This window comes from Schistocerca serialis, chromosome 1, assembly GCF_023864345.2.
Source record: "Schistocerca serialis cubense isolate TAMUIC-IGC-003099 chromosome 1, iqSchSeri2.2, whole genome shotgun sequence".
NCBI lineage: Eukaryota > Metazoa > Arthropoda > Insecta > Orthoptera > Acrididae > Schistocerca > Schistocerca serialis.
The window spans coordinates 251672187-251960544 of NC_064638.1; the positions used below are offsets into that span (position 1 = coordinate 251672187).

The 288358-nt window shown below is 42.0% G+C and overlaps 2 protein-coding genes and 1 non-coding gene across 5 annotated transcripts in view; 2 read left to right on the plus strand and 1 right to left on the minus strand.

Annotated features, from left to right (window-relative positions):
* The first annotated feature begins 8812 nt into the window (after window positions 1-8812).
* On the plus strand, window positions 8813-197434 carry LOC126457246 (uncharacterized). 3 transcript variants are annotated; one of them, XM_050093410.1, is made up of 5 exons: window positions 8813-9006; window positions 182416-182515; window positions 187359-187457; window positions 194476-194590; window positions 196900-197434. In XM_050093410.1, exons 1-5 carry the CDS (start codon window positions 8904-8906, stop codon window positions 197044-197046), a joined length of 564 nt encoding a protein of 187 aa, XP_049949367.1. In that variant the 5' UTR covers window positions 8813-8903; the 3' UTR covers window positions 197047-197434. The 3 variants fall into 3 exon arrangements, with proteins under 3 accessions (XP_049949367.1, XP_049949377.1, XP_049949358.1); XM_050093420.1 differs by lacking the exon at window positions 8813-9006 and adding an exon at window positions 144616-144705; XM_050093401.1 differs by lacking the exon at window positions 8813-9006 and adding an exon at window positions 180608-180963.
* On the plus strand, window positions 77663-77735 carry Trnan-auu (transfer RNA asparagine (anticodon AUU)). The gene has a single exon. It is a non-coding gene; the product is annotated as a tRNA-Asn (tRNA).
* A 75888-nt stretch (window positions 197435-273322) lies between the features above and the next one.
* The window catches only part of LOC126463872 (rab5 GDP/GTP exchange factor), a 62375-nt gene continuing 47339 nt past the window's right edge, over window positions 273323-288358 (minus strand). Inside the window, exons 7-9 of the mRNA XM_050096196.1 lie at window positions 280831-280941; window positions 278655-278786; window positions 273323-278561 (exon numbers count right to left, since the gene is read on the minus strand). Of these exons, the coding sequence (XP_049952153.1) occupies window positions 277845-278561; window positions 278655-278786; window positions 280831-280941 (960 nt within the window). The 3' untranslated portion in view covers window positions 273323-277844. The remainder of the gene's footprint in view (window positions 278562-278654; window positions 278787-280830; window positions 280942-288358) is intronic.

Below are 288358 nucleotides of genomic sequence, written 5' to 3' on the forward strand. Positions count from 1 at the left end.
TAATTCATCTGACCCCAATCTTCTACTCATTATGAATTATAAAATACATTTTGGTTACCTTGTCCATCATTAAATAAAAGAAATGCCTACATGACCTCTAACAGCCTTTAGTTTGAATAACTCTCAGTAAGTAAGTACGAGTACGGAGTGTGAATGATCCTAATATTTCACAGTGTGTACACCACTTTAAGAATCATGGCAAAACAGAGGCAAACATGTGGAGTATTTCTTGTGTCAAGTGTCACTTGCTATTTCAATTGCTCACGAAGAATGCAGTGTAATAACTGTCAATGGTCTAAACCTAGTGTTGGTATGTCATGTCGTTAGCTTCCTTCCTATTAGCATAAATTTATACAGCTTCCATAAAACCTCCAGCTCATGTGACTTCAATGAAGTTTCTTGTACCAACGTCGTTCGTAGAATTATAGCAGTTCATTTTCTTATCTTAAAATTTATAAGGCACTGAGCGTAAGCAAAACATGCAATAGCGAGTAAATATACCAGTAGAGAACAGAATGTCAACAAGTGGATACAGCACAATTCCTACAACGAGGCTCTGCCAAGCGAACAATCTATAATTAATACCATAGTGTAACCTAAACTCCATGTTCGTACACCATATATCAGCATTTCTATATACTAAATTAAAGAGTAGTTATGACAACAAAACAGAAATGTGTAAACATGCAATCCATACGCAAAGCAGCAAATATGTTATCTTACATAATAACCAGGTCATTATCATCATATCAGCATAAGCAAATAAATGTTCATATGTAATCTTAATAAGTAAACATGAAGGCGCAAGCAGATAAATCACAAAGTGTAACCTACATACATAACCATATCAGCACAATTAATCATGTGACAATTATAATTTAAATAAATAAGCACAGCAGGCACATAATAAAAGAAATATGACGTCAGTGATAAAGCAGTGCAGCCAAGCTATGCATAATATACACAAATAACAACCCTGTTCATTAATCAATCATTGTCAAAATCAGTTAATGTACGCAAGCACGTCGCTTCACAAGTAAATTTATAGAACATGAAATTTAGCACAAAGTATGAATCACGTAATCGCGAGCAGCAAATTACGTCTAACGTACGTACCTAAGTGGAAATATGTTACCTGAAAAATAAACTCAATCAATAGTTACCTTTTTAGTTTATTAGTTTCTTCTTCGAAATTACCTTCTTCCTGAAAATTTCTCGATAGCAAGTCCTCTTAACGTGGGACACACACAGAATTTACCTGAAGGTCTTAAATATTTTATACAACCGTATCCTGAAAAATACTGAACGTTAATAACATAATTTATCAAGTCACTATAGCTTTGTACTGAATTTAATCAGAGAAATTAGACTGTGTATTTGTTTACTGCTGTCAGTGCATTCGCACTGAGCGCTCGATCAGCTGTAGGTACGCGTGACTTAGGAAGTAATTGTTTGCGGTCAACGACTGCCTTGTGCGCCGCGCAGACTTGACTGTTGCTTTGAGTATGTGCCGCCGCCGGAACACGGCGCGGTGTCCTTGCATTCTCCGTGTGTTTACGTATAACTGTTAGTTTCTCAAAAGTATGTCATTCCACAAAAATTTTAACGTTCGATATATGATGTATTCCCTTGGAGCGTCGAGATTTAAGAGTTTCTACTTCAACAGTGTTATCATGAATAATTTTGCGAACTCTATATGGACCGTTATAAAGCAGAAAAAATTTGCGACACAAGCCCTTTCCTTTGTGAGACAAACGATGAGACTTAATTAACACCTTTTGACCAACTGACAAGGTTTTTAAACGACCAGGACGTTTAGCTGATTTCTCTCTTCTAGCAGCCGCAGATGCAATATTTTGCAGAGCCAGGTTGACAACTTCAGAATGCCGCAGTTTCCGTGTAGGCGGAAAAGGAACGATTTCAGAAATGCGATTTGTCGGTGCTTTATTTTTTAATATCAGTTTAGGCGGTAAAGAAGTTGAATCATTAGGAAGTTCATTCAGGATGTTTTGAAAAATATGAAGATACTGATCCCAAGTTCTGTGATTCTGATGACAATAAAGACGACACAATTTATTGATTTCCTTCATCCATCTCTCTGAAGCGTTAGATTGAGGGTGAAAAAGTGAAATGAAAATTGGTTTAATCTTACGACGCCGTAGAGTACGAAGCCAAATTTTAGACCGAAACTGTTATCCATTATCTGATATAACCTTATCAACATGACCCACTTCTTTAAGAAAATGTTTGATGAAAGCATTAGATACTGAACGAGCTGTTGCTTTGCGTAAAGGTGTAAAACACACATATTTTGATGTCGATTCCACTGCTACCAAAATGTACGCAAAACCATTAATAGAACGAACCACTGGACCGAACAAATCGACTGCAGCCATCTCCTTTAATTTCGCTGGAATGATAGGAAACAACGGTGCTCTGTGAGAAATTGTTGGCGGCTTAGCCTTTTGACATAATTTGCATTTGGCAAGAACAGATCGAATACGTTTTTCCATATTACTGAAGTAGCAATTTTCTCGTAATTTATGAAAGCATTTTCTGGGACCAAAGTGTTCATAACTGAAATGTGTGTACCAAATCAATTTATTAACCCACTCATCAGGAATACAAACTAACCAAACAGAGTTGTCAACCGATTTTCGTTTAAAAAGAATATCATTGCGAACTAAATAATACTGTCTAATCGCTACGCTTTCCTTTCTCCTCCACTTCTCCTTAATGTCCTTCCAGATTGGATCCTTATTTTGCTCCTTAGCGATGTCCTGGAGCGAAGACGAAATAAAATTCTCAAACGCAACACCTTGAATATACATCAGAAAATAATTGTTTTCTTTGCAGTCCTCCTCAGCACTTCGTTTCAAACCCACAGGTGCACGTGATAAAGCATCAGCAACAATATTTGAAGAACCCTGTATGTAAACAATACTAAAGTCAAATTCCTGTAGATACAGCGTCCATCGTGACAATCTGCCACGAGTTAATTTTGTTGACATAAGAAATTCCAGAGCTCGATGATCGGTGTAAACCTTAAATGCCTGCCATACAAAAATGTCCGAAATTTTGTGAAAGCCCATACAACAGCCAAACCCTCAAGTTCCGTAATCGAATAATTCTTTTCTGATTTAGAGAGAACATATGCAATAGTTTTCTGTACTACAACGCCGTCTTCTTCTGTCTCTTGAAATAAGTGTGCACCCAGGCCTTTGTACGATGAGTCCGTCGCCAAACAAAAATCTTTAGATAAATCCGGATGTGAAAGAAGTGGAGCAGCAACTAAAGCATCACGAAGTTGTTCAAATTCTGATTGAGCTTCCTCATCCCAACACCAATTAGAATTTTTTCCAGATAGTTCACATAAACGAGGTGTGGCCAAATTGTCCAATCTAACAAAGCGTCTAAGAAAATTACAGACACCAAGGAAACTACGAACATCGCGTTTTGTAGTAGGAACAGCATAATTACGAATAGCGCCTACTTTCTCTGGATCAAGAAGAATACCTTCTGTAGAAATAATATGACCAAGAAATTTCACCTGAGAACGACCAAATTCAGATTTTTCCAAGTTCACTGTAATGCCAACTCTTACAAAAATACGTAATAATGAATCCAAAATGTTGTTATGCTCACTCCAAGAACGTTTAGCAATAAGAATATCGTCAACATATGAAGTAATATTGTCATGAAGATAAACAGGTAAAATTTCGTTTAAACTACAAATGAATACTGCTGAAGCTACAGTAAGTCCAAACGGTAATTTCCGAAAATGGTAACAGTTACCAAAGGCTAAAAAGGCAGTGTATTTTCTACAATCAGGGTGGAGTTCTATTTGCCAAAAACTTTAATTCCATGGAAATGTTGAAGAAGTTCATCTAAATCTTGTGGGCGGTCAGTTTCAGGAATGATGATATTATTTATCTGTCTGGAATCCAGAACCAAACGAATTGATCCATCCTTTTTAAGAACGACGTGTAATGGGCTGGTATAAGGACTGACTGCTGGCTCAATAATGCCTTGATCTAACATGTATTGAAGTTCACTCTTAACCTTGTCTCTGTAAGCCAAAGGAATAGCGTACGTTTTCCCCCGAAATGGTGTGTGTTCTTTTACTTTAAATAAATATTGTAAGTCTTGTATAGTTCCTGTGTGATGGCTAAATACTGTAGCATGTGAAGTCAAAATTTGGTGCAGTTCTTCTTTTGCAACGTCATCTGGCACTTGGGCATTCTTAACCTTTTCATTAATTAATTCTTCGCTATTAATTACATCTTCCATCGCGTCTCTCTATCTATTGTCGTTGTCATGAATGAACACATTGTCGTCATAATACTCAGCGAAAACATCAGAAGTAAGAAACCTTAAACATTTTGTATCTGATTCAGATCTTGTTAAACACTCGAAAAATTTCAAACATTTCGGCATTCCGGCAACAGTCAAATTCACACTTCCTTCTTTAAAGTTCAAAATTGCCTATGTGTGTTAAGAAACTCCATATCTAATATAATTTGTGTACTGAGTAATGGAACAATAATAAAATTAGCAGAAAAATCGTATCCTTGACAAATGAAATTTAGGTTGGTCTGTTGTTTGACATCAACACTTTTTCCAGAAATAGCTCGTCGAATTGCAGTTTTAGAAACAGGTAACACAGGACAAGCAATAGTTCTTACACATATACGAAAAACTGATTCACTAATAACATTCAATGGGCTTCCAGAATCTAAAACCGCAGTGAACTTATTCTTACCCACGCATACTTCAATAACAGGATGTAAAAATGCGTCTACATTATTTTCCTTTTCGTCTAGCAAAATGTCTCTCATGTCTTCCAGGCGTACGTAGTGTAAAGTCGTAGTGTCATTACTTTCTGAACCGTCTATATAGCTGCCAGAAGCCGAAGCTACAAGTCATTGTCGATTGCGTGCGTCATTTCGCGGATCAATTTCTACGATTTGCACTTGTCTCTCTGAAGTTCTGTCACGTGGAGGATGCCAATTAGGTCCTTCCTGTCTGTTAATGCAAATTCTTGGTTGTGTCTGTTATTAAAATTTCTATTTTCCTGTCTGTCTGCATGACTACTTCTCGTGTAATTTCGACTGTCACTTCCGAAATTAATGTTGTATCTACTACCCTGGTTATTTTTGTAGTAAGAATTTCCATTACTGTATGAATAATTTCTGTCTTGATAATACCGATTATTGTTTCCGTATGATTGATCATTCCGGTAGGAACTACCGTTATTATAACTGTCTGTGTAATTTCTGTTAGAACGTCTGTTATTGTCATAAGGCTGGTATCTATTGTCCTGTCTGTTTCGTCTGTCATTCTCAAAATTACCCATATAACGTCCGTTCCGATCATTATCCCTTCTCTCTGAAAATCTATTGTGATTACCGTTACTGAAAAAGTTACAAGAAGTCCCGTCGTCGTTGTCATACTCAAGTTCTTGTAACAAAGTCTTGAAAGTCTCAATGTCGTCTTTACATTTTCCGGCTAAAGCAATTTGTCTTATCGATTGTGGCAGCTTAGTTACACAAATGCGAATTAATTCAGTCGGGCTATAAGGGTTGGAAAAGAACTGAGTCTTTCGAATCATGTCTTCAAAGTATTCTGCTGGCGTGCGGAACTCAGACTGTTTAAAATTACGCTGTATAGTAAGACTATGTTTGACTCTGTCTTGCGTGTTTTCGCACCAATATGCCGATAGAAATGCATGATAAAAATCATTTAGATTATTACAATCTCTAATAAGTGCGCGCATCCGCGTCGCCGGTTCGTTTTCTAAATATCCACACATAAATTCCAGTTTGTGACTTAGTGGCCAATTTGGTGGAAGTGCGTACATAAATTGATCTAACCATGAACATGGATGTATGTCGTTCTTAGAATTGCGAAAGATCTTAAATTTCCGAACAGTTAAGAAGTGTTTATAGTCAAAGTTTTCTCCTCGTGGCGACAAAGACCTACCGCGTCTGTCCCAGTCCGAATGTCGATTATTGTCAAGTTCGCGCGCCTGGCGCTCTCTTGTTGCATCCCGTAAATGAAATAAATTATTGTCTTCAAAGCCCTCTGCTATCTGTGACTCTAAATTTCTTCTGCTGTCTTTTCCTACGATTTCGTCTTCAATTTGTTTGACTTGCTTTTGTAATGCCTCAAATTCCCTTTTCACGCGTTCATTAAATTTTCCCTGATTTTCAACATGCTTATTTATGTTCTGGTACTCTTCGGTTTCTGCAAATGGCAATGGAGCTGTATCATCTGAATCTCTGTCCCCGTTTAAACTAAGACTTGTCAATTTATCTGCAATCTCCTCAACTCTTTCCGATAAGTCACCTAATTGTTCTTTCTGTTTATTTACGTCTTCCGCAAGTGTCGCGACTCGGCTTTCAGTATTGACACATTTAATAGTTAACTGTTCATATTGTTGTGTTAGGTTATTTATTCTGTCATTTGGTACAGATTCCTCGATTCTTTCAAGTATTTCTTTCTTATCATGTGCACGTTGTAAATTTAACTCTGAAAACTTTTGTACTATCACGCGATCTCTTTCTTCCTGTTCTCTATCCTGTTCCTTTTGCCTGATTTCTATTGAAATTAATCTATTATTGTGAGCATTCAAAATCGGCTGTACTTCTTCTCTAATTTCTTTCTTTAATTCATCTTTCATGTTTTTGAAGCATGTCCCTATCCGTGAGTCTAACCGTGTTTCCATTGTTCCCATATCAGTTTCTAACCGTGTTGCCAAAGTTCCCATCTCTGTTTTTAATTCAGATCCTAACTGTGCTCCCAGTGAGTCTAGCCGTGTTTCCATTGTTCCCATATCAGTTTCTAAACGTGTTGCCAAAGTTCCCATCTCTGTTTTAATTGTTCCTATTTGTGAGTCTAACCGTGTTGCCAAAGTTCCCATATCAGTTTCTAACCGTGATCCCAAATTTACTATTGCACTCATTAACTGCTCCATATTAACTGGTTCGAAATTCTTTTCACCCCTAACATTTCCCGCAAAACCAACTTCCTTCGTCATAGCGTAAAGCTATCTGTGTTCGATACTATTCCAGAATCTTCTGTCGTTAATCTCGAATTCTGAAAATTTTTTGATTGTGAAAAATTTTGAACTGGTTCCGGACTACTTTCCCGACTTATTAAATTGTTTTCAACTTCATTAATCATCATCCTGTTCTCCTGTGTTGGCGAGTTCGCCATGTTAACAATTTCGTCATTCTCACTATTCATCATTTTTGCCTTTTTCATCGATCGCGTAATCATTTACAAAACATACAAAACTCGTCACTATCCGAAAATTACACTCAATGACACTTTATCACCAACAATATCATTCACACGAAATGCTTCCCTCAAACACGATTAACAAACAATTGAAATCTTCATAATCGCACAAAATTGTCAAACCCGTATACAAGACAACAAAAATTAAATTCTGTAAAAAAAAAAAAAAAAAAAAAAAAAAAAAATACCATTAGAAGAATGGCAATTACCAAATCTACACATGCAATATAGACTACAATTACCAAACTACAAATTACTACAACAATACTACTGTCTGCTATTTTTACAGTCAGAAGAATTCCAAGGGACGATCCTGGCAGAGTCGCCACATGCATGGAGGCTTAATTAAATATAATGCAAATAATTTTTAATTTTTAGTCGCTGTATGTCCGATTACGAAGTCTCGTAAACGGTTGGCCCTGACTAGTAATAGTACGCAATCTGACTGCATAGAACAACAACAAAGAATGAAAGGAAATTTCTGTTAACACAATTAATTAATTAAGTCCCCAGCAACTATAAAACCTACGAAACAACAAAGCACAAGAGTAACTGTTCTGTGTGTGGAAGTGTGATTCAACGTACACATCTGTCACGGTTCTTCCTCAATAAGACAAGATATTTTAAATACCATTTATACTGAAGTAATAAAAAAAAATAAACAAATACTATAATTACACATAGAAACCAGAAATGCAGTCTAATACAAGATCACGAGCCAGATGTTTTGTTGACTGAACCTGTGACCAAGAGGCATTATTGTTTAAGACATTGAAATAATGAAAAAAAAGGAATTTTTTACCTTCATATATATTGACGAAAAGCACACTCTGATCATTACAGCATCCCCAATCCAACAATATCTGGTGTCTAGCCCATCAAAACAATATGACAACATCTGAACAAGCACTCTCCATGGGAACTTCTCAACAACGACTCACCACTGCTACATCTCAACAAGCACTCTCCACCACGACTTCTCGATAAGCACTGCCCACTGCTACTTCTCAATGAACACTGCCAGTGGAGGCGGCTGAATAATACTCTTTGGCGCAATCTCTGGCGCTCAGTGTAGCCACCTTTCAATGGTTATTGCGTAATAACAAAAGAGGTATAGAGGAGACGGGTAGGTTTCACAGTTAGGTGCTAAAGTTGGTGATAATGTGGGAGAGGGGGGAGCAGCAGCCGGGGGGGGGGGGGGGGGGGTGAATAGCTAATGTCTAACGGCACTCAGGGGTGACGATTTAGGAAAGGTTAGGAACCCCTGATGTAGGAGACGTAGCAAGCGCTTGCATTGGAGACAGAGCACGGAGACCGCACCGTTGTTCGGAATGCGAGACAAAGCGGAGATCTCAGGGCAGCGGTCAGGCGCCGCTGGCTTGTATGGGCAGTAATCCGGAGATAAGTGACACTGCCTGCGGTGCGGGAGGGATTGGGGGGGGGGGGGGGAGAAGGAGTGGGGGCGGAGAAGTAGGAAGCGCTGACCGAGCAAGTGGCTGTGTGTGGCTGGTGGCGCGTCGGTGCATGAGCGTCGCCCGCTGCGAGCGTGACACGCGCTAAGTGGAGGGAGTGGCCGGGCAGTCGGCCGCCAGCTGTCAGCCATGCCGGTCGCCTCCGCCAGGGACTTCTGGAGGCGCTTCGACCAGCGGCCCACCACCCACGGAGACCCTCCGTCGCCCGTGTGGTCCTCGATATACTGCACCAGTGAGTACCGACACAGCCTAGCTTCGCTCTCTGCACGATGATTATTCGACAACAATGACAGCAAGATTGGGTGCGCCACTAGGAAGCGTAGTACCATTCATCATCATCATCAGTGTTCTGCCTAAAGGCAGGTTTTCACATGGTAGTTCTCCAGGCTGTCCGGTCTTCTGCCATCCCCTTCAGGTCTGCATAATTTCCTCTTCCCTTTATGGCGTCTATCATCTTGTATCTCCTTCTTCCTCTCAGTCTTCTCCCACAAACCAGTCCTTCCAAAGCGTCTACAAGCAAGCACTCCCTTCTCAATGAATGTCCTAACCAGATCTTTTTCCTTTCTCTTACAACCTGCCGGCCGAAGTGGCCGTGCTGTTAAAGGCGCTGCAGTCTGGAACCGCGAGACCGCTACGGTCGCAGGTTCGAATCCTGCCTCGGGCATGGATGTTTGTGATGTCCTTAGGTTAGTTAGGTTTAACTATTTCTAAGTTCTAGGGGGCTAATGACCTCAGCAGTTGAGTCCCATAGCGCTCAGAGACATTTGAATCTTACAACTTTCAGCAGACATCTTCTCTCTCCAACCCTTTCCAATACTCTTTCATTACTCACTCTTTCCATCCAGCTTATTCTCTCCATTCTCCCCCACATCCACATCTCAAATGCTTCTAACCTTTTTTCATCCTCTCGTCTCAGTGTCCATATTTCTGCCCACGTAGTGCCACACTCCAGACAAAACATTTGCCAAGCCTTTTCCTTCGTCCTTTATCTAATTTGCCACATAAGAGTCTCCTCTTTCTGTTGAATTCCTCCTTCGCTATGGCAATTCGAGTTTTCACCTCCTGGTGACATCTCAAGTCTTCAGTTATTGTGCTTCCGAGATATTTAAATTCACTTACTTGGCTAATGGTAGATTGTCCTATTTTAATATTGGACAGTCTGCGTCTTGTACTGATGACCATACTCTTTGTTTTTGCTGTGTTTATTTGCATCACATATTCCACACAAGCTTCATTCAGAACTTTGAGCATGTTATTCACTGTCCGCTCACTTTCTGCCACTAATACCATCAGCAAATCTTATACATTCTATTCTCTTTCCACCAATACATATTCCTCTTTTCCCATCTAAGCTTTTCGCAACAATCTCTTCAAGGTATACGTTAAACAACAGTGGGGAAAGGCAACAACCTTGTCTAACACCTCGTCCAATGCTGCTTCCTTCTGACATTTCATTTCCAATCCTTATCCTTACTTTCTGGTGTAAATATACATTCTGTATCAGTCGTCTCTCTTTCCAATCTACTCATTTCCTCTTCAAGATATCCATCAGCTTGTTCCACTGAACTCTGTCAAAAGCCTTTTCTAAATCTATAAAAACAGCAAAGATTTCTCGAAGCTTTTCCATATATCTCTCCCCTATAGTTCTTAGCAGGCCAATAGCATCTCTTGTTCCTTTTCCTCTTCTAAATCCGAACTGCTCCTCTGCAATCCCTCTATCCAGCTTGCCATATAACCTTCTATTCAACCCTCTCAGCAAGACTTCAGCTGCATGAGAAATTAGACTGATGGTCCGGTGCTCTTCACATTTTCACCATTCATAACGTACATTAAACTCAGTCGCTCAGTGACCACACTGCCACCGAACGAAAGATAATACACTGGTCCAAGACCGTACCCAGTAACGGACGTAAAGTCGTCAGCACATCGACCGTGCACTCGAAAGACAATGTTGAGGGTGCCGAATTCCTGACGTCACAGCGTGGGAAAAGGACATCGTCGAACCTTTCCGAGCGTACAGAGTAATACAAAGCACGAGAGATGTTCTGTACGTCAGATTTGGACGTAGACCAACGGGAGGGAAGAATGCCAGCTACGTCGCAGGCACGCCTTCTCCTTTCAGTACAGAGACTGGAGACGTTCAGCCCATTTTTGATGGGTTTTGTATTATAACTTACGTCCGATGAATACAGGGTGTTCGGAAATTCTGTTACAAATTTCTGGGACTTGTAGAGGGGAATGAGTACGTAATATTTTGAATAGTAATCAGTGTCCGGAAACGTCATCCAACGACGCTACAGAGCTATAAAATTATAGGTGTCGCCGGTTGGAGTGGCCGAGCGGTTCTAGGCGCTACAGTCTGGAACCGCGAGACCGCTACGGTCGCAGGTTCGAATCCTGCCTCGGGCATGGTTGTGTGTGATGTGCTTAGGTTAGTTAGGTTTAAGTAGTTCTAAGTTCTAGGGGACTGATGACCTCAGAAGTTAAGTCCCATAGTGCTCAGAGCCATTTGAACAATTTTATAGGTGTCGGCACTTGTAAATGTATGTACATAGGGAGTGATTTTGTGATGGTGTTACAAAATTTCAAGGGTGACGGAGAAGTGTAAACGTACCGATTTGAAATAAGATTGTTGGGTTGAGTGGATTTGGGGGAGGAGACCAAACTGCGAGGTCATGGGTCTCATCAGATCGGGGAAGGATGGAGAAGGAAGTCGACCGTGCCCTTTCAAAGGAACCATCCCAGCATTTGCCTGAAGCGATTCAGGGAAATCACGGAAAACTTAAATCAGGATGATCGGACGCGGGGTTGAACCGTCGTCCTCCCGAACGCGAGTCCAGTGTGATAACCACTGCGCCACCTCGCTGGGTCAATTTGAAATTAGAGTCCCTGAACCAGATACGAACGAGTCGAAAGTTATTAACGAAAACCGTTCTAATACCTCTGATAGTAGAGTACATGTACCGATACTGTTGTTACTAGGATTGCAGTGTATGCAACTTCCAGATGTGGTAGTACGAAGCAAAATAAGAAATAAGTGTCCAGTAAATACAGTCTCTGAAATCCATACTTCAAGAGCTATGAGCATTTGTCCAGTAGAGGAGAGGTATGTCATACTAGCGAGGATGAACAAGTGCTCATAGTTCCTTAGATATGCATTTTAGAATGCATGTTTTCGAGATATTTTTCTCTCACCACTCTGAAAGTTGCGTATCTTACAATATTAGCATCAACAGTATCGGTACATGTATTGCGCTCTCAGAGGTACCAGAATGATTTTCACTTGTATCTTTCCACTCGTGACCCTTACCTCAAATTGACACGTTTATCCCTCTCCATCATCCTTGAAAGTTTGACACCAACACGGAATCACACGGCGCCTGTAACTTTGACGCTCTGTAGCATCATTGGATGACGTTTCCGGGCACGGATTCCTATTCAAAATACTACGTATTCACTCTCTCTACGAGCCCTAGATGTTTGCAACGGGAATTTCCGAACACTCTATAAATGCCGTTCCAAAGCACCAGCAAAATGATCTCTCGAAAACCCGTCGTTTATCGGTAGGATTTGTTGTGATAAAATGACGGGAAACTTCATATTGATGGTTAAATAATTTTCTAATTTTAACTCGTGTTTTATGAAAGTGTGCCACTCCAAGACAAAGGCACGTTGAAGATCCAGCAAAGACACATTTTTTCTTGGTATAATTAGTCATAATTACACGTCAGTTAATGAAAGGCCAACCAATGAAGCCTTCAGAAGATAGTAACATACAAGACAACGTCAGCCGTTACAGAAGTTCAGAGAGGGGTAATGAATAGAGATACAGAGTCACAAACTGATGCGTGACGTATTGCAGTTTCGTGTGCCACTGCAGCCACTTTTCTTTCTTTCATTTTTTTTTTCTCGCCTTCAAGTTTCTAATAGGTTTTGAAACTTCCTTATTAACTTAATACACGTGTATTCTATTCGATATTATCTAAGTGTAAGTGCGCTCTCGCTCACAGGAGTGACTGGCTTACCTACATGAGAGCTTACACTACCTGCAGTAACATATTTTGTTACTCTCTTGTTCAGCGTTTGCATTTTTCACATTTTCTTAAGATTCTGGTACTGAGCAGAAAGAGTGATCGAATAAAAACAGCACTAGGATTTTACGAGAAAGTGAGAAAGATGAAATACTTTTTATCTTATGTGGAAGACTATCGTAAATTTGTGTCGAACTATTTGTAATGGAATTTTGTATGCTGTTGTCTTTATTGACTATGTATGGAACTTTCGTTTTTGCGTATTCATGGATACTGAAACTTTTATTTATGTATACTACAGACAGAACAACACGACTCGCATATGGACAAGGAAAAAAATTTCGTAAACAAACAGTGCGATTTGTGAGTCGGATATAGCTGACAACTGCCGCTGGGGCGCGCTGTGGATCCCGTGTACCACGTTGAGACAGGCGTACCGTATGCACAAGTTGCTTCGTTTCCGAGCGTTTAGCGTGCACGTTGAACTCGGCACACTCAACGTTGACGTTCGAATGCACGGTCCGCGTGCCGACGGCTTAAGGGTGGGAAGGGGGTGGAAAGAGGGGACACTTGGCGGTGAATGGCGAATGAGATTTCAAGAAACTCATCATCAGAGAGTATCCAAACCGATACTGAATTGTCTGGTGCTGTAGAATGAGAGGTTGGTTTGCAAGATTTCTTTGTGAGGATAGGGGTGAGAGAGGGGGGGGGGGGGACGATTTAGCTGCTCCCCCTGCCCCTCATTGCGTATGCTCTTATCAGGTCCGAAAGACTGCTATCAATCTTCGAATATTGTTTCATTGTGTCACATCGTGATAAGGTTCCTCCTTTCAATCCACGCAAGGCGGATACTGAGACAAACGATCACGTAAAATAAGAGTCAACTACAATCGCTCAATAGACGAAAGATATCTCTGTCTGATGACGTACTCACACGACAGTATAGAGGTTATGTGAAAGATCTAATCAGCAGTTTTTCGTAGGACGCTAAGGAAACGGAAGGTTCCAAGCAGTGCTACAAACGGTACAAGTCATTTCGTTATCAAAAAGAGTCATCGAGAACATGCACATAATTATAAGCCTATATCCCTTCCGTTAATATGTTATAGCACTATTAAGTATCCTCGAATACAGGGTGGTTATAATTAAACTTTCGCTACTTGTGCACCATAAAACTATTTGCGTGTCGGTACCTAACTTAATAAGATGTGCAGATTGTGCGCTACAGGATTTGCGTGAGATTTGCACTAGTGTCATGACTTGCCCTTGTGCACCGGTACTGGTATGGTGACATAGGGAGGGACTCGTACTCCGAGAACCAATAATATGCAGCGTGAACGGCACACGTTACAGTGATCTACTTCCCTGCGGGAGAGAGGTGCTTAAGGACTCAACTGTTCTGATGCACGATGGACCACCACTTCACATTTATCGCGAGTTCACCGTGTTACTCCGTAACACATTTGGTGGAAACCGAATCATTGACCGATCGGCTCAAACTGTTTGACCACCGAGAACACCAGATTAAAACTTGTGTCATTTACGGCTGTGGGGTTGCCTGAAGGATAGGTTTATCAATGGGACACTAAAACACGCTGGAGGTTGGAGATAAGCATAGTGGGGGAGGTAGCCAACATCCCACCTGAGATGTTTCGCGCAGCAATAGAACAATGTCTAGTACGGTTCAAGGCTATCTTGGATGCAAATGGTATTGAGCAACGTTTGTAACCTGGAACGTAGACATCGCATCACGTGGAAATTAAAATGTGTTTCTTTCAAAGGTTCATTCGTTATTTGTCTTCTGCACGTTCTTAAAAAATTTTCCACGAAGTTCAATTGTCCTATGGTCATTAGTTTTTCCTGGGGATCATGTTAACCGAAAATCTGCTCTTTAGGAATCATCAAGAATGCCGCAAACAGGTATCTTGTGAAACAGCTCTCTGTGTTCCTCCATAAGATTAGGAGGGCCGCAAATAAAATCGTTTAGGTTAATGCAGTGTTCCTTCAGTTTTATAAGGCATTTGATACAGTTTCGCACAGTCACTGTGTGAAGAAGGACACGTAAATTAGTATAATGTTTGTAACTCGATTTAGGACTTCTTAGCAGATAGGTCCCAACGCGTCATTTTTAAAGGGGTGAAATCGTCAGAAGAAAAACTGGAGAGTTCCACATGGCTGTTATATGGCGCCGTCACTGTTGACAGCTTATATAAATGGTCTGGCGGATAACGTCAGAAGTCCCCTGACGCTGTTCGCAAATGACTCCGATGTATAGGGGGAAGTTGCAAGGCCAAGAAACTGTAGCATCATGCAGGGAGCCTTGCAGCAAATCGACGCTGTCTCAGAGGCTGCCAAATTAGCCTCGTGGTAAATAAATATGACCTATTATGTACAGATAGGCGGAAAGACTCACTACAAAACGATTACACAGTTGCTATTGCTGTTGTCTTCTGTCTAATACAAAGTATTCTGTAGTCGGGGCATCAGCAGCTGCAGCAGTACACTTTACAGCAAGAACACCACAGATAGCCGTATCTTGAACCAATTTTATTAAGATACCATCAATTTCGTGGCTTATAACTACATCACCAGGTGCATATCTGAGCAACAAGAAATAAGTAATGACAGAGGCTGAACACCTATACCTAAAGTAATACCAGAGCCATAAGCGTATAATTATGAGAATAGATAGAAACGAATATACTTACAAAAATGAAAATTCGGTAAACAACATGGCGGAGACTATGGAAGACCCAGCCTTTATAGTTAAAACCTTAATTCCTATAGAGCGGAAAGTCAGTGAACCCCGTCCATATTCAACCAGAATGATATTTCTTATTTGCATACGCAATTCTACGATCAATCCCTAATAAACTAGGAGGTGTTATTGCATTATTCTTATCAATTAGAATCTTAATAATTTTACCATTTTATAATAAAACACCATTCCGAGGTATTCAATTCTATCCTATCAATCAGATTTTATTCTGAATTATAGTAGTTGTTGTATGCTTATTAACATGAATTGGAAAAGCTGGGCGACGGAAAATGTCTCCTGCCATGTAACAAGGACGCGCCTATAACCAAAGAACGCAAGTGAGACATTGGACCAAAAGCAACATATCGTCCAGGCAAGAAGAAACAGGCTGTGTTGCGCTGACTCTCTATCAAGAAATCTGCTTCTTACCTCGATGATATATTGCTTTTGGTCCAACGTCTCACTTTCGCTCTTTGATTATAGCCGCGTCCTTGTTATGTGAGCCGGCCGCGTTGGCCCAGCGGTTCTAGGCGATTCAGTCCGGAACCGCGCGACTGCTATGGTCGCAGGTTCGAATCCTGCCTCGGGCATGGATGTGGGCGATGTCCTTAGGTTAGTTAGGTTTAAGTAGTTCTAGGGGACTGATGACCTCAGATGTTAAGTCCCATAGTGCTCAGAGCCATTTGAACCATTTTTTTCTTGTTACGTGGCATGGGATACTTTCCGTCGCCCAACGTTTTATTCGACTATCCGCCCTAAGGATATTACGATGTAACTATGAAGATTGGGCCTCTTATATTTTCAACTACGTTGTTTACCATATTTTAATTTTTGTAAATATGTTCGTTTTTAGCTGTTTTCGTAATTAGGTGCTTTTGGCTCTGGTATTACGTTGATGTACAGGGTTTTCTGTCTCTATCACTGTTTATTTTTTGTTGTTTAGATATGTACCTGATGAAGTGGCTATAAGCCACGAAACCGGCAGCGCTTTAATGACATTGGTGCAAGGTACAACTGTTTGTGGAGTTCTTGGTATAAAATGTAATCTGATACAATTCTCGATAGGTAGACGTGCAAGTTCTCGGCAAATGTAATGACTGCAGTTTCCCCTTGCTTTCTGCTGTTCGCAGTACGAATTTAGACCTAACAAAGCCCAGACTGGCTAACGTAATATGGCCAGATCAGGAAATCATCTAGACTATTGGCCCTACTGAAAAGACCTGCTGGCGCTCTGACAAGACCTATGTTTGTGTTGCTTCTCAGCAGATGTGGTTGAGCCTGCGGCGCAACAGTGTGTGGCATTGAGGCATGCAAGACACCCTGCCGCGGCAAAATACATGGTTCGTGGGGAACCGGGGATGCACTCTTGGCGATTAATCTCAGGAAAGAGTAACAGTCAGCAGAATCCATCAGGAGAGACCTAACAAAGCCAGGTGAAGATACTGAGCTGAGATTATCCCTTTTTCTTCTTCTTCGTACTGGCCTGTATCCCATATCTACACGGAGTCGGCATGTTAATTATTGTATTTGTCAGTATTAGTGGTAGGAGAGTGGCCTTGTCGCCACCCCTGAGACGGAATTTGTGTACACCATCTGTCATTGTCTGGGGTTATTCCATAAGAACGATTGCGGACATTTTTCAGAATGTTTGCGTATCGTATGACTGAGGTAGAACGTGAACGGTATTGCCATAGTGGAACGTGGTAAACCGCCATAACAGCATCTAGGTGGCCCGATAAATCGGCCCTCGACTTTAATTCGTCGGGAGGATTCATCCGTAACCGGCGCGCTCCCTCAGTCCAGAAAGCAGCCTGCTAACTTGATGCTGGCTTCCGGGTGAGTCTGATGCTAAACTGGGATTCACTAGAAGAATCCCAAGGCAATTCCCAGTCACGAAAGAAGTGACATACATAACACTTATTCGACAGGTTGTTAAATGCTTCCCGTCAGTATGGACCCTTTACCAAGTAGCATAAGCCTCTTGCCGTACCATTTAGTCCGACAAAATACGTGTCCAAGCGCCTGGTGAGGACGCGTGCGAAACGGGCCTGCGTGATGCGATACAAGCCGACGTGCAGATACCTCTTATGTAGCTACATGGTTATTTATCTCATGTGTTGCTGCTCTTGTGTATGTTAACACATTTAAGTCTGCTGGCTTTCGTGGCTATTGTCATTGAAGTTGAATATTGTATTGAACACTCAATCAACAGTGGACACCATCAGATCCTGAAGATAACCCCAGCGGATGGGTCGAAACGTCGATAGTTTAGAAGAAATGTGATACGGCCTAACAACCCAGATGATTTTAACTTCACTAATTCAATTCTTATTCTTTTAATACAATATTTCAAACAAGCAAATAATACTTTAATATAAGTTATTGCCTTCGTTTCAGTTCACGTGTTGCTTCTTCAGAAGGAACGTATTAACACGACTCCTAAACGTGGACATTGTCAACCGAAAACGTAATTACAAGAAGAAATGCTCAATTACAAGAAGAAAAGCTCCTTGAACGAATTTCTAATAGCAAAACACTTGCAATTCTAAAAATTAATGGTTCTACATGGCATAATAGTTTTGAAAGCATTGTGGCAGATATTGTATAACGCCACTTTACACTCCGTGCATTCCACATCCTTTCGCTTCGTACTTCATGTTTCATGGAAACTTTGCTCATCCTTGTTTTTTTTCCACCTAGTGATGATTTTCCATGCTTTTCGTAGTCCGGCACTTGGTCACTTTTTCAACATTATCTCTTCTACATTTAAAAAAATGTTCAAATGTGTATGAAATCTTACGGGACTTAACTGCTAAGGTAATCAGTCCCTAAGCTTACACACTACTTAAACTAAATTATCGTAAGGACAAACACACACATCCATGACCGAGGGAGGACTCGAACCTCCACCGGGACCTGCCGCACAGTCCATGTTTGCAGCGCCTGAGACCGCTCGGCTAATCCCGCGCGGCCCTTCTACATTTATTCGGTAATAAATATATGTTGCCTTTCTCTGAGCGCGTACTGTTTTTTGGATGACTTACGTATTGAATAGAGCCCTATCTGATATATAAAAGGAAATGTTTGGCCTGACTTCCGTTCCCACGAGTATGAATAGCGATGTTTACGTTTGGTCCGCGTTTGTTCCCACGAGTCGAACTCGTCAAAGTACGACAAGGGGATAATAGAGAAGACAGAGAAGATCCGATAAGAGAAACTCTTTTCATCAGTGGTCATGATGATGATAATGTTTGGTTTATGGGGCGCTGAACTGATTGGTTAGCAGCGCCCAAAAAAATTCCCAACCTTTGCTCAATCCAGTGTCGCCACTTTCAGAAATGATGAGGACAACACATACACCCAGTCATCTCGAGGCAGGTAAAAAAAATCTCTGACCCCGCCGGGAATCGAACCCGGGACCCCATGCTTGTGAAGCAAGAACGCGACCGCGAGACCACGAGCTGCGGGATTTCATCAATGTTCCTTGCCTATTCGCGAATCATTAACGAGACATTCATGAAAGAGCAGTAGTAAATGCAACAGGAAACCGTAGCTGTCGATCGAGAAGAAAATACTTTAAGAATTGCACGAACAGTTAGGCAACATGTTATTTCTTCCCATGCACAAATGATCACGTCTGGAAAGTCGGAACAGTTGGAGCTCGTACGGTGCCTTACCAAGAGTTGTTCTTCCCATTCGCGAAGAGAACAGATGAGCCTGGAAATAACAGTGGCGTACGAAGTGTTGTCTGCGCAAACCTGGTTGACGCTGGGGGTGGTGACTGTTGGGAGCGACAGTGAATGAGAAATGCCTTTACGATCTCTTCCATCAGCCACCACACCCAGAGTCAACCTGGTTTGCGTGGATAATGCTCTGCGCTTGCGTAGTATAGATGTAAACTCTGAGAGGGTACCACGAGTTGTTGACCAACCGCCGCCTCAGCCAACTACCTATGTCGTCAGTTGGACGTCAGCACGGACAGGCGTGTGATAAGCACACCGACCTCTCGACCGTTACGGCTGGCTTGGCTCCAAGTAGTTCCTCGGATGTCGTTACGAGCCTGAGTGTACACCGACCCTTCTCTCTCACCACGGCAACATCCTTTACAGAACAGAGAGTGGAATTCCAAGTCACTTACGTGTAACTCAGAGACGCTAGTGGCCATGCCCAGATCTACGATATTTCCAAACCAGTGCCAAAACTTGATAGTGACAACCCCCCTTCCTCCCCCTGGAACTTTTGAGATAGGATGTAAAAAATTTTTTAAAAATCCATTTTTCAAAAATATGTTCGTTTTGTAGCGCACATCTTTCTGAAGAGTTTGCTATACAAAACATTTATGTTCGAGGAAATTTAAGACTTGTTATTTGGTCTTAAGTGTGCCAAAGTGGAGTGCCGCGCCTCTTCACGCAGCATTCTTCTTTTGGACGTCACTGTATTTTGGTCTGTAGAATTAAGACTTGTATATTTTGTAATAGAAGCCATCAGACCTGTGCCTCTCCTGCTCCCAGTCGGTTGGTTTGACATCCTACCCCTCTTTTTTGTTAAAAAAAAAGAAAAAAAACTCGCAACTAATACCAGGTGAAATTATTTGTGACCGGGAGAATAAGAACTCTTCAGAAAATTTGCACACTTTATTACCTATTAGATAATAACTTTCTCTTTTGTGTGACATGAAATTAAATATAGAAACATAAAAGCACTAAACACAAGAGTCAAACAAGACAGTACACATTTCTTCAATCCTTAGGTACCAATATTTTTTTCTCTAATCTTGCTACGAAATAATGATTCAAATGGCTCTGAGCACTATGGGACTCAACTGCTGTGGTCATAAGTCCCCTAGAACTTAGAACTACTTAAACCTAACTAACCTAAGGACATCACACACATCCATGCCCGAGGCAGGATTCGAGCCTGCGACCGCAGCGGTCGTGCGGTTCCAGACTGTAGCGCCTTTAACCGCTCGGCCACTCCGGCCGGCAATCTTGCTACGGCTTAACACAGCGTGCTTTCCTTTCTGCGAAAGAATCTATTACCTCATCAAAGTTCGTCAAGCGTTTTGCTACATGAAAAATCAAAATGTCGTGTCTTATACTGAAAAAGCTGTTGATACAAATAATACACAAGACTGGTGTATTTTCTCGATTTGATTACGTCTATTTTGTCGTCGTCTGCTAGATTCTAATATTTTAGCAATTGTAAGGCATGTCAAAGAGGCGAGACTGTTTTGGCGCAAATGGCAATTTTTATGTACCTCATTTACATAAATAACACGACAGAATATAATTCATGGAGTACCAATATCTAAACTATTAGGGCAATTTATTGGCCCTACTTCAAGCAGAAAATTTTATGTTAGGAAATAGTTTTACATTCATATGCTCTAGTTTCTCAAGCTTGAGATCGAGAAGTAGTAGTATTGTGAAATTTTTATATAAATTTGGAGTGGCCGTATTCTTCCATATAATTTGTGCGATGCCCAAGTTTTTTCTCCTTCCTCATTATAACAAACAATCTTGTCATCACTAATTCTGTTACTATTAATGCTATTTCAAAACTTATTCTCCGGTTAACTTCACTAACCCTGCCAAAACCAATGGTTTACTTAACCCGCTTTTATTCTCCGGTTATGCCTTAATACGTGTTCGTACAACGCTTTTTCCGCACTATTCCTAGAATAGAATTAAGAGGCTGCTAACTGGAGACTCTACAACTCGCCCTTAACCGCGTAGCGATCTTGCAAAAATTTTCTGTAAGAGTTTCATTTTCTTGGATCCAACGAGAAGATAGTATGTAATCTTTCTTACCTGTTATTTATTTAGAACACTTTCAACACAGAACAAATAACATCACGAACAACAGGATCAGGAGAAAGGGAAAGCGCGGGATTAGCCGAGCGGTCACGGCGCTGCAGTCATGGACTGTGCGGCTGGTCCCGGCGGAGGTTCGAGTCCTCCCTCGGGCATGGGTGTGTGTGTTTGTCCTTAGGATAATTTAGGTTAAGTAGTGCGTTAGCTTAGGGACTGATGACCTTAGCAGCTAAGTCCCATAAGATTTCACACACATTTGAACATTTTGAACACATACTATTCGCACTATCCAAGAAGACATCCCGGGCAATGGTTGATAGGAGTAGCAGAATCGACAAAAGTCGCAAGACGGTATTGCTGTCACTATTCTATGTTGTCTTCACTGTGCTGAGTTTTCTTTTACCGAGCGAGGGGGCGCAGTGGTTAGCACAGTGGACTCGCATTCGGGAGGACGACGGTTCAATACCGCGTCCAGCCATCCTGATTTAGGTTTTCCGTGATTTCGCTAAATCGCTCCAGGTAAATGCCGAGATGGTTCCTTTGAAAGGGCACGGCCGATTTATCTGTCTACATCCATACTCCGCAAGCCACCTGACGGTGTGTGGCGGCGGGTACCTTGAGTACCTCTATCAGTTCTCCCTTCTATTCCAGTCTCGTATTGTTCGTGGAAAAAAGATTGTCAGTATGCCCCTGTGTGGGCTCTAATCTCTCTGATTTTATCCTCATGGTCTCTTCGCGTGATATACGTAGGAGGGAGCAGCATACTGTTTGACTTCTCGATGAAGGTAAGTTCTCGAAATTTCAACAAAAGCTCGTACCGTGCTACGGAGCGTCTCTCTTGCAGAGTCTTCCACTGGAGTTTATCTATCATCTCCGTAACGCTTTCGCGCTGCTCACCGTTGGATCTTCTCTATCTCTTCCATCAACCCTATCTGGTGCGGATCGCACACTGCTGAGCGGTATTCAAGCAGTGGTCGAACAAGTGTACTCTAACCTACTTCCTTTGTTTTCGGACTGCTTTTCCTTAGGATTCTTCCAATAAATCTCAGTCTGGCATGTGCTTTACCGACGATTAATTTTATACGGTCATTCCATTTTAAATCACTCCTAATGCCTACTCCCAGATAATTTATGGAATTAACTGCTTCCAGTTGCTAAATGATAAAGGATCTTTCTATCTATGTATTCGCAGCATATTACACTTGTCTACATTGAGATTCAATTGCCATTCCCTGCACCATGCGTCAATTCGTTGCAGGTCCTCCTGCATTTCAGTAGAATTTTCCATTGTTACAACCTCTCGATATACTACAGCATCATCCGCAAAATGCCTCAGTGAACTTCCGATGTTATCCACAAGGTCATTTATATATACTGTGAATAGCAACGGTCCTACGACACTCCCCTGCGGCACACCTGAAATCACTCTTACTTCGGAGGACTTCTCTCCATTGAGTATGACATGCTGCGTTCTTTTATCTAGGAACTCTTCAATCCAATCACACAATTGGTCTGATAGTCCATGTGCTCTTACTTTGTTCATTAAATGACTGTGGGAAATTGTATCAAACGCCTTGCGGAAGTCAAGAAACACGGCATCTGCCTGGAAACCCGTCTCTATGGCCCTCTGATTCTCGTGGATTTCTTTCCCCGTCCATCCCCAAACCGATGAGACCGATAACCACGCTGTTTGGTCTCCTCCCCCAAACAACCCTCTGTTTTTTTCTTTCGTGTGTCGATAACCCCACATCTCACGCCCGCTTTCGTACACAAAAGCAGACAATTTGCTGAACTCTACCCAGTCTGCTAAGCCAGTTACGGTAGGTTGACAGTGGAGCAAAACTATCAGTACCGTTCGAATACGTTATACTTGTAAACACAATGCTAACACCCATAGGCCACCGCGGCGAAAGACGTCTTGGAGCACGCTAATAGTAAACAGCGTTCTCTCTTCAGCCCCGACATCTAACAAACTCTGGGAGCAGGTGAAGAAACAGATTCCGTCTTCAGAGATTTGCGAAAGGAGTAAGTGTAGTGCATTGTCGGATGAAACCATGATATCACCATACACCGCATCTTCACAAATATCTGGTTAACTGGAAGAACTAACAGGACTCTGTGCGATGTTCTGGATTGTGAATGTTCAGTTGCAACTAAAGTGACATCCGATGTGTGCTCCAGGGAAGAGTAACAGGGCCGTTACTGTTGTCTATATGCATAAATAGTTTGTCAGCTAGAGTCCACAGTGCTGTCAGATGGACCGCTGACAGCGTTGTTGTTTACAGGACACTATCGTCGCTGTGTGATTGTAAGGAGATACAAAACGTCTTATATCCTACAATACTTTCACTTGCTGTGTTGAATGGCAGCGCTCTTTAAATGTGGATAAATGAAAGATAATGCCCATGACTTAGAGAACCAGAAAGTATCGATATAGGTAGTTACGGGGAGCGTCATGACAGATTCAGGGATTAGTGTCCACAAGATCTTTGTAGCTAGACGGAATACCGTAACACCCAAAACCACCAAAAATAAACTCAAAATACATCTATTTAAATAATCAAATAAAAATTCGCTTGACACCTTCCTGAGAGACTGTCGCCACTCCATCCAACGTGACTATATAAGCGTAGGCTGGATGTGGTTTAAATTCAAACAAATAGTATCGACAGCAAGTGAGAGCCATATACCAAACAAATTAATAAGAGATGGTGCTGATTCCCCACGGTACACAAAACGGATCAGAACACCATTACAAAAGAAACGAAAAAAGCATGCCAAATTTTAAAAAAGCCGGCCGGAGTGGCGGAGCGGTTCTAGCCGCTACAGTCTGGAACCACGCGACCGCTGCGGTCGCAGGTTCGAATAGATGTGTGTGATGTCCTTAGCTCAGTTAGGTTTAAGTAGTTCTAGGTTCTAGGGGACTGATGACCACAGAAGTTAAGCCCCATAGTGCTTAGAGCCATTTGAACCATTTTTTTTTAAAAAGAACACAAAATCTCCACGATTTGTAAAGTTTTACAGAAGCTCGAAATTTAGCAGGAACCTCAATGCGAGATGCTTCCATAACGAAACTCTGTCTCGAAACCTGTCAGAAAATCCGAAGAGATTCTGGTCGTTTGTAAAGTACGCCAATTGCAAGATGCAATCAGTACCTTCACTGCACGATAGCAATGGTGCTGTTATTGATGTCAATGCCACTAAAACGGAGTTACTAAACACGGTCTTCCGAAACTCCTGCACAAAACAAGACGACGTAAGTATTCCAGAATTCGAATCAAGAACAACTGCCAACATGAGTACCATACAATAGGAACCCACGATGTAGCGAAGCAGCTTAAAATACTTAAGAAAAGCAAGGCTTTCGGTCTGGATCGTATACCAGACAGGTTCCTTTCAGAGTGTTGTAATACAATAGCTCCATACTTAGAATGGATATGATACACAAACTGGGGTGGCAGTCATTAAAACAAAGGCGCTTTTCGCTACCGCAGAACCTTCTCATGAAATTTCAATCACCAACTTTTTCCTCAGAGTGTGAAAATAGGGAGAATTGATCATCACAACAAAATAAGAAAAATAAGAGCTCTCACGGAAAGATTTAAGTGTTCATGTCCCCCCCCCCCCCCCCAGCCCCACCCGCGTTATTCGAGAGTAGAACGGTAGAGAAGTAACTTGAATATGTTTCGGTGAACCCATGGTCTGGCAATTTGTTGTGAATTGCAGAGTAATCACGTAGATGTAAATATAGATGTTGATGGAAATTGCGAATGTTCAGCTGCAACGAAGGTGACATCGGATGTGTGCCCGCCCCAAGGAAGCATAACAGGACCGTCAGTGTTGTCAATATGCACAAACAATCTGTCAGATGGAATCAACACTGCTCTCAGACAGATCGCTGGCAATGTTGTTGTCTACAGGACATTATCAGCCCTGGGCAGTGGCGGATACATATAGGACCCATGAGGTGCACCCCCCTCCTCCCCCCCCCCCCCATTCCGCGAAGCCTTCCGCATTGCCACCGCGCCGCCCCAGCCAGTCAGCCCGCACGCTATTCGTTCGTTTCTTTCGTCAGTCGACTTGACTGAATCGAGAGATTCTGCAGTACAAGCGAACGAGCATAAACGCCCTCAATGATCATGATTCTGTTATGCAAACGCTGTCTGTTTGTCCTAGATCTGGAGGAGGAGGTATTCAGACAGTTTTACTATGAGTATATGCAACAGATTTGACCAACTGTCAGAGTGGAGAGGAGTCTCTTGTAGCTGTAGTTGTAGGGAACATGCAGCAGTCCTTAGCAGTTAGGAGGCCTAGGTCAGTCGCAAAGTCTAACAGAAAGAAGCTGTTAGGCAGTTCGCACGGTAGAGGTGTGGGTCAGCAGTTGCAGGAAGTGTTGGAGGGTGAGTACCAGGTCACCAGCATTGTGAAGCGTAGTGCAGGGTTGGCTCAGGTGACTGACAGCACAGGGGAGTTGTGTAGGACTTTTATGGAGGAGGATCAGGTACTGATAGTGGGTGGAGCAGGGAACAGTCTTGTTAGGGACGGGGAATATGATATAGGTGGTGAACTGGTGAAGATAGCTACTCAAACCGGTGGCACTAGTGAGCATTTCGTGCAACCATCTTATATCATAACATGGCATTGTCTTGTACATGGGTCTAACAAAACTTTCTTAAACTTTGCATGTGACTAGATTATCTTTTATTACAGTAAAAGTAAAGGTAGCCCAAGATATCATTAGCGCCCCCTCCTTGAGGTTTTTCTTTATCCGCCACTGGCACTGGATGACTGTAAGAAAGTACAAAATGTCTTATACAACACCTTCACTTTGAGTGCTGGTAACATCGAATTGCCGCGGACAACAACGAAACGATCTTCATTTTCTTATTCCACGATCGACTTCGATATTTCTATTGAAACGACGTGCGGTATGTTTACCTATGATCCTAGCGACGTCAACAGTCCTTCAATAACGTGCACCACGAAACCAGGGACACACAGCAACACCCCATGCAGTTGGTTGCAGAATAATGAAGACCACTTAATTGCTGTCTGAGGTAGTTTCTTTTTTCTAGACAGCATCACATTATAAAATAATTTTTGTAAACGCATGAAGCCTGTTACGTCATCTAAATGTTAAGCAGTAACAATAGGAAGCGATAGAGAATGTAACAACACAGGTAATTATTACAAGAGAAGGGCAATGGACGGTAAGATCTGCTGAGTGAATGATAGGGATTTGCAGAGCTTCTTCAATGTTGTTGCTCTCGTTACACATGCTGCAAGTAATAAAACATACGATGTATGATGGTGTGATATGTTAATTGAAAGTGCTGCATTTAAGTGAAAGTGTAAATGTGCATCATGTTACTGAACATACCTGAATAAATTAAAGCGAAACGTTTCTCTGCATAGGAAATTGACTTATTCACTTGCAGACTATCTCTCAAGGGAATAGCATACAAGATTTTTGCCATCATTCTTAAAACACTATGCCCTTAACAAGTAGACATTACAGGAGAAATATTCTAGTTTCGTAGTAATTCGGTATGGTCCAAACCAAAGATTCATAGAGATGCTCAGGGAAATTAAACCGGTAATGTGGTCAAGAAGTGAAGCTGTGTAGACAGCTATTAATAGAGAGTCTTCCAGAAAATTGATGTGACGAAAATGCTATGAGATTTTACCTATTGGCATTAAAGTCGCAGCAGAATGGAGGACTTGGTTCCTACTAAAAGTCTTCGCCAGTCATTTTTGGTACACTGCTGTATAAAATCATCTCCCAGATCTCTCTGCATGGTGTAACATTCATACTGTTCGCACTCACGTGTGCCCTGAACTCTTCCAGACATCAGTTCGTAGAGCGTAGCAGTGATCATAACATAAGCAATTCAGTATTTCGAATAGGGCATATACGTGTACTGAGAATAAGAATTATGTTGCCTACTGTGTTGTGAATAACACACCACAGATTATCATCAATTATTTTTCATTCACTGCCGTTTACTGCTACCTGCCTTACATAATTAAAATTTGTAAAAAAATTTATAAAAATCTTCTAACTGCCTACGATAATACAAAAAAATTAAAAGTTTTGGAAATACCTAAGCTTCCTAACCCTCATCACCTTACAATGCTAGGTCTTATTTCCTCATATGATAAATTTATCACTTGTTCGTGTCCCGGCAGCATTTGGTTTCTTTCCGTTCTCTTATGTACATATACCATTAAGCTCAGTCTTTCGTCCACGTCCGGCGCGTCTAGTTAGATGCAATGCCAACTTTCATTTCAATTTCGCGACAGTCATTGTGACATCTCCAGATCCTGTGTCCTCTTTGTCATTCTTTTTCTTGCGAGTCCCAAATTATATACCGTGAAGTGCCAAAGAAACTGGTATAGGCATGCGTATTAAAATACGGAGATATGTAAACAGGCAGAATACGGCGCTGCGGTCGGCAACGCCTATATAAGTCAAGTGTCTAGCGTAGTTGTTAGATCGGTTACTGCCGCTAGATTGGCAGGTTATCAAAATTTAAGTGAGTTCGATCATGATGGTATAGTCGGCGCACGAGCCATGGGACACTACAACTCCGAGGAAGTGGGGATTTTCTGGTACGACCATTTCATGAGTGTACCGTGAATATCAGGAATCCGGTAAACCATCAAATCTCCGACAAGTCCGCGGCCGGAAAAAGATCCTGCAAGAACGGGACCAGCGACGACTGAAGAGAATCGTTCAACGTGACAGAAGTGCAACCCTTCCGCAAATTCATGCAAATTTCAATTCTGGGCCATCAACAAGTGTCAGGGTGCAATCCATATTTTTTTCCTCCTTTTTTTTATTCTTAAGGGACGAAACTGCTGAGGTCATCGGTCCCTAGATTTACACACTACTTAATCTAACTTAAAGTAACTTATGCTAAGAACAAGACACACACCCAAGCGGGAGGGAGGACTCGAAACTCCGGCGGGAGGGACCGCGCAGTCTGTGACATGGCCACTCCGCGCGACTGCGATCCATTCAGGGAAACATCATAGATACGGGCTTTCGGAGCCGAAGGCCCACTCATGTACCCTTGATCACTGCACGACATAAGGCTTTACACCTCGCCTCGTCTTGTCAATACCGACACTGGACTGTTGATGATGGAAACACGTTGCCCGGTAGGACGAGTCTCGTTTAAAATTGTATCGAACGGATGGACGTGTAGGGGTACGGGGATAACCTCATGAATCCATGGACCTGCAGGTCAGTAGGGGACAAGTTGGGAGAGGCCCTGTAATGATGTGGGGCGTGTGCAATTGGAATGATAAGTGACCCCTGATACGTCTAGATAGGTGACACATACGTAAACATCCTGTCTGATAACCTGTATTCAGTCATGTCCATTGTGCATTCCAACGGACTTGGGCAATTCCAGCAGGCCAATGCGACACCCCACACGTTCAGAATTGCTACAGAATGGCTCCTGGAACACTCTTCTGAGTTTAAACACTTCCGCTGGCCACCATACTCCCCAGACATGAACATCATTGATCATATCTAGGATGCCTTGCAACGTGCTGTTCATATGAGATCTCCACCCCCTTACGGATTTATGGACAGCCCTGCAGGATTCATGTTGTCATTTCTCTCCAGCGCTACTTCAGACATTAGTCGAGTCATGCCACGACGTGTTGCGGCACTTCTGCATGCTCGCGGGGCCCTACACGATCTTAGGCAGGTATACCAGTTTCTTTGGTCATCAGTGTAGTTAAGGAGATGTATTATTAAAACAGCTTCACAACAGATAAAATGAAAGTGGAAGAGGAACAATGTGGAGGAAACCGTGTAAATGAACGAATGGCTGATTGGCAGTGTGTGCTGACCACAACTTCGTAACGAAACTCAACTTATCTTCGGTATTTTATACACACGCACACACATAGACGCACACGCACAAGACACCTCGCCCCACACCTCTGCCCATCGCATCACGTTTGTCATCCATTGTCACGGACACTAGTGCCCGCGCAGCGGAAAACTACGTTGTGATACTATCACACGTGTACCACTTTAAATCTCCGGTTCTAAATTTTTCCAATGAGTTAAAAAAAAAAATTCCTGGGAAATCCGAAACACCGTTGCGGTGAGTTCCGGCCGAAATTAAGCCCTGCGTACCGTTGTTTATCTTAATTTATCGAATGTGTGACTCATCAATAGATATAACGGTCCCCATACGCCCAGCAGTGTAATGTTGGATTTGTGTGTTAACATCCCGACTGACAGTCTGTCGATGAAGTGAAAACGGGAGTTCCAGTGCAGTGATTAAACCGTAACGTAATGGAGCAGTATGCACACTTGACAATGGCAACGTGCTGTATCATTTCGGCGCATTCGCACTGCAGTAGGTCCAACATCAAAAGCTACAGTGATTGCGTTAACCAGGCTTCTGTGACGAGCTGTTCTAATCATTTCATTCAAATTCCACGTTTGCACTTCGATATCGAATAACGGAGGCAGCGTAAGTACATGTATTGTTGGAATTATGACTCTTCAAGTACTGTGTGTGTTTTAGCACATATTGGTTCGAGCAAATGCTTAACTTCTTTCCAAATAATACTCACTTATGAGCCTTGTGAATATGGTACTCATAAGAGGCAGTTACCCGGTTTTATTTCGTCCGGGACCTACCCTTTTGTAGCCTTAGTATCCGTCAACCTTCAAACAGGGATTGTACACTAAAACAGAGTTTAACCCATAAACGACCTTTATGATTGTTCAAACAGACTCACCTCCGTATTTTCTAACGAAGTTTCCTCTTACGTGCGTGTCTCAAAGAACAGACAATGATGACAGTCCACGACTGTACGAAATACTTCGAAATTAATTCGCTGTCAATTCCTTGATTTCGGCTGTACTGTGTATAGACACTTTCATGGAATTTCTCGACCTGGAACAAGCGTTCATCAATGTAAACTGGAGCAATATGTTCGAAATTCTGAGAAAAATAGGGGCAAACTGTAGGGAGGGAAGGGTAATAAAAAATATGTACAAGAGCCAAGATGGAATAATAAGAGTAGACGACCAAGAACGAAGTGCTCGGATTAAAAAGGGCGTAAGACAAGGATGTATTCTTTCACCCATACTGTACATCGAGGATGAAAGTAAAAGAAAGATTCAGGGGTGGAATTAAAATTCAAGGTTAATGGATATCAATGATACCATTCGCTGACGACAGTGCTATCCTGAGTGAAAGTGAAGAAGAATTGCATGATCTGCTGAAAGTCATGAACAGTTTATTGAGTATAGAATACGGATTGAGAGTAAATCGAAGAAAGACGAAAGTAATGAGAAGTAGCAGAAACGAGAACAGCGAGAAACTTTACAGCCGGATTGATGGTCACGAAGTAGATGAAAAGGAATTTTACCACCTACGCATCAAAATAAGCAATGACGTACGGAACTAGGAGAACATCAAAAGCACACTAGCACTGGGAAAGAGGGCATTTCTGGTCAAGAGAAGTCTACTAGTATCAAACATAGGCCATAAAAGTCTGGTATCAAACATAGGCCTTAATTTGAGGAAGGAAGTTCTGAGAGTGTACATTTGGAGCACAGCGTTGTATGGTAGTGAAACGTGGACTGTGGGAAAACCGCAAATAGGAGAATGGAAGCATTTGAGATGTGATGCTACAGACGAATGTTGAAAATTAGGTGAATTGATAACGTAAGGAAGAGGAGATTCTGCGCAGAATCGGAGAGGAAGGGTGTATGTGGAAAACACTGACGAGGAGAAGGGACAAGATGATACGACATCTGTTTAGACATCAGGGAATGACTTCCATGGTACTAGAGGGAGCTGTAGAGGGCAAAAAAACTGTAGAGGAAGATAGAGGTTGTAATACATCCAGCAAATAATTGAGGACATAGCTTTCAAGTGCTTCTCTGAGATTAAGAGGTTGGCACAGGAGAGGAATTCGTGGCGGGCAGCATCAAACCTGTCAGAAGATAGATGGCTCAAAATAAAACAAATAAAAGGTTATAGATCTACTATCCAATAGCGATACATGAACATTTGGTACAGACCGGGACTGCTTATCGCAGGCGGTCGCCTTAATCACTTTCCGCCTTAACCACTTTCCTTTTTGGTGGTGTAGCACAGTTCATTAACGGAACTTACACAAAGTGACTATTACTCCCTCAATATTTAAACAATTATTAGCTCAGTTACTAGCTACAAGCTATTGGTACAGTTGGATTTAATTACAATTCCATACGGCGAGTCACATAAGACGTAACACCCGTTTGATTTCGTGAACGAATACATGTATCGAAACAGAGTTTTCGACAAATGTTAGATCGTCGGGAGGCACGAATGGTTAATGTTTTTAGCGCTGGCATCATTTGAGATATTGAAATAACTACGTTTTTCTTAAATGGAACCGCAAACTTTTTATGACTGCGTAGTTCTTCCCAATTACAGTCATATAGCGTTTGTTAACGTTGACGTTGAAACCTGTCGTAAAAAAATTCAAGAAATGTTTCAGAATTGGAGAGCACAGTGGCCGGAAACGGCATTTGCGGTGCAAACACTGCCAAGCCGGCATCTCGGACCAGGCTGCATTGTTGTATACATTAAGGTAGGCCTGCACTACGAGAATAAAGCCTTATTTCCCTTTGAACGTACAAAACACGACATAGGCTAGAATGTAGCGAAACAGAAAAAAAGGCTTGGGAAAACTTTTTCACAATTGTGTATTCTCCCACATTTATGTGAGCTGAAACAGGGAAATCAACTGCTCATTATTCAAAAATAAAGAGGTCCTATACACTGCAAAAAGCAACTACTGTATTAAATATGTAAATGTTAGAAGAAACATTTGACCTATCTTGCCCTGCACGTGGCTCTGTGCTTCTTAGAGGTAAAATATATGCTGCTGAACAACTGTCTCTTCCAACACTGCTATAAATTATATCATATGGGATACATTCGTTGAACTAAACGTTTTATTAAAAATACTTTGGCGACCACCTGTACACCGCAAAATAAATATTTTTTTTACTGAATGTGAGCGCATAATGACAGTGTTGCCAGCCACGTGCAATACATGCTGTTGGCTTATTTGACATTGCAATACAATTTCGTACACACGTAAATGAAGTAAACAAAAAAAAGAAACTTTATTCTTTACTTAAGCATGTTTCCAGACTGTTGACCATGAACTGAAAGGCACTTTTGCAATAGCCGTTCGAAACAATGAACAGATGTAATTACAGTGGATGATATGGCAGAGCATGCACTGGCGATTTGTCGGCACATATCGTCTGGCGTAGTTGTGGCTTCGTCGTAGATTACATCTTTGAGTGCTTCCCAAAGAAAGAAATTGAGAGGAATCGAATCGGGGGACCTCGCAGGCCATTTGAAAACAGAATTTCGTCGCATTCAACGTCCAGGAAAGTTCTAATTCAGTATTTGAGTTCCAACACGGGACGGGTGAGCTGGACAACCGTCGTGTTGCAGCCACATACACTGTCGAACATCCAGTGGTTCCTCTTCTAGAAGAACCAGCAGAATGTTCTTCAGAAGGAGTGCGTACGAATGTCCATTTACAATGCCTGAAATGAAGTAAGGTCCCACAATCTAATTTCCTGTGATGCCGCACCATATGTTTACGCCCCATGGCCGTTGTGTTGTTCCTGACGAAGCCAGTGTGGCTTTTCGGCTGCCCAGTAGTGCATGTTAAGCAAATTTACATTAGCGTGGTTAGTAAACTATGTTTCATCGGTGAAGACCACACTTTGGTAAAACGTAGGGGCCTCTCTCAGTTGCTGAAGGGCAAACCGACAAAATTCTGTTCGACATTAGAAATCGCGGTGGTCGAATGCCTGATACAGTGAAAAATGTTAGGGATGGAAATTCTGTCGATGCAGGATGCGAATGACATTCGTCCTGCTGATAGCACATTCCCACCTGGGGGGGGGGGGGGAGGATTCACGTTAACACTACCAAAACATTTGGCATGATATTGACGATATCAGGAATGGCGCATGAAAGAGGTATGGCGATATTGGAGAAACGCACAAAAATCAAGGAAGCTCTTGCTGCCATCTTGAAACAAAAAATGAACTGAGAGTCCTTTGATCCACTTCACTGCGTTCGTCTTTGTGCGTGGGGAAAATCTGTCATCCAGGAACAGAGGCAAATGCGGCACAATAGCGTGTGGAGCAGCACAAAGAAGAAAACCATGTATATTCCGTATCAACAGCCACTCCTCTGCAGAAGGTCTGCACACCAGGATATGTTCATCCGTGTCAAGAACGTGAAACCGAGGGCAAATCAGAGAATCTGCCATATTAATGGCGTCACGTGTTTCTCATTGACAAGCTGATACCAAGCCACGCCAGCCTCCGTGGCGAGGAGGAGTGGGCGAACAGAACGCCACACCATGGGCCATGGGATCTCAAGATGTCGGCTCTCCACCATGTTCCAGTGTGACCCCTCATCATTAGACGACAAACGTCGCACGCCGTAGGAGTCCTGGTACGAGGAAAGTCTGCATAGACATAACTGTATTCGATAAAAAAAAGTTCTTCACGTGCCAGAGGAAGTAGAAATATGCACTATTGAAAAGGGTGGCACTCGGGAAATAGCTTGGTAAGCTCGAAATTCGGATTCGAGTCTGGCACAAATTTTCATATTTCACTACTGTGTAGATCTATACCTAATGTAGGTGATGACAAAGAATTCGCAGGCAGAGAATTAATTTCGTTTCCCGTAGCGTGCACGGATAGCCGACGTGGTTAAGGCGGCCGCTCACGATAAGCGAGAAATCTCCATTCGAGTCCCGGTCTGGTACAAATTTTCATATGCCACTATTGGGTAGTGGATCTATACCTGATATAGCTGATGTCATGGAATTCGCAGTTAGCGAAATTTTACCCGTTCTAGCTAATTCCCTTATGGGGAATCTGAGAAGTAAAAAAGTGGTAACGGCGTAACTGAAGGAGTGAAGGCGAATCGTGAGTCTGCTAACACCACGTGGCGTCGCCTCTAGCCTTGAGACTGATCGCATTTGGGCGATGAAGAGTGTCCATACCTTTCTTCACTTGTTACGTAATCCAGCCTAAGTCACTCACTGACTACCAGGTACAGATGGGCGATCGACTTTATTTCTGCGTTTCTCGCGCAGTTCCAAAGAGACATTTTCTGTGGTTAGTTAGGTTTAAGTAGTTCTGCGTTCTAGGGGATTGATGACCTCAGATGTTAAGTCCCATAGTGTTCAGAGCCATTAGAACTGTTCAGAGATGTCACTAAACCCTCCCAAAGATGTAAACAACCAAGCATGAGCAGCGCCCATTAGACGGAGGGGGTCCGACAGCCGATCATTTCCAGTCATTCCACCAGGAAGGAGATACACGCGACATGGAGGAGATACAGACAGACAGGAACTGTCGATGACATGTCTCGCTCAGGCCGCCCAAGGGCTTCTACTGCATTGGATGACCGCTACCTACGGATTATGGCTCGGAAGAACCCTGACAGCAACGCCACCATGTTGAATAATGCTTTTCGTGCAGCCATAGGACCTCGTGTTACAACTCAAACTGTGCACAATAGGCTACATGATGCGCAACTTCACTCCCGACGTCCATGGCGAGGTCCATTTTTGCAACCACGACACCATGCAGCGCGATACAGATGGGCCCAACAACATGCCGAATTGACCTCTTAGGATTGGCATCATGTTCTTTTCACCAATGAGTGTCGCATATTCCTTCAACTAGACAATCGTCGGAGGCGTGTTTGGAGGCAACCCAGTCAGGATGAACGCCTTAGACACACTGTCCAGCGAGTGCACCAAGGTGGAGGTTCCTTGCTGTTTTGGGTGTCATTATGTGGGGCCAACGTACGCCGCTGGTGGTCATGGAAGGCGCCGTAACGGCTGTACAATACGCGAATGTCATCCTCCGACCTATAGTGCAACCATATCGGCAGCATATTGGCGAGGCATTCTTGTGGATAGTATCCCACGACGAATACTGGCACGCATTAATGCGAGAGGACCTGCTACTGGTTATTAGAGGTACCGGTGTGTACAACCATCTGGACCACCACCTCTGTAGGTCTCGCTGTATGGTGGTACAACACGCAACGTGTGGTTTTCATGAGCAGTAAAAAGGGAATGGAGTTTATGTTTATCTCTATTCCAATTCTCTGTACAGGTTCTAGAACTCAAGGAACCGAGGTGATGCAAAACTTTTTTTGATGTATGTATATGCGCCTTGATGGCAATTAAAGATCGTTCGGTGCGGATGCATTCTTCGTCCGACCTCGTGCGGGAATCGCATGAGGCAATAAGCAACGAGAGTAATGAACGGGGAAGCTATGTATATGGTGAGCGACAAGTTGGGAATTTGGGATGGACGTGAAGCGTGCTCGGATAGCCGAACGATTAAGCCGACAGTCCACTACAGCGGGAAATCCGGCTTCGAGTCGTGGTCCGGTAGAAATTTTCACTTGCCGCTACTGAATTTATTTCAATGCCTCTTTGAGGTTAATGTCGGAATTTCAATTTCGCCATGCATATACGTAGCTAAGGGATCAAAACAGATGGTGTCTATCCTATCAGACATGTGCGAAAGAACAACACGTATAAATATCAAGGACTTATTGAATCGCTGTTGTAGTGCGTTTCAAAGGTGAACCAACACTCTGTTATGCAGGTCATAATGTTTTGGCTTGTCAATTTACGACTATGTAATGGAGGTGGGGTACACAGTAACAATGCAAAGGGATAGTAGAAAGGTCAAAGTAGTTCCTGGTCAAGAGATAAGAAAATACTGACAAGAGTATCTGAGGGAAGATAGATAGAAAACAGGAAGAACAAGTAAATATTCGCATCGCTGAATTCTGCAATGCATGCAGAGATGTGGAGGACGTAATCCAACTCTCGGTATTAAATTGCTAATACTCGTAATCTAATACAGTCTAACGAAGCAGTGATAGTAGAGGCTACATTCAAAAAACAATTCAAATTCGTGACTACACAATGATTGAAAAATTTTTGTTTTTCTCGCTTACGAAATATTTTACTCCCTCCTCCCCTTTCAAGCTATCCTCCCTCTCACCCTCCCCTCTCCCCACTCCCCTCGCCCCTCCGTCCCCAGGGAGTGATTACCCGCAAGATTTATCGCATTTACATAGTGGTTAGCACAAGTGCCTTAAAAATGGCTGGCTGCTGCTCTTAGATTAAGTGAGAATCAATCATAATCACATGAGTGCAATTCGTATTCTTTCTTTTTTTTTGCAAATCTAATTTGCTTGTTCCGCAATTAAATTTTTTCATATTATTACCAAGACGTGCTGAAAAATAACGCTTCCGAATTTTTCATGTGAAAATTCTTAAGGGTTTTTAAATAAAACATACATCATCAAGATTCTACATCTTTAGTCTGTGCATAGTTGCGGCCCTCAGCCTTCAGCCGCTAGAGGGCCCCGAGTTGTACCGTGTAACATGGCGGTGTTCACGTAACTATGTCGGTGTTTGAGAACCAGAGAGCTGACATCGAATTTAGAGTTCAGAGACTTCGTCCACACATGGAGCATTTCACCCCTTAGCAGGACAATTCCAGACCACAGAAGAGCGCTGCGAAATCTGCAACAACCCGACGTCTTGTGTAATCTGTCGTCGATCGACCTCTGAACAATCTCGGCCCCAAACTTGAGGAACTTCTTCGAGGGCTTCACATTGATAGTGATATAGTGGGCAAGCAAAGATGAGGTTGTGGCTCCGTCAACGAAGTCTGACATTCTACTGTGGCAGTATCCACACACTGGTCTCTTGTTGGAAGAAAAGTGTACGTCATCACGGTGACTATGTAAGCAAATAAATACGTAGACAGGAAGAATAAAGATGTAGAATGTTAATAATACTTATCATGGTAATCATTGGCGCCACTGCCCTTTGTGAACCTTTGGCGTAGTGTAGAAGAGTACTCCGTGTTTAGTGCCGAACTCCAATTCTGAATTCCAATTTTCCTTATGCTCTCTCTGATATCTTCCTCAAAACTTAGCTTTCGTCCTCCAACTCTCCTGGTTCCTTCAGGCACTGCACTGCATATCTTCTTAATCATTCTGTCGTTTGCTCTCTGTTAATGTTCTGTCCATTCCCACCTTTTGCCCTTACGTAGTCAAAATTCAGAATATGTTACCAAATGCTATGACCACAAATATGGAGTAAGACAGGGAGATGCATTATCCTGCCTTCTCTTTAATATAGCGTTGGAAAAGGTTACAGGAGATGCGAGCATCAATACAAGGGAGACTATCCTGTACAAATCAGTTCAGGTGCTGGCATATGCAGATGATACTGACATAACTGCAATAACACCAAGAGCAATGAAAGACGCCTTTAAAGTGTGGAAAGAACTGTCAGAAAGATGAATCTACAGCAAATGAAGGGGAAGTTAAGTATATGCCACTTACAAAGAAATATCATCCAAATGGGCCTCCACTAATAGGAATTGGTTCACGTAAGTTTGATGTCGTGTGTAATTTCCCTTACCTTGGATCAGAGGTAAACCGGAAGAAAAATGTCAGCTCTGAAATCCAAAAACGAACATTGTTCACTGACAAGTGCTGCCGTGGCCTCAGAAAACATCTGAAATCCAAGCTGCTGTTCAGGAAAATTAAAGCTATGATCTATAAAGTTTTAGTAAGGCCGGTGAAAACGCACGGTGCTGAAACATGGATATCAAGAAAACTTGACCAAAGCAACTGGGCATATTTGAAAGAAAGATCTTGAGAGAAATTCTTGGACCAGTGGAAGGAAATGGTGTCTGGACAAGGAGATTCAACTATGAATTATACAACCATCAGGTTTTGAAGTGTGAGCACGTGACCACAAAACAGTTAGTCTATATTGTAGGCTTAATCTACTTAGTGGTGCAGTTACGACCATGCAGAAAACATCAGATAGTAAATTATGTGATGTGTTTCTCAACCACGTTAATAGCGTTTATTTTATTTAAAAAGCTTTAAGAGTTTTTACATAAAAAATTCGGAAGCATTACTTTTCAGCACGCCCACGTACTTCTCCTCTTTTAGCGATTTCGCTGTGGTTATTAAGGGCAATTGTCGAGGAAACGTAGAAAACATGCACGTACATGCACACACACACACACACACACACACACACACACACGTCACAGTCAAGAAGATATAAATCCCACAATCATTGAAAATGGAAGCAATTTTTTGAATCGAATTTTGTTTCCCTTAATAATTCTATTAATGTAGTAATTTAGTTCTTTTGAATTTAAATTTAAACGGATAAAGAGTTTCAATATCATTTATCATCCACCACCCTTAACGACTCCGTCAAGGGATCTGCGGAGGGCGAGCTGCGAGTGAATGAGAGAGCACATGAGATATGGACAAGCAACTTTCGGTGTCGGAAACTTTCTCCCTTCTCAGCAATATTTGAGTAGACGACAACCAGCTTGGGTACTGGAATCTGCTGCTTTCACTACATGGTCGCTACGCAAGCAGGCGGCTTCCCCTCTCAGCAGTTAAGCAGTTAGGCAACAAAGACGAAACTAATCCAAGCACTCTCTCTGGCTGACATGCTTCACGAACGAGTGCGAGGGACAAAAGTCACACACGATTAAAACAACCAAGCAAATAAACTGTCTTCAAGCCCTGCCTTGAATGTAATCACGGAACGAAATACGATTAGGCTAGTGTCGTGGTGCAAACAACTAGTTCCTGGGACAGTTTCTGAGATGCTAAGAAATAAAGATGTCGGGAAACTCAATAAAAAGGGACGGTGAGGTCCCAATTTTTAGCAGAGCTTCGGATCCAGAGCAGAGTTTTTTAAGATCTCGGAGCATATCTCATCCACCAAATGCGGTCAATGCTAAGATAATGTGCGATTCACGGAATAATAGTGGGAATTCTGAAAAACAAATGAGCACGAAAAGGCGTAACGGGCTCCAAGAATCGAACTCGTCCGTAAATACCGGCGTAATCGGTACGCTTGCGACAGCATGCACTACTTAATGTGGTCCAAAACGGAACGCAAATAAAAACAGGTATTCTTCCGAGGCTCATACTTCGGTTTCTGTTAGTGACAGAAAGGTAGGCCAAGTGTTCTGGCTAACCTTTAGCCTAGGGACCATTTTCATGTCTAACAGAAAGACAGTCTTAACGTCACTACCCAATAGCACAGAGGCAAAGTATGAATATTACACACTTTCTCCTGCTTAGGCAAATGGTGCAAATCGGTTGATTCCTTATTTCCTTATCCATTTGATGTTGTCTACGGTGGTCCTTAAGGGGTTTATGGAGGTTCCGTCAATTCATCGGCGGTCCCTTTCAAAACCTCCAAAAAAGTGTTTCTTTAATATTCTTTTCTTATCAAAACAGAGCCGCGGATACCAAGCGGCTAATCAGACCAAACGTCTGAAATGTGTACTAGATACTGATAAGATCCCGACCTCCAATAACCACAGAAAATCAGTCAAATTTTAACAGTATAATCTTTGAGTATTTGTCTAGAAGTGTGATCTTCCCGTTTTCAAAAACATTTGTAAGATCACGGGTGGTTACTTACGATAAAAACGTTTTATTACCATTTTTCGTACCAGAAACGAGACGTAGATTCCAAAACGGCTATGGCTGAAATTTTTATGATATACTCCTAAGACGAAGCTCGCAAAGAACCTGGATAATTTTCTTGATATATTTATCCGTTTCCGACATACAGACATTAAAATTTACCTGACTTGTGCACGTAAAATACGCTCGGAAAATCCGGTGTGAGGCAATAACGTAGTTTATAAAGTGACGTAGCATGGAGATATATGCCGTAAAGAGTCTCCGTTGTTATCAGAAAGGTACCTGGAACCCCATGTTATAGCACTGAAGCATATGAAAAATTTTTATGCACGTGAAATCCGGTCTGTGGTGTAAAATTAGCTTTGCGTTATTTCAATTTTACCTAAGTAAACTATCAAAATTTTTCTGACCCATAAGGTCTTTTCATATGAATGACACACTACGGTGTAGCTAGGAAAGAAGGGAACCTGAGGGGAAACATTTCTTCTGTACACAAAAAGGTGAAAATACTCCCGTCTAAAAGACTCTTGAGTGAAAACTGGGATACCAGCTGCCTCATTCTACCTTCCTCACCACCTTCAAAAAATTTTCCCAGTAATTCTGGCATGAGAACATGTTTGCCCTTTTTTATGTTGAGAGAGGAGACGGTGACAGTGGGAAAGATACAGAAAAGTAATTATTACTAGAAGATAGTTGACAGTGGTTATGGTACAGAAACAGCGAAGGAGACAATGGCAGTGTGAAACAGAGAGAGGAATACAGCCGCAGTGGAACGTAGTTGACAGTTACAGAACAGTGTTAGGAAAAGAGGAATAAAGAGACGGTGTTAGTGGAAGGGGGTGAGAGCCACCGATAATGAGAGACACCGTCAATGACAATAACAACGAGGAACAGAGAGAGGTAGTGACAGTGAAAAGAGCCAGCAGCAGCGGAAAGGAATGAATGAAATATTACAATGCTGGCCATTAAAATTGCTACACCACGAAGATGGCGTGTTACAGACGCGAAATTTAACCGACAGGAAGAAGATGCTGTGATATGCAAATTATTAGGTTTTCAGGACATTCACACGAGTTTGGCGCTGGTGGCGACACCTACAACGTGCTGACACGAGGAAAGTTTCCAACCGATTTCTCATACACGAACAGCAGTTGACCGGCGTTGCCTGGTGAAACGTTGTTGTGATGCCTCGTGTAAGGAGGAGATATGCCTACCATCACGTTTCCGACTTCGATAAAGTTCGGATTGTAGCCTATCGCGATTGCGGTTTATCGTATCGCGACATTGCTGCTCGCGTTGGTCGAGATCCAATGACTGTTAGCATAATATGGAATTGGTGGGTTCAGGAGGGTAATACTGAACGCCGTGCTCGATTCCAACGGCCTCGTATCAGTAGCAGTCGAGATGACAGGCATCTTATCCGCATGGCTGTAACGGATCGTGCAGCCACGTCTCGATCCCTGAGTCAACAGATGGGGACGTTTGCAAGACAACAACTATCTGCACGAACAGTTGGACGACATTTGCAGCAGCAAGGACTATCAGCTCGGAGACCATGGCTGCGGTTACCCTTGACGCTGCATCACAGCTGCGATGGTGTACTCAACGACGAACCTGGGTGCACGAATGGCAAAACGTCATTTTTTCGGATGAATCCAGGTTCTGTTTACAGCATCGTGATGGTCGCATCCGTGTTTGGCGACTTCGCTGTGAACACACATTGGAAGCGTGTATTCGTCATCGGCATACTGGCGTATCGCCCGGCGTGATGGTATGGGGTGCCATTGGTTACACGTCTCAGTCACCTCTTGTTCGCATTGAATGCACTCTGAACAGTGGACGTTACATTTCAGATGTGTTACGACCCGTGGCTCTACCCTTCATTCGATCCCTGCGAAACCCTACATTTCAGCAGGATAATGCACAACCACATGTTGCAGGTCCTGTACGGGCCTTTCTGGATACAGAAAATGTTCGACTGCTGCCCTGGCCTGCACATTCTCCACATCTCTCACCAATTTAAAACGTCTGGTCAATAGTGGCCAGCAACTGGATCGTCACAATACGCCAGTTACTACTCTTGATGAACTGTGGTATCGTGTTGAAGCTGCATGGGCTACTGTACCTGTATACGCCATCCAAGCTCTGTTTGACTCAATGCCCAGGCCAGAGGTGGTTGTTCTGGGTACTGATTTCTCAGGATCTATGCACCCAAATTGCGTGAAAAATGTAATCACATGTCAGTTCTAGTATAATATATTCGTCCAATGAATACCCGTTTATCATCTGCATTTCTTCTTGGTGTAGCAATTTTAATGGCCAGTAGTGTAGCAGTAAGAGAGAGCAAGAGGGAGAGAGTGTCAGTGAGAGAAGACAGTAGTAGTAAGAGGGAAAGAAGGCGACTGGCTGTCAGATAGGAGACAGCGACAGTTAGGGAGACGCAAAGAGATAATGGCAATGAGATGGGCTGAATGAGTGAGTGAGAAAGAGCAAGTGGTAGTGGATGGTATGAGCTACCTACAGCGATGGGCTAAAGGGGGTGAGAGAGTTACAATTAGGGGAGCTTGTGGGAGTGAGAGGAGATATGCGTGATAAAAACAGAGCGATTACGTTCGGACGCTAAATTTTTGGGAAGATTTTTAAAGGTACTGAGGAAGGTAGAACGATGGAGTTGGTAACCCAGTTTTGAGTCAGAATCTTTTAAACAGGAGCATATTCGTCTTTTTTGAGCTCAGAGAGAAGCATTTTGTCGCCGGTACTACCAATGCTGCACAGTACGGTTGGGGTCTAGTAACGAGTAAGCATAGCAACGCAATGGGCAGCACATGAATAAGTCGACATGGTTTGGTCAAGAAAACATGACGTAGTAAATGATGGTGGTGATAATGATGATGGTGATGATGTCGGATTTAGGGCGGTCAACACGATGTCCAACAGCACCTTTACTGAATGCCAACATGCACAACTCGCGGACCGATCAATGTCTGGCGTCACAAGTGAAAATCGTGCGACGGTTCCGCACATTACCAGATTTCTTCAGTATGTCTATCTGCGTCGACACAAATATGTGGTATGTATGTATTAAAATCCTCCAGTTGTTTGGAAAAAACTTCTTAATGACGCATTACCTGTTATATGGAAGGTTACATATTCAAACCAAAAATGGGGGCCGAGCCATCGGCTCAGAGCTCATTGTAGTCTACTGCCACCCTTCAGGTTGTAGGGTGAAACTACAAAACATTTTAAATGCACATTACGCTGTTACCCTGTCGGACTAAGATGCTGAATTGGTCTCCAACCAAGCTGAGGGTTGCCCTTATGTAAGCATATGAAATGATGTTGGGTCTATTTTACTAACAGAAGTGATGTTGCTCTGTGCTGCTCTCTTACACGTCATACTTTCGATCCATATCGACTTGTGATGTTGTTTTTTACAGTTAGCACAAAATACCCTACCCATCTTCCAGGAATCTGACATTTTACGTCCTCTGTTTAGGGATAGAAAACATTGGTTAGTACCGTATTACATTCTTGGACCCATGGCCACGTTCTTTCCAAAAGACGCAAAATGAACTTTAGTTTTCATTGCCTTAGGTTAATATTTGTGTCTGATTACTGCGGACGTAAAGGGCAACAGCTGAGGGAGTGTAAGTCAACGGTTTACTTTCACAGCGGAGCCTCTGCGAAGCAAGCATCGCGGCTATTTCCGTTCCTATAAATCCCATGAACTGAAGTATGTCCCCATCTGAAAGACCAGCTTTCTTGATATGGATAAGCCAAAAAGCAACGTCGACAGAAATCATCAATAAAAGTTTTGTGAATATTTGGTGCTAGCACGCAGTCATTAGCATTTGCGCCTTCACCGAGCGGGCACGAATCTTGGATGCGGCCGTTGCACTCGATAAATGTAGAATTAAGGGATTCTAGATTCGGAAATTGAATGGATTAGTAGATACTAAATAATCCAGGTGAGCTTGTGTAATTCTGTTTTTATCGCCATAATGTGCTGTGAGAGTTCTCTTGGTTTCTTCATATGTGCCAGAGACACAGCAATGCCATCAACTAAATACTTTGGTTCCCCTTCTAAGCAGCCACGCAGAAAAATCTGTTTAGGAATGGTGGATATCGTGAGATCTTGATCAGTCGATTGCTGAAATTCTTCCCAAAAACGAGCCGTTCTCATCATTTCCCGAAAACGTCTCAAGTTTCGTAGTAGGCAATCTGATATTAGGTGATGGAACAACTGAAGTGACGGTCGGAGCAGATTATCTATCATGGAATAGCGCGCTTGGCTGTATGTATGAATTCGTCACATTTGAGCACATCAGCAGCATAATCAGCGTCATCGAGAAGATCGTGTATTTTGTTATCAAGATCTGTTAGTGTACACAATAATTTCAGCAGTCGATCTTTGGAATATTCATAATCTTCAATGATAGTTGTGTCATTAAGGTGGTGTACCTCGTTCAAAATAGTGTAATATTAGCTATTGCTCTCACCTGTACTGATGGTTGCTATCAGCGTTTTCCGTGTCAGACATCGTGAAGTGATTGCAATCGTCTAAGCGGATCAAAATAGCACGTAGTTCGTAAACAATTAACAGATGGCAGCACCAGTGATAAAAAATCTACAAGCGTAGCGTAAGACTTGACAATTCGTTAAAGCTCCAATCGAATAGCTACAATAGCAGTATAGAGGGGCAATAATGTAATCAGTTGCCTTTAAAAATGACACTATAAAATATGTGGCGTGATAACTCAGTTGAACTTAACTGTGTATACAGGCGGTTGCCGTCGGAGAGTTTGTTGCACGGCGTGACAAGTCACTGCAGTCGGCTCCTTGAGGAATTGCCGCGCGAAGTACGGGTTGTCACAGCAGCAGTCGTGGAAATCTCCCTGTTTGCGGCACCAATTCTTGTGTCGTGAATCACAGTAACAAGCAGCAATTTGCAGTGTAGCACGACGCTTTATTTAACAGTCACACAATATACGTACAACACAAGAGTTTGCAACTTGTTATGTCTTACAAACGGTATTATTAATCAGAGATACACTCCTGGAAATTGAAATAAGAACACCGTGAATTCATTGTCCCAGGAACGGGAAACTTTATTGACACATTCCTGGGGTCAGATACATCACATGATCACACTGACAGAACCACAGGCACATAGACACAGGCAACAGAGCATGCACAATGTCGGCACTAGTACAGTGTATATCCACCTTTCGCAGCAATGCAGGCTGCTATTCTCCCATGGAGACGATCGTAGAGATGCTGGATGTAGTCCTGTGGAACGGCTTGCCATGCCATTTCCACCTGGCGCCTCAGTTGGACCAGCGTTCGTGCTGGACGTGCAGACCGCGTGAGACGACGCTTCATCCAGTCCCAAACATGCTCAATGGGGGACAGATCCGGAGATCTTGCTGGCCAGGGTAGTTGACTTACACCTTCTAGAGCACGTTGGGTGGCACGGGATACATGCGGACGTGCATTGTCCTGTTGGAACAGAAGTTCCCTTGCCGGTCTAGGAATGGTAGAACGATGGGTTCGATGACGGTTTGATGACGGTTTGGATGTACCGGTGCACTATTCAGTGTCCCCTCGACGATCACCAGTGGTGTACGGCCAGTGTAGGAGATCGCTCCCCACACCATGATGCCGGGTGTTGGCCCTGTGTGCCTCGGTCGTATGCAGTCCTGATTGTGGCGCTCACCTGCACGGCGCCAAACACGCATACGACCATCATTGGCACCAAGGCAGAAGCGACTCTCATCGCTGAAGACGACACGTCTCCATTCGTCCCTCCATTCACGCCTGTCGCGACACCACTGGAGGCGGGCTGCACGATGTTGGGGCGTGAGCGGAAGACGGCCTAACGGTGTGCGGGACCGTAGCCCAGCTTCATGGAGACGGTTGCGAATGGTCCTCGCCGATACCCCAGGAGCAACAGTGTCCCCAATTTGCTGGGAAGTGGCGGTGCGGTCCCCTACGGCACTGCGTAGGATCCTACGGTCTTGGCGTGCATCCGTGCGTCGCTGCGGTCCGGTCCCAGGTCGACGGGCACGTGCACCTTCCGCCGACCACTGGCGACAACATCGATGTACTGTGGAGACCTCACGCCCCACGTGTTGAGCAATTCGGCGGTACGTCCACCCGGCCTCCCGCATGCCCACTATACGCCCTCGCTCAAAGTCCGTCAACTGCACATACGGTTCACGTCCACGCTGTCGCGGCATGCTACCAGTGTTAAAGACTGCGATGGAGCTCCGTATGCCACGGCAAACTGGCTGACACTGACGGCGGCGGTGCACAAATGCTGCGCAGCTAGCGCCATTCGACGGCCAACACCGGGGTTCCTGGTGTGTCCGCTGTGCTGTGCGTGTGATCATTGCTTGTACAGCCCTCTCGCAGTGTCCGGAGCAAGTATGGTGGGTCTGACACACCTGTGTCAATGTGTTCTTTTTTCCATTTCCAGGAGTGTATAAATGTCCCAAGGACTTCTATTCCCAACATACACATAGTTAAAATATGTTGCGCAGAAAATGCTATTTCAAAAGCCAGAGGAATGTGTTAATTAACAGTGTCCTATTCTTAACCTCGTGACGTCGTTCCCATCGTGCACCTGATATGAGACTCTCCGTGCTTGGGTGGTCGATTTGACTAACTGCAGTATATCACCTCCAGCCACTCATCTTCCCGCCGACCTATTATCGTTTTGTCTGACAATGAGTGTTCAAGTAGATGGCACACGAATCACAGTGCCTCCTCTACCCAATTCATTGGCTGCTTTGTCGGCTTCATCATCTCCCCATAACCAAACGTGACTCAGCACCCAGCAGAATACCACATCTTGGTCTTGTATGTGGACAATTTGAATTATTTTTCTTCTATGTGATAAATTTGTTGCACAAATTCCCGGGGAACCAAAAATGTTAGAGCACATAAGAAACTTTCTATTGCTACGGCGCTATATCTGCATCATTGTCTTCAGGACTTCGGATACACAGCCATCATAGTTTGTTAGTCGTTCTGGGAGGCGAACTCTGAAGATCTTATCAGGGAGGAAAGCTGAACAACCGCCTGTATTTTCCTGCTCAGATCCACTAGCATATAGAGTGATTCCGTCATGATGTTAAAAACTTTCACGAATGATGGGGCAATATATCAAATTGAGGTAAAGAACCCCGGTCCGGAAACTACCGAGTCGAAAGTTATAAGCGAAAACGGTTCTGATACTTCTGACAGTGGAATACATGTACCGATACTGCTGATACTGACTCTAGGGTTGGGAACTTTCAGAGGTGGTAGCGTGGAAAAAAAAAAGGAAAAAAAAGTCAAGTAAACATGAGCTCTAAAATGCTTATTCTTAAGAACTATGAGCACTTGTTTATCTTCGATCCTGTGGAACACATTTCTTCTTCTGTAGTTTCTTTGGTTTCCATATTTTTGAAGGAGATAGTATGACCCAAAACAAGGAAAAATGCCTAGTAAATATAGGTTCTAAAAGGCGTACCGCAAGGGCTATGAACATTCCTTCAGTACATCATCTTACATCATTCTACATCATGCCTAAAAGTTTGCTAGCATCGTCATGGAATCAGCCTGCATATGAAGATATAATCTTGATGCAGTCATAAAACTGAAGACCGCAAACATTAAAAAATGCTCTGGAATACAAGATTTCTTGCGCTGAGGGAAGCTTAAAATCACTTTGAGTCTGTGGAACGCCAAGAAGGCAGTCTGTTCCATCCCTCTCTCCTTAACCTGAGTTGTCACACGTCCAGATCCATGGGACCTTATTTAGAGCGTATCGCTAATGGCTTGGTCGCAAGTGGCCAATTCCTCAACATCTGCTCCAAGTTTACACGGACCCCCACACCAAACCCGAATGGCTGAAGCAATGTTAATATTTTCACAGCCTGTCCAGCCATGTTCTTAGTGATAGTTCACCAGCCTCTGGACACAAACTTGATAGGCGCCTGTTGGTAGCGTGATACCCTCATGGTGGATAGTCCCATCTCGAGCTACGAGGTTCGGACTGCTCCACAAATAATGCTACCAAAATCTAGAAGGTATTTTATAAAAGTTCTGTTGTACCCTGTGCCTTCGCCCTGAAACATTTGAAAATGTTCAATGTTTATAACGTTTAAAAATGGGTCAATAACTCGGCTGAATACTTGAAAGAACGTCACTAATTAGTCACGTCTGGTTGACCTGAGAGATCACCAATTATGTGTGTCGATATCTTCGTTGGCGACATCTGGCACAATAGAAAACAGCAAACTGGATATAAAATCAAGCACGTAATTTCGTTCTGCCATCAGGATCCGTCTTCAGTAGACGATGCAAGCGTTTCACTCTGAATTCATGGTATTTATCTTTCATAATACCGTCATAGTAAATTACAGATTGACTGGTTCAACAGATGGACTTCTTCGGACTAGCATATTTTTCGTAGGTATTGATTCTCAGATGAAATCGCCAGTGGATGAGTGCGGAATAATCACTAAAAACATTGTACTTTTAAATTTTTTTGCAACAATCGTCTCGCGGTGGTTTATTATATTGATTATCGGCCCAGTATTTCTGTTTAAGCAGGCTTCATGACAAAACTTCCAGTCAAACGTCCTGCGACATCATTCACTGCACTATACATGCAAAAAAAAACTGATATTTATCATGTTGTCTGTTCTGAAGTTACCTGTTCATTCCAAATGAATCCTCGTAAATACGATTATACTGCTTCTTTCCCCTGTTTTCCGGTAGGTCTGTTCAAACTTCGTTCACCCACCGAATCAAAACATCGGTGCTATTACAAAATAACACTTTATTATTTCTGAAAGTTGTTAAATATACGTTTCATCTTCCCGTCGCGCAGTGTGAAGGTTGCTCTCCGTTTTAACAAAAGCTAGTTTTTCAGGCCTCTGAATGTTTATGACGTCACATCTGCTGATCTACGGATGGTTTATTGATATAATTTCGTGGATACATTCAGTGGTATATGTGTGATACTGCCGGAAAATGTGTTGCGAATGAAATTAATAAGATTAGAGAAGTAATAAATTAAAACACCCTGCAGGATGCTGAAGTTTACTGCATAAACAGCGCAAATGTAAGGGATAAACCTTTTCCTTTCATCATTTTATGGTGTTGTCAGCGAAAGAAAAACTTTCTAAAGGTTTGATATTATGTGCAAAGTTTGTTACACGTCCCAAAGTGCTCTCATTCTTAGAGAGTTCAAAGAATAAAGTCTGGGTAATTTGTGCGCATTGAGTTACGCTGCCTCGAGATATATAGTTTCTAACTGTAACACTTGACCCATTGTGTTAAACGTTTGAAGTAGGATCATATCTCTTTAAGAGTAGGTTGTAACATCATTCTAAACTTTTAAATTCGCTCAATAACTATATGAAATTAAAATTTTTGTTGTTCCTGGAAGCCTTTCGATAGTTAACCTGCAAGTGGGACTGTGTGGACCTTGCCCCAGATTAGCCTTTTATATTATAGATGCCTGTAACCTGTATCAGAGTCAACATAAATCGTTATAATATTTTTGATATTAGCAACCTGTAAGTGACAACTGTCCTGAAACCATGGAACATTTCTCACAACAATAAAATATGCTGCTGTTTTTATATTCCAGTGTACTTCGTTGGAGCATTGAGTCAGAGATATCATCTCAATATGAGACCATCTCCTTGGCGACAAGTAGTGCTCATACTTCTGATATGGAGTTTGGACTACTAGCTGAGTTGTTGCCAAATCGACATACATAACCATTGTGTAGTTTCGGTTATTGGTGTTCGTGTAACAAATGGGACAACAGACAGGATGTTTGTTAACCATAACTGAGTATTCCAACTTACAGTGTTTATTGTCCACGTCACAATCTAATACTAAAACTTCTGCAGTGATATTCAAATTAAGATAGTCATGTGCAGCGAAATAGAGACTTATAACTCAAAGTTTGGGAAAGGATGAGACAGGATTGGAATAGGAGAAGAGAAAAGAATTAATGTGACGTAGCCCCTTTGGTTGAATGTTATACTCTTTCCTGCAGTCCAAATCTCCAAGAAGCTCTCCTGTGCTGGATTAGCACTCCTGGATACCTCAGTAAGCAAGGGAACTTCCCACAAAAGGCAAGGTCACGTGTTCGAGTCCCTCTCTGACACAAGTTTCATAAGCCAGCCATCTTCCGCCCTTTTCAGATATGCTTAGCGATGAACATTAAAGGGGGAGAAATGTTACATTGTCAATAAACCATCGCAAATTTACTACTCCACATTTTATTCAAAGTAAGTCATAATCTATAGTTTAGGCACTAGTTAATTGCGGTTATATGGCCTCCAATGGTTTGTCACATACAACATAAGCTCAAAATGTTCTGTTTTACACCGTACACTGGCGATACCAAATTGGTGGGAATCACGAACTGGTACCAACTACAACCGTAAATTATACAAAGGTTTAGTACATGTTGTTTTATTTGTTTTGGTTCAAAAATGGTTCAAATGGCTCTGAGCACTATGGGACTTAAAATCTGAGGTTATCAATCGCCTAGAATTTAGAACTACTTAAACCTACTTAAACCTAACTAACCTAAGGACATCACACACATCCATGCCCGAGGCAGGATTCGAACCTGCGATCGTGGCGGTCGCGCGGTTCCAAACTGTAGCGCCTAGAACCGCTCGACCACTGCGGCCGGCTCTTATTTGTTTTCCGGCTTCTTTATTCCGTAGCTGCAGGTATACAAGTCGTATAGGTGAATTATTTCAACTGTAATGACAGTAGGTCTTACTAAGACACATTTCGCTTAATACTAAAGCATCTTAGGAGGTCAGGTTTTTTTTTGTTGTTTAATTCATTCTTCTTGTTCTTCCATATGTGTGTGTTGGTTTTTCAGCACACAGCGCTAAATATATTCACGTGTTTCTGTGTTGAAAGGAAGCACTCTCGTCTCGGCATTTCGTGTGTTTTGTTTTTTCAAACAACAAAAAGACCTGACCACTGAAGATGCTTTCAAATAAAGCGAAACGCTTCTCAATGTGTTTATGCCAGGTAAGCCTGGCACTGTGGCTTGAAACGCGAGTATGAAAGATGGGATGCGTGACTGGCTCTCTGCTTAGTACTCGTGCTGTATCGCCTCGCTGCCTTCATCCTGCGTCTCGGGTCGGGCGTTGCTCGCTGTGACTCACCACGGCTCGTCTGCTGACACACGAGGCCCGCCATGGCTTCGCACCCACCGATGCCGCCGGCTGCGGTTATGTAAATGCTGCGGTCGCAGGTGGACGTCCGCTCCCATTCCCATAGCTCGCCTTCGCGCTTTGTGGGACACCCACGTCTCTTTCAGCCTTCTCGATCATAATCTGTTTTCATCGGCTCTTTGCGAAGGTTTTGTTCTAGCCCCACTATCCTCCACAGCTACGTACTCTTGATACGACTCATCTTCTTGTCTACAACGACGTCTGTATATCTGCTCCCGTAAAATGCTATAACTTATTCTAAATTCCTGAATGTCACACACTTTATGTCGGTTTTCACTTCTACTCACACTACCAAATTCGAATTGCTTACCAAGCTGCCAGATTTCTCTCTACTCAGCCGCATTGAACAACAGATATCATATATAGATATCTGGTCGCAGTATATAGAGTTATATCAACTCTTCAAAAATCCAGGCAGTACTGGCGAGACATTCTAGGCTCATTAGCCCGAAATATCGGGAATTTCTACCATCTTTAAGCCGGCCGGTGGGGACGAGCGGTTCTAGGCGCTACAGTCTGAAACCGCGCGACCGCTACGGTCGCAGGTTCGAATCCTGCCTCGGGCATGGATGTGTGTGATGTCCTTAGGTTAGTTAGGTTTAAGTAGTTCTAAGTTATAGGGGACTGATGACCTCAGAAGTTAAGTCCCATAGTGCTCAGAGCCATTTTTCTACCATCTTTAACGCTTCTCTCTCCCAGAAAAAAGGCTAAGTGTAATAACAGACGAAAACCAAAATTGCACTGAACACGTTACTGAAGTGTGCAAGAAGGTATCAGTATCCCTCCGTGTCCTACAAAAATATAAAAAGCTCTTCCCTCTTCACCAGAAAAGGAAACTTGTATAAACACTTACACTTCCAATCATTGACTACAGCGATGTTGCGCTGTATTGCTTTTCTCAGGAAAGCTCACGCCGCCAGGAACCGGTCTTCGTTGTATCTGTGATTTACGACTCTTTGATAGTATATCACCATCATACGTGCAGCTATGATGTCTGCATCCAGACAAGGGCAGAGATTTCCATACCCTCTGTCTTCTCTACTCTCTTATCAACGTACGCTAGCCCCCATATGTCTCCTAGACCCTAGCGCTCTTATCTGAACAGCATGGCAGAACCATCGCCAATAATTTTTTCTTCTTTAGTGCTAGCAGCATAATACATTGGCGCGCCAAAGAAACTTGTATAGGCATGCGTATTCAAATACAAAGATACGTAAACAGGCAGAATACAGCGCTGCGGTCGGCAACACCTATATAAGGCAACAAGTATCTGGCGCAGTTGTTAGATCGGTTACTGCTGCTACAATGGCAGATTATCAAGATTAAAGTGAGTATGAACGTGGTGTTACAGTCGGCGCATGAACGATGAGACACAGCATCTTCGAGGTAGCGACGAAATGGGGATTTTCCCGTACGACCATTTCACGAGTGCACCGTGAATATCAGGAATCCGGTAAAACATCAAATCTGCGGCATAGCTGCTGCCGGGAAAAGATCCTGCAAGAACGGGACCAACGACGACTGAAGAGAGGCTCTGTAATGGTCACCAAACTCCCCAGACATAAACATTATTGAGCATATCTGGGATGTCTTGCAACGTCCTGTTCAAAAGAGATCTCCACCCCCCTCGTACTCTTACGGATTTATGGACAGCCCTGCAAGATTTATGGTGTCAGTTCTCTCCAACACTACTTCAGACGTTAGTGGAGCCCATGCCAGCTCGTATTGTGGCACTTCTGCGTGCGCGCGGGGCCTTTTCAAAGATTCTGCAGATGAACAGCGATATTATTTTATTAACTAAAATTTCTTACGATTGTCTTTGGTTATTGCAAATGTTACTTCCGATTTATCCATTTTAGTGTTCTAAAAGTTCAATAAACTTTTTGTGGTAGTACTTGTCTCTAAATTCTGTATGTTCATTTAACATTTCTTGTAGGTATTTTCTGGTGTACACATGGATTTCTAATTCTTCAACGATGGTCATTGCAAAACCTTCTGGTGTTCTGTGCAGAATGTGTAGTGCATTTTCGATCATATCAACAGTGTGGTTTTGAACTTTCAATTGTAGAAAGAAGCTCGACTGATTATATTCGTTTTCTCTAATTTGTTCTTTATGGAAATAGAAATGAAGTCCCATGCTTCTTGACAGAGCGTAGGGGAACGATCGCAGTACTAGGCAAAGTCCTAATGGAGGTGGCTTGCCGTTGCTTTCTTCCGACCGTAATGGGGACGAATGATGATGATGAAGACGACACAACAATATCCAGTCATCTCGTGTCATGTGAAAATCGAACCCGGGACCCCGGGCTTGGTAAGCGAGAACGCTACCGCGAGACCACGAACTGCGGGCGTGTTCTTTATATCTCAAGTTAAACTTTCTTCCTGTTTGGCCAATGTAGGAGCTATTATAGCTGCCATACGTGATTTTATATATGCCTGGGTTATCATGTTTTTATGTTTTAGTGGTGGCGGAACGTAATTTTATTGAAAATTTGTTATTGTTTCGAAAGGCTAGTTGAATATTTGTGGCTTTAAAAAGTGCATTAATTCTGTTGAAGATTCTGCCAAGATAGACCGCTGGTACGTATGTTATTTTGTGCGTCGGTGATGTTTCTCGAGTTAGGCATATCTCGCTATATATTGTGTTTTTAGTATAATTTTGTGATTATGTTGGGGTAAAAGTCATTTGTGTGGGCTATATAACGAACTGTGTTAAGTTCTTTGTGAATTGCTGGTTTTTCTAATGGTAGGTTATTTAATCTATTAATCATTGAGCAGAAACACCTGTTCCCATCAGAGCAAAATCCTTTCTGTCCCACTCCATCGTTCAGCCACTTTCTCGACGTTCTTCACAGAAGCAACAGCCCGCATTATGTTAGAGAATAACATCTCCAGCTTCAGAAGACAGTTAATAACATATCTACTAAAGCAGAATAATGATTACCCTTGTTCCTGCACACACTCGTTATTCATGTACATCCTTCTTTCTTACCAGATCTTCCCCACTTCCCAGAATTCTTAGCTCGAGCAGTCTCCTTAAATTTCCTGTCCCCAGAACTCACTATATCAGAAACCATCTATCTTGTGCACCTGTAAATTCTTTTTATATCTGCCACTATCATTGTTGTTATTATTGTCATTACTATTGTCGTTATTATCGTAATTATTACTACTGTTATTATTAACATAACTATTAGTGGCAGCAGTAGCAGTAGTACAAGTACTACCAGTGTTACCTTTATTAACTCATAGTCAGTATTACTTATTCACATTGTCATTGTAGACACTCAAATCATGTTAATACTATTTGTCATATTAAAATTGTTTTTTCTCACGTAACTGCGATATAAACAGGATACTGTATGTGTGAAACCCTCAACCGATGTAAGAGTTGGTCTTATGTCCCTAAGAAGATTAGGCTAAGTAAATAAATATATTTCTTTCTAAGTACAGTGTTTCCCTCACATTTCTAGCCCTTGTACTCAGTTGTACCACCATCAACGTGCCCACTGTCTTAAACACACGAACTCTCCTCACACTCTCTCCACAAAACTTTTCTCTCCCTCCATGCAACAAGCAAGGTATAACAAAAATTTACGGTAAATCTTTCAGGAGACACTCATCACACATACAAGCAGAAAATATGTTCTATGGACAGAAGTCCGAAAACGCTTTTCTTCATAGTGGAATTAATTTTCTACAACTTTCCACAGAACTTTATTCATGGAAAACATACATGAACACTACGTATCGACATACTACACAACTTTCCACAGAACTTTATTCATGGAAAACATACATGAACACTACGTATCGACATACTACATTAATATATTTCTTGCATGTGGTGTTTTGGATACATGTATCTTTCCGCCGTCACCTTAAACTCCAGAGGCGCTAATTGATTCTTGTAGTACTTTGTATGTTTTCCCGGCTTTCCACATTTCGGACAAGAAGTCTCCCTGCATCACATATTGGAATTTGTCACACAAGGGCTCTCAAATATCCTCACAAATAATCGTGTAGTTGGTTTACTCCCTGGTAACACTGAGGCCACGGAACTGGCCCGCCTCTTCCTATCCGTCACGGGATAGATTATTTAAAACCTCGCTAGCATTACCGCTGAAATGCGGAGGTGCTCCATCGTACGTGAATTTCATGTCTCGTCACATTGATAAAGATAGATCAGCGGACGAATGTCTGAGAACGCACTGAAAGGAGGCCCTAACATTCGCTCAATAACGACAGCCTAAATTCTGACAGCTAAATTTCGTGGTGAAATGCGTCGTAAGTTGAATGTGGATTTACATCATCGCATACCTGATGATTGTGAAAATTCGCGTTGCATGTTGAGATGCAGCCTCATCCGCCAACAGTACGGTAGCAGTAAAATACGGGCTGATCCACTGATGAATCAATCAGTCGTAGAAAAATACTCAAACATAATCAACTGCTGCTAGAGCTTTTATATGATGCACTCGTAAATGGTGTGGATAGACGCACAAACTCACTTTTTAATTACCATGAATATACTTGGAAATTATCTCCGAGCTTAAACACAAAAGTTTGATAATCACAAAAATTTATAGTTTTAACAAATTAAGATAATGAAAATCTCGCTCCAATAACGGCGTAATTAAAAGTTGAAACCAAAACGGTGGCCGATGTTGAGTAGCAAATGTCGTTTTATCGACACTAAGAACGCGTAAGTTTTCTTTACGGCTTCTTTCCACTGCTTCGAGACTCAACGGGAAGAAAATCAAACTAGCACACGGAATGAAAGGAAGGTTATGATTTAACATCTCGTCGACGAAGACTCATCAGTTGGTTTGTTGAATCTGGTGAGGGACAACTGCGCTGCAAAATGTGTTATTGTGAGATGAGTACGTACTTTATGTGCTACTGAAACTCAATAATGATATATTAACGTTGAATTTAGGAATTTTCGAATATGGATTAAATTTTGAGAGAAAGTAAGAACTGCTCTGAAGCTTGGACAGATATGTTCTAAGATGGACACGAAATACAGCTCGATCAGTATCTTCAAGTGACTTTGTCCATAGCCAAAGTAGAAATGACAGTACATAAGCTTTCTCAGGGGCCAGTAATGTACGAACATGGAACTCCATGTGCCTTGACGCTTATCAGTAACGTTCGTAGCAGAACCGATGTCAGAAGATATCAATTAATCGTTAACTAATTGCTCTTGTAAGAACTATCCAGTAACATGTTAGGTATAACAGAAAAAGATCCGTCTTTCAAAAGGATTCTATAAACTATGCGACATGTTTCATCGTGTCAGCAATACGAACGACAGAAGAAATGACAACCTGGAAAAGAATGCAGTTAAATTGACATGGAATAATACCGGATACCTTACAAAAACAGGCCACAGAGTCGTAAAATATTTACCTGTGATCGCTGCTATGCTGCCTTTTGTAGCCGGTGAGAACATGCACCTCCTGTGCAGGACGCTCAACATGGCGGGCTTGAAGCAGACTGTCAGGTCTTTTCTTCCTCAATATAACAGCGTGCCCTTTTAGAGCGTGTTCGTTCCAGCGCTCGGCGAAAGTAGGCATCCGATTTATTTGCATCTGAAAGCCTTCCTTCCACGTGAGTTATAGCTGGCCACGTATTCGAAATGTTTTTAAGCTTTCTATACTGTAACAACATCCACTGTCCTCTTATCTAGCTTTTTTTTATTCCTTTGTGAATGACTCCATTTCAACTCTCGCAGCCGGCCGGCGTGGCTGTGCGGTTCTAGGCGCTACAGTCTGGAACCGAGCGACCGCTACGGTCGCAGATTCGAATTCTGCCTCGGGCATGGATGTGTGTGATGTCCTTAGGTTAGTTAGGTTTAATTAGTTCTAAGTTCTAGGCGACTGATGACCTCAGAAGCTAAGTCGCATAGTGCTCAGAGCAATTTGAACCATTTTGAGCCAACTCTCGCAGACCTTTGTATCATTTTCTTCACCAAAGGTCAAGGGTCGGTATGAGAACTGTAATAAGAAACTAAATCTTCTCTATCAAATTTAAATCCGCACAATGGTGGAGATCCTCTGAAACAATATCGTAATTTGAAACCGCTGTGAGCAAAAAACACGAAATAGTATCCGTAAAAGTACAGGGTGACTCATTTTGGCGAAAATATGGACACAGTTGCGAATAATTCCTGTCCACATGAAGATTTGGGGCGGAAGCATGCATTCGTTCCATGAGATGCTGAGGTGAGGTTCCGGTTTTGATCGAAAGTATTGTCTTACTTTCTGATCGTCGTCCAATACTGATGAAATTTCCCTTGCACCATTAGAACTGCGATCTGACGCATACCGATCGAGCCCCGTAGTATTAACTAAAGGAGGCGGCGTCGTGTGTAGAGGAGGTTATCATTAACACTTTAAAAATATTTTAGGATGATACTTTTAAATATAGAGATCATAAGACCAATCACTTACGCCAGCATGTGGCGCATTTTTTACTGAAGCATTTTCTTTTGTCACTTTGTACTAGAAAGAAACATTTGGAATAATCTTGTTTATTTGGTCTTTAATTACCTTCATTTATCTTCAGATTGGTGAAAATTGAGGAGATGAACTTGTTATACTTCGATAAAATATAGATATTCACATATAATCTTACATCAGTTATGATTAGGCAGTAGCACTAATTACATAAGAAAGAACTGGCAAATTATGTTTACAGTTCCGCATCGGCTCTATAATAATTCAGAACAAACGAAAATTTGTGCCGGACTCGCACTCGATCCCCGATTTCCCGCTTGTCGCGAGCGGTCGCCTTAACCACTTCGGCCATCAGTGCACGCCTCCAGGAGCGGTCCAGATCTCCATTTGTCCTGTTGTCTCTGAAATATTCTGCAGCTGATGCTCGATCGTAATCACAATTTTCGGATTCATTCTTAATTGAATGCGGCTGTTGGTCTTCAGCACAGTATCTCGAACACTGCACTGCAGTACTAATTGCATAGCTTTCTATTCTTTCATGAGTTTGCTTTATTGATAACATGTGAAATACTTCACCACTCGCATCCTAATCTGACGAGTATCTCGTAAGATCTTCACTGAGAAGGTTCCTACATTCGAATCGTGTTGACTCTTTATTGTACTGTGCCCATGTAATCTAATAACTGTTTTACATTTCGAAATATCGTTACCAGTCACTCATGAGTAATTAAATTAGAGATACCCGCTATGTGGGAGAGATAGATCCATGTCGTCGCACAGAATAACGCAGTTCGGTGCGACACGTGACTTATGTCATGCGACATGCGTCACGTGATCTTGCAGTCGATTTGAAAGTCGAGTGCAGGATGGGTAAGATGTGCGAAACCCCATTTCGTCGCGGCCAGACCCTGTGTTCCCAACGCAACAAATATTTCATTTCCTGCTTTGTGGAGCTACTGACCCTTTCAGATGCCATAGTATCAACCTACACTACACAAACAAAGGACAATCGACACGCACCACGGAACTCTACTGTGGACACGGAGGAAAATGCAAGAACTGTGTCTAATAAATTAGACTCGCAGAGATTCAAAAATGGCAACAGTTGTAAAATTAAATACATATATAACAATTTTGGCGGGGATTCAGAGATGGGGCGGAAAGGAAAGAGGCAGAGAGATAGAGGGAGAGGGAGAGGGGGAAAGAGAGACACAGAGAGAAGGAGGGAGGGAGAGATAGGGAGAGATTCAGATTTCGAGAGTCAAAGGAATGATTTTAGGACAGCAAACTTTCGCAGAGCAGGGGGTTCTTATGATTACGTCTGTTTCATTTAATAACTTAGTAAATACCAATTACTCCAACCTTTACTCAATTCCCATCCAAAATTGTTATATAAGTATATTATTTTACCACTGTTGGCAACATAATCAATGTACTTAAAGTTTGCAACGTGTTACCTGATTATATAAACGAGTATGAAATTCAGACAACATAAATTTGACAGAAAAGTATTTGTATACAACATGAAATATTTATTCCAACGCAAATACTCGGCAGCTCAAACAAAGAACTCCACAATCCCTTAAAACTTTTTCTGAAATAATAGTGTTGTTATGATTTGTGTTCTTTTTACTTCGAGATAATGTTTCCGTTTTGCTATGTGTTCTTTGCACCTAGTAGTTCCCAAGCACCATCTTTCATTACAAAATATGACAATTTGCATGTGATGTGTTACGACATAAGAAAGAGCCTGTGGCCATTGGAGGTATTCTGTTTTGGTTGTTTGACTTTCACCTTTAGATGCGTGTTTCGTTTTAGTGAAAAATGTCCACGGAACCATGCTCTGGAATAATGTTTTTGTTTCTCCACAGTCTACCCCAAAATCGTAAAACAGCACACACATTTGTCATACTAACGTATATAAATCCACCTGATGATGTCACATATATGTCATACTAACACATGTAAATCCACCTGATCATGGAGATCTATACCTTAGAAGCGCGTTGTGGATATAAAGAAACAGTGGCTGGTGAAATTAAACTTATCGTCTCATTCGATATCAGTAACTGTCACGATAAAGCCTAACCTAAAATGTTCGCATGTAAAGTCTTTTCTCTTCATTTAATTTCGTTGACTGTCCGTTCAATTTGGAAGGAGAATGTCAGTTTCGTATCGTTACGTTTTGTTTCTTTGCAATTCATCATCGCATTGCATATAGGATCTGATAGTCATTTAAATATAGATAAATACGTGCATTTTCAGTTGCGCTATGTTCGCTGCCTAACTTGCTTCTATCATATATTGATAACGCGACAGATATGACCCAATGAGACACGTAATTAATTACATACAGATACGACGGATAACGCAAAACCAAGTTAGCACGTCAGACAAGGTAACTTTATGGATACTGTAGCGATCAATATCACGTGTCCCACTTCCTATTACAATAATCTCTCTACCTTTTAGATTAATTCTTGGCCGGTTTGTGTCTTTCTCATTCGTAAATAAGCAAATGCGGGAAGATAGAAGAGAATTAAGTGATAGCAAAACAGTTACCGAAACACAGAGATTCTTTTCATATGAACGCTGACAACTTATTTACAGAAACAAATCAAACACATGGCATTGCCACCAACAATACTTCACAGCATATTTATCATACAAAATGCAAACTGCTGTTATGGAAAAATAATTACAAAAGATAATTACTTGGAGGTCCCTCAGAACATTATTACAATTGAGCAACAAGGTTACAGGGAACTTGGATTGGATTCAGGCTCACATCAAAGAGTCTAGAATTCCACACAGAGTCACGTAAATCATGCACATCTGCACCAGGGTGAAAGCGGCCAACGATTTAATCTATCTAAAATTACTGTTAAAAACAAGCAGAGAACGAAAGCAGAAGTCAGTAGCCGCCATTATTGGAAGTGCATGCAATTTCAATCATTTGTTTGAATATCGAAAAAAAGCTTAATAGCTGTAGGTCTCTGTGGATATAGAGGTTCTTTCGGTACAGAATTTAAAGTGCTATAAAACCCATGTGGGCATTATGAGAAAGCCACGCTATTACGAACACTTGACGTTGTTGTAGACAAAGACCAATATGTGAGAAACGAAAAATGGTCTTTTGAAAGCAGCACTAACTTCACGAGGAATTCTCTATAGAACATGACATTATTAAGCAAAGAGATTTAATCAGAAATCGAGTTCACAATGCTTATGGCACATGACTCTGGACACACGTTGTTATGGCTCGAGTTCACAAAAAGCTGAGTTTACCAAACTGCTCTCCCACACAAAATTAATGAAAATGACAACAGTATGGAACATCAGAAAGATCTCCCTAACAAAACTAACACTCAAGCAAAGTAGAGATTTCACTCCCATAAATTTTAACCAACGTATTTAAACACCTGTATCCACACTTGTACGAGCCAGCCCGCAAGAGCATGACCACTTTCGCACCTTTACAGCGACATAGTGTGTCGAGAGCTGCACTTAACCGAAAACGGTTCCGCTTTCAAACCACAGCGAAAGGGAAAGGGGTTTACTCTTCGCTCTGCTTTCAACTATCGTTCTTCACTAATCTAACAAGGTTAAATCGGTAATGACTCCACACCATCCATGTTAACTGCGATTGCCTGCGGAAACATTTGAATTGCAGACGCACACACACACACACACATATATATATATATATATATATATATATATATATATATATATATATATATATATATATATATATAGTGGTCCATTGATAGTGACCGCGCCAAATATCTTACGAAATAAGCATCAAACGAAGAAACTAAAAGGAACGAAACTCGTCTAGCTTGAAGGGATGAACCAGGTAGCGCTATGGTTAGCCCGCTAGATGACGCTGCCATGAGTCAAACGGATATCAACTGCGTTTTTTAAAATAGGAACCCCCATTTTTGTTACATATTCGTGTAGCACGTAAAGAAATATTAATGTTTTAGTTGGACCATTTTTTTCGCTTTGTGATAGATGGTGCTATAATACTCACAAACGTATAAGTTCGTGGTATCAAGTAATATTTCTCCAGTTTGGATGGTATTTGCTTCGTGATACATTACCCGTGTTAAAATGGACCGTTTACCAATTGCGGAAAAGGTCGATATCGTGTTGATGTATGGCTATTGTGATCAAAATGCCCAACGGGCGTGTGCTATGTATGCTGCTCGGTATCCTGGACGATATCATCCGAGTGTCCGAACCTTTCGCCGGATAGTTACGTTAGTTAAGGAAACAGGAAGTGTTCAACCACATGTGAAACGGCAACCACGATCTGCAACAAATGATGATGCCCAAGTAAGTGTTTTATTAGCTGCTGTCGGGACCAATCCGCACATCAGTAGCAGTCAAACTGCGCGAGAATCGGGAATCTCATAAACGTCGGTGTTGAGAACGCTACATCAACATCGATTGCACCCCTACCATATTTCTATGCACCAGGAAGTGCATGGCGACGACTTTGAACGTCGTGTACAGTTCTCCCACTGGGTAAAAGAGAAATTGCGGGACGATGACAGATTTTTTGCACGCGTTCTATTTAGCGACGAAGCGTCATTCACCAACAGCGGTCACATAAACCGGCATAATATGCACTACTGGGCAACGTAAAATCCACGATGGCTGCGACAAGTGGAACATCAACGACTTGGCGGGTTAATGTATGGTGCGGCATTAGGGGAGGAAGGATAATTGGCCCCCATTTTATCGATGGCAAACTAAATGGTGCAATGTATGCTGATTTCCTACGTAATATTCTACCGATGTTACTACGAGATGTTTCACTGCATGACAGAATGGCGATATACTTCCAACATGATGGATGTCCGGCACATAGCTCGCATGCGCTTGAGGCGGTATTGAATAGCATATTTCATGACAGGTGGATAGGTCGTCGAAGCACCATACCATGGCCCGCACGTTCACCGGATCTGACGTCCCCGGATTTCTTTCTGTGGGGAAAGTTGAAGGATATTTGCTATCGTGGTCCACCGACAACTCCTGACAACATGCGTCAGCGCATGTCAATGCATGTGCGAACATTACGGAAGGCGAACTACTCGCTGTTGAGAGGAATGTCGTTACACGTATTACCAAATGCATTGAGGGTGACGGACATCATTTTGAGCATTTATGGCATTAATGTGATATTTACAGGTAATCACGCTGTAACAGCATGCGTTCTTAGAAATGATAAGTTCACAAAGGTACATGTATCACATTGGAACAACCGAAATCAAATATGCAAACGTACCTACGTCCTGTATTTTAATTTAAAAAACCTATCTCTTACCAACAGTTCGTCTAAAATTGTGAGCCATATGTTTGTGACTATTACAGCGCCATCTATCATAAAGCGAAAAATGTGGTCCAACTAAAACATTCATATTTCTTTACGTACTACACGAATATGTAACAAAAATGAGGGTTCCTATTTTTAAAAAAACGTAGTTGATATCCGTTTGACCTATGGCAGCGCCATCCAGCGGGCCAACCATAGCGCCATCTGGTTTCCCACTTCAAGCTAGACAAGTTTCGTTCTTACAATCAAATGAACACCCTTAGCTGCCTGCATGCGTCGACATGCGTCAAGGGGGACAGATGAAAGTGTGTGCCCCAACCGGGACTCGAACCCGGGATCTCCTGCTTACACGGCAGAGTTCGGGCACTGTTTGTGCATTCGCACAGAAGAGTAAGATGGTCAAGTGGCCGGTGAGCCTTAACTATATATATACTAAGATGGCATCTGTTCTTTCGGACATGTCCGAAAGAACAAAAAAAATGGTTCAAATGGCTCTGAGCACTATGGGACTTAACATCTGAGGTCATCAGTCCCCTAGAACTTAGAACTACTTAAACCTAACTAACCTAAAGACATCACACACATTCATGCCCGAGGCAGGATTCGAACCTGCGACCGTAGCAGTCCCGCGGTTCCGAAAGAACAGATACCATCTTAGTATATACAGGGTGTTACAAAAAGGTACGGCCAAACTTTCAGGAAACATTCCTCACACACAAAGAAAGAAAATATGTTATGTGTACATGTGTCCGGAAACGCTTACTTTCCATGTTAGAGCTCATTTTATTACTTCTCTTCAAATCACATTAATCATGGAATGGAAAAACACAGCAACAGAACGTACCAGCGTGACTTCAAACACTTTGTTACAGGAAATATTCAAAATGTCCTCCGTTAGCGAGGATACATGCATCCACCCTCCGTCGCATGGAATCCCTGATGCGCTGATGCAGCCCTGGAGAATGGCGTATCACAGCCGTCCACAATACGAGCACGAAGAGTCTCTACATTTGGTACCGGGGTTGCGTAGAGAAGAGCTTTCAAATGCCCCAATAAATGAAAGTGGAGGCCATGGTACTGGTCCCCCTCTACCAATCCGTCGGTCACCGAATCTGTTGTTGAGAAGCGTACGAACACTTTGACTGAAATGTGCAGGCGCTCCTTCGTGCATGAACCACATGTTGTACTTGTAAAGGCACATGTTCTAGCAGCACAGGTAGAGTATCCCGTATGAAATCATGGCGGTGAATCGAGGAAGTACAGTACATACTGACTAAACTAAAATGAGCTCTAACATGGAAATCAAGCGTTTCCGGACACACGTCCACATAACATCTTTTCTTTATTTGTGTGTGAGGAATGTTTCCTGAAAGTTTGGCCGTATCTTTTTGTAACACCCTGTATAAAGTTTCGTTCTTTATAGTTTTTTCGTTTGACGCTTATTTCGTGAGATGTTTGGCCCGGTCACGATCAATGGACCACTCTATATATATATACGGAGGATCGGAATGTAACCAACAACAATTTTTTTCTCCCCTGGTATTGCAACTGGAATGTTGAAATTTCACGATGAAATTTGCGCTACAGGGGGTATTTTGTGTTCATGTGCAGCTCTGGTGATAGAAGCCTAAACTATGAAACAAACATGAAACATGGTGCGCATGTTACTGTCACCAAACTGTGAAGAGCAGCGAAAAAGGGCATAAACCAAATTAAATTCACAAGCACGTGCGTGGCGCGTATGGAGACGACTGTATGGACCGTGCATTCTTCCAAGAGGACCGTCTAAATATTAGAATTCGCGGCGCTCTGGGTGGCCGGTAACAGCTGCAACACCCGAGAATGGCAGAGTCAACGAGGTAGCAATTTTGAATGACCGGCGTGGCAACTGCCAACATTAACGCAGCATTTCAACATTTTCTATGGTGCAATGTACGATATGGTTAATGACACATTCGTCAAGTAAATGCTCTCTGGGTGCCTAAGAACCTGACAGCCAAAAAGAGCCAGCGAATGATGACAAGCTTGGATCGCTTGGTTGATGAGTCGTGCTCGAAACTAAGAAGGTCTCTGTGGAGTGAAAATATGCTTGTTTCCCAGTACGAAAATAATTCAAAGTGGCTAGAAAAGTGCTTGTGACAGTGTTCTGGGATATACATGGTGTGTTATTTTTGGACTCTGCTTAACACGGGACCACTATGAATGATGCAGCCTACATCAAAAATTTGCTTAAGCTGCGTCGTGCCCTTCGTGATAGACCCAGCAACGTTAATGCTGACGGAGTCAAACTTCATGACAATGCTCGCCCCAATGGTACTGCTCCTTTTCGTGAGAAAAGTCCGGATCTCACACCGTCGGACGTTCATCTGTTTGATCTCATGGAGAAACTCTTTGCGAGAAATGCGGAAGTGACATCAGCAGTCCGCAGATGGCTGTACTCCAGCCAGACGGACTGCTACGAACCGGGCACATTGAAACTGGTACCACAATGGGAGAGAGAGTTGGTCACTATGTAGGAAAGAAGCTAAAAGATGCAGGTTTATTTGTGATTCTTTTGTTTTGTTACCTATTAAATACCCCCCCATGAACCATGGACCTTGCCGTTGGTGGGGAGGCTTGCGTGCCTCAGCGATACAGATAGCCGTACCGTAGGTGCAACCACAACGGAGGGGTATCTGTTGAGAGGCCAGACAAACGTGTGGTTCCTGAAGAGGGGCAGCAGCCTTTTCAGTAGTTGCAAGGGCAACAGTCTGGATGATTGACTGATCTGGCCTTGTAACAATAACCAAAACGGCCTTGCTGTGCTGGTACTGCGAACGGCTGAAAGCAAGGGGAAACTACAGCCGTAATTTTTCCCGAGGGCATGCAGCTTTACTGTATGATTACATGATGATGGCGTCCTCTTGGGTAAAATATTCCGGAGGTAAAATAGTCCCCCATTCGGATCTCCGGGCGGGGACTACTCAAGAGGATGTCGTTATAAGGAGAAAGAAAACTGGCGTTCTACGGATCGGAGCGTGGAATGTCAGATCCCTTAATCGGGCAGGTAGGTTAGAAAATTTAAAAAGGGAAATGGATAGGTTGAAGTTAGATATAGTGGGAATTAGTGAAGTTCGGTGGCAGGAGGAACAAGACTTCTGGTCAGGTGACTACAGGGTTATAAACACAAAATCAAATAGGGGTAATGCAGGAGTAGGTTTAATAATGAATAGGAAAATAGGAATGCGGGTAAGCTACTACAAACAGCATAGTGAACGCATTATTGTGGCCAAGATAGATACGAAGCCCACGCCTACTACAGTAGTACAAGTTTATATGCCAACTAGCTCTGCAGATGACGAAGAAATTGAAGAAATGTATGATGAAATAAAAGAAATTATTCAGATTGTGAAGGGAGACGAAAATTTAATAGTCATGGGTGACTGGAATTCGAGTGTAGGAAAAGGGAGAGAAGGAAACATAGTAGGTGAATATGGATTGGGGGACAGAAATGAAAGAGGAAGCCGCCTGGTCGAATTTTGCACAGAGCACAACATAATCATAGCTAACACTTGGTTTAAGAATCATGAAAGAAGGTTGTATACGTGGAAGAACCCTGGAGATACTAAAAGGTATCAGATAGATTATATAATGGTAAGACAGAGATTTAGGAACCAGGTTTTAAATTGTAAGACATTTCCAGGGGCAGATGTGGACTCTGACCACAATCTATTGGTTATGACCTGTAGATTAAAACTGAAGAAACTGCAAAAAGGTGGGAGTTTAAGGAGATGGGACCTGGATAAACTAAAAGAACCAGAGGTTGTACAGAGATTCAGGGAGAGCATAAGGGAGCAATTGACAGGAATGGGGGAAATAAATACAGTAGAAGAAGAATGGGTAGCTTTGAGGGATGAAGTAGTGAAGGCAGCAGAGGATCGAGTAGGTAAAAAGACGAGGGCTAGTAGAAATCCTTGGGTAACAGAAGAAATATTGAATTTAATTGATGAAAGGAGAAAATATAAAAATGCAGTAAGTGAAACAGGCAAAAAGGAATACAAACGCCTCAAAAATGAGATCGACAGGAAGTGCAAAATGGCTAAGCAGGGATGGCTAGAGGACAAATGTAAGGATGTAGAGGCCTATCTCACTAGGGATAAGATAGATACCGCCTACAGGAAAATTAAAGAGACCTTTGGAGATAAGAGAACGACTTGTATGAATATCAAGAGCTCAGATGGAAACCCAGTTCTAAGCAAAGAAGGGAAAGCAGAAAGGTGGAAGGAGTATATAGAGGGTCTATACAAGGGCGATGTACTTGAGGACAATATTATGGAAATGGAAGAGGATGTAGATGAAGATGAAATGGGAGATATGATACTGCGTGAAGAGTTTGACAGAGCACTGAAAGACCTGAGTCAAAACAAGGCCCCCGGAGTAGACAATATTCCATTGGAACTACTGACGGCCGTGGGAGAGCCAGTCCTGACAAAACTCTACCATCTGGTGAGCAAGATGTATGAAACAGGCGAAATACCCTCAGACTTCAAGAAGAATATAATAATTCCAATCCCAAAGAAAGCAGGTGTTGACAGATGTGAAAATTACCGAACTATCAGCTTAATAAGTCACAGCTGCAAAATACTAACACGAATTCTTTACAGACGAATGGAAAAACTAGTAGAAGCCAACCTCGGGGAAGATCAGTTTGGATTCCGTAGAAACACTGGAACGCGTGAGGCAATACTGACCTTACGACTTATCTTAGAAGAAAGATTAAGGAAAGGCAAACCTACGTTTCTATCATTTGTAGACTTAGAGAAAGCTTTTGACAATGTTGACTGGAATACTCTCTTTCAAATTCTAAAGGTGGCAGGGGTAAAATACAGGGAGCGAAAGGCTATTTACAATTTGTACAGAAACCAGATGGCAGTTATAAGAGTCGAGGGACATGAAAGGGAAGCAGTGGTTGGGAAGGGAGTAAGACAGGGTTGTAGCCTCTCCCCGATGTTGTTCAATCTGTATATTGAGCAAGCAGTAAAGGAAACAAAAGAAAAATTCGGAGTAGGTATTAAAATTCATGGAGAAGAAATAAAAACTTTGAGGTTCGCCGATGACATTGTAATTTTGTCAGAGACAGCAAAGGACTTGGAAGAGCAGTTGAATGGAATGGACAGTGTCTTGAAAGGAGGATATAAGATGAACATCAACAAAAGCAAAACAAGGATAATGGAATGTAGTCTAATTAAGTCGGGTGATGCTGAGGGAATTAGATTAGGAAATGAGGCACTTAAAGTAGTAAAGGAGTTTTGCTATTTGGGCAGCAAAATAACTGATGATGGTCGAAGTAGAGAGGATATAAAATGTAGGATGGCAATGGCAAGAAAAGCGTTTCTGAAGAAGAGAAATTTGTTAACATCCAGTATTGATTTAAGTGTCAGGAAGTCATTTCTGAAAGTATTCGTATGGAGTGTAGCCATGTATGGAAGTGAAACATGGACGATAAATAGTTTGGACAAGAAGAGAATAGAAGCTTTCGAAATGTGGTGCTACAGAAGAATGCTGAAGATTAGATGGGTAGATCACATAACTAATGAGGAAGTATTGAATAGGATTGGCGAGAAGAGAAGTTTGTGGCACAACTTGACCAGAAGAAGGGATCGGTTGGTAGGACTTGTTCTGAGGCATCAAGGGATCACCAATTTAGTATTGGAGGGCAGCGTGGAGGGTAAAAATCGTAGAGGGAGACCAAGAGATGAATACGCTAAGCAGATTCAGAAGGATGTAGGTTGCAGTAGGTACTGGGAGATGAAAAAGCTTGCACAGGATAGAGTAGCATGGAGAGCTGCATCAAACCAGTCTCAGGACTGAGGACCACAACAACAACAACAACAACAACCTATTAAATATTTTGATAATTGTTGTGCGTTACTTTCCGATCTTGCCTGATATATGTGGCAACAGAACATAGGTGCCGCGAATGCGTGGATTATGAAGCGATTTTGATTGAAACATTTCAAGTTATTCTTTTCATCTGCTGTAAACACAGAAATTCGTCGATCTTCAGGCTTTGTTTCAAACTTGTTAAAATACGCTCATCCGTTCGTTGTTGAAATGTATCTTCTTTAGAGGCAAGAAACACAGTGTCACCCTCAACACTCGGCTGTTCTGGAGTCCTTTTTAAGTAATATATATGTTCCTTTTTTACATACTATTTTATGTCTCTTCTGATTCTTTCATTGTTCTGTCCTGTGTAGACTAATACAATAATCACCTACTGCAAACAAAATACTCAGATAAGGGAGATGATGCAATCGCTACAAACACAGTATCGGAGCCACGCAGACGATTCTAAGAGCAGCTGGTTGCCCGTATAGCAGTGCAGTGACCTTCCCCTGCATTCCAGCGTTGGCTCGCTGCCTAATTGAAATAGCTTCCGCTGTCGCTCTGCGACCGAGATATCACGTAGGAGCCCTGTGCTGTAATACCAGCTGCCATTTATATAACAAAGGTATGTAACGCGGGAGGGACAAGCAATGACGCAGAGTGATGCAAATGAATTACAATGTGTGTCGCGGTTTCCTTGTGTTGAAAACAAAATCTACATCACCAAGTGACTGTGGTATTACCTGGCCAGTTCACTGCTCTTTCTTTATGTTTCGTGAAAGATCTGTCTAAAAATAAAAGGTTTAATTACTGTATTATCATGTACTTCTTAATGTCAATGAAACATTAACTTTTTTACGCGTAAACTACTCAAAAACTGAAGGTTACTCTGTGAGCATTGGAGAGACGAATGTTGGGAAGTATGAGGAGAGACGGGGAAATAGACTGGAAATAAACGGACTAGAATGAAAGACATGGTTACGACGGTATTAAAAATTAAGTAGAGGTTGTTGGGACATGTAGCCAGGCGAATGGATAGCTGATGAATCAACGAAATTTTTTCGCTAGGTTTCAAGAGATGAGAAAAGACCAAGACACGACACAATGGGAAGTGGGTACCTGACATAATAAAACAGTCAGGAGAGACATGAAGGCGTACAGCCGTTGTACTACAATACTTGAAAAACGCTAGAGCAAACTTTTATCAAGAAGGGGATGCTAAATAAGTGAAATTAGTTATGAGGATAACGTTGAGAAATTCTAGTTTTTTTTATACGTGTCAGTTTCATATTGGACTTTAGACAAAAATGTCTGGTTGACTATTTTACTGAATATACATACACCTCTGCCTTTATCATTGTCGCTATAACTCCACCATGATGACAGCATCAAAGATAGCACGTCTGTTCATTACCAAAAATTCTGGTTTCTTCATATGTGAGGGAAACATTTAGAACAGTTTTGGGTGAAGTAGTATCTCGCCATCTACTTGACAGTCAATCGCGTCCAGTCGACTTTACATTCGAACGCAATTTCTACTTTAAGCTCTTTTGGTTTTCTGTCTGCTGCAATACAGACACTTATTCGATATCATTTATCATATCTTTCGCTCTCTAACTCAATGCTATCCCTGCTGTAGTTGGTCAATTTTTTTGCATAATAAAGCCCCGCTACTTTTCAACGGGGCGTTTCGTACATGCTTCAAACAGTAGCACTGTTTTCTAAATGCTTGTGTAGCTCATTAATAATTCTCATTTGCAGTTGCGTACCTTTAGGTTTGAGTGCATCGAAGAGTCGGTTAATCTCAATCAAAAGCGTTTGTTCCACATGTACTAAGCTACAGAGGGTGGCGTGTAAAGCATGCGTCGTCTACCAGAGACCTCTGTGGAGCTCCCATCTCGATTATTCATGTCTAAGATGTCACAATTTGGATTGTCACAGTCAGTGGCGTGCACGGTTCATTCATTCCAGTCGACTCGGAATCGTATGACGATAGACTTAGGGGTAGAGTGGGGGCGATGGAAGGCGGGGGCAGCGAGGCACTCGACATCTAGGTCGTCAGGGCCCAGACAACGAAGAAACCACGACGATGTCCAGGAACAATATCGCAGATTGTAAGCTTCGCCAAAATATGTTCGCCTCGCTTGTTCTGACTTGTACTGGAATTTGTAACTCAGGGCTCACTGGTTGCTGCGGTGGTCTCTATTGGTAGAATACTTCGGAGTCCCCAAGCATACATGCTGTGTTCCCAGTGTGGCCTCTCTCATTCATTGCCTCCCCTTTTTACTAAGAGGTAACTGTCCACATGTAGTGGACCATACCTTTCCTTACCCAGGTTTTCCTGAAACAGTTTGTTATGGGTTGGGATAGACTTGTCTTCTTCGTTTGAGGATTATTGTCACTTACAATTAGCACTTCATACATCTCGTGAAGTGGAAATTTTCTGCTGACACAATAATGAATGACAGTACCAAATTATTTCCTTCTGTAATGAAGTCCGATCTGTTTTTTAAGTGGAGCTGTAACATCAAGCTGAAAATTTCTTTATTTACTTGTTCCCCGGCTTCCTTTCTTCACCATCAATAACTGTCGTTTAGTTACTTCATGCCTGTTTCCTCTCCATTATCCCTAGCGAATTTTTAGTAAGCAGATGAAAACTGGTACAAAAGAACTTTATTTCAAGATAAAGCATTTCTGGCTACGTAACGAGTCTGACTTAAATAGACCAGAATACAGTAACTGAAGAAATAATATAATTATTAAAATACTTTAATCTTAAAGAAACTACTACGGTCCACTCTATAAAGAGAAACGGTCTGTTAATGGCGTAATGTCTTGTGACTTGTGCTGTACACACAAATATCTGTGACCACTCACTTTTATTTACCTTTCCAATAGCATTCCGGAATATTATATCTCAAACTTGAAGTGAATTCACTTAAATTATCGTAAATTAGACGACTTCTAAGCACGATTTTCTGAGCAACCTGTGCCACAGTCTGGTAGCAAACGACCTAATACATAACTGTTTTAACTATTCGCCTGCTGCTGCCACGTAGTGTCACAGCTTATCCAGAAGTTCACATGTGCAAGCCATCTTACGTTAATTTGAAGAAGTTAATCTGAAGACGGAGGTGTAATGTACCGAAAGGCGCAGTGGATAGATAACTGAAAGCAACTGGTTACAAATATTCGTAAATCATGGGTAAACCTAACGTAAAATCTTTGCTTTCAAAGAGCTGCTGTCATTTTACACTAACTTGCCACAGGAGCGTCTGATGAGTTCATTTTATCACGTCATTTTACCGATCATTAGAACACAACTATTATTTACGGAAGAGAATAGTGGCTATTCTCGAAAGGCAGTATGAAAAGACTGTATAGTTTCTGCTCTACACAAAAATTATATTTAAGTATCAATAAATTATTTGTTTAAAAACACACGTATGCTCTTTCTAGGTACTTTTAGGAACCTGTCTAAAACCATACTTGTACGCAGAGCGTGGAAGATAGCACAGGGCGGCTCCTTTGAACTAAACCGCAATGTGTCCTCTCGGTATCAGGACCGCGGATTTGCGGGATTAGACGTTTATCAAAAGCATTCTGGGTGACATGGATGTGTGCATAATTTTCGCAACACACAGGCGGTGATAATCTCAGCTTCTCTGGTTTCACATTCCAGCCATGGCATGCAGAATTTAGCGGAACAGACTCTTGTACATATAAATGCGTCTGTCATCGCTACTTTTACTTCCTCGTGAAAAGCCAGATTCATTAGAAACTATGGTCAAGTTAGTTTTCAAAATAAACGGAACGAATTGCCCGTGGTTTTCTACGTTTACATTCTTCGATCATTATAACACATTTTTTCTCGTGCCATTCCACGATTAAAGAATGGGAATATAATTGTTCCTAAGTCTACACGCGTTGTTATTCCAATTTTTTTTCATCACGATCTCTGCGTGATCTACATAAAAGTGATTAAGGAATTAACTACCGTGAATAATAGTCGTATTTTTATGGTCGACGTCACCAAGCGGTAAAACGAAGCCTTTCGAGGCGTATGTGGAGAGCTAATGTGTAATTCTTTGAAAGTGAACATTTTGGATTGGCCTTAATCGTGTCCTATGAATATCAACTGAAACACCTTTAGTTATCTAATCATTGTTCGTTTCGGAGGATTATACTTCCATCTCCAGGTCAGTTACTCAAATTAACGTAATGTAAGATTTTCTGGACAGCCTTGCCGCTATCTGACACGAGTAACTAAAAATGGGATGTGGGTCTTGCACTCGGCTGAAGTCGCAAAGCGGTCACGTGACGTCCCTCGCTCGCTTGTTGCGATCTTTGTCTTGACCGACAGATTGACGAAACCGTTGTTAAGGATTCGATCGCAACTAAATATTGTAACAAGCAAGACTATAAATATGATTGATTGCCCCTCGTTTTTCTCGTAGCTGTTCAAACTGTACTCTTATGTTTCTGTGTGTGAAGTCAGAAAATCGGAGGAACCCATTACTGAGTGAGCATGTTCTTATACATGAATAATATCGAATATTGCAGAACACGCTTCTGTTACATGAATAAGGAAGTTGCAGAATATATAACAAACGCGAAGATGCAAAAAACATACTAGCGTGTGCCTAGCTTCGAGCTTACTTCCTTCTTCTCAACAAGACGTCTCGAATCACTTAACATCAGAGAATACACACTGAATTGAGCTTTAAAACTGTTTATACGAGGGTCACTCCAAAAGAAACGCACACTATTTTTTTTTAAATCCATCTTTTAGTCTACATGTTTGAAAGTTTTACGGTGTGTATACATCCTTTAGGAACAATATTTTCATTTCTTCACATAGTTTCCGTCTCTCTCAATTGCCTTACGCCATCTAGGAACCGGCGCCTGGATACCCGCACGGTCAAATTCTGGACCAACTGTTGGAGCCACTGTTTCGCAGCGTGCACAGGGCAGTCATCATCTTCAAACCTTGTTCCACGAAGAGAGTCTTTCAGTTTCCCAAAGAGATGATAGTCACATGGAGCCAGGTCAGGACTGTAAGACTGGTGTTTCAGTGTTATCCTTCCGAGTTTTGTGATCGCTTCCATAGTTTTTTGACTGACATGTGGTCGTGCATTGTCGTGCAACAGCAAAACATCCTGTTTTTGCCGATGTGGTTGAACACGACTCAGTCGAGCTTGAAGTTTCTTCAGTGTCGTCACATATGCATCATAATTTATGGTGGTTCCACTTGGCATATGTCCACAACTAAAAGTCCTTCGGAATCGAAAAACACCGCAGCCATAACTTTTCCAGCAGGTGTGGTTTTGAATTTTTTTTTTTCTTGGGTGAATTTACATGATGCCACTCCATTGATTGCCTCTTTGTCTCTGGTGAAAAATGATGGAGCCATGTTTCATCACCTGTCACAATTCTTCCTAGAAATTCATCTCCACCATTCTCGTACTGTTCCAAAAGTTCGCTGCATACCGTTTTTCTTGCTTCTTTGTGAGCCACTGTCAACATCCTGGGAACCACCTGGCACAAACCTTTTTTAACGCCTAAACTTTCAGTACTCTGCAAACACTTCCTTCCCCTATCCCAACGTAGTGTGGCAATTCGTTCACTGCGATGCGTCTGTCAGCAGCCACCAATTCGTTAACTCTCTGCACATTGTCTGGGGTGTGTGCCAGCCGCTGTGAGGACAATCCTCAATATTGCCGTGCCCGCTTTCATCACGTAACCTGCTTTCCCAGCGACTAACTGTACTGTGATCGACAGCAGCATCTCCATACACCTTTTTCAACCTCTTGTGGATGTTTCCCACTGTCTCGTTTTCACAGTACAGGAATTCTATGACAGCACATTGCTTCTGACGAACGTCAAGTGTAGCAGTCATCTTGAAGACATGCTGTGACGGCGCCACTAACGGGAACAGGTTGAACTAAGTTTGAAAACAAACGGGAAGGATGTATCTACACACTGTAAAACTTTCACACATGCAGAATGAAAACTGTTTTTTACAAAAATAAGTGCGTATTTCTTTTGGAGTGACCCTCATAGTAATTTTTTTAGGGTTTTTACAGAAAATGTGTGATTAACTGGCATTAATCGGAACTGGTGGGGTGAGATATATTTTGCCTTAAAACGGCGTACTGTCACAACACGCAATTTACAATACGGAAACAACCGAGCTATGATGAACCCAGTACGACGTCTCAAAGATAGGGAGCGAGGGACGTCATGTGATCGCTCTCCGACTTCAGCTGAGTGCCAGGCGTACTTATGATTTTTGTCACTCATCTACCTGACAGCATACAGGGCGGCCATTTTGTTGCGAGTGCCTTCCAAGAATCGCGAGTCACTTGTCAACTCAGAGACGGTCTGTTACCAGCCGACTCTGTCCGATGAAGCGGCGTATCTTTGCAAACAGGAAAGGTTAGTTATCTCTTGTGGAAAACCTAGAGTGCCGGATAATCAGATTGATGGGCGCGTCTTTTCCGGTTGGATGCCTCATGCAGTTTTATGCACAAATCAGTCTTTTGTCCTGATCATCATACGAAGCTGAAATGTTTCATACTCGTGTATCTGATACGGCCGCAATCGACCAGCAACCTTCAGCATAATCGTGACACTGCAGAAAGTGTAATCATTTCTGGTTGTATTCTCGTGATCGGAAATCGTCAGAGTGTTGGAATTACGTAAACTTGTGTCTTTTTGTGGTGCATTTTCCATTCAGACTTCTTGTGGAAAATGTTAAGAATTTGTTCTCGCTTTTGATCTCATCAGGACACTTAGTGGTCCGTATCTGTTTCTGAGTTAACAATCTGTAAATTCAAATAACTTACAGACAGGTTCTGTCACTCTTAAGATTATTTTCCAAACGTTTGAGAATTTATGATACGTATTTGTGCTATGATGTTCGGAGTGGATATTAAATGTTCTAACGCAGAGTTTGTCTTGGTTTTCTTTGTATATTTGGTTTATTTAAACGTTATTACGTTCATTCATCAAACATTTGGTCCTTAGAAAATTTATTATCTTACGCTTTCCCCTGTTCACAAATTCAGCGACGTGTACATTACTTCCATGTATGAATGTTTCAGACTGGCTTCATACAAAACGTGAGCATTCACTCATATTGCAGTTTATTCAGCATCTACGCTACATACTTTAAGAGCGCTTGCATTGATCTCCTGCAAGAACTTTTCAGCAGTTCAGGTAAGGTGCTGAAAATACAGCAGTTATTGGAGTTATATGGCTTCAGTGACGGCTTGTCCGCCCCGATAGCTGAGTGGTGCCGGCACTGTAGCTCAGCGTGTTCGGTCAGAGGGTTAGCTACCCTCTGTAACAAAAAACTGAGTGAATGAATCAACGAAGAACCTAAGTGGATGTCATCGGACGTCCGCCCAGAACAAATTCAACGAACAATATACAACAAAATTAAATTTAAAAAAAAAAGTGGTCAGCGTGTCGGATTGTTGTCATACGGGCCCGGGTTCGATTCCCGACTGGGTCGGAGATTTTCTCCGCTCAGGGACTGGATGTTGTGTTGTCTTCATCATCATTTCATCCCCACACGGCGCGCAGGTCGCCCAATGTGGCGTCGAATGTAATAAGACCTGCACCAAGACGGCCGGACCTGCCCCGCAAGGGGCCTCCCGGCCAATGACGCCAAACGCTCATTTCCAGTGACGGCTTCTGTGGTGTCACCGCCGGACACCACATTTGCTAGGTGGTAGCCTTTAAATCGGCCGCGGTCCGTTAGTATACGTCGGACCCGCGTGTCGCCACTATCAGTGATTGCAGACCGAGCGCCGCCACACGGCAGGTCTAGAGAGACTTCCTAGCACTCGCCCCAGTTGTACAGCCGACTTTGCTAGCGATGGTTCACTGACAAATTACGCTCTCATTTGCCGAGACGATAGTTAGCATAGCCTTCAGCTACGTCATTTGCTACGACCTAGCAAGGCGCCATTATCATTTGCTATTTATCTTGCGATGCATGTACCGTCAGACAGATGTTTACCAATTATGGATTAAAGTTAAGTATTCCAGAAGCTACGTACTTTTTTTACTAGACTCAACTCCTTTAACTGTTCCAGACCTCACGCCAGCCTGCGTGAGCTTAAACGCGTGCCTTTCGGCTACCTCATAGTGGCTTGGCTGTCTTGCCAAGTCACAACAGCTTCATCGTAAATTATTGCTTCCACATACAAGTGCTCCATTTTTACGTCAGACACATTTTGTCATGCACAAATTGACGCTATGCGGCCAAATTTCAAGGCCCTACGAGGCAGTATAGTACGAGATTTGCAATGGTCTACTTCAAAACGCAGTTGTTGTACTTCCGAGTAACACCTTCTTTCATTGCACTTTTCACGAGTATCACTGTCTCCGAAACGTTAACTCTGCAGTCCTATTGCATTTTTAATGGGTCATATTCAGGATTTGGGGGTATATTTCAGGATAAAAATCAGGATCATAATACTACATGAACACTCAGGTACTGTCTCAAAAGGAGCGGCATGCTTATAAGCAGAATATGAATAACTGTACATGTAAGATTGAAGGGGATCACCACCATCAGCTGCAAAGGAAAATTATGCTGAATCAGCGGCGACGAGTGAATCTCAGTGTAGCGAACATGGAGTCAATGGACTGCAGATAGGTGGCGTTCGGTGGGGATGTGGATCGGTTGTGATGCGTGCCGAGACAATCTACGCAGTTGCGATAACCCTGTGTCTCGGATGGCGCAGTGGTCAACGCACCTGCCTATTAAGCAGGAGACTCCGGGTTTGAATCCCGGTCCGATACGCATTGTCACTCGTCGCCGCTGATTCCGCGTACCGTCTCGCTGCATCTGACAGCAGTGATCTCGTTCAATTTTACCTGTAATGTTTCACAATTGCGGATTCTGCGTCCTGTCTGTTCTTTCGAACATGTTCGAAAGAAGAGACATCACACATTCGTATACTGAATAACTGTACCAGTCATGAAATTCCTTGGTAGATTAAAGCTATGTGCCGATGAGGCACTTGACACACTTTTTTAATCTATCAATAAGTTTAAAAACAGCAATCACTTTGCTTTTGATTGCAACGTTCATTCTACCTAAACAATTACATTTTCTGCCTTTGGCTGCTCGACAGTACCACAAGTTGCCTACAAAATCGTACGTAAAACTCATCTGTCTCACATTAATTTAAATAAATCCACCTGAAGCTTGAGGTACAGTCCTCGAGGTACAGTTCTTGAGGAAGAATGGGCTCCCATTCCACCACAGACATTCAGACTCCTTATTGAAAGAGTCCCCATCAGAGATCAAGTCGTCACAAAGGTGAAGGATGGTCACGATCCATATTAATGTCCACTGATATGTGTCCAGGTCCTTTCGATCAGGTAATGTGTTCCAATAAGAACTCATAGAAGGTTCTAGAGAGATATACTGCATCTTTCTTCGAATGTCTGTCACTCAAACTTTTTCAGCGTTTCCATTACACTCTCTATCAGTCAGGCACGCTGTTCTTCGTAGTTTACACTGGACGTCCTCCTGTTAGTCCATCCTGGTATGGAATACACACGATTCAGCAGTGCTCACACTCGAACCCTACAGGTTTTTTGTGAAGTACCTAGCAGATCTTACTCCTGCAGTTATTTAGCGAACAAGTAAAAAAATAAAAAAAATCAATCAAACTACCGATATGTCGAAAACTGTCAGTTATTCACCTTGTATTAGGGAGGAAGTGGAGTCGTCATTAGCCAGCCATCGAGTTCAGATCTTCCATTTTTTCTCTACATCCATGCCAGAATAGTTTCTTTAAAAAGAACTTGAACAACTTTCTTCACCAACATCTCATTACTACAGCTTGTACTCTATTTCCAGTAACCTTTTTCATTCTCCTTGTTTGCATGAGCAACAAGACACAATGGCTCATTTTTTTGCTGTCAGTTTCCTCACAAATTTTTCAATTTTTAGCTTTTTTTGAAATCGTTGCAATTTTCTCATAAGAGGTATATTTGCATAAAGGTCGATCGTTGATTGCGAACACTACATATCCTGCGTGTATGTGTGTGTGTGTGTTTGTGTGTGTGTGTGTGTGTGTGTGTGTGTGTATGTGCGTGTGAATAGGACAACAGCTTTAGAATTTCCCGTAGTAATTTATCCACAGTGGTCCCGGGGTATTTATTTAATTGCGCATAAGATCCGTCCGTTGCGTGCGAACACATCAACCTCGATCCATTCATTTGCGCAGTGATCCACAATAGAAAGGCTTATTTCGCTTCCCTGAGCTTAATGTATTAGCTTTTCCTACGATTAATCTCTTCTGTGTGCGCTGATTGTGTGTCCATTTGTGTAAATACCGCTCTCTACTGCAATTAGGAGAGGGGATGGCTTCGGACCCATCGGAATTACGCTGGAATTGCGTCAAAGGAATTATAGCACAGTACATCTCGCAACTGGGAAATACTTTTGAAGAAAACAATAGTTATAAAACGAGACGTCTGTTAAAGTCGATATGTTACCATGAAATACCAGTCAGATTTTACTCGTGATTGTTCGGTCGACGGCAACACGTTCTGGTTCAGAACAGCTTTCCAGCTTTGAGTCAAAGACTTTTCTCCCCCTCCCTAATATGTACAGATATCTCCTAGTTGTATTTCAGTCAAAAATCAATTGCTTATCAGGTCAAATGCCCTACGTTGTTAGTTTATATCAACTGGTAAATTCTAAGTTGAGTATACACAAAGAAGACTTGATATAGGATCTCTACTGGATCGTATTTATAGGCCACTCTGGCAGTACTCAAAGAATTCATCTCTACCGAATCCCACATATAGGGCACATTGGGAGTGTTCAAAGAATCGTAGCACAAATGACCACAGGCTTACTTGTTTCGCAGGAGAGTGTAACAGAAAAGCTGAAAAATCTCATGAGGACAGACTCCACAAAGTTTCCAATATCTTGTAATTCCGTTCAGCAAACAGTCAGAACCAAATGTTCCGCCGATACCAGCAAATATGTAATGGAATGAGGAGAAGCGACAATAAACCTGGGAAGGCAGCTAAGAAACGTTAAACCCAAATACATAGCTGATTCAGAGTGTAATAAAAGTAATAACCGTTTGTGCACATCTTCCGTGCATCTGGCTGTATAATCGTCGCAAATGCGTAGTTACATCCCTCAGCTCAAGAGCAAAGTAGCCTAGCCATTTTGTTTCATTTCGTTAACGTCTGAAGTCACTGTTTGTAGATTATCATGTTTAAAACAATACATCGGCTGTGAAATAAGAGCTGTTACGCAGCTGAATATGAGAAATGTTGCACCTTGTGAAATTTATCGTCAGATGGATGACAAGAAGAGAACGCTGTAAGTGAAAGTATGGTGCTGCATGCACCGTGCATGTGTCTCACTAGCAGTTTTCGTCGCCAGGTGTCACTGCTATCGCCTGGCCGGGTTTATACCGATATTAGATAAAACTAAAGCTAAACTCTACCCTAGCAGACCATGAAGGCCCAACGGTACCGACCAGCCGCTGTTTCCTCAGCCCACAGTCGTCACTGGAGGCGGATATAAGGAGCATGTGGTCAGCACACCGCTCTCCCTGCTGAATGTCAGTTTACGAGACCGGAGCCGCTACTTTTCGTTCACGTAGCTTCTTGGTTTGCCCCACAAGGACCGAGTGCACCCCACTTGCCAACAGCACTTGACAGACCGAATGGTCACCCATCCAAGTGCAAGCCCAGCCCAACACCGCTTAACTTCGGTTTTCTCATCTCAAGAAATTTCTTGCCGGCCAGCAGTTTGCAAGTGACGGTGATAGCAAGGTAAACGTACAAAAACCGGTGCACGTCGCAGGCGGCCGAATTTTCCAAAGCAGGCATGTTGCAATTAGTGCCAAGATTTGACACATGCTGGCCTGGACGGCCGAGCGGTTCTAGGCGCTACAGTCTGGAACCGCGCGACCGCTACGGTCGCAGGTTCGAATCCCGCCTCGGGCATGGATGTGTGTGATGTCCTTAGGTTAGTTGGGTTTAAGTAGTTCTAAGTTGTAGGGGACTGATGACCTCAGAGGTTAAGTCCCATAGTGCTCAGAGCCATTTGAACCATTTGCCTTAATCCGCATGGTGATCACGTCGAAGGGTAGTTTAGGGTACGTACATTTTTCTATAATAATATACAAATATAAAAATCCTAACCGTTTTTAAGACCGAAATTATACTTTCTTTCTGGATCAGCTTTCTGTATCAAGAACTAGCAAACTTATCGTAAGGTTTTCGCTACATTTCGTGGACATTGACGTGAATTTTCTGTATTGGAGATGTAATTTTTGCCGTTCACACCTGACGAATTTTAGCACCGATTTTTTAATCGAACTACTTCAACGGCATATCATATGTGGAAGTTGATCCAATAGAAACTAGAAAACGAAGCTACAAACGGCCGTCCCATCTTCAGGAGAAGAGAGCCAACAAAAGTTGGTCCCGTTGTTCCACTTGTAAGCAAACACGTGACCAAGTGCGGTCCAGTTCCTTATTATTTTGACTGTCGCGTCAAATGCTCCAAATATTAACTATGCTATAAAGTGATCCAAGATGGACAGTGCAGCACGTTGAATTTTATCTGGTCATATCGCACCACAGGATCGAGTTATACGACATTTCTTGTCTTTGGAAGTAGCTGATGCTACTTCGTGGACCTTCAAATTGTGTACTCCTACCTACAATACTTAATTTTAGTTGATTACAGATCTCGCAGACAACTTCTTTGCATGTTTTTGCGTAATGTTTTCTGCTGCTGAGAACAAATACGAGCACAGGTCGAATCATTCATGAAACAGAGATTATTACAAAAATTAATTTAGTGATTTTCATTACTCAACATATTGGCTTCATTCCATATATTTCGTCGTCTTTGTTGCTGTTCACTATGTAAAGAATTCTTCTGCGTGCAGGAAGAGATTCAGGATTTTTTGTTCAAAATATGCACGCTTAATTGTTTGTCACAGGAACATAGAACATTTAATTCTCTTCAATCTGACACAGCACAATTTCAACACACGAAAACGACAGGAACTCAGTTCGACTTCATACACACAATACAGCAAGTTCCCGCTAACATACGACTTCAACTACCGGACCGCAGCGACGCACGGATGCACGCCAAGACCGTAGGATCCTACGCAGTGCCGTAGGGGACCGCACCGCCACTTCCCAGCAAATTAGGGAACACTGGTACCGTCTCCATGAAGCTGGGCTACGGTCCCGCACACCGTTAGGCCGTCTTCCGCTCACGCCCCAACATCGTGCAGCCCGCCTCCAGTGGTGTCGCGACAGGCGTGAATGGAGGGGCGAATGGAGACGTGTCGTCTTCAGCGATGAGAGTCGCTTCTGCCTTGGTGCCAATGATGGTCGTATGCGTGTTTGGCGCCGTGCAGGTGAGCGCCACAATCAGGACTGCATACGACCGAGGCACACAGGGCCAACACCCGGCATCATGGTGTGGGGAACGATCTCCTACACTGGCCGTACACCACTGGTGATCGTCGAGGGGACACTGAATAGTGCACGGTACATCCAAACCGTCATCGAACCCATCGTTCTACCATTCCTAGACCAGCAAGGGAACTTGCTGTTCCAACAGGACAATGCACGTCCGCATGTATCCCGTGCCACCCGACGTGCTCCAGAAGGTGTAAGTCAACTACCCTGGCCAGCAAGATCTCCGGATCTGTCCCCCATTGAGCATGTTTGGGACTGGATGAAGCGTCGTCTCACGCGGTCTGCACGTCCAGCACGAACGCTGGTCCAACTGAGGCGCCAGGTGGAAATGGCATGGCAAGCCGTTCCACAGGACTACATCCAGCATCTCTACGATCGTCTCCATGGGAGAATAGCAGTCTGCATTGCTGCGAAAGGTGGATATACACTGTACTAGTGCCGACATTGTGCATGCTCTGTTGCCTGTGTCTATGTGCCTGTGGTTCTGTCAGTGTGATCATGTGACGTATCTGACCGCAGGAATGTGTCAATAAAGTTTCCCCTTCCTGGGACAATGAATTCACGGTGTTCTTATTTCAATTTCCAGGAGTGTATATGCAGCGAACGTTGAGCTAGTGATGAATTCCATTACAATTTATTGATGTAGTTTTCCGCGCAGAAAAAGAGACAACAGTTGTTAAATCTGGTGAGCCGTGCAACCGTTTTGTGTTTATCAAACGACTGATTCAACGATCTCCATCAAGTCTGCCGTTATCCTTATGGAATGGGCGGGATATTTGTTACGTTGGTGTCCGCAACTTGTGATCTAGTGGTTACCGTTGCTGCGTTTGGATCACGGAGTCCCAGGTTCGATTCCCGGCGACTTAGTATTTATGTTGTCTTCATTAGTTCATCATCATTCGAGAAAAGGACGAGACTAAACTATGAAATGATTCAGAATCTGCACGGGCGTTGATAACCACGTCGTTGAGCCCACCACAAATCAAACCGTTATCATCACCTTCGTCACTTTGGTACCACATGAACTGCTCATGTCCAATGTCTTCCATTAACTGCAGCAGCTGTTAAGATGTGCGAATACTTGCGGCCGTTTAGAGCCTCATGAATAAAACAGAGACCAGTTATAGGATTCTTGACTACACCACAGATCGACAGACCAAAGTCGTCGTTTGTCCACTTCTCTCAGCCAGTGTGCGAAGATTGATTTCACCATTGTTTGTAAACAATGCTTCACCCGTAACTTGCATAAAAAAAACCGAAGCAAATTCGCTGTTTTCCTAGATGTCATTCGGAGATGAGAATGGACGTTATTCCGCCATCCTGTATTTCAGGTTACTTATGCTAATAGTTTTCGGGCTCGGCCCATTCTCAAAAGCATCTAAAATATAACACATCATTATGATAAATGAGAGCTACAACATAACAAATAAACCGGAGAAGTTGGAGTAGGAATCGCGCTCTAAGGGTTCTGTACAAAAGTAATTATGGTTCAAATGGCTCTGAGCACTATGGGACTCAACTTCTGAGGTCATCAGTCCCCTGGAACTTAGAACTACTTAAACCTAACTAACCTAAGGACATAACACACATCAATGCCCGAGGCAGGATTCGAACCTGCAACCGTAGCGGTCTCGCGGTTCCAGACTGTAGCGCATAGAACCGCACGGACACTCAGGGCCGGGAAAAGTAATTATGTTTGAGACAACAATAATCATAGCGTATGTCGTCTAGAGGTAGCGTCTTTGGTAACTAATCAAAACGGCCTCTGTCCCGGATGGATCCCCACCACCTCTTTAATTCTGAATCAAAATCATCATCAATGGCGGCATCCGGCCGCTGTGGCCGAGCGGTTCTAGGCGCTTCAGTCTGGAACCGCACGACCTGCCTCGGACATGGATGTGTGTGATGTCCTTAGGTTAGTTAGGTTTAAGTAGTTCTAAGTCCAAGGCGACTGATGACCTCAGATGTTAAGTTCCATAGTGCTCAGAGCAATTTGAACCATTTGAACCAATGGCGGCCCAACGCTTCCAGCATAAGAAGGCACCCTCACTCAGCCAACGGATTTGTCAAAGCGGGTGGAGGAGAGGTATGGGGAACAGCCCCTAAAGGCAGAAGAACAAGAATGACCAATGGCACGAGAATGCAGAAGGCAGTCGAAATGACAGCATTGAGGAAACACAGTGTTTATCCACAGGACATGTGGCCTGTATTTGAAGAAGTGTCATGATGATCTCTCCATTGGCAAAAGATTCCTGACTAGTCGCCCATTCGGATGTCTAGGAGGGGACTTCCAACAGGGAGGTGACCGTGAGGAGAGGACTGAACAGCAAACGAAAGGATAACGTTCTGCGAATCGAGGCGTGAAATTTCAGAAATTTGGATGTGGTAGAGGAGCTAGGAAATCTGAAAAGGGAAATTTTAAGTCTCAATTTAGATATAGTTGGGGTTAGTGAAGTGAAATGGAAAGAAGACAAGGTTTTTCCGATCAGATGAGTACAGGATAATATCGGCAGCAGCAGAAAATGGTATTACGGGAGTAGGTATCGTTGTGAATAGGAAGGTAGAACGGAGAGTGAGTTACTGTGAGCAGTTCATAACTGACAACAAACCAACACTGACAATGATGGTCCAGGTATACATACCGACGTCGCATGCCGAAGATGAAGAGATAGAGAAAGTATATAAGGATACTGAACGGCTAATTCAGTACGTAAAGGGAGATGAAAATCTAATAGTCATGGGGATTGGAATGCTGTTTTAGGGGAAGGAGTAGAAGAGAGGATTACGGGAGAATATGGTTTTGATACACGGAAAAGCAGAGGAGAAAGACTAATTGAGGTCTCCAATAAATTTCAGCTACTAATAGCCAATACTCCGTTCAAGACGAGGTGGTGTACTTGGAAAAGGCAGGGAGATACGGGAAGATTTCAGTTACATTATATCATGGTCAGACAGAGATTCCGAAATCAGATGTTGGTTCAAATGGCTCTGAGCACTATGGGACTTAACATCTGAGGTCATCAGTTCCCTAGAACTTAGAACTACTTAAACCTAACTAACCTAAGGACATCACACACATCCATCCCCAAGGCAGGATTCAAACCTGCAACCGTAGCGGTCGCGCTGTTCCAGACTGAAGCGCCTAGAACCGCTCGGCCACACCGCCCGGCTCAGATGTTGGATTAGATCTAGATTTAGATCACTATTTAGTAGTGATGAAGTGTAGACTGAAGCTTAAGAGAGTAGTCAGGCAAAATCTATAGCCAATGAAGTGGGATACGGAAGTACTAAGGAATCAGAAGATACGCTCAAAGTTCACTAAGGCTAAAGACACTGCAATAGGGAATAGCTCAGCCAGCAGTTCAGTTGAAGAGGAATGGACATCTCTAAAAACAGCAGTCACAGAAGACGGAATGAAAACATATGTACAAAGAGGATAACTTTGAGGAAACCACGGGTAACAGAAAAAACACTCCAACTGATCGATGAAAGACGCAAGTAGAAAAATGTTCGGGAAATTCAGGAATACAGGCCTACAAGTCACTTAAGAATGAAATAAATAGGAAGTGCAGGGAAGCAAAGGCGAAATGGCTGTATGAGAAATGTGAAGAAATCGAAGCAGAAATGACTGTTGCAAGTACTAACCCAGCATATAGAAAGGTCAAACAGCCTTCGGTGAAATTAGAGACAAGGGTGGTAACGTTAAGAGTGCAATGTTAAACGCCGATGAGAGAGCGGATAGTTGGAAGGAGTATGTTGAAGTCCTCTATGAGGGGGAGGACTTTACTGATGATGACGTAGTAGAAGAAGAAACAGGAGTCGATATAGAAGAGATAGGGGATCCATTATTAGAATCAGAATTTAGATGAATTTTGGAAGGCTTAAAATCAAATAAGGTAGAAGGGACAGATAATATTCTACTGAAGTTTCTAAAATCATTGAGGGAAGTTTAGTTTACATAACCGTCTATTTCGTTCAGCATGTAACAAAGAGCCTATCTCTCGAAGTTTCTCGGCAAGTCGACAAACATTATAATGAGGTACACCTGTTTCCGGGTAGTTTTCAGCAAATGCCACGTGTAGTAAATCTGTGTTTTTATTGCCTTGTCTAAACACATGTCCAACAAGAAAAATACGTTTCTCAATTGAAAGCACAGTAATTCAAAAACAAAACAAACATTTAAACGCTACACGTTGCATTCAAGAGCTTTGATCAACTGAGCCAAACAGTTACATGTTACGCAACAGTAGAACGAATTAAAAAACTATCGCCTGTCTGTGGAAAAACTGTTGTTCGAACTTGCGTTCTGCGAACTTTGTTTGAACTTCCAATGTTACCTACACCCATAGTCCGTAGTTCTCTGCACAGCGATTCTCCGATGTTCCATATAAACGGAAGTCACTGTCATTAATAAGCACCTATGGAACCTAAAAATCACTCATATACGTCAGAAAATTTGCGAAAACCACGTCTCCATTTATTACAGGGTCTCCCAGGAGGAGTAGCCAATATTCAGGACATGAACGGTCATTCGAAACAAAACGAAGTCTAGTAAACAAGGGCTCTAAAACACATACCTTAAAAGCTACGAGCACTTCTTCGTCTTCGACATCTCTTCCACTGCAAGCTCTTTGTTTTCCATATTTTGAGAAGTGTTAGTATGGACCAAAACAAGAAAAAGTCTAGTAAACATGGAGTCTAATGTACATGCCTCGCGAGCTATGAGCACTTGTTCATCTTCGTTATTGTGAAACACATCTCTTCTACTGAACAAATGCGCATAGCTCTTCAAGGAGTGCATTGTAAAGCCTGAGTTTGTTAGCCGATATAAGTACCTCCTCCCGAAATATGGAAAGCAAAGATCTTCCAGTGGAAGAGATATGTTTCACCGTATCTAAGTGGAAGAAGTGCTCATAGCTCTACAGGTATACATTTCAGCGCTGATGTTTGCGAGACTTGTTTACTTCTAATGATCATTCCTACCATATCCATGAATACTGAATATTGATCGTTCCTCCAGCGACACACTGTACGTATCAGTGGTGACTTTTCTCAGCGGCCTTATCTTGTATGCTATACAGTAGATACCCTGTGAGCTCTATAAAATGCCTTTTATTCTCAAATGCAGATTGTTTATGAAGATATACTTGTATGTAGATACAGAGTGAGGTGACAGAATGGTATCGACTCTATAGTCTTATTCAGCTGGATCAGGTTTATAATTCCGATACGATTATGCTAATATTCTCACACTAGCTCCAGTCTAAGGTCAGCCTAATACCTTCTCAACTACCTTAGGCTCACAGTCCTGGTGGCGCTAACTATTATATGCTAATAAGACAATAAAAGTAACCGTCATCACAAACGTCGATTATCTAAACACTTTTATGAAATTATACCATCGATCTATCAACAAACTACCATTAAATTTGAAAACAAGTTTCTTCTACATGCCGCTACAGATTCTTCCGTTACAACTATCACAGAACTCATGAAGAGCTGCATCATACGAAGCTTCGAAATGAAGATCGTAACAACAATGTCCTGAAGATTCAGTACTATAGGTAGACCGCCGTTATGCGTTTCTGAATCCGCTAACTACTCCTACATAGCCTTGCGGTGCTTATCCGGTTCGAAACCCCATATCGAAGAGAGGTTTTCCGTAGCGCTACTGGCAAGATAGTTTCTGAATACAGGGTCATATTACGCCCACCTGTATTAAATCTCACACTTGCCCACAGGCCCTACGGAGTGGGCGGCCACCTCAGGTCCAGCAGGTACCCCGAAGTACTGGCGTGAGGCGCACGAGCTGGGGACCAGCGACACAGGGAGAAGAGTTCGACCGAATTATGATTGGTGAAGCAATGGGCCAGTCAATCACTTAGTGTCTACGAACTCTTTCGCGACGGCGTCCTTGATAAAAGGTTCTTGGTAAACTTGACGCGTCACATTCGAATGAAATCTAAACCTTTCAAGACTACCTTCACCATCCTTTTCCAGGGGCTACGTCGGACTTGGAACTGGCGAGGCTTCTACTTTTATCCCCAAGTGATGTGATCTGATTTGGTGGGCGCCCTCAAAGTGCTTACGAGGGGTGTTCAATTAGTAATGCAACACATTTTTTTCTCGGCCAGTTTCGGTTGAAAAAATGCGGGATTTGTTGTGGGACAACGGTGAATTTTCGCTTCAGCCTCTATAGTTCAAGAAGTTCCGATTGAAAGCGGAGCTGTATGTAACCTTCAAATTGGCGTCTGTAACGAAGGTGCGTTCCAAGCAGAGAGCTGTTATTTGTTTTCTTTTGACGAATAACGAGAGCGTCGTTGGTATTCATAAGTGCTTGCTGAGTCGTAGGTATTCATAAGTACTTGCTGAATGTCAACGGAGATTTAGCAGCGAACTAAAGTGCGGTGAGTCATCTGGTGAGGCGTCTCTCATCATAGCAACAAGTCGCGCAGACATGTGCGAACTCCCTCATGCCAGATGGTCGCACACAACTGTGACCCCTGCGGTGGTGCAACGTGCGGATAGTCTCGTTCGAGGTGACGCAAACGAAATTCTCCTTCTCCATGACAGTGCAAGGCCTCACACAAGTCGGCGCACCCGAGAGCATCTCCCAAATCTTCACTGGACTTTTCTTTCTGATCTACCCTACAGCCCAGATCTCTCGCCTTCCCACTTCCACCTGTATGGCCCAATCAAGAATCCACTCCGAGATAATCAGTACGTAGATGTTGGGGATGTTATTGATGCAGCAATACATGGGCTCCGACGGCAACGAGTAGATGGTTCAAATGGCTCTGAGCACTATGGGACTTAACATCTGAGGTCATCAGTCCCCTAGAACTTAGAACTACTTAAACCTAACTAACCTAAGGACATCACATAAATCCATGCCCGAGGCAGGATTCGAACCTGCGACCGTAGCAGTCGCGCGGTTCCGGACTGAAGCGCCTAGAACCGCTCGGCCACCGCGGACGGCGGCAACGAGTAGAGTGATACCAGGTGGACATACAGGCCATTGCAGTAAGGTGCCGTAAGGCAGTGGCATTGGACGGAGATTATGTTGAAAAGTAGGGTTTTGTAGCCGTAAGAATGGGGAATAACGTGGTGTATTGGAATTCTGAGTAAACAAACCTACTTTCAGAGAACGCCCCTCGTATGTCAATAATACAATGAAATTTTTTGGAAATTTGTGGCAAGATCTTATGGGACCAAACTGCTTAGGTCAGCGGTCCCTAAGCGTACTCACTACGTAATCTAACTTAAACTTATACAAAGGACGGCACACACACACCCATGCGTGAGGGAGGAATCGAACCTCCGGCGGGGAAAGCCGCGCGGACCGTGACGAGACGCCCTAGACCACGTGGCTACCCCGCGCGGGCCACTATGAAATATAACCTTCATTATACACGTCATGTAACTAAAAGTTTTCTTGAGATTATACTAACGATCTGTCAACAAATTACCATTAAATTAGAAAACGAGCTCCTTCTACGTATCACTACAATTTCTTCCGTTGCAACTGTCGCAGAACCCCTGAAGATATGCATAAGACAGATCTTCAGATATCGTTAACAACAATATCGCACAGATTTTGCACCAGAAGTGAACAGCTGTTGTGACGCCGTGCGTTTCTGACTCCGCTAACTCCTCCCACACAGCTCAATGATGTTTAGCCGGTTAGAAACTAGATATCGAAAGATTTTTCGTCGCGTGGTTGGCAACATAGTTCCCAATATCGGATCGTGTTACGTGCACCTGTATTAAATCTCACACCTGACCGCAGGCCCTGTGGAGTGGCAGCGTGGAACTCGGTTGAGGGTGATTAAGCTGCTGGAATATGAGTTCATACAGGCGACCACCTCGGGTGCAGTAGGCATGTCGAGGTCTTGATATAAGGAGCACCAGCTGGAGACGAACGAGACAGAGGGAAGCCTTGACCTAATTGTCATTGATGAAGCAATTAGTCGAGTCATTCACTTAGAGTGTCTACGAAGTCTTTCGCGACAGGATCCTTAGATATAAAGTTCTCGGTTAATTTGCCGCATCAGATTCTGATACTATCCCATGCTTTCGTTGGCTACCTCCACCATTGCGGGCTGGCAGCAGCTTAGTACGCCGCTCTTCAGCCTACAGAAATTTCTTTTAAAAAGATGAAGAGAATAAATAATAAAAGCTGGCGATAAAATCGATGACTTAAATGGTAAAAATGGCGGAAAATTGTGGAACTTAAAAGATAAAACAAAGGGTTGATGATGCTAATAAAATATACAGGAAGCAGAAAAATAATAGACAGACAATTAAAAAACATGGCTACAGTCTGGTTTCTGTTCGCAAGAGATAAGAAATTCACATCCAACGACAGCATGATTTCCGTTCGCGACGCTTTGGAAAGAAGCACAACACTGAAGACTCACTTGAACACTGCACGAAAAAGTTTGCACAAATATGACATACCACAGTCGAAGACAGACGGCGGGGGGGAATCTGGACAGATGATGGGAAAGGAAAGTGGGGGAAGGAGAGAAAAAAAACGAAGTGGTGGGGAGAGGGGGAAGGAGCCGATGACGGACAAGGACCCATAAGGTGGGGGGGGGGGGGGGGGGGGGTGAGAGCTGACGCGACAGAGAGTGGGGAAAGGCAGAGGATGCAAACGCAAAATGACTCGGAGGCTGGGGGAACAGGGGAGGCTGGGATGGAAGGGGGGAGAGGAAGCCTAGGAGAAGGACAGAGGAAAGGAGGGGGAGATGAGGATCAGAGTTGATAGGAGGGATAAATGAAGGGAGAGAGGGCATCATCCGGGAGGGGGAATTGGTGGAGGCCACCTTGGGAAAGGAGATGTATGGTGTAGAGATGGAGGGTAGGGGGGACACAACAGTGAAGGCAGGGGTTGAGAGGAGCAACCAGGGGATGACGGGGATCAAGGCAGTGGGAGGTGTAGAGTATGCGGATATGTTCTAGGAATAGGAGCAGATGGGGGAAAGGAATCAGGTCGTACAGGATCCGCGTGAGGGACAGGAGGTGTGATGTCCTTAGGTCAGTTAGGTTGAAGTAGTTCTAAGTTCTAGGGGACTGATGACCACAGATGTTAAGTCCCATAGTGCTCAGAGCCATTTGAACCATTTTTTTTATGTCACGGTAATGGTGCGTACTTAGGCGACATATGAGAGGCATTCAATAAATAATGCACGACTTTTCCTCTGGGCTATTATTCGCTGAAAAAAATTTAGAGGTTGTTGTGCCATTCGTGGAATGTTCCCTCTTCAGCCCCTATAGTTTCATGAAGTTCAAACAGGTGGCTGTACGTAGCCTTCAAAATGACGTCTGTAACGGATGTGCATTATAAGCAGAGAGCTGTCATTTTCTTTTGGCGGATAACAAGAGCATCGCAGATATTCGTGGGCGCTTGCAGTCTGTCTACGGAGAACTGGCAATGAACAAAAGCACGGTGAGTCGTTGCGCGAAGCATTTGTCATCATCGCAACAAGGTTACGCAAACGTCTCCCATCTCCCGCGTTCCGGCCGGCCGCACACACATGTTACTCTTGCGACGTTGGAATGTGCGGGCACTCTCATTCGAGGTGATGCAAACGAACTTCTCCATGACACTGCAAGGCCTCACGTAAACCCTAGCAGCCGAGAGAAGCATACAAAATTCCATTGGACTGTTCTTCCTCATCCACTTTACAGCCTGTACCTCGCACCTTCCCATATCCATCTGTTTGGACCAATGAAGGATGCACTGCACTACGAGGAGCGTGTGGATGATGGGCAGGTTATTGATGCAGTAAGACGTTGGCTCCGACTCGACCAATGGAAGTGCTGAGGTATGATGCGGCAAGAGCCGTTCTGTAAGACAGGGATTTCAAGGCACACCCATGGCTTTGCTGGACTTCGAACGAGACACCACCTTTACGAGTCTGGGCATTAAATTTGTAAAGTTTGCGCGCTCTCTGGAGGCAACTCTAAACACGAGAGGCGAGATCCCTTCACATCGGGAATTACGAAATCTATCTCCCTCCTTCAGGGTTCGTACATCATAGCCGGCGACTTCCATTCCCTGCTGCAAAAATTAGAACAGGCGTCATATTTCAATTGCGTCAGTGAATTGCAAGCATTAGTGCAAAAATGCCGCATGATAGATGAAGATGATAGTATCTCGATAAGGTAGGTTAGTAATTTATGACAATTACAGCATAGACTCGCATCAGTAGGCTTTTTTTTTCATAATCCCCGTATGATCGTAGGTACGCAGCAGAGATCTGGCGGACGTACGCGACCTCGCAATAAGGTGGTGTGAAGCCGCCGCATTGAACGGAGATTATGTTGAGAAATATGGTTTTGAAGCCATAAGAGCGGGACATTATATGGTGTATTGGAATCCTGAATAAAAACAACCTGCTTTCAGAAAAAAAGTTGCATTACTTACTGTTTGTGGATTCTGCAGAGCATCGCGAGCAGAACCATCACTCGCATCGGTCGGTAAGTTACGTGAATTGCTCTTTCTTTATCAAATGCACGCATCCATACATTGCTAAGTGCATAAACGGAGTGGCAATTAGACTGTGCAATAAGAACTTCGATATGTGCACTGGTTGTGCACAATGTAATGAATGGAAGTGTGCCCTTGATAAAGAAAGAGGAAAGAGCAAGGCTATCGCCTGATGGCTAGTAAAAGGTCTGGCAGCGCCGCTGGATGGAGTGCGTAAACATTGTATACACACTTTGAGGGCGCCGCCCAAGTACGCGTCATTTCCGCAGTGGCGTAATTCAGCCGATCAGATGCAGTCGCTTAGGCACAAAACTGGCAACCTCGCCAGTTTCACAACAGTCAGACATAGCTTCAACGACAATGATGGAACTAGTCATGAAAAGGACTAGTTTAGGGAAACACAGAAAATGTGAATCGAACACTATCTGGATCTCAGCATCTCTCGAATATAAATCCGGTATTTTCATACGGGGTGTTTGACTGTTACATGTACAAACGAAAGGGACCAGTAGACGACAATGACACAAGCAAATAATCTTAATAAGCATAGGTCCGTAAAGCAATGGTTTCCCCTATGCGACGTATACACAAGAGCACTCTTGCCAATTTTACAACATTGTTAAATGTCGAAGACTACCATTATTTCGAAACACCGCAAGTGAGACGTAAATTACGAAGTAATAAACTGCCATCGTTTGATTTGATCATCATCCCGGATACCTAAACACTGGTAAATAATGTTTCGTTAGTCGCTCGCCAGTACCACGTCCTTCCAGGTGCCCTGACTTAAAACCCTGGATTTTTTGTGAAGGGCTATTTTAATTTTTTAGTGTATTACAGCCCAGCTGATACTGACGATGAACTCCGAGAACGCTTTGCGAATGGTTGTCAGTCTATTCAGAATACGACTGGGTTTTTAAGCGTGTACGGGTATCGTTGAGGACATTTACTAAAGCCTTCTTCCACATGAAATTTCATCAGGTGGACCTCTTGTTGCAATGTGTTCGTCCTCAAGTACATATATCTGCAATTTGGATCGTCGGGGACTGTGTTATGAGGTGGTTATGTACTCAGTCGTAATTCGTTATATCGGAGGAACCATTTGCTTCTAGAACTGTTTTTCAGGATCATTAGCTTGTTTCATTGTGCTCTACTTTCCCCTTTAGTTTGTACCTACTATAGACAAACAACCTGTGTGACTTTAATGGCAAATGTCTTCTTTTCTTCTTGGACTGTGCCATTTATTGTACAATCTACATTGGCGTAACCCTTACCTCCTTCGAAAAATTTCATTTCGAAATCGAGACTTCAACACTTATTCTTGGTTCTTATCTGCACAATTTTTGCTACCATTTCCTAAATTTATTTTATTGCATTAAAAGTTGCAACTGATAATAGGCTTGCACACCACCTCTGGCCATTGGAATTGCAGCACCAGAAGGCATAGCATATAATGAACTTTTATTTTTGTTTCGTGTACTGCACAGTATGCAGAATGGATGGTTGAATTTATTGATTTTGCAGTGTACAGAGTGAGAAATTTTGTACACAGAGCTGCAGTCTCTGACAGCTACACAGGGTTTAAAAGATGAAGATTCGAGTACATCATTCCATGGTGCCTCAATTTAATACTTTGTAAATATTTACTATTAAAAACAGTCTTGATCACGATTTATTTATCAAGGTGACCGGTTTCCACCACTACTGTGGTCATCTTCAGACCATTGAGTAGGAACCTCTTTCTGTTGGAGAATCACTAATACTTTGTCAATGTACTGTCTGGCGACTGGTGGAGTTGCAGTGTTTCGGCAGCCTGTGACAAGGTATTTTCAGTGGGAGAAATATTTGGATAACGTACCGGCAAGCGTAACACTCGAACTCCCTCTGTGCCAGAATAGGTCACGACAGAACGATTGGTCTTACAGAACAATCGGTCTTACGGTAGCTCGCTGAAAGTTAAGATAGGAACAGCCATCGGCCTTAAAATATCAGAAATTTTACAGGTGCTGTCCAAATTACCAGCTTTACGAATCAGAGGTGATTGTATTGCGTACCTAGTGGCATCCCGTACCATCTGGGCCCGTATGACGACGAATGCAATTTGGCAACATTCGTTCTCATTGGAACCTGCACACGTGGACGCCCATGGTGTACACAACCGGGAAGCGACTGAAAAAGTGACGTGGTGCCACTCCTGTTTCCTGTGTTGCCGTAGGACTCACATAAAGTGGCGCGTTTAGTCGCGGCGTCATTTAGTCGGCGCGAGAGCGTCACAGAGATCTCAACAAACTCCGATCGTAGACGTAACAAGAGAGGTGCGATGTGTATCACGGAGAGGTTTGCTGTTAAAATTTCTAAAGGGCGCTTTCCGGGAAGTCGGACAACATATTACTTCCTCTTCTACATCTCGCGAGATGGCCACGTCGAGAAAATTGGAGAAAGCGGAACTAATATAGAGGCTTATGGACAATCATTCTTCCCACGTTCCATTTGCGATTGGAACAGAGAAGGGGGGATCAAAAATGGTTCAATGGCTCTGAGCACTATGGGACTTAACTTCTGAGGTCATCAGTCCCCTAGAACTTAGAACTACTTAAACCTAACTAACCTAAGGACATCACAAACATCCATGCGCGAGGCAGTATTCGAACCTGCGACCGTAGCGGTCGCCTGGTTCCAGACTGTAGCGCCTAGAACAGCTCGGCCTCTTGGGTCGGCGAAGGGGGGATCAATTAGTGACTCCATATGTGCTCTCCGCCACCCACCGTTTGGTGACTTCTAGACGTAGGTGCGTCAAAGGAGTAGCAACAATGGTCGCCGTGCTGACTGACCATGGAGCTCCAGACTGCGTCACACTGTCCTTGTGGATAACAGTCTTGCCGCAGATTTCCCATTTCCTGACGCAAAACACTTGACGTCACTGTATGATCCCGGATGACCAAGGGAACAGTTTGACTGTCCTCTAATGCACTGATCTGGCGGGCTAAGCGACTGTAATCTTGCATCGTGTTGAGTATTGCCCTCCTGATACTATAGAATCCATTGGGGGATTTAAACCAATGGGAGCAGCAATATTGCGGAACGTACAGTCTTATTGGGCCGCAATCCTGCCGCTGTCAAGTTCCAGCGTATGCTATTTATCCTTGTTATACGAGGCATAACACTACCTTTCTAGCCGGCCGTGGTGGCCGAGCGGTTCTAAGCGCTTCAGTCTAGAACAGCGCGACCGCTACGGTCGCAAGTTCGAATCCTGCCTCGGGCATGGATGTGTGTGATGTCTTTAGGTTAGTTACGTTTAAGTAGTTCTAAGTTCTAGGGGACTGATGAACTCAGATGTTAAGTCCCATAGTGCTCAGAGCCATTTGAACCATTTTTTTGAAGCAGTCGAACATTTTCTGTATCCAGAAAGGCCCGTATAGGACCTGCAACATGCGGTCGTGCATTATCCTGCTGAAATGTAGGGTTTCGAAGGGATCGAATGAAGGGTAGAGCCACAGGTCGTAACACATCTCAAATGTAACGTCCACTGTTCAAAGTGCCGTCAATGCGAACAAGAGGTGACCGAGACGTGTAACCTATGGTACCCCATACCATCACGCCAGGTGATACGCCAGTATGGCGATGACGAATACACGCTTCCAATGTGCGTTCACCGCGATGTCGCCATACACGGATGCAACCATGATGATGCTGTAAACAGACCTGGATTCATCCGAAAAAAATTACGTTTTGCCATTCGTGCACACAGGTTCGTCGTTGCGAACACCGTCGCAGGCGCTCCTGTCCGTGATGCAGCGTCAAGGGGTAACCGCAGACATGGTCTCAGAGCTGATAGTCCATGCTGCTGCAAACGTCGTCGAACTGTTCGTGCAGATAGTTGTTGTCTTGCAAACGTCCCCATCTGTTGACTCAGGGATCGAGACGTGGCTGCACGATCCGTTACAGCCATGCGGATAAGATGCCTGTCATCTCGACTGCTAGTGTTGCGAGGCGGTTGGGATCCAGCACGGCGTTCCGTATTACCCTCCTGCATCCACCGATTCCATATTATGCTAACACTCATTGGATCTCGACCAACGCGAGCATCAATGTCGCGATACGATAAACCACAATGGCGATAGGCTACAATCCGACCCTTATTAAAGTCGCAAACGTGATGGTACCCATTTCTCCTCCTTACACGAGGCATCACAACAACTTTTCACCAGGCAACGCCGGTCAACTGCTGTTTGTGTATGAGAAATCGGTTAGAAACTTTCCTCATGTCAGCACGTTGTAGGTGTCGCCACCGTTGCCAACCTTGTGTGAATGTTCTGAAAAGCTAATCATTTGCATATCATAGCATCTTCTTCCTGTCGGTTAAATTTCGCGTCTGTAGCACGTCATCTTCGTGGTGTAGCAATTTTAATGGCCAGTAGTGTACTTGGTACTCAACAGTCAGGAGAGGTGACTACAGAGTGGTGCAGCAGCTGTCGTCGGAGGAAAGCTAGACAGTAGCAAAGAAGTAAATACGGCAAAGAGAAGACTTACTTAGCTTGTAGCCTCCTCCAAGCTTACGAAGTCTCTTACAAATGAACAGGCATCAAAAACGTTCTGCTAGTACAATAGCAACAATAGCACATATGGTGAAGCCCTCGTAACTGAGCTGCGTGTCGATGACGACTCAGTTCCCACTGGGCCTACGCCTTGTTGTGAGTGGACCATGTGGCTTCTGCCGATCATCCTGCACCGTAGCAGCAGAGAGCGCTCGTTGAACAGAACCACTGGAGGCGTGGCTCGGTGGGCGTGCTCCATTGGGTCCACTGGATCCCGCACGACCACTATCGGCGTCCGACGGAAGCTTGCGTAACTGTTACCAACTGTGGGATGCCAGAGAGGTAGTACGATCTATGATATCACACTTTCCACAAACAAACAATATTCCAATGCTATTTCTAAATGAGAAACTTGCTACATAATAATATTTCCTTATGCAGAATGCAGGGGGTGTTACTGCTATTTTCTCTGTGTGGCTGTGGTGAAATTCTAATCATTAGCATAACGATGCCTGTAGTTCACTCTATGTCAGTTTGCTGTTTGTTGCACGCTGTCGTCAAAGTGTTGCAATTTAACTGTCCAACAACGTATTTCATCTATTAAAATACATTGCGTTCGACTCAAATTATCTTTTAAAATATGGTAGAGTGTGTCGCAGCTTGAGTAAGACCATAACTTTGCATTCCATAGGAGAAGAGTTGCCCAATCTGTATATTGAGCAAGCAGTAAAGGAAACAAAAGAAAAATTCGGAGTAGGAATTAAAATCCATGGAGAAGAAATAAAAACTTTGAAGTTCGCCGATAGCATTGTAATTCTGTCAGAGACAGCAAAGGAACTGGAAGAGCAGTTGAACGAAATGGATAGTGTCTTGAAAGGAGGATATGAGATGAACATCAACAAAAGTAAAACGAGGATAATGGAATGTTATTAAGTCGGATGTTGCTGAGGGAATTAGATTAGGAAATGGGACACTTAAAGTAGTAGATGAGTTTTGCTATTTGGGAAGCAAAATAACTGATAATGGTCGAAGTAGAGAGGATATCAAATATAGACTGGCAATGGCAAGGTGAGCGTTTCTGAATAAGAGAAATTTGTTAACATTATAGATTTAAGTGTCAGGAAATCGTCTCTGAAAGTATTTGTATGGAGTGAAGCCATGTATGGAAGTGAAACATGGACAATAAATAGTTTGGACAAGAAGAGAATAGAAGCTTTCGAAATGATGGTGCTACAGAAGAATGCTGAAGATAAGATGCGTCAATCTCCTACCTAATGAATAGAACTATTGAATAGAATTGGGGAGAAGAGAAAATTGTGGCACAACTTGACTAGAAGAAGAGATCGGTTGGTAGGACATGTTCTGAGGCATCAGGGGATCACCAATTTAGTATTGTAGGGCAGCGTGGAGGGTAAAAATCGTAAAGGGAGACCAAGAGATGAATACACTAAGCAGATTCAGAAGGATGTAGGCTGCAGTAGGTACCGGGAGATGAAGAAGCTTGCACAGGATAGAGTAGCATGGAGAGCTGCATCAACCCAGTCCTTGCACTTAAGACCACAACAACAACAAGTATAAGAGTTTATATCTAACTGTATAAATTATTTTCATTTATGGACCCAATAGTAGTTCTGTTTTTTAGATTAACTGGTTCTTCTGATTCAAACTTTAATAACCAAGTCCGTATTCTGCGCAGGGAGGGGACATGTCTTGTTACTTATGCGCAGCTCATTGATCTGAGGATCACAATTCGCGACGATCGAAACCACTGTAAAAAACGTAATTGCAGTTGGAAAACTCCAAAACAGGTTTGATAGATGTCTTGATGTATGACAGTTCTTCACCGTTATGTTTTAAGACCAAAACCGGTCATAGCAAAGTGTACAGTCATATAGCTGAGTGAAATGATTTTTTTTTCTAAGTACTTTGCAGCTTTTGAGAGTCTCCTAATTGAAATGCTGTCATTCTGTCTGAAAACGAACATATCAGACGCGGTCGTCTCGAAACGACTGTGTCCTCTTGTGATGTTTTGTGGTTCCTGGCTGGATGAGGAAAGGTTAGTATGATAGGTGGGTGGCAGGTTTCCTCTCACTACAACACAAAATGCACATGTGGTTAAAATACGCTATATTACAGGAACCAATTGAGTACTTAACTTCAGTGATGTCCAATCCGAAGTTCTGTGGTTAACAGCAATCAAATAACATGTACTAATTCTTGAACCCCATCCGTGTCGATATCACAACTATGTCTAACTACGAGGGCAGTTCAATAAGTAATGCAACACATTTTTTTTCTGAAACAGGGGTTGTTTTATTCAGCATTGAAATACACCAGGTTATTCCCCAATCTTTTAGCTACACAACACTATTTTTCAACGTAATCTCCATTCAATGCTACGGCCTTCCGCCACCTTGAAATGAGGGCCTGTATGCCTGCACGGTACCATTCCACTGATCGATGTCGGAGCCAACGTCGTACTGCATCAATAACTTCTTCATCATCCGCGTAGTGCCTCCCACGGATTGCGTCCTTCATTGGGCCAAACATATGGAAATCCGACGGTGCGAGATCGGGGCTGTAGGGTGCATGAGGAAGAACAGTCCACTGAAGTTTTGTGAGCTCCTCTCGGGTGCGAAGACTTGTGTGAGGTCTTGTGTTGTCATGAAGAAGGAGAAGTTCGTTCAGATTTTTGTGCCTACGAACACGCTGAAGTCGTTTCATCAATTTCTGAGTTGATCGTTTGACCATGGGGAAGGACATCGAACAGAATAACCCCTTCAGCGTCCCAGAAGACTGTAACCATGACTTTACCGGCTGAGGGTATGGCTTTAAACTTTTTCTTGGTAGGGGAGTGGGTGTGGCGTGTTCCATCGCCTGTAACAATCTTTGACAAGAAATTGTCACCCTCAGCCACAAGACGAGCAAGCAATTCCGCACAGATCGTTCTCCTTTGCTCTTTATGGTGTTCGGTTAGACAACGAGGGACCCAGCGGGAACAAACCTTTGAATATCCCAACTGGTGAACAATTGTGACAGCACTACCAACAGAGATGTCAAGTTGAGCACTGAGTTGTTTGATGGTGATCCGTCGATTATCTCGAACGAGTGTGTTCGCACGCTCCGCCATTGCAGGAGTCACAGCTGTGCACGGCCGGCCCGCACGCGGGAGATCAGACAGTCTTGCTTGACCTTGCGGCGATGATGACACACGCTTTGCCCAACGACTCACCGTGCTTTTGTCCACTGCCAGATCACCGTAGACATTCTGCAAGCGCCTATGAATATCTGAGATGCCCTGGTTTTCCGCCAAAAGAAACTCGATCACTGCCCGTTGTTTGCAACGCACATCCGTTACAGACGCCATTTTAACAGCTCCGTACAGCGCTGCCACCTGTCTGAAGTCAATGAAACTATACGAGACGAAGCGGGAATGTTTGAAAATATTCCACAAGAAATTTCCGGTTTTTTCAACCAAAATTGGCCGAGAAAAAAAATATGTTGCATTACTTATTGAACTGCCCTCGTACTAACGGTCCCTTACAGCTAGCTGACATGCAAGGCGACGACTATCACTGTGGAAGACTAGAGCACAGTGCAGAATATTGATGTGCAATGCGAATTGGGACCCGATGCGACGTACTGAGGTACTGAAATTAAGACAGCGCGGTCGGCGACTATATGTACGTTCCCCAGGGGGGCGTTGTCGGCGCGAAGCCTGTGGGCGTGTCTTGGTCTTCTCTCGTCATAGGCGCGCATAGTTCAGCGCCTGTTATGCAACGTTTCCCATTGCCGGCCGGTGTGCTGGCGAAGGCGTATGCCAGCGTAATAGAAATGTTGTGCTTCATTAAAAAAAAAACACCTCCACCTGTGCTGCGTCCTCCAGAGCCCCGAAGGTACGGAAGACAGAGCACCGATCTGCCAAGTACGCAGGTGCAGCTGAGTCAGTGCTAGCTTCCAGCAGAGTACGCACAAGGCAAGAGCTATTTATGTTTCCATCTTATGTTACACAACTAGTCCCATGTGGGTATCCCTGCACCGTACACAAATGTAAGCCAGCACACGGATCCACTCAGACAATACCATCACAGTATCAACAGTGCCCCAAGACTTCATCTACAATCACTGCTGAGAAAAGCCCAACTGGTCAATGTACAAGTGATCGTAGTTTTCGTTCACTGAATTCAAGACTAGACCAAAGTTAAAGACAGGCCAGTGCAAGTGAACATTGAACTACTGCCAAGCACCATCTTCATAATAAAATTAAGTATTTGTAAAATTTTAATAAAGTATTGAGAATAGTTGCTAATCTGTGTTGCTGAGAGCAAGCAAGCCACCTTATAACAGCAACTACTCTCGATGTTATAGGGTTCTCTCCCTGCCACATTTGTGCAGGACGAATCAGCTGCCCCTACTTTCAGGTTTTATGCAAGCCACAACACCTGCAAATATTACATGCAGGATATTCACGTTCACTCACTCGCTACGCACAAACTATTAGTCATACAGAAAAAATGAACAGGGCCTTTTTGTCGTAAATTTAATGTAGTTAAATTTTGTACTCGGATATGTTTTCGCGATAGGCGGTAATTTCCGAATTATTCGAGAACAACGTACGAAAGTGACATTCAAATGAGTTTTTCTTGAATAACTCGAAACCGGTGGTCTCTAGCGAAAACGAATCCCAGTAAGAAATTTAACTGCATTAAATTTCCTACAAAAAGACCCTCTTCATTTCTTCTGTAGGACTAACAGTTTGCACGTAGAGAGCGAAAGTAAATGACAATCTCATGCGTGGTTTTTAAAGGCATAGTGGGTTGCATAATACTTATCGGTAGGGACAGTTAAATCAACATGTATGTTTGACGCTACGTATATTTGATGAATACAACAGCTCGCGTATCCCGATTTAGATTTATGCCACTTCTTTCAACAGTCGGAGATTTTTCTCCTTTCTCCAGACGAATAATGTTTTGGGTTAAAAATGAAATCTGACTCTATTAATCACTCGACCAGTCGCATATTTTGCACAACTGCTTCCCCAAACCCAACTCTCACCCCCCCCCCCCCCCACCCTTAGATTTGGTTTCTGCGCATCCATTTTCCATCTCGCCTTAAACAAGCCGCTACGAGGGGACTAAACGGCTAGCGTTCGGGCGGCTCTGCCAACCTCAGCAACAGGTGGTTATAAATGGGCTTCATTAAGCGCTCGAGCTGACGTAATGTAATACGTCCACTGTGATGGCCCGCAATATGGACAAATAATGCGCCAGCCACTGGCTGCTGTCCCAATTAGGCAAACAGATGATAATGCGCCCGCTAATGCAACACGCCTGCGACCCGTCCAGCCGCAGTTTATTCTGATAGGGCTGCGCCGAAAGCGGTTAGGGAGGATTTGTCGCCAGACACATGGCGTTGCAGCTTCTTTGTATTTTCTGCGTGAACCTTATTAATTTCGAGAAACATAAACGATACGTGAGTCTCATTTGAAAACATTATGATAATAGCTTTTCATTGTCCTACATATACAGCCAAGATGCAGTGCAATGTTTTCACTGTGGTGATCCCGAGGGACAAGTTGCTCGTGACTATTGCGAAGGTAATTAAACCACGGAAACCTGTGTTTCGCTGACGGCGCTCTTGTCGACTGAGCTAAAAAGTTATGTCTCATAGCTTTACTGCCGCTAGTAAGTCCCAACTACTTCTATAGATTCTGAGTTCGAAACTAGGTATGGCACACAGTTTTAATCTACTGTGAAGATTCAAACTAACGCTCACTCAGTTGCATAATAAAGAGAATCATTCCATCAAAAGACATTCGTCCGATGAGCCGATGCATTCCTCTACGATGCAATATGCTTTGGCAGTAGAGTCAGCGTAAGGGTTATGAACCTTGGTATTCTTACCATTGTTTGTGCTCAGGTGAAAGATACTAGGATGATGACAGAATTTTCTTCATCATTTCAACATTTTATATTATTACTGAGTCATTGTCTGTTTATAAATTTATTCCTGTCTTTTATTAGTCCATCTCCTCTACCTCCTCTCTTTGTCCATCTCCTGCTTATCGCCTTCCTCCCTCTGTGATCATCTGTCCTTCCCCTTTCTCTGTCTGTCTGCTCCTGCCCCCTGTCTCCTTCTGCTCCTTCTCCTCCGTTCTTCTCTCTCCTCGTCCTCCTCTATCTCCTCGTAGCCCCCTCTGTCTTCTCTTCAAGTTCCATCTCCTCATCTCCATATCTCTACCTCCTCCTCTCCTCTTTCTGTCCTTCTCGCTCTCTCCCTGTCCATCTCCTTCTCCCTCCTCCCTCTGTCTATCTCCTCCTCTTCCCTTTCTCGATCAGTCTCCTCTCTCTCTGTCCATTTCTTCCTCTCCCACTCTCTGTGTTTACCTCCTTGTCCACCGTCTCTCTGCCCCCTCTTCCTCCCATTCTGTCCGTCTCTTCTTCTTTCCTGTCTCTATCCATATGCTCCTTCCCCCACTGTCCATCTGCTCCTTCCCACTCTGTCCACCTCCTTCCACCTCTAATCTCCTCCTCTCCCTACATCTCGTCCTCATCCCTTAAGTCAATCTCCTCCTGCATCTCTTCTCTCTCCACGTTGTCACACCAATAGGGAGTTTCTGGTTCTTACCCTCGCAGTATTTCTTTCCAGGGGTTTAGGAGGCGCTTTTGCCCGTGGCATTGCTCGTATTCCCACATGTCACATCTTGAATCCTGCAAAACATCCTTCTGAACGCCGATTTCGTGCCAGGCCTCACCGAATGACATCGATACCTCTACTCAGTGCAGCAGTCCGTGAAGAATGGGCCGTCATTCCCCAAGAAACCTTCCAGCATCTGACTGAACGTATGCCTGCGAGAGTGAAAGCTGTCATCAGGGGTAAGGGTGGGCCAGCACAATATTGAATTCCAGCATTACCTATGGAGGGCGCCACGAACTTGTAAGTTATTTTTAGCCAGGTGCGCGGATACTTTTGATCACATAGTGTATTATGCATATAAACACATTACAGGCCATTTTCAAACCTATGGTGTTGGTGATGTGTGTTAACACAGGGTTCCATCATTTATGTATAGACGGGGTACTACTCAAGAGCAGCCTTGACAATGGCTTGTAGTCAACCTCTGGTGTCGATATCCCTCTGTAGTTCTGTAGTTATTAGCGCCCTTCTCGTCCTCTTTGCATATTACTCCATGTCTCTGAAACATATGTCGTTCTGCTGACGTGTAGTGTGCATCAAATTTTTCATGACTCGAAATAATGAAAGGTGGCTACACTGAGCCACTGCGCCAGAGATTGCGCCAAAGAGTATTATTAAGCCGCCTCCACAGTGCTTGGAGAGAGCTCGTAGTAGTCAGTGCTTGTCGAGAGCTCGTGGTAGTCAGTGCTTGGAGAGAGCTCGTAGTAGTCAGTGCCTGTCGAGGTCTCGTGGTAGTCTGTGCTGAGATGTTGTAGCAGAGAGTGTTTGTTGAGATGTGCTATTAGGCAGTGCTTGCTGAGATGTGATATTGGAGAGTTCTGGTAGAGATATATTGTAAGGATTAGAGTGATTTCATCAATATAAATGAGGTAATAAACTCCGTATCTTTTTATTTCAGTATCCTAAATAATGCGTCATTACAGGTTCAGTCAACAAAGCATCTGGCATATGTTCTGGTATTAGAGTTTAATTCTGCTTTCCTTACGCAATTATAGTATTTGTAATTTTCTTTTATCACGTCAGTAAATGATATTTGAAATTTCTTGTCTTGTTGAAGAAGAACCGTGCCAGATGTGTGCGTTGAGTCACACTCCCACACACAGAACAATTACATTTGTGCTTTGGTTTTGTAGGTTTTATAGTTGCTGGGGACTTAATTAATTAATTGTGTTAACGAAAAATTTCATTTCATTCTTGTTGTTGTTCTTTGCAGTCAGATAGCGTAATAATACTAGTCAGGGCCAACCGATTACGAGACACAGCGTAATCGGACATACAGCTACCAAAAAACTAAAAGTATTTTCAATCATATTTAATTAAGCCCCCATGCAATAATAGTACTTAGTAAGACACTGCGCGCCAATCCGCTTTAGAATACTGTCGGAATGGTCCGAACAAAACTGTACAGGCATCATGGCACTTGTGTGGACTGCGAAGTTTCCATATCCCATTTACATTGAGTACAGTCTCGATGATATCTAGAGGAATGTAAACAGCGTATTCTCGTCCGAAACCTGTGAGCTCTTTACTGAATTAAGAACAAAGAAGACGAAAGTTGAGTTCGGGTGTTCTGCCGGTGGCCCGTGTCTTCCCCACACGATGTTTCCACGCCACAACTCGACGCCTTCATCAGGTGCCCCTGAAATTGGCTGCCTGGCTGATCCTTTCCGTATGTTTGCCTTGGCGGGACCTGTATTTCCGTCTGCTGTCCGCTCCGGATCGGCCGGTCCCTCTTCGATCCGCAGGACATAGAGGACATAGAGATCACAACGAATCACCCGGGAAGGCTAAAAGTTGTAAACAGAAACAAAACTTAGACTAAAATGGGCTAAAGACCTGCTTTTCAACAGGAAATAGTGAAGAAACAGCAGTATATAAGTATCCAAGAGTAGAGTATAATCAAAACATGATAAGATATTCAACAGATGTCATGTTAGCGTGTAAGTGTACCCTCAAGATATAAGCGTTCAGATGTGGAAAAAACACTTTTATAGATGTGACAGCACAAGAAAAATCTTTCCCAACACTAAACCAGTGAGTATGGTGTATTGTTAGCTCTAGATATCACACGTACTAGGTAGCAATTTGCCAAGCTCTTTACGAAGTAGTCCTGGGTTCTAATACCAATTGATTGCGCCCTTGAAAAAGTGTTACGTTAAAGACCCTCTGTTAAGTTTCATTTCGCATCTGCGTTTCTAATGATTTGATGAGGTCTGGTAAGATTTCATCTCTTGTGCCAAACGTTTCATCCCAGAGTGGCATTCACACCCGTTCACATGTTGCATACATCCCACTCTCCATCTTGCCCCACAATTTTCGCTGCGTGTCGGCTTCTAGTTCCATGGTCAGATGTCCTAACACCTTGTCCCTTATTCTCGTCAGTGTTTTCTATATATTCCTTCCCTCGCCGATTCTGCGGAGAACTTTCTCATTTGTAACCTCCCCACAATGTAATTTTAAAAGAAAGAGACAATACTTAATACAAATGGGAGCCGAGTGTAACCTCCACATAAAAATTTGAAAGAAAGAAATATGACAATATTTAATTATGAATGCTAATGTACACTGCTCTATGCGTAACCTGCCCACAATGAAATGTACTGACAATGGCAACAAAAATGTGAAATTCGCAATCTGACTTAAATATAAATTTCTCACAAAAATTTAAAGTCAATTCAGTGATAAGAAAATTCAATTAAACCGAAACATCGGTCTTTGGCCCTGTGTAGAACAATCAGAATTAAAGTCTTACCTCAGAATAACTGGATGTCAAATTTCTGCTCTTATTTCTGCGCACGGCTAGGAGGAACTGCATTGCAAATAATAATATTCCTTTTTTCTGTGAATTTACTGAAATTTTTCTTCAAAAGAAGTGGAATGAAATGGGAAGTGCAACGAAATCTTTAGTTCAATAAAAAATAAAATTTTTGAAAAAATGCTTTTGAAATTAAAATTATTATTGGGGCACTTGTTGGAGAATAATTACAATAAATAAATTTTTACATTATCTAATGATTATATTAATTAACAGTATACCTCATTCAGCATCTTGACCAGTGTTGCCGACCGCCTGCATCACACAACCGCACTGGGCTGCTACTACTGACCGACCGCTCTGCATGACGACTATTAGCGTACTGCACGCGACGACTACTGACAGAGTACAGCCCTCAACTAGACAGAGCTACAGACTCGCAACGACTGAACGACAGACTACTGACTGACAGACTGAGAACCGCTCGCAACACTCGCGCGGTCAAGTGCAAACTCTCTGGTCACAGATGCTACAATGCCTCGCCATCGCTGCTATGTTACATACGTGTTTCATAACCCTCCACTGGGGGGGCAAAAATTTGGCAGCGATGGTGAGTCATTTGGACTTGCCAAGCGCGGCAAAATTTTTCTTTAATTAACAAAATCCTACAACTTACAGAATATTTAAATGTTGTGCACACGCACTAAGTACAAAATATATCAGACAAAGACAAAATGTGAATACAAAACATGGTAGCAAATCAAAAAAATGTATATACAAATTTTTTGACAGATAACCAAGTGCACAGGCACTGAAAAAAAATTCTTTAGCATATTCAGAACAAATAAACAGACTGGCAAAAAATATTATGTTGACAAGTGACATGAGTGCACATGCACTGTAGTTCAGAAAATAAAAAAAAAATGTATATACAATATAAAAGACAAGAGTGTACATATACTGTACTTCAGAACAAATCGAAAAATGTCTTTAGCATTTTCGCAATAAATAAACATAATGGCAAGAAAATCATGTCCAAAGTGCACATGCACTGAAAAATGTCTTTAGCATTTTCACAACAAATAAACATAATGGCAAACATCATGTCGACCAGTGACATAAGTGTACTCGCACTGGAGTTCAGCGAATCGAAAAAAATGTATAACCTACGAACAGAAATGATGTTACCAAAAAAATGATTTTCATTATGTGACAAGAATTAGGATAGGAAAGGGAAGGATTGCATCATGGTTGTAGCACTTAAGATTGCACACAGCTGTTCTGAAAGTCCATATCTTTCCACAGAAGTACAACACCAAGTGACACAATTTGAAGTTCTTTTCCCATCAGAATTTATCAGTGTAGCCAAGACACTGAACTGTCGAAGTAATGTTCCATGTTTTCATTTTGGCAGTACATTAGGTACACCAAACAGTGGGACCATAATAACGTCTTCATTGCTCACGGTGGTGGACAGCATGTCGTGTCAGCACCACGCTCTTACAAGGCACACCAACGTAGAATTAGTGCAAAAACCAAATATAGTGCTCCATGATCACTGGGATAAACAGGACAAATGGACATTGCAGTAATTGAGGGTAGTCAGCTTATGAGGTGAAGGACATCAAGTCACATAATATTGACAATTACAGACTTAATTAGCAGTTTGTGGCATTCATAGCCCAGTTATTGAACATTTCTGTACCAAGTATGTAGTATTACAGAAAAATGTTCATTAATTGTTTTACATAGGAGCAGTAGCCTTCTTTTCCTAGTTACAAAGCATTATGAAATAAATGCATTCTTTTCAGTTACAGAGTATAATTAAGAATCATTAACCTTCTCCTAATTACAGTTAATTAATCATTTGTCATTCCAATAATAATCATTAGCCTTTTCCTAATTACAGTTGATTAATCATTTGTCGTTAATTAATCATTTGTCTAATTACAGTTAATTAATCATTTGTCTAATTACAGTTAATTAATCATTTGTCTAATTACAATTAATTAATCATTTGTCGTTAATTAACCATTGGTCATTCTAATATAGTAAGAATCATTAGTCTTCTCCTAATTACAAAGCATTATTAAACAGTACCATAGTTAATTAATTATGTGTCATTCCAATCTATTAAGAATCACTAGCTGGCATCATGGGTAATCGTATTACAATAAACAGTGGCGGTCCTTGGCCAGTTACAAAGTATATTTAGTATGACAGAATAATGTTCATCAGAAGTCTTAGTTGAAAAGGAGAGTCAATTATTGGCCTAGCATTAACATAATACAGTGAGTGATACAAATTATTGGCACTCATTGGCCATTAACCAAAACATGAAAACTCAACATGGGAAAAAAAGGGCTAATTAATGGCATAATTAATAACAATTCTTCAAGTGACATTAATTATTGGCACTCAGTGGCCAGCAAGTATTGAATAGAATCATCATTCAGTATTATTCAGATTATTACGAAGTCATTATTAAAAATCAGTTAATTACAGTCATAGCATTAATAATCACAGGCATTATAAGTAGTCTCATTACCATAAACAGTGTTCCTCCTTCAGTAGTATTCAGATCATTACAAAGTCATTATTAAAATCAGTTAATTACAATCATAGCATTAATAATCGTGGGCATTATAAGTAGTCTCATTACAATAAACAGTGGCAGTTATTAGCTAGTGACAAAGCATTATTTTATATATATATATATTTTTTTTTTGTCTCATTAGGAAGTCATTACTCAAGTGACATACTATTCAGAGTTGATCAGTATTATTCAGAATTATCATAAACTAGTGACACTATGTGGGACTGGTAATACCTCTTTTAGCAATGCATTGCGTTGGGATCGATAATTAATTGGTGAGGCATAACACTATTTGCTTTTGACCTATTGCTGCAAATGAGGATAGGTAACGTCATTCGTCATGAGTCAGCTGTAGCAAGATTATGTAACAAGGCAGTATGTGTGATCACATTTATAAATGATAAACACAAATGGGTAAAAATACAAAAAAAATGCAAGTACTAGAACAGGTATAATAAGTAACAGGTTTAGTAAGTATCATGAAAAACTTGTCCTGGAAAAATTACAAAATGGATTATTAACCTGAAAGAAGAAACGCACACTATGCTGAAAAGTAGTGAACTTCGAATTAACAGGTAGTGAAATGTGTATAAAATGTGTTCCATAGCTGTCCTTTCCAAAACTTTCTGTCATCCAACTATGCAATATAACACCTGCTGTCAAAACAAACTGCAACAAATACTTAAATAACTACATAGCATAAATACGTAACTTCAACATTATCCTCATCTGTAAAGAAAAAACTTCATTATCAATCACTTCATTATCCACATTATCATAACTTCATTATTATCATCACCTGTAAAGAAAAACTTCATTATTCATAACATCATATCCTTCATCATTATTCATCAGTATTCATTATCATCTGCAAAAAATCGCTTCATTACTCATTACATAACTATTCCTTATCTCTAGCATATTTCATCACTAAAACTAAGATGTGTAGTTCAGTCTGACAGCCTGCATCAATCACCTTGTATTCTGAAAAAAAAATTAGTTAAGACTGCTATTCTATGATGAGTATAGTATATTCTTGTTAATGCTTGTTAATCCTGATCCATTTACTCTTCCCCATAAAGTTATTGCATCTTCTTTCGTTTATTCCGTAGGTGAAATTCCCATTTCTGTTGGATTTATTTCTTATACGCATCATTTCTTTCTGAAATTGATGACAGAGATTAATGTCCTGCATTTAAATCATATACCCACTAAATAAGGACTGGTTTATGGTAACATACTTAAGCATACAGCATAACATGACAGAAAACGTAATATGTCAAAGACATTGACAGTGTTCAGATGCAAAAATGTACACAGAATATCACAATGCAGCAGCAAAAGGAAAAATGTAAAACAGTCACGATGTTGAGATATCATAGGGCAAAAAAAAAAAAAAAAAAAAGTCAAAGTCGACTGGTGTGTGTTATATCTTAACTATTTCACAGTGCATATAAACAAAACTGGAATACAATCATACATAAAAAGACAAAATGTGACGTTCGTTGTGTTCAGCTTGTATGTAGTGTAGTTAATCGAGGCGAGAATTAAAGACTTTAATGGAGAGAGAATTTGATAAAATTAATACGTCATTACATAGAATTGCATAATTATTCATAAAATACGTAAGTTCATTTAGAAAAATATGCACGGTCTGATGTGTAACGACAAGAAAAGCGACCTGCTAACCTTACCTTTCCGGGCACTTGCCAAGAAAAAATACGATAATCATCAGTAATTAGTCACGTGAAATAATTGCATTAGTAAATGGCATCATAGTGTGTTGAATCATATAGTGGTTTCACTCAATAAACGGTTTAATGTTTGAGATATGGTGATTGCCTTTCGATTTTCTAGTTCTCAAAGTTTCGACGTGTACAACATTGGGGTGAGGGATGCTGCGAATCCGATATGGACCTGCGTATAGAAGTTCAAATTTACTGCACTTACCTTTTAATTTACTGGATAAATAGTGTGTACGTATCAATATCTTCTGTCCAACGTGAAAGTCGCGGCGTGTACAAACCTGTTTTTGCTGTCTTCTCCGGCGCTCTGCGGCACGTTTGATGTTCTTCAGCGCAATGTCAATTATTTCGTGGTGTCTTAGTCGCCTACATTTGGGTAATTTTACAAATTCTTTAATTTTGTTTGGTGGTTCAACATTTTTCAGTATAACAGACGGAGATAGCATAGTGGATTCATTTGGAATGGAATTAATTACATCTTGGAATGAGAGTATGTGTGTATCCCAATCAATATGTCTTTTGTGGCAGTATATTCGGCACAGCTTACCAATTTCTTTCATTAATCTTTCACAGGGGTTCGAAGAAGCATGGTACTTGGATATATATATCGGAGAAATTTTTCTAGCTCGTAACATGCGTATCCATATAGCTTGCTGTAAAAGAATTTTGGGTAGTTGCGTGCGTTCGTCGTCTGTATTTGCACTGCTTTGTTTAACTTTATCGGAAATCATCTGTATTACGTCGTAGTCAGCTTCGTCTGGAGTATTATAGTTGTGTACGTACGTATCCGTGAACAATGTGGGATTACAGTCTATGTTACGTGTTGCGGAAATGACCTCTGTGCGGTTAATTGTTTGTTCTTCCGCAGATAAAGAGTGCTGAAATTCTAAAGCCAGTTGTACGTTTTCATCCTTTAACATTAAATAAGAATTCTGAAAATCAATGACTGCGTCGTGTTGTACCAGAAAATTCGTACCTAAAATTATGTCTGTTGTCAATAAAGGAACAATCCAAAAATTAGAGTGAAATGTGTGACCTGCGATACAAAATGATAAATGCGTCTGTAATTTGACGTCTACTCCTTTACTCGATACTGCTCCTTTTACTTTCATTTTGCCTAATGGTAGTGTAGGATACGTATTCCTTTTGTTACACTCGTTAAAAGTTTCTTCATTTATTACTGATATCGGTGAGCCGCAATCAATTACTGCTGAGAATTTCGATGAACCAATTTTAACTTCGATAACAGGATGTGAAATAGTTTTCTGAACAAATGGTCTTTCCTGTAAAAGAGTGTCTCTGATGTCGTCAAATAATAACATTTTCGTGAATAACATTCTGCGTGTCTAAAGTAGTGCTTACGTTACTGGAATATGCAGTCTGTACTGTGTCTGGTCAAATTCTGTCGTACGTGCTATTATTTACGGGAAGATGCTGTGACATATCCACTATATGAACTGCTCTGTTATTTCTTACTGACCTGTTACGCTATGGATGACACCTATTGTCTGTTTCATTCATGATTATTTGTTGTTGCTGATGTTGTTGCTGCTCATAAGATCGACTGTTATTAAATGTACGCTGAAAATTGTGCTCATCATTTTTACGTTGGTCATGATAGTCATTCCTATACGGTGCATTGCGATAGGAATTCAAATACTGTGCTTTCTATACGTAGTTATTTCCTTGCTGACGTACGTTACTATTTGTTGTATCAGGGACTTTACGTGCACGCGGCGAAACATTAAAGTTTGGTTGACCTTGTAGACTGCATTGTTGGTTACGTATGCTAAGCGGCTGACTTTCATGCTATTGTAGTGAAAAACATCTATTGTTACTAAAATGTGGTTGCGACTGCCGAAAATTTGTACATACTGATGATTACGATTTTATCTGTTATTAAAGTTACGGCGGTAGTTCTGGAGTGCCTAATGAAAATTGTCACATTCGGTAAAAATTTGTCACATCGGGTATTCTTTACAAATTCTTAGTTCTACAAAGAGCAATAGTTAAAGAGCAGTTTTGATAGATATAAAGGATAGTAGAAGAGAAGGCAGCAGTGCAGAAAACTAAAGATGAAATAGCACTACTACAGCTCGGGGCCCTATGCTCGCTACGGCACATATTCATTAAAGCGTAATGAATCCCCTGAGGTCTATTACGCACTGCAAATAAATTTTAGCTTTTGTGTTACAGGCAATGGCGGTACAAATTCAGAAATAAATTGCTGTCTGCATGCTAATTCTAGTTTCTTCATTATAGGCAATGCTGTTGTAAATACAAAATTAAATTGTCGCATCTGGTTCAAAGCTAGCTTCTCCATTACAGGTAATAGCGGTGAATGTACAAAGGTAAATTGTCGTATACAGTGCAAAGCGTGTACCTGTACGCTGTCATTACTAAATTCCTTAGATTTTCTTACAAATGCAAATTGCTTGAAATCTACGTTCTCGTCACTCGGTTTGATAACACGTTCAGGTTTGTGTGTGAATCTGTTCGTCTGTGTCATTTCGGATTTCAAGTTGCGTAGCTTTCTAGATTTTAAGTCGCGTGTTTTTTCGGATTTTAATTCGCGTAGTCTCTGTAAATTGTTCACATTATACACGCTGCGTGACTCTGATAAATGCTCGCAACGTGGCGGATTCTGTGACGTATTGGTGACTGAAATAATTGTTAATTCTGTTACTTTAATACTTTCGTCAATCTGGTTGTTGTGTCGTGCAAATTTCTCGTCATCTTCCGTATTCGGAGTGTGTGAAACTTCCACTGACTCTAAATTAATTTCGTCGCGAATCTGTACTTCGTTTCTAGGGCATTGTTCGGTAACTGCATTAATTTCGTGTATCTGTGTTTCGTTCGCCAAACATTGTTCAGTGATTGCATCAATCTTGTCTTTATGTGACTCTGTTGTGCCTACACGTGTGCTACGTAATTCTTGTGCAACAGTGCCAACTTCTTCATTACTGTTATTAGCACAAGTCTTAGTATCCTCACGTAATTGTTCTTTACTGTCCTGACATTGTACGGTAACAGCTGTAATCTGCTCACTAACTTGTTTGTTCTGTTCTTTATGATCGTCTTGTTTTTCGTTTGTGAGTTTGAAACTTTTATCAATTATTTCGCTAAGTTGTTTGTAATGGTTGTCGAGAATTTCACTGACTCGTAGTAAAAATGCGATAGCTTGAGCCTCAGTAACATTACCCATTTGTTGTGCCAATACTCTAATTTCATCCTTAGTAACATCACCTACTATATTCTCTGTGCTGTTCTAGTGGTGGATCTGGAACTTTCTCGCTTACTGTAACCATTTGGTTATTCTGAGCAGTCGGATGTACACTGTCAGACATTATTTCGGAATTAAATAAATCCGTCGTACTTTCAGTATCCTGTTCATTTTCATTAGACAAATTTGTCTGTACATTACTTGGATTTTCTAAATCGGGTGTGTTAAGCTCGGCAGCGCTCATTACAATAGAGCGTTCTGCGTCATCAATTGTCGTCAAGTTAACAGACGAGACAATTGAGTTCGTTTGTTCATCATTAAGGTGAAAGTCATCATTAGTGGTTGGAATGCACTGATTGTTAGTGGACGCAGGATTGTCATGATTACACTGCGTGTCACTAGTACTATTGGTGAAGTTATTTAATTCGCTTATTTCGTTCATAATACCTCGCGATACACTATTCACAGTCTTTCGCGGCATTTTAACAATAGTCAAAATTATTCACAAAATAAATAAGCACAATGCAAAAGCAACACACAAATACAACAAAGCAACAAATTGCCGTTGACCTGTAGAAAGAAAGTCACAATATTATTAAAAGCGTTGCGTTAAATCCTAATTATATCTAAGCAAATAAGAGCAGATATCTGACTGTTCCTCAAAAGACTCTCAACGAAATACGATCCTGGACTGGGTGTCGCCAAGTGTAACCTCCCCACAATGTAATTTTAAAAGAAAGAGACAATACTTAATACAAATGGGAGCCGAGTGTAACCTCCCCATAAAAATTTGAAAGAAAGAAATATGACAATATTTAATTATGAATGCTAATGTACACTGCTCTATGCGTAACCTGCCCACAATGAAATGTACTGACAATGGCAACAAAAATGTGAAATTCGCAATCTGACTCAAATATAAATTCCTCACAAAAATTTAAAGTCCATTCAGTGATAAGAAAATTCAATTAAACCGAAACATCGGTCTTTGGCCCTGTGTAGAACAATCAGAATTAAAGTCTTACCTCAGAATAACTGGATGTCAAATTTCTGCTCTTATTTCTGCGCACGGCTAGGAGGAACTGCATTGCAAATAATAATATTCCTTTTTTCTGTGAATTTACTGAAATTTTTCTTCAAAAGAAGTGGAATGAAATGGGAAGTGCAACGAAATCTTTAGTTCAATAAAAAATAAAATTTTTGAAAAAATGCTTTTGAAATTAAAATTATTATTGGGGCACTTGTTGGAGAATAATTACAATAAATAAATTTTTACATTATCTAATGATTATATTAATTAACAGTATACCTCATTCAGCATCTTGACCAGTGTTGCCGACCGCCTGCATCACACAACCGCACTGGGCTGCTACTACTGACCGACCGCTCTGCATGACGACTATTAGCGTACTGCACGCGACGACTACTGACAGAGTACAGCCCTCAACTAGACAGAGCTACAGACTCGCAACGACTGAACGACAGACTACTGACTGACAGACTGAGAACCGCTCGCAACACTCGCGCGGTCAAGCGCAAACTCTCTGGTCACAGATGCTACAATGCCTCGCCATCGCTGCTATGTTACATACGTGTTTCACATTCCTTACCTTATCATTTCACTATATCCACTGTCGGTCCACAAAATGATTTTTTTGTAACTCTGCATCTGATCATGAGGCTGAAGTGGCTGAAAAACTGTTTATGGTTGAATAAATCGTTAAAAAATCGACTGGCTGCATATTTATTACCAGGCAAATCGACGTCTTACCTTATCAGTCGCCGGCCGCTGTGGCCGAGTAGTTGTAGACGCTTCAGTCCGGAACCGCGTGACCGCTACGGTCGCAGGTTCGAATCCTGCCTTGGGCATGGATGTGTGTGATGTCCTAAGGTTATTTAGGTTTAAGTAGTTCTAAGTTCTAGGGCACTGATGACCTCAGATGTTGAGTCCCGTAGTGCTCAGAGCCATTTGAACCTTATCAGTCCATAATTTCCAACATTCTACTGTAGCACCGCATCTCAAATGTTTCTATTCTTTTCTATTATGGTTTTCCTACAGACCACGTCTCACTGCCATACAATGTTGTGCTCCAAAAGTACATTCTCAGAAACTAATTGCTCTAATGTTTGGTACTAGCAGACTTTTCTTGATCAAGAATGACGTTTTTGCCAGTCTTAGTGTACCTTTTATGTCGTCCTTTCTCCGTGTGTCATGGGTTATTTTGCTATTAAGGCAGCAGAATACATTAACTTCATATACTTCGTGATCACCTGTCCTGATGTTAAGTTTGTCACTGTTCTCATTTCTGCTGCTCCTCTTTACTTTCGTCTTTCATCAGGTTACTCTCAATCCATATTGTGTACTCATTAGACTGTTCATTCCATTCAGCAGATCCTGTAATTCATGTTCACCTTCACCGTGTCATCAGCGAATCTTAACATTGATATCCTTTTGCCTTGAATTTTAATCCCACTCCTGAACCTTCTTTTATTTCCATCATTACTTCTTCGATATAAAGATTGAACAATCGGGGCGAAAGATTACATCCCTGCCTTACACCATTTTTAGCCCGCCCGGTTGGCCGTGCGGTCTAACGCACGGCTTTCCGGATTGGAGGGAGCGCCTGGTCCCCGGCACGAATCCGCCCGGCGGATTTGTGTCGAGGTCCGGTGAACCGGCCAGTCTGTGGATGGTTTTTAGGCGGTTTTCTATCTGCCCCGGCGAATGCGGGTTGGTTCCACTTATTCGGCCTCAGTTACACTATGTCGGCGATTGGTGCGCAAACAAGTTCTCCACGTACACGTACACCACCATTACTCTACCACCCAAACATAGGGGTTACACTCGTCTGGTGTGAGACATTCCCTGCGGGGTCCACCGGGGGCCGAACCGCACAATAACCCAGTGTGCGGTGTGGGGAGGCGGAGGGGTGAAGTGGACTGCGGTAGTCGTCGTGGGGTTGTGGACCACTGCGGCTGCGGCGGGGACGGCGCCTCTCCGTCGTTTCTAGGTCGCCGGTTAACATACAATACAATAGAACATGCCATTTTTAATGCGAGCTCTTCGCTCTTGGTCGTCCAGTCTTATTGTTCCCTCTTGGTTCTTGCACACCCGTCTTTCCCTATAGCTTACTCCTAGTTTCCTCAGGATTTCGAACATCTTCACCATTTTGCATTGTCGAATACTTTTTGCAGGTCTACAAATCCTGCGAACTTGTGTTGACTTTTATTCAGTCTTGTTTCCGTTAGCAATTGCAACGTCAGAACTGCCTCTCTCGAGACTTTATAATCCTAAAGCTAAACTTATGGTCATTAACAGATCCTCAATTTTCATTTCCATTCTCGTGCATATTATTCTATGTTTCTTAGACAATTCATTTTACTCAACAAGTCCTGAAATGATTCCTCACTCCCACTGATGATAGGATGTCATCATCGAATCTGTTCATTGATATTCTTTCATTCCGTATTTTAATCCCAACCACTGAACATTTTTTTTAAATTTCCTTCATTCTCCGATATGGAAGGTGAATAGCCTGCTTTCGGCATTGTTTATTTACTTATTTATTTATTTATTTATTTTTATTTATATATTTTTTCAGCCTGATCACTGCAGAATTGACCTTCCAATTTTGTTGTCTCGTCTTGATTCTTGTACATGGTTCCAGTACATATCGAAAATTATCCGGCCCTCCCGATACCGTACACTTAATGTTTCATGAACATTTGAAATATATGGCACCATTTTACGCCGCCGAAATCTTTTTCTCTATCGACAAATCCTATAAATAATTTAGCGACGATCAATGGCCAGGCACAAGTCTTTCAATTGGACATCATTTCGTCAACTTGCATCTTCCCAATCTATCCCAGTTAACCAACCGCGAAAAGAGAAAGTTTAACATTAAATCCTAATCACGTGTCGTTCCTGGTGGCTCCTCACACCGTTGAGGGGTGAAGGCTAGATCAAAGGCAAACTCAAACCTTCCGTAGTCCGTGTGGGATTCGATCCCACGAACTCTCGGACCCTTATCTTTCCTAAAGCAATGTTAATTGTCATCTAATATATGAATATTTCTTCCACAAGGGACGGCATTACGAGGGCTGCGACTGTTGATAAACACAAATAAAACAGCCTCTGCGTCAGTCGCTTGTTTGTTTTAAAACTAGTCTTTCCGATGGTTCACACCATCATCTTCAGGTGAGACTTGTTTATTAAGATAGCTGGTGTTGATGAAGAAGACCAAGGGCAGTGTAGGCTATGTGGCGTCTTTCGCTAATCATAAAAAATGCTTATTTAGAAAAGGCACTTCTGGAGCTAAAATACACAGTCAGAAATTCATCTTTTTTCTCAAAAGTGCTTTCTCTAAATAAATAATTTTCGTAATTAGCAAAAGACTCAATGTAACCTACAATACCCTTGGTCTGTATTCGTCACGGACACCAGCTTTGTAAATGAACAAGTCTCCACCTGATGATGATGGAATGAACCATCGAAACTCGTAGTGGCAAAATAAACAAGTGACTGGTGCAGAAACTGTTTTATTTGTATCTAGCGGATCCTCAAGTTCCTTTTCTATTGTTTTTATATCATTCTTGTCAGAAACTTCTGGCATTTATTTGTCCTTGCTATTTTCGGGATTGTATGGATGATATTTTTCCAAACGTCGGACGGTACGTCTTCACGGTCATTGATTTTTACACACTAACTTCAATAGCTGCCACTTCCGCCAGTCATTTTAGAAATTCTGAAAGAATGTTATCTATCGCTTTTTCCTTCTTTCGTTGGAGAACTGCGTTAACTACAACTAGTATTTTGCAACATTGTGTGAGAGATCAGCGAGCTGTAATTTATATGTGTGGTGTTACAGGCACACTCGTGCCGATTCTTTGAGAAAAGTGATTAGTGATATTTTACGAACCCTCCTAGACCCAAAGCGGGCGTGGGACGCTTAGAAACATTCCGCGCCCGTACGCCACAAGCGGCAGATTGATACATACGTTAGATTTGAGCTCCGGCGCGCCAACGGCGCACCACGTGGCCTCGCCGGCAGGTGGGACCTTGCCAGGAGCGTGGGAGGGACTATGATGTCATGCAGAGCGTCACATTAGACGCGTGACGCTGCGAATCTGTAAAACGGCTTCCGTCGGTCAGGCCGCGCTTGAAACTGCTTGAGCACTGACCGTTGGTTCCGTCCTTGCTCCTACGGGAGGCATACCGCATTGAGCCAGCGCACTCTCTTCGTAGAACACAAATCCTTAGCACCTCTATTTTGGGCTATGTTTAAGCTTCACTAGCGAAGTCTTTGCAATTAAGGAAGCACTTCAATATGCTGCAAATGAGTTCGACGTCATCCTTATTATCACGGATTCGAGAAGTGCACTGAAAAACCTGGAAAAGCAGCAATGGGGCTCCAACACTAACCGTCCTGTTATAATTAAGTTACTCTACCAGTGTGAAAGTCAACATAAACGTGTCTAGTTATTATGGATCAAGGGTCACTACGATATCTCATGTAACGAGATGGCGGTACACCTGACGAAGCAAAGTGTGACTGATTGCCAACTGCAGCTGCCTTCTACATACAGTTTTTGTTGGTGGTGTAAGGAAAAAGATCATCAAGAATGGTCACATACGTGGGAGATCTCACAACAGTTCAGAGGAAGACATTATGCCGCAACACAACAAGGTATTCCGCGGAAAAACTAGCTGTCTCAAAACAAGCTACCTAGAAGTCATACCACAACTACAACGCGCATCTGGGTGGGTCTCGGCTTTTACCCCTCACTTCTTTATAGGATGAAAGTTCAGCCATCTTCATACTGCGGAGACCACCCAACTGAAATTGCAGACTTCAACCATGTGATACTAGTATGTTCACGCTATTGCAGACAACTCCGCAAATTTCTTAAGGCTTTGATCATTGCAGGAACTCCCCAACATACATCAATGACGGACCTGTTTCGACAGCTGACCACAACGGACTATGACAGTGTTGCTCAGTTTCTTCAAGAAAAGACAGATGTGAAAGCTCCAACGTAAGAAATTGTGATATATGGACTGTGTTGAGTGCATGAATATACAGACTGTACCATGAAGGTTACCTTTAATTAATGTAATTTCTAATGTGTGTTTGTATATGTGATATTGTATACCACTTCTCTGCCTAAATGGTTAATGCCACAGGCCAAAAATTGTTTATATTTATTTATTTATATTTTTATATTTAAACATCCGTAACGCACGCCGAGTGAGATTACGCGACGGATGACAGACAGAAGGCAGAAAAACTGAAATATTTCCGATTTTTACTCAGTGGGGAAAACCCCAGTGTGGTTTTTCCTTTCAAACACTCCATGTTGGCAGAAATGGTAGATATACAGAAATATACAGATATACAGAAAATTAACTAAAATCCCTGAACAAAAGAAAGGTGATACGGTCTAGTGAGATGCCTGTTTGATTCTATATACAGAATTATAGGTACAAACGAAATAGTTGCTAGAGCTGGGGTTGCCAAACCTTTTCTCTAGCGGTATACTTTGAGAGTCCTGGTACTTTGACGGAATATCTTGTTTATTTTGAAGATTAATAAAAGTTTAAATAATGAGAAAAACTTGTTTTATTGAGTGATAATCGCAGTTTTATATCATAACTAATAATACAGAAATCATAATAAGATTTAAAAAGATAATTACTGTCGTCAAAATGTTGAGAAAAAGAAACGCCATGTTATTAACAGTTTTTCGCGGAGCACTTACCCACTTTCGGCAAAAGACCAGCCGTCCGCGGAACACAGTTTGGAAAACCCTGGCTAGAGGACAATGAAACAAGCAAATATTCCTAGTATACATAGGTCCCGAAACCAATGGTTCCTCCGATACGACGTTTGAACAAGTGCAGTCAGCACAAATGCTACAATACTGTTAATGTCGAAGGCTACGTTTAATTTCGAAACATCGCAACCGAGCCGTAAATTACAAAGTGATAAACGGCAATCGTTTGATTTTATCTTCAATCCGGATAACTAAGTACTGCTAAAGGGCGTTTCTACACCAAGTGCATCATTCATGGCTCGCCAATATACTACGGCCCCTCCAGGTTCTTCGGCATGAAGCCGTTCTTTATTTTTTTTGTGAGATATTTAAAAGCCTTTACGTATTCTTGACCTCTTGATAGAGTAGATGAACCCAGGGAGCACTTTGTGGATGGTTGGCAATGTATTCAGAGCACGCCTAAGATTTTTGAATGCGTACGGGCACCTGATGAAGCCTTGCCTTCGTACGAAATGTGGCCATATTGAACACTTGATGTAATGTCAGGATGCATTATAGTGACGTAATGAGTTCGTCCTAGAGTGCACATCTGCGGTCTGGATCGTCAGAGACAGTCACAAGGCCTTCATGTATTTAGTCGTAATACGTAGTATCAGGGTAACATCAGACTCTGGACCTGTACAGGGTTTCGCAGAAGCTCAACATTCAGGGATGTGACAGTAACGATCATTCGAAGCAAGAAGTCTGGTAAACATGGGTTCTAAAATGCACACCTTAAGAGCTATTAACTCTTCTTCACCTTCGATGCAGTGAAACAAATCTCTTCTACTGCAAGCTCTTTGCTGTCCATATTTTGACTGCTGATAGTGTGGAGCAAAACAAGAAAGCAATGTCCAGTAAAGATTGGCTCTGAAGTGCATACCTTAAGAGTCATGAGTACTTCTTCACCATCTCTTCACAGCTCTTAGGGTTTGCGTTTTAGAGCCCACGTTTACTAGGCAATTTTTTCGTGTTTTTATCCATACTAACCCGAAACATGAAAAGTGAAGAGCTTGCAGTAGAAGAAATTTGTTTCACAGTACCGAAGACGAAGTAGTTGACATAGCTCTTGAGATATGCATTTTAGAGGCAATGTATACTAGACTTTTTCGCTTTAAATGATAGTTCATGCCATATCCCTGAATGCTGACGATTCCTCATGGGACACTCTGTGTTTAGCAGAATTATTTGCTTGTTTCATTGCCCTCTACTCGCACCTTTCGTTTGTACCTATTATAGTCAAACACTCTGTAGATTAGTGAAAGAACTTGCACTATTTCCCAGGAGCAGTTTATCGTCGATCGTTGGAACAACCAAGCTTTGCAGTCGGCAGGGAAATTGAGCAAGGGCTTCATGTTTTCATAAAAATGTCAGTCCACATCCTTTCCGTTTACCTTTTTGAGAATTATGGGACAAGTTTTATACTCGTGAATTATAAATCTCCTTTGCAGGGATCAATACGAACTTCGCAAATAACTATCTTGGGAATGGTACCTCGTTCTGTTCGTGCATAGATCCACAAGGTTGTAGATATGGTTCACATATTGATGCTATGTTTTTGAATGTCGAGTAGCACACGATACTATTGTCTTATGCTGAAAATACGAAATTAAGGAATATCTGACCAGCTTTGTGACTGGATTTAGGGTAAACTTGCAGACGGAACTCAGATGTAAAATAAATTCAGAGATGCGGTAAAGAAGCGTTATAGGGCTGTTACTGTTCCTAAAAATTATAAATCACCTGATGGATAACTTCGGGCGCCTCGTGCCGCGTTGTGTATCTTGGAGATGCTCACTATTGAGATTCCGAGAGTGTAATCTCGAAGAAGAGTTCCTGAAGTATATCTCGTAAAATGACCATGACGGGAATATCAGAAGAATTACTGCAAAAGTTGGAACATTATAGAATAAGAGGGTTGGCTCACAATTGGATGGTCTCAGACTTTAAGAACAGACAGAAAAATGTCATTCTCCACAATAACGAGAACGGCTATGCTATACAGTCTGATTGGGGGATGGAGGAGCGTTGGCGGGGGGGGGGGAAGTTGCTCATTAGTCAGTTCAGGGATCACTACTGTTTCTTAGGTAACGGCCTTGCCGCAGTGGATACACCGGTTCCCGTCAGATCTCCAAAGTTAAGCGTTGTCGGGCGTGGTCGGCACTTGGATGGGTGACCATCCTGGCCGCCAAGCGCTGTAGCCATTTTTCGGGGTGAACTCAGCCTCGTGATTCCAATTGAGGAGCTACTCGACCGAACAGTAGCGTCTCCGGTCAAAGAAAACCATCGTGACCACTGGAGAAGCGGTGTGCTGACCACACGCCCCTCCTATCCGCATCCTCAGCTGAGGATGACACGGCGGTCGGATGGTCCCGATGGGCCACTTGTGGCCTGAAGACGGAGTGCTACTTTTTCTTTTGTATACCCATGGTATGCCTTCTAATACGTCTGGTGACTCTACAATAGTTCTGTTTGCTGATGACATCAGCTCGGTAATGAAGGATGCTGAGTGCAACATAGCCAATGTACCCATTAGTGCAGTTCAAGACATAAGTTCATGGCTTGTAGAAAATAAATTGATATTAAATCACAGTAAGACTCAGGTTTTGCAGTTTACAACATACACTCCTGGAAATGGAAAAAAGAACACATTGACACCGGTGTGTCAGACCCACCATACTTGCTCCGGACACTGCGAGAGGGCTGTACAAGCAATGATCACACGCACGGCACAGCGGACACACCAGGAACCGCGGTGTTGGCCGTCGAATGGCGCTAGCTGCGCAGCATTTGTGCACCGCCGCCGTCAGTGTCAGCCAGTTTGCCGTGGCATACGGAGCTCCATCGCAGTCTTTAACACTGGTAGCATGCCGCGACAGCGTGGACGTGAACCGTATGTGCAGTTGACGGACTTTGAGCGAGGGCGTATAGTGAGCATGCGGGAGGCCGGGTGGACGTACCGCCGAATTGCTCAACACGTGAGGCGTGAGGTCTCCACAGTACATCGATGTTGGCGCCAGTGGTCGGCGGAAGGTGCACGTGCCCGTCGACCTGGGACCGGACCGCAGCGACGCATGGATGCACGCCAAGACCGTAGGATCCTACGCAGTGCCGTAGGGGACCGCACCGCCACTTCCCAGCAAATTAGGGACACTGTTGCTCCTGGGGTATCGGCGAGGACCATTCGCAACCGTCTCCATGAAGCTGGGCTACGGTCCCGCACACCGTTAGGCCGTCTTCCGCTCACGCCCCAACATCGTGCAGCCCGCCTCCAGTGGTGTCGCGACAGGCGTGAATGGAGGGACGAATGGAGACGTGTCGTCTTCAGCGATGAGAGTCGCTTCTGCCTTGGTGCCAATGATGGTCGTATGCGTTTTTGGCGCCGTGCAGGTGAGCGCCACAATCAGGACTGCATACGACCGAGGCACACAGGGCCAACACCCGGCATCATGGTGTGGGGAGCGATCTCCTACACTGGCCGTACACCACTGGTGATCGTCGAGGGGACACTGAATAGTGCACGGTACATCCAAACCGTCATCGAACCCATCGTTCTACCATTCCTAGACCGGCAAGGGAACTTGCTGTTCCAACAGGACAATGCACGTCCGCATGTATCCCGTGCCACCCAACGTGCTCTAGAAGGTGTAAGTCAACTACCCTGGCCAGCAAGATCTCCGGATCTGTCCCCCATTGAGCATGTTTGGGACTGGATGAAGCGTCGTCTCACGCGGTCTGCACGTCCAGCACGAACGCTGGTCCAACTGAGGCGCCAGGTGGAAATGGCATGGCAAGCCGTTCCACAGGACTACATCCAGCATCTCTACGATCGTCTCCATGGGAGAATAGCAGCCTGCATTGCTGCGAAAGGTGGATATACACTGTACTAGTGCCGACATTGTGCATGCTCTGTTGCCTGTGTCTATGTGCCTATGGTTCTGTCAGTGTGATCATGTGATGTATCTGACCGCAGGAATGTGTCAATAAAGTTTCCCCTTCCTGGGACAATGAATTGACGGTGTTCTTATTTCAATTTCCAGGAGTGTATAATTAAACTAAAACTGACATTTTGATTAAACAGAATGCGCATATGATTAGTGAGGCAGATATATAGTAAGTTCTCATGGAAAGCCCATGTTCAATATTTTGTTCAAAAAGTGAATGTTGATAGATTTACCATTAGAATAGGATGTGTTCAAATGGTTCAAATGGCTCTGAGCACTATGGGACTTAACAGCTTTGGTCATCAGTCCCCTAGAACTTAGAACTACTTAAACCTAACTAACCTAAGGACAGCACACAACACCCAGTCATCACGAGACACAGAAAATCCCTGACCCCGCCGGGAATCGAACCCGGGCGTGGGAAGCGAGAACGCTACCGCACGACCACGAGCTGCGGACTAGGATGTGTAATAAGTGAAAGACCAACACGAAAATTAGTCTGCTTTGCTTATTTTTCATTCGCTTTATATTCTGGGGTCACTCTTCCCATTCACAAAGGATATTTTTGGCTCAGAAATGGGGAGTTCGAGCTATGTGTGGTGTAAGTTCATGAACATCTTGTCGACACCTGTTCAGGATTCTGGGAATTCTCAAATTGACCTTGTTTGTTGTTAACAGTATGAACTTATTCCCAAGAATGACCATATTTCACTCAGTTAATATTAGGCAAAGATACAGTCTGTATTTGGATCGAACCTCATTGACTCTTGTGCAGACAGGCGTGCAGTGTTCTGCTGCACCCATTTTCAATGAGGTACCACAGCAACTAACAAATATTACCAGTGGTCCACGCACTTTCAAATCGAAACTGAGCAATTTCCTGATAGCTCACGCTTTATATTCTGTTGGAGACATCACTATTAAAAAATTAAGCAGACTCTGGTGTTCCATTGTTTATTATGCTAGTATATACTCAGCAGCTTTTCGCCTGAATAGAATTCATGTAAGTTTCATTTTATGTATTACTAACTTTTCTGGTGTCAACTTCACTTACTGACACGTTGCATGACCGTGGAGATTTGCTTCTCAATTTGGCGCTACGGAACTAGATGCAAAAAAAAAAAAAAAAAAAAGAGTAAAATCTGTGGCACTTTACTTCATAGGGGAACTTAATGTCAGCCGTTCTCCCATCACACCATTCGCGAAAGGGAAGTGACGGTCGTATATCCAAAGTACTCTCAGTCACTCTCCCTGAGGTAGGTTGCGGATAATAAATGTGGCTACAGAGGTTAGACTGTGCAGTCGTCTTTCAGATGAAATGGGTATAATACCGCTTCTGACATGCTTGTTGATAATAACCATTATTTTCATAAATTAGATTAACCACTGGTCCGATTCTTTTAATTATTCTGACGCCGTTTCCGTTGCCTGAGTTGGTACATCTTCCGCGAAAATGGTTCAAATGGCTCTGAGCACTATGGGTCTTAACATCTGAGGTCATCAGTCCCCTAGACTTAGAACTACTTAAACCTAACTAACCTAAGGACAACACACGCATCCATGCCCGAGGCAGGATTCAAACCTGCGACCGCAGCGGTCGCGCGGTTTCCGCGAAAATGAATTAGAGTTTCAACCACAACGAAAAATGGAAGAAGGATATTTTTACGCGGGAACCGAGTCACGTGCATCTCATAAGACAAGACACAGGGTTTACCATGTCTGCATGGGTCACTGAAAAGGTTTTTCGGAGGCAATAATTCAAAGCGCTTTGCCGAGGCCGGAATAGGGATCTCGTAATCGGCATTAAAGTGTTCAGCCCATTGTAACTGCATGTCCGCCCCCGGAAGCTGAGTAGTCAGCGCGACAGAATGTCAATCCTAATGGCCCGGATTCGATTCCCGGTTGGGTCGGAGATTTTCTCCGCTCAGGGACTGCATGTTGTGTTGTCCTAATCATCATCATTTCATCCCCATCGAGGCGCAAGTGGCCGAAGTGGCATCAAATCGAAAGACTTGCACCCGGCGAACGGTCTACCCGAAGGGAGGCCCTAGTCACACGACATTTACATTTATAACCGCATTTGAATCAGTAACAGATCATCGCTTGTTAACGAAGCCTCTATCACATCGGGCACCAAAGCAACTGGATTGGAGTGTTCTTGGTATGGAGGGTGAAGCATGTTATCTTGGATGGCGAGTCATTCACAGATGCAGAAGTAACTTCAGGCATGCCGCAGAAGAGTGGTTGGGACCCTTGTTGTTCATGTTGCATGTTAACGGCGTGGTTAACAGCATTAACAGTAATTTTTTGTAGACGAGACAGTTATCTATAATGAAATACTAACCGAAAAAATATGAGCAAGTATCCAGTCACAGCTTGAGAAGATTACAAGTGGTGCAAAGATTGGCGACTTGCTTTCAGTGTTCAGAAATGTAAAACTGTGCATTTCACAAAACGCAGAACAGTAGTATTGTATGACTACAATATCAGTGAACCATAATGAAAATCAGTCAAATACCTGGGTTTAACAGTTTGGGGAACACGAAATAACAACCTAGGTTCAATAGTAGGTAAAGCAGGTGGCATTCTTTGGTTCATGGCCATGATACTGGGAAAATGCAGTCTTCAGAGGAGATAGCTTACAAAATACTGCCGCGACCTATCCTAGAATACTGTTTAAATGTGTGAGACTCGCACCAAATTGGACTATCAAGGGATAATGGACGTATTCAATGCATGACAACACGAATAAACACGTTTGTTTCACTCGCGGGAGCGCATCGTGGAAATGCCGAAGAACCTGAAATAGCAGCCCCTTGAAGACAGATTTCAAGTATCCCGTAAAATTCTACTTTGAAAGCTTACGGAACCAGTGTAAAAGGGGGGGGGGATCTAGGAATATGTTACAGCCTCTAAGTCTATTCTGAAGATTCAGTAAATGCTGTGACCGTGTACTGAATATTAACAGACGGCTGTCGCTACTAAAGAAGTGAATGAAAACCATCGCGAACGCCGCCTGATTTAACCTAAAGGAAAAACAACAGAATCCTTCTTTCTGCTGAAATTTAGCAAAAACGACCAGTTTCATCCAGCCTCTGTTGCTTGCTATAGAACTGTTTTTAACGTTTTAATAAAGCGTGGCACGTCACCATTCACTCATACAGTCGTCCAGGCATTCATAGCAGTTATATATTCCAGAACAATATGATAAAATTGGTAAAGGAAATTTCCGATTCATTCCTTACAAAAATTAGGGATTCACTTCTGCTTTGAAGCAGAAATGAGAACACTTGGATTGCGCACAAATATCATTCAGTTGCAAAAACCAGAACTTTCTCCTCAAAATGTTTCATTTTGTAATTGCTCGTACTGTCATGCAGGAAAATTTGCAACAGCAAAGAATATAGTCTTTCCATGTGACTGTATGTGTATTGTTCTGTTTTTTTTAAAAAGACTGTCCAGACATTCGCTATTGTGTAGTATTTCGACATAATAGGACACAAAGCACGATGGAACAAAAATTTCCGTTTCATTTCCTTTCCTCTGGTAGATTCGACCGATATGCTCGTGCGTTCTCATATCCTGCGACCTAACAGTTTTTTAATAAAGAGGCACAGAAAACTAGTCCCATTGCTCGTAAGAGTCATTCGGTCGCAAAAAATCAAATAGTCTCCTCAAAAGCCTGTACTTAATACATTTTCAAGGAGGACAAGAGAAGCGATCCTTTATAAATCACTGCTGTGAGCAGTTCTCGTGTTTTACTCCTTCATAAACCTTCCTTGGCTAGAACAATGGCGAAGGTATTCTCTCCAGCTCTCTAACATTTCAGTGGAAAGTCCAGCTAGGTTTCTCCTGACATAAACTCTGCAATTAAGGGACAGCTCCATGTAAGCTGTTATGACTCACCGGCATTTTCTGAAAGCCTTCCACTTTCCAGGAAGCTTTAAAGCACCAACACATCCAACAGCAGAGCAAATCAAGGACATCATGCATCCTGACATAGTTGTTATTCCCATAACGTAATTTTTTTTACGTATAACTGAATTGTAATGAATAAAAACAGAAAGCGTTCTGCAGTACAATTAATTCTGCAGACACTGTTTCACTATTAAAAAAGCTTTATTTTCTTTTATCATTTCATGACGTGGGAACCGCCTATAACATGCTCTATAGCACAAGGCCATCAGCTGTTTTCGAGCTACGTAAACAATAAAATTTATTCGTAATAAGAGGAACTTTCTGTAGCTACAGCGCAGATTATATGCGAACTTTGTAACTAGAGTGTACTTCATATTTAGGTTTTACTGCTGTTGATGTTAAATTTAAACTCCACTTGCGATTTTTGCATTTTCGATACAGGTATATCTTACCTAATCATGGGTAGCTGCTGGTTGAAACCCATCGTAACAACTAATTAGTTTGCAACTATTAAGCCCCCCCCCCTTTCCGACTCAAAATTCTTTAAAGAATGGAACTAATATGCATAAAACTGCTTCAAACTAGTGGTTACTTTAGAAAGGAGTTAACGTGTTAGGCGCTTCAGTCTGGAACCGCGCAACCGCTACGGTCGCAGGTTCGAATCCTGCCTCGGGCATGTATGTATGTGATGTCATTAGGTTAGTTAGGTTTAAGTAGTTCTAAGTTCTAGGGGACTAATGACCTCAGACGTTAAGTCCCATAGTGCTCAGAGCCATTTGAATTTAACGTGTTAAATATTGACGTTAAACACGTAGAAATCTTTACATTTATGATGTCACATATCCTAAACTACGTGTCGTACAGTGATACAGTTTTGTAGGCCATCATTTAGTAGTATATGTGGATGCTGTCTGCAAAATGTGTTGCGAGTAGTTGGTAGTTAGGAAGTAATGACTGAAGATGTCACACCTGATGCTGAAGATTTACTGTATGACCAGCGGAAATGTAGCAACCGATAAATCTTTTTCCTTTCATTATTTTTGGGGGATGTCAGTGAGAAAAAGTTCCTGAAAGACATGAAATTATGTGTAAGTGTACTCATTGTCAAACACTGCATAAATATAGTGTGGGTAATTTTCACGCTATGAGTTACGCTGCCTCGAGACATGCAAACTTTTTCTGACCGTAATGCTTGGTTTATTGTGTTAAATCTTAACGTGAAATTGTGCCGGTTAATGAGTCGATTATCACTAGGGCACGGATTTTGATGACAAGTTATATTTTTCCTGAACTTTAGGATGAATTTTGCGATAATTTATGAGGAATCTACGTACTGTAGTGTAGAAAAACGTCATATTTACTTGTCTTTCGGCCAACTTTTGCCGAAAATGGAAATAGTTGTCGTACCTTTATGGACACAAAAGTGAAAACATGAAAATGTTGCTCATGTGACATTGTTTCAGGTGATATTGCCACAAATAAACACAACAATTATCACAAAGCTTTATTTATCAGGACTGTAGACAACCAGCGATAACACTCCAGGTGGTTCGTCGACGTAAGATATTGTTGCGCGGCTCGACAAAACGCTTTCAAAGCTAAAAAAGACGGCTTCCGAAGTAATAAATGTCGCACAGGGTTCGAATACAAACGCTTTCTGGTACAACATGCCGAAAGGAAAGTGCTCAAACAGCTTGAAGTTGCGAGAGTTTGTTCGTGATTTTGGAGAGAAGTTCTTCAGCACTGACGGAGACATACTATTTTGTAATTCACGTGAATTTAAAATTAGTAAAGAAAAATGCTTTAATATGCAACAATACTGTAACCGTGAAACACAGCAACTGTGTGAAGAGAAATACTGAAAATTACAGCAGACAAACGATTTATATGAGACGATAGGCCCATCTTTAATCGCGCAGTCATTCTTCAAGGACACGTGTGAGATGTGGTGTCTTGTAACATCCCACTGGAGAAGCTTTAGAATTCAAGCTTCATTTCTCGGAGAAGTACACAGCTCATTCAGTTCCAGACGAATCTGCGTTGAGGAAGAACTATTTATCCGTGTGCCACGAGGAAGTGCACAACTGAATACACTGAAGAGCCAAAGAAACTGGTACAACTGTCTAATACCGTTTGAGGCCCCAGCGAGCACGCAGAAGTGTCGCAACACGACGTAGCATGGACCCAACTAATGTCTGTAGTAGTGCTGGAGGGAACTGACACCGTGAATCCTGCAGGGCTGTCCACAAATCCGTAAGAGTACGAGGGGATGGAGATCTCTTCTGAACAGCATGTTGCAAGGCACCCCAGATATGCAGAATAATGTTCATGCCTGGGGAGTTTGGTGGCCGTGGAAGTGTTTAAACCCAGAAGAGTATTCCTGGAGCCACTCTGTGGTATTTCTGGACGTGTGGGATGTTACATTGTCCTGCTGGAATTGCCCAAGTCTGTCGGAATGCATAATGGACATGAATGGGCGCAGGCGATCAGACAGGATGCTTACGTACGTGACACCTGTGAAAGCCGTATCTAGACGTATCAGGGATCCCATATCACTCCAACTGCACACGCCTCGCACCATTACAGAGCCACCACCAGCTTGAACAGTCCCCTGCCGACATGCAGGGTCCATAGGTTCATGAGGTTCTCTCCATACCCGTACACGTCCATTTGCTCGATACAATTTGAAACGAGACTCATCCGACGAGGCAACATGTTTCCAGTCATCAGCAGTCCAATGTCGATGTTGACAGCCCCAGGTGAGGCATAAAGCTTTGCATCATGCAGTCATCAAGGGAACACGACTGGGCCTACGGCTCCAAAAGCCCATATCTATGATGTTTTGTTGAATGGTCCGCACGCTGACACTTGCTCATGACCCAGCATTGAAATCTGCAACAATTTGCGGAAGTGTTTCACTTCTGTCAGGTTGCACAATTCCCTTCAGGCGTCGTTGGTCCCATTCTTGCGGGATCTTTTTCCGGCCGCAGCGATGTCAGAGATTTGATGTTTTACCGGATTCCTGATATTCACAGTACACTCGTGCAATGGTCGTACGGTGAAATGGTCATCGCTAACTCGGAGATGCTGTGTCCTATCACTCGTGCGCCGACTATAACACCACCTTCAAACTCGCTTAAATCTTGTTAATCTGCCATCGTAGCAGCAGTAACCGATCTAACAACTGCGCCCGACACTTGTTGCCCCTGTATAGGCATTGTCGACCGCAGCGCCGTATTCTGCCTGTTTACATATCTCTGTATTTGAACAGGCATACCTACACAATTTCTTTGGCGCTTCGTGTACGAATCAGTGTTGCTGACCAAAATGTCTTAGTGTCTATGGATGAAACCACCTATGTGGGTGGGTGTTATGTGGCAAATATTGTTGTTGCTTTTCTAAAGGTTGACGGGCCTAGAGAAATGTACCTCCTAACGTATGAAGCTGTCTCGAAAGTAAACAACTGCCATTTTGTTTGACACTCTGTGAAGCTAGAGTCGGGCCTAGAGAAATGTACCTCCTAACGTATGAAGCTGTCTCGAGAGTAAACAACTGCCATTTTGTTTGACACTCTGTGAAGCTACTGTGGCCGGACGGTGCGAACAGAGGCAACGTTTTGTTGCTAGTAGCAGATGGTGCTTCATACATGGCTAAAGCAGTCAAGGGGATTCAGATTATCTAACCCAGTATGGTGTACGTCGCTTGCCTTGCACAAGCGTTACGCAGTGTTGCAGAATAGGTGCGATCAAATTACCCTGATGTGGATGAATGAATTTTCTGTGGCAAGAAAATCTACGTGAAAGCTCCGCTAAGGATGCAAAAATTCAAGGACCAAGCCCCTTCAGCGCCTCCCTCCCTTCAGCAAGTTCTGGCACGATATTGTTCTTGGCTTAATGTTGCTGAGTACCAACTACACCAAAATAAAGACAATCTTTTGTGAGCTTGACATCGATAAATCAAGTGCTCCCAAAACTCTGGAACAGGTCTTCACAGATACCTTGTCTGAAAACTTGGCATACATAAACAGCAAATTTTCATTGGTATCAAAAGCTATCAGACGACTGCTCGTTTGTGCACTATGTGCAGAGTGAGTTGCGCTGAGCTTGTGGTCATGTAACTGACAAACCTTCAAATACACTCTTGTGACGTCCTTTGAAGTGTAAAGGAGCTTTTCCAGGTACAAAACTATCCTCAGCAACAACCACAGCTCTTTGAAAATGGAAAACGCGAAAATGAACCTTTGTGATGCAGAGCAACTCTGCAGAAAGTGCAAATTGAGAGGACGTGTCAACTACTTTGGACTACTTTAAACAAGGGGAGTGTAATACTAAAAACATTATGTTATTGTTTGGATAGGTGTTGTTGTTTTCAGTGTACTTTCTGTTTTTTTTCCAGACACATGCAAACAATTAAAAAATATGCGCTAGTTAGTTTTAAACACTGCAAAAAGTAAGTGCTATACTCACAATTTGTTCAGAAGAGTATTCTGTATTACATGCTACATAAAAATATCAATAAGAATATTTTAAATAACCTTACGTAAAATAATATTTAAGGTCATATTTGTATAATTCTTAGGTTATAAGTGCTTGCGTATTACGCTGTTTTTTTAGGTCATTGAAAAATGTGTGAAATCTTATGGGACTTAACTGCTAAGGTCATCAGTCCCTAAGCTTACAGATTACTTAACCTAAATTATCCCAAGGACAAACACACACACCCATACCCGAGGGAGGACTCGAACCTCCGCCGGGACCAGCCGCACAGTCCACGACTGCAGCGCCTGACGGCTCGGCTAATCCCGCGCCGCAGGTCATTGAAATTCAGGCCCTAGTTATTACAGCCAATGGCTGTCTTTTATCACGTGGTAATGTACTACAGCACACTATAAATATTACACTAAAATTATGCCATTTCTCTTTCAATGTGATTCGGCACTCGCACTAAAATTACGCAGCTTCTCATCGAATGTGTGTTGGTGTGGAATTAAAATGGACAAACACGTTTCGTAGCGCTGTCTCCGCAATAGCTATGGACCAATGTCGAATGCTGAAATGATGGTCAGCCGCACTGCGATCAATTCAGAGAATGACGTCATCCCTTTCAGCACTACGAGTGCTACGTTGCTCACAACAGCTGGTCAGTATTTTTTTTGTTTTAATCGCATGTAGCGTAGTGTGCAACTGCAGAGTATGAGAGGTTTTAGAGACGTCTGATGGCTCTGTGGCCGATTGGTCTAGAGCACTGACTGGCAAGTTACCGACTCAGGTCAGTGTTGTTAACAACATGTTTTTCCCTTCTTCCTTGCAATGTTTAACTATTAATTATAAATTTTAAATGTATTTAAACATTTCAGTTTATATACTTAAAATTTATACATTCAATTTAGCTACGACTACTACCTTTGTAAGTGAAAAGGCTATAGGCCATCACCTTGTAGCACACTGGTAAAATTGTGCACGAACCAAAATTGATTGCAGCATTTCATATTTTTAAATTAGTTCAATAGTTATTTGAAATACTCAATATCAAATTCTTTTTGTCCCTGCAGGCATATAAATAGGCAACCTGCAACTGGGGATGACTAACTACATTAGCTGTTCAGTAATACAGATTGCATCTACTTCAATTGATCGAGATGGCGCAAAGTTAGTGACACTGGACTAGGTTCAAATCATCGTCCGTCCTCCAGATTTATGCTCTCTGTGGTTTCCCTAAAGCGATTAAGATAAATGCTAGGATGGTTTCTTTGGAAGGGACACTGCCGACTTCCTACTTCATCCACACTGAACCCGACCATGTGCTCTATCTCTAATGACCTCATAGTCGACGGGACGTTAAAAAATTTTTATCTTCGTATTAATCAATTAGCAATACGTAGAAAGTTGAATCTCTCTTCTTTCTGTGTAGTTTTCTACTTTTCCAGTAACCTTTCACCTTTTCCCTGTACTGTCTTTCCCTTTCTGTTCGAAAAATGTTCAAATGTGTTTGAAACCTTATGGGACTTAACTGCTAAGGTCATTAGTCCCTAAGCTTACACACTACTTAATCTAAATTATCCTAAGGACAAACACACACACCCATGCCCGAGGGAGGACTCGAACCTTCGCCGGGACCAGCCGCACAGTCCATGGCTGCAGCGCCGTGACCGCTCGGCTAATCCCGCGCTTTCCCTTTCTCCTGATCCTGTTGTTCGTGATGTTATTTGTTCTGTGTTGAAAGTGTTCTAAATTTTCCAGAAAAAATGAATATTTGTTTCGTTAAACAGTCCTTATTATTTAGGCACATATGCGCAAAGAAGATTAACCATCGCTTTTCCATTAAATCTGATATTATTAAAACTGATATTTTCAGCGTATTTGGGCATATCTCCTAACTCCTATTCATTTTACAATCAAATGTTGTTTGTATTGCACCCTTTATTTTTCTAATATCCTGTCTTTCAAATATCTCTAGTCTGTTCAGCCATTAACCCATGATTTAGCTAGCATTCATATGTATAGAAACATTCTGGCTTTACCACTGTGGTAGACTGAATTATTTCTCCAAGATACTTAATTCATTCGCTTTCTCTGTTTGAAGCTCAATACTATGCTTTTTTATTACTGATTCTCCAGTTGCCGAATACCTTTACGTCTTATAATAATCATGGCTAACGCAATTGTTTCTGTTTCTGTGTACGCCGTATATAGATTTCCTGTGTTTTTTTTTTTTTAAGATTCAGGAAGGAGGCAAGTATTGCTATCAAGAATAACAAAAAAACTCGAGAAAGAAGAAACGAGGAAGGAAGGTTGAGGCTTTATCATGCCTTGGATGACAAAATCACAGATTCAGTCTGGGGGGACGTTGAGGAAAGATGTAGGCCGTACCGTTTTCAGACTAATCATCACAACATTTGCCTTAAGCAATTAAGGGAGAATATTTGAGCCGCTAGACGGGGATTTGAACCTCTGTCCTCCGAATGTATGCCTTATGTATTAAGCACAGCTCCACTTTATTAGGGAAAGAGTTGAAGACAAATCAGCAAATTATATTGCTGATGGAATATTTGAAGACGAATCAAAGATTTCGAAACATGTAATCCGTTGCTTGTGGGCTTTCTCTGTTTTCTTCCATTAATTACCTTTCATACGCAAACAGATGAGCTTGCGAGATATGAGTATGAACCAAACTAGACTGAATCAAAAACTGTTGGTTTGGTGCACTGAGGAGTGACTACAACGCAATTTCCCACGAATGTCTTAGTACATGCAGCAATCCACCTTCCTCCCCCCTACGCCCGTTGTCATTCTCCGACCTCTGAACTGACTTAGCCATTTCTAGGAGGATCTAAAGTTTAACGTGGACGCTGCAACTGGCATTTTACACACGAACGAATCACTACCAGAACTTGGTGTAGTGATATGTGACAGACAAAAATCCTAAGACTGACCAGGGATCGAACCCCATACACTTAGGTATGTACTCCTGCACACCTGCATTGGGTTTTATCCGTTTGTTAAAACATAACAGATGTTTAAATGAGTTCTTCACTTCTTCCGTGAAATTAATGCTTTCACAGGTTAAAAAATTATTAAAAAACCAACAAATACTTCCTGAAACTTGAAATTTAAGCCATTCTTATTCTTGTCTTTCCTAGATGTGGTGCTACAGACGAATGTTGAAAATTAGGTGGATTGATAAGGTAAGAAATGAGGAGCTTCTGCGCAGAATCGCAGAGGAAAGGAATATGTGGAAAACACAGGAGAGATAGGATGGGAGGACGTCTGAAGGAATTTTGCCTATCCGCAGAGCTTACTCAAGACTCCGCCTCCATAATTGAGAGGTTACCATGGCGGGATGTCATGCGAGGGACCCAGGTTCGATTTCCGGCTGGATGGGAGGTCTCCCCCCCCCCCCCCCCCCTCAGTGACTGGCTGTTGCATTGGCTTTATCGTCCTTCCATCCTCGTCGACACGAAGTTGCCGAAGTGGCGTCAACTGCAAAGACTTGCACCAGGCGGCAAGGATCCTCGTGGTTCGATGCCTAGCCGTATTCGATCATAGCTTATACGAGTGTGATCTATTTTGTACTTGGGTGGCGTTCTTGTGATAGCAACAAATAGACCGGAACTTTTCGACTCCGTGAATGTAGAAGAGGGTATCAGTGATCATAAGTCAGTGGTTGCATCATTGACTACAAGTGTAATAAGAAATGCCAAGAAAGGAAGGAAAATATATTTACTTAACAAGAGTGATAGGGCACAAATCGCAGAATATCTGAGTGACCACCATCAAACGTTCATTTCTGAGGAAGAGGATGTGGAACAAAAATGGAAAAAATTCAGAAACATCGTCCAGTACGCCTTAGATAAGTTCGTGCCGACTAAGGTCCAAAGCGAGGGGAAAGATCCACCGTGGTATAACAATCATGTACGAAAGGTACTACGCAAACAAAGAAAGCTTCATCATAGGTTTAAGAGTAGTCGAATCATAGCTGATAAGGAAAAGCTGCACGAAGCGAAAAAGAGCGTAAAGAGAGCAATGAGAGAAGCATTCAACGAATTCGAACATAAAACATTGGCAAACAATCTAAACAAGAACCCTAAAAAGTTTTGGTCATATGTAAAATCGGTAAGCGGATCTAAATCCCCTATTCAGTCACTCGTTGACCACGATGGCACCGAAACAGAGGACGACCGAAGAAAGGCAGAAATACTGAATTCAGTGTTCCGAAACTGTTTCATTGCGGAAAATCGTAACACGGTCCCTGACTTCAGCCGTCGCACGGACGCCAAAATGGAAAATATTGAAATAAACGATATCGGAATTGAAAAACAACTGCTATCACTTCGTAGCGGAAAAGCATCCGGACCAGACGAGATACCCTTAAGATTCTACAATGATTATGCTAAAGAACTTGCCCCCTTTCTATCAGCAATTTATCGTAGATCGCTGGAAGAACGTAAAGTACCTAGCGACTGGAAGAAAGCGCAGGTCGTTCCCATTTTCAAGAAGGGTCATAAATCAGATGCGAATAATTATAGGCCTATTTCGCTTACGTCAATCTGTTGTAGAATAATGGAACATGTTTTGTGTTCTCGTATTATGACGTTCTTAGATAATACAAATCTCCTTCATCATAACCAACATGGATTCCGCAAACAGAGATCATGTGAAACTCAGCTCGCCCTATTTGCCCAAGAAATTCACAGTGCCGTAGACACTGGCGAGCAGATTGATGCCGTATTCCTGGACTTCAGGAAGGCATTTGATACGGTTCCGCACTTACGTTTAGTGAAAAAAATACGAGCTTACGGAATATCGGACCAGGTTTGTGATTGGATTCAGGATTTCCTAGAAGAAAGAACACAACATGTCATTCTTAACGGTTCAAAATCTGCAGATGTAGAGGTAATTTCGGGAGTACCGCAGGGAAGCGTGATAGGACCTTTATTATTTACAATATACATAAATGACTTAGTTGACAACATCGGTAGCTCCGTGAGGCTATTTGCAGATGACACGGTTGTCTACAAGAAAGTAGCAACATCAGAAGACTCGTACGTACTCCAGGAGGACCTGCAGAGGATTAATGCATGGTGCGACAGCTGGCAGCTTTCCCTAAACGTAGATAAATGTAATATAATGCGCATACATAGGGGCAGAAATCCATTCCAGTACGATTATGCCATAGGTGGTAAATCATTGGAAGCGGTAACGACCGTAAAATACTTAGGAGTTACTATCCGGAGCGATCTGAAGTGGAATGATCACATAAAACAAATAGTGGGAAAAGCAGGCGCCAGGTTGAGATTCATAGGAAGAATTCTAAGAAAATGTGACTCATCGACGAAAGAAGTAGCTTACAAAACGCTTGTTCGTCCGATTCTTGAGTATTGCTCATCAGTATGGGACCCTTACCAGGTTGGATTAATAGAAGAGATAGACATGATCCAGCGAAAAGCAGCGCGATTCGTCATGGGGACATTTAGTCAGCGCGAGAGCGTTACGGAGATGCTGAACAAGCTCCAGTGGCGGACACTTCAAGAAAGGCGTTACGCAATACGGAGAGGTTTATTATCGAAATTACGAGAGAGCACATTCCGGGAAGAGATGGGCAACATATTACTACCGCCCACATATATCTCGCGTAATGATCACAACGAAAAGATCCGAGAAATTAGAGCAAATACGGAGACTTACAAGCAGTCGTTCTTCCCACGCACAATTCGTGAATGGAACAGGGAAGGGGGGATCAGATAGTGGTACAATAAGTACCCTCCGCCACACACCGTAAGGTGGCTCGCGGAGTATAGATGTAGATGTAGATGTAGACAATATTCGCTGCGTAATATATGCATATATGTAAAATCTGTGAGAATAGATTCGCGTCTCCTCTCCGCCCCCGCCCCCCACCCTCTCTCCCGTTCAGCTAAGCTACCTTTTTGCAATTTGATCTACATATGCTTAGCAAATCGTAAATTGTATGATCCTTTAAGAAAAATGCCGGACATATCATCATATGGCGAGAGGTAGGAACGCGTAACGCTTGCAGGAACATTGTCGAACATGACAGTTTTGGTGGTTCCAGTGATATGATGTGGGAAGACATTACGCCATTATGCTACACGGGCTCTTCTTTCCTTTTTTTTTTTCTTTTTTAGTAGTCAGTCTTCTGACTAGTACGACGCGCCCCGCAACGAATTCCTAGGTCCTCAGTTATTTGCTGGTTGTATTCCAATCTCTGTCTTCCTCTACATTGTTTGCCCTCTACAGCTCCCTCCATTACCACAGAAGTTATTCCCTGATCTCTTAGCAGATGTCCTCCCATCCTGTCTCTTCCTGTGTTTTCCGTATATTCCTTTCCTCTCTGATTCTGCGCAGAACCTCCTCATTCCTTACCTTATCGATCCACCTAATTTTCAACTTTCGCCTGTAGCACAACCTCTCAAACGCTCCTATTCTCTTCTGTTCCAGTTTTCCCACAGTCAGTTTCACTATCATACAATACTGTGCCTCAAACGTACATTCTCAGAAATTTCTTCCTCAAATTAAGGCTTATCTTTGTTACTAGTATACTCCTCCTGGCCAGCAATGCCCTTTTTGCCAGTGCTAATCTGCTTTTGATGTCCTCTTTGCTCCATCCGTCATTGGTTATTTTGCTCCTTAATAGCGGAATTCCTTCATCTACTTCGTGACCATCAATCCTGATGTTAAGTTTACCGCTGTTCTCATTTCTGCTGCTTCTCATTACTTTTGTCTTACTTAGATTTACTATCAGTCCATATTCTGCTCTCATTATACTGTTAATTCCATTCAGCAGATTCTGTAATTCTTCTTCACTTTCACTCAAGATAGCAATGTTGTCAACAAATCGTGTCATTGATATCCTTTCGCCTTGAATTTTAATCCCACTCCATAACCTTTCTTTCATTTCCATCACTACTTCTTCGATATACAGATTGAACAGTAGGGTGAAAGACTACATCCCCGTCGCACAACTTTCTTCCTTCTTGGCCGCCTACTCTTATCATTCCCTCTTGGCTCTTGTACATATTGTATATTATTCGTCTCTCCCTGTAGCTTACCCCTGATTTCTTCAGACTTTCTAACATCTTGCACCATTTTACATTCTCGATCGCTTTCTCCAGGTCGGCAATTCCTATGAACGTGTCTTGATTTTTCTTTAGTCTTACTTCCATTATCAATCTCAACGTCAGAATTGCCACTCTGGCGCCCTTACCTTCCCTGAAGCTAAACTGATCGTCTTCTAACACATTCTCAATTTTCATTTCCATTCGTCTGTGTATTACTCTTGTCCGCAACTTGGATGCGTGCCTTTTTAAACCGATTCTTCGATAATTCTCGCACTTCTCAGCTCTTGCAGTCTTCGGAATTGTGTGGAAGATATTTTTCCGAAAATCAGATGGCATGTCGCCAGACTCATACCGTCTACACACCCGCGTGAGCAGTCGTTTTGTTGCCTCTTCTTCCCAATGATTTTAGAAATTCTGATGGAATGTTATCTATCCCTGCTGCCTTATTTGATCTTAACTCCTGCAAAGCTCGTTTAAACTCTGATTTTAATACTGGATTCCCCGTATTTTCTAAATCGACTCCTTTTTTCTTCTTCTATCACATTAGACAAATGTTCCCCCTCATAGAGGCTTCCAATGTATTCTTTCCACCTATCCGCTCTCTCCTCTTCATTTAACTGTGGAATTCCCGTTGCACTCTTAATGTTACCACCCTTGCTTTTAACGTCACCGAAGGTTGTTTTGACTTTCCTGCATGCTAAGTCTGTCTTCTGACAATCATTTCTTTTTCGATGTCTTCACGTTTTTCCTCCAGCCATTTCGTCTTATCTTCTCTGCACTTCCTATTTATTTCATTCCTCAGCGACTTGTATTTCTGTATTCCTGAGTTTCCCGGAACATTTTTGTGCTTCCTCCTATCACCAGTCAACTGAAGTATTTCATCTGTTACCCATGATTTCTTCGCATTTACCTTCTTTGTACCTATGTTACCTTCCCAACTTCTGTGATGGCCCTTTTTTAGAGATGTCAATTCCTCTTCAACTGTGCTGTCTACTGAGCTATTCTTTATTACTGTATCTACATCCTTAGAGAACTTCAACATATTTGTGTAGGTGCATGCAGTGACGTATGTGGATACTGTCTGTGAAATATGTTGTGAAGAGATTTAGTAGCAAAAAAGTAATAAGGCGGCATTTTTCCACGTACCCCCTTATTTAAGACGTCATGTCGCCTGAACTATGATAAGTAGGTTGTTCTTATGCCCAGAGCCTGACAGTAAGAGCTATGTCCACTAAGTTCGGTTTTAGGAGATGTGGAACACACACACACACACACACACACACACACACACACACACACACACATACATACATACATACATTTTTGTAATACGTATAGATGCTATATCACCAACGTTACATTCTCTTCGGACCATTCCATCGCTCACGCAACTCACGTCAATAACAAAAGTACGAGGGCTGTTCGGAAAGTAAGGAACGATAGGTCGCGAAATGGAAACCACAGTGAAAATCAAAACTGTTTTATTTGCAACGGTTAGCTACACCTTCCAGTTGCTTCTCTACACGGTCGTCGCTCAGACTTAGATATCTGCCGTAGAGTTGTACCAACTTTTCAATTTCCTCGTTATAGAAGACAGCCGCCAGAGCTTTTAGACAATTTTCTACTCTGGACGGCAGCTCGTTGTCTGTGTCGAAATATTGTCTTCATAGCCAGCGGTTCATTTGAGCAGAGATCAACCTCAAGGCTAGCCAGTTACGGGCTGTATTGTGGGTGATCAAACACTTCTCATCGGGAACACTGCAGGAGCATCTTCATTGCCCCTGCTGAGAGCGGCCGAGAATTGTGTAGAACGAACCGCATGACAGTGGATTGCATAGATTCAGGCGAAATCTTTCGCCAGGCCCTCATACTTGGCGGGAGACGCTAATTTCTAGCCATTTTTACTTCTCGCTGTGGGGTCAGAACTGAAAAGAGTAACATGATGCGATCGATGGGCGTACTAGACACAGTGCCCAACGCATCTGTGCAAAGCTTCATCAGATTTTCACCGTATTTTCCATTTCGCGACCGATCGCTGCTTACTTTCCGAATAACCCTCGTAGTTCGCAAACAAGACACCAGACGAATGTTGTCTGCTGCTACATATCGCAAAGTGGAGGGGACTCTAGCTTTGTTTGATGGTTGGCTAAAAAACCGACAACCGGCGGAACCAGTGATGCGAACCGAACACGACAGAATGCAATTCGCTTATGTCCACCTGCCATTTGCACCAGAGAGAATTCTCTTTCGGTGGCGCTGGTTTTCTCGTGTTGGCTCCGATGAATACCGCTCTTAGTATTAGGTAAGAGTTACGTAGCAACTCTCCCCCGCGTCTCCAAGTGCTCCTGGCAAAGCATCGGTAGATTGGTTCAAATGTCTCTGAGCACTATGGGACTTAACTTCTCAGGTCATCAGTCCCCTAGAACTTAGAACTACTTGAACCTAACTAACCTAAGGACATCTCACACATCCATGCCCGAGGCAGGATTCGAACCTGCAATACAAGGATCCCAGGTCGCGCGGTTCCAGACTGAAGTGCTTAGAACCGCTCGGCCACCAGCGGCCGGCAGCATCGGTAGCTAAGTAGTTTTGAGTATGAAGTCCTAAGCATGACGCTACCTCGCGCGCGCCACCCGAGTTTGACGGAGGATGCTAAGTTCACCGGACTTGGATACGATGTGACGTCATTATGACGTATACACGCTACATCGAAAACGATAGAAACCGTATATCGACTATTCGACTTCTGTGAACTTTCGAGAGGTTGTGACAGGGTAGCGCTGTGCTCTGCACCATTCGTTGACATGTGTTTTGCGTTCCTTGCGTTTAAATCGTGTATTGTACTGTGTTTATGTCCTGTGCGTTGTTTTTCGTTTGCTCGTCTCTAATTATGTGTTCAGCATTCGAGAGACTAACGAGAGAAAATCTGAAAGAGTTCAGCATCGATGACGACAGGCAATTGCGTGGTTTTTGTGAATCTCAAGCAGAAATTGATGTACTTCTGACCCAGCTGAAGTGCGTCGGTTATTTGTACTCGGAGAGAAGAAGCACTCAGTAGCCAAAATCTTTAGATGCGTCAAGACACTAACCTTTCGTTAAGATTACATTGAGAAATCCACTTCCCCTCGTATTTCATCTCCGGTCGACTATTTTTCTTCAACAATGCCTCATATTTTTCTTTTTAAGTTCGAAATTCAATCATTCTACACACCAGTCATTACTGGACACTAAGGTACCTGTCTCTGCGGTCCGATTGTGAAATTACTTGGAATTATGGTTGATAAAAGACTATCTTGGGATGGACATATAAATTACTTAGCTAACAAACTTGCACGAGTTCTCATTCAGCTATATAAATTAAGAAAAAAAAGTCAGCAAGAGTATGCTGCTACAATCTAATATGTACTGACAAGACCAATTGTATGAAACCATACTAAAATATTGATAATAAATCAATATTATTTTAGGCGTAAGCGTTCAATACAACAATCACAGAATCTAATCTGGTCAGGACACAAGAAGACTTCACTTTTTTGCGAAACGTGTTGTCCGTGGTGTTTTCAAGGCCACGGTCAGGAATATTTCTATTAATATCAAGCTCTTTTATTTTTGCGAAATACATATACACTGCCACACTGAGCTGTTATCAGAATCGCACGTGTCAAAACAAACCACTAGCTGACGACAGTTTAGAATCTCGAACGTTCGTAAAAGTCGATAGGTGTGTTAATCGACTAAAACGTGTTACGTCATAATGACGTCACATCATATCCAGGTTGGGTGAACTTAGCATCCTGCGGGTTTGACACGCGGCAGCCGGTACGGCGGTCACGCCTCCAGCTGCAACGGGCGCGGGGGTCGGCGTTTTGGCGGCAAGCAACGGCCGTGGCATGACGTAGCGCACTGTGCCGTCGGGCGTACGGCGCAGTCTCCGGCGTGTCTCTGACCAGGCAGCATGGGGGTGGAGCAGCAAGCCACCGGTGAGTGCGCACGCAGCAGCGCTAAGCGCGAAGCGTAACACACGACAAGTGTGGTGAGTGCTTTATACAGGGTGATCGAAACGCCGCGATTCTTTGCATGCCAGCAGTAGCAAATGTCTCTTTCAAAATTCCGTACCGTGCGTATTTTGTGTAGAAGATAGACGTCAAAGTAGGGTACAGCAGTTAATGCAGAGGATAAAGTTATGCTTCAGAGTACTCAAGTTCCTGCGTTCTATTCTGGGTTTAGGTGTAATTACTTCTGGTTTCCAAATTTTAGACTGCATGTTATGATATGTGGCTGCCTAACCATTATACAGCGATTACAGCAGGTGCATCGAATTGACGCGTGGTGCAGGGAATGGCAATTGAATCTCAATGTAGACAAGTGTAATGTGCTGCGAATACATAGAAAAGAAAGATCCTTTATCATTTAGCTACAATATAGCAGGTCAGCAACTGGGAGCAGGCGCAGTCCGGAACCGCGGGACTGCTACGGTCGCAGGTTCGAATCCTGCCTCGGGCATGGATGTGTGTGATGTCCTTAGGTTAGTTAGGTTTAAGTAGTTCTAACTTCTAGGGGACTGATGACCACAGATGTTAAGTCCCATAGTGCTCAGAGCCATTTGAACCATTTGAACTGGGAGCAGTTAATTCCATAAATTATCTGGGAGTAGGCATTAGGAGTGATTTAAAATGGAATGATCATATAAATTTGATCGTTGGTAAAGCAGATGCCAGACTGAGACTCATTGGAAGAATCCTAAGGAAATGCAATCCGAAAACAAAGGAAGTGGGTTACAGTACACATGTTCGCCCACTGCTTGAATATTGCTCACCAGTGTGGGATCCGTGCCAGATAGGGCTGATAGAAGAGATAGAGAAGATCCAACGGAGAGCAGCGCGCTTCGTTACAGGATCATTTAGTAATCGTGAAAGCGTTACGGAGATGAGAGATAAACTGAAGTGGAAGACTCTGCAAGAGAGTCGCTCAGTTGCCTGGTACGAGCTTTTGTTGAAGTTTCGAGAACATACCTTCATCGAGGAGTCAAGCAGTATATTGCTCCCCCTACGTATATCTCGCGAAGAGACCATGAGGATAAAATCAGAGAGATTAGAGCCCACACGGAGGCATACCGACAATCTTTCTTTCCACGAACAATACGAGACTGGAATAGAAGGGAGAACCCATAGAGGTACTCAAAGTACCCTCCGCCACACACCGTCAGGTGGCTTGCGGAGTATGGATGTAGATGTAGATGTCTTATACAAAAGACGGCCAATTATTTACTACTAATACAGAAATGGAAGTACAATCATTTTCATTATTGCACTTTTCTCTACATCTACATTGTGCTCCGATAGTCACCTAACGGTGTATGGCACAGGATACTAACTTGATCCCTCCTTCCCTATTTGGCTATTGGAAAGAATGACAGCCGGTAAGCCTCTGTATTAGCTCTAATGTCGATTTTTCTCGTCTTGGTCAATTCGCGAGACTTATATGGGAGGCCGTAATACGTCGTCCGACTCTTTCCACAAAGTGCTCTCTCGAAATTTCAAAAGGAAACCGCTGTGGCAGCGTCTGCCGTTGAAGTTTGTTGAGGATCTCTGTAACGCTCTCGTGGCGTCTATACGACCTCGTGACGAAACGCGCCGCTCTCCGTTGAATCTTCTCTACCTCTTCCATCAGTCCTACAATACAAGGATCCCAGATTCATGAACAGTACTCAAGAATTGGTCGAAAAAGCGCCTGGTAACCCTCTTCCTTCGTGGATGAGGAACATTTTCTTAAGACTCTTCCTATGAATCTCAGTTTGGCTTCTACTTTTCCTACGATCTGCTTCAAATGGCTCTAAGCCCTATGGGACTTAACAGCTAAGGTCATCAGTCCACTAGACTTAGAACTACGTAAACCTAACTAACCCAAGGGCATCACACACATCCATGCCCGAGGCAAGATTCGAACCTGCGACCTAGCAGCAGCGAGGTTCCGGACTGAAGCGCCTACAACCGCTCGGTCACAACGGCCGGCCTATCTACTTCCACTTAAGGCCGCTGTTGGTAGCTACTGTAGACAGTTTACCGTACCCGCTGTTTCCAGCAATTTGTCATCTACAGTGTAGTTGTACAATACTGGATTTCTTTTCCTATGCGGGCGCAATATGTTACATTTATTTACGTTCAGGGTGAATTGCTAGACCCCGCACTATTCATCAGTCCTCTGCAAATCGATGCTGTCTTCTGTAGCTGGTACGTTCTTATAGACAACCGCATCATCTGCAAACTGTCTTATAGAACTTCCGACGCTTTCTACTAAACAATTTATATACGAGTACATTGTAAATAGTAAAAGCGCTATCGCACTTCCTTGGTGTCCTCCGTAAATTACCTTTACAGCTGTCGATTTGTTCAGTTAAGAGCGATAAGTTCAGGGAAGAGTGATCCACTGAGTTAGGGAGGTCGATTTGAGCACCTGCTCTGCAGACTATGTTTTGTGCAAATCTCGCTGTCTCTAACAATGTACTTAAAATATTATATATATAACTGGTCGCTCTTACTGAATGTAGTAAGTACACTGACGGAAGAAAATCGCATTGCCGAGAAAGGGTTGTGTGACATAAACGAAAGTTGGTAGGCGTGTTTCTACACCTGAAAGATGATGTCCATTCAAATTTCGCGCTAGTCGCGTAAGAGTGGCGCTAAATCAGTACAGGAAAACAACGGGCAAATTCCTTCATGAAGGCCACACTCGACCAGCTGTCTTGGCCTCATAAAAGCGTATTTATATATTGTGTGTTATATATTTCGACCTATTTATCTTCCTTATACACTGGTCTGCAAAACTTATAAATGAAAGTAACTTTCCCATGATGTGTCATTGTCAAATAACACAGCTCGTTGAAACTTGGACCACGTAGAAAGAACAGTAGAGAAAGTCATTGACAGAAATACGCAATGCGACGAACGGAAATGACACTATTATTCAAAGACACCAGACGTGGTCGACTGTAACTTCGACGACGAGTATGGCTTCCGTCTCGTTCCATCACACACCAGCATTGGGCCATTACCACATCTCATTGCCCCGAAAATATGTATATTGCACGATTCAACAAGCCAGCCAAATATCGACCCACAGTGGACCCTCTCGCAAACTCTGTGGGGTGCTGATAACGCTGTCTCCACTGTGACAACATCTGACGCTTTTCACACTCATTGTACACGCTATCAGGCCTGGTAACAACACTAATCTGGAACAACACCAGTGTACTCTGGTGATCGCTCTATTCGTCACAGAGAACTGAAAGCATTTACACTTTTTTTGTGATAGCTTGATTTCTAGACCTTTATTCCAATTACTAGTTTCGACAGAATAGTGCTGTCATCTTCAGATTGGCATTACACCATATGAAAAGAAAATAGGCAATATGCACAAGAGACAACCATTTTTTGGGATGACCAAAATCTTACAAAAACTTTTTCATAGCTTTGCGTGTATGTTCACATACATGTTTCGTCGACATTTTGAGAACAAAGTACAAATACATTAAAAAAACTCCGCACGGTTTATCATTTATAGAACAGGATGCTTGCAGATGAGTTGTCAAATGTCTAAAAGGTAAAAGTGCAGCATCCATAGCAACAGTAAAGTTGAAACTACACGCCGTGCCGACGACCTCATGTGGACTACACTGAGGCGCTGCAGAACCCTTGTGACTTGCTGTGCAGGCGTCAAGTGGCGCCATGGTATTAACCGGCGGTATACTGAAATATTTCGATATTAGTCTCATGAAAATTTTTACGCAATTTAAGAAGCATATTATGTACTATAGGAATAGTTCAAATGGGTCTAAGCACTATGAGACCTAACATCTGAGGTCATCAGTCCCCTAGACCTAATTAACCTAAGGACATCACACACATCCATGCCCGAGGCAGGATTCGAACGTGCGACCGTAGCAGCAGCGCGATTCCGGAATGAAATGCCTAGAACTGCTCGTCCATAGCAGCCACCTACTATAGGAATCACAAAGGTAAATCTTAACACCTGATTCATAAACAAAGATACTGTACATTTCACCAATATAAATTACATGTATGGAAAAACGTAATGGTAACAAACATTTGTAATCCTCGTAGACTGTCACTATGTGCTATCCCACTGTACTCAACAAATCCAAAAACCATAGGGGGAGGGGGGAGGGCGGGCCGTGGGGGGAGGAGAGAATAGGAGAGGGCGAAGGGAGGTGATGAGGGTAGGGGGGACGGGAATGGGAGGGAATCCTAGAGGGTTACTGAAATGTGTAGGGAAAGGGGGCGGAAAGGGGGGAGGGGAAGAAAGAGTGGGGAGGTGGGGAGGCAATTATTTACGAACCGCCACATGGTATGTATGAAGTGACACTTATATCCGACCGTTTCTTCTGGCTGATTCTCTTTCTTTTGTGAGGCGTTCGGGTGGTTAACCCTGTGCTCTTCGTCTTTCAATGGGACTCCACTCTAGTACCTCCTTTGTCCATCATTCGTCATTCCTTCGTGCGATATTTCCTGCCGGTTCCATATTATAGCCTTTGCCTTTCCCGCAACATTCTGATCTCATGTTATTGCTCGTATTTCACTTCTCTTCAATCTTTCTTAATTATAAATATATCTGAGCTGTCCGAAGGTTTCTTTTGAAACATTTAAAACCCCAAAAAAATGCCTCTGAGTACTATGGGACTTAAGTTCTGAGGTTATCAGTCCCCTAGAACTTAGAACTACTTAAACCTAACTAACCTAAGGACATCACACACATCCATGCCCGAGGCAGGATTCGAACCTGCGACCGTAGCGGTCGCGCGGTTCCAGACTGTAGCGCCTAGAACCGCACGGCTACCACGGCCGTATTTAAAACCCAAATTTCAATTATTGTTTAAATAATTTCATGACTACAAGATCACACTGTTCTCCTCTTCCAATGGAAAATTCATGCTGACAGAAGCCATCGAGACATCATAGCTGTTAGATAATACCTTGATGTACCTTCTCGCCAGGCCTTGTTCGTCAATGCCTGTACAACTGCAGTGTATCTGGTAGAATCAAATGTCTTTTCAAAATTTATGAAAGCTGTGCATAGTGGCATTTCATATTCCTTGTCTTTGTTACCTTCTTCCCGCAGGATATGTATGTGGTCAATTGTGCTGTAGCCACTGCAGAATCCACTTTGTTCTATGGAATGTGCATTTTCTCCAACAGCGCTGATGCGATTTGTCAAGAGGGGGCGGGTGGCGGGCCCATTATTCAGTTTGCTTGCAGCCTAGTCCCATTAAAAAACGAAACTGGGAATCGTATGCTAAATAACCCACAGTTCTCTCATAGTCAAATTTTGCTTCCCCTCTTTCCGTCTTCTCTCTCTCTCTCTCTCTCTCTCTCTCTCTCTCTCTCTCTCTCACACACACACACACACACACACACACACACACACACACACACTCACCCTCTCTCTCTGCCTCTGTCTCTCTCTCTCTCAACCCTTTCCACATATAAACACATTCACCAGAAAATATCAGCTTGACGTAACTATAACAATTAAAAATGTTATGCGGCGACTGGCAGCTTTATTACTTGTCTATGTTCTTTACCCTTCTTAGCTCCTAACACACCATCTTTTCATTAGTTCAATTTATAAAGAGTGTATGTGATGCACATACGACTGGGAAAGCTGCCCGTGACCAATGAATGGTATTTACTTTACTATTACAGTTCACCTATGTAGTCTTATATTCCACATAACTTTTTCTTCTTCTGTCAGAATGTGTCTCAAGTTATCCAACACTTGTACATACAATATATCTATACTTTATTAACTGACATAAATTCATCTGAAGGAAGTATGATCCTCCCATAGCCATAATGGGAAGTATAATAAATAAGCTTATCCGACAAAAAAATTGTCACCAGAGTGCGCACGCGCAGATGAATCTTTAAGCCTTTACAGATGGCGCAGCGATCGAGTTACTGCTCAATCGCATGAACACTGCCTCTACGCGAGCATAAGGCAGTAGCAATCGATAGAGACACGTTTCAAGTGCACATTGTGCGTAGATGTGGGTAAATGTTAGGACGTGACAGAGTGACAGAAAGGGACAATCGTATTTGGTCGTGCCCATAGCCATAAGGTGTGTGACTTTGTTGGATTTGTTGGTAAACTTGCAGCGGACTGTTCAACTTGTCTACAAGCAGTCGTGTAACACACGTGACCTCGAAATACGTGATAATTGCGATCGTAAAAAGATCCCCACTAAGAAGGCCCGGAGACGCTTCCACGGCTTATGAATAAAAGTCACTTCCCGACCCGACAGGAATTGCTGCAAGCAAAGAATGAAGGTCCATCCCAACCTGTTAGAAAGAGAGTTGTGATGGGAACAGCATACTATGAACATTTCGAGTCGGTCACGTAGCAAGAGGTCACTGCTCACGCAGGCACATAAAGACAACAGCAGCAAAGTTCATCGGGCTGGGGAAATACGTGAATGGTTTCTGGACTCTCTCCCACCATTTTACACTTCGACTGGCCTGCAAAATCATCTGTCTTGAGCCCCACAGAAAATGTGTGGGACATCTGGAAGCAGCGGGTAATGCGCCGACATCAGAATTCCCGCAGTTTGGTGGCAATGCGCCATTAAATCCTCAGCTAGTGGCTTAACCTGGATGAGACGCACGTGGACGAACTTGTGGACTCGCTTCCTAACCGAATCCAGACGGTTGTCAAGTACCGGGGCGGTATTACACGGTATTAAATGATACGTGTAATGTTTTCTCCATGGGTGACTAATTTTTTGTCCCGTGAGCTTATTTCTGGTTACATTAATTTTTAGTTTCAGTTGACGAACTTATCTCCCCTATGCCAGCAAACTCTGAATCAAATCGAAATAAGAAGCATAAAAACCATTCAGACAATCTCCTTTGTTCATTTCTTTATAAGTGTGTCGTACATCTCCATTCACGGGGGACCTTGTTTGCGGAATTACTACTCTCTACAAGTAGCAGCTTAACTCTGCGAGAGAATAGTTCGTAAAGTCTGGAAATGTGCTCAGCAACTAACACCACATGCTCGACGCTGAATATGTTTGAGCATCAGAGAAACTGATTCATTAGTGAGAAAAACAGAAATACCCGATTGTAATTCGCCAAAACAAATATAAATAAATGTGTTGAATCCTGGAAAAATGTGTTCCTCGCAAGAAAGCAAATTCAGTAATTTTCTTCTAACGTGCACCGACTATTGATTAGAAAGCCAAAAATGTGAACAGGAAATTAAGCCGCAAATCAGCTGATTGGGAGTTCCAAAATGAACTGAAACCTACAAAAGCGGACCGTTCGCGAAGCACTTCACAGAAAAGGGTCGCTTGTTTATTTGATTACGATGGATATGTCGCAGCCATTACTAGCTTAGACCGCTGTCCGGGGCGTCTCCAGACACCCCTTCGTGGGTCATTGGGGCTCAGTGTGAAGCGGGACTCATCACTGAAGACAGTTCTACTCCAGTCAATAAGATTCCAGGCTGAAGACGTTTATGGAAACTCCCTGACATAGCAACCTGACTGTCGCCAGCGATACTGCCCGACAACCAGGAGTAATGGTTTCACAGCAAAATCCCTTTCTTTGTCATCCGCAGCATACCTACGAGCACAGCAGTGCGTCGGCAATATTCTACGCCCCTTTTTGTTGCCCTTCATGGCAAGCCATTCTGGGCTTACATTTCAGCAAGATAATGCCCGCCCGCACACGGCGAGAGTTTCTAGTGCTTTAGAACTTACGAACCATTATGGGCAGGACCCTCCATCCATCTCAGGATTTTGACGATCTAACGCTCCAATTGGACAGGATTTGGCACGACATCTCTCAGGAGGATATCCAACAATGACGTCAAGCAAATAACTGCTTGCATATGGCCCAGAGGTGGACCAACGCGATATTTACTTGCTCAATTTGTGAAGCTCTTTCTCTTGAGTATATCATCCAATTTTTCTGAATTATAATCATTTGTTTGTCTGTACATGCACATAACATCTACTGATTTCCGTCCCATTCGGTCAATTCTTTCGTGGTGCTTTGTTTTTTTGTCTCAGGATGTGTACTTTAAATAAAGTGGGTAAGAGACTGCATCCCTATCACCCTCCTCTGTTAAGTGCTTCCGCCCTATTCTCTCGTTGCCTGTGTTAATGAAAATTTCGTTATTTGACTATAAATTTTTACCACTTGTATTAAAAGTTTAGGATAACCTCGTCTTTCCGTTCTATTCCTCATACCTATTCACTCTATGCAAGGCTTTTTCATAATCTATAAATGCAATATAACTGGCGGCCATTGCGGCCGACCGGTTCTAGGCGCTTCAGTCCGGAACCACGCGGCTGCTAGGTCGCAGGTTCGAATTCTGCCTCGGGCATGGATGAGTGTGATGTCCTTAGGTTAGTTAGGTTTAACTAGTTCTAAGTTTAGGGGACTTAGACAGCGCTTAGAGCCATTTTGAGCAACATGAGTCTTCAAATTATGTTCGTACCTCGTTTCAGTTCACTGCCGCTCTATTGCAATATCGTCACTACGTGATCATTGTTTTCTAAAACTATTTTGTCCCTCCAGTAAGAGGGCGTCAGCTGTTCTTTGTACTCTGTTAATAATTATTCGTGCATTAATTTAGCCGGCCAGTGTGACCGTGCGGTTCTAGGCGCTTCAGTCTGGAACCGCGTGACCGCTACGGTCGCAGTTTCGAATCCTGCCTCGGGCATGGATGTGTGTGATTTCCTTAGGTTAGTTAGGTTTAAGTAGTTCTAGGTTTTACCCGTGGTATAGGTGTAGCGTCTTTAATTCATAATCTAAACGTCTTCGGTCCCGGGTTCGATCCCCGCCACTGCCTAAATTTTGATAAATAATCAGCATTGGCAGCCGAAGACTTCCGGCATAAAAAGTCAGCCTCATTCTGCCAACGGCCCAAAGAGGGCGGAGGAGCGGATAGAGGTTCAGGGCACTCTCTTGTCCTAGGGGTGCGAAATTGCCCCTAAAGGCGGAAGAATCAGCAAGAATCAACGACATGAGGATGCAGAAGGCAATGGAAACCACTGCATTAAGGACACGTAATGTGTATCCACAGGACATGTGGCCTGTAATTGAAGAAGTCTCATGATGATCTCTCCATTGGCAAAAGATTCCGGAATAGTCCCCCATTCGGATCTCCGGGAGGGGACTGCCAAGGGGGAGGTTACCATGAGAAAAAGATTGAATAATCTACGAAAGTATAACGTTCTACGAGTCGGGGCGTGGAATGTCAGAAGCTTGAAGATGGTAGGGAAACTAGAAAATCTGAAAAGGGAAATGCAAAGGCTCAATCTAGATATAGTAGGGGTCAGTGAAGTGAAGTGGAAGGAAGACAAGGATTTCTGGTCAGATGAGTATCGGGTAATATCAACAGCAGCAGAAAATGGTATAACAGGTGTAGGATTCGTTATGAATAGGAAGGTAGGGCAGAGGGTGTGTTACTGTGAACAGTTCAGCGACCGGGTTGTTCTAATCAGAATCGACAGCAGACCAACACCAACAACGATAGTTCAGGTATACATGCCGACGTCGCAAGCTGAAGATGGACAGATAGAGAAAGTGTATGAGGATATTGAAAGGGTAATGCAGTATGTAAAGGGGGACGAAAATCTAATAGTCATGGGCGACTGGAATGCAGTTGTAGGGGGAGGAGCAGAAGAAAAGGTTACAGGAGAATATGGGCTTGGGACAAGGAATGAAAGAGGAGAAAGACTAATTGAGTTCTGTAACAAGTTTCAGCTAGTAATAGCGAATACCCTGTTCAAGAATCACAAGAGGATGAGGTATACTTGGAAAAGGCCGGGAGATACGGGAAGATTTCAATTAGATTACATCATGGTCAGACAGAGATTCCGAAATCAGATACTGGATTGTAAGGCGTCCCCAGGAGCAGATATAGACTCTGATCACAACATAGTAGTGATGAAGAGTAGGCTGAAGTTTAAGACATTAGTCAGGAAGAATCAATACGCAAAGAAGTGGGATACAGAAGTATTAAAGAAGGACGAGATACGGTTGAAGTTCTCTAAGGCTATAGATACAGCAATAAGGAATAGCTCAGTAGGCAGTACAGTTGAAGAGGAATGGACATCTGTAAAAAGGGGCCATCATAGAAGTTGAGAAGGAAAACATAGATACAAAGAAGGTAACTGCGAAGAAACCATGGGTAAACGAAGAAATACTTCGGGTGACTGATGAAAGGAGGAAGTACAAACATGTTCCGGGAAAATCAGGAATACAGAAATACAAGTCGCTGAGGAATGAAATAAATAGGAAGTGCAGGGAAGCTAAGACGAAATGGCTGCAGGAAAAATGTGAAGACATCGAAAAAGATATGATTGTCGGAAGGACAGACTCAGCATACAGGAAAGTCAAAACAACCTTTGGTGACATTAAAAGCAACGGTGGTAACATTAAGAGTGCAACGGGAATTCCACTGTTAAATGCAGAGGAGAGAGCACATAGGTGGAAAGAATACATATAAAGCCTCTATGAGGGTGAAGACTTGTCTGATGTGATATAAGAAGAAACAGGAGTCGATTTAGAAGAGATAGGGGATCCAGTATTAGAATCGGAATTTAAAAGAGCTTTGGAGGACTTACGGCCAAATAAGGCAGAAGGGATAGATAACATTCCATCAGAATTTCTAAAATCATTGGGGGAAGTGGCAACAAAAGGACTATTCACGTTGATGTGTAGAATATATGAGTCTGGCGATATACCATCTGACTTTCGGAAAAGCATCATCCACACAATTCCGAAGACGGCAAGAGCTGACAAGTGCGAAAATTATCGCACAATCAGCTTAACAGCTCATGCATCGAAGCTGCTTACAAGAATAATATACAGAAGAATGGAAAAGAAAATTGAGAATGCGCTAGGTGACGATCAGTTTGGCTTTAGGAAAAGTAAAGGGACGAGAGAGGCAATTCTGACGTTACGGCTAATAGTGGAAGCAAGGCTAAAGAAAAATCAAGACACTTTCATAGGATTTGTCGACCTGGAAAAAGCGTTCGACAATATAAAATGGTGCAAGCTGTTCGAGATTCTGAAAAAAGTAGGGGTAAGCTATAGGGAGAGACGGGTCATATACAATATGTACAACAACCAAGAGGGAATAATAAGAGTGGACGATGAAGAACGAAGTGCTCGTATTAAGAAGGGTGTAAGACAAGGCTGTAGCCTTTCGCCCCTACTCTTCAATCTGTACATCGAGGAAGCAATGATGGAAATAAAAGAAAGGTTCAGGAGTGGAATTAAAATACAAGGTGAAAGGATATCAATGATACGATTCGCTGATGACATTGCTATCCTGAGTGAAAGTGAAGAAGAATTAAATGATCTGCTGAACGGAATGAACAGTCTAATGAGTACACAGTATGGTTTGAGAGTAAATCGGAGAAAGACGAAGGTAATGAGAAGTAGTAGAAATGAGAACAGCGAGAAACTTTACATCATGATTGATGGTCACGAAGTCAATGAAGTTAATGAATTCTGCTACCTAGGCAGTAAAATAACCAATGACGGACGGAGCAAGGAGGACATCAAAAGCAGACTCGCTATGGCAAAAAAGGCATTTCTGGCCAAGAGAAGTCTACTAATATCAAATACCGGCCTTAATTTGAGGAAGAAATTTCTGAGGGTGTACTTCTGGAGTACAGCATTGTATGGTAGTGAAACATGGACTGTGGGAAAACCGGAACAGAAGAGAATCGAAGCATTTGAGATGTGGTGCTATAGACGAATGTTGAAAATTAGGTGGACTGATAAGGTAATGAATGAGGAGATTCTACGCAGAATCGGAGAGGAAAGGAATATGTGGAAAACACTGATAAGGAGAAGGGACAGGATGATAGGACATCTGCTAAGACATGAGGGAATGACTTCCATGGTACTAGAGGGCAAAAACTGTAGAGGAAGACAGAGATTGGAATACGTCAAGCAAATAATTGAGGACGTAGGTTGCAAGTGCTACTCTGAGATGAAGAGGTTAGCACAGGAAAGGAATTCGTGGCGGGCCGCATCAAACCAGTCAGTAGACTGATGACCAAAAAAAAAAAAGTTCTAAGTTCTAGGGGACTGATGACGACAGATGTTAAGTCCCATAGTGCTCAGAGCCATTTTTTTTTTTTTTGCATTAATTTGTAGCCAGAGTTCAACAGGCTTAGAAAACAGATCTCCCTCTAAAACCATGCGTGACATCACGACATTTTTATGTCTTCGTCAGATATGAAGACAAAGTGGTAGAGGCTATGCATTCTCTCCGAAAGGATTACCTCAAGTCTCCATACTCAGCCCTCTTCTGTTTATAATCTGTACTCAAAACTTGGAAGGTAGTGCTTTACCACCAGCTAAAATAAGTTCCGCTGGGCAACGAGAATATGTTGCACAAAAACATGTACGTTTCGGTCGTTGTAATTTTCAGCAATGTTTTTTTGGTCATCAGTCTTCTGACTGGTCTGATGCGGCCCGCCACTAATTCCTCTCCTGTATTAACCTCTTCATCTCAGAGTAGCACTTGCAACCTACGTCCTCAATTGTTCGCTGGATGTGTTCCAATCTCTGCCTTCCTCTACAGTTTTTGCCCTCTACAGCTCCCTCTAGTACAAAGTCATGACTTAACAGGTGTCCTATCATCCTGCCCCTTCTCCTTATCAGTGTTTTCCACATATTCCTTTCCTCTCTGCGTAGAACCTCCTCATTCCTTACCTTATCAATCCACCTAATTTTCAACATTCGTCTGTAGCACAACATCTCAAATGCTCAAATGCTTCGATTCTCTTCTGTTCCGGTTTTCCCACAGTCCAAGTTTCACTACCATGCGATGCTGTACTCCAAACGTACATTCTCAGAAATTTCTTCCTCAAATTATGGCCGATATTTGATATTAGTAGACTTCTCTTGGCCAGGAATGCCTTTTTTTCCATAGCTAGTTTGCTTTTGATGTCCTCCTTGCTCCGTCCGTCATTGGTTATTTTACTGCGTAGGTAGCAGAATTGATTAACTTAATCGACTTCGTGACCATCAGTCCTGATATTAAGTTTCTCGCTGTTCTCATTTCTGCTACTTCTCATTACCTTAGCCTTTCTTCGATTTATTCTCAATCTATACTGTGTTCTCAGTAGACGGTTCATTCCGTTCAGCAGATCATGTAATTCTTCTTCACGTTCACTCAGGATAGCAATGTCATCAGCGAATCGTATCATTGATATCCTTTCACCTTGAATTTTAATTCCACTCCTGAAACTTTCTTTTATTTCCATCAATGCTTCCTCGATGTACAGATTGAACAGTAGGGGCTACATTATTGGCTTGCACTCCTTTTAATACGAGCACTTCGTTCTTGGTCGTCCACTCTTATTATTCCCTCTTGACTGTTGTACATGTTGTATATGACCAATCTCTCCCTATAGCTTAAGCCTACTTTTTTCAGAATTTCGAACATCTTGCATCATTTTACATTGTCGAACACTTTTTCTAGGTTGACAAATCCTATGAATGTGTCTTGATTTTTCTGTAGTCCATTCAATTATTAACCGCAACGTCAGAATTGCCTCTCTCGTGCCTTTACTTTTCCTAAAGCCAAACTGATATCATCTAGCGCATCCCCAATTTTCTTTTGTATTCTTCTGTAAGCAACTTGCATGCATGAGCTGTTGAGCTGATTGTGCGATAATTCTCGCACTTGTCAGCTCTTGCCGTCTTCGGAACTGTGTGGATGATGCTTTTCCGAAAGTCAGATGGTATGTCGCCAGACTCATATATTCTACACTCCAACATGAATAGTTATTGTGTTGCCACTTCCCCCAAAGGTTTTAGAAATTTCTGATGGAATTTTATCTATCCCTTCTACCTTATGTGACCTTAAGTCCTCCAAAGCTCTTCTAAACTGGATCCCCTATCTCTTCTAAACCGATTCCTGTTTCTTCTTCTATCACATCAGCTAAATCTTCAACCTCATAGAGGCTTTCAATGTATTATTTTCACCTATCCCCGCTCTCTTCTGCATTTATCAGTGGAATTCCCGTTGCACTCTTAATGTTACCATCCTTGCTTTTAATGTCACAGAAGGTTGTTTTGGCTTTCCTGTATGCTGAGTCTGACCTTCCGACAATCATTTCTTTTTCGATGTCTTCACATTTTTCCTGCAGCCATTTCGTCTTAGATTCCCTGCACTTCCTATATATTTCATTCCTCAGCGACTTGTATTTCTGTATTTCTGAGTTTCCCGGAACATTTTTGTACTTCCTCCTTTCATCAGTCACCCGAAGTATTTCTTCGTTTACCCATGGTTTCTTCGCAGTTACCTTCTTTGTATCTATGTTTTCCTTCTCAACTTCTATGATGGCCCCTTTTTACAGATGTCCATTCCTCTTCAACTGTACTGCCTACTGAGCTATTCCTTATTGCTGTATCTATAGCCTTAGAGAACTTCAACCGTATCTCGTCCTTCTTTAATACTTCTGTATCCCACTTCTTTGCGTATTGATTCTTCCTGACTAATGTCTTAAACTTCAGCCTACTCTTCATCACTACTATATTGTGATCTGAGTCTATATCTGATCCTGGGTATGCCTTACAATCCAGTAACTCATTTCGGAATCTCTGTCTGACCATGATGTAATCAGCAATATGTGTCCAAAATTATTTCAGATACCGTAACGCCGTTATTAGGCGGCACTACGAAACACTGAATTTTATGTGATTTACGTTGCCCGATTTTAAACATGGGGAACTGAATCCGACAAGACAGTGTGCTAATCGCCGCTATGATTTACGTTGCCCAATTTTAAGCATGGGGAACTGAATTCGACAGACAGTGTGCTAATCGCCGCTATGATGACGCGAGCTTAGCTCAAGCGGGCTACAGCCGTGGATCTGAGAGACTCGCCGCGCCGTGTATTTAAGTAGATGACTTTCGCATAGGCAAATATTTGTGCATACAGGCTGGAGCCTGCTAACAGCTTGCTCAAGTCCTGCACGCTTTTTTTTGCTCTTCGTTGCTGCTTCAGTTCCTCAAAGAGGACACACTGGGAATAGTAGCATAATTCTGCAAGGCAAGGTTTCTAACTTTTTAAGAACTTTAGAGAGATAATTTCACTAGTGTCTAAACGTTAAAGGAGAAAATGAAAAGAGAAAAGCTGAGCAATACCCTGTAAATTACCATCAAGTTATCCCCCAGAAATTGGAATTGTGCTATCTGTACTGGGAATAAGCATTTCTTGCTTCAAATATGAAAAATTTCAAAGATAAAGGAAGGACTGCATTACAGCCATAATTTCTCAGTTGCGTTTGCATTTTCGTTGTGGGTAGAGCATACTCTCTCACAAGGAACGCCTTGAGTGCGAAATCGAAAAAGGCCAATGATGTTTACGGCGTTCGATGCCGCACATATTGTCCACCATGCAACAACACAATATTGGCTATTGGCTGCTAATGGCAACCGGCAAGAGGCGGCGGGGGGGGGGGGGGGGGGGGGGGGATGGACATATCCAGTGATGAGCACAGCATGAGGCTACGGAGGTAGTTGAACTGCTTAGTTGACGAGTAACTCACAATGGTGCTAGCGGTGGATACAAAGCAGAGCAATGCCAACGATAAATAAAGCATTGCATTGTACCTACAGCAACAATTGCCAAAGTTGACATTTTGTCAGAAAGGGACCCAGGGAATTTCGCAGAGTGAGAAAGAAGTGACAGATGACATATTAGCGTTTGTGCAAGACGAGTCAGTGGAATGTGTGGTGTCGTATGCTCTCGACTGTGCGGCCAATGTACATGAAGCGTACAGTGATGACGATCTGTGCTTAGCAAAAAGTAAATTATGAAAAGGGTATCGAGCCATGTAGTTCCTTATCCTTGTCGGACAGGGGCCGATAAATCCTGTCTTCAGTAAAACTTAGTAAATGGCAGTTGTTCAAGGAGCGGACCTAAACACAATTATGTGCATGGAAAATCATCCGCAGCATAGCAAAAAAAAAAAAAAAAAAAAAAACTATGAATAGATCTCGAATAACTCCGCAACAATATGGCCGTGAACTGCATAAGTAAAACTACGGACATTCAGGGGAGGATAAGGCGCACTTGTTACAAAAACTAGTGTCTGCGCGTTTCAGGGACACTCGATACAATTTACAAGATGTGCAAGGTAGCAAGGTAGCGACCTACTACGTTTTGCACATCAGATTTCGGCGACATGAACCAGTGGATGGTTAAAAAACTAAACTCCGCCCGAACAGGCCATGAAGTCCCAATGGTTTCGACCGGCCGCCGTGTCATCCTCAGCCCACTGGTGTGACTGAATGCGGATACGGAGGGGCCTGTGGTCAGCACACTGCTCTCTCGGGCGTTTGTCAGTTTACGAGAGCGAGTGGGTGGTTGCCTAACTTCAAACAGTGCTACAGAATCGGAAGACGTAGGTAACGAAATTTCAAACAAAGCGTCAACTTGATAATGCGTAATAAACTGCGTTATCGGCCGGAAAATTTTTTGGTGAGACAAACAAATTTGACGCATCTTTCAGTAAGGAATTTGTTTTCAACTCCGACCAGTCGGGATTAGAAGGAAATGCACATGAAAGGAATCCTGAAAGTTAGAGATACCAAGAGAGTTATATTAAGATCAGCTAACATCAATGCTTTTGCGCAATCGTATGCTATTATGCAGACTATTAATCTGGATGGTAAATTGGCTGAAAAGTTATTTAATGCACTGTGAGAAGTTGGAGGCGGTCTGTCCCCTATGATTCTTTCTCGTATGCGTGGTCTTGCAAGGGTAATAGGGAATATTTATGTCATAACAAACAAAATTGGAAAAATGGGCATAAGAGAATTACAATTATGCTGTGAGCACTGGTTTTAGCAAATAGCTGGTCAAACTTACTCCCTTTTGCTTAATTCCTGGTCTGGGTGTAAAAATCATACTCCTTTAGAGCGAAGTATCCCTCCTAAAAAGTGTGTGACATTGCAGTTTATACCACCTGGAACAAGTGGGCAAAATCAGCCTCTGGGTATTTGTTTTTTCCGTGCCTATAAAACATACTGGCGCAGCTACGCCTTAAAGGGTAGCCCGTTTCACGATAAGATCCACGGTTATCTGTTTCGCATTTTGTTGCGTGCCATCACATTCCATCAGTTCTCATCACCCCGTAACACCAATATTATTGTATATACTTTCTTTAAGAGTGGATACCTAGCTGAACGCCCTGAACTGTTTGTAAATCCCAATGTGTTCACCTTTGAAGCTGATGGTGCGAAACATTGTGATCACTGTGACGCACCATTTTTCATTCGATGTTCATGGTGCAAGTTAATGGTTTGGTTTGATCATTTCTTGAATATCGATGATGTCTATTTTGTGAAGTGTAACACATGCATCCCATAGAAGGTTCATCTCTGCACCTCCCAGACACTCATTTTCTGTCGCCCTCGTTATGTGCATGGTGAGTCATTAGTAGCTAGTATTTGTCCTGTTATAATTACAACTCTTTCAAATGAGCGTTGCTAAAGACTGAACTTGCGGCGTCACACTCAAGCGTGTTCTTGTCAGTAAAATTTCATTGAATGTAGTGACTGCTACGCCAGACACTTGTTTGTTGCCCTGTTTGTTTTAATACTAATGATTTCGTGTGCTTGAGTGGCCGAGTACTAGTCTTACAACAGGACATCAATTCAGTGACTCGCGTGTCCCTGACCTGTCCAGTTACCCAATCTGGAAATGAGATCCACAGTTTAACGTGGAATCCGAACCACGTCTGGTCCTGGCTATTCTTCTTATAGTTGAGAGGTGAAGATAAGATTAAAGGTAGACTTTTCTTGGTCCGGCCGGGATACGACTCCACGACACCTCGGTTTCCAGGGACGCGCTAGACCGCTAATCAAATATATTAATTTCTGTCATCGATCCTAAGGCTGATATGACGCAGCTTGTAACTCGTATTAAGGATTGGCCACTCTATAGCTCGTATGGCGGATAATAAATTAAGAGCAAGTACGATCGACTCAGTACAATCAACTAAATATTATATTAAAATTAAGGTGAAATCCCGTCGGTGGTATATCAGTCTCGGTCACAATAGGACCTTCCGTTATATCCGTTCACTACTTTACCTTTAGATACGTATTTATTTAGCTGGAAAAATCTTCCTGTCTCCTTCAACGTGGCAGCATCCAAGATCGAAACCAGGTGAACTGAAGACTTCGGCTGTAAATAACTGTAAGCGACATTTTGGTTGTTTTGAGAAATCGCGCAGTGAGGTAAATTCCAATTAATTACACATTGCATGTGCATCCAGTGATGTTTTTTTTTTTTTTTTTAATCCAGATACTTCATTGTTTTCACGTACAGGGTGTTTCACTATTCATGTTACACACTTCTAGAGGTTATAGAGGGGACTTAATAGATCAAGTTTTACACAACAACCCACGTCCGGAAACATCATCCAGCGACGCTACAGAGCGTCAAGGCTATAGGTGCCGACTACTGTAAATGTAAGTATATACAGGGTGATTCTGTGATGATGTTAAAAACTTTGTAAGATGATGGAGAAGGATAAATGTATTAATCTGAGGTAATGGTCCCTGTACCTGAAACGAACAAGTCAGAAGTTATAAGCGAAAACTGTTCTGATACCTCTAATAGTGGAATACATGTACCGATAGTGCAGTTGCTAAGAGTGTAAGGCATGCAACGTTCATAGGTGGTAATATGCACCAAAACAATAAAAAAAACTTCTAGTAAACATGGCCTTTAAGATGCGTACCGGAGGAGCTATGAGCACGTGTTCTTCTTTGCTAATAATAATAATAATGGCGTGTGACGAGGGCCTCGCGTCGGGTAGACCGCCCGCCTGGTGCAAGTCTTTCGATTTGACGCCACTTCGGCGAGTTGCGCGTCGATGGAGATGAAATGATGATGATTAGGACAACACAACACCCAGTCCCTGAGCGGAGAAAATCTCCGACCCAGCCGGCAATCGAACCCGGGCCCTTAGGATTGACAGTCTGTCGCTGACCACTCAGCTACCGAGGGCTGACTCTTTGCTAGTGTGAAACACACTCCTCTACTAAACGAGTGCTCATAGCTCTTAAGGTATGCATTTTAGAACCCACGTTTACTAGAGACTTTTTTCTTGTTTTCGTCCATACTACCATTCTGAAAGTTGATTACGTTACAATTGTAGCAACAACAGTACCAGTACATGTATTCCACTAACAGAGGTATCAGAACAGGTACAGGGACCATTACCTCAAATTGATAAAATTATACTTCTTCATCATTCAAGAAAGTTTGTTACATCATCACAGAATCACATTCACAGGCGCCGGCACCTATTACTTTGAAGCTCTGTAGGGACGTTGGATGACGTTTCCGAATATGGGTTCCTATGTAGAACTTGATTTATTAAATCCCCTCTGCAATCTCTAGAAGCATGTAACATGAATTATGAAGCACCCTATACATCTACCGTAACAACATACTTTTAAAATGATATATTCTACCAACAATTGTTTGCTTGCAAAACCGATCGCACTTAATATCAATTACCTCTGACTTACCACTGTTTACTTGCTTTTTAAGGAAATATTAATTCAAAAACCGCTCAAAAACACAAATTTAAAGGGTTCTTTGACGGACACTTTTTGATCGTAGGCAACCATGCAGGTAAGCGGTGTGTAGGTCACAGAAATTCAGCTGCCACACGTTCCTGAATATGCGTTGCTTGTCTTCTCCAGTTATACACTCGAAACAGTTTTTAGAGCATTCACATGAAAGGTCTATGTGTTTCATACAACAACGCGCTCCCCCCAACCCCCCCCCCCCCGACCCCCCTTGTACTGTATTCGCCTTTCCTTCGTTACCTTTTTTTTTCATTTGTTCCTGGATACGTCCAAGTATTACCCTGTTCCGATCTCTCTGACGGTTCCGCTGAACATTTGCATCACCTGTAACTGCTTTCAGAATGTCAGAACCTGGTGCATCTTAGGAACGATGCATTTCTGTGGTGTTCCCCTGAACCTATAAAAATTCAGAGCTAGGAGGTTAACATCCTCCACATAGATACATCAGAATAATTTTACGGACAAAAGTAAAATGCATCTATCGATACTTTGCGACAGGTAGTCGTTAACAGCCTCATACACTCCTGGAAATTGAAATAAGAACACCGTGAATTCATTGTCCCAAGAAGGGGAAACTTTATTGACACATTCCTGGGGTCAGATACATCACATGATCACAGTGACAGAACCACAGGCACATAGACACAGGCAACAGAGCATGCACAATGTCGACACTAGTACAGTGTATATCCACCTTTCGCAGCAATGCAGGCTGCTATTCTCCCATGGAGACGATCGTAGAGATGCTGGATGTAGTCCTGTGGAACGGCTTGCCATGCCATTTCCACCTGGCGCCTCAGTTGGACCAGCGTTCGTGCTGGACGTGCAGACCGCGTGAGACGACGCTTCATCCAGTCCCAAACATGCTCAATGGGGGACAGATCCGGAGATCTTGCTGGCCAGGGTAGTTGACTTACACCTTCTAGAGCACGTTGGGTGGCACGGGATGCATGCGGACGTGCATTGTCCTGTTGGAACAGCAAGTTCCCTTGCCGGTCTAGGACTGGTAGAACGATGGGTTCGATGACGGTTTGGATGTACCGTGCACTATTCAGTGTTCCCTCGACGATCACCAGTGGTGTACGGCCAGTGTAGGAGATCGCTCCCCACACCATGATGCCGGGTGTTGGCCCTGTGTGCCTCGGTCGTATGCAGTCCTGATTGTGGCGCTCACCTGCACGGCGCCAAACACGCATACGACCATCATTGGCACCAAGGCAGAAGCGACTCTCATCGCTGAAGACGACACGTCTCCATTCGTCCCTCCATTCACGCCTGTCGCGACACCACTGGAGGCGGGCTGCACGATGTTGGGGCGTGAGCGGAAGACGGCCTAACGGTGTGCGGGACCGTAGCCCAGCTTCATGGAGACGGTTGCGAATGGTCCTCGCCGATACCCCAGGAGCAACAGTGTCCCTAATTTGCTGGGAAGTGGCGGTGCGGTCCCCTACGGCACTGCGTAGTATCCTACGGTCTTGGCGTGCATCCGTGCGTCGCTGCGGTCCGGTCCCAGGTCGACGGGCACGTGCATCTTCCGCCGACCACTGGCGACCGCCGACCACTGGCGACAACATCGATGTACTGTGGAGACCTCACGCCCCACGTGTTGAGCAATTCGGCGGTACGTCCACCCGGCCTCCCGCATGCCCACTATACGCCCTCGCTCAAAGTCCGTCAACTGCACATACGGTTCACGTCCACGCTGTCGCGGCATGCTACCAGTGTTAAAGACTGCGATGGAGCTCCGTATGCCACGGCAAACTGGCTGACACTGACGGCGGCGGTGCACAAATGCTGCGCTGCTAGCGCCATTCGACGGCCAACACCGCGGTTCCTGGTGTGTCCGCTGTGCCGTGCGTGTGATCATTGCTTGTACAGCCCTCTCGCAGTGTCCGGAGCAAGTATGGTGGGTCTGACACACCGGTGTCAATGTGTTCTTTTTTCCATTTCCAGGAGTGTACATACACCAAATATAAACATACACCGAGCTGACCAAAAGACATGGGACATACAGGTGGTGGTAGTGTCGCGTTCACACATTTTAAAAGGGCGGTGCGTTGGCGGTGTATTTATACACAGGTTATTCGTATGAAAAGATTTCCGGTGTGATTATGGCCGCCCGACGGGAATTAATAGACTTTGAACGCGTAGTGACAGATAGAGCTAGGGGCATGAGACATTCCATTTCGGAAATCGTTAGGAAATTTAATATTTCTTAATCCACCGTGTCAAGAGTTTGCCGAGAATACTAAATTTCAGGCATTACCTCTCACCAAGGACAACGCAGTGACCGACGGCCTTCACTTAAAAACCGAGAGCAGCAGAGTTTACGTACAGTACTAAGGATCAAGTAACACTGCATGGCCGGCCGGTGTGGCCGAGTGGTTCTAGGCGCTACAATCTGGAACCGCGCGACCGCTACGGTCGCAGGTTCGAGTCCTGCCTCGGGCATGGATGTGTGTGATGTCCTTAGGTTAGTTAGGTTTAAGTAGTTCTAAGTTCTAGGGGACTGATGACCTCAGCAGTTAAGTCCCACAGTGCTCAGAGCCATTTTGAACACTGCATGAAACGACCGTAGAAATCAGTGTCGGGCGAACGACGAACGATCCGTTAGGACAGTGCGGCGAAATTTAGCGTTAATGGGCTATGATAGCTGACCGTGGTGTCGGGTGTGCTTTCGTCCTTGGCACCGATGTTTTTTCAGTATCTGCTTCTGGAACACTGCTCAGTATTTACAGCAGAGCTCTTCGCTCTGTATCAGGCCATGCAGTACATCCGGCGACACAGGCTTTTCAGTTGTCATCTGCTCAGACACTCTTAGGGCTCTTCAGAGGCTCTACGTCCTTAGTGCAACAGGTCCAGGAAAGCTTTCACTTGCTCACTCTTGATGAAGTCGCTGTGATGTTTATGTGGGTTCCTGGTCACGCTGGTCTGACAGGAAACAACGCCGCTGACACTGCTGCCAAAGCTGCAGTCCTCGTACCTCAGCCCACTGGCTCTCACATTCCCTCCGATGATCTCTGTGTTACCGCCTGTCAGCAGGTGGCGACACTTTGGCATCTTCTATCCATGGCATCAAGGTCCGGGGAATTGAACCTCTCCCAGCAGCTTGGCCGACCTCCTGTCGGCCCTTTCGGGCTAGGTTGCGTATTGGGCACTGTCTTTTTAGCCATCGCCATTTGTTAAGTGGTGATCACGTGTCCTCAGGTTTTGGCGATTCGCCATTTCCTGACGTTCTAATTTATGTTTACGTCTGAGTTATCAGCCGTTTTAGCGAACGTCGCTCGGGCTGTCGAACGCGTTTCACTTTTTATCCGTCGTAGCAGTGTGACGAAAGACATTTCATCTTTAGGACAGGATGTCAAATTAAACGCCTCTCAGCCACCTAACTTTCAACAAACTTATTGTATTTGGCTCCCAGTTTCGGCGATTTACTAAGCCTTCTTCAGGCCCCTGTTCGAAGTGTAGGAAGATTCTAACATCAAAATAGGGACCAGCATCCAAAACTGGTATCTGTAGATTTTTGCTTGCTACAGCGATCACTTCAACCATCATCTGCCGATTTAATCTTTAGTTCAGGACCTCCGTTATCTTTATGGCGTACTTTATGATCCTTTCTCCAAGAGAAAGTCCCGGTTTTTAGCTGTCTTTCCTTCCGTCAATTGGGCTTGAGGTATAGTCGCTTTTAACTCCTTTTTCGTGTTCGTGTTCTGCGGTTCTGACGTGGATGCGTATGTCTTTAGTTGTTTTTACGTCCTAAAACAAAACAAAACAAAAAACAAACGGTCCGTGTCTCACTAACATACAATACTGCGGTCCAAACGTACATTCTCAGAAATTTCTTCGTCAAACTAAGATCTATGTTTGATACCAACAGACTGCTCTGGGCCAGGAGAGCTCTTTTTGCTCTGTCCGTCATGGATTATTTTGCTGCCTAGGTAGCAGACTTCCTTAACTTCGTCCACCTCGTGAACTTTGGCTACTTTGTGATCGCCAGTTCTGATGTTAAGTTTCTCGCTGTTCTCATTTCTGCCACTCCTAATCACTTTCGTCTTTCTTCGATTTACACTCAATCCGGGTTCTGATAGGTTCATTCATTTCAACACATCTTGACATTCTTCTTCGCTTTCGATGAGAATAGCAGTGTCATCTGCGAATCTTATCACTCACATCCTTTCACCTTAAACTTTAATTCCACTCTTGAACCTTTCTTTTATTTCTGCCGTTCCTTCTTCGATGTATAGATTCAACAGCAGGGAGGAAAAACTACATCCCTATCTTAGACTCTTTTTTTCCCTCTTGACTCTTGTAGATATCGTATATTACATGTCTTTCCGTATAGCTTACCCCAATATTTCTCAAAATTTCGAACATCTTGCACCATTTTACATTGTCGAACGCTTTTTCTAGCTCGACAATTCCTGTGAAAGTGTCTTGATTATTTTTAGTCTTGCTTCCATTATCGACCACAACGTGAGAATTGCCTTTACCTTTCCTAAAGTCAAACTGATCGTCATCCAACACATTTTCAATTTTGTTTGCCATTCTTCTGTATATTACTCTTGCAAGCAACTTGGATACTTGACCTGTTAAACTGATTGTGCGATAATTATCACATCTGGCGGCTTTTGCAATCTTGGGAATTGCGTGGATGCTTTTTCCGAAAGTCATATGATATACCGCCAAACTCATACACTCTACACATCAACGTGAAAATTCGTTTTGTTGACACAGATTTTAGAAATTCTGATGGACTGTTAACTATCGCTTCTGCCTTATTCGATCTTAGGAGTTCCAAAAGCACTCCATCTTCAGGCCACAAGTGGCCCATTGGGACCATCCGACCGCCGTGTCATCCTCAGCTGAGGATGCGGATAGGAGGGGTGTGTGGTGAGCACACCGCTCTTAGGAGTTCCAAAGCTCTGTTAAATTCTGATTCTAACAATGGGTTCCCTATATCATCTACATCCACTCCTTTTTCTTCTTCGATCACGTCATCATACAAGTCTTCCTCCTGATATAGATCTTCAATATACTCTTACTATCTACCCCCCTCTCTCTTCTGCAATTGACAGTGGAATTCCCATTGCACTCTTAATATTATCACCGTTGCTTTTAATTTCCCGGAAGGCTGTTTTGACTGTTCTGTATGCCGAGTGTAATACTGAAGAACTGAACAGATTTGGGGAGAAAAGAAATTTGTGGCGCAACCTGACTAGAAGAAGGGATCGATTGCTAAGGACTAATTCTGAGACAGTAAGGGATCACCAATTTTCTATTGTAGGGAAGTGTGAGGGGTCGTACAAGGAGACCAAGAGATGAATACAGTCAGTGCATTCAGAAGGATGTAAGTCGTTGTCATTCGAACATGGAGGGGCTTGCACAGGATAGAGGAGGAGAGCTGCATCAAACCAGTCTTCGGAGTGAAGAACGCATCAGCAACAGTCTTTTTGAGACTGACAGAAAAAAATTTCAGCACCAAAAAATAATTAAGGTAGAGTAACGAAATTTCGGGATTACATTTGTCTAGGTAGCATATTTAAGTAATTAACATTGCAAGATCATAGTTTAATGTAAGCAGGAGATTAAGCCATTGCTAATGTGAAATGCTGGTACATTAATAATCGGTGTAGCGGCCAGAATGTTGAATGAAAGCGTGCAGACGTGCATGCGTTGCGTTGTACAGGTGCCAGATGTCAGTCTCTGGCTAGCAGTTCCATGCCCGTTTCACTTGGTCGGTCAATACAGGGTCGGTTAATGCTGTTTGTGGATGACGCTGGAACCCATGCCTGATGATGTCCCATATGTGACCGATTGGAGACGGATCCGATGATCGGGCAGGCCAAGACAACATGACGACACTCTGTAGAGCATGTTGAATTACAACAGCGGTTGTGGGCGAGCATTATCCTGTAGAAAAACACCCCTTGGAATGTTGTTCACGTATGGGAGTTCAGCAGGTCAGATCGCCAGACTGAAGTACAGATTTGTGGTTATGGTGTGTGGGATAACCAAGGGAGTGCTCCTGCTATCATACGAAATCGCACCCGAGACCATAACTCCACGTGTCTGTCCAACAGGTTGGTTGCAGGCCCTCAACTGGCCTCTTCTTAACCAACACATGGCCGTCAGTGGTACAACTTCTTCTTAGTGCGGCGATTTTTTTCCGTCAGTGTATTATGTACCGTACCCACATTACATACCTATTTTTCGCGTAGGCTACGTGGGACCTCTAACAACATTCATCGGAAAACGTAACAGCCCTCCATCCTGCCCTTCAGTGAGCTCTCGTTTGAAGTCGCAAATAGTGGTATTTTGTGGTCAGTGTAATACAAGCTACAGGGTGCCTGTCTCGGGGTTGTCCTTGAAGTAACCGATTAATAAGAGTTCGTTGTGTCATCGGTGCCAACTGCTGTTCAAATTGCTGCTGCAGATGCAGTACCAAGCGCCAGATCCATACGCCGAATGGTCTTCCCTCTCGATAGTACCACGTGGCCGTCCGAAGAACAGTCTTCTTGTGACCGTTCACTCCTGTGACCACTGCTGCCAGTAGTCATTTACAGCATAGCAGAAGGAACATCCAGCTTCTCGTTCAAATACAGAGAGGTGTTGATAATGGCGTCTTTGTCACCTTAAAGGCATTCTTGACGAACATCAAGTCACCACGTCCAATCTCAATGGTAACTAACGATCACGACCCTAAGAGCGCATATTTAAAGCAAACCTGATTTCCAGGCTCTTGGTGGCACTAGTAGCACCCTCTTATGCGACTGGCGTGAAATCTGAATAGGCACCATATTTTAGATGTAGAAACATACCTACAAAATTTCGTTTACGTCGCACAACTCCTTCTTAGTGCTGAAAATTTTTTTCCATCAGTGTATTATGTACCGTACCCACATTACATACCTATTTTTCGCATAGGATACATGGGTCCTCGAACAAGATTTCATAACACGTTTGACAGATGTGCCCATCTCTCCACTCCTCTTCCCTCGCCTTCAGCATCCCTCAAATAGGATGCCTCTGGTTGTCACGCCGCTGTGCAATACTTGGCGCTCGGGCATTGGGCGGCTACAGTGGGACGGAGCGAGTGACGAACAACAGGTGCGCGCCAATTTTAAATGTCGTACATTCATAAGGCCAAAACTTCGTACTATCAGAATAATGGCCCAAATTTTCGCTGCGGCTGATATCTTGCAAGTGTACGTATTTTCTTCTTAAAATATTAGATTGATCGTGATGACTGGGTGTTGTGTGCTGTCCTTAGGTTAGTTAGGTTTAAGTAGTTCTAAGTTCTAGGGGACTGATGACCATAGATGTTAAGTCCCATAGTGCTCAGAGCCATTTTTTTTATTAGATTCAGTTGCCGATGCTTCCTTGTAAGCGGATATGCAGTAGGTCAATATATACTCCACAACGAGTTGTTCAGAGCAAACCTTCACTAACACCTGGAGTTAAGCTGCAGAAGCTCGCATGCGACAGAGATGAGATTAAGATGAGAGATTTTCTGTTCATGTCATGAAAAAAATGGTTCAAATGGCTCTGAGCACTATGGGACTTAACTGCTGTGGTCATCAGTCCCCTAGAACTTAGAACTACTTAAACCTAACTAACCTAAGGACATCACACACATCCATGCCCGAGGCAGGATTCGAACCTGCGACCATAGCGGTCACGCGGTTCCAGACTGTAGCGCCTAGAATCGCACGGCCACTCCGGCCGGCCTCATGTCATGAAGACTACTTTCACGCATCGTTGCAGTCAGCATGCTTTTGTAGCCCTACGCAGCAGGTTCTACGAAAGACACTTAAATAAATTGTGGTGTCACCGCCAGACACCACACTTGCTAGGTGGTAGCTTAAATCGGCCGCGGTCCATTTAGTACATGTCGGACCCGCGTGTCGCCACTGTGTAATCGCAGACCTAGCGCCACCACCAAGGCAGGTCTCGTGATACGAGAGAGCACTCGCCCCAGTTGTACGAGAACCTAGCTACCGCCCAGTTGTACGAGAACCTAGCTACCGACCAGATGTACGAAGCCTTTCTCTCTCATTAGCCGAGAGACAGAATAGCCATCAGCTAAGTTAATGGCTACGAACTAGCAAGGCGCCATTTGTATCCGTGCCTATAGATTACGAGTATTCAAGAGAGATGTATTCCAAGGACTAATTAAAAGATAAGTAATAAGCATCTACATACTTTTCTTCTTATTCATTTATAAGTTCTCATGTTCCAGACTTCACGCCCGTCGGCGTTAGCCTTGCGTGCCCTATCGGCTACAGCGTTAGTCTAGCGTTCATTTTCAGCCATATCAACTTCACGGTGTCGGCCCAGCTACCGACACAACATAAATAATGCGACACGTGTCCATTTATCATACCGTGAACTTTGTTCAAAATGGTTCAAATAGCTCTGAGCACTATGGGACTTAACTTCTGAGGTCATCAGTCCCCTAGAACTTAGAATTACTTAAACCTAACTAACCTAAGGACGTCACACACAGCCATGCCCGAGGCAGGATTCGAACCTGCGACCGTAGCGGTCGCGCGGTTCCAGGCTGTAGCGCCTAGAACCACTCGGCCACTCCAGCCGGCGTTTTCATCTCCATACGAACGAGAAGCAAACGGACGCTGTCATCGAGACTAATAAATAAAATAAAGTAAACTGTAGAGTAATGACCGAAAGCCCAACTACGAGATGTTTCGAAAACTCAGATCAGTGCACGGTGATCTCCTTGCACAAAGGGAAAATAGTGTGCTTTTTCAAACTTACCTGGGGCCTAATAAAAGGCTTTTTCAAGCATGTGAACTTTACTGGTGGAAGACAACCAGGAAGTGCGGTTCCTTAATATCTTTCCGATCCTAACGAGGAGGAAAACCAATTTGAGCAGAATACCGTTAATGTGTTTTCCGCCATCTTAGTAAAGCTAAGCTTTTTTTGTAATTGATTTCCAGCACCTCAAGATTCTAACAGTATATATGACGTCTCGGTCGAGGAAACGTTACCTAAAATTCACATATTAATACACTACCCAAAAGAATTAGGGAAACATGGCATTGGGCGGCTGCCATATATCATTGAGTAATAACTGAGGACTGGCTACCTTACCAAAGTATACCTTTATCTTTCTCAAATTTACACATCGAAATACCATTACATTCCCGCTCATTAACAAGAAATGAAATGACCAACAGGTGTCGAAAACAAAGTGGGCACACTCATTCATTCTGTCATCATAGTGCATTTCATTGGACTTTGAGAGTTTCAGTAACGTGTATGCTTCCCGTGAGCATTTATCACCACCGCAGTGAGAACCCTTGAGAGTTCTAGGAGATTTTGTGCTGGTACAGGACGACCACTAACACTTCTATCAACTATGCTCGACATATGCTCGATGGGGTTCAGGTCGGGACGCACTGCTGGCCATTCCATTACTTCGATGTTCAGGCTTCGCAAGACACGCCTGGTGACACCCGCCACATGGGCACTTTTATAATCGTGCATGAGAAGGAATTCAGGGTCAGCACCGTAAGCGGCAGTCACCACATGATCTAGCGGTACGGCAACGGTGGACAACGGCAAGGTCCGTAAGACTGTCAACAATGATGCCTCTCCACACCACCAAAGGACCTTGACCGAATGGGTCGGATTCCTGGACAACATATGCCAGGTACCACTCACCACAGCGTCTCCACACACGAACACGGCCATCACCCTGCGTCAGAGGAAAGTTGAAGTCGTCTGTCAATAACACGTTTCGCCAGTGACGAAGAACAGAAGGCGAGCTGCGAAACGTTGTCGTGTCCGTGGGGTACTCGAACAGTACGTCTGGGTCATAAAGTCCTTCCTCGTAACCTGTTCCCTACAATCTGATCGCACACAGCGGCTCCAGTGGCTTTCTAAAATCGTCTTGCAATCCTGTGGCTGTAGTCTTGCGACGCCGCAACACGTGGATGGTCACATATCGATCTTCACGTAGGACTGTCCAACTCGCCTTGTCTACAGACCTGTCTCCCTGTAGCGCGTCCACAATCTATGGATGACAGACGGAGATACATTGTCACCTGGAGCGACACGACGGAGAATCCATCCCTCTCGGATCGAATAGACTGCCCTTAAAACTTGCACTGCATTAAGATGCCGTACTGCATGTGCTTGATTGAATACGACGTCCATAAACGACAAGTGCCATCTATGTACCTCAATGGAAAACACTGAGACGCCGGTACTCACTTCGTTCTGAGGGCCATCTGATACTGTAAAGCACAACACAGCCGATAGATAGCGAATTGCTTCAGCTGTTGCATACATTGAAAGCGAAGATCTCAAGCTATGCAATAATACCACAGGTATCGGCTGTTTCCATAATTATCTTGAGCAGTGCACTTAATATTTGAGTAATAATATTGTAATCTATAAAAGGCCATTGTCCATAAAAAAATTTAGTAGTATAAAGGGCAGTCAAATGATAACGACACAGATAAAACAAACAGTAGTGTTCATTACTTCAAACGTAATCGCCATAATTATTAATACATTTATCCCACTGTGATACAAGATGGCCAGTGCCTTTATGGAAAAATGTTTGAGGTTGCCTACTGAACAACGATTGTGCGCAGGAGAGCACCTCTTCGTCCGAAGCAAGTCGACGGCTACGAATGTCTTTCTTCAGGGCTCCGAACGACTTAAAATATGGAAATTGCATGGGCAGAGATCGGGACTGTACGGAGGAAGAGTAAGGGCTTCCCAGCAGCTTAGTCGAAACAACCTTGGCAATATGTGGGCCCACGAGGACGAGAGGCTGACAGAACCTGTAACAAAATTTAAATAATGTTTTTTAATCCAATGACTGACAACATTTACTCACAGCTAAGTATCAGAGACTATGAATTATGTTATAAACGCATACGTAGCAATGTAAACTGTTTTCGTACCTACCGCCTGTGACAAAGATCTTAAAAATTAAGCATTTAAGTCTTTCTGTGATATTTCTCTTCTGTTCCCAGCACAGCTACTGTCGGTAATAACTTTATTTATATCATCCTGATGAATCTTAACAGAACCCACGGGTGTTGCAAAAACTGTGTATTTCTTTTCCAAGCTAAAAATATTTTTTTTAAATACTTACATTCTGCAATGGGTCAGAAACGGTCTTCTATTCCCAGCATAGCTACTGTCAGTAATAACTTTATTTGTATCATCCTGATGAATCTTAACAAAACTCACGGCTGTTGCAAAAACTGTGTATTTCTTTTCCAAGCTAAAAAAAAATTTTTTAATACTTACATTCTGCAATGGGTCAGAAATAGTTACCGGTTTCGAAGAACTGTCAACGAAAGGAAGGTGATGCGAGTGACCACAGGCTTGTTTGACTGGTGAGAGAGTCTAACAGAACTGTAGGAAAATTTTTAACTGGCAGATTTCGAAGCAATACGTCGTTCATCTCTCATGAAAGTGCTCGGAAAGCTCCAAGACTCGTATTTCAGCATAGAGACCACTAATGTTCTTCAGCTCCCTTCGTATCCATCCTGTAGAGATCGTGCAGATAAAATTATGAATGTAATAGCTCGCACAGAGGTGCAGGGTTGCACCCCTCTACCATCCTCCACACCTACAAATCCTTAATCCGTCACATCCTCCATTATGCCAGTCCCACCTGGATATCCGCCTCCCCCCCCCCCCCCCAAATTCTATAAGTCCCTCCAGATCCTCGAGCACCATGCACTCTGCCTTGCCTTCCGTATACACCTCCTGTCCCTCATGCGGATCCTCTATGACCTCATTCCTATCCCCAATCTGCACCTATTCCTCGAACATATCCAAATACTCTACACCTCCTGCCGCCTTGATCCCCCTCACCCCATGGTTGCTCCTCTCCTCTTCGACTCCAGCCCTCTGCCACGCCTTCACTATTGTGTGCCCCCTACCCTCCATCTCTACACCCTTCATCTCCTTTCCCAAGGTGGCTTCCGTCAACTCCCCGTCCCGGATGATGCCCTCTCTCCCTCCATTTATCCCTCCTATCAACTCTGATCCTCACCCCCCCCCTCCTTTCCTCTGTCCTTTCCCCGGGCTCCCTCTTCCCCCCTTTCCATCCTATTTTCTCTCTGCCTATCCTCTCTCTGCCTCCCTTCTGCCCCCCCCCCCCCCCGAGTCCTCTCATATTCCCCTCCTCTGCCTTTTCCCACTCCCTGTCGTGTCTTCCCAGCCCCCCTCCGCCCTCTTATGGGTCCTCATCCTCCATTGGCTCCTTTCCTCCCTCCCCCTACCTCATTTTTCCTGTCCTTCCCCCCCCCCCTTTTCTTTCCCATCATCTGTCCAGGTTACACCCGTCTGCCCTCATACCACATACGTCATATTTGGCCGGTCGCAGTGGCCGAGCGGTTCTAGGCGCTACAGTCTGGAGCCGCGCGACCGCTACGGTCGCAGGTTCAAATCCTGCCTCGAGCATGGATGTGTGGGATGTCCTTAGGTTAGTTAGGTTTAAGTAGCTCTATGTTCTAAGGGACTGATAACCTCAGCAGTTAAGTCCCATAGTGCTCAGAGCCATATGTCATATTTGTGCCAACTTTTTAGTGTAATGTTCAAGTGACTGTTCAGTGTTGTTCGTCTTTCCAAAGTGTTGTGAACAGAAATCATGCTGTCGCTGGGTGTAAATTTTATATCTCTTGCGAACAGAAACCAGACTGTCGCCGTGTTTTTTAATTGTCTGTCTATTATTTTACCTGTCTGCTTCATACGTATTTTATTAGCATCATCAGCCCTATGTTTCATATTTTAAGTTCCACGATTTTCCGCCATTTTACCATTTAAGTCGCCGATTTTATCGCCTGCTTTTATTATTTATTATCTTCATCTTTTTCAAACAAATTCTGTAGGCTGAAGAGCGGCATACTAAGCTGCTGCCAACCCGCCCCCTTCGGGGGGAATCGAAACTCAATAAAGAAAAAAAAACAGAGGCACAGAAGCATTCATTTTTTCCCACACTCCACCCGCGAATGGAAGACTTTAACATACGGTTCAGTAAAACGTATCCTCTATCTTGCAATTTACGGCGAGTTGCAGGCTGTAAACGAGGAAGTGGATGTATAGTTTACGTAGGTAGTTCCTGTGAGTTAGTATGGGTAGAGGCAATTCTTGGCAACCGGAATAAAATATTAATTGGATCCTGTTACCGACCTCCCAACTCAGATGACACAATCGTTGATACGTTCAAAGAAAACTTGAGTCTAATTTCAAACACGCACCTGGCTCAAACAATTATAGTTGGTGGTGACGTCAATTTACCCTAGATATTTTGGCGAAAATACATGTTTAAATCCGGAGGTACGTATGAAACATCATCTGAAATTGTGCTAAACGCATTCTCTGAAAATTATTTCGAGCAGTTAGTTCACGAGCCCAGACGAATACTAAACGGCTGCGAAAACAAACTTGATCTCTTACCAACAAAAAATCCTGAGTTAATAACGAGCATAAAATGAATACAGGGATTAGTGAACACGGGGTTATCGTAGCGAGACTGAATATTGTAAATCCCAAATCCTCCAAAAATAAACGAAAAATATATCTATTCATAAAAGCAGATAGAAATTCGCTTGACGCCTACCTGAGAGACAATCTCCACTCCTTCTACATTAATAATGTACCGTTAAGTGTTGGCCAGATGTGGCTTACAATCAAAGAAATAGTATCGACAGCAAATTGAGATATTCACACCAAATAAATTAACAAACGACGGAATTGAGCCCCCTTGGTACGTAAAACGGGTCAGGACACTGTAGCAGAAAGACTGAAAAAAGCATGCCAATTTCCAACGAATGCAATATCTCCAATATTGGAGATCTCTTACAAAGGCTCGAAATTTAGCGCGGGCTTCAGTGCGACGTGCTTATAACAGTTTCCACAACGAAACTTTGTCTAAAAAAAAAAATGGCTCTGCACACTATTGGACTTAACATCTGAGGTCATCAGTCCCCTAGAACTTAGAACTATTTAAACCTAACTAATCTAAGGACATCACACACATCCATGCCCGAGGTAGGATTCGAACCCGCGATCGCAGCGGTCGTGCGGTTCCAGACTGAAGCGCCTAGAACCGCTTGGCCACAACGGCCGGCCTTTGTCTCGAAACCTGGCAGAAAATCAAAAGACATTCTGGTCGTCTGTAAAGTACGCTAGCGGCAAGACAAAGTCAGTGCCTTCTCTGTGCTATAGCAATGGAAATACAGTCGACGACAGTGCTGCTAAAGCACAGTTACTAAACACAGCCTTCCCATACTCCTTCGCCAAAGACGACGAAGTAAATATTCCAAAATTAGAATCAAGAATAGTTACCAACCTAAAAGTAGATATCCTTGGAGTAATGAAGCAGCTTGAATGACTTAATAAAAGCAAGTCTTCCCGCCCAGGCTGTATGCCAATTAGGTTCCTTTCAGAGTATACTGATGCAATAGCTCCATACTTCACAAACTTGTAGAACTACTCGATCGATGAAAGATCCGTACCCAAAGACTGGGAAGTTACACAGGTCACAGTAATATCCAAGAAAGGCAGTAGGAGTAATCCACAAAATTACCGGCCCATATCATTAACGTCGATATGCAGCAGGATTTCGGAACATATATTGTGTTCGAACATTGTAAGTTACCTCGAAGATAACAGTCTACTGACACACAGTCAACATGAATTTAGAAAACATCGTTTCCGTGAAACACAACTAATTCTTTACTCACTTGAAGTACTGAGTGCTATCGGCAAGGGATTTCAAATTGAGCCCGTATATCTAGATTTCCAGGACGTTTTTGACACTGTAACTCGTAAGCGGCTTGTAGTCAAATTGTGTGCTTACGGAATATCGTCTCAGTTATGTGACAGGATTCGTGATTTCCTGTTAGAAAATTCGCAGTTCGTTGTAACTGATGCAGAATCATTGTGTAAAACAAAAGTGATCTCTGGCGTTCCCCAAGGTAGTATTATAGGCCCTCTTCTATTCCTTATCTATATAAACGATTTAGGAGACAGTTAGAACAGCCGTCCTAGGTTGTTTGCAGATGATGCTGTCGTTTATCATCTTGCAAAGTCATCAGAAGATCAAAACAAATTGCAAAACGATTTAGAGAAGACGTCGGTATGGTGCGAAAATTGGCAATTGACCCTAATTAATGAAATATTTGAACTCCCTTCCTCCCAAATGCGAGACCAAATCGTCACCTGTGTTATGTTTTTGTCACCATATCACCTCGCAAAGATTAGGTATCTGCAACTCCGTCCTCATAAGGCTTGGGACCTGCGCTTTTCTTATGATAATAATTCGTCACCGCTCAACATTCAAAGGCAAAGTGTACTAGAACACTTATACAGGTCGTGTAAAACATGTCATTCAGATTCACCCAATAATTTGTTCTTAGACAATATCTTAAAAATGGGTTAAGTGTCGGAATACTTTCTGTCGCCGACCGAAGTGGCCGAGCGGTTCTAGGTTCTACAGTCTGGAACCGCGCGACCGCTACGGTCGCAGGTTCGAATCCTGCCTCTGGCATAGATGTGTGTGATGTCCTTAGGTTAGTTAGGTTTAATAGTTCTAAGTTCTAGGGGCCTGATGACCTCAGAAGCTAAGTCCCATAGTGCTCAGAGCCATTTGAACCAACTGTCTGTTACTCTGTGAATGTTTTTTACACTCGCTGTGCTTCTTACCGATGGCGAGTGACCTATCTCCGTGAACGAAGTCGCAACCGACACAGAAGCAGCCCGTTTAATAAGAGTTAATACTTGAACGAGACACCATCCACCATGTACCGCGCAAAAGCTTGCGGGCTATGAAAGTGGATGTGATATCCTAGTGGATCTGAAATGACAATATGCAAATTGTTATTACTTTTGTTCCATGAAATTACTTTAAAACTATATAACAAGCGTGGTAATAGTAAGAGATATCGTTCCTTGGAATTACGTTCCGAATTTCTAGAACTGCCTTTGTTATATTTTTCGTGTGTGTATTATTGCTCGTGTTACTTAGCAAGCACGCTGTTGCATCAGTAATTTCAACCCAGAGTGGCAGTTGCACAAACAACCGCCGACAGCGCACTTCTCGTCCTCACTGTACAGTCGCTGTGTCAGACAGCAAGCAAACTCCCTTGCGTCATTAGCTGTGAGGTCTTCGGCGCGTTTGGCTGGCGACATTTTCCTCTACCGCACTTGACAGTCGGAGCGAAATGCAACAGTAACAGTCTCGAAGCCACATTATGGAAAAGTGTTGTGTTTCTAGACGACCTCTAAATTTTGAAAAAAGATTTCTCGGATTACGTAAGAGTTCTCTCTCTCGTACTAAGGAGAAGTTGTCCAGAAATGTATGATGGGTAGTGAATTAGAAACGTTCCCGATCTTCGATTTTTTGAAGAGTAAATCCTGGAATAGACATCGCAATGACAGTCCTGACTTTGGAAGACGCCAACTGGAAGCATTCAGACGACGACTTAGCTCTGGGGCTCTGACGAAAATTGACTACTGTGTGTGTCCACATGGCGGGCTATACATTCCTACACTTCTCGAGCTGCACAAGCAAGGTGGGTCCGACTTCGTTAATATATAGATAATTTCAAACATAAAATCGCGCGTCCAGGCTCCTAACAAAGTCGTAATTGCAAGTCTTACATGAGAATGGAGCAAAAGCAAAGTTCCGTGCATCTCCCCCCTCCCCTATTGACTATGTACGATACCGTTGTTCAACTCCTGAGGCTTGTTTTCTATTTCACTGAGAACTTTGGTAATTTTTGCACGTTTAGTATTTTAGCTCTAGAGCAGCGTGTTTGTGTTAGGTGATGGGAATGATATGCGTTTCTCGTAGACATCTTTATTGCTAGTCACAATATTTACTAACTTATCTTTTATTGATAGGTGTACTCCCTATGGAGTCAGGACGGTGTTACACAAGACCATTAAAATAATTATAAAAACATGAATACGTAGTGGCAGTTCGTAACAAGCTATCGGGGAAAAGTACGTATTGTTTTAGGTAGGGTTGGGGAAGTTAAGTATACCGGTAGTGTAAATACGATGAGTTTGCCATAAAGTGATCTTGCGATAATGCTCTAGTTGTTTGGTGTCCTCCAGAAAAAGATGAACTATTAGATATTTGTGGACCGACAGACATCGCAGTGACAGAATACGTTCCTAAGGCTTTTAATTTTCAGATTTCTACTTTTCTGTTTTGTTTTCATACTTTTTACTGGATGGTTCTTTTTAGGTGGCAGCTGACTATTCCTTCCTTAGGCCAATACAGCCTGATTTAGTACCAATACTGAATTCGGCGTTGAATCCAAAAACATTGGATTCATTCCTCCGTGAAAGTGTAGTTAACCTGTTGCAACTGTATGGGTTCCGCTGGCTGCGTCAGCTTCATAAAGTCCTTTACTGTGTGTGTGTGTGTGTGTGTGTGTGTGTGTGTGTGTGTGTGACTTCGTAATATGAAATACGTTAATAGTCGTTTTGGCTACGTTCTAATAGCCCTCCCCAGCGAGTATACGCCCTGAGGAAGGCCGCACAGAATGGTCAAAACGTTATTTTTTATAATGAAGTGCCATTACGTACAAAATTATACTGATGAAATGAACAGATAACTTTCTCGAAGAACAGCACTGTGACACAGGTCTGCAGGAATGTAATTTATATATTTGTTTCCAAGCTCTCATTTCTAATTTAATATCTTCTTCAGCTCAGGTTTTTCGTCTTTATATACTTACGCAAGTGTATATCACTTTTTGTACTCGTGACAGCAATGGCTATAGAGTTTCTACAAATTGTTTAGTAAATGGATAGTACACGCATAGCACATTTAAGGGCATTGTCTGTTCGTAATAGCCTACTTCCTCACACTGAATTCAGTAGTACGAAATCTAGCGCCAAATCAACCTGTCAATAAAACGGCGAAGCCAGATGCCGAACATACTGATAGCGTTGGGCGTAGCTTTATGTGTATCGTAAATAAGATAAGCAGACGATAAACGTATGTTTTGCAGTTCGAGAGCGCCGACGGAGCCGTTCAAATTCCACTACAGGAAGGAGCAGGACGCCTTCCAGCGTATCCAGTGGTCGCACCACCCCATCCCCAGGTCCCAGGTTGGTTGAAACCAAAGTTGGAAATTATTACAGTCGTACTGAACTAAGTGTGCACATCTCTACTGTAGCAAAAATGACCATTATACATGTCCATAACTATCCTAATGGTTCTGTCCCATTAATGCAAAATGCCGTTAGGTCTAGACCAACAAAGATTCTTCAAAATTTTGACACTGCCAGTGGGTTTTTATGTCTTAAGATATCTAAAACTACAAATTACTTGCTCAGCAATAAAAACTTTTAAAACACTTACTAAATGCGCAAACATAAGTTATCATTTATCCAGAGCCAGATCAAGAATGTTTTTCCACACAGGCAACTTATTAATATTAATTATAAACAGACTGTGTACACACATTGCACCTGGGACCCCCTGGCACCAATTTTAACATGGCGCCACAATAAGCCTTCACTAAGTGTACTATGTCTTGTACAGACATCACATAGTTGTGTAACCTCTGGTACCTCTACAAGCTTGACGCCCCCAACAGCGACTTGTCACCTGGCCCTGCATTTATCAGCCACCTGATATCCAATGCTGGATGAAGCCTGCCTCCCAACTTCTCTCATGATAATCAGCCTTATTCATTCAAGTTGCTCCTTCATATTTTCTCATGTAATCTACTCATCTTGCATTAAGTTGTCACCATGGTCTTCTTGTATCTCATGAAATCCAGCAAAGAATAACTTTGTCCATGTAATCTTATTTATAATGAGTCCCACTCCTCTTCATTTTATTTTTGATAGTCATAATCAAATCTTCTGCAGCAGTCTTTATCCTATCATTTGTTCTCCTTTCTTCCTTGGTAATTTCCATTGTGCATTTCATCATTTGTCACTTATCTACCCCTACTTTTTGAATGGATTTCACACTCATAGTGCATTTCCCACTGTCATAAACTGTCATAATGGTGATACACTCCCCCCCCCCCCCCCCCCCACTCTCTCTCTCTCTCTCTCTCTCTCTCTCTCTCTCTCTCTCTCTCTCTCTTTCTCTCTCTCTCTCTCTGACAATTGGGAGCATCATTCTGAGAACTGTTATATTTGCCAGAAAAGTTCAAGGACATTCTGTTTACACTTCTGTTTGTTTCTTTTGCAGACATTGCCTTCAACTGTCCCAAATACAAAATCCAGCCTGGTTGTATGGTGTCATTGTTGCAGTTTTGTAGTTTGTACTTTGTGTGTTAATTGTGCGTTATAACAATATTATGGCAGTTTTTAGATCTATTTGCAGACATTCAGTAATCATTTCTTCCTTTCATTGTGTAAGTTCATCCACACAAGGATCAAGAGCACTAAATTATTGGGAGGGTGGTGGGGGGAGAGGAGGGGCAGACAATTCAGTAGATATGGTATACATCACAAGGTGGCCTACAGTATAGATTCTGTATTTACTCATTGTTGTCAATGGAAGCAATGGCTCAGCTTCTCACATATTGTTAATGACAATGCAAATCATTGAATTAGCTATTACAATGAAATTGTGGAATATTTTGAAATGCCAATAGTCTTAAGTTCTTTCCAGATATAAAACCTTCATTCATGCCAAATTTTGGCTCAGTCATTTGAGTGAAACAGTAACTAAGATCTCTAAATATTTATCACCAATTTAAGAAATTGAAAATGATCTGCCAGAAAACACAATGTATTTCGTAGTTTTAAGTACAGACCTAGGCTTTTAAAACATGGAAAATATTGGAAACTTATTACTTTGCCAGAATACCTTCCAAAACTTCACACTACACTGCATAATTCTCTTCTACTGAGTAATGCAGGCAAATCACCAATGTATCAACTGCTAGTTTATTATAAACCTTTTTGTGCTGAAGAACCAAGAAGGAACATGTATAGAACATAATAGGCTATATGCTATATTTAGATCAGTTTAAAAAATGAATTGATAAATTCCTATAAACTAAGTTTTCTACTACATTGTAGTGAAATTGAATACATGGTATAATAAATATTTACTTACCATCATTCCTTTGCCTTTTAAAAAGACAATATTCAAGAACTGGCTTGAACTCTCTTCACAGTAATTTCTCTTGGCATATGCACTGACTATAACTTTATTACTATACTGACACAGGACTGTCAGTGATTGTCACGTGGCATTCGATTGTTAGACATCCAAGCAGATTTGTGCTTATCTACCCCTCTCCATCACTCATAATTGCCACATAATTATTAAAACTTGAACTATTTTCTTTAGTTAATAATCTAAGGGGATTTGATTTACTACAGCATTAGTAAATCCTGCAAACCCTTAAGTCTTACTGCATAAGAGCTTTTAGTATGTGCAAGCTTAACCATAAGCTTGGATATATTCAATCAACGGTATCTTTTTCAACAAATACTCGCCGGCCGGAGTGGCCGAGCGGTTAAAGGCGCTACAGTCTGGAACCGCACGACCACTACGGTCACAGGTTCGAATCCTGCCTCAGGCATGGATGTGTGTGACGTCCTTAGGTTAGTTAGGTTTAATTAGTTCTAAGTTCTAGGGGACTTATGACCACAGCAGATGAGTCCCATAGTGCTCAGAGCCATTTTTGAACAAATACTCAAAAGGTTGAAAGTGCTTCACACATGCTGCCCCCCTTTGCAGTGATGCCCATGGTCTATATCACAGGTAAAAAAGACATTGACACTAGGGAACCAAAGACAGTTCAAATATGTTGCAGGAACAAGTATTCTTTCTTCATTTTTCAGGTTAAATCTACAGCAGCTAGCAATAGTTTTTGTGATACGAGATCTCCTTGTCCTACACTTAAAGTTCTGACTTTCCCAGTGTCTTGATCAAGACTAATGACAGTTGTAACATTGGTATATTAATGTAAGTTGAACTGAAGCCTTACTTCTTAAATGCTGTTACCAAAAGTTTTGTTGAAATAGTCAACTGCTTTTTGAATAAAAATCTCTTAGTGTACATGCCGCGTCAATTCAGGATAAAACTCCAAGCTTTCGACCACTACCTCATGGTCGTCATCAGGGCTAAAACTGACAGTATGTTAGCATTTACACTGAGAGATTTTTATTCTAGTCAACTGCTTCACCAAAATCTATTAATTTCAGAGTAATTGTTATTTTAAACTCAATGATTTCCTCTGAAATTGCATTCACACCTGCTTGTGTGTGTGGAATTGCACCAACAGTCTTCCACAATAAATAAATGTAGCAAAACTAGATGAACTGTTTTATAGATACATAAAGGTTATTGCTGTGACAGCTACCTTAAAGGATACTTTTTCAACAATCTCTGTAAACTAAAGTACTTCCATAGGGTGAAACAGTTTATTTATGTAACTATAATGAAGTACTGTAGTGTACAGAGCTACTACAGTTTAATATAAAAAAAATTGACATTACTTACTGGTATGTGTGAGGTGGGGGGAGTGGGGCAGATTAGTGTCAGACTGAAATTCTGAAGTTTAGGGTTCAATCCTTGGTTGTTTGTGTGATTGTAGATTTGCCTTGTTCAGGAATGTGTTATAAAATTGGAACACATGGCACTAAAATAACTACCAACTCTGTCACCCGCCATGGCTTCACCATACTGACATATTGCATACTAGTGTCACATAGTCTGTACATGATGTAAGAGAAATAAAAAGGAAACGACTATGAGGACAGAAACCAGATAATTTTGATTACTATAAAGATCTATATGCTGAAATGTCAGACATCACAGCACCAAACATTTGTACTAGAATATACTGATTTCATTGAAACTTGACTGTGATTGCTGATTTGATATTTACCAAGCCTTATTTTACTTATTTTCCCAAAACTTCTAGAAAATTTGTAATCTGAGGACAGTATAATAATAAACACTCAACTGTGATGCATATTTTGTTTCCTGTAGCTTGACTTTTTGTTTTGGAAAATATCAGAAAAGACAATAGTGACAAATGAATAAATGTAAGAAAAATATAATTTGGTGTATTGTTTCATGATTGCCAAGACACATTATGCATTGTCATTAATCAGAGATTAGAGTGAATGATAGGGCCTAGTCAGAGTGTAGTTATAGCTTAGTATTACAGAGGAGAAAATTTCTACAGTAGACAAATGTCCCAAAAGTAGTACTGAAGGCTAAATGTAATATTGGACTTCTCATTAGGATGTGACCGAAGAATGAAGTGACAGATATTAAGAAAGCATGTCACTGTGCAGGGCATGAAGAAAGGAGAACTGTTATTGATAGTAGAAACTCTTTGTTTTTGTAACAGTAAATATGGCACTACTTGAAGCTGTTTAATGAATGAATAGTCAAGCCTGTGTAAAAAAAAAAAGTGCAAAGTGATAAATCATTGCTGGCAGAACTACTCCAGTATCCAGTTTCCCATCATTCTGATCAATGATTATATGGAAGATTGTTGAGGCAGGTAATCACTTACACTAAAGTTGTTAGCACCTCACATGAGTGAGAAATATTGCAGCAAAAAGGAAGGACGGGTGATAGACTTGATGAATGTGGTAGGAGATGAAATGAAGCCATTGTAAGAAAAATTGGCAAAAACCATCTATGTAAGACAGGTCTAACATTCAGATCAATGTTTTAGTAACTAATAAATGCAACAACTCACCAAACAGTATAGTTTTTGAGATGTCAAAAAAAACATATAACAAGACTGAAAACTTTGCTAGCTTGTAGGTGAGGCCTACATCTTCAACAATCACTGTACTAAGAGTTCAGTTATCTTGGGATGAAAAGATCTGGTTTCCTGAGGAACCACTTAATGAAGATACAGCTAAAAATTTACTAATTCCATGAAAACATTGCACTTTAAATATAGTACAAACTTAGAAAGTGTTTCCTCTAAATGTTGACACTTTCTTTCAGCTTCCTCTCACCACTTAATGGAAGAACCATGTCTGATGATTCCCTTTCCCAGACTAGGATCAACAGTCCACCAAGATTGATGAGTCGGGTCCCACGAAAGTAAGTATTAATTTCTTATCTGTTACGAATATTGAACCTGAGCTGTTTAAAATAGTGGATGGTTTGTACTGAAACTGTGACCTATTAGCTAGTTTCTGAGTTGATGCAGGCTCATTGTCAGGTTGTGATTGTTTTATTCGCACTTTACACTATATACCAAGTTGTTGGGATCTTTAAGCTAGTGAAAATAGGTTGGAATTCTACAGAAAAATCAACTATTTCCATCAGTCCCAAGATACCAACAACTAGCTGCATTTGATACAAACTACAAAGTGCTAATAGAGACCAACCATGGCTGAGGTATTCTCTTTAATTACCAAGCAAAATGTCCTAGGTCTTAGATTCAGTCCAATCACTGCCTAGATTCTGAATAAAAATATTATAATGGTAGACAAAAAATGAGATGTCTTCATTACGCAAATGGAATTGTCAAACAGGACAGAGGAGTGGACACAGGGTGGGGGTAATGTTTTTAGATCCTCCTACAATGAATTTCACAGCAAGAAGTGCAGTTGATGAGGAATGGAGATACCTAAAAGGGTACTCGTATAAACTGGATAGAGAAAGAAACCCCATACAGCAGAGGAAATACTTTGATAGACATGATATTTTAAAAAATTCTGGGAAAGAAAGGAATATGTCTTTTAGGACTGAACTTAATTGTAAGCGCAAGATAGTTAAATTGAATTGGCTGATGGAAAATTGTAGAGAAACTGAAAGAGAAGTGGCTGTCAGAAATACAGATTCAGCATAATGGGAAGAGATTGTCAGTGAAATCAAAAGCAAGGGAATCAATGTTAGAGTGCAAATGAAATGTATTCAAATACAGAGGAGAGCATGGAGAGGCAGGAGTAGCACACTAAGGGCCTCCAGCAGGGTGAGGAACTGTCTATTGATGTGACAGAAAGTGAAGTGTGTATCAATTTGGAAAATGTAGTATGGGATCTGGTATTAGTCAGTTTCATAGAACTTTGGATCACTTGCTTTCAAACAAGTGAGGAGAAAAAGAAAATGTTCCTGCAGCACCCAAATGACTACTTTCACTCATAGAATCTGAGATTAGATTAGACTTAGTTTTCATTCTACAGACCCAAAAATGAGATGATTCTTGAAGTTGTGGAACAAGTCAGAAAATATAACATAAACATAAAACATTTGGATATAATACTCACTTAGCTGATTGTTTTTGGGAGATTGTCAAAATATGTGAGTACATTACAGTAAACTGGAACTCCTAATATTTACCAGATACATACCATCGAACTTTCAGAAGACTATTTTCTGTCTAATCCAGAAGATAACAAATGCAGATAAGTTAGAACATTCTGAAATCAGCTTAAGAGATCACACATCAGAGATACAGATACAAATGATATGCAGCAAAATGAAAAAGAAGATATATGGTGTGCTCGGTTACAATAAGTTTGATTGTAGGAAAGGTAAATGCACTAGAGACAGTTTTGACATTGCACTTGGTAACGGAAACAAGATTTATGAAAAATCCGGACACTTCCATAAAATCTGCCAACCTTGCTAAAGTGTTTGGAAACGTACAGTGGTGCAATGTTTTTGAAATCCAAAAGTATAGACAGATATGGGCAGTATACAATATGTGAAAGAACAGGGGCAGCAGAAATGAGGTTAGTGGAGGCCATGTTGTAGTTAAAATGAATTAATTCTGCTACCTTGGCCGCAAAATAACATGGCAGATGAAGCAAGAATGATACAAGCAGCACACTAGCACAGAGAAATAAGGCATTTCTTGCTAAAAGAAGTCCTTAATTTGAGGAACAAACATTCTGAAAATGTACATCTGGAGCACAGTATTGTGTAAAAATGGGCTGTAGACTTTGGGGAAAATTGGAAATGATGTGCTGCACAAATGATGTGGTACACAGCTCCTGTGCCCTGTGGGGTGAACCAAGTGGCCTTCTCTTCCATAGAGCTGCTGTTACTGATTCGAATGTAGTGACATCATGACAAACCATCTTTGCCCGTGTCAAGCTTAGTGTGTCCATGTTAATTCAAAGCATTGTAATCCTCGTTCATGACGTTTTTGGATTCTTCATATCTCTCTCCTTCTGCTCAATGGACAAGTTGGTGGTCTTGCCCCCAACTGTCATGTTCGAAAAGACTGCAAGCACAGAGGACGTGTATGGGATCTGCCACAAGATAGGATTTCTGCAACTGTTTGTAGTGGTCAGCAAGCCATGGACTGGTCATTTGGAAGGCCCAGTGGTTTTCCCTGGACTCAGAGGCTGTACCAGCTGCCCAACAAGTGTTACCCCAACATATTCTGCTGTCGTCGGTAGTGGGTGGGTGACCAGTTGAGTTTCACATTCACAGGGGAGTGGCACCCAGCCTAATCAACTTACATACTACCTCCTGGGCTTCACTGAATTGTTATGGGCACTCCATCAAGTTGTCTTACAGTAAACAGTGTATTCCTTTGGTGGGGCAGTTCTCCATCTTTGCACGTTACAAGGATGTGCAATGGCAGTTACATTGTTAGTGATAAATTCACCATTGGCTCACAATATTTTTAGGTTAGATGCTTTTCCTGTTTGTGGCATCTATACAGCTCATAAAGTACATTCAGTGTCTGTCTGGTCCCCTTCCAATATTTGGACTCTTTTACTATGGCTGTACAACCATACAGGCTTTGGTCAGGCAGGCAGTTTTGAGGCACCCATCTCCATTAAGCTGTCTGCAATACCTAAATTTTGCTGTCTCTCATCCCATTCCCTTCACCTTGTGTGATAAGGTAGAGTTGCGGCATTAACAAGACCGCAGAACTTTTTCACTTATTTCTGTCAGTGGGCCCCCCCTTTGGTGGTCATCCAGAAGCACAGACAGCACTGTGCGCCTTTACAGCAATTTTAAACAGATGATCTGTGTGCAGTGTGTTGCAGACAGGTATCCCATTCAGTGACCAGTCTTGTTGAAGTTGTAAGGGGTCCAGTATTTCTCATGCAGTCACTTCTTGATGTTTTAGTGCTTAATCACCTCCCTTTTGGGATCTTGTCCCTGCCTGGAATTTATCAACAATATCAACAGCATTTGATTGAGGACATTCCTCATGGCATGAACTGCCTCACTGACATCTGGGTCATGGGCTCCATGTGAGAGTAGTATTTGTAGAATCAGCAGGCAGTTTTCCAGTGCCTGCTGGAGAAAGGCTTTCATCACAAATCAGAAAAGTGTAAATTCTCCCTCCCCCCCCCCTCCCCCAAGTGTGCACTTTCTGCCCATAGGGATGAGCATATAGAAGCCATTGTCGTCCTGATGGCATACAGGAATGTGAAAGAGCTAGAGTCCATATCAGACACTTCGTATTAAGGTAAGTTCATTCCCCAGCTACATGCATCTGCCATCCTCTTAACTGGATTTGGCAAAAGTGTATCAAATTTGCCTGGTCTCCAGACTGTTGATGGGCTTTTCAGTCCTTAACCAGTATTTGTGCTCTGCTCCCTGTCTGGCTTCTTTCATGCTGGGGTAATGTTTAACTTTAGCCATCAACATGTTCCAATATGGCAGTGGTTCAGTCCCGTCACATCATGACCTGGATGGCACCAAGCAGCCCACCACTTATGCATCAAAAACACTTTCAACAGTGCAACAGCATTATTCACAGTGGAAAAGGAGGCACATGCTGTCATTTTGGGAATTAAAAATCACATTTTCTTGTACTGTGCAAAGTTCCTGTTGATCAGACAACAAGCCACTGGTTTCCTTATTCAGCCCTTATTCCAAACTGCCAGGTAGGACTGCCCACCAGCTACAGAGATGGGCATGTGCATCACACTGGGGTATGACACACATGAAGGCTATGGTCAATCATGATATTGAAAACTGTATTCAGACATAGGGCCTCAGCATAAAACCAGACTGTGCTGTCATGTCAGTTTTCCCCTCAACCATTCCTGAACACCCTTAGGACAGTGTTCACATAGACTTTATGGGCCTCTTTTTGGGAAACATGGTTGTTGCTGGTTGTTGAATGGTCAAATTCCCAGTATGTGGCAAGCAATCCTCTTCTGCATTGATGGCAACTGTTTGTGTGCTGTCAGTCAGTCTTGCAATTGAGGGCTCCTACTGGACCCTTGGATCTAATAAGTCACCAATTTGTTTCACAGAACCTTGAAGACTTTTGCATCCACAATGGTATCCAGCATTTGGCTACTGCTCCATTTCACTCAGCATCTGACTAGGAGGTGGAGCAATTTTTGCATAAGTTAGACTCAAATGAAGTAGTCTGTGTCTGCCTCATCCTGCAATGATGCCATATAAAGTTTTCTGGCTATGTACTAAGCAGTGCCAGTTAATAGTTGCAGTCCAGTGGATGATTGCATGGGTACCAACTGCAAAGTCTTCTGGATTGTTGCACCCTGAGTCACATGCCTCAAACCACAATGGGCAGCCACATTTTTCTCACAGGGCCACTGGGACCTGATCTTTCAGCTAGCAGCAGGGTTGGCTGTCAGGTGTAGTGGTGGGGAACAAAGGTACAGTTGTTTGTGGTGGATATGTCAAGAACTGCTGAGCCTTCATTCTCATCAGTTGCACACATAACCTGTTCAATCTTCGATGCTGCCATCTCCATCCTAGTAGGTGGACGGTGTTGATCATGGTGTTATGATGAGAGCCTCACAACTGTGGCAATGTGCTCACCTGCTGCTGCCCTCACTGTTCTCTCCACTGCCTTACCTTTGACTGGAGTATGGCACCCACAGGACTAGCTCCTGTGCCTCCCTTTGTGAAACACATTTAATTTGAACTGGTGCCTTCTTTTCCTTGCTTACCGGTGGTGGAGTCCTTGTCCTGCCCATGTCAGCAGATCAACTACTACATGAGCCTCCACAATCTGCCACCCTCCCAGTGGAGTAACATGCACTGATATCTACTTCACAGTAGATCCACTGCCAGGGAATCTCTCACCATCTCAAGTTTTGTGATGGTCACGGCACTAACTGGGCAATTTTCAGCCCTATGTGGCCTTTTCAGTTTGGAGAAATCTAGTATTCCTGCCAGTGGACATAAAGATGGGTGCAGGGGACTGGTGTGGAATAGTTGAGAATGCTGCCAGAACCAGTGACCCAGGTGTTTAGCAGCTGCTGCTGCTGCTGCTGCTGCTGCTAATAGAACTAGCCAGGCAGTTCTAATGTTGATTTCAGGTCTATGGATGAAGTCTTGGCCTTGTGCAGTGGGCTGATCAGTGTGCTGTATTGTGAATTGCTTGCAGTGGTCATGTTGTTTTCCTTCATACTTGTTCTCTGTGTAGTGCTTGTACTATCTACTCCCCAGCAGATTTACTCACTTGTCAAGATTCATTCCTTCTTCCAGGGTTCAACTTCCCACTTTGTAGTTGATTCACCATTGGCTAGCATAGTAAAGGTTTTAAGTGACAATTCCAAGGTGTTGCCATTCCTGGGATGATACTAAACACTTCAGTTAATAATTTTCACAGGTATTAACTCCACATGTATTTCCTCTATACCAGGTGTGGACAACATTTGGTGACCTGTGGTTATGTCTGACATACATACTTAAGCTCACGGGCTGCTTCATTATGTGACAAGACAGCAGCCCTCTTAGTGCATGAAGTCAAACTTCAATGTCTGTGATGTTAATGTTTATAGGGTAACACGCAGATATAAACTGCACCCCTTTCTTGACACAACACACCAACAATTTATGTTTAAAAACATGTTTTTGAGAGTACATTCATTTTATGTTCTTATCTTCAGAAGTTTACATTTATTTATGCATCACGAACATCGTTTCTTCACTTATGGTGCTTCCCAATAGTTGCCTTAAAAACTACTGTTGCAAAATTCTGCAATGCCTCACTCTCTCTCCTAGTTTCTTCCATGGGCTGGATTGAAAACATTGGGGGGGGGGGGGGGGGGGGGAGGGGGGGGGGGGGCGGGGCGCGTCAGATCCAGCCTGCAAATTGGCGATTGCCCACCAGTGCTCTGTGTCATGGAGGGTTGAGCTTTCAATTTCTTCGTAACAAGAATGTTCTTCTTGTTCTGTTCTACAGCATTTGCTCTGAAATAACATTTGCATGTTTTAAAAGATGAATTAAGTCACAAATGTGTTCTCGTCCTTTTAATGGGCTTTTTATACATACATACATACATACATAGTTGCACAGACTGACTGTAATGAATAACATAATGTAAAAGCATAGCTTATTTTTGTAGATTGTCATTTTGAGGTATCAGGCCTTGTGCCATAAATTGCAGTACAAAGCTCCCTAATTGTCAAAATACAGGTGAACATTACCATGGACTCACTTCTGTAATTTCAAAACTAGAAGAGCTAGAAGATATAAAAGTTTAATGCAGGAAGTAAGTGTAAATTTCATTAAATGTCAGATGATAAAATTTCATTTTGTGCCAAAATTCAGTCAATGAAAACAGTAAAATTACTGGATCACAAGATGAAAGTGAGAGGATTCACAGATTTTACCTACATAAGATCTGTCAATATTTTTAACAATAACTGTGCAACTTGAGTAATGCATTTAAAACTGGAACTTTGTGAAAACTTCCAAAATATTATGGGACTTAAGATTACATGAGTATTGGCCTTAAGATGACATATGATAAAAGGCTGAATGAAATGGAGGCAGAGTAAGTTGTAAAATGTTTAGTGAGCACAAATTCTCATATGCAGTATGAGCCTCTTCTTGTACCACTGATTAATTTTAATCTTTAACATGTGCGAAGTTCTTGTTAGTTAAACTACACAGAATACTAAAGAGTACTATATTATCTTATGCTGTAAAATCATTTGTGTAAGTTTTTAAGAAGATAATATTGTATATTACACACTGTAGTTAAGCTCTCCTCAAGCACTGCTTGTATCTCACTTTCCCTGACAAGGAGTTTAATTACACATAATGTTCTAAATTTTATCCCTGCTGCAAAAAATTCAAAAATTTAAATATGTATACTGATTTTGTGGTGTACTGGTAGGTAAAAACAGATTTTTAACATTATATCTGTTTTAGGTACACTACAGTCTGCTGGCTGGAGCCTTGCAATGTTCCTGTCCATTATTCCAGTACAGTTTTAATAACTCTGGGTTCAACCAGGAAAAGGTACACTGAAGACATCAGATTTCAGGTATGTTGTAAATTGGTCTTTTAGTCTTATTGATGCTGTTCCTTGCGGATGCCGCTACAATCAATGTACAGCCTGAAACTCCCTAGGTATTACTGATACTTGATCACTGAAAGTAGTTGTGAGCTGTTGGTAAGGAGGGGCTAGCAGGAAAGAGGAAGGTCTTTGGACAGATGACTCTGTGGGTACACAAGAAGATGAAATGGGTACAGACAGTGCAAAAAGAGATGTAGGAAGAGTTGGTGGGGGGGAGGGGGGGGGAGATGGGATGGGGAAATGGAGAGAGAGAGAGAGAGAGAGAGAGAGAGAGAGAGAGAGAGAGAGAGAGAGAGAGAGAGAGAGAGAGAGAGAGAGAGAGAGAGAGAGAGGGGGGGGGGGGTTGATAAAGGGGATAGGAGGAGAATGCCTGCATGGGGGGAGGGGAGGAAGAGTGGTGGGAAAAGGCAGTGCATGATCTGGATGGAAGAGTGGTGTGGACAAAAAAGAGAATAGGCAAAGTGAGGCAGTTGGAACATGTTAGTGGGATTTAGGTGAAGGGGACTGCAAAACCACAGGATGGAGTGAAGACACTTCATATCCAAAGAGCCTGTGTAATGTTTATGTATGAGCTGGATTGGATATTGTCAGTCAGTAAATGCTCTGGTAAGCTTACCAGTGTATTTTGACAACTATTGCTTTCAGCTGCAGATGCAGCGTCCATGGATGGCATGGCTGTAAGGAAGGGTCTTTCTGACATGAAATGGATGACAGCTGTGAAAATGGAAGTACTGTTGGTGGTTGATGTGCTTGATATAGACATGTATTTATGGAGCTGTCTGAGAGGTGGAAATAAACATATAGGAAGGGAGGGGCAAGATGATGTGAATTTGGGAATTGGTGCTGAGGTTATGGAGGAAAGAACAAAGGCTGTCCTTAGTGTGAGTCCAGATTGTGAAAACGTCCTCAATGAGTATGAACCAAACAAGAGGTTTTAGATGTTAAAATGAAATGAGCATATGGCATTGTTGGCTGGGAGGCCCCTTCTGGGGAAGTTCGGCTGCCAAGTGCAAGTCTTATTTCAGTCAACGCCACACTGGGTGACTTGTGCACCGATGATGAGGATGAAATGATAGTGAGGACAACAAAGCACCCACTCCCCGAACTGAGAAAATATACAACCCGGCCGAGAATCAAACCTGAACCCACTTGCATGGGAAGCGAGCATGTTACCACCCAGTTAAGCAGATGAACTTTTAGGTGTTGACTGGATAGGAAGGATTCTTCCATACTGCTCATAAATAAGTGGGAATAGGATGGCACCATGCAAGTACCATTGATTTGTTTAGATTTGGCCTTCAAAAGTTAAATGATCATTGATCAGGATGTGGTTGGTCAGGATGATTAGGAAAGAGGTGATGGGTTTGGCATCTGGAGAATGTTGGTGCACTGGGACATTGCATCTGCAGTGACCAACTCATCAACAATGAGTCTAGAAATAACGAGAGAGGAACTGTGGAGAACCAGCAAAGGAAGTGAGCTGTCTCTTGAGTAGAGGATGGGAGTTTATACAATAGTTTGGATATGTTGGTCAACAAAGGTTTCGGTTTGTTCTACGGGAGCACTGTATCCAGCCACAATGAGGCTACCAGTAGGGAGACTTGTGTTGTTTGTTTGTGGAGTAGGCAAAAGGTAGGAGTGTGGTTAGTTGCTGGTGTGAGGAGGGAAATGGATTCATTTGTCAGATTCTGAGATGGACCTAAAGCCTTGAGAAGCTGCTTGAAGTCATTGGAATTCTGGGATGCAATCATAGCTGAAAGGTTCGTATGCACAGGTGTCGGAAAGTTGACACACACTCAGCCACAGAGCCACTATGATTCATGACCACTGCAGTGGAGCATTTCACTGCAGGAAGGACAATAAAATCCAGATTTCCTTTCAGGTTACGGATAGTAGTATGTTCAATAGGAGTGATGTTGGACTCATCAGGGAAGGATTTAGGAAAGAAAAGTCAGGCCAGTTTAAAAGTGAGGAATTCCTGAAAGATTGCCGGTGGGTGACTGGGTGGAAGGGGAGGATGGAACTACCGTAAACAACAAAACCACATATAGAACCTTTCCTGAATTTTTTTTTTCCTTCTTTCTTCCCATCTGTAATTAAGACTTAGTGAATACTTAGCTGGTAAATTAATTACTGAATTTTGTTATGTACTAGAATAATGAATACTGCCCATCTGTACCTCATAAAATCCATGTTTTAAAAAGTGATCTTCAAATATTGTGAACAGACATTTAAAAACTGTATAACACTATAATTATTTTTTTATGTTACCACAGACACGCCTGGCCCCAAGAAGATTCAGTGAATCAGTGGAAACTCCAGTCTCTCGGTATTACATATCTACAATAGAAATACCATGCAATCCATATAATCATCTGTTTGATGGGGAGCTGTTACAAGTCCCTTCTGACTCTGAAGCTTAATTTATATAATTTTTAGTACTTTAGCTTCTGAATGAATGTTTAATCTATTTAAATGAATATTATTTACATCTCAAACATGTAAATGATAAATTCCAAATGAGCTTCAATATATAACAGAAGCATATTGTATGTGCTACTCACCAAGCTTTATACATGAAAACTGTCCTATTTTCTAGAATGTTTTAGCTTCATCCAACTTTGAAGATTGTGTGTTCAACTGTAATGCAGTGCATGTGTACAGTGTTGCCAATGCTAGCAATTTGTTTGTGAACAGTGAAAAATAATATGGAAAAAGTGTGGTGGCGATTTCTAAAATAAGGGAACAAGATCAGCTGCTCATCCAAAATGTCTGGTGTTAAGAAATAAAACAGAATGTAATGTGAAAGTATGTCAGGCAGTAAATGTCTTATAGGTGAAACTAAAAGTTACAGCTCTAAATAAAGTATGAATTTTGAATATTGAACAAATAATGAGCCTTCTGCCTTAGCAAGTAGTGAAAGTTATTTCAATATTTAAATTACAACAGTCAACACGCAAAAAAAATCATTCAAATTTGTTTTTCCAATTTTAACATTAAGAAAGCATTTCAGAGAATCTATTGTGTGACATAGTTTCCATAAGGTTATTTTGTAAAACATTCACAGACTATGAACTTTGTAAGTCACAATTCATGCATTTGGTTTGATACATAAAAATATTTTTAGGTATTCTCGCCGAGATGCATAATCACAAATTTGTATTATAGATCACCCTCACATGCATTTGAATGTATTTTCATCTTTGGCAATATTCCGTTTAATAGTGTTTAACAGTACTATTTTACACACTAAAGGGTTGTTTTGATAGTTAACTACTGACATGTAAGTCTTGTATGCTACTGATATTTGAGTAAAATTTAAAAAGGACGTTGTTCGAGAAAATGCTCAGAATCATCTTGAAATGAGTAATTTCTGTACAGAACTTAAGTTTTCACTTAACTAGCTCAAATTGCTTACCTTCTTACAAGCAATTACTGCAGTAATTTTTATTTACCTTCATTTACAGTTTCAAACTACATTTCTTTTGTTTTAAAACTTAAGACTGCCATAAAGGAATAGTTACCAGTGTAATAGATTTCATGTTTGTGCATGTTATATCAATGTGCACTCCAGTGACTGTTGTGGTATGTGAAAAAGAAAATCTGAGTTTTGTACCTGGTAAGTTAAATGCAACCAATACCTGTTGGACAGGCTGTTAGTAGTACATGTTTATTGCTAAATAAGGTTAGTAAACAATTTATACTTACAGAACTAACCTTCCCTTTAATGGGGGGGGGGGGGGGGTGGCAACACTGATTAGGTAATTATTATACAGAAATATACTTAAATCCGCAGTACTTTTTCTGTATTTCCTGTCATCTGCAAAATCTAAGTCACACTAAACCACTATTGCTTGTTCTTGTAAATTTATTTTCCTTTTTTTTCCTCATGAGTGGAATATTCCATCCCCTGTCATTGATTCTCAGGTATCTTGAAGATGTCTTCATATTATGGGTTACCGAGTGATTTGGATCACTCATTTGATATACTTTCATGGGTCACTTCATATGCCAAGTCAAACCTTGTTTTACGTGCTAAATACAACCAACTGCCTCTTTCTCCAGAGTATGAGAAGTCTGACTTTGCTACATTGATTTCTTCAACTTCTCCTTGTTGTGAAATTAGAGTGGTTACTGCTTTGGATTTTTCCACTCTGCACCTCTTCATAAGTACTTCAGTAAATCTCTTTTGATAAATTTAGAAACCTTTTGCTCTTTTGGTTTTGAGTCCAGGATAAATTGTTGGTTCATCAATTATATCCAATTTTTTCTTCAGTTTTTGCAGATGATTTTTCATTTGACAGATGTCTTCTCCAAATAGAATCAACCACTAACATGTACAGTGAGAGAGATGTTCCTCTCAGTATCTGATTTTTAAATATTGGTCGGATTTCAGTTGGGTGAGCTTTACTTTCTTAAGGAACTTGTTCAGTTTGCTATTCCATTGTGAAGGAGCTTGTTTCAATCCATACAGTGCCTTTTTATAAGGTAAACTTTCCCAGGTGCTTTGCATCCCTCTGGAGCTTCCATGAAAATTTCTTTCATTTCACTATTGAGAGGATGTTTTGACATCAGCTGTCATAATTATCAAATATTCTTGTGCAGCAAGTGCAAAAAGAAATCTCGGGTAAATATTTTGTATAACAGAAATAAAAAACTTTAAAAACCAGTTTTCCTTCATTCTGTTGTCAACCTCTTGCAATGAGCCTAGATTTATACTTTCCTTTGTTCTTTCTCTTTAAAAATAGATTTTTCCTTTAATTATTTCTTTTCTGTGAGCAATTTCTTCCTTCAGCAGAGGCCATTTTCAATTTTATTTAATTATTCTTTTCATTTAAGCCTTCAAGTTTTCCTTCTCTTCACCTTTACTGTATTTCTTGTATGTGAGCACAACATGATCATGTCTCTTTGGCAAGCCTAAAGTCTTTGTTTCTGATACTTTTTATCTTATTTCCTCCTCCTCCTTTCTCGCCTCTTTCTCGCCTCTTTCTCGCCTCTTTCTCGCCTCTTTCTCGCCTCTTTCTCGCCTCTTTCTCGCCTCTTTCTCGCCTCTTTCTCGCCTCTTTCTCGCCTCTTTCTCGCCTCTTTCTCGCCTCTTTCTCGCCTCTTTCTCGCCTCTTTCTCGCCTCTTTCTCGCTCTTTCTCGCCTCTTTCTCGCCTCTTTCTCGCCTCTTTCTCGCCTCTTTCTCGCCTCTTTCTCGCCTCTTTCTCGCCTCTTTCTCGCCTCTTTCTCGCCTCTTTCTCGCCTCTTTCTCGCCTCTTTCTCGCCTCTTTCTCGCCTCTTTCTCGCCTCTTTCTCGCCTCTTTCTCGCCTCTTTCTCGCCTCTTTCTCGCCTCTTTCTCGCCTCTTTCTCGCCTCTTTCTCGCCTCTTTCTCGCCTCTTTCTCGCCTCTTTCTCGCCTCTTTCTCGCCTCTTTCTCGCCTCTTTCTCGCCTCTTTCTCGCCTCTTCAAAATTTCAGTTTTGTACAGATTTATTCCTCCTCCTTTGGCATCTCCTTTTTTATCTTCATATTGAAGAGTAAACTCATCTCTTGCTTCAGAAAACTTTCCAGTCTGGCACATCTCAGTTTTTTGTCTGTCTTCAAACTGAAATGAACTTCATTGTGACTTAAAAATTCCTTGTGTGGTCTTCTGTTTCACCTTTTGTGTGCCAAAAATACATTTTCAAGAAAAGTGTGTAATCACAAAGACATACTGAAAACATTCTTCATTGAGACAAGGTGGTGAGCTTACCTTAGCACATACATTAGTGTGAATAATCTCAAGAGGTGTGATTCCTCTGTGTCACATAGGGTTGAATGGATTTCTTACTTGCTTTGTCTTGATACATGTTTCGCACCATCATACATTCCTGGCATTTTCTTCAGACATCCTAGTTTTTTGTGCCATTGGTGCTCACTTTTCAAAGTCATTTTTGATGTTGGTGATGTCAGCCCATTTTCTGATTTATTGCCTTCTAAAATAACATTTCCACCTTTCACTACCTTCACCTTTCTCTTGTCAAATACTGCCACTCCTCATTTCTCAGGAATATTTATTGGCAAAAAAATTTCTCAACAAGTCAAAAACGCCTGTTGTGATTCAGCTTGACCAGCAAAAATAGAATATGTGAATTTCCATCAGCAATCTTAATTTTTAAACCTTCATAGCCTTTCATATTTGACATAATTTTCCTTCCAGGTGAAGTGCTCAGTACTACCACTGCCTATAACAAACTTGGCATCTACTTTATCATTCTTCTTATCTTGTTTTTCTGTCAAAAGTACTTATGAAAAGGAAAACTGTCTTAGTGCTTTCTTCAGCTTCTCATGGGTGCTCTACTACTAGAAAAAGAGAAAGACTAGTGCAAATATTGTTTTGTGTTGTGTGTTTGAGTTCCATGTATTGGTCTGCTATAGGTAGTGGTTGCCTTTCCCTAATTTTATGTATTTTCCATCTGAGAAGCTATTGTTAAACGCTGTTAAACCCAGATACTTGCATGAGTCAGCTGATTGCAACTGTTAGTTGTTGACATTTTGGTCATACAAACCTACTTTCCTGCATTTACTGAAGAATGAAATCTTAGACTTCTGAGGATTCGAAACATGTCCTCAATTTTTCCCGATAGTACACTCTTATCAAGATATGATGAATACTTAAATTTTTTCATATAGTAATTTATTATAAATGTCATCTGCAAAAAGTCAGAGGTTACTGTTAATTTTGTCTGACACGTCATTACTAGACAATAAAAAAAACAAGGCTCCTAACAAATTTTCTGGGGCACATCTGAAGTTAGTTCTTATGTCACTGACTCTCATTCCAAGATAATATGCTCTCTTCCCCCCTCCCCCATGCATCCTCAGTCTAGTCAAAAACTTTGTTTGATACAAACTGTACTTCTGTTAATATCTGTTGCTGTGATACCAAGTCAAATGCTTTTCAGAAGTTTTGCATCCACCTGATTGCATTAAACTAATTGGAGAGAAAGCAACAATTCTGTACAACAAAGGAGTCATGCCAACAATTCATGTAGCACATGAGCAGAAGACAATAAATACAGTAGAATGTACCATGACATCCCAGCCTTGGCTGCTGTATGTCTATCCTCTTGCTATTCCTTTTCCCTCCCTTGGGCAACATGACTGGGATGTTTTTGGAAATGTGTTCTGAGTTTTCAGGGGCCAATAAGGGAACAGTCTCACCATGTCTCTTGCCCCCCCCCCCCTGCCCATCCTTCCTCTGATTTTACATGAGGCTCCTCCTCCTCCTCTTCCTCCACCCCCTGTGTGCCCCTGAAGGGCAGTGCATGCATCAGATATGTAATAGGTGACTGAGTAACATGTAATTCCAAGCCCTGAGTTGACAGGTAGGGTTTGCATGTACCCCCTGGTACAGGCCAGGCACAGGGAGGGGTGACTGCCTTAGCTGTTACCTTCCCAAATTGCTGCTTGGCCCCTGTCAGGTGTTTGTGAGGTGTGAACAATCACCTAAGGTAGGTGCGCCCCCTTCCGAAGGGGGCTCCCAGAAGGAAGGAGCACGCCCTCGGAGACGCTGGCAATTGTGGGGATTTTCTCACAATGAGCCAATCATGACAGTCAGTCTACAAAACATAAATGGAATGAGGCTAATAATTCAAAGACTCTGTCAGCTGCACAAAGGTTCCTCCTGGTTTCACATACTAAAGATGGTCAGTTCTCCAATATGGTAAATACATTTATTATTCAGAAAGGTGTTTATGCAATTGTTAGCCCTGTGAAACCCTGCTTTAATTTATGCAGTGGCACTTTGCTTTTGGAGACTACTTCTGAGCCTCAAGCACAAAAACTGCTTGTAGCTTTGCTCCTCCATGGCTATCCTGTTCACGTCGAGGCCCATCAAACACTGAATTCTTCCTGTGGTGTCACACTAGGCTGCTCAGTGGTCTGACCAAGGCATGAATCCAAACATACCCCCCCCCCCCCCACACACACACACACACACACACACACACACACACACACACACACACACACACACACACACACACACACACACACACACACACACACACACACACACACACACACACACACACACACTCTTCTGTCAAAGACCAATGCTTGTTATGAAGTTATCACAGTCAGACCGTATATGCACTGCTACCAGATAATCTTTACAATCACACTCAAGTGTCCTGATGATACACAGTCAAATTTGTAACCTGTGATAGGGATGCTAATGAGGGTGATCATTCACCACCTTCTCCCAGCTGCATCAACTGCAATGGTGACCATGCCGCCACCTCCTGTGATTGTCCCATATATCTCGATGAGCAGGCTGTCCAGGAGATGCGGGTGAAGTAAAAAGTGCCTTACCTGTCACTTGCAAGTTGTTGGCTAGACAGAAACCTTGTGTTCTCTCGTCTGGCACCTACAGTACTGATCTTGCTACATGGAGGACATGGCCACGCAGACATGTGACCTCAAATATAGCACCATTGTTGTGAAATCGCCCAGCATCATGGTAGCATCCCCATCTCCTTCTCCAGCTGTGCAACAAGCCACGAACTTCCACCTCACAGGGTGAAGTCTTCTGCTACACAACTGGCAGGCCGGAAAGGACAGAAGGAATACTCCCATGAAGACTTCCTACATCCCTCCCAAGAAACATCCAAGTCTTCCTGTGCCAACTGGAAAGGCTCCAAGAGTCAAACAAAGGCCGAAGGCACAGTCTTTTCTTCCACCAACATGAAGATACCCTCAGAGGGTGTTGCCACATGATATCCTTAACCGGCCAACCTCCACGTCACCAGTGTGCACAACCATTTTCCTGCCTGGAGTCCACAGGCTGACAGGAGGAGACTGATATCATGGGGCAGGTACTTTCCCTCCTCACCTTTCCTTGTTATGACTATCCTTCGATCAAACAGTTTACAGTTGCTTTTAGAATTGCCTCCAGGAAAAGAATTGCATCTTCAGACAGCTTTGAGCCCTTGCATTTCTTCCCAGACCCTTTTGACTCCTCCACCACCACCACCACCACCACCACCACCACCACCGAGGATGGCATTCCTTTTCACAGGGGAGTCATGCTGCTCATATGTGATGTTCATAGTCAACCCATTTCCCGGACTACCCACTTTCAAACTGTTGCAGTTTGCCTTTTCCTTCCTTCCTTCCTTCCTTATTTACTTACTTACTTACTTACTTACTTACTTGACCTTTTCTCTTTGTACCATTTATCTCCTCATCCTTGGATATCACCAGGACAGACTTCCACCAGCTTATTGGGCAGCTACCTCACTCCTTTCTGCTGCTCAGTGACTTTAGTCTGCACCATCCCCTTTGCTGTTCTCCCAGAAAAAGCCCAAAAGGTGCCCTATTGGCTAACCTTCTCAATTGACTTAACCTCCTCTGCCTCAACACAGGAGCACCCACATTCCTTTAACTCCAAGCACAAGTTCCCGTTCAGACCTACCTTCTGCACTGTCCAGCTTGCCCATTATCTCGAGCGGTCTGTTCTCTTTGACAGATACTCAAGCGACCATTTCTCGTGTGCTATTGGCCTGCTGACTCCTACCCACCTATGTGTATGTCCAAATGGCAGCTTTCTAAGGCTGACCGGAGGCTTTACTCCTCTCTGGCGGCCTTCGACAAACAACACTTCCCCAGTTGTGATGATCAGGTAGAATATCTTACAAACATTATACTTACCACTTCAGTATGTTCTATTCCTCACACTACTTCTTTACGGCACCATGTCCTGGTCTCTTGGTAGACTGAGGCATGCCCCAACACAATTTGTGCGTGGAGAAGTGCTCTCCATATTCGTAACTGTCATCCTACGATGTAAAACTGTATTCATTATAAACAGTTGCATGTACATTGTTGTTGTGTTCTTTGGGATAGCAAAGAAGCTAGCTGGATTTCATTCACTAGTTCTTTTAACAGTTCCACTCCTCTTCCATTATGTGGGCCATTCTCAGATGGCTCTGTGGGATAGACATCCAGTCCCCAATTTCCAGCCTGACAGTAGCAGACGATATAATTATGGACCCTATTGCTATCTCCAATGCCTTGGCCTGCCATTTTGCAGAGATTTTGAGATCCTTCCACTATCACCCTGCCTTTCTACATCAGAAATGAGTGGAGGAGGCTACGGCGATACCATTTTCTTCTCAGAATTGAGTGTGCTACAATGCCGCTTTTACTATGAGAGAGCTAGAGCACGATGATCTCACTTCATCCTGATCCTCAACCCCAGGGCCATATGATGATCTCATTCAGATGTTGCAGCCTTTCTCTTGCAGGCAAGCACTTTCAGTGTAATACATGCAGCGGCATCTGGGCGGAGGGCACGTTTCCCAGACAGTGGTGTGAAGCTACTGTGATACCCATATCTAAGCCTGGTAAGGACAAACACTTTCCTTCTAGCAACTGCCCCATTTCTCTCACAAGCTGTGTTTGCAAGGTGATGGAACTTAAGATTCACGCTCAGCTGGTATGTGGCTAGAGACTCGCAATTTACTTACCACTGCACAGTGTGGATTCCAAGCATGCTGTTCCATAGTTGGTCATGAATGATTTTCTGCAGAAATCTGACTATGGCCAAGTTTTTCGATTTGGAGAAAGCCTACGACACCTGCTGGAGTTCTGGTATTCCCCCACACTCTACCTGTGGGGCTCCTGTGGCCGCATGCTGTTTCCTTCAGCAATTTTTAAAAGACAGAGTTTTCATGGTATGTGTGGGTTCTGCCTTGACAGACATGTTTATCCAGGAAAACAATGTGTTTCCGGGTTTGATCCTGAGCATCGTCCTCTTTATCATCACCATTAACCCTAAAATAGCCTATCTCCCACTAGGCTTCTCGGTTTCCTTTATGTTGACTATTTTGCCATCTATTGCAGTTTTCTGTTGACCTGTCTCATTAAGCGGCATCTTCAATGCTGTTTCAATCATCTTTACTCACGTATCAACAACAATGGCTTTCATTTCTCCACTGACAGAATCATTTGTATGAATTTCTGGCAGCACAATTGGTTTCTTCCACTGTCTTTAAATCTTGGACCTGTTGCTCTTCCAGTCGTTGAAACTATGGAATTCCTGGGGCTCATGCTTGACATGAAACTTTCTTCATCCCTGCAAGTGTGTTACCTGGTAGCACACTGTATGCAGTCCCTCAACGTCCTACGTGTCCTCGGTGGTATTTCATGGGGAGCAGATCGAACCACCGTTTGTAGTGGCCCCATGTCCATTCGAAACTAGATTATGGATGTTTCATTTATGCATCTGCACATCCATCCCTCTTATGCCATCTGAATACTATCCACCATCAGGGCATCTTTTTGGCCAATGTCACCTTTCACACTAGCCCAGTTGAGTCATAAGCAGAAGCTGCCAGCTACCACTGTCCTACTGCCATGACTTTCTCCTCAGCAGATATGCATACTGTTTGTTTGCCATGCCTGGCCACCCATCCTATGCCTCCTTCGATGACTCCTTTGATCATCAGTGTAGGGTGCATCCCTCCTCTGCTACCTCCTGGCTTTCGCTCTCAGCTCTTGTTCCAGCAGCTTAACGTCACTCTACTTGCAACTTACCCAGTGGGTGTAAACCCTTCAGCACCTTGACTTTGTGCAGTGGCCCGTGTTCACTTTGGCCTTCATTCACTTCCTAAGGACACTAATCCAGTCTCACTGTGTCGCCTTCAGTTTCATGACCTTTGCAAGGAACTTTGTGATAGTACCTTGGTGTGCACAGGTGGCTCATAGGCTGCCCATGGTGTTAGGTGTGCCTTCATCATTGGCACCGATGTTTTTTCAGAATCTGCTTCTGGAACACTGCTCAGCATTTACAGCAGAGCTTTTGACTGTGTATCAGGCCATGCAGTACATCTGGCAACACAAGCTTTTCAGTTGTCATCTGCTCCGACACTCTTAGTGCCCTTCAGAGCCTTTGCGTGTTGTACACTGTCCATCCCTTAGTGCAGCAGGTCCAGGAAAGCTTTCACTTTCTCACTCTAGATGAAGCCACTGTGATGTTTATGTGGGTTCCTGGTCACATTGGTGTGACAGCAGACAAGGCCGCTGGCACTGCTGCCGAAGCTGCAGTCATCGTACCTCAGCTCACTAGTTCTCACATTGCCTCCGATCTGTGTTGCCACCTCTCAACAGGTGGTGTCACTTTGGCATCACCACTGGTCCTCCCTTCATGGGAACAAGCTCTAGATTATTAAGCCTCTCTGTGGTTTGGATGACCTCGTCTCAGTCATCTTGCTGTGAGGTCATTATAACTAGGTTGCCTATTGGGCACTGTCTTCTTAGCCATCGCCATTTGTTTAGTGGTGCTTCCCCCCCCCCCCCCCCCCCCCCCCCCCGCCCCGCCCCCCCACTTTGTACTCATTGTACTCAGCCTTTGATGGTCTGCCATTTCCTGACAGATTGCACTTTTTTTTTTAAACACTTACGCTCTCATTTGTGTTTGCTGTCTGAATTACTGGCCATTTTAGCGAACGATGCGCAGGCTGTCGACAGAGTTTTATTTTTTGTCTGTCATACCAACATGGTGAAGGCCATTTAATTTTTAGTTCAGGACCTCTGTTTCTCTATGGTGTATTTTGTATACCTTCTCCCTGTCCCTGTTTTTAGCTATCTTCTCTGCTATCGATTAGCATGTAGTCATTTTTAACTCTTTTTCTTTGTCGTGTTCCCAAATTCTGACTTGGGTGGATATGACTGTAGTTGTTTTTGGGCCCCACAACAAAACTAAACCGTAGAACGCTCCAAATTTTTGAATGAACATATGGGAGAAGCTTAGTACTCAGCTTCTCAAACAATAAAGTACAGCTGCCTTTACTCTTCATGTAATTGCTAATCTTGAAAACAATCAAATCAACCCCTTGTCTGTTCTGCTTATTTCCACTCAATATTGTCTTAAGGTATAATTTTCTGGGGAACTCATCATTTGGAAAGTATTTATTGCACAAAAGAAAGAAGAAAGAACAATATATGGTGTTCACCCAGGGATGTCATGTAGGTACCTCTTCAAAGAATTGGCATTTTAACTGTGCAGTCACAATACACTAATGACATTTGTCATAAATCATCCATCACAACACTAGAGGGCAAAATTACCTTTATTACTCATTATTAGAACTGTCAATCACTCATAAAGGAATTCAATATGCATCAAAACACATTTTTGATTGTTTGACCAACAACATAAAATGTCTGACAGATAGCAAAGCATCTTTTAAATCTAACTTAATCATTTCTCCTGGACAACTCCCATACTGCTAGCAAATTTCTGCTTAAAAACTGGTAGCCAATAATAAAATAAAAACATTTTAAGTGTAGTTGCTTGATCAGGACTAAAAAGATATGTTCATTAATGTTAACACTAATCACGTATGCATAACCTGTAAACTTAATTATTCCACATGATTTTGAAAAAATGAATATTGTAACTCAATTTACTTCATGGTGTCTCACGAGAAAAGTGTAAATTGGGTTTCACATGATGGATGTTTCCAAAATCCATGGTGGTTAGCATGGAGGAGGTCACTTTGTTTGACAGGTTTTTGGGCTCATAATGTTCTAGAATTTTCCAATAGATGGACATCAGTGAGATAGGACTGTAGTTTTATAGATGTGCTGTCTTCCAGTCAGTGGGCACAGTTTGCCACCCCCCCCCCCCCCCCCCCACGAATTGTTGGTATATTGTGTTAAAAATAGGACCAACTTAGCTGCAAATTCTGTGTAGAATCAGACAGATTCCATTGGGCCCCTGAAGCCTTGTATAATTTTATCATTGTAGCTATAATGACCTTATCAATAAGATGTTAAAACCTAATCTTCATTCCTTTTTTATTTTTTCCATGCCTCAATTGTTATATTTTGTGCTCATTGTGTCTAAATGTTACAATTTATCTACATGTTGTACTTTAATTATATCAGTTTTGAAGTAAGTTATTCTTATAATCTTTGCTTTACTGATCATGGTTTTGCTTCAGCTGTGTGGTTTCCAAATATATTCTGCATATGTTTCCCACTAAAAAGTGTCAACTGGAAAGATTACACTGTGAATGGGGATTTTGTTTACCATATTTTTTGTTGATGCTCCATTGCTACCTCACTATAAAAGCTAAACAAATACGGTAATGTGAAAGAACCTGCTGTTACTTTATACCTAATTTTAAATCTTCATTTTTACACATTATTTCGGTCTTTACATATTAATTTTTGAAGATATATAATATTTGCTTCAATTTCACCATTCACATTGCATTAATTTCAAGATCCCAAATAATTTTGCACAATTAACACATTCAAATGCCTTTGCTAAACCGATAAATGGTGTTACATATCCTCATTTTGTTATTTCTAGCAAAATCATTTCGTGAAAAAATGCCTGACTGTTGCATTGGAGACACGAAAACTTGCATTATAGGAGGTAATTGCTTGTAATGCAGTAGTATCTGAAAAAACTGGTATGAAACACACTATGATCATGGGAGCACTAAACATATTCACACACAACTGCAAAACAAGATACCGAGCACCTAAACACCAGAATACCTGGAATATGAATGTGGTGGTACTGCTGCTACTGTGCCAGAATGCAGAAAATTGCTGTACAAAATACAATTCCCAACATGATCTTGCATTGCTGTGAAGTGTGTAAATGAGCAAGTGAAACTACTGAGCAGTTTGTCAGGATTGCTCACCATATCATCAAGAGAAACCTCAAGCTAATCACAAAGATAGAAGCAAGACACTTCTATACAGGGTGTGCATAAGTCCTGGAAATCTTTCAATTATTTATTGCACAAGAATTAGTTCTTGTCCAGATGTCATACATATTGCATTTTGAAGAGAAACTCTGAGAGTTTCTCTCTCTCTCTCTCTCTCTCTCTCTCTCTCTCTCTCTCTCTCTCTCTCTCTCTCCCTCTCTAATATTTGTTATGCAAACCATGAGTGACCCAGCAGGCATCAATACAGTAATCAAATTCGTCATACCCGTCCCAGCATGGCATCGTCAGCTTTTGCAGTTGCTGCTGTATTCTCTCCCACAACTCTGCTACATCACCTGGTAGAGGTGGTACTGGATCTTTAACATGCCCACACAGAAAAGTGTCACACATAGTGAGATCTGGTGATCGGGGAGGCAATTTCATGAAACAGTGTCCCCTTCTGTAGTATGGCCAATCCACCGATGTCGCAGTGTCATTGAGCTTCTGCACTAGCTCCAATTTGAATGGTTTCATAGACGGCTTCTGTTGCAGGACTTTCCACACTGTCATTGGAGCCATTTTGAGTTTAAGGGATGCACGAGACACACTTCTTTGGACTCCTTATGAATGTGTCTCATACATTCTCCATATTCACTTCACTCTCACTGGCACAGCCACATCTCTTGGCCGGGCACAAGCAATCCATCATAACGAATTTGTTGTGCCAGTGGCAAATGGCCTTCCTTGTTGGTGTCTTCTTACCATACATGGTTCTAAACATCTGTTAAACAGCTGTAGCACACTAGTTTTTGTCAGACTCCAACACACAGAAAGCTCACTCCGCACCTGAACTCTCCATGTTTGCGACTAGCACTGACTATCTGCAAATTACCAAACTACGCTGGGGTGGTATACATGTGAAAAAACTTTCAGGGTTTCTCTTCAAAATGACAAATGTATGATATCTGTACAATGTATGGTTCTTCAGTAATAAATAATTGAAAGTGTTCCTGGACTTATGTAACCCCTGTATTAACAATAAAGATCATGCAAGCATGAGCAAAATCAATCTTATGTAATGTACAACATTGTGCAAACTTTTTAATGTTTTTTCCCACCACTACATTCTTATTAAATAAGAACACAGAAAAAACACTGAAGGTTGTAAAATGTAACAGGCGCTAAATGATAGGGAATCCTTTAAATGTCCACAACTCAGTTTCATGCTGGCTCATTTTCTATAAAAGCCCAAGTTGAACTGCATTTGGAGAAAGCAGACTGCATATGACAAAGACAAATATTACCACTTGAGAATAAAAAGTTCTTAGGTTTCCAGCTGCATCAAGTGATTACAATGACATGACCTTTAAGCCAAGGACTCTTTGGTCATTTTCAAGTTGCATGATCACCAGTGGATTGCTTGTTTGCCCCTTACATACACTAACTGCTAGCTGTGATGTCACTGGTGCTCACAGCATTGCCATGTGTGGGCATATGTTAACTTGGTGTTCAAAGTGCCTGCTTCAGAATGCGGTTGCTGGATCCTGTGCTGAGCTGTAGCCTACTGTCTGTACTTAGGGTGGTGGTGTTGACTTTTATTTCAATGGCTTCTTTAATTACAGAGTCCCAGAAGCCATTAATCTGAGCCAAGATGGGTGTTTCGTAACACATTACTCAGTGACTGTTTTCTACAGCATGGTCAGCTAAAGCAGGCTTCACTGGATAGTGTAGGTAATAAAGCCTGTCTCCCCTGTCCTGCATTGTGCAATGTATGACTGACTACACTCACAAGGCATCTTGTAGACCCCACATCTCCCGAGGCCTGCTGCATCTTTAACTGATCTCACTAATTTACAGATATTTTGGTGGAGGCTCGAAGTTCAACTTGATCTTGTCTTTCAAGCAGTCAGCTTATCTTGCCCAACGTGGAGCCACAGAATGGTTGGAAAAAGTAAGTTTCTTTGCGTGCTCATCGGTGGTCTTATTTTGATTCTTGCTTGAAATAACTTCATTTGATAAACGTTACAGCCATTGCTACTGAAGGCCTTGCATAGGTGGCTCAGCTCATGGGGGTGGGTTACCAGCAGCTATCATTCTTGCATGGTACACCGTTGTCTATAACTCGGTGTGCTTCTATGCCAGGCGATGATGGCTCACAGTGTGCAGGTACAGGTCGGTGTGGGTGGGTTTTCTATGGATGCTGAGGCCAAGGCATCTATTTTGTTCGTGGTGGATGAGGACATCAAAGAGGGGCAATGCACTGTCTTTTTCTGCCTCTATACTGAACTGGATGTTACTGTTAATGCTGTTGAAGTGTTTCATGAATTCAAGTTTCTCATGTCTGAGGGGCCAAATAATGACTGTCTTCAAAGTATCAAAACAAACAACTTTAATGGCTCAGTGTCTAAGGTGATATCCTCAAAAGTCTTCACAAAGAGGTTTGCAAGAGCTGGAGCTAATGGGTTTACTCATTGCAACGCTGTCGGTCTGATCATAATACTGGCCATTGTACAGAAAATGACTCAATATTTTAAATTTCACCAACACCTGCCTGCATTGTTTTGTTATATTTTGTATCAAGTTAAAAAGAGTTTACAATAGGTGTGAGCTGGCACCCTCTGATGAAAACACAAACATTGGGACCAGCCACATGTCTAGGCCACTCAATTAATCTGAGAGTAACAAGTATATATTTTTTAGTGGCACAGCAAGTGGGGCTCGAGCAAACTATTCTAACTTCAATATGTAGTGACCAGTACCATTGTACTAGTCATGGAATATGTATGTCGTGAAGCATCACTTGAGCAAACACTACTGCAGCATTTCAACTTTGGGAAACCAATATCAACGTTCATAAATGCCCTGGCAAGCTGTGTGCTGTATATTGCCCCATCTATTTGCTGTGAGTCTGAACTATCATATACCATCCTCTGTAATTCAAACACTGTTGACAATGAGCTGGGTGTCAATAACAGTGGTTTTATTCAAGCAGTTAGTGAAATTTGCTGAATATTCTTGTTCTGCCCATACTGTGCACAAGAGGTAGTAAATAAATGATCTGATGGCACAAGTCATGTGGTACTTTTCATGTGAAGCTGTAGTAAATTCCAAAAAAAAGATATATCAAATCTCCCAAGACAATATTGTCTACATTATTGGTTGTCAAATTGCAGCCCATGGGTCACATGTGTCCATAATCAAGTGTTTGTGTGGCTTACAGTTCTCAGCCATATGTCATTACAGCATGTGGCTGAACTGAGCCCCACATAAACACTTGATACTAAAACAGAATGCGGCAACAAAAAAGTATTTTGCATTTTCTGTCTTGGCATCTACAGTCAAATTAAAACTGTCTAGCAGGGTTATTGTTGCAAGTACACCATTGCAGTTCCTACAGTGTAAGTGGCATATAGATCTCGCAGTGCACCTTTGCCCTTAAAGATCACCTGATCACACAATGTGCTTTTGTTTGTGTATCAAAAGCTTTATGTGCATCCCCTTTCAACAACTGTACATGAACTGCAGCACAAAGAACTTTGAAATCCTATGCATAAATAAGATGTACTCAAAGTTTAGTCATGTAAAAGATAGCCTTGTGAAATCAGATGAATCTCTTTGAAACATCCGGTATTCCATTTGCAGATTCATAGTATGTTTATCTCGAGTAGGTGTTGAAACACTGTTACATGTCATAGTCAAACAATGGATCAGGTAGGAATAACAATGATTTTCTAAAATGAAAACATCCACAGACCCATAATTCATAGAACATGTCAGGAATTACAAGAGGGTATGTAGAAAAGTAATTGCTAAAGCAAAATTCATGAGTAATGATAGCTTTATAAGACAATCTGAAAACAAATCAAAAGTCATATGGGGTATTGTGAAGACTGAAATGGGGAAGAGTTGTGAAAACCAGGACATTAGCCTCAAAAACTTAAAAAATGCCAATATTAATAAATAAGATTTGCCAAATTATATTAACAGTTACTTCATAAATGCAACAAGTTCATTAAGCTTAAAATTTACAAACGAAGAAAAACCTGAATATCCACAAACAGCTTGTGGGATGAGGGTAGAGCCAACAAATGAGGGTGAAGTGTTGAAAGTGATACACAGCTTGAAACCCAAAATGTCAGCTGGCATAGATGAGGTGCCTGCGTCAATCATAACAAGGACAGCACCACAAAATGCAAAGCCCTTTGCACACATAGCCAATTTATCATTCAGTGAAGGAGCTTTTCCAGAAAGGCTGAAAATTTCAAAAGTGAAGCCATTATTTAAAAACGGCGACAAGTGTAAGGTAAAAAACTATCGCCCAATATCTCTCCTCCCAACATTTTCAAAAATACTAGAAAAACTGATCAAGCACTGAATCAACAAATATCTAAATGACCATAATTTACTAAACAGAAATCAGCATGACTTCCAAGCACATAAAAATACCGAAACAGCAGTAATGTGCTACACTGAACAAATAATCGAAAATCTAGAAAAAGATTATAGTGTAGTAGGAGTAAATTTAGACCTCTCCAAAGCTTTTGACACTGTGAACCAGGACATTCTTTTAGAAAAATTGGAAGTGTTGGGTATACATGGGATAGGAAAAAAATGGTTTGAATCATACCTAAAAACAGAACACAGGTTGTATGACTGACATCAACTTACTCCAACCACAAATAAATTCAGTATCAGAGGCAAAAAATGTAGAAATAGGAGTACCACAAGACAGCATCCTAGGGCCCTTGTTTCTTATCTATATAAATGATTTTCACACCTCAGATGATGCAGCCAAAGCAATAATATTTGCAGATGATACTAGTGTGATAAGTGCACCAAAGCAATTGCTACCAACAACTACTGATGAAGTACTAAATCACATCCACTCCTGGTTCAATGCAAACAGGTTGACATTGAATGTAAATAAAACAAATTATATGCAATTTGGGAAAAAGATGTCAAAATGTAAACCTCAATCTGGTGTGGGGTGACAAAGCCTTAGACAGAGTGACATCCACAAAATTGCTGGGGATTCATGTGGATGAAAACTTAAATTTTAATGAACACATAATAAAACTTGCATCATCATCATCAGTTATCTGCTATATTTGCAGGTCCTTTGCCTCTCCATTTTCTGCGATCCGTTGCTTCCTTCTTAAGGCTGCTGTATGTTGTACCGTCCATCATGTCATCCAGTATCTGGAATCTCTTCCTTCCTCGCTTCCTTTTCCCTTCTACATAACCTTCTAAAACTGTTTTTATCAGTCCGTCATTCTTTCTTAATATATGCCCAATCCAATTTCTTTTTCTTCTCTTTATTACATCTAGTAACTGCCTTTTCTCTCCCATTCTTCTCAGTACCTCTTCATTTTTTACTCTGTCCATCCAACTTATTCTTTCCATCTTCCGCCATGTCCAGATCTCAAAATCCTCCAGCCTTTCTGTCTTTTTTCCTCATAGTCCATGTTTCAGCGCCATATAGAAGAACACTCCATACAAGACATTTTATGAGTCTCTTTCTGAGTTCTCTGTCCATACCGCTGCAGAAGATTCTCCTTTTCTTATAAAACGCCTCTTTTGCCATTGCTATCCTTGTTTTAATTTCTGTGGTGCACTTCCAGTCGGTGTCTATCCTGCTTCCAAGATGCTTAAAGTTTTGCACCTGTTCTAGTGTTTCTCCATTCAGCCCAATTTTTATTTCCTTATTTCCTCCTATTGCCAATACTTTTGTTTTATTTGTGTTAATTTTCATTCCATATTTTTTCCGTTAGCTGCAATGGTGTCCACCAAATCCTGTAATTCTTTTTCCCCTGTGGCTAGAAGGACCATGTCATCAGCAAATCTCAAGCACCCTACTCTTCTTCCTCCAATTTCTACTCCTTTGTCATCTAATGAGCATTGGTCAATCATATTTTCCAAGTACAGGTTGAAAAGAGTAGGTGATAAACAGCATCCTTGTCTTACTTCTTTCCCTAGTCTGATCCAGTTTGTACTTTCTCCTCTCACTTTAACTGAAACTTTTTGATTAAGGTACAATGAGTTTATAAGTCTTCTGGTTTTCCAGTCCACTCTCTTTTCCCTCATAACAGTCGCCAGCTTGTCCCAAACCACATTGTCAAATGCCTTTTCTAAATCGATGAAGCACATATATAGGTCTCTTCCTTTTTCAATAAACCTTTCTCCCAAGATTCGTAGGAGCCCTATTGCATCTCTGGTGCCCGTATTCCGTCTAAAGCCAAACTGCTCCTCGCCGAGATTCTCCTCTATTACTTTTTCAAGTCTTTTATTAATTATTCTTAACATCACTTTGGCTGCATGTGAAATGAGGCTGATTGTCCTATGCTCGCTGCATTTCTTGGTTCCTTGTTTTTTCGGTAATGGAATCATTACTGTTGTCAAAAAGTCCTCAGGCCATTCACCATTGTCATATATTTTATTACATAACCTCAATATTTCTCTTATTCCATTGTGGTTCAAGCATTTTAGTATTTCTCCCGGTATTGTATCTGTACCTACTGCTTTGCCATTTTTCATTGCAGCAATGGCAGACTTTACTTCTTCCATTATGATGGTCGGTCCTTTCTCTTCATCACTTACACTGTTGTGTGATTCAAGTTCCAGAGTTTCTGGTTTGCTATTTGTGTCATATAGCTCTTTTATATATTCTTCCCATCTCTGGAGGACATTGTCAGGATCTTTATACACTACCTCTTCGTCTTTACTCAAAATTTCCATAGTAGCACTTCCTGCTCTGTTTTGTTCCCATGTCATAGTCTTTACTCTGTTGTATAGTAAGTTGTATCTTCCCTTCCTGTCCAGTTCTTCAATTTCTTCACATTCCTCTTTTAGCCATTTTTTCCTAGCCTGCTCTGTTTCTCTTCACAGATAGTTATTTAACCTTCGGTATATCTTTCTTGCATCTTCAGTGTTCTTGTTTTTCAATTTTCTTCTCTCCTCCATCTTGGAAATCATTTCTTGTGTGACCCATGGTTTTTTTGACCTTTTCCCTTTTACATATCCTATATTTTGCTGTCCTGCTTTAATGATTCCTTCTTTCAGCATATTCCAGTACTCGTTGGCATTATCAGGTGCTTCTTTGTCTCGTAATGTGTTTAGAAAGTCCCGAGACAGCATTTCTGTAATTTGTTCTTTGTTGGACCTTATCTTCTCTAGATCCCATTTCTTCACCATTGTCGCCTTTTTCATTTTTTTCATTCTTATTTCTATTTCTGCCATAAGTAAGTTGTGGTCACTATTAATATCTGCACCTGGTAATGTGTGCACTCCCTTACCTCAGGGAGTCACACCTAGTGATACGTGGCTGGCGACCACGGGGCCCCGAGCTGAGTCCTGGTATTGCTTCCACTTACTTATGCCAGGCTCCTCACTCTTATCTTTCCTATCTGGCCACCCTCGGCCAGCTCTTGTTCTTTTCCGACCCTGACGCTATTAGGTTTCGAGGGCTAGGGGTCTTTCATTTTCCAACCTATACTTCTCATGCAGCGTCTGACCCGGAGCGGGCGGCTGCAAAAGGCGTCTGTATCCCATGTTAGGGGCGGCCTCCAGAACTGCGGAAGGCAACGGAATACCACCGCAGATTATCTTCCATGCATAATGCAGTCTCCATTTTATGCACAAAAAATGGCTTCCTCTCATGTTAAATCAGTGTCCGGAGGTAAAATAGTCCCCCATTCGGATCTCTGGGGGGGACAACTTGACAGGAGGCAAAAAATCAAAACGAGAATTGGTACCTGGAATGTCAGAACTCTGCTACAAGCAGGAAAACTAGAAAACCTTAAAAGAGAGATGGAAAAGAATCAAATGGACCTCGTAGGAGTTGCTGAGGTAAGATGGAATGGACATGGAGAGTTGCAGTCAGGTGAATAAAACTTGCACAGAAACTTAATTCAGCCTGTTTTGCCCTCAGAATTATTGCAAATGTTTGTACCTCAGAGGGTGCCAGAATGGCATATTTTGGCTATTTTCAATCTTTTGCCACATACGGAATAATATTTTGGGATTCCACAATACGGCACCTAAAACATATTTTTTTGTTGCAGAAGAGGGCCATCCGAATAATAACTCACAGTCAACCACAGACACACTGCAAACCCATATTCAAAAAGCTTAGAATACTTACTATACCATTATTATACATATACAAATGTGTATTGTATGTCAGGACCCACATTGCAGATTTTCAGACAAACGCCGACTTTCATAACTACAATACCCGTAATAGTGCAGCACTCCATACTCAGTGAACAAAAAGAACAAATACACAAAGGTATGTGAGCCATATCGGTGCAAAACTGTGCAACGCACTGCCAGTCAACATCAGGCAGTTAGAAGATGATGACAAATTTAAAACAGAATTTAAAAAATTTCTAGTAGAACAATGTTTTTATTCTGTAAATGACTATGTAGGTCAATAAATTTTTTCTGATGATATTTATAAAGGCAAATGGAAAATACTCATCTGTACCTAATCATTCATTACCTAATCATTCATTACTTTTACATACTTAAAGGACAGCTGTTGTGTGATGTAAATATATACTTAAGCAATGTTGTGTACGTAAGGACTTGCCGTTTAGGGAGGACAAAACTAAAGCCTCATGAAAAACAGACTATGCATTTAAAATAACAAGCAGGGATGTATATTGGCTATATTAATTTCATTGTATTATTATTAACTTCATTGAATTATTTTGTTTTGTACTTTTTACGTATATATTGTTTGTGTCCCATTTCTTTTAAATGGCTTACATGTACCCTTGACAGCATCCATACAATATTTGTCAATGGATGGATAAATAAAATAAAGTAATAAATAAATACATAAATAAATAAAAGACAGATTGCCACTTATCATAAAGATTACACATTAAGTTGCAGACAGGCACAATTAAGACACTTACACATAAGCTTTTGACCACAGTCCTTATCAGAAAAAGAGAAACATACACCATTTATTCACAAAAGCAAGCACACCTCACTTGCATGACTGGCAGTTGAGGCTAGAATCCGGCCTGAGCTACCGGAGCTGGCGGTCATGTGTACATGAGGTGTGCTTGCTTTTGCGACTGAATGGTGTGGCCAAAAGCATGTGTGTAAGTGTCTTAATTGTGCCTGTATGCAACTTAATGTGTTAACTTTATGATAAGTGACAATCTGGCTTTTCCTACATTGTTTACATGTCGGGTAGTGTCGTATTGTGTATGGTGTGGTAACAGTGCGGTAATGGTAATGTAATGTGTAGAATGATCTTGCGGAGGAATAATTCTATCAAAAAGAATTCACTGCAAACAAAATCTTGGAGAACATCCTTCACAGAAGAATGGATCTGACCAAAAGAGACAGTCTTAGAGATAGGCAATAAAATAGTGTGGGCATTAAAAATTTCATAACAAAGATGCCAACAAATGATCCATCATCAGCAGAAATACATGAATTAAAGGCCAGGTAAGTAAAGAGTGTATAAATGATTGCCCTGTAAAACACAGGCAAAAAAATCAGTATTTATCTCTGCTCTGTGCCCTTCTTTGAGGCAGTGCTGTGTAGTGTGTGTGAACAGCAACCGGCCCTGGCCCCTCTCCCCTCACAAATCATTATTACATAGCAATTGCATTGCCCTTCTTTTCCAGGTACATTAAGCAAATATGTATCAATGTGCACTTAGTTTTTTTGTTTTAGCACTGCCACAGCAATGTACAGGGTGATTGTAATTAATGTTAAACTTTTAAACTGCTGTAGAAATAACACTGCCGGTCAGAATAACGTCAAATTGCAACGGAATATTATCAGAGAAGGGGGGGGTGGGAAACGTATGGTAGAAGAAAAATAAATAGTTACAAAAGTAGCAATACATGGCACTGTAACCATCATAATTTAATAGAGGTAGACTACAAATGACAAATGAATCCTGCAACAATGCCTAAGGTGCATGTTTGATGTTAAACAAACTGTGCTACTCAGTGTGCATGGGTGTACAGGTGTGATACTGTTAGTTATGTAAGCCCATCCACAATGGCAAGGTCATAATCACATCGGATGGGACAAATTGGTTTTTAATTGTCCTGAGACTGAAAACTGCTTAAAAAGCATCAATCAAAATCAAATCAGAATATTAATTTCTGTGTGACTGGCACAAAGCATGTTCAATATGCTGTCCACCGCTTTCTGCAACAAGTTGAAATCTAGAAACAGGATGTTCCACAACTGATCGAAGTGTTTCCAGGGTCATGTTCAGAATTTCTTCTGCACTGCATGCCTTCAATGTAGCTAAGTTTGCAGTCAGAGCTCTGAACACGTGTTTCAGAGAGCCCGAGAGCCAGAAGTCACACGGATTAAGATCAAGTGATTAGGACAGCCAGGCTGTAGGGAAATGGCAGCTGATAATTCTAGCATTTCTGAAATGGCGCTCCAGCAGCTGCTTAACTGGATTTGTAATGTGCGGAGGTGCACCATGTTGCATAAAAATGGTTCCATCCACGCTGTTGGAGAGCTGGAATGATGTGGTTGCGAGAAAGACACTCATAGTGCTTGCCAGTGGTGATACAGGTAACAGGACTGGAAGCATCTGTCTCTTCAAAAAAATATGGCTCTATGATAAATGATGCCATAAACCTGCACCACACAGTGACCTTTTCAGGATGAAGTGGTACTGGTTGATATGCGTGTGGATTTTCCATTGCCCATATTTGACATTTCTGTGTACTGACACATCCTGTCAGATGGAAATCTTCCACAGCCAATCATTGTCCACTTCCATCCGAGTAAGAAATTCTAAAGCAAACATTTCTCCTGCTGGCAGGTCATCAGGAAGCAACTTGTGCACATGGGTAATTTTGAATGGATAGCAAAGAAGTATGTTTCATAGGATTTTACACGCCATGCTCACAGGTATGTCCAATGTTCAGGCAATTCTCCGTGCACTACACGTTTGCACACCATCACTCATCTCCTCCTGCATTGCTGTGGCCACTGCTTCCACTGACGTCGAATCATTCCTCCCTCCACCAGGTTGCACACTAAAAGAACCCATCTTTTCAAATTTCCAAAACATTTTCTCCAGACCCATGGCAGTCATTGGACCAATGTCTTTTTCCAAACCCTTCAGTGTCTGGAACTTCCACAGAGCAACGTGTGCACAGCCATCATTCTTGTAATACAGCTTTACAAGCAGAGTGCGATCCTGCATTGAGACAGTCATGGAAATCATTGCAGATGTAAAAGGAGGAAAAGCTGTGTACCTGGCATGTTCATATCAACTTCAATGGGTCGCCCACATGACAGGTGTTTTCATTTACATATTCTGACACATACAGCGCCATCTATTGATCAGTTTTCACACTATTTTTTTTTTTCTTCTGCCATATGTTTTCCTCCTCCTCCTCCAATAATCTTCTGTTGCAATTTGACATCATTCTGACCAGTGGTGTCATTTCTACAGCGTTTTGAAAGTTTAACTTTAATTACAGTCACCCTGCATATAGGAGAAGTGTGGATAGATTACACACTATTTGATCAAAAGTTTCGTGACACCTGTTAGTGGACATTAATACAGCATATCTCCCCCCCCCCCCCCCCCTTTGTCTTTGATAGGTTGAACACTGCTGGAGGTACTTTCAATGAGATGTCAGTGGAGGAATGACAGCCCATTCTTTCTCAAGAGCTGAAAGCAGAGAAGGTAGTGATGTTGAATGATGTCTGGGGCAAAGTCGACATTAAAACTCATTCCAAAGTTGTTCCATTGGTCTCAGGTTGGCATTCTGGGTAGGTCGTTTCATTTTGGGACTGTTATTGTCCACAAACCATGGCAACACGGGTACAGATTTATGACAAAATGCATTGTTATGTTGATACAATCAATCATTGTCTCAGAACTTTCCTCCACTGTACGCAGTAAGAAATATTGCTAAATGGGTACATAGCCTTCCTCATGTAGTATTTTAAGTGCAATATGGGGATAACATCCTAAAAAAAGTCCTCCATAGTGTTACACCACCACCACCACCACCACCACCACCACCACCTCTGTACCTCACTGTTGGCACTGTGTATGTCAGGTAATATTCCCTGGGCATTGACCTTTTACTGCCACCCACTGCAATGCTGTCCTTCAGTGCATAAGGTTTTTGTTGTCTTACTTTAACTGTGATCATTCCTTTGTGTTTCCACTTTACAATCACATCACCAACAGTAAACTTAGGCTATCTTAGAAGGGTTGAAATGTCCCAGATGGATTTGTTGTTCGCATGACATCCAGTTACTAGTCCATGTTTGAAGCGACTGAGCTCTCCTGGCTGAGCCATTTTGCTGTTTCTGCTTTTCTACTGACAACACAACTTCTCACCTTTTATACTGACAAGTCAACCCCTCAAGACATCTAATAGTCAATTCTGCATTACATAAGATTGTCTGGATACTTTTGATCAGATGATGCACATGTGTCTACCAATTTGTGTTAAGTGCAGAATGTCACGAGAGCCAACTGGCCATGATCAACTCTGAGTCTCGGTGTTCATAGCTACAGTAATTTTTGAAAGAGCAGTCAAGTAGTGCAGTGGTTTAAAGCTGCATTTATCTAAGTCCCACATAACAAAAACAACAAATATGCTATATTGTACCAATGTAAGCTTATGTTTTCAATTGTGAGTACTTCTTCACACAAAGTGCATGTAGATGTGTTCCATGGTGTCATTTAAGCTTATCAAGAAGCAATATCACTCTTGTGACATTGTTGTTTGTGATGGCTTTCTTGCTCTGGTGTGAAGAACATGCAGGAAAAATTGTCACTGTGTTAATAGCAAAAAGATAATAAAGAAGTTGTAACAAATTATGTCAAAGTAAAATGTCATCCCCTTCCTGCCCTGTCCAATTCTATATATGCTATGCTAGGATGTATAGAAGGTATCCCTGTATTGACAACAGAAAAGATGGCTGAAATGTAATGGCAATCAGCTGAGCTTCAGAGCAGAACTGCAGCTCAACGTAAGTGCTCACATGTTAATGTTATTGCTGGCAGTCCTCTCCATTGTTATACTGCAGTAGCAGATTTTTTCTTTAGAAAGTGCACCTCTCTTTTACTTCTGCATTAGCACAGGTGGCCACGGCCTTGACAGTGTAGCAGATGTAACTGCTGCACTAGCTGATGTGATATGAATGTAGTGCATCTCTCTCACTCCTAAGTTGTTTGTTTGTTCCCCTTGAGCAGTATGACTCAAGGAATGAGCAAAAGTATTGTAACATCTCATTTCCTGGTCATGCCTGTGTGCTGTTCTTGTGTCTATTGTAATGGATGGGAAGCATTAATGGAAACATTTCACAATGTAAGACATGCAGGGAAAGGAATCACAGGTAATGGAGGAATCATGCATCATGCTCAAGCTCACCTCTTTTTATGTAAGGGGCAGAGAAGAGCAAAACAAACATATCAGCACAATTTCAGTGGTGTGGAGCTATTGAGAGCAACCAATCATACTTGCAGTTATGAGCATCTACACAACTTGCTCAATTTTTGGCATGACTATAGCATAGGCTACATAAGGAGCACAAATAATGGCAGAAAGGAATCACAAAACACACACAAACCCAGAGAAGACAGAATTTTTGTCAGTTCACACACCAATTCTGCTGTTCAAATGTAAACGGAATATACAGGAAATACCAGAGCAGTGACTTTGTATGAACATATGCTCCATAGATCAGGATATGAAATGATGATAGAAGTTTGTAGTTTGTGAATCAAGTTCTAAATAATTTTCATTTCGGTTGCTTGTCTGCACATGTTTACACATGTTACTTCATTTACAGCTCTGTGTTTATAATAATCAATTTTTCAGGATTCAGATATGCAGTACGAAAATATTTAGTCTCTCATTAAGGTATTGGGATATTGTACAGTGCTGCCATTTTACACTTGTTTTCACTTTAGATGGGTAGATTTTTAGAATTTGCTCATTTTTATTAGATCAGCAGTAATGTTTTTGACAACTGAAGCAATAATACAGAAGAGGTCAGTTATACTAGTTTGGTTTGGGTTTAATTTTCTTTTGCTTCAAGATATGAGAATTTGTATGAATCATTGTAAACCACATTTTTAAAGTGTCATGCCAATTTTTAACTTGTGATTTTTCTGAATTTATTTGATGGGATTATTATATTTGTATTGATGAATTATGTAATTTAGATCTGAATGCCACCTTTGTTGTAGAACAGTAATTTTAAAGTAGTGCATAAGCGACCTCAGCCAATGGCCCTGCTGCAATGGTAACACTGGTTCCTATTAGATCACTGAAGTTAATTGCTGTTGGGCTTAGCTAGTACTTGGATGGCTGCCCGTTGTAATCTCCTCCTCCCAAAATTTGTTGTTGTTGTCATCACTACTATTTTCGATGGTGAAGTCTCTCATTTTCAAAAATAGAAGAGGAATAAGATTTACAATAAACATTTTACTTATTTTCTTTTCTCATAGTTGTCTCCAGTTCTTCATGTCTAGGTGCTGATACTTGAAACTGAAATTTTGTCATTTTAGTTTCTCGTGGCTCCTACCAACTTAAATAATTTGAAGTAAGCCTGTGCAGATATTTTGTTCTCACTGTAATTTATTCTCTCACATTTTTCTATATCACACTGTCTTACGCATTTTTACATTAACAAAGCTGAAATTACATTGTTCAAAATACAAAAACACATCTGATCACATCAGAGGCACACCCACCACTACTTCACTCTGCGGTAAGAACAATATTCCATAGGGTTTACAAATTTTCTTGGCAAATGAATATCTATTAATTTATATCATAATTTTATAAATAAATCCAAAAGTAAACATAATGAATAGTACCAGATTGCATAATCAATAACAGAAATTTTAAGTGTGACAAATATTTCTTAATTTCAAATGTTTCTAAAAAACATAATTTCAACCGTACATTCAGAGCTAGTACATATCGATTGTAACAATACAGTAATTTCTTTCTATAGATTTTAGCTCAAAATATAGCACACTGTGTACAAAATCATATGGAAATTTTTAGAAAACAGCTGAGACAATACTGACCAATTCAAAAATTAGTTCTAGTATCGACTACTTCTGTTGAGGAAAAGTAATATTGGAGGTGGGTGTCCCTTTACACCGTTCAGGTCTACCAAGTGCTGCTGGCAAGCAGCATCCACTCAGCTCTTGAGGCCAACTGAGGAGCTACTTGACTGAGAAGTAGCGGGTCCAGCCAAGAAAACTGACAACAGCCAGGACTGCAGTGTGCTGCCCACTTGCACCGCCCCATCCAGTGACACCTATTAGCTGAGAATGACACGGTGATCAGTCAGTATGGGCCTCCCAAGGCCTATTTGGACAGAGTTTAGTTTTGTATATATGACTTCAGTGAACACCAACCAGTTAGCCATTTCTCCCATGTTACTTGAATTTTTTGGATCCAATATTTTTATTTTACTGGTTTGAAATATCAATAAAAGTGGGAAGCTGTGTAACATCCCATTCCCTGACCATCCCTTCATGTTCTTCCTCTGGTTAATATCTATGACAGGGTCCAGTTCTGGGAGGAGGTGGCTTTCTTCAACCTGGAGCTGACAAGGCAGTCTTTCCATAATCCTTCTATATGTGATGTGGAAGGGGTCTACATGGCTGGCTTACAAGCAGATTAATGTCTCCATGATAGCCAGTGATAAACACCTGGGGTAGCATGTCTTCTTTAAAGTGGTTGTCATTACATAAGTCTGGAGTTAGTGATAATTTGTGATCTGCGAGGCTACTTTTCTGGTATGGAAAGCCTACAAGGCACTGAAAAGTGCTTTCCCATGTGGGGGTTGAATTCTGCTTAGGAACTTCCCTCTTTTTCTCAATAAGTGTTGCTGATTAATGAGCACAGGCATATTTGGTTCAAAGATTCATCAGAGCATAGCGGTGAGTCATTGCCGTATTTACTCAAATCTAAGCCGCACTCGAATCTAAGCCGCACCTGAGAAATGAGACTCGAAATAAAGGAAAAAAAAATTCTCGAATGTAAGCCTCACCTGAAATTGGAGACTCGAAATTCAAGGGGAGAGAAAAGTTTTAGGCCGCACTTTCAAATCGAAACAAAGTTGGTCCATTGTAATATGAGACACAATTTAGATCGAATGAATGACGATACAGCTACAGTAGTTTGGTTAGAGTCGTAAACTTAGCAGTTAAGCTTTACCAGGTAGCCATTGCTATGCGTCAGGCGCTCCGTCCATATTTATACAGGTACCCTTCCTTTTTCACGTGCTTCGTCTGGTTTGAATCGATTGCTTATTTTGCTTTGATCTGATAAATGCCGTTTTCTTTGTTATAGATGTTTACGTCATTCTAAGCTGAAAATGCATTACTGTACTGTGTCATGCATTGTTTGTCGCATTCTGGTAGTGCGTGTTTACGGCCTGTTGCCGCTCGCGGCATGGTTGCTACCGCCGCTTACAATTTAAAAAAAAAAGAAAGGAGAGGAATCGTCTCATTAGCGAAACAATGGCAAGAGACTGCTATTTGTTGTTACTTACACCGCTGCTTTCTTTGATAATGATCAACAAGAACCAAATAATAGACTGCGTATGATAGAACATGTTCTGAACAAGAGTTAGGCGAAAATTTTTCTCCGTTTGAAAATCTTTGCGGCCACTTTTGTAGCACATCAAATTCTGCACAGAAATTAGTCATCTTAGATTTAAAAATCTAGTCAGTTGCCGTGCTTCATTTCTGACTGTATCACTATTAGGCATAAGAATAATACAAATATAAACATGACACGATACTTATATTCTTCTGCGTTTGTTGTTGTCTCACTCTAGTTTCGTAGTTTATTAGGCAGACAGGATTTAAATGAGATAGCAGCAAACACGAAAGAATACATGGCAAAATGTTTATATTCGTATTATTCTTATGGTGAGGAGAATACTGCACGTGATTCACATTTCATTACGTTCCTATTAGCAACCATCTCTTCTCACAGGTAGGAAAAAATTCAGAACGTAGAGTTGGCCATATTGACAAACATCCCAAACAGTCTTGCCAGTCGGATTTTCGTAGTACATTGAAATTCTGCTACATTCGAAGATGAACAACACGGAATTTGTATTTACTTCTTGGTTGAATGAATCATTCATTCGTTGGATAATGTATGAAAACGCAGTGGTCGAAACTCGGGGCGGAGAAAAAAAAAAGCTCGTCTTCCACCTTTTTTTTTTTAATTTATTTACTGACGCAGAGGTTTTGGCGCCAGTATTTATCTTTGTGCCTACAAAGCATGCCTGTGTAGTGCTACATATATTCGACGGCAGAAGTTAGTTGTGGCGGCACCTACCAACATTTTTCAGAACTTCCGCTTCCTTTGCACTCGATTCTAAGCTGCAGGCGGTTTTTTGCATTACAAAAACCGGAAAAAAAGTGCGGCTTAGATTCGAGTAAATACGGTAGATAGCAGGAGGTAGTGTTGGATAAAATTTATTGACTTGGCTAGGGTTAATTCAAGCCAATAAATTTCAGTTCTTGTTGTGCAGTTTGAGTGTGGAGTTCTTGTGAGACATTTTTCTTTATTGTGATTAAACTGTATTGCTGTTTGGTGTTAAGGAGATTATCAGTGGGCGTAGTTAGGGACTGGATGGAGATGGTACATTAACTGCTAGTAGTAAACATATTCCAGTTCAGTAGTCAGATTTTGGAATCTTTATGAAAGTTATTGGTTTACAGTAGGGCATATGTATATTGAAATTGCAGTAATGAAATGTTTAACCATGTCTCAAAGATCAAAGTGTGGCTGGTGACTCTTACCCAGAGTGTATGATACTGTAGCAAAGCAGAGAATTAATCCAGGTCCACAAATAAAGATGTCTTAATACATCTGCAGATCAGTTCCTTGCACAATTTGCTTCCACACTAGTCAGTGCAACTGTGAATTCTCTAAGTGCTGAAATTATGCCATTGTGTTGCCAGTCAGAAAAATTAAGTCCAACTTCTTGTCTTCACTGTTTGCTGACCACTGACTCCTATGATCATCTCTCAAGCAAGAGCTGCCAGCAGAAGTCTGCCCTAGGAAATCCTATGTGTGTTGAATTATTATTGTAAAGTTACATTTTTGCTGTATTTTGACAGCAAAATCATGATCCATCCTGCAACAAGTTCTGGGAATGGGCTGCTTGAGTTTCAGCAATGTGGTCGTGTGATTTCTCACTGGGCATATCAACACATCAAATGTATCATTTTTTGATAATACATGTCAGCATGTGAATTACATTAGGAATACAAGATTTCAACTGAAAACCTTATTACTAAGCTGGCTAACTCAATACTTAATACCAGATAATGTTTCTGAGATACTTTTTAACAAAAGTTTCTTTCATTATTTAGAAGCAAACTGATTTCACACTCTTTATATGAAATAACATGAAATACTTTTGTAGAATCAAACACAATTGTGTTATTTTATTTTTGATTTCTAAAATTACACAGAATCAAATACATCAAAGAATGAGATACCTTTTTCAATGCATATGCACTGAACATTCCTTTTTACAGACTTTCTTTCTCTTCTGTCATGTTTATGGATGCTACATGTGCCTCACCCCTTAGAACATCTTTAAATCATGCACCTTACCGATTTCCCCACTATTAATCTCTAAACGTCTGTCCTTACATTTTACAATTGCATGATAGTGCACTAAAAAACCTGTGCCTAAAATTTTATCCTTTACCAGTCCTAGAACAATGAAACAACCTACTTTAAATTCATGTTCATCCCATTTAAACCTTAATAATGCTTCCTGTTTTACAGTCTTGCCCATTCCATCTGTTTCCATCTTTATTTTTACCGCAGTCACCAGAAAAATAACACAGTTCTGATATCTTAGCCTTTGTGTAAATGAATCTTTCACCACTAACACAGGCATTCAATAATCTAAAAGTATCCCTGCCTTTACCCCATTTGTATTAATTTCAATGATTTGTAACAATATTATGAAAAGGAAAGAGATGCTGAATTGCAGATAGGCACAACAACAAGAATGACTGCAGTCTCACACAACTATAGCTGCACCAGTGCATGATGGGAGTGGCGAGTGGGTGGAGGCACCCGCATGGCACCATCCCATGCCAACCTATTCATGGGCCATCTAGAGGAATCCTTCCTATACACCCAGAATCCTAAACCCATGACCTGGTTCAGATTCATTGATGACATCTTTGTAATCTGGATTAAGGGCGAGAACACTGTATACACATCCCTCCAGAACCACAACAACTTCTCCCCCATTTGCTTTGCCTGGTCCTACTCAACCCAACAAGCCACCTTCCTAGTTGTTGACCTCCACCTCCATTCATATCAAACCTACTAACCACCAGCAACACCTTCAACTTGATAGCTGCCACCTGTTCCACACCAAGAAGTCTCATTCATACAGCCTAGCCACTGGTGGTTGCCACACCTTCAGTGAAGAGTGGTCCCTCTCAAATATACCGAGGGTCTTTCTGAAACCTCCACAGACCATAATAGTCCTCCCAACCTCATACAAAAACAAATCTCCCGTGCCTTATCTTTCAAGTCTCCCACCAACTCCCAAAGTTCCACCATCCAGCCACAGAGAATCAGTCCCCTCGTAACTTCCACCCAGGACTGGAGCAACTGAATTACATTCTCTGGCAGGGTTTTGACTACCTCTTGTCATGCCCTGAAATTAATAATGTTTGCCCACTATCCTTTCTACCCCTCCCAAGGTGGTTTTCTGCTGTCCACCGCACCTACACAATACACTCGTCCATCTCTACACAACCCCTGCTCCCAACCCCTCACCTCATGGCTCATACTCCTGTAATAGACCTAGATGTAAGACCTGCCCCATACACCCTCCCACCACCACCTACTCCATTCCAATCACAAGTATAACCTAGTCCATAAAAGGCAGGGCCACCTGTGAAACCAGTCATGTGATCTACAAGCTAAGCTGCAACCTCTCTGCTGCATTCTATGTGGGAAAGACAACCAACAAGCTGTCTGTCTGCATGGATGGCCACCGTCAAACTGTGGCCAAGAAAGAAGTGGAAACTCCCCCCTGCCCCCCAGTTGCTGAGCAGGCTGCAAAATATGTCATTCTTCATTTCATTGACTGCTTCATAGCATGTACCATATGGATCCTTCCCACCAATACCAGCTTTTCTGAACTGCACAGGTGGGAACTTTCCTGCAATATATCCTATATTCCAGTAATCCTCCTGGCCTCAATCTTTGCTAGTCATTGTCCTCACCCATACAGGCCCCCTGTTCTCATTCCAGCACTATACAGCCCTCATTCCACCATCACACCCAGTCTTTTTACTTCTCTCCTTTTCTGCTACCCACTCTCCCTATCTCCCCCCTCATTCTAACCTGCCAACTGTACATAGCTGCCCTACCCTCACCGCCTCATCCCTGCTCACTCCCCAGCAGCACTGCACTGTCCACCACTCCTACCCTACTGTCCTTCCTCCTCCCCGCCCAGCCTCCTCCTTACCCCACCCAGTCACCACTCGCATCATGCACTGGTGCTGCTGCTCACAGTGTGTACATCTCTGCTATATGTTGTGTAGCAACTTCCCTTTTTCATAATATTGTTACATTCCACCCTGGATTTCCCATTGTTTAATTTCAATGATTTGTTGTATGTTTTCCATTACACCTCTTTCTAAATACTTCCCATCTTCTTTTCAATCTCCCATATACCACCTTCTGCATCCATAATACATACTTCTTCCCACAATAGGGTATCAGTTCCTTCCAGATCCCAAAACAGTAATTCATTAAATATTATTTCATCCTACTTAACATTTGCATAACTCCAGTACACTCACTAAACATAATTTATTCTGAACTCACCCACCTGAGCTAACAAACTTTTCATCACCATACATAATCTCTAGTCATTTACACAAAAATCAATTTCATCCTCACACAGCCAGCTACAATTTAATTTACTGTCCAAAAAGAATATGCTCACCGCACTCCACAGACACAAATGTGTGGATACTTCCTCCTGAACTGACTGCAGTAATTAATAATTCTCTATTTACCCAGCGTACACTATTGAGGTGTACTGCACCTTGTAGTAGCCCTTCATTAAACACCACCCCCTCTCACATTACCTGCAAGCTTTGAAGCTTAATCGTTGATGTGCTTGTTGCAACACTGCTGCTTGAAACCCTTATCTTTTAACCTGGCCTCCAGCGCATGTGCTCTCAGTACATCACTTTCCACAGCACAAACAATTAACTCACCAACATTATACTTCTCATTGTCACTACTACATGCCATATGTTTCATTTTATCCACATACCTAATCTTTGCATCAGAATGATTACCCTTCCTTCCAACTTTTTAAGAGATCAGTTTTCCGACTGGTTTGATGTAGCCCACCATGAATTTCTCTCTTGTGCCAAACTCTTCATCTCAGAGTAGCACTTGCAAACTACATCCTCAATTATCTGCTGGATGTATTCCAATCTCTGTCTTCCTCTGCAGTTTTTGCCCTCTACAGCTCCCTCTAGTACCATGGAAGTAAGTCCTTGATGTCTTAACATATGTCCATCATCCTGCCCATCTCCTTGACAACATTTGCCACATTTTCCTTTCCTTTCTGATTCTGCGCAGAACCCCCTAATTCCTTACATTATCAGGCCATCTAATTTTCAAGATTCATCTGTAGCACCACATCTCAAATGCTTTGATTCTCTTCTGTTTCGGTTTTCCCACAGTCCATGTTTCACTACCATACCATGCTGTGCTCCAAACGTACATTCTCATAAATGTATTCCTCAAATTAAGGCCTATGTTTGATACTAGTAGACTTCACTTGGCCAGGAATGCCCTTTTTGCCAGTGCTACTCTGCTTTTGATGTCCTCCTCACTCTGTCCATTGTTGGTTATTTTGCTGCCTAGGTAGCGGAATTCCTTAATTTCATCTACTTCATGACCATCAATTCTGATGTTAAGTTTCTTGCTGTCCTCATTTCTCTTACTTCTCATTACTTTTGTTTTTCTTCGATTTACTGTCAGTCCACATTCTGTACTCATTAGACTGTCCAGTCCATTCAGCAGATCATGTAATTTGCCTTCACTTTCACTCTGAATGGCAATGTCATCAGCAAATCGTATCACTGATACCCTTTCATCTTGAATTTTAATTCTGCTCCTGAACCTTTCCTTTATTTCCATCATTGCTTCTTCAATGTACAGACTGAACAGTACGGGTGAAAGGCTACATCCCTGTTTTACATCATTTTTAATCCGAGCATTTCATTCTTGGTCATGCACTTTTATTACTCCCTCTTGGTCCCTGCACATACTGTATATTACCAATCTCTCCCTATAGCTTAACCATACTTTTCTCAGAATTTCGAATATCTTGCACCATTTTACATTGTTGAACACTTTTCCTAGGTCACAAATCCTGTCACTATGTCTTGATTTTTCTTTAGTCTGGTGTTCATTATCAATCTCAATGTCAGAATTGCCTCTCTGGTGCCTTTACCTTTCCTAAAGCCCAGCTGATAGTCATTTAACACATCCTGAATTTTCTTTTCCATTCTTCTGCATATTATTCTTGTCAGCAACTTGGATGCACGAACTGTTAAGCTGATTGTGTGATAATTCTTGCAATTGTCAGCTCTTGCAGTCTTCAGAATTGTGTGGATGATATTTTTCCAAAAGTCAGATGGTATATTGCCATACTCATACATTCTTCACACCAACGTGATTAGTCATTTTGTTGCCACTTCCCCTAATGATTTTAGAAATTCTGATGGGATGTTAGAGATCCCTTCCGCCCTATTTGATTTTAAGTCCTCCAAAGCCCTCTTAAATTCTGATTCTAATACCGGATCCCCTATCTCTTCTAAATCGACTCTTGTTTCTTCTTCTATTACATCAGACAAATCTTCCCCATCATAGAGGTCTTCGGTGTACTCTTTCCACCTATCTGCTCTCTCCTCTGCATTTAACAATTTAATCTGGTTTCATTCTTAATATTACCACCAAAGCCTTTTAATTTCACTGAAGGTTGTTTTGACTTTCCTATATGCTGAGTCAGTCATACCGACTACCATTTCTTTTTCGATTTCTTCACATTTTTCATACAGCTGTTTTGTCTTAGCTTCCCTACACTTCCTAATTATTTCATTCCTCAGTGACTTGTATCTATGTATTCCCGAATTTCCCTGAATACTTTTGTACCTGAAACTTCCTGGCAGATTAAAACTGTGTGCCGGACTGAGACTCGAACTCAGGATCTTTGCCTTTTGTGGGCAAGTGCTCTACAGACTGAGCTACTCAAGCACGACTCACGCCCCATCCTCAGAGCTTCAATTCCGCCAGTACCTCGTCTCTTACCTTCCAAACTTCACAGAAGCTCTCCTGCGAACCATGCAGAACTAGCACTCCTGGAAGAAAGGATATTGCGGAGACCCATGGTTTCTTTGCTGTTACTTTCTTAATACCTACGTTTTTCTTTCCAGCTTCTGTGGTTGTCCTTTTTAGAGATGTCAACTCTTCTTCAACTGTACTGCCTACCTGAGGATTCTTTATTGCTATGTCTACAGCCTTAGAGAACTTCAAGCTTATCTCATCATTCGTTAGTACTTCCATATCACACTTCTTCGCATGTTAATTCTTCCTGACTGATCTCTCAAACTTCATCCTACTTTTCATCACTACTACATTGTGACCTAAGTCTTCATCTGCTCCTGGGTACACCTTACAATCCTGAATCTGATTTCAGAATCTCTGTCTGACCATGATGTAATCTACCTGAAATCTTCCCATATCACCTGGCCTTTTCCACTTGTTATTCTTGAACACAGTATTCACTATTATTAGCTGAAATTTATTACAGAACTGAATTAGTCTTTCTCCTCTCTCCTTCCTTTTTCCAAGCCTATATTCTCCTGTAATCTTGTCTTCTACTCCTCCTCCTACAACTGCATTCCAATCCCCTACAACTATTAGATTTGCATCTCCTTTTGCATATCGTATTACCCTTTTAAAATCCTCTTATACTTTCTCTCTCTCTCTTCATCTTCAGCTTGCAACATCGGCATTATATCTAAACTATCATTGTTGGTGCTGGTTTGCTGTCTGTTCTGATAAGAATAATCCTATCACTGAACTGCTCACAGTAACACACTCTCTGCCCTTCCTTCCTATTCATAACGAATCCTACTTCTGTTATACGATTTTCTGCTCATCTGACAAGAAATCCTTGTGTTCTTTCCATTTCACTTCACTGACCCCTACTATATCTAGATTGAGCCTTTGCATTTTTCTTTTCTGATTTTCTAGCTTCTCTACCACATTCCAGCTTCTGACATTCCATGCCCTGACTCGTAGAACGCTATCCTTTCATTGATTACTCAATCTTTTTGCCATGTCGCCTCCCCCTTGGCAGTCCCCAGCCAGAGATCCGAATGGGGGACTATTCCGGAATCTTTTGCCAATCAAGAGATCATCATAGCACTTTTTCAATTATAGGCCACATGTCCTGCGGATACATGTTTTGTGTCTTTAATACAGTGGTTTCCATTGCCTTCTGCATTCTCAAGCAGTTGACCATCGCTGATTCTTCCGCCTTTAGGGGCAGTTTCCCACCCCAAAGATAAGAGAGTGACCTGAACTTCTGTCAGCTCCTCCACCTTCTTTGACAAGTCACTGGCACAATCAGGGTGACTTCTTATGCAGGAAGTCTTCGGCCGCCAATGATGACTATTAATCAAAATTTAAGCAGTGGCAGGTTTTGAACCCAGGACCGAGGACTTATGTTTTGATTATGAATCAAAGTTGCTATCCCTAGACCATGGGTGCTCCCTAGCTCAGTCACATAAGATTCATTAATTACTTCTTCCACGCAATTGTCCCTTACAATATCTGAAACATCGAACAACCAATAAATCTGAAAAACATCTTTAAAAGCATTCTACCTTTCCATAGATACCACAATTCCATGGCTTCTCCAGGATTGCTCATCACCCAGGACTTTGTCAATAGCATACTCTTGCACCTGTTGACCTTTCTACTTTACCTAACTTTTTTATTCTTCCTGTTTATAGTTCCTTTCCTCACAATTTTTTCAATACATCTCAGAACAAAAAATGTGCCACATGTTAATTTTCCATAAGTTGTTGCCTGTTATTACCATTATTCTGTCCATTATTTTTCTTGTTGCCACTATACTGCTTACTGGAATTCTCTCTCCACTGAAAATCTGTAGCCTGTTAGGCCCATTCTGTGATGCAGCTGACTGATTACACTAGCCAAAAAAATTTTCCTTTTTTCTGTAACTGGCATGAAAAGACGTAATCTTTACATTTTCAGCTTTACTGATAATGAAAATTTTAATGAAAATGCAAGATTAGCTCTCATATTGAAGTTATGATAACTTTATGTCACTGCTTAGATAAGGAGGGAGGAGGAGATTAGTGTTTAGCGTCCCATCAACAATGAGGTCATTAAAGAGGGAGCACAAGCTCAGATTAGGAAAGGATGGGGAGGGAAGTCGGCCCTGCCCTTTCACAGGAACCATCCCGGCATTTGCCTAAAGTGATTTTAGAGAAATCACGGAAAACCTAAATCAGCAATATGAGAGAAGGAAAGTTGCTACTCACTATATAGCGGAGATGCTGAGTCGCAATAGGCACAATAAAAAGATTCACACAATCATAACTTTTGGCCATTAAGGCTTTTGTCAGCAGTAGACACACATACACACACGTGCACACACACTCACGCAAGCACAATTTGCACACACGTATCCAGTCTCAGAGAGCTGAAACTACACTGTGAGCAGCAGCACCAGTGCATGATGGGAGTGGCGACTGGGTGAGGGTAAGGAGGAGGATAGGGCATGGAGGGGGAGGGATAGTATGGTGGGAGTGGTGGACAGTGAAGTGTTGCAGTTTAGACGGAGGGCAGGAGAGAAGGTTCGGAGGGGAGAGGGGATAAGTAGTAGGAAGGAGAGAAATAAAAATAAAAATAAATTAAAAGACTGGGTGTGGTGGTGAAATGACGGCTGTGTAGTGCTGGAATGGGAACAGGGAGGGGGCTGGATGGGTGAGGACAGTGACTAACGAAGGTTGACACCAGGAGGGTTATGGAAACATAGGATGTATTGCAGGTAAAGTTCCCAACTGCGCAATTCAGAAAAGCTGGTGTTGGTGGGAAGGAGCCATATGGCACAGGCTGTGAAGCAGTCATTGAGATGAGGGTTATTATGTTTGCAGCATGTTCAGCCACAGGGTGGTCCACTTGTTTTTTGGCCAGAGTTTGTCAATGGCCATTCATGCAGACAGACAGCTTGTTGGTTGTCATGCCTAAATAGAAAGCAGCACAGTGGTTGCAGCTTAGCTTGTAAATCACCTGACTGGTTTCACAGGTAGCCCTGCCTTTGATGAGATAGGTGATGTTAGTGACCGGACTGGAGTAGGTAGTGGTAGGAGGATGTATGGGACAGGTCTTGCATCTGGGTCTATTACAGGGGTATGAGCCATGAGGTAAGGGATTGGGAACAGGAGTTGTGTAAGGATGGACGAGTATATTGTGTAGGTTTGGTGGATGGCGGAATACCACAGTAGGAGGGGTGGGGAGGATAGTGGGTAGGACATTTCTCATTTCAGGGCACAACGAGTGGTAATCAAAACCCTGGCGGAGAATGTAATTCTGTTGCTCCAGTCCCGGATGGTACTGAGTTACGAGGGGAATGCTCCTCTGTGACTGGGCTGTGGGACTTTGGGAGGTGGTGGGAGACAGGAAAGATAAGGCACGGGAGATTTGTTTTTGTACAAGGATGGGAGGATAATTACGGTCAGTGAAGGTTGCAGTGAGACCCTCGGTATATTTAGAGAGGGACTGCTTGTCACTGCAGATGCAACGACCATGGGTGGCCATGCTGTAAAAAAGGAACTGCTTGGTATGAAATGGTTGGCAGCTGTCGAAGTGGATGTATTGCTAGTGGTTAGTAGGTTTGATATGGACAGAGGCACTGATGTAGTCATCTCTGAGGTGGAGGTCAACATCTAGGAAGGTGGCTTGTTGGGTTGAGTAGGACCAGGTGAAGCAAATGGGGGAGAAGTTGTTGAGGTTCTGGAGGAATGTGAATAAGGTGTCCTCACCTTCAATCCAGATAGCAAAGATGTCATCAATGAATCTGAACTAGGTGAGGGGGTGTAGGATTCTGGGTTTTTAGGAAGGATTCCTCTAGGTATCCCATGAATAAGTTAGCATAGGATGGTGCCATGCAGGTGCCCATAGCCATACAGCAGATTTGTTTGTAGGTAATGCCTTGAAAGGAGAAGTAATTGTGAGTGAGGATATAGTTGGTCATGGAGACTAGGATGGAGGTTGTTGGTTTGAAATCCATAGAGTGTCTGGAAAGGTAGTGTTCAATATCAGTAAGGCAATGGGCATTACGAATGTTAGTGTACAGAGAGGTGGCATCAATAGTGACAAGCAGGGCACCATGTGGTAAAGGGAAAGGAACTGTGGAGAGTCGGTCGAGGAAATGGTTTGTATCTTTTATATACAAGGATAGGTTGCGGGTAATAGGTTGAAGGTATTGGTCTACAAGAGCAGAGATTCAGTGGAGGCACAGTAACCGGCCACAGTGGACTTTAGGAAGCATGTAGAAGGTGGCAGTGCGGGGAGTGGTAGGGGTAAGTAGAGAGATGGACTCTGGGGAGAGGTTCTGGGATGGGCCTAAGGATTTAAGTAGTGACTGGAGATCCTGCTGGATTGCTGGAATGGGATCACTGTGGCATGGTTTGTAGTTGGAAGTATCTGACAGCTGATGGAGACCTCCCACGTAATCCTTGCAGTTCAAAACTAAGGTGGTGGAGCCTTTGTCTGCAGGTAGGACTATAAGGTCGGGATCAGTTTTTTGATGGTGGACTGTGGTTCTTTCTGCAGATGTAAGGTAAGTATGCATGTTGAGGGGAGTGATGGTGAGGCAAGGTTCAAGGATAAGAAATTCTGGAAAGTTAACAGGGGGTGGTTTCGAGGCAGTGGGGTTGGATGGAGGAGTGAACTGAGTTACGCAAGGTTCAATATTGGTCTTTGGTTAAGTCTGATTGGTCAGGTTGGTGGTGAAGAAGTGTTTCCACTGTAGGGACTGGGAGAAGGATAGAAGGTCTTTAACTAGTCCTGCATGGTTGAATTTGGGAGTGGGGCAAAAGGTGAGGCCTTTGGAAAAGAGTGATATTTCTGTGGGACTAAGGCTTCTGGAGGAAAGGTTCATGACTGTGTTGCGGGTCAGTTTAGGTTTTGAGTTCTGTGTGGTGGTGGGAGGGAGTTTTGGAGGGTGGGGTAAGTGTAGTAGGTCTGTGAGACAGGGTTTGTCAGCTATGAGGGGGTGTGGGGGAGGTTTGGAGGTTGTTGTAGAAGTGGTGGACAGTGATACTCTGAGGCAGGAGAAGGAAGTGAGCAGGATGGAGAGCTTTTGGAGGTGGCGTTGTGCATGTTGCTCAAGTTCGTGCAAGGCAAGAGTTTCAATGTGTGTTAGGGTTTACAGGAATTTGGAATTACTTAGAAGGAGAATTTTGCAGATGGAGAGAAGGTACTGCAAGGAGGATTGGACTTGGTTGATATGGTTTTGCAGGACTATGTTGGTGAGGGCTAAGGATTGGCGGAATCTGAACAGGTGGAGGTCACTGTGGAAGGAGGGGTGGCAACCAGAGATGGGTTATTTCATGGTAAGGCCATGAGCCATGAGCCAAGCAACAACGCAGGAACAGTATGTGGGACTCGAATCTGGCTAGGGATAAGGTAACTTTTCTGTATTGACGCAGATGGAAGGAGTAAGGATCCATGGTGGTGCAAATATGTGAAAAAATACGTAAGAAAGTAGAATTACGTCTGAAAAAATTACACAAAACTACACCCAAATACATTGAAAAGAATGAAATGGATGCATGGGGGGGAAGAGATTAAATCTGATGAAGATGACTATAGTGGAAGTCAAAAACTCACTAAAATTGGCGAGAAGTCACAAAGGTTAAAGTAGAGAATAACTAATCATTAATAAATATATGTATTTTACTGTGGGTAGCAGGTTTGATGGCGGATAAGCGTAGAGAAGAGGGACGGCAGATGTGACTGGATGAGGTGGATTTAGTGTGTGGGAGCAGGGATAGAAATGAGAAAGTGTGGGGGGTGGGGAGGGGTTTGTAGTTAGAGACGTAAGATCATGTGGCACCGGAAAAGTGCCGGAGAAAACATGCAAACATACAGGGACTGACACATGGAGTGTGATCAGTTGGAAGGAATGGGTTTAATTATATCGGCGGGAGTAATATGGGACATAAGTTGCTGAACCAACAATCAGCATGGTCTTGAGGCCGTCTGTTGCGAGCAGCCGAGTCCGTTGATACTGTGTGGCTCATAAGTAAAGTGTGCAGTGCGGTTCATAAGGCAACAAGAGAAACACAGGAAAGAAAAGAAAGAAGGATGGACATTGAGTATAGCGATGCAAAAGAAAGTAGTTACAAAGGAAAGAAGCACAGGGTTAGTATCGAAGAATAGCCATCAGGGAAAATCAAACAATAGAAAATCCAGGATGTAATGTAACAATACAAAAGAAGGAAAGTTGCTACTCACCATGTAGCGGAGATGCTGAGTCACAATAGGCACAATAAAAAGATTCACACAAACATAGCTTTCGGCCATTAAGGCCTTTGTCAGCAGTAGACACACATACATACACGCACACACACACTCACGCAAGCGCAAATTGCACACACGTTTGCAGTCTCAGGGAGCTGAAACTACACTGCGAACAGCAGCATCAGTGCATGATGGGAGTGGCGACTGGGTGAGGATGAGGAGGAGGATAGGGTGCGGAGGGGGAGGGATAGTATGGTGGGAGTGGCGGACAGTGAAGTGTTGCAGTTTAGACGGAGGGCAGGAGAGAAGGTACGGACAGGAGAGGGAATAAGTAGTAGAAAGGAGAGAAATAAAAATAAATTAAAAGACTGGGTGTGGTGGGGAAATGACGACTGTGTAGTGCTGGAATGGGAACAGGGAGGGGGCTGGATGGGTGAGGACAGAGACTAACGAAGGTTGACGCCAGGAGGGTTATGGAAACATAGGATGTATTGCAGGTAAAGTTCCCAACTGCGCAATTCAGAAAAGCTGGTGTTGGTGGGAAGGAGCCATATGGCACAGGCTGTGAAGCAGTCATTGAGATGAGGGTTATTATGTTTGCAGCATGTTCAGCCACAGGGTGGTCCACTTGTTTTTTGGCCAGAGTTTGTCAATGGCCATTCATGCAGACAGACAGCTTGTTGGTTGTCATGCCTAAATAGAAAGCAGCACAGTGGTTGCAGCTTAGCTTGTAAATCACCTGACTGGTTTCACAGGTAGCCCTGCCTTTGATGAGATAGGTGATGTTAGTGACCAGACTGGAGTAGGTAGTGGTAGGAGGATGTATGGGACAGGTCTTGCATGTGGGTCTATTACAGGGGTATGAGCCATGAGGTAAGGGATTGGGAACAGGAGTTGTGTAAGGATGGACGAGTATATTGTGTAGGTTCAGTGGATGGCAGAATACCACAGTAGGAGGGGTGGGAAGGATAGTGGGTAGGACATTTCTCATTTCAGGGCACAAAGAGGGTAATCGAAACCCTGGCGGAAAATGTAATTCAGTTGCTCCAGTCCCGGATGGTACTGAGTTACGAGGGGAATGCTCCTCTGTAGCTGGACTGTGAGACTTTGGGAGGTGGTGGGAGACAGGAAAGATAAGGCATGGGAGATTTGTTTTTGTACGAGGATGGGAGGATATTACGGTCAGTGAAGGCTTCAGTGAGACCCTCGGTACAGTTAGAGAGGGACTGCTCGTCACTGCAGATGCAACGACCATGGGTGGCTAGGCTGTACGAAAGGGACTTCTTGGTATGATATGGGTGGCAGCTGTTGAAGTGGAGGTGTTGCTGGTGGTTAGTAGGTGTGATATGGACGGAGGTACTGATGTAGCCATCTCTGAGGTGGAGGTCAACATCTAGGAAGGTGGCTCGTTGGGTTGAGTAGGACCAGGTGAAGCAAATGGGGGAGAAGTTGTTGAGGTTCTGGAGGAATGTGAATACGGTGTCCTCACCATCAATCGAGATAGCAAAGATGTCATCAGTGAATCTGAACCAGATGAGGGGTGTAGGATTCTGGATTCCTCTAGATGCCCCATGAATAGGTTAGCATAGGATGGAGCCATGCGTGTGCCCATCGCTGTACCGCCATTTTGTTTGTAAGTAATGCCTTCAAAGGAGAAGTAATTGTGAGGGAGGATATAGTTGGTCATGGAGACTAGGAAGGAGGTTGTTGGTTTGGAATCCATAGGAATCCCCAAGGATTATGTGGTAGAAGGACACCATCAGCTGTCAGATACTTCCACCTACAAAACATGCCATGGTGATCCCATTCCAGCAATCCAGCAGGATCTCCAGTCACTACTCAAATCATTAGGTCCCAGAATCCAGATACTATTCCCCGCACTCCCACCTTCTACATGCTTCCTAAAGTCCATAAACCCAACCACCCATGACGCTCCATTGTGGCCGGTTACTGTGCCTCCACTGAATCTCTGCTCTTGTAGACCAACACCTTCAACCTATTACCCGGAACCTATCCTTGTATATAAAAGATACCAACCATTTCCTCAACCGACTCTCCACAGTTCCTTTCCCTTTACCACATGGTGCCCTGCTTGTCACTATTGATGCCACCTCCCTATACACTAACATTTGTAATGCCCATTGCCTTACCGCTATTGAACACTACCTTTCCGGACACCCTATGGATTTCAAACCAACAACCTCCATCCTAGTCTCCATGTCCAACTATATCCTCACTCACAATTACTTCTCCTTTCAAGGCATTACCTACAAACAAATCTGCTGTATGGCTATGGGCACCTGCATGCCACCATCCTATGCTAACTTATTCATGGGATACCTAGAGGAATCCTTCCTAAAAACCCAGAATCCTACACCCCCTCACCTAGTTCAGATTCATTGATGACATCTTTGCTATCTGGATTGAAGGTGAGGACACCTTATTCACATTCCTCCAGAACCTCAACAACTTCTCCCCCATTTGCTTCACCTGGTCCTACTCAACCCAACAAGCCACCTTCCTAGATGTTGACCTCCACCTCAGAGATAGCTACATCAGTACCTCCATCCATATCAAACCTACTAACCACCAGCAATACCTCCACTTCAACAGCTGCAACCCGTTTCACACCAAGAAGTCCCTTCCCTACAGCATAGCCACCTGTGGTCATCGCATCTGCAGTGACGAGCAGTCCCTCTCTAAATATACAGGGTGGTCCCGAATTCATGGTACAAACTTTAATGGTAGGTGCAGGACATTGTAACAAGGATATATTGTATAGGAATGTATAGTCCCAGGTGACGCGGTGAGGCGTAAACAGGGGAAATAACGGCCGAAAGGAAAACGAAAGATTTTATTGAAATCGTTGTTGACAAGTGTCATGTTTACAGTAAGTGTTCAAAATTGCGTCCACCATGAGCGATACATGCTTGACAGCGTCGGTGCAGCGATTGGCGTACACGTTCAAAGATGCCTGGTATTTCACGCACACCTGCAGCAGCTACAGATATGCGAGCAACGAGATCCTCATCTGAGTCAACTGGAGTCTCATAAACAAGACTCTTAAGATGTCCCCATAAAAAGTAATCGAGGCAAGAGAAATCAGGAGATCGGGGTGGCCAAGGGACTGGTCCACCACGCCCAATCCATCTAGCACCAAACGTGGCATTCAGGTAATTCCGTACAGCAGTGCTGAAGTGTGCTGGCGCTCCATCGTGCTGAAACCACATGCGGTTACGAATGGCGAGCGGAACATCTTGCAGCAGTTCTGGTAACACTTCTTGCAGAAAAATAAGATAGCTTTCGCCACAGAGTCGCGTGGGTAGTAAGTATGGCCCAATCAAAAAGTCGTTCACAATACCAGCCCACACATTAATACCGAAACGTTGTTGATACGCATGTGGACGCGTTGCATGTGGATTATCTGTTGCCCACACATGGGAATTGTGCGCATTAAAGACACCCTCGCGTGAAAATGTCGCTTCATCTGTAAATAGCACATGACCTACGAAATCCGGCTGCAACGCACATTGCTGCAACAACCACTGGCAGAAGTTCACGCGAAGAGGATAATCTGCCGGATTCAATGCTTGTACTTTTTGAAAATGGAAGGGGTGTAAGCGATTTTCATTTAACACTCTGCATACAGTCTGATGACTCACATGTACGTCACGCGCAACAGTTCTTGTGCTTGACTCGGGTCTATCAGCCACTATGTTCAAGATGCGTTCTTCCAGTCTTGGAGTGCGTACAGCTCTTAATCGACCAGCGTCATGTCTGTTGACGTCGAACGTACCTGTTTCACAAAGTTAACGATGTAACCGTTGAAAAATTCTATGATCCGGCATTCGTCGATTAGGATACTCCGCGCGATACATTCGTAACGCAGCTCTGGCGTTACCATTTGCACGGCCGTACATGTAATGCATGTCTGCTTTTTCTGCATACGTAAAGTCACCCATCGTCTACGGCAGCACAATTGTGAATGGCGCTTGTCCCTACTGCGATACATCATGTTCATCTACTGCCCTCTACCGGCAGTGACACCAACCGATCACTCCATTTCTCTTTCCCCTGTTTACGCCTCACCGCGTCACCTGCGACTATACATTCCTATACAATAAATCCTTGTTACAATGTCCTGTACCTACCATTAAAGTTTGTACCATGAATTCGGGACCACCCTGTATATCGAGGGTCTCACTGAAACCTTCACTGACCGTAATTATCCTCCCATCCTTGTACAAAAACAAATCTCCCATGCCTTATCTTTCCAGTCTCCCACCACCTCTCCCACCACCTCCCAAAGTTCCACAGTCCAGCTACAGAGGAGCATTCCCCTCGTAACTTAGTACCATTCGGGACTGGAGCAACTGAATTACATTCTCCGCCAGGGTTTCGATTACCCTCATTGTACCCTGAAATGAGAAATGTCCTACCCACTATCCTTCCAACCCCTCCTACTGTGGTATTCTGCCATCCACTGAACCTACACAATATACTTGTCCATCCTTACATAACCCCTGTTCCCAATCCCTTACCTCATGGCTCATACCCCTGTAATAGACCCACATGCAAGACCTGTCCCATACATCCTCCTACCACTACCTACTCCAGCCGGTCACTAATATCACCTATCTCATCAAAGGCAGGGCTACCTGTGAAACCAGTCAGGTGATTTACAAGCTAAGCTGCAACCACTGTGCTGCTTTCTATTTAGGCATGACAACCAACAAGCTGTCTGTCTGCATGAATGGCCATTGACAAACTCTGGCCAAAAAACAAGTGGACCACCCTGTGGCTGAACATGCTGCAAACATAATAACCCTCATCTCAATGACTGCTTCACAGCCTGTGCCATATGGCTCCTTCCCACCAACACCAGCTTTTCTGAATTGCGCAGTTGGGAACTTTACCTGCAATACATCCTATGTTTCCATAACCCTCCTGGCCTCAACCTTCATTAGTCACTGTCCTCACCCATCCAGCCCCCTCCCTGTTCCCATTCCAGCACTACACAGCTGTCATTTCACCACCACACCCAGTCTTTTAATTTATTTTTATTTTTATTTCTCTCCTTCCTACTACTTATCCCCTCTCCCCTCCGAACCTTCTCTCCTGCCCTCCGTCTAAACTGCAACACTTCACTGTCCACCACTCCCACCATACTATCCCTCCCCCTCCATGCCCTATCCTCCTCCTTACCCTCACCCAGTCGCCACTCCCATCATGCACTGGTGCTGCTGTTCGCAGTGTAGTTTCAGCTCTCTGAGACTGCAGATGTCTGTGTGTGTGTGTGTGTGTGTGTGTGTGTGTGTGTGTGTGTGTGTGATTCGTGGTGAATCTTTTTATTGTACCTATCGCGACTCCTCCTTACCCTCACCCAGTCGCCACTCCCATCATGCACTGGTGCTGCTGTTCGCAGTGTAGTTTCAGCTCTCTGAGAATGCAGATGTGTGTGCAAGTTGTGTGTGCGTGTGTGTGTGTGTGTGTGCGTGTGTGTGTGTGTGAGAGAGAGAGAGAGAGAGATTCGTGGTGAATCTTTTTATTGTACCTATCGCGACTCAGCATCTCCGCTATATGGTGAGTAGCAACTTTCCTTCTCTCATATTGTTACATTCCATGCTGGATTTTCCGTCGTTTGAAAACCTAAATCAAGATGGCAAGACGGCGGGTTTGAACAGTCGTCCTCCCGAATGTTAATTCAGTGTGCTAACCACTGTGCCACCTCGCTCGGTGCTTAGATAAGCTTATGCATGTATTTACCTGGGTGTTATCTCTTGAAGGAAGATCACTGAGGGCACAAGCATTCTGCCTGGCATTTGTAATTTTTTGCTGGTGATTCCCTGATTAATGTCCAGCAGTAATGAGCTAATACTGGTGCACTCCAGTTTCCTTGGTATCTCATTTCCATGTCAGAAATTTGTGGTGGAAGTGTTCTCCGTGCTCACTGGTTAAAGCACCACAGTTGTCAGGAAAGAAGTCCAAGTGGGAATAGAGGAAATGTAAAAACCAATGGTTTGTCGCCAGGGGACACTTTAACTTTCCTAGGTTACCTATATCTTGAGAACGAAGAGAGATCGGGAAAAATTTTCCATGAAAATCTTGTTTTGTTTCTGAATTCTGTCCATTGGCGAAATTTTTGTGAACTTGAAATGGCTTTGAAATTCTTCAGTCGTGATTTACCTGGAAGCAAACACCATCGGCACTAGCAGTATCCAGTGTGCACCATGTGGAGGTTGCCCAGTGGACTTCACACATCATTAGCCCTGAAAAGGGCTGATTAACATTGTTCTCACTGGAAATTTAGGATCTCAGATGCTTGATCAAATGCCCCTTTGCCTAATGCACAATTGCACTCTCCGTCGGAAACTGGTCTCAACATCGTCCAATGTCTGATGGGTGACTGCCTGGAAAACCGCCACAATCCTTTGTCTCATAGCTTGTGGCATCATCAGGTGAGTGGAGTACACTTCCTGCTTCACAGGTCCCCATAATAAGAAGTCCAACAGTGTTAAGTCTGGCAATCTTGGCAGGAATTCACGAATTGCACTATCAATATCAATCCATTGGTTTGCCTTAGTTGCATTAAGGTACCTTCTGACAGGTAAGGCCTGATGTGCAGGGGCACTGTCATGTTGAAACCACACACATGCTCATATGTCTTGGGGGATATTTTCTAGTTAAGGAAGCACTAGATTCTGGAGAATATGAAGATAGCACAAGCTGTTCAACGTTTTGCGATAAAAAACAGGACCTATCATCTAATCTCCAACTATGCCTGCCCGGACATTGATTGACCACCGTTTATGTGTTCGGTGATCTCGTTGACAGCGAGGATTTGCTTCTGCCCAGTAGTGTGAGCTATGGAGATTGACTCTTCCCATGTTGTCTAAGTTTGGCTTGTCTTTAAAAAGAGTGCATGCAAAGAAAAAGCGATCACAATGTATTTGCATATCGGCCCCATCGACAAAATGCCAGGCATCTCTCAGGATCCCCAGGCTCAATTGGTTGGGTAATATGTAAGCGATATGGGCGGAATTTAAAGTATCTTAAAACACAAGAAATAAATCTACCTCCAGCAGCGATCACAAGCACTGCAGGAGGTCATGGAAACTTTGGATCACTGTCTGTCACATGCAGTCATAATTCATCCCTAAAGTTGTATGCATATGAACAGCCAAACCAGTCCAGTATGAGAAGCTGAGTGCCATCAACGAAGAATCATGCTCTGTTATCACTTCAGACAATGCAGTGGAGGATACTACTGCAAGTAGGGTCTAGCATGACGGTGGAGTGTCATCAGCTAATGTCAGCTCTTCTGATTCAATTTTTAGATGCTTTCAATTCCGCAGTAGAGAAAAGACAGATCAAGCAACCTATGGAAAATCACAGTATCAATACAGGGGATCACCCAGCAGTTAGCCAGAACTTGTATAGGACGTTGCCGGATGAACAGCACATAATCGGGAGGAAGTGTAAAAGGTGCTGCAAGATGACATAGTTGAACCTTCAAGAGAGTCCTTGGGGCTCTCGTGCAGTCCTTGTTACAAAGGTAGGTTCATACAGTTTCTGCATTGACTACTTACAACTGCGAAAAAAATGCAAAAGAAGATGTCTCTCCATTGCCTTGCAATGACAATATAGCAGACTTCCTTACAGGATCAAAATATTTCTCAACTATGGACACGCAGTAGGCTACTGGGAAATCGGGGTTGATGAGGCTGACCAGAAAAAGACTGCCTTCATACCTCCTGATGGCCTCGTGAGCTCAAACCTATGGAGTTTGGACTGTGTAACATTCCAGTACCTTCGAGGATATGATGGACAACTTGCTGCAACACTTTGAATAGATAATGTGTCTTTGCTGTATGGACGACACTTTTTCTTTCCAAATACATCTGAAGAACATCTAAACTGCTTGACAACTGTGTTGAAATGTGTTCAGACCTCAGGTCTCTGCCTGAATCCAGACAAGTGTCTCTTCATCAAAAAATAAAAATGTGGGGACATCTATTCAATGGCAATGTAGTCCATCCCAATCCAGAGAACACAAGAGCAGTTCTGCGCCAGTATTTTGTTAAAATTCAGTAAAGGCGTGGTTGGGCAACGAAGTCTGTGGCCGCTGGCAGTGTGTAGTAATAGTCGGCAGCCAGTTGGCCAGACAGAGTAAACATGGTGCAGAGCAGTGATGGCGTATTGCACGTACGATGTGTTTGGTGCGAAGCAACAGCGGGGCAGGAAACCGCAACGTTGCCTGAAGTGATTGCGATGTATGAGGCAAGCCAGAAGGGCGATGTGTAACGTGACGCTTCAAACGGCACAGTAGGGCGTGTTCTGGGCCAAATGGTAAAGGGACAGGAGCATCCGGTGGCTTATGCTTCCAGACAGTTAAATAGGGCAGAGCGGAATTATTCCACACCGGAAAAGGAGAAGTTGGCTGTAATATAAGGAGTAACGTATTTTTGTTGTTACCTTTATGGTAGAAAGTTTAAGGTCGTGACAGATCATGCAGCACTGAGATGGTTACTGGGACTCAAGGATCCTTCTAGTCAGTTAACATAATGGGCTCTAAAATTGAGTGAGTTTGACTTTGAAGTGATTCATAAGCCAGGGAAGAAACACGGGAATGCAGAGGCTTTAAGTCGCAAGTTAGACGCATTAGAAGCAATGGGTAAGAGTGTCGCGGAATGGCAAATGGCGTAAGCAGAGCATGAAGAGTGGCAGGGTTTTAGAACTCAACCACATTTCATTATGGAGGGAAATTTGTTGTATAGAGTTACCAGGTGTGGACCATGGGTAGTGGTACCAAAGAGTTTGAGAGAGGAAGTCTTAAAGCAGGCTCATGATCATGTGCTTTCAGGGCATGGGGGTCATCAAGCAACGGAAAGACGAGTATCAGAACGATTTTGGTGGTGCACTCGGAGAAGGGATGTGGAACAATACATAGCAAATTGTGTATCGTGTGCGTAGTGAGCAGATGTGATGCGCACAAGAATTCCATTGCAACGGTTACCAGAGGCTTCGAAACCTTTCGAGTGTATCGGGTTAGATAACTGCAGGCCATATAACAAAACACCAGCAGGGAATCGTTACATTTCAACTATAATTGATCACTTTTCATGGTTTCTAGCCATGGTCGCAATACCAGACCAACAGGCGAGTACGGTAGCACAAGCTTCAGTCAATAACTGGTTATTGAAGTTTGGGGTGCCTGATACCATAATTACAAATCAGGGAACGAACTTCATGTCCGAATTAATGTCACAGTTGTGTCGGTTATTGAGAATTAAAAAATTACAGACCAGTCCATTTCATCCGCAGTCGAATAGGAGAATGGAGCGAGTACATAAGACAATTTCAAAAATGCTAAGTTGTTATGCGAATGGTAACCATGATAACTGGGACGTTTATCTTCTGTACATGGAATCGAGTTATAACACCAAAATACATTCGAGGGTTGGAATGTCATGGTTCGAGGTGGTCTATGGAAAAAAGATTGCCATCACTGTTTGATGTTCTACATCCAAAATCGGGAGAGAATGGGGACGCAGTGAGGAAATTTGCACAGACAATACGGGGAGTCTGGAAGAGGGTACAGGAGGCCAATACGAAAGCATTGGAAAGGCAGGAAGAACAGAATAAGCGGTTGGGGCCTTTATCACAGTACAGGGTAGGTCAATGGGTACTGATAATGAATCCATATACACCTAAGGGAAAGACACAAAAATTCTTGACGTAGTACCACAGACCATAACAGGTCGTGGAGATGACTTCACCTGTAAATGTTAAATTGCAGCTGCCAACCAAAACATCCATTATCCACATAAGTAGAGTAAAGCCTTTTAAAGGAATGGTGGATGGATTACCTCAATTACAAGGAAGTGACCCAATTGCAGAGGCTAGGCAAAGCAAAAGAAAGAAGGAGTTCGCGGTGGAGGGTGGTTCAAATAATAGTTGCGTTTTTCTTGTTTGTTATTTTAGTTTTGTCATTGTATGGGGGAGACTATTTCCAGAGAGTTCGACAGGGGCAGAGTGAACTATCAGGAATTTTTGAGGATGTCGTACGATGTTGTAGTAGCTTCTAGTGGGAAGGGGCTCTGGAGATATTACCAATGCAGAATCTGACATATTTAAACTCCACGTTAAATCCAGAGTTTTTAGAAAAGTTGCACTCCTTTATTAATGCACAGGAAGGATCTATCACAGTTAATAAAGTATTGGAACACATTTGAACATTACAACAGTATCACACCGATGGAATAATGACAGTGAGCCTTTCAGCCACAGGGTGTGCTGTTTTTCTATATTTCTTGAGTATAGCTTTGTGGAGAGTGTGGAAATGTGCACCAGTAAAGGAGGTGCCAACACATCAGTTGCCTATGACATGGATAACCAGTGTAAACAGTGTATAGGGGTAGTGTTAATGTTTTTATATTCTCGTTAGTTTTAGTCTGTAGCATATAAGTTTTGTGAACAAGGCATGCTTATGCAGCCACAGGCCACGTCTGTTATATTTTGATTCAGGAAGAATTTTGTTGAAAGGAGGAAGGTGTGCTGCCTAGTATTAGTCTCAGTTGTAGAGAAGGGGAATTTTGTTGAAAGTCAGTAAAGGCTCGGTTCGGCGATGAAGTCTGCGGCCGCTGGCAGTGTGTAATAATAATCAGCAACCAGAAGGCCAGACAGGGTAAACATGTGATGGAGTATTGCACATACGATGTGTTTGGTGTGAAGCAACAGCAAGGCGGGAAACGCGTTGCCTGAAGTTATTGCGATGTATGAGGCGAGGCAATAGGCTGGAGCCAGGATGGCGATGTGTAAATGGCTGACGCATGTGAATTTACCCCTATCATAGTTTCTGTCTCTCTCTCTACACTACATCAGAAGCAAGGGGAAAAGCAGTATAAATAGACGGTCAATTTTAGCTAGAGACAAGTGTGTGCCAGGTCAGTCGAGAGTCGGGATGGAGGTGTTCTGGTCTACGATTATAGGGGCCAGTCTGGCAGCGATGTTGTAAATATTCTGCGTAACCTATTCTTTATTTCTATGTACTTGTTCGGGCTGTATTCCACCTCCAGGAACACAACACTGGGGTGGAACAGAATGGCAGCCGGGTACTTGGAGACTGAACAGTCTGCCTGAAGGAGGGCAGTGACAGCGGTCTGCAGCGGGCCCAGGATGGGCCACGTTTGCTTCCCACCTGGCGTACCGGGGTCCAGGTGAGGTGTACGCTGCAGAAGGCACGGCAGCACTGGAGCAGCGCTGGGGGCAGCTGCGGGTGTTGCCATCCGGCAAGCACCACTAGCGGCAAGTTGCGGCACCCGTCCAGCAGGAGGGTCAGGTTCGAGTTCGGTCCTGTCCTGGGAGCAGCAGCAGCCGAGGGCCGCAGGTGACCAGTACAACCACCTTAGTCCCATGGTCAGACAGAGCAGGCCAAATGGGGCGGAGGGCGGGGGAGGGGGGGGGGCGTGACTTTAACAGTCTCCGGAATCAGCGAGCGGTGACTGGGCATGCGCAGCCGAGTTCCAGCTGAGTGGCCTTGCAGACGGCAGCAGCAGTGTCGGTATACCCGGAGTTGCTGAATCAGCTGGACTCGCGGGACAACACTGTGGGTGGCATGCTGACACTACGCTGCAGCCATCGAAGTACTGTAAATGATGTGAATAAAGAAATGCTTCCGAATACTGCTGTATCACTTTGCACTGCCCCTTGACGATATTGAACTTTCTCCACCTCCTGACGAGAAGCGGCACGGTGGGTCCCAGCTTTAGCTCGGCCATCTGGAGTCCCAGGTTCAACCACTGATGGCCCACAACAGTAGCCACAGATTTTTTGAATATTCGTAACATTCACGATGTGACTAGCTTTCCCAGAACATGCTCATACTACAGTAATTCACAAAGGACTTATGTGCCAAGGCACCTTCCATATGGCAGGGAGATGCCAGACTTTCCTGGAACAAGGTGCAAAAAAGATCCATCCTTGTCCTTAAGGAAGCACTGACATATCTTCTGGTTCTAGCATTGTAGAATGAAAATGCTGAGACAGAACTTCAAACCAATGCTAGCAGTTGTAGGATAGGTGCAGTTCTAGTGCAAAATAAGAAAGATGCTGGAAAGGTTGTAGCTTAAGCTTCCAAGAGCACTCTCAAAGACTGAGATGTTGTGCCATCAACAATTTCCAATCATGTTTACATGTATGCTGCAAATTATTCACCACTGTGACAGACACCATTGTCTATGCTGACTGAACAGCCTGAAGGATCTGTAGGGTTGACTGTTAAGATGAACACGGGCTTCAGGAGTACAATGCTCCCACGGAAATGGACACAAACACAAGGATGCTGATTTCTGTGCAACAAATCTTTCAACAGAACACAGCAGCATGGATGAAATCTCTCACTGTTGAATTTAATGACATTTGTGGTGAAGATGCAGCACTGCTGAAAACCATAAAAGTGTTGAAGGAGGAGGAACCAACCTAAGGAGAATTCCAATTAACAAACAAAGCATTACGTAAGATGAACTATGATTTAGTATGGCAGAAATGGTTGCTTGTCCTCCCATCTCATCTTTGGCAAGCTACCCTGAAGTATTTTATCAATGCTCCAACATGTGGCCTGTAATTGAAAAAGTATCATGATGATCTCTCCATTGGCAAAAGATTCCAGACTAGTTCCCCATTCAGATCTCCAAGAGGGGACTGCCAAGGGGGAGGTGACCATGAGAAAAAGAGTTGATAACCAATGGAAGGATAACATTCCATGAGTCGGAGAGTGGAATGTCAGAAGTTTGAATGCTGTAGGGAAGTTAGAAAGTCTGAAAAGGAAAATGCTAAGGCTCAATCTAGATATAGTGAAATGGAAAGAAGAAAAGGATTTCTGGTCATATGAATATAGGGTAATATCAACAGCATCAGGAAAATGGTATAATGGAAGTAGGATTGATTATGATTAGGAAGGTAGGGCTGAGACTGTGTTACTGTGAACAGTTCAGTGAAGGGGTTGTTCTCATCAGAATCGACAGTAACCCAGCACCGAAAATTATAGTTCACATATACATGCTGACGTCGCAAGCTGATGATGAGAGAGAAAAAGTATGTGAGGATATTGAATGAGTAATTCACTTCACAAAGAGAGATGAAAATCCAATTGTCAAGAGTGATTGGAATGAGTTTCTAGGGGGAGGAGTAAAAGAAAGGTTTATGGGAGTTTATGGTCTTGGTACTAGGAGTGAGAAAAGAGAAAGGCTGATTGAGTTCTGCAATACATTTCTGCTAGTAATAGTGAATATTATGTTCAAGGATCACAAGAGGAGAAGGTGTACTTAGAAAATTCTGGGAGGTACCGGAAGATTCCAGTTAGACTGCATTACGATCAGGTGAAGATTCTGAAGTCAGATACTGAATTATGAGGTTTCCCCAGGAACAGGCATAAACTCAGATCACAATTTAGTAGGAATGAAGAGTTGATGGAAGTTTAAGAGACTAGTCAGGAAGAATCAATGCACAAAGAACTGGAATGTGGAAGTACTAAGGAATGAAGGGATACGCTTGAAATTCTCTCAGGCTGTAGGGATATGCAATAAGGAATAGCTCAGTAAGCAGTTCAGTTGAAGAAAAATGGATGTCGCTAAAAAGGGCAATCACAGATGTTGGGAAGAAAAACATAGCTACAAAGAAGATAACTGTGAAGAAATGATGAGTAACAGGAGAAATACTTCAGCTGACTGATGAAAGAAGGATGTGCACAAATGTTCATGGAAATTCGTGAGTACAGAAACACACGTCACAGACAAATGAAATAAATTGGAAGTCCATGGAAGCTACACCAAAATGGGTGCATGGCAAATGTGAATAAATTGAAAAAGGAATTAGTGCCAGAAGGATGTCCATAGCATATAAGAAGGTCAAAACAACCTTTAGTGAAATTAAAAGCAAGGGGTAGAATTGTTACTTACACTCACTAATCAAAATCCATCGTTCTCTAGTGCAACGGAAATGAGGAGGAGAGAGCAGATACGTGGAAAAAGTACATTGAAGACCTCTATGGGGCACATCTGATGATGTGATACAAGAAGAAACAGGAGTTGATATAGAAGAGATAGGGGATTCAGTATTAGAATCAGAATTTAAAAGAGCTTTGGAAGACTTAAGATCAAATAAGGCAGAAGGGATAGATAACATTCCATCAGAATTCCTAAAGTCATTGGGAGAAGTGGCAAAAAAATGACTATTCATGTTTGTGTGTAGAATGTACAAGTCTGGTGATATACTGTCTGACTTTTGGAAAAACATCATCCACACGGTTCAGGAAATTGCAAGAGCTGACAAGTGTGGGAATTATTACACAGTCAGATTAACAGTTCATGCATCCAAGATGCTGACAAGAATAACATACAGAAGAATGGAAAAGAAAATTGAGGATGTATTAGATGATGATCAGTTTGGCTTTTGGAAAGCTAAATGCACCAGAGAGGCTATTCCGAGACTGCGGGTGATAATGGAAGCAAGACTAAAGAAATATAAAGACATGTTCATAGGATTTGTTGACCTGGAAAAAGTGTTCAACAATTTCAAATGGTGCAAGATGTTCAAAATTCTGAGAAAAATAGGGATAAGCTATAGGAATTAACAGGTAATATACAATAATAATGAAAACTAAGAGGGAACAATACAAGTGGAAGACCAAGAAATAAGTACTCAGATTAAAAAGGATGTAAAACAGGGATGTAGTATTCAGCCCCTACTGTTCAATCTATGCATCAAAGAAGCAATGATGGAAGTGGAAGGAAGGTTCAAGAGCGGAAATTAGTCCAAGGAGAAAGGATATCACTGATCAAGATTTGCTGATGACATTGCTATCCTCATTGAAAATGAAGAATAATTACAGGATCTGCTGAATGGAATGAACAGTCTATGAGTACAGAGTAAATCAAAGAATGGCAAAAGTAAAGAGAAGCAGCAGACATGAGAACAGCAAAAAACTTAACATTAGGATTGGTGATCATAGAGTAGACGAAGTTAAGGATTTCTGCTAGCTAGTGGCAAAATAACCCACAACAGAAGGAAGAAGGAGGACATAAACAGCAGACTAGTACTGGTAGAAAGAAAATTCCTGGCCCAATCAACTAGTATCAAACATAGGTCTTAACTTGAGGAAGACATTTCTGAGAATTTACATTTTGAGCACAGAATTGTATGGTAGTGAAACATGGACCGTGGGAAAACTGGAAAAAAAGAGAATCGAAACTTTTGAGATGTGGTGTTACAGAAAAATGTTGAAAATTAGTTGGACTGTTAAGGTTCTCCAGAGAACTGGCAAGAAAGGGAATGTATGAAAACCACTGAGAACAAGGAGGAACAGGATCGTAAGACATCTTTTAAAACATCGTGGAATAGCTTCCATGGTACTAGAGGGAGCTGCAGAGGGTAAAAACTATAAGAGGAGACAGGGATTGGAATACACCCATTAAATAATTGAGGTCATGGGTTAGAAGTGCTACTCTGAGATGAAGAGGTTGCACAGGAGAGGAATTCACAGTGGGACACGTGAAACGAGTCAAAAGACTGATGACCCAAAAAAAATTGAGGGATGCTGTAGTTGGCTCCAATGAGAACTTCTGAAGCAGCAGGTTGCTGATTCTTCAGGGGAGGAAGCAATACCTCAAGTCGTGCTGCATGCAAGGGAGGAGTAGTGGTTAGAGTTACTGAATGGTGTGCTGTGGATCACCAGTTCAAAATCCAACACGAGAAAAAATTTATTACTTAGTGTTTATCATTTTGAGAAGGTTCTTGAAACTTCTTATGTTTGTAATGCTTGCAGAAACTGGAATATTCAATATTTGTATAAATAGCAACACTCTGCATCCAGATGGCAGTTTTGTCTGTATGTTGGTGTCCATAATAAACATGCTTTCAGTGCTAGGTACTGTTTGTTCTTCACTCATGATCCTGCTTTCAGATTTAAAATTGACTGTAGTTCTGATGTGACAATGTTAAATTACCATATTGCAACTCCATGTAGACACTTATCTTGACTACAGCATAGGTTGTACCAGGTACCTGCAGTTAATTAACTTCATACATGTTACAATTAGCATTTGTCTGAGAAATGTGTAAGGCCAAAAACATACGTTCTTTCATCAAATCAGTTTCTACAGAATTTACATAGAGAGCAAGCAGCATCTATCACAAATCACTGTACAATTTTGTTACAGTATATATATCACACACACACACACACACACACACACACACACACACACACACACACACACACACACACAGAGTGTGTGTGCATGTGCTGCTACTCGTCTCTTAACACTTACATTTATATATTAGTTGTTTAATAAGTTTTACATGTGTGAAATTACTTTCAACAATTAATTAAATGTAGCCAAAGTATTTCCCACATATAATACGAAAAATTCTGATGTCAAATTAATTTTTATCTGCATTCATCAACTTCTAACAACCAATATTACGGAATACTGTATTAGTTCCTCATTTCAGAAAATGTAATGTTGGCATGCATGCACAAGTATCAAACGAATATAATATAATACTTCATGGGCAATTAAAATTATGCGCCAGAGAGGGAGTCAAACATGGAACCTTGCCTTCTGTGGGAAATGCTCTTATGAACTGAGCTATCCAGTCATGATTCATGGCCTGTCTCCATAGCTTTACTTCACCAAAGAGGTACTCGTGGAAATAAAGAAGTGAGGGTGGGTTGTGATTGGAAAGCTCAGTTGCTAAGAGTGTTGTCCTCAAAAGTAAGAGTTCAGGTCTGGTTTCCTGTCCAATGCACACTTTTAATTTTTTGGAAAGTTTAAAAACGGTTATACTGTACTACAGAGTGAAATATTCATTCTGGTTTATAATATTTTGGTATCAGTCAGTATTTAGTTCTTACTGTGTTTAGTTACATCTCAATGTATAGTAGTAAACATTGACCTAAGACACTAATTTCATTTATAGTTATGTGACAACTCACACCACATCTAGTTCAGTGATAAGGATTTTAATTCATACAAGATTTGTCAAAAAAATAATGTGATTATATCTAAAAACAAAGACAATGTAACTTACCAAACGAAAGCATTGGTATGGTGATAGACACACAAATAAACACAAACACACACACACAAAATTTTGTGTGTGTGTTTGTGTTTATTTGTGTGTCTATCACCATACCAACGCTTTCATTTGGTAAGTTACATCATCTTTGTTTTTAGATATAGTTTTCCCACATGGAATGTTTCCCTCTATTATATTCAAATAATGTGATTAGCAATATTAACATATTTCTACTTCATCACTGCTTTTACATTACCTCCTTCAAAAGACTCCGCCCCCGCCTCCCCCCTCCCCTGCATACCTTACAAGTCTTCATTTTCGACTATTCAAAGCAATACCTGTAGATATTTTCTGAAAACATGTTCAGCAGTTTGTCACTTTTTCTTATATGGTTCAACTGTCTCAAATCTTGTTCCTTTCAGTGCAGATTTCACTTTTGGGAACAGAAAAAAGTCACACAGAACGATGTAAGGTGATTAAGGTGGATGTTCCAACACAAGGACCAATGCTTAACCAAAAATAACTTCACAGGCATTGGATTCTTGGCCACCATTTTTGAACCAATTTTTCTCTTGTGAAAATGTTAATGTAAAATCTGCAGAACCGTTTATTTGGCAGTGTTGCTCTCAAGCAACATCAAAATGACACACTCTTTTCCAAAACTGGTTTGAAGTTTTGCCCTAGGATGGATAAGGCTGTTTGCAAGCAACATATAAGCCACCATATACAGTGAAATACTGTTGTCTCTGGTGAAAAGTTTCTGAATAGTGTGAATCTTTAGCACACATCTTGCAATGTTATGTGACCATCAGTTATTAGTGAAGCAGTTTCGTTCGATTTTGTGGCACTGTTTTTTACTGTGCAGTAAAAACTGCTTACAAACAGAAAGTCTTGGAGGTGAATTGTTATACAAATGTTTTGGCAAATTCTTACTTAGGGCACTGCAAATAGATTTATCTTTCCTGGGAAGAGGAAATCTGGCTTTGAGTAATGTATGGGCAAGAAGACCAGAAGAAGAAGTAAACAGCAGTTCCTGTGTCAGTGAAACATGTGATATGACAGTTTTGGCCACTAGCCAGACTATGAGGCAAAAGCAAAAGACCTAGACTTCATCCTCAAGGACAGTTGACTGTAAAATGCGGAAAATGTGGCATTTTCTCTGCCTCTCAAAGCTTATTAAAAGAAATTAATTTGGTAATTAGTGACAATCAACAGGTGATGTGAGGGAGGGTTCATGAACAAGAGTCAAGCAGGCATGAGTGCTCATACCCAAAATCAGCTAGTTGTTAAGCCCTGACCTAATGTATGAGCTTTTAAATACCAAGAACATAATCAGTGTAGATAGAAACTAATTGCAGTAAATGATAATTCATACAGCTGTATGTTGAAAAAGGCTTTTTACAAATACTTAACAGCTGTTTCTCATCACTTCTTGAGAATCTATTGTTTTAGTTTGTTTTGTTTCTAAGAGAACAACATGTTACAACCTGCAGTATTTGAAACAACCTGGTTTCCAGTCACCATTATGTTAAGGGTAATTTATTCTTTCCCTTACAGTATGGTCTAAGACCTTTCTTTCATAGTCCCTAGTCAAGCAAAACTGTCTAAACAGGATCTTCACCTCCATTTTGATGGTGTCTCTCTAGATTATCGGAAAGGAAGTAGGTATAAGGGAAATACCTCCAAGGTTGCTAGCATGGTCGCTCTTTCTGTTATAATTGCCATTGCAATATTTAGGGCAAGAGCAATCTTAATCCATTTCCTTATCATCCTCCCATCATTAAATATGCACACATGCATCCCAGTTGCTGCCTGGGCAGAAAAACAAGCCCGAGTAGATGCAGCGGTGAGGATTCATACTAAGGAGGGTCCGTACAAAGCAAAGGTAAAAGGATATGTGCAACGATGCCAACAAGGCTGCGAACACATTTGTTGTCATAAATTATGGCTGCCTGTAATATTTTAGCAAAACTCTACCAGTTACTATCATTTGTTGGTTCACTCAGTTTTACATGGTACTGATGTAATTACAACAGTTCAAACAAAAGGTTATCACTAATTTAACAATGTTCACCAAGAACCCAACAAACTACCCAGCAGGTGTTCAGAACAACTTCCTCCTACAGAAGCCAACAGAGTAGGCTCTATTATTGTCTATTCTGGGATAAAATCAGGGTCTGATATTACCACAGGAATGACATGCATAATCCTCCTTTGCCAGGTCCCTGTATTTGGACATAATTCCATTCAACCATTTTGCAAATTTTGGGTATTGCAACTGGTGACACCTCTGAGGGAAGTGACTTGCTCAGTTTTATTGATCACAGTTATGTCAGTTTGATTACAATGGGTTATTTTATTGATTATTATGCTGGGGTTCCAGCAAATTTAAATTTATTATTTTCATTATAATGTTTTACACTCAAACATTTCACTGGTATTGGTATAGTTGCATAGCTTTGAAATGCTTACGTCCTTGATGCTATTACAGACCATTCTTTTCTAAATATCACAGTGGTTCCCAACCTGGGCTAATAACCCCCTGAGGAGTAAAATGAAATTTTATGAGGGATGAAAACTAAATGATTCAATTCTGTTTCAGTCACAAAACTAAATTATTTTCAAAAGATCATTACTATTATCACAATTTTGTAAGATTCTAATACTGATTATATAAGTTATCATTGATTACTTTTTCTCAATTAGTAACATTAATGCGGCAGAGATCACAGGTTCCTCACATAGTCCACCCACTACAAACATATGTTGTGCTTTGTTCCATACACCACAGAGATAAAAGTGAGACATATACATAAAAAATGCTAAATATCTCAAGAAAATGTCTTCTCAGAGTTGTAGGTAGTACCTGCAGTAACCCCGAAATTGCTTCATTATTCACATTGAAACAGATAAATGAATTAATTGTCAGCATGACATAGCAGTAACTACATAATGGCTACTATAGTGCTGTACACAATATTGTTATTATTATTAGTATTACTATTGGTGGCTGTGGTCAGACACAAAGCATTAACAGTCCGAAGTCTTCAAGCTTCAGCCAGTTGAGAAGTAAGGAGGGTAGCAATCAAGTGATTTATTAACAGTAAGTATAGACTACACATTTTAAATAGGTTTGCAGTGTGCAGGTCAAGCAGGTGCCACAATGGAGAGTGATGCTGGGGTAATGCGTTTTGTAACAAATGTCTGCTGCCACTGTGGATAGTTAGCTTTCTTATCTGAGAAGAAGTTATGGATAGCACTTGCAAAGCACCACGAATGTTCAGAGTGCAACGGATATGGAACTAAGTTTCATGATAAGCTGGCCATTGACCTGAATTCATTTTAGTTTGTTATCCACCTGGGTACCAAAAAATTGCACATTTGATTTAGTATGTAACCACAACGTTAAAGATTTTCACTGTGAGCCAGTTACATGCCCATTCAGCTATTGGCTTGCCTGAAGGTGATGTGACAGATTGGGCCATTGATTAACATACTTCTGCCCTACGTACAACACCATTCTTGGACATTCCTCTACATAATTCCGGGGTTTATTCAACCATTTTACTAGTTTCTGTTTCACCACAGCTTCATAAAAAGGAAACTGGAATGAAAGTGCTGTTGAAATATTTTTAAGAAGGAATTAAACACATAAATGTTCTTGATCCACCTGACACACAACATACAGTTAACTTCTGCAAAGAGCATGCAGCAAAGAAGACTGCTGGTGCCTGTACTGCATACTCTCTAATGTGCCTGTCATGACTGGGGCATGGAGACCCCCAGCAATGTCTTACTGACCAGGCAGCCACTGCTATGGCTGGGTGGAGCCCACGAAGAGAGGCCCCCCTTCCAAGTGGATGACACCATGGCAGATGTTTTTCACATGAAGCAACTTCAACTTTCTCTGGTCACACTGCCCCAGCAGTCCCTTCATATAGAAAGACTGTGTATGATGCAACTAAGTATAATCCCAAATGTATTCCTGTCCCTGGCCATGCCACAGGAGGAACGCACAACTAGGCAAGCAGGAGCAAAACCTTCCCTCCAATATCCGGTCTATACTAGGACTGACAGCCCTTAGTTTTGTTGAACACATTGAGGAGAAGTACAAGGAAGTTGCACTCATCTCCAAGACTAAGAGTGGTTCTCTCCTGATTAAAACATCTTCTCCTGCCCAGTTACAGGTGCTGCTCTCAGATGAAAATTTGTGTCATTCCCATGACTGTTACTCCCCACAAGAGTCTCAATATGGTCCAGGCCATCATCTTTCACCATTACCTTCTTTTACATTCTGACAATGAACTGATGGCCAGCTTAGGCAATGGAGTGCGCACTTCATCTGTCCTAAGGGGATCAAGGGAAAACAGAGTTTCTACCAAGTCCTTCACCTTGGCTTTCAGGGGTGATATGTTGCCTGAGAAGGTCAAGGTGATGGTCTACCACTGTGATGTGAAATCCTATGTTCGTCCTCCTATGAGATGCTTCAGGTGTATGAAGTTCAGACATATGTCTTCCCGTTTCACTGCCAACTGTCCAAAGGCATTGTGGACGTCCTCTGCACATGAAAGTTCAGTGTGCCCCTACTCCTATCGGTGTAAACTGCAGCGAGCTCCACTCTCCCTGTTCACCAGATTGCTCCAGTTTTAAGCGTGAGAAGAAAATTCAGGAGTATAAGATCCTGGATAACATCATGTACCAAGAGGCTAGAAAAAAGTATGAGCATTTCAGTCCCATACAAATGACACAATCTTACGCTACAGCCGCGACACCATTGCCCTCTCTGTCAATGGTGCTTTCCTCTGTTGTGCCTCTTACAGTGAGCCCTCTGAGCCACCTGCTAACACCTGGTGCCCAGGTGATTGGGGGACCTTCTGGTGCTTCGACTGCACCCACTTCAGGAGCATTGGCTCTCCATCTGCTGGGGACACGGTCGCCGCCCCCAGCCAGAGTCACCTCATCTCCTCTTGCTTCTCTAGCTAGGAAGAGGCCCTCAGGACTTTTTCTTCCATGGTTCCTGCTGGTCCACAGCCACATGCCAGCCAGTGGCTGAAGAAATCACAGGTTGCTGGCCATCAGACTTTAGGTTCTTCCTCTGTCCATGAAAACATTTCAGGGAAACCATGTCAGTCCTTGTCTTCTAAGGAGAAGGACAAGAAGGATAAAAAGAAGTCCTCTAGGATAAAGGGAACTCCAGTGGCTCCCACACCACTGGACATTGCATATAGTCCTCCTCCTGTGCCCAGGGTGGAGATCCCAATGGCCTCTGAGGCACCACATCTCTCAAGGCAATGTGCCGCAGAAACTATGACAGTGGATCCCAACATCTCAACTGGTGGCAGCACATGACCCTGGGTCTTAACCTGCCCTCGCCCTCTCCTCCCCCAGTTGCTTCATAGTATTCACAGTCTGATCCTCCAGTGGAATTTTAACATATTTTCCCACCACCTGGCTGAGCTATGGCACCTTTTAAGCACTTACCCTGCATATGTATCGCCATCCAGGAAATGTGGTTTCCAGCAGCTCAAACCCCTACCTTTATTGGTTACCGAGGTTGTTTTAAGAATCATACTGTCTCTGAAAGGGTATCAGGTGGAGTTTTACGTATGTGCTGTGCTCTATATACAGTGACCTTGTGCCTCCTAAAAACACCATTGGAGGCTGTGGCTGCTCAGGTGAGGGCATGTCAGTATTTTATCATCTGTAATGTTTATTCCCCCAAATGATTTCGTGTCCCATGTACTTTCCTTACTTTCTCAGCTCCCCCCCTCCCCCCTCCCCTTCTCGGTCTTGGGAAACTGCAACGCACATAACCTTTGTTGGGTCGTACAATGATCACTGGCCATGGTAAAAATATCAAAACGTCACGAGCACAGCTCAATCTTTGGCTCTTAAACTCTGGCGCCCCCACACACTTCAGCATGGCACACAGAACATATTCAGCCATTGATCTCTCCTTTTGCAGCTCTGGTCTTCTATCACATATCCACTGGAGAGTCCTCATTGACCTGTGTGGTAGTGACCACCTCCCAATCTTCCTATCCCTCCCCCAGCATTGCTCCTATGGACGCCTGCTCAGATGGGTTCTCCATAATGCTGACTGTGTTGAGTTCACCTCTGCCGTCGTCCTTAGCCATTATAATTATTACAATGCAGTGGAGACACTTTCTGCAATTGATGTCTTACTATTTTAATACTGTAATATTTCCTCATTTAAAAAAGTAAATACAGATACCATGATTTTGTTTTTTGTGTAGTATAGAGAATGATGTGTTTGCTGTACTTAGGGATCTGAAGGTGGTGAATTGTACCACTGGAAAGTAAATAAATAAAAACTAATACATGCATCTGAAGGTATTAATATTGCACAGCTGATATTTTGTTTCAGTAAGCAGCAGTGACGTTTCACAGTCACCAGCTCTGCTGAAAGATAGAGCGAGTTGCCAATGTGGTAATGATTAATTTTGTAATAATCAAAATTAGCTAAAAGTGTTAATTACTCAAACTGTAGTTTTTTGACTCTGCCCAACCTCTGGAACTCTTTAATACACTTTAGATGGGATTTTTTGAAGCAATCTGAAAGGTTAGTATATACACATACACTTTCATAGTTTAACAATGGACACTGATATCACAATTTATTTGAGTAGCACGATGCCAATTTATTTTAAAACTTACACTTTTCAATCAACATTTACTGTGGATCTCACTTTTAAAATAATTAACAAATGCAGCAATGATCAAAGTCTGTTTTCAATAACACAAAGCTCACATAATACTCGGTCTCTATCGTATTGTCTGCATTCCTGCTGTAGCTCACTGTCTCTCCACTTCTCGCAGTCAATATAAAAGAACCTACTTACTCTATTCACAGCCACTGTTACTGCACCATATACTCGCATTTCTGTGATGAAATCTAACCACGATTCTTAGTCTATTCTGATGTCTGAAATCTTCACTCTCTTGTAGTCTTCTGCATATCTTTGTACTAAATCTTTGTTGTTCTGATCTTCAACCTTCAGCTCTTCCATCTTCTCTCTTCTCCATTACAAAACTGTTGCAATAACGATGTTATAACTAGTCTCTGGAAGATTTTTCATTACTCTTATGATAGTCTTTGAAGATGTGTTTCAGTATACTTGCCTCTTAAAATTGTTTCTCCATCTAATGTCATCCTGCTGGTTGCTGTCCAGATTTGACTGGAAATAAGCTTCTTCACCCCAAAATTGCTGATTGTCAGCTTCCACAAATGTGACACGGACCACCGTGCACCTCTCGCCTTGAGTTCCAGTTTTTTAACAACAGAGATACGGTGTTATCCTACCAGGTGTTACATGACTGTTTTCACCAAACTGTCCTATAACTTGTGTAAAATCTGTGAGAGACAGAGTCAAAACTAATCAGAATAAATTCATCACCACCAAACAATAAAATGTGAATCAGTACCAGTGACTGACAATACTTCAATAATTAGACTATGATTCCATACGTTGAATAGCATGCATAACTAAATGAGAAGCCACTGTCAAAGCAAGTTGTGCTCTGCATACAAGGGATGCATAGTAGGGTCATAAACTGAAGGGAGTCAGTCCCTCACCCTCATTCATAAACTGCCACTCACCCCCATGTGGAGGCAAATGCTAGTCAGGCATAATGTCGAGCTGGGCTGCATTTTGAAAGGAAACAACATGGTGCTGACCACCCAAAGTCAAACACTGCTGATTACATTTTCAGGATGTACAGGACAACAGAGACTGTTTCTCACAACCAGCATGCTCACGAGATGCATGCTGCTTAATGTCAGTGTGTCAGAAGAACCACCATTGTGGAGAGAAACTGTGGGCAGTCCAAAGTCACCAAAAATAAACATAGGCTTTTATTAAAACATCTTAGAAAGTTTAGGGCATCTTTGAAGATCATGAGATGCCAACACCTTGGCCAGGTGCCACCAAACCCAAATCGTTACAGAAACACAAAAACAGCTACCACTGATTCATGTAAATAATTTATAAATGGGAGTAAGGAGTATGACTGTGTTATTGAAGATCTTGTGGTACTAGACAATATGTGACAGTAGGCATAGAGAGTGAGAAATTCAGATACATTTTGTAGCACCAAGGCTAGCAATTTTGTTAACTGGTTAACTACCTGAAACATGAGTAAGGGAGGGAGATCAGTATCTTGTAAGATAACTTCTCGTTAATTGGCACTCAAAAGCCTTAGTATTCAGCCAATCACAAATTACACAATGCCAAAAAATGCAGAGAACAAGCTTCTTTCTTCAGCAACTTGACAGGCATGTTTCACTTCTAGGTGACTTCTCCAGGCTCATCTGGGACGAGAGGCTCTCATCCAGCTGAGTGGAACTCAGGTGCAGACAGAGAGGAGTTGTTGGTACCAAGCCAATGACTGATTTTTTAGCCACGTCAGTCAGCACTTGATGATTATTAGTATGGTGAGATAGACCTGCAACAGCGAGGCAAACTGTACGGAAAGGTACATCATTTGTAATAATGTTCATTATGAAGACATGATGGCAGTAAGGGGTTAAACATGTTTTCAAATCCAGAAATAGATGCATATACATATCCTTCTATCTCTATGCACTGAACTTTAGCAATCAGGTTATGATGCCCATAAATGTAAAAGTTTTGTCCAGATACAAATTCACTTTAATCACATTGCCAAGGCATTGTTCCACTCATTCTTAATGTTCGTTCCATCTGTTTATTGTGAATTCAACTATGTACATGTGTAATAATTTGAGTTCATTCATGTCTTTGACTAATTTTGTAGTCACATGAACTCCTTAATCATTATTTTGATGAGTGTTGATTTACTTATATCTGATACACAGAGGCAAATTAAGATATTCAGTTAAAGATCCCTTACAGTACTCCAACCACCAGCCACACTATAGACCATAACCTTATACAGGCTACAGTAGTTTCTACTTACACATGATATTTACACAAGAGCTTTACATTTAATCCTACATTTTAACACAGCAAACATACACAGACATATATATTTGTGTAAAAAACAAAATTAACACACATTACATTTGAACTTATATTAAACTCTTGAATTCTACTACGCTAGTTATGAGGGAGAAAATCTTTGTCATATCTACCACTCGAATTTCTAACAAAATACAATTACTTTTATCAAAATCGCGTCTAATCATACATTCCCTGCTCATCATCACACTGAGTACTCACCACCACCACCATTTTTTCCAAGAGCTGCTAGCTTAGTTATCCCCTCCCTGGACATCACATGCAGACCATTGTCCCATATGTCCTCCCACCACCACCTACTCCAGTCCAGTCAAGTATCACCTACCCTATCAAAGGCAGGGCTCCCTGTGAAACCGGTCACATGATCTACAAGCTAAGCTACACCCATGTGTTGCATTCTGTGTGGGTATGACAACCAACAAGCTATCTGTCTACATGAATAGCCATTGACAAACCGTGTTCAAGACACACATGTACCACCCAGTTGCTGAGCAGGCTGCCCAACATGACATTCTTCATTTCAATGCCTGCTTCACAGCCTGAACAATCTGTATCCTTCCAACCAACACCAATTTTTTTGAATAGTGCAGGATTGAACTCTCTCTGCAATTTATATATATTCCCATAACCCTCCTGACCTCAACCTTTGTTACTCATTATCCTTTACCAACCTAACCCCTTCCCTTTTCCCATTCCAGCACTACACAGCCCTCTATTCCACCAATGCACCCACAATCTACACTTCTCTCCCTCTGTCTAACCTTCTGACTGCACCTAGCTGCCCTACCCCCCCTCCACCTCATCCCAGTGAGCTCCCACAAGCAGCTCTTTACTGCCCCCCAGCCCTACCCTGCACTAACCCACCCCATCCCCGCCCCAAATGCCTCCTTACCCCCCCCCCCCCCCCAACATCCAGACTGCTTCTCCCACCATGCGCTGCAGCTCAAAGCTTCGCCTCAGCAATCATCAGAAACTGTGGTCATGCATGTGTGAGTTGTATTTCCATATGTGTTTGTGTGTGTGTGTGGGGGGGCGGGGGGGGCAGGGGGGGCGCACGTGATCCCGATGGCCTTTTTGGCTGTCGCTTACTTGTTTGACAGTCTTTCTGTTGTGCCTATCTGTGAGTCATCATCTGTGCTACACGATGAGTAGTAGTTATCCTTTTCATAATATTGTCAATAGCCTTCACAAGATTGTGTAGGTGGGTAAATTACATCTCTGTTAGGGCACAGGTGCTGTCTATTAATGTTGCTACTGGATATTTTTTATGCAAGATTAAGAATGTTTAAACTATCATGAATTTATTTAAACGCTCTTACTCACGAGTTGCACATGACCAGAAACTTTACTGGGAGAGGTCTATAACAAAGCTGTGTGTATGTAATTATGCCTGCCAACTGCAGTTTATCACCAGTGTAGCAACATCTTGTCACAATCGAACTAACCTCAAAAAGAAATTTATTTCATTAGAGAGAACTAGATTACAATAGTGTGTGATTTATACACTTTGCTTTCAACACAACAAAACTGCTTGCTTGAATTATACAGTAAATCAAAACATTCGACTATGAGTGAAAGTATGTGTTGAACCTGACTATTAAATACTCTTTATTGCTGGTAAATGATTACTAATGTGAAGCTTTACTCCTTAAAATATCTTTAAATTAACATTTGAACTTTTACTAAAATCTTGAACCATGAAGGAAAGATACTACACTAATTACAACAGAGAAAATAACCATCACAATTATTGCAAACATGTACTCAGACTCATCACTGGTATCTGAAGTGTTCATATTGACAATGGATTATCAATGGCTGTTTTCATTACACTGTCATGCCTTCATTGCTTCTCCTCAAGCTGTTTGTACCTTTCTGTAGTAATCTTTTCAGTCATGCTCAATAATAGCCTGAAAGGAAATATCTGCAAGATTCAACTTAGTTTCAGATGATGTGTCACCTGTGATACCATTACCTAATGTCTTCATTTTTGCCCACATTAACTCTAATGCATTAAAGTCACAATAGCTTGTGGCCAATATGCCAGGTGTATATAAGTTTGCAGCTGACCTATTCTCCTGATTCACGGAGTATAGAGCTTCCTTTGACACGCTCTCAAGACATCAGATACTCTCTTTAGCAGCCACTCTATCAGATACCATTGGTGACCATGCAGCACTCTAGAATGAAATGATAATTAAATCAAGACCCTGCGTTGCCGACAGGCATTGATATCAACAGGGACAGCTGAAAATGTGTGCCCCGACCGGGACTCGAACCTGGGATCTCCTGCTTAATGGGCAGGGGCACTACGAAATGTAGTGTATGGACATTATGTTGGGAATGTGGGTCTCATGGGGAGTGTGCAAGGGATAAATCCCTGCAGTCGCACTATCCTCTGTGCCCTCGGTAGCTCAGATGGATAGAACGTCTGCCATGTAAGCTGGAAAGCCCGGGTTTGAGTCCTAGTCAAGGCATACATTTTCAACTGTCCCCTTTGATGTATATCAACACCTGTCGGCAGCGTAGGGTCTTGATTTAATTATCATTTCACACTATCAGATAGTTTCCCACCCAATCCTATGGGCAGTTTGTTGGCCTGCCTGTTGTGATAAGAGGTCCATGATTATTTCAGACTGAGAAGAAAGATTTGGGAACACAAGATACTTGTACCATTTTTCAAAATGAGCAGAATTCATCTGACACTGATAGTCTCACTGGGTTGATATGGCCACGAACTTTAGTTGTGCTTGCCTGACAAAATCCCTTTTTACGACTCACAATTCCAACTGTTAGTTTTCTAGACACTTCCCCACACAATAATAACCACAGTATCTTTGTTTTGCCAACACCTGATACACATTAACCTGCTCATCCCCTATTCACCGAAACAAAATATTTGTGTGTCAGCTTTCTCTGTACAAAACCAATAAAGTTCAACACTTTTCTCAGGGAGATACTACTCCATTGGAGGTACTACTCCATCAGAGATACTACTCCATCTCTAGTTAATTTTCTATGAAAGAAATAGCAGTTTTTGTACACTAGGCACAATCTTTCGCATGGTGTAGAACTCATCTATTACGTCCCTATTGACAGCAATTGCTGGATTCACCAACAATTTATTCAATGTCCCTCAACACAATCTTTTCCTAAATGGATTAAAAATGGATTATTAGTCATCACTGTATTCATTGACACTCTGTACAAAATACTCTGCCAGTAATCGAGTACATATTTGAAAGTAATAAGGACGAAGTGTGATGTTGTTTTGAGTTACTCTCTATTAGAATTACAATTATGGTTAACCTTTTCTTGTCAGGTGTTCCTGGGGTATGTCTGGATGATTCCTGGCAAAAACTTTAATTACAGTAATTCTACACTTGCTGGAGTATGTTGCAGTTCTGAGGGAAGACTGTGCAACTGGATGTACCAGTTCTTTGTGTACTTTCTCAGCACCACAGCACTTCACTGTATTCGACATTATTTTCTGACCTGCTCCTAACAACCAGTTTCCTTTTCATAACTGGAGAAGAAGATAACTCCTGTGATGAGTCAGCAGCCACCACATCACTCTTTTTGAAAAAAATCACAATCAAAACAGCACAAAAATACACAACACAATGTCAAATCACACAATGCAGTCAACAGCAGCTAATAATATGCAAAACATGTGGCAACAAACATCTGCAAATCACTATGGGCATGAAATCTTTCGACCGGTACCAATCAGAACTGGGGATTCTACATCCCAAGCTATAGTTCCCAAATAGTACATTCTTCTCTATAGGCAAAAATCACAGCCAAATGTTTTTCAGTTCAATGGTTATTTTTTCAAACAATACGAGACACATAAATAATTTTTATCTTGACTTTGTCTAGCCTAGGTTACATTTTCTAACATTGGTGGCCACTAAGAGCCACTCTCATTTTATTTTTGAAGTGATATACTTTATGAAACAATTTTGACTATGGGAGAATGCAGGCAGTATCTTCAGCTTGAATAGAGTATAGCTGGTCACTTACTCATGGACAAGTAAATTAAAGATACCTACATAGTAACATTTAGTACTAGGAACTGGGACAAATGCTCAGTGACACCCAAGATATACTCAACAGGATTACAATCAGGTGAGCTGAGGGACCGTACAAGAATCCTTATGTTTGTGGATTGTTGCTTGAACCTCTCTGTCATAGTTTGACAATGACTGAGTGGTGAATTTTCTTGTTGAAGGCATGCATCATATGTGCAGTATGCTGTAGGCAAACAAACAGATGAACATGACTAAACAGCAAATTCCTGTTTGTGACTTTCATTGGTTCAACATGATGACAGACCTATCACGGCTCCCAGTTAATTTTGTTTACAATATTCCTCACACAACAATCTCTCCATTCCTAATGGTAAGCAGGATCCATCGCTGCATGATTTTCAATACATTTATAATCTGTCATCTGCTTGTACAACATGTATTATAATCCATCCATCGAAGTGATGATATCTCTTGTCTGGAGCATCCAGTGGACCCCATACTGAGCAGAGGTAAAGGTTAAGTGGCACTGACTTCCTGTGCCTCATTGTGAGAAGGTAGCTCTGGACAAAATAGCTGCACATCACTAGCTGTGGTCATCATCCAGTAATAGAAAATTACTTGCTGTACTGTCAACCATACACTTTCTGCATCTGTGATGGACAGTAGACTGTTGTTCACATCACTTCACTAGAGGTGACAGTTTTCTTGAATAAAGGCATTCACTGTATACCCTTGACACAGTGGAATATGAAAAGTGCAATGCCTGAAAGACATCAGAGATGAAGGGTCACATGGGATGAACACCCTTAATCTGGCTGCTGTCAAATGACTTGATATTGCATGTTTTGCTCATCACCGATCAGATCACTGATCTGTCAGCAGCAGTATGAGGTCCAATTCTTAACCAAAATAGATACTAACTAAACTATACAAAGACTGAACAACTTCGTGGGTTTACAAATATTGATGACCATGTCTGAACTTGCACATATGAACTGCTAATGCTACATTACCCTGTAACATTTTAATACAAAATCACTCATATTACCTGTATAAAGCGCCTCCACGTTCCGGTTAAACATTCTGCCCGAGCAGGCCTCAAATGGCCCAACAGTACTGACCAACTGCCAGGTCACCTTCAGCCAGTAGGCATCACTGGATCTACATATGGAGGGAGATGTGATCAGCAACCTGTTCTCCCGGCTGCTGTCAGTTTTTGTGACCAGTGCCGCTACTTCTCAATCAAGCAGCTCCTCAACTGGCCTCGCAAGAGCTGAGTGCGCCCTGCATGCCAGCATTTCTCAACAGACCCTTCCCGTCACCCATCCACGTGCTAGCAGAGCCCAACAGCCATTAACTTTGGTGATCTGATGGTTCACCACACTGATGGGACAGAAAAAGTGCCACAACCACCACAGCATTTAAAATCACACATGAATTTTGGGACATATGGCTTCTAATGGGAGTACTTGTACTGATATGATTGTCTACCGCATGGCGTCACAGCACTGCTGCTTTTGCTGCCATCTGATCGCTGCACACTACATTTTCTGTCATGCCACTGCTGCTGCATGGCGCATGTATTGCTGATGTGCACAGGAGACACCAACCTCTCTCAAACGATTTTGAGGAAACGTTTTGGTTGAAAAATTGATAATTTCACATTTTTGTATTCTTGATGTTGGGCTAGTTTTTTTTCCAATATTAGTCATAATCATCATGATATTTTGAATGTAAGTGGCCCATTTGTAGAGTTTTAATTGAAAACTGTAGTTTCAGTCGCGTGTACAGGGTGTCCCATTTATCTTGACTACCCTAAATAACTGTTTGTCCAGATGCAAACTACAAAATGTTTCAAGCAAATGTTCTTTAGCCGTCAGGGGGACATCAATCAGCACGATTGCCTTCATTGTAGCTTTGTTCTTTACAAAGATATGAACAGCAGTATGACATTTCTAAATGGCACCCTGTATTTTTTATTCTGTAATTTATTTCCTCTCCTAAAGACCTATTCAAAAATGTATCACAGTGTACCATTCACTGAAACACAACATTATTAATTACATAACACAACATTGACATTGACGCTCCAAGCGCTTAGAGCACATACTCAGGGTAATGGAACACATCCAGGTGCTGACGTTGACAGAGGACCATTGTCAGTTGAAGAGTTGTGTGAGTAGGTAAAAACAGTAATTGCAATACTGTTTCTTTATGTACGGGTATGTTTAGTAAATAGTTCATGTACGGGTATGTTTAGTAAATAGTTCAGTCCTTTTAAATACTGTTGTGTACAGTAGGCATACAGTAAAAACTGTACTTCCTACAAAATGAATCGACATAACATTTCATTTGTTGTTGTTGTTGTTGAAGGTAGACAAAATGCTACGCAGGCAGTGGAACTGTACAGAGAGTGATATCCTGACAAGAACCCACATTCCCAACAGATGTTTTCTTGTCTTGTTGCAATGCTTCAGGAAACAGGACGTTTCAACCCATGACAATGCAATCATCGTAGCGCTCTCACAGGCGAAGCTGCCAAAGTTACTGTTCTCACTTCCGTTGCTATGAATCCACGTGTGAGTACACAACAGCTTGAACACGAGATTGGTGTTCCTAAAACCAGTGTACATCGTATTCTTACAGATCACCAGTTCCATCCTTACCATGTACACCTACATCAAGAATTGCATGGGAATGATTTCCAGAATCGTGTACAGTTCTGTCAGCGGGCACGGCAGCAAATCCTTGCCAACTCGAACTACTTCTCCAATGTTCTATTTACCGATGAATGTTCCTTCTCAAACAAAGGACAGGTGAATACAAGGAATATGCATTATTGGTCCAGCGACAACCCATGATGGCTTAGACAGGTGGAACATCAGCATCAATGAAGAGTTAATATCTGGTGAGGGATGCTTGTATTACAATTATTGGCCCTTATTTCATCAATGATAGTCTAAACAGTACTGTGTATACCAACTTCCTCAGACAAATTCTTCCTCATCTTCTGGATGAAGTGCCACTAAGAACCAGAACGCTTATGTGGTATCAATACGATGGATGTCCAACACAATATGCCTTGTGTGCATGTTGTGTTCTGAACTGAAGGTATCCTGCCAGATGGATTGGTCGAGGAGGAACAGTTATTTGGCCTGCTAGGTCTCCTGATTTAAATCCTCTGAACGTTTTTCTTTGGGGATGCATTAAAGACATTGTCTATCGTGATATTCCAACAACTCCAGAGGACATGCATCAACGTATTGTGCTTGCTTGTAATTCTCTTCAGCAGGCAACACTGGAAGCATTAAATAATTCTTTCATTTAACGAGTGCACCAGTGTATCAGTGTCCAGGGTCACCACTTTGATCACCATCAAATGTTCTACTCCTGGGCAATGGTACAGGAGAGTCAAAGTTTTACTTGGTTTTCATTTGTTTCCTGACAACTCCAGCAAGTGGACAAGTTTGTGATCCCAGACTCAAAGTCAATCTTGTGTTATTTAATTAATAGCAGTGAGTTTCAGTGAATGGTACACTATGATACATTTTTGAATAGGTCTTTAGGAGAGGAAATGAATTACCAAATAAAAAATACAGGGTGCCATTTAAAAAAGTCATACTACTGTTAACATCTTTGTAAAAAACAAAGCTACAACGAAGGTATTCATGCTAATTGATGTTCCCCTGACAGCTAAAGAACATTTGCTTGAAACATTTTGTAATTTGCAACAGGACAAACAGTTATGTAGGGTGGTCAAGATAAATGAGACGTACACACAGGGTGTTTGGGAGGTTCAAAATGGCTCTGAGCACTATGGGACTTAACATCTATGGTCATCAGTCCCCTAGAACTTAGAACTGCTTAAACCTAACTAACCTAAGGACACCACACAACACCCAGTCATCACGCGGCAGAGAAAATCCCTGACCCCGCCGGGAATCGAACCCGGGAACCCGTGCGTGGGAAGTGAGAACGCTACCGCACAACCACGAGCTGCGGACGGTGTTTGGGAGGAAGGTCAATATTTTACACAGTAACAGTGTAAGTAATTTTCAACAAAAAATATTATATGAACATAGGTTGGCAAATGCTTCATTAGGGAGATATGGATATTGAAAGAAACTTTAATTCTGCAAAATTGATGTGCACAATGTGAATGTATACGCAATACAAGTGGGCCATAACATGATTTTCTTGAAAACAATGTTACAGAGAAGTACAGTTATGTTAGACATTTTTACATAATGTTTATTTACTTTGCATTTAGTACAGAATGCATTACAACATGCATGTTACATGTATTCAGTTCAAAAAGACATACCATGTCTTTTACAAATGGCTTTAACACTTACCGTACAGATGTTGTACAGTTCACAGAACAGGTTCGAATATCCCACCGTGAATGCCAATGCACTTTTGTGCTCTAGTGATAACATGTGTTGTGTTTCTTGTTCAATTGCCTGTGGTTGGTTCCTAATCAAGTCAGCAGCGTCCAAGATGCAACGAAGCAGTTCATCTTGTGTATTTACCTTCACTTTGTGCACCTCTGATTTCATCCAACCCCACAACAGAAATCTAAAGGTGTAAGGTCAGGTGATCTTTGAGGCCAGTTAATAGCACCACCATGGCCAATCCAGCGAATAGGATAGGTGCGGTTGAGATGGTCCCTCACACGTAAGGTAACATATGTAGGGTCACCACCATGTTGCAAGTACGTTCCAGTTCACTTGGCTAAAGGAGTGTCTTCCAATAGTTCCACAAATGAATGTTACAAAAAATGCAGGTACCTCTCCTGTCAATCGCTGACTGATAATAAATGGACCTATCAAAAGGTTGCCGATCATGCTGCACCAAACATTTATGGCTAAACGAACTTGGAAATTGCTATCCACTGAACTGTGTGTGTTTTCCCATGACCATAGATGATTATTGCGTGTGTTGTTTATTCCACGTCATGAGAACTGGGCTTCATCAGTGAATAGTATGTATGGCAGCAAATGACTATTCTCAATTACCCAGTGACTGAATTGAAGTCGCTGGGCATTGTCGCCAACGTGGAGATTTTGGACATGCTGTATATGAAATGGATACAGGTTTTCCGCATGTAATGTTTCCCATACATGTGTCTGTGGGACATTCATTTGCAGGGACATTCTTCGTATGCTTGTACTGGGATTTTGCTCAACACTTGCGAAAATTTCTTCCTGTTCTTGCAAAGTTTGTTGGCATGCAGGCTCAGATGAAAAATGTCATATTGGAAGAGAGCCTGTTGCACCCAAAGTGATAAACACTTTGGTAAACACACTGCGGTCAGGTAATCATTGAGTCAGAAAGCGCGTGTGATATTCTTCTCTTGCAGCGGTAGCACTACTGTCACAGAACCCATAAACATACACCATATCTGCACATTCCTCATTACTGTAGACATGTGGCATTGAAAGCAGAGCTTGCACGAACACAGTTAACACCATAAACTACACAGCTAGCCGATCCGTCGCCTGTACACTACACAATGCGGCTTACACAGCACAAGTGCGCAAACAACATGTGATTTTACTATGTACGTCACATGACCATAATATGCGGTAAACATGGCAATCGGTGATGGCAATAAAAAAGATTTATTGGCCGTGCTGGATTACTTTGTCTCAAAATATAACAAGTTCAACAAGGCAATCGATTCCTACAAATTCTGTACTGCTGTAGATAACAATGCTTTATATAAATATTTGATAATTTAATTACTGAGAATAATTCAAAACACCGAACAATGCCACTTTTACATACAAAACATACAAACCGTTTTTTTACATATAGTACCAGTAACACTTTTTCCTTTCTCCTGAAAAATTTACTTTTTGGCACTTATATCCTTTTCCATGTCAATTCTTCATTTACTGACAAAATTTAAAAATTTAAAATCTACTAAGGATTATAATCTTATGTTACACGCTTACTCACTAAGTAGTGTAATTTTAGGTTACAGGATTAACACAGTAAGACAAGTATTATATCTTGAAGCAATGTAACTCATGATATTCATAAATGCCTGGGCTATATTCACCCAGTATTTGAGAATGAAACCACATAGCAACTTCCAGCAAACTGTGTATAAAATTTCAAACCTTTTCTGAACTTTTTCTTGCTTACATGCTTGATGCCAAATAACACAACATTAACTCATCTAAAGCTGTTTTACACAAGAGACTTCGATTCTTAAACATCCCTTATTGAAGTTGGGGAATTGGGATATTACACAAATTATGTTTTGTTTTTGAGGTGATTCTATTTTTGTGAGATGAAAATAAAAATATGTTGTATGATCCATTGGTTCTATCCACATTATGGAAACAGCAAAATTCAGAAGACATAATTTTTTCAACCAGTCTTTCAGTATGGCAACAAATGTGTAACAGTAAACACTGGGATACTGTCTCCTCTCCTGGTCACCAACCTTGCACCCAAATGAAGCCGTGGTGTTTCTTAACAAAATGATTAGGTTTTTGTCTAAAAGTTAGCTCTATATAAGAAAGAAAACTCCAGGCTGGAATATCAACAATGTAAGGAAAAGATTGATTGCTACTTACTGTCAAGATGACATGAAAGTTGCAGACAGGCACAATTAAAAGACATTTACATATTAGCTTTCAGTTACAGCCTACATCCAAAAAAGAAACACATGCCATTCACTCACACAAGCAAATCACACTTTACGCACATATGACCGCCAACTCAGGGAGCTTTGTTGAGATAGAGAGAGGGGGGGGGGGGGGGGGAGTGTGTGTGCAGGTGTGTGCTCCTGTGTTAGTGTTAGCTGAACTATTTACATACAGAGGCACAAGGCAATTAAGCCAGACAGATCAAGAATGTTACTAAACAGCCACCATTACCTGGAGACAATTTCTGAACCAAGGATCACATACAAAAATTCTTAGTACATAAAGTTATTGTTTTCTAACAGTTACCAAATGCAGAATATTGAAATTAAGTGCCATCAGAATGATGAATGCACAATTTTTCCAAGATTTTCACAGATGGGGGTAATGTGTCACAAGAAAACTGAACATAATAAACAGAAACTGATTTCATTTTAGAATACAGGATTCAATTTTTCTGTTTTTAGTGCAGTTTTTATTTGCACTATTTGTGAAAAAAAATACTGTTATTCAATGCAGCAGAAAAGTCTGGCTTTTGAGAGATGACATACGATTGTGATTCACTGTAGTGAACATTTGGCTATGGCAAGCCCCTGTGGCAAATTTCGCTGCACTGAGGGACAACCCCACCACCGCCATGGTGCACCATGGCAAATTTCACTCACCAAGGAATTGCGTCAGTGTGGGGAACATCTAATTGATGAAATATGTCAAGCAACTGTTCTTGACCAAAAAAAAATTAATTCCCTCCCTCCACTGCCCCCCCCCCCCCCCCCCCCCATCCAACCCACCCCAAAGTCAGCAATTCTTACTCAATTCTTACTGTTATAACATTAGTTCTCACGGACAAAAACAGACATTTTTAATTTTTATCTTGGCTGTGTTGTTATGCGTATGAACTATTTCTGACAGATATGTGTAGACTTTTCATGTCATAAAAGCTTCTGATGTCAAATAATGCAAACTGATTTTCAGGCATTTACTTAAATATATTTAACATGATCACAGTTTGAAATAAACATATAACATTTTACATTGTCATTGTTACAAGTCTTTATACATCAGATGTCTCTATATCAATACATATTAAAGTAAGTGAGCAATGATGAATACAGCTGAAATGTACAACAGAATTAATATGCAAAGATAGTAACTCTGGTATTGGTGTAACTGCATACAGAAGTATCACCACTGGTGTTAGATATATATTCGTAAAACACAAGGAATTAAAAAAGGAAGGAAGGAAATGAAAAAAAAATTATTGATGTCAGTTACAACAAACTCCAAATACTCCTCAATACATTCATCCTGCTTATGGTGCAGTCTCTAATAATGATCAGAAACCTCATTAAAAATTGTGGAGTTATTTCATATGTTGATGCTGTCATGAAGAGTGTCTACTATCAATAACGAATACTGTAAATGGGATAAAATTCAAATAAAGAGTCTAACTATAATGTGGATAAAGAACACTCAAACTATTTTTCACTGATCTAAGCAGACCAATGAGTTCTGTAAAGTAATTCATTTTCTGTACAATGCAAATACATCCTTCAGGAATGGTTGCATACTACAGATCAGTCTTATCACAACCGTCTAACATGTGGAGTTTATTTTCTTAGATTTCCACTGACCCAACAACTGAAGTTTTTTTTATGCAGTGAGTGACATATCATTAACCATTATGATTTCAAGAACAAAAGTAAACACTTCACTTACATTTTCAATGTGAAAAGAGTGTTTCTTTTTGTTCTTCTATCAAGACTTGCCAACCGCTAATCAAGAATTCAACTAATGTCAGGATAATTTTAGTAATGTTATGAACAATTTGTGTGGAACACCAATTAATGTTTGTATTTTACAAACAAAATACTACTAATTACCTTGATAAAATCACATATTTAAATAAAAACGAATTTCAAATAGCAGTTCACAACTGACAACTGCAGTCTTTCAAATGTGTGGATTCTAGTTATAAAACGTACATTATTTATAAAATCAAAAGTAAATTCTGAACCATATCCTGAATATTTTGTACTTTAAGGAAAGAAATTGTGATGCAAAATATACACAAACACATGTAACTTATCAAAAGAGTTTATCAAAAGTGTTCATTACTTCACTTAGTGCCTTTACTAAAGTTTCTTCTACTTGACTAGAATTCTGCCTGCTACTAGAAGTCACCTGGCTTGAATTATGTGAGCCATACCTGTCATTTCTCACAGGACTCAATACTTCTCTGGCAGTATTAGAGGCTGCTAATGACTGTGGTTCTGGAAGTACTACCATCGTATCTCCTGTATCACATGGTATGCTTGGTATTTGTGGTCCTTGTGAGGAGAAGCCATGATACTCTGCTGTTAACACCGGTTTTATCGGAGAAGGAAGTAGGCCCCCAGTCGGAGATTCAGTGCTGTCTAAGAGTGACGAAGCTGATTCGTCAATAGGTTTTGTTTCAATAGGTAAAGTCACATCAGCTTTAGGAGAAGTGCGTGAAATAGGATCATCAGCACAGCTATTTTCTGTACTGAGATCTGAAATATCAATGTCATAATTAACTGATGCTAATCCTTGGACAAAACTCAAACTCTCCTGGGCGGCAAAGATCTCATCTGGTGTTGCCAGTCCATTGAGGCCATCAGAAAACCCAAACCCTGGAGAAGGTGAAGAAAGGTAGTCATAAGATGTAGAAGCAGGAATAGAATCTGTTAAAAACAACTCTGCTTCTTGAATTGGTGATTTCTTATCAGTTAAACACTGTGTTTCATCGGTTTTCTTTGGAAGCTCAGTTTTTAGAGCAATAACCTGCAAATCAGAATGGGCATATTAAACATTGAAAGAAATGACTGAACAGTGTATGCAATCACTAAATGAAAATGACAAAACGAAATACTAAACCTGTGGAGTAATTGGTGGGGGCAAGGCCTGGCATGTTGGATCATCCGAGTCAATATTGGTTGGAGTCTTCCTTGGGCGAATTTTGAGAGGCGTGCGTGCCAGAACAGCTTCAACTTTCACAGTCACTTCATTCTTGAAAGAAAGAAAAAAAGCAGGAATGTTCTTATTTTTCAAAAGTAATTTCACTATCATAAAGATAAAAAAAATGCAGAAACTACTTTTTGTGGCAAAATGATATATGAGAATCTGCATCCAGATTACATAAATCAAACTATTTTGCTTAGTTTGCAGTTGTTATCCAGCACATCACCAAGAATGTGAGCCAATGCCTGTACTGATGCATAAAAACAATAATGCACTGAAGTCATTCAGTGTGAGTGTGAGTGTGTGTGTGTGTGTGGGGGGGGGGGGGGGGGGGGGGGGGGGGGGGGTTGTTGAATATTTTTTACCATCAGCACATCTTTTTTTTATTTTAGTCATAATTACATAATATGATGACAATAATAACCATGTATGCACCATTAAATAGCAGAGATGCTTAGCAGGTGAAAGGTACACAGAAAGGGCAATAACTTCATAAGTTTCCAAATAAAGTCCTTGTTTAGACCTATCACTGTAGCTCACTGTCCTTTCCTCCATGTCTCCCTGCTGCTAAAGACCTATTCTATTCAATGAATGGCTGCTGATAAGAACTATATTCCATTGCTGGTTTTACACGGATTTATTAATTTATTATCTACAGCTGTGTTGCTCTGATCACACACCATTAATGGTGAATGTATAGATTATTGGGTTGGTGCATAAGTTCATAGCATTTTTCCATAAGTTTAAAAAACACAACTGATACACACAATAGAGGCTCTAGTCATCAATAATATATTCTCCTTCACTATTTACTACAGTCTGCCAATGCTGGAGTAATTTTTCAATTCCACGACTCCAAAAATCATGTGGTTCTGAGGCAAAGAACTCATTGAGCCATGTTTGTAGTACATTTTCATGTGGACAGGAAGTTCCTAGAAGGTTGTTTGATAGAGCAGAAAAGGTGAAAACCTGAGAGCAAGATCGGATGAATAGTGTTGATGTGGAATGACTTCCCAACTCAATTCAGTATAGTGTTTTTTTGTCAGTCTAGCAGAATGCAGGCACACTTATTGTTGAGTAACATCACTTCACAGTCTTCCTGGTTGTTGGTCTTGGACTACGGTGGCAAGATGTCTCAGTTGTTAACAAAAAATGTCAGTAATTATGGTTACACCTTTGGGAAAGCAATTTGTAGTACTCCACATCATCACTGTTCCACCTGATGCATAACATTATCTTTTGTGGATGTGCGCAGGTCTTTGTATAGGGAGCTGCTGCTTTGTTTGGGCTCAACCAGTCCTTCCTTTTCTTTATGTAAGCATAAAGATACCATTTCTTGTCACCAGTAATCATACATGATACAAATGACGTGTTGTTCACTAGTCAATTGATGATGAGCTAGCAGAGATGCACATATGACTACCCACTGATTTCTGTAATTTTGGCACAGAAAATGCAGTTGGAATAAACCCAATTATTTAATCTTCCCTGTTGCATGCAAATGTTGCATGATGGTCAAATGATCACAGTTCATCACATTTGCCAGTTCTTAACAATCTTCTTCAAATCCCAAAGTTATTCCTGAATGTGGAGAATTCTAATGTCAAAATGATCACCCTCAAAATGTGAAAAGCATTTTTTTGCCATGCTCTGTCCAATGACTTTATCCTTATACATGGTGCAAATTTTCCTAGCTGCCTCCACAGCTGTCACCCTTCTGTTGAACTCAAACAGAAGAATATGTCAGAAATTTTATGATTTCTCCACATGGCACTCCATTTTCTATCATCCACAGCACCACTCACTCCCTCCAAATGTGACCAAACAACAATATGTGAACTCATACAGCAACAATAGACTACAAACAGAGAAGACAATCAGAAATAAAACCACAGACACTGGAATACCAATATGCAACACACAAAGACTAAACCTATGCACCAACCTAATATTATGGGATCTGATACACTTTCTCTTACAGAAAACACAGTATCAAAGTAACACAATCAATAGTAACTGCTTGGGCAAGAGTAATGTAAGCATATCACAGAAGAATCACATACATATAAAAATAATTATATCAGAAATTTACCTTAGAATTATATATTTTCTCTTTAAGTTCTGCTATTCCCTTCATAAGACTTTCATGCCTTGTTCTTAAATCTTCCAACATTGCCAAGTTCTCATACATTAAATGCATTCCCTGCACAGAAATACCATGGAGCTTCACACAGAGTGTCCAATACAACTACTAGTTACTATATGCGAGTGTAAATAAATTTTCAGTGGCCACACTATTACTAATTTTTAATATCTAGCAAGAAGCTATGAATAATTCTGACATATCTTGGTGCTACAACCAGTACATCTCAATTCACATTCAGTAAGAACAAAAGAAAAGAAGACAGAAGAAAAATTTATGCGCCTCTCTCTTGCATCAAGATATCACAGTAACCAGTTTTGGTTGGTACCAGGTTACCTTCCATTAGGAACAGTGGGCGCATTCAATGACTTTCAAATGATACAGCACAGCAATCAGTCATCCTTTTCTTGCAGGTTTTATTTAGAAAATCTAGATTTTGGCTAGCACTATAGTCCGTTATCAATGCACCATTACATAGTAGAAATGCATGTTCTAGTGTGTCAGTCTCCTGTTGTTCAGGCTTCAGTCACGGCTCGTTCAAGACTGCAGTATACACAGTATATTGTATATAGTAGTCATTTAAAAGTCTTGATTGGTTTAACATTGCTCTGCTCGTGTTTTCCTTCTTCTCTGTATAAACACTAGATCCAATACCCATAATCACATGGGCAAAAACAATTAGGGATCTGAAAGAGTACCTTTACATAATGTAAAGATGTGCTTTTAACTCATCCATAAAAGGACATACTCTGACGTTCAATATATTTCTTTATCCCATTAAGGTACATCATGAGGACCTATATTATTCATCAATATTTACGGTAGCAAGGACCTATATTATTCATCAATATTTACGGTAGCAGTGTTCACAAAGAAGTTTCAAGGGAATTCTTCTGTGTGTTTAACTGTGATAGGATGTAATAAAATTACCAAACTTTCAACTACACTACTCAAAAGAATTAGGAAAACATGACTTTTGGCATCTGCCATACTGCACTGAGCATTAATTAAGGACAAGGTATGTTACTTCTTGAAAATCATCTTATAAAGCAATTGACGTGTCTCGGTCAAAGCACGAGGTCAAAATAGCTCAATTCAGTTATGTACGAGGGTTGTAAAAAGTGTTCAAATGTGTGTGAATTCCTAAGGGACCAAACTGCTGAGGTCATCGGTCCCTCGACTTACACACTACTTAAACTAACTTATGCTAAGAACAACACACACACCCATGCCCGAGGGAGGACTCGAACCTCCAGCAGGAGGGGTCACGGAATCAGTGACATGGCACCTCTAACCACACGGCCACTCCGTGAGGCTATGAGGGTTGTACCAAAAGTAAGGTTCCCATATTTTTTTACAAACAGATAACATTGTTTATTGTTATTAATTTACACACTGTTGAAAAGCTTACACTTTTGTCTATTTTTCAACATAGTCTCCATTTTTTTTCAACGCACTTTTGAAGACGGTGCTCCAGCTTTTTTGTTCCTAAGTCGAAGAAGTCTCCCTCCAAACCACTGAGGGACCATGTGACCTTTGCTCAGACTTCATCGTCACTCTTGAAGTATTTGCCACTTAAGTGTTCCTTTAGCTTGGTGAAGAGGTGATAATTGCTGGTGGCTAAGTCCACACTGTACAGGGGATGGGGCGTAACAGTCCACCCAAATTCCTTCAAAAGCTCGCGTTTGATGAGTGATGTGAGGTAGAGCGTTCTCATGAAGAAGCACTACTCCCTCCTTCAGACGTACTCTCTGGCGATTCTGGATTGCACATCGGAGTTTAGTCAATGTTTCACAATACCTGTCTGAGTTTATTGTTGTCCCAGGTTGCATAAAATCAATGAGGAGTACCCCCTTCCAATTCCAAAAAACAGTCGCCATAACATTTCCTGCCAACTGCGTTTGTTTTAATTTCTTTGGTGGCGGTGAACCAGAGTGACACCACTGAAGAGAGAGAGAGAGAGAGAGAGAGAGTTGTTTTGTTTCGGGGTGTAATGAAACACCCATGTTTCATCTCCCACGACAATAGAGTCCCACAACTTCTCCTTGTTGTCCCCCCCCCCCCACCCCCCACCCCCCCACACACACACTGCTGAAGAAACTTGCGAGCACAGTCAAGACACTGTTCCTTGTGTCTGTCAGTCAGCATCTGGGAGACCCAGTAAGCACACACCTTGAGACAACCCAACGTTTCTGTTAAAGTTCTTTCAATTGTGCCATGGGAAGCTTCATGAATGCGTTCAACAATTTCGCAGACAGTGACCCTCCATTCTTTGAGCAGCTCACTGTTGATCTTCTGGACAATCACATCTAAAACCAGCGATCTTCCACTCCGTTCTTCATGGTGAGCTTCTGTGCAACCTTCAGCAAAGGCCCTGCACCATTTGTGGATGTGCTGAATGGGCATGCATTCTTCACCATAAACTTCAGTCAGATGCCGATAAATCTCCATGGGCAGCAACTTCCTTGCATGGAGAAACTGGATTACTGCTCGAACCTCGCACTTAGCGGGAGCGGCGATCAACACTTCCAGCTCTGATGGCTGCCAAGCCAACTCTGAGTGACATAGCGAATCGCAGATGGGCGGGCTCGAGTGTGGGGGAACCACTGTGCATGGCACTATTGTCAGATTTATCCTAGCACCTTCCCTTGAGACTGTAGCTCATTGGGAAACTTACTTTTGGTACAACCCTTGTAGTTTCACAATGTTTTACTCACTTACAATTAAAACATCAATGACTTTAGAAACAGTTTTCCTTCAAAAAATTCAATTTAAAATACGTACGTCCATTATAAAATGTAATTATCCATTGTACATAAAACAAAAATTTTGCTCAACTTTTATTCTGGTATTTGTATTGAGAATTATGTTTATGTATCTCTTTAGTCTTATCCTGACATCACACCATTTCAATCAATATCTATTGAATATGATTTGCACGCAAACAGAAACGAGTTGTCCAGATTTTTATTTCGATTCACTAAATCTTTGATAAAATTAGCCTTCAGTGTAATTTGAAACTATATAAAACACAATTTAAGTTAAATGCTGTGTTGTAATTATGACATATAAAGCCACCTTAACGAAAGAAGCTGCCTCAGTTGGAGGTGGGATGAATATCAGCAGAGAGTGACGGCCAAATGATGAGAGAGAGAGGTTGTGGTTGGCCCGACAACGTGGCACTTCAGATGAAAATGTATTTTAATTTTAAATAATGGTATTGTGGCAACACTGATATAGTCATACTGGAGCAATGCATATATGTTTTTTGTTCTGAAAATATAGAATAAATGAAATAAAATCTGCAAAATTTTTGTTTGCTATTCAAACCGCAATTGCACCTCAGACATCAAATAAAGCTTGGGGCCTGAAATTGTGGATGAAATGACATCAACTACAGTAAATATATAATTAAGAATTGTGAATCTCAATTATGGGGGCTAGATTAAATGTCAGAAAATAAACATAAAACTATGAGAAGGTTTGCTGGTCAATATATACCTTCAGGAGGTAAAACTTTTAGTACTGTCACTAGCCACACATCAATGTGCATTAAACTATCCTATCTTCCATTTAGTTACTTCCTCGAAGAGTATCAAACCAGCAGTTCTTTCCTTGAAGACAATGGAGGAAAATGTTGGAGAAGGACAAAGAAGAAGGGCATCTCACTTTGATCCCCAAGATCTGGGGGACTCACCTCTTGTGAGGACAGAGGAAAAACAAAAACAAGGGGGGGGGGAGATATTGTATAGAGTACAAGGCAGACAGTACAATGCTTTGTGCCAGCTACAGTCAAGATATGATGGAGACATAGTATAAGGTAACTATGGATTAACAGGAAGAGAAACTAAATGAACTAGGAAGGAAGAGATGGAGATGTGGCAAAAAAAATTAGAAGAGAGAGAGAGAGAGAGAGAGAGAGAGAGAGAGAGAGAGAGAGAGAGAGAGAGAGAGTCTGCAATAAAGAAAACAGTTAAATAAGATATATAGAAATAATTAGCAACCAGTTGTATAAAAGAAATTTAATTTCTTGACCACTTTCAGACACCTAGTGCCCTTCTTGCTCTTATCAGTGAGCATCAACAATATGATGATACATGCAGCATGTTGCTGTGGTCCTAGAAAATACAATAGCAATAAATAATACAAAAATGAAACCATTAATACAATAAGAGCTCATAAATGCTTACATGTGGTTCACAGCACCTGTGCAAAAATTGTATAAATGAACCAAACAACAAGTTTAGACATCATGCCAGCACTGGAGCTAATCAGCTTGGCCAGTTCTGGCATGATATCCGCACTTTTTGTTTGGCTTCTTTATATCATTTCTGCATAGGCACTTTTAACCACATGTAAGCATTTACAAGCTCTTGTTGTATTAATGGAGTCATTTTTATAATACTTATTGCTCTTGTATTTTTTCAGGAAAACAACAATATCCTGCATGCAATGTTTGTGGATTGTCAGTTGACAACCCATTATTCAATAAAGCGAACAGAAAATAAACGAGGTCCAGATGAGGAAAGGTGGGAAAAGATGCAATCAATGATGGCAGCAATTTTGCAAATCAATAGAGAGTATAATCAGAAGAATGAAGAAAGGTTTCAGAAGGTATTACAAGAACAAGGCTGTCATTCAAAGAAAGAGTTACAGGAGTTTACACAAGAGATGAAGAGAGAATACAATGGAAGAAATAACAAATTGCAGCAAAACCTGACACAACTCTGAGAAGATATTGGACAAGATGGATTAGAAGGTGACAAGTAACACTGAGGATGATGTTAAGAAGTCAAGGAAGAATTGGAGGGGAAGATCCAAGACGCTGAGAGACATTTTGGGCACCAGATCGAAAGGTTGACACAGACGCAACAGCAATGTGATGTTGCTATTCAGGGACTAGCCTCTAAGTGAGACGAACTGGCTGTAAATACAAAGAATGCTAAAGCAGTGCGAAGTAGAGAAAATAATCATAAGATTACACAGGATATGCAGCATTTACCGGCAGTAATCCAACAACTAGAAACAAAAACTGATGAAATTGATAAGAAGATTGTTAGTGAGGAGTTAGCAGTGGGGGAGAGTAGAGTTATTAAGGTGGTGAATGGTGATAACAAGTACACCCAGGCTCATGTAGGACAAAGATATAAACCTAAGGGAACCTTGCACTCAATGATATTTATGAAAAGGTTGAAGGGCATCTTCCCTGAATGTTTCAAGGATGAAGACAAGATGTAATTTGCGATAGATAGAATGGAGGGTGAAGTATTCATATGGGGGATGAAGAAGAAGGACGAAATTAACAGTTATGATCAATTTGAAGGAGTCATCAGTGTGCAATGATGGAAGACCTACTACATCGCAAGGCACTTAAAACTGAAGAGGTACCCTGAGGGAGTTTGTTGAACATTTGTGGGAATTGAATGGAACTTTAGAGCAGTCACTAAAAGTGGATATAATGATGTCTGCCATTAAGAGAAGCTTGAGAAGAAGAATGAAAGAGATCTTATCAGTAAGCCTGATCAAGGATATGGATGCACTGATGGAGGTACCTGAGCAGATAGAATCAACACATCTGCAGGAAGACAGTCACATGCACAAGCAAAACAAGGAGGAGATAACTGCCAAGGAAGTCGCTCTGTTAACCAACCATCCCACAGAGGAAGGGAGGTGGTCATGGCTATAGAAACCAAGAACATGGTTGTCAATTTTACAACAGTTCCAGAAGAGATGAGGATTTGAGGAATGATGAGAGGGGAGATGGTAGACTGAGGGATAGAGGTAACCTAAATTAAAGGACTGACCAAGAGCATAGTGAACAGGCAGCTCTTTTGTCTGTATACCGAGGGGCAATTGGTATGCTCCCAACTGAGTGAGATTTTTCTTCCTTTTTCAAGTCTCGCTCATCTACCATTTTTCCTGTCCTTTGATTTAAGAAGTTTTTAGGCATTAATTTGTTGGGCGATTAGCAATCCTGGCAAGTACTAAGAAGGAATTAACAAAATAGTAGGATTTATTCATTATGTCAATAAATAGATTTAATAGTGGTTATTCAGATATCATCTAGAATATAGTAGGAGTTATTGTTTAAATTACTGTGTTGCCATAGTCATTACGATTGTCCCAGCAATCCAATCAAAACCAATTAATAATACAAGATAAATATGAACTATTGAAGAAGCCGTGTTTTATGTAATTGTTTGGAAGTTAAATTACAAAAATAGTAATACCATACCTGAAGGAAAACATCCGTTTAAATATAGAAAAGAGATATTAGTATAAGTTAGGAATTATAGCTAAACAACAGCTGATAGGTATTGTCAATAGGAGAATGTGTGTAGGGGCATGTAGCTGATAAGTAATAGTCAATGCAAATGATACTAAGATACAGAGAGAAGTAGTGTTATGATGTTATAAAATTAATGAAGTTTGTAATATGTATGGAATTAATGGAGCATTGTGGAGTTTTGTGTTTTTTATGGAGATTAATGAAAATGATTAGTGGATGACGAAGGAATATGGATTTGATGTACATTTGAAATCAAACAATGGGAAATCCCCAATGGAATAATGATAGTATTTTGAAAAGGGAAGTTCTACTCACCATAGAGCTGAGATGCCATGTCACAGAAAGGCACAACAAACAAAGCTTATGGCCAAAGAGGCTTTCATCAGAACAGACAGCCTACACACACACACACACACACGACCACAGTCTCTGGCTGCCTGAATTGAGATGTTGAATTGAGGTAGGTATGTATATGTTCATGGAGATTTATATAAGGTGTAAGACATATGGATATGAAGTACAGGTGATGTCTGAATGTCATATATGTTCACACGAGTAATCCTATTTATATCAGTATGCATTTAAAGGTTGTAATGATGAACAATGTATGATTCAGTGATCTAATTAGCTGTTAAGGTTGATAATTTATGTTATCAGGTTGAGTGCAAAGGTAGAATGCTGGCTCTAGGCAGTCAATGATGAGAATGGATATTTCAAATGTTGAATCTACGTAACAAAAGATATTCACCATTCTATGTGTAATGTTAATAACAACTGTTCAAATTCAGTAAAAATAGCTTAGGACAGAGTAATACGGCCATCTATTTGGAAACCAGTTCTGAGACAATCACGTTAAAGACAGACTTACACTCGCATAATCTGGTAAGAAGAAAGGCACTGCAATTATTTGTATTATTTATAATATTTTTTTAAATATCTTTTGTGTTACTAGAGTGTTACAGATCAAGAATAGTCAAAGGTTAGAGGTATTTGCTCTCCGCCTTGTGTGGCGCAGAACTGAGGTGAAGTGTTTTCGGATGGCAAGCCCTACTGAACAGACAGCAAACTCAAGGGGGCACCCGAAATAAAGTTAATAAGAGTTTTTATACTGTGTTATGTAATAGATATTTAGAATTTCACACTAACTGTTGAAGAGAGAAATTTATTGTACATTATGTATGGAATTTG

Coding starts and splice junctions, on each gene's coding strand:
- LOC126457246 (XM_050093401.1), top strand. CDS start 180,750: ATGATGGGTAGTGAATTAGAAACGTTCCCGATCTTCGATTTTTTGAAG. Junction 180,964..182,415: donor TCTCGAGCTGCACAAGCAAG/GTGGGTCCGACT, acceptor TATGTTTTGCAG/TTCGAGAGCGCCGACGGAGC. Junction 194,591..196,899: donor CTGAAGACATCAGATTTCAG/GTATGTTGTAAA, acceptor ATGTTACCACAG/ACACGCCTGGCCCCAAGAAG.